The sequence below is a fragment of the Capricornis sumatraensis genome, chromosome 1, assembly GCF_032405125.1.
Source record: "Capricornis sumatraensis isolate serow.1 chromosome 1, serow.2, whole genome shotgun sequence".
NCBI classification, from domain to species: Eukaryota; Metazoa; Chordata; class Mammalia; order Artiodactyla; family Bovidae; genus Capricornis; species Capricornis sumatraensis.
This window is the reverse complement of record NC_091069.1, coordinates 42,722,046-42,988,699: the sequence shown is the minus strand read 5'-3', so window position 1 is coordinate 42,988,699 and position 266,654 is coordinate 42,722,046. Positions and strand designations below refer to the sequence as shown.

Below are 266,654 nucleotides of genomic sequence, written 5' to 3'. Positions count from 1 at the left end.
TAAATAAGGCAGCTCTTAGCATCAGCAGGGAATTGGTTCCAGGACACTACCCACGTGTTGTCCCCCCAAGGATACCAAAATCCAAGGCCGCCAGAGCCCCTTATATAAAACAGCATGGTATTTATGTGTAACCTACGTACATTCTCCTGTGTTCTGTAAATCATTCCTAGATTTTGTCTGATAATATAATATGAAGGCTGTGTAAACAGTTGCTAGGGCATTCAGAAAACTCAAGTTTTGCTTGTTGGATTTTTCTGGAATTTTTTTCCCTGAATATTTTCAATCTGCAATTGATTGAATCCTCAGATGTGGAACCCGTTTTTTAGAGGGCCAAATGTAAGTTCCAGTGATTTTTTTTTTTTCCACATTAAACTTAACATTTTAAAAGCATCCTTAAGTATCTTGCTTTTCGTTGGTTAAATAAGATACAAAGTTAAGGAAAAAGAAGGTATTATATTTTGGTTTAAGTCATCTTCACTGTAGCAATGACAAAAAAATAAATTTTATACCTACTATATCTCAATTTTTGTTATGTGCAGATGTAAAATATTTTAACTGGGTAAAGTGAAAGTGTTAGTCACTCAGTCTGACTCTTGGTGACCCCATGGACTGTAGCCTGTGAGGCTCCTCTGTCTATGGAATTCTCAAGGCAAGAGTATAGGAGTGCCATTCAGAAATCTTCCTGACCCAGGGATCAAACCCTGGTCTGCATTGCAGGCAGATTCTTTACCATCTGAGCCACTAGGGAAGCCCCATCTAACTGTAGGGGGAATCAAATCCTGTTTCTCTTCCCTTGGGCAGAACAGAGTTCCTGGCCTGTCTTTCTCATACCTACACTCAACTCCTCCTACCCAGTAGAGGAAAAGGGAAAGACTAGAAAGGACTCTGCAAATAATTTCCCTTGAAACAGATGAATTAGAGAGTATTTTAACAAGGCTTCCATGAACTAGAAAGGTTTGGGATGTGCAGAAACCAATCACAGGATAAGGTACAGTTTTCAAGGCTAAGGTAGACCCCTGAGAACACTGCTTTTTGCCATTAACATCAAGTTGAGGTTTTACCTGTTGAATGCTTTTTTTGTTTTATTTAAGATTAGTAAAAAGGAAACTAGTCAGCTGCTTTGTACTTCCTTGAACAGAGGTTTGAAACAGGGCCCCAACTCTCAAGAGTAAGAACTCCATGCATAAAAAAGTAATCACAAATATTCAAATATAAAGGTATTAATACCAACTAAAGGTTGACATTTTAATTTGATCTTTTTTGTTAAATGAGTACCTTGTACAGAGGTTGTTGGAATTTTTATTATAGGTCTGTCCTGCACAAGAAAATTTCCTGTCTATGGGAAGTAAAATCAAAGGATTTCCTCAGTGAGAATTAGTTCTGTTAACTTTTTATGTTTTCATATTTCATGCCATCTTAGTGTTTGAAGTGTAAGAAATTTGGGCCTTCATTTGTAGCTATGTGGATATCATATACTATCACTTATATGTAGAATATTTTTTTAAAAAGATACAAGTGAACTTATTTACAAAACAGAAACAGACTCACAGACTCTGAGGACAGCTTAGGGTTATAGGGGATGGGGGGAAGTGGGAGCAGGCAGGATAGATTGAGAATTTGAGATTGACATGTACATACTGCTATGTTTAAAATAATCAACGAGGACCTACTGGATTGCACAGGGACGGCTGCTCAATATTCTGTATTAACCTAAATGGGAAAGGAATTTGAAATAGATAAGCTGTATATGTATAACTGAATTGCTTTGCTGTATGTCTGAAACTAATACAATACTGTTAATCAATTATACTCCAATATAAAATAAAAATTAAAAAAAATTGGGGCCTTAACTGAGGTTCAAATATTGAAAATAAGTTGATAATACACATTTGACCCCTTTACATGAAATCTTCGATAAACCTCCAAGTGTGTGTGTGTTTGTATATGTTTTGTTAGATCTATCTACATGTGAAAGCATCTGGCATTAGTTAAATATAACAACTATTGACAAGGAATATAGGTTTAGAACCTAAAACTATTGTCTAGGTACAATTCAAAGGATCTTAACCAGTTAGGGAAGCCGTTTTGCTTGTTTCTACCTAGCAACTTAGGTGGAATGTTTACGTGTCCTGTAGAAAATTAAGTAGCTAGGGTGTATTTACCTAAAATTTTTAAAAACTCAAATTATTTGCCCCTCGCTATCTTTCTGAAGTCAGAATCACATGGAGTATTTAAAAGTGCAGATTTCTGGGCCCCACTCTGACACACTAAATTTGACTCTGGGGTTTGAGTATTTGCTTGTTTCCCAGCTGTGCTGGTGGTTCTGAGCCCTGCCAAAGCTCTCGCTCCCCTGCTGTAGGATATTAACAGGGTATTTAACTCCCCAGGGCCCACACCTGCATGCCCTTGTCCCCTTGTCCTGCTCTTCTGGAAAATTCTAGCGCTTTCCACAAACAGGTTCAGAAGTGAACAAGCCCTAGAAACCAACTGTCCTCCACCCCACTGCCCCAAACATATCCTCAGTTTAGGTGGTGATAATATGTTTCGCTCAAAATGCAAATACTTATGGGCCGGTTAAAGCACATTTACACATTTGTGAGAGTTAAAAGGGAGTCCAGTAACTCAAACAGATGCCTAGTGAAGATTAGCAGCTCTTTGTGATTTAAGTGGAGGGAAGGTCTGTAAGTTTGGCCTGAGTCTACTGGGGAAAACAGGCAGGCTCCTGAGAAGTGAAGAAGTCACGAGGGCAAGCTTGCTTTCCTGGGGCCCAGGTAGACAGATGCGACTTGGGTGCTGGAAGTGGTCAAATATCCAGTGCTTATTCCAAAATTACTGTTTTTAGAGATGTTTTCTCCTTAGCTTCTGACTTGCGTGGTTCCCAGCTCCCTGAACTCAAGTTAGTACAGCAGCTCGATGGATTGAAATGATTTGCAGTCGAGTCAAGGAGCCCACCTACCACAGACTTAGTTTTACTCTGAAGAAGAAATCTGTTTCAAGTACCATGTAACTAACATACAAGGGAAGGTGGAGGCAATGTGGAGACCAGCTACACAGTCCATGGAATTCTCCAGGCCAGAATACTGGAGTGGGGAGCCTATCCCTTCTCCAGGGCATCTTCCCAACCCAGGAATCGAACCGGGGTCTCCTGTATTGCAGGCCGATTCTTCACCACCTGAGCTACCCAGGGAAGCCCTATATATAGTTGTTTCGGGTTTTGATTTCCTTTTTTTTCAAAAATACAAGCTCAGTTCGTTACATAATTAGGAAGTTTGTGAAATTTTAATATGTTAATTGACAGCTACTAGAGAGAGAAACAAAAACTTACTCTTGCATTTGCTCTTTTTGGCTAGAACAGTTTTAGCCAGAGATTTGAATGGAGAGCAGACAGGAGGCCGTGTAGCTACTCTGTATCAGAATTAAGTAACCAGCTGCAGGTGAGTACCATGTGCCAGAGAAACAGGTAACCAGCTGTAGGTGAGTAGGTGGTTAGTTTTCAACTCAGGAACCTTCTCTAAGGAGTTTGGTGGAGCCTCTGGGTGAGTAGGAAGTAACTTTTATCTTCTGAACCTAATTCTTACATAGCCCATATTGGTAAGTTTTAGCCTTTTCTGTGGATGGAGAGTGTGTGTTTGATGCTGGATGCATTTTCTTATTTGCCTGCATATCTCATTCCTACTGTTTTCACCATGATAGGTTCTCTTAAATTTTCCATTTCACCCAAGAGCATACAGCAAATATCGTTCAACCTTTTAAGCACCACGTCTGATAGTACTGCAGCTGCTGCTAAGTCACGTCAGTCGTGTCTGATTCTTTGCGACCCCATAGACGGCAGCCCACCAGGCTCCACCGTCCCTGGTAATGACTGCTATCAGTACATTTTCTGGGGACGTAAAAACTGATTGCAAAATTACAAGGTTTCCCAAAGCAGAGTGCTTGCTGTTCACAATGTGGATTTGCTATTTGCCTTTTCTTGAACACAAGTGGAGGCGGTGCTTGGAAAACAGTCTTATGACTTTATGCTACTATTCTTATAAAATGGTGTGACAATTTCATGGTTGTCTTTTTTTTTAAGTTTTGAATAAGTCTATTCTCAAAAAAGAGTTGGCTGAAAATTATCTTTCTTTTCCATTTTATATATGTAGCATCCTTAGGCCTTAAACATGTTTCTGTTCATCCCATTCAAAAGAAGCCAAGATTTGTGGTGTCAGCCAATGGAACTCTGCAAGGTCTTTTTAAAAAAATAAAGTCTTCCTTGAGCATTCTAAATGAAAGTTCTGTTTTGTTGCATTTGTGGGTCTTTTGAACAAATATATGACAGGAAAGATTTATGTAATGAAATTCCCATGTGTTTAGAGTCTAGAGAGGCTTAGATTTATGGCCCTCCCACCCCCATGTCGGCCGTCAAATCATTGAGACTGGAAATTTTTTGAATACGGTTCCAATCACAAAAAAACTTTTGCTGTTCCCACATTCTGTGAAGTGACACCTTAAACTCTTAGAACTCAAGCTTTATTAACTGCCAAGCGAAACTAAATGCTGCTTCACTAGCTGATTTTATTCAAAAGCTGGGGCATTTCCCTACTCAATTTTAGTACAGTAATTACTTCCAAGAATATATCCTGTTTTCTTCAGGCTCGCAGCTTGTCTGTCTGCTGGAACAATTAGTTGTGAAGTAGACAGGGAAAGAGTTACATCTGCAAAAGGTAGGACAGGGTTAGGAGACGAAGAGGAGATAAGCCCCTCGTTTTAACTCACAGCTGCCCACCCTGCAAGGAGAGGGCTGGCCAAGAACATCCATGCTGATTTACAAGGAGAAATGAGGAAACCTGTTACCCAGATCTGGATTTGTGACAGTGTCGGTGTAAAATGATTCCATTCAGACCAAGAGAGAATTCCAAGTCTCCGAGGTGTTCCCTTCCCCTCCTAGGCTTTCTGGCGACATTCAGGCTGGTGCTTCTCAAACTTTTGGGTGCCTGAGAACCTCCTGGGGAGCTAATGATGGCGCAGATACCTGGCCCTCCTTGCAGAAACTGAGGTCACCCTCTCAGAAGGGCACATTTGCACTTGGAAAAACATGAATCAGAAACCTTGGAAGTTTTGTTCAGAATTAAGCTTCACCCTCAATGATAAAAATCTGGGCATTTTTTTCCCCCAAAGCTTTCATTTAATTGGGAGTTTTCTAACAATGAAGATAAGGGCTGTCCAGTCTAGAACTTCACCAACAGGGACTCTTGGATTCCTGATTAATTTCTGTCTTTCTCCCCCCTACTATATGCCTTGAGAAACTCGGCTTCCTTTATTATTATACCTTAATTTTACTTACAAAAGAAAGTGTTGCCAGTCTCATCTGTTTCAAATGCCATTTGGTTGAAATCCCTTTTGGAAAAGGATCATGGTTTGAGGCCTTTCAGAGAACAAGAATACATCTTTTAAATTTGGGGGCCACACTGTGCGGAATGCAGGATTTTAGTTCCCCTACCAGGGATTGGACCTCTGCCTCCTGCATTGGAAGCATGGAGTCTTAGCCACTGGACCACCAGGGAAGTCTCTCAGAATGTATCTTGCCTAAGTGTCGTTTGAACTTGTAAAGTTCTTTGGCTTTCTGTGAGCTGAGCCAACAGGGGTCTTCAGGCCCTACATTCATTAATGGAGTCACACAGGAAGCATTAGCAACAAGGATGAAGTGGCGACACAAAGCTGTAATGGTCGTCACCCATCATCCTTTCCTCAGAGCACACTAGGAACCAGGTGCGGTCCCTCAGGCTGCTACCAGCATTCTCTTGTAATTTAAGTCAGATTTATTACCTTCACTTTGTAGATAGGAAAACAGATAACAGATAACAGCACCGGAACAGGAGCTCAGAGCTAGGAAACTCAGAGGCAGAGGTGAACCCAAGCATCTCTCTGACTGCACGACCTCGGCTTCACCACCACCCGGCAGCAGTTCCACGTGATGGTCATCAAGTCCGTCTGTCTCTCCAAGCCTTGATGACCCCACCCCTCAGAGACCTTGGGAAAAAGCACTTGTCTCTTGTGTGCCTTTATTTAACCCAGGCCGATGAGTAAAGTGCCCCAGCCCGGACGGAGTGGTTGACATCCCAAGTGCCATTTAAAAAGCGCTTTGATATGAAGTGCTCCGTAAGAACTTGTTCTTCTGTTTATAGCAAACCATTCCCATGAGGAAAATTAAGTGGATACTGGGAGTGAACAAGTGAGTGAGTGGTCGGCTGGGCAAAGGCATTTAGATCCGGAGGGGCTTGTCACACACAGTTTGAGGATTTATCAAGCTCAAACTTTTTTGTGGGGTGTGGGAAGGGGGGTAGTCTTTGCCTAGCAGGTGTTCATTCTGGCCCTGAATTTAGATCAGAACTTGACAAATTCATCCATGGAGTTTTCAAAATTTCCACTCCCAACAGGAAGGCAAGAAATGGAAAGAATGTCAGTCATTATGGTTAGCAGTGGCCCCTGGAATCCAAATGGCCCTTGAAAAGAACACTTGGGGAGGGGAAACATTTGAATCACTTAAATCTGCTGAGAACTTGCCCTGTGTGGAATGCTCGGGAGCGTGGCGAGTGCGTGAGCAAGCTCTCAGAGTGACTGTCATCCATGGGGGAACGACCTAATGGGAGGCCAGCCGTCTGTGGAGGCTAAACCATAGAAGAGATGTTGCCTTCTGGAGACCGTGACCCTGCTCCCATTCAGGGCTGCTGTGTTGCGCCCTGCATTCAAGGATGTCTCCCAGAGATCCCTGCAGTACTGTTTAAGATGGCCATTACTGTTTTCATCCCCCTTTGGCCAGGAGCAGAGGGAGGAGGCTGGCTCTCCCTGGCTGCTGCAGGAGGGCGTGATTAGTGGTTAGCCTATCTCTAAAAGCCCTGGGGAGCCAGGGGTAGGAAGGAAGGAAGGAAGTTGTGTAGGATAAACAAAACAAAGCAAAACCAAAAAAAGCTGCAGGCAGAGTATTTCAGATGTGCAAGGATCTGTAGTTCACATACTCATGGGACAGTTGAGGGTTAGGACCTGGGTTAAATGTTTTCATATGAAATGGAAATACCAGAAAAAAAGCAATGGAGAGGGTGGAGGGCCTGGCTTGGTTTAAAGAGATCCTGGAAACAGATTCCTCTTATACTTCTGAATCTTTAGGTGCATCAAGTACTAGACAAAAATTGTTTACAAGTGTATCTAGCAGGTTTTACCACAAGGCCATTTATATTGCCAGTCTGCCTTCAGTTTTCCATGACAGGATGAAATATACATTATTTGATTTAGTTGAAAATAACTGATCACTTAAAAAAAAGATGGTTTAAAAGAAGTGAATATATGAATAAAAAGTATGAAATGATCTCTCAAGTGCTCATCAAAACCCATTCCAAATGAAGCAGTCTCCAGCAGAAACTTAGAGGAAGGGGACTGTTGCCTGGTGACCTTTACAATTCAGTACTTTTCTAATCAAAGATTCTTCAGGATTGATGCTGTGGGCAACGCGTCAGAGATGGGGGTTTTTCGACATCTTAACATCGAAAGATTTTGATAGAACCAAATAAACACCTTTAAAAAGTAGGAGTGGTGGGCATTTTAATAGGCTACTAAATTATCTCAATATAAAGGGTGCCAAGGATTATTAAGCCAAATGGTATGTTGCAATCGCAAATATCAGCCTAGTGCAGCTGTTCTGGTGAGAGGCTTGAGGGCCAGCTCGCATGGGAGCCAAAGTTTTTGCAAGTTCTGTACTTGTATATGTGTTGAATTAATTTGAAGATCTGTCAAGTTGATAGTGAACCAAAACAAGAAAACAACCAAAATCAACTCATGACAATGTTTGTTTCAATTTGTGCAATATATGCACATTTGAAAGTTCCTATGTACTGACTTTGTAGGAAACATCTTTCTTCCTCACTGGATAGCATTCTTTTACCCTGTGTTAGTTACAGTCATTTAATCGTAAAGTTTGCATGTAAGGTTAGGAGTCTCATTGTTGAAAACCCTCGAGCTGCATTTCCTACATCAAACAGTGGAGGACATAAAGAAACTTCCCAAGGCATTCAAGAGAACTTGAAAGGAACTACGTGTCTGCAGGTGTCATCCTTTCTTCCCTTTTTAAGTAGCCCTCAAAACAGGTCTGAAGAGCCAGTGACATTTAAATTCACTTGTATTTGCATGAAACTCGCTGAGTTTTGAATTGGAAGAAGTCAAGTGTTCTGCAAGGGCTCTAACCTGGGTGAGAGACAGCATAGGGTATTTCCCTAAGAGTATTTGGTGAAACCCAAGTCCCCACAGGATATCTTACGGGCCAGGTGTTATGTGTGGTCCAGCGAGTTAGGGCATCACTGCCTGAGCCTCCTTTGCAGCGTATTAGAGTCTCAGGGAAGTCTCACAGGAAGGAAATGGGGGCGGACTTTATCTACCCAGTGCAAAGTGCCTCTCATAATCATTGCCTCCTTCCTCTCACCTCCTCTCTCTGGCCCCCATCAATTAATACAATGCAAGGTGCAGTCTGGAAAACCCTGGTCATGGCCAATAGCACAGATACAGTAGCAATAGTTTAGTCACTCAGTCGTCTCCTACTCTTTGTGAGCCCAAGGACTGTGGCCTGCCGGGCCCCTCTGTCCATGAAATTCTCCAGGCGAGAATACTGGAGTGGGTTGCCATTTCCTTCTCCGGAGGCTCTTCCTGACCCAAGGATCAAACCTGTGTCTCGGGCATTGTGGGCAGATTCTTTACCGACTGAGCTACTGGGGAAGCAGCACAGACACAGTAGTTGTGGCCAAACCCCGCCTTTCTGGGCCCCTTCTTCTCATCTGGAAGCAACAGATTTCCAGGTGCTTGAAACAGTTATTATTTCCAGTCTCCTCAAAAAGTTCACTTTAAGATTTGAGGAGTTTCCAGATTTTATTGTTCATATTCAAAATAAGCCTTGGAAGGCCAGAACAAGAGAGAGAAGGCAGTGCGTGCAAAAGCAAGCACAGTAGACTCGTGCACGTGAAGAAAACCTAGCAGCTGGGCACTTTTCCTGGGTTGACTGTTGCCTCTTTGGTGCTGTATCCGGGGATGTTGGTCATGATGCTTGTGGCCACCAAGCATCTTAGGAACTCTCTTCCCATATTTAGTGGCTTTTCTACATTGTAAGTGCTGCCTCCTTGAGACAGAGGTCACTAATGCCTCCCAGCCTTTCTTGCAGGGAGGGTCTGTCTTTCAGACACTCCTTAGTAAGCAGACCCCAGAGGAATAGTTTTTTGCCCAGGGGGTTGGATGCAGCACAGGACTGCACCAGAGCAACTCAAGGCACCTGGTATCTAGGGCCCAGGGTCATAGATGTGGGCAGCAGAGGCTGTGTCTGGAAGGGGAGGTGGCAGAGGTCCCCTTAGTAATTGAGTGAGCTCCCAAGTATCCCTTAGTAATTTCTTTTCTGCTTAAACCATCCAGGGCAGGTTATGTTGTTTGCAGTTAAGACCCTAACTAATATACGTATATACAGGCATGCTTAGTTGTTCAGTCATGTCCGACTCTTTATGACCCCAGGGACTGTAGCCCACCAGGCTCCTCTGTCCATGGAATTTTCCAAGCAAAGGATAGCAGAGTGGGTTGCCATTTCCTCCTCCAGGGAGTCTTCTGGACCCAGGGATTGAACCCACGTCTCCTGCATTGGCAGGTGGATTCCTTACCACTGAGCCACTTGAGAAGCCCATAGTATAGGTACTCCCTGCCCCAAGTGGCCAGGATGCAATTCTGTCTTATACTTTGCACTGAAGGACATGGAGGTATTTCCGAAACAGTTCAGTAGAATAGAATGTGTTTATTTTTTCAAATGTCCTTTACAAGAGCTCTGTATACCATGCAGAGTAGAGGGTGGCTCAGAATTTGTCAAACTAAAGATGGCTTTCTTTTTCAAGTGAGAGCCTCCACTCAGTCCTCCTCCATCTGGTAGAGTGAGCATCCAACTTAAGATTCTCATAGGAACGGAAGGTCAGAAGGAGAGCAGAGAGTGTACTCAGCTACGTCCTGCTGAGTTTGTATTTTTCACCCTACTAATATGGTGAGAGTAATAAAATCCCAAATAAATTTCCAGGAAATGTGGAGGAATTTATAAATGAATGTAAAGTACGACAAGTTCATAGTAGGGTTTTCCCCCTTTCCTAGAAAAGCTGTGAGTCGAGTAAGGAGGCAGATGGTGAAGGATCAGAATTTTATTTGTGTCTCCTCTGAAATCAAGCAGAAGTATTAGAAACTAAGAATGCCACACTGCAAAATATTTTCCTTGATGTCAGGGGACTGTAGAATTATTTAATCAAATAAAACCAAAGATTCAAAATTCGTTCTCTACTATATAGGCTTAGCTCTCTGCTGGCTACCATAAGAAATATTGTTGTTCAGTCACTAAGTTGAGTCTAACTCTTTGTGACCTCCGTGGACTGTAGACACCAGGCTCCTCTGTCCTCTATCTCTGGGGAGTTTGCTAAAATTCATGTCCTTTGAGTGCTATCTAACCATCTCATCCTCTGCCGCTCCCTTCTCTTTTTGCCTTCAATCTTTCCCAGCATCAGGGTCTTTTCCAGTGAGTCAGCTCTTCACATCAGGTGGCCAAAGTATTGGAGCTTCCACATCAGCTCTTCCCTGAATATTCAGGGTTGATTTCCTTTAGGATTGACTGGTTAGATCTTGCAATACAAGGAACTCTTAAGAGTCTTCTTCAGCACCACAACCAAAAGCACTGTGGCAATATTTACTTTTTTCTGAACGATTTAAGAGGCATCGTGCCCTTTATCTCTTAGTCTCTCAGTGTGTATTTCCTAAGAACAGGATATTCTCTTACAGAACCACTGTACGGCAAACTCAAGAAATCTAACACTGTTACAGTAATTTTTTCTCTTCTTCACTCCATATTTCAGTTTTGTCAACCCGCTCAACAAGCTTTCAGAGCATGTCCCCCACCCCAGTGCAGAATCAAATCCCGCACCACCCGCAGCATTTAGATGTCTCTCTCTCGTCTCTTTACTCTGGAGCCGTTCCTCATCTGTGACGTGGACACTGAAATGTCTGAACAGAAGCCAGTGATTTTCTACAATGTTCCTCAATTCGGGTTCATCAGATGTTTCCTTGTGACTAGGTTCAAGTTGTGTAACCTTGGCCAAGTGACATAAGTCATTTTGGGTGATGCCCATCTGCTATGGCTCCTTTTGTTCACCTGATCAATGCGTGGGCAGGCTTCTCTATTGCAGAGTGACCGTTTTTGCCTTTTAACCAATAAGCAGTCTGTGGGGCGATATACCTTGTCTTCTAAGGGACTGGGACACTGCACTGATGGAGGAGGATGCAGAGGGCAATTTTGAGAAGTGGCTTAAATTCTGACTGCCATTCACTAGCCGTGTGACCTTGGGCAAACCACCTAACCTTTCAGATCCACCCTGCCTCATCTGTAGAATGGAGTAAAACTATTTCCCTTCCAGTGTCATTAAGAAGATAAATATGTAAAGTGCTTGGCGCTCAGGAGACCTTGCACAAACTTTAGTGCACTTCTCATTTCCTACCTCCACCTTTTAAAGATTACTGTAGAGCAGGTGGTTTGTTGATCCCACTCATGTTTCCAGTGCTATGAAGGGGCATCGAGGACCAGCAAGTCATACAGTGCGATGCCTATGAAGAGGCAGGAAACACCTTGCTATAGAGGCCCAGTGGGAAATGTTGGTGATGTCTTTGGAAATGCCAGGAGCAGGGAGTGGAAGGGAAAGGAAAATGAAGTTGCTCAGTCATGTCTGACTCTTTGCAGCTCCATGGACTGTAGCCTACCAGGCTCCTCCGTCAATGGACTTTTCCAGGCAAGAGTACTGGCGTGGGTTGCCATTCCTTTCTCCAGGGGATCTTCCCAACCCAGGGATTGAACCCAGGTCTCTAGCACTGCAGGCAGATGCTTTACCCTCTGAGTCATCAGGGAAGCCTCTGAAGCTAATATTGGTTCTCAAGTGAAGTGGAAGTCACTCAGTCATGTCCGACTCTTTGTGACCCCATGGACTGTATAGTCCATGGAATTCTCCAGGCCAGAATACTGGAGTGGGTAGTCTTTCCCTTCTCCAGGGGATCTTCTCGACCCAGGGATCCACTGCAGCGGGTGGAGGCAGCAACAAAGCTGCTGTCTTGAGCTTGTGGTCACACTTGGCTAGAGAGGCGGCTGTCAGGGAAAGGGCCAATGGGACTCAGCTTATGGGACTGACTTGGGCTCTAGGACTGCAGCTCTGCAGCCTCAAGGACCAAGGGTTCACTGCACACCCAGACCAGAATCTGTGCTGCCCCTACCCCAGCTCCATCCCCAGGAAAACCAACTGTCTCCTCTCAGCCTTCATCTCCTTATCTGTAGGATGAGGGGTTTGACCAGATCTGTTGCTCTCTGTCCAGGTTGGATATTAGAACCAGGAGGGAAATGTTAAGAAAATGCCAGTTCCTGGGCCTATTCCTAGACCAATGAAATCAGAACCCAGACACATTGGACTTTTTCAAAAGTTCCCAGGTGATTCCACTGTAAGCCAAATTTGAGAACCACAGGCCTCAACATGTTCTTCCTTGCCTTCAGCATCTAGGAGTCGTGAATAGAATACTCAGAGGAAATGAATTTTCTGGTGAACTTAAAATTCATCACCTAAAATTCATTTCTTGTTTCTATTCCTTCTTTTGCAAATATTTCTAAAGTGGATAAGTCTAAGTAATTGTGAAGATCCTTCTTACCTTGATGATTCTATGGCTACATGAGAAGGATATTCTGAAAAACTGGAGTTTTCTGGTTAACTTAGAATTGCACCAAAAATTTCTATTCATTTTTTAAAGCTTTTCCGAAGTGTACAGTTTCCTGCCTAGGGAAGCAGGGACACTAACTTCCTGACATGGGGCTACTGCCTGCCCTTTCCCTAGCCAAGGCAGACATTACTAATTGATGATACCTCCAACGTGCCTTAAGGGTCCTTCTCAAACTTAGGCAGCCACAAACAATCAATTTGCTGACTTGAGATGAAACTTGTCTGCCATTCTGGGTATGGTGAATTTAGCTCAATATTTCTTTCATAATGGGGTATCTTTCAGGGCTGCAAAGGTCACTTTCCAAATAGTCCTTCTTCCATTCCAATTCTTCCAAGTACATACGACTATTGAACAGGCAATGTAGGGGACTGTGCTGAGGGTATACTGTGCTCACTCAAAAAACTTTGGGTATAAACACATACAAATTTTTATAAAAGTACGCTTTGCTGCTATTTACTTCTTTTTTTCTCTTTTTAAATGAAATGTAGTTGATTCATAATGTTGTATTACTTTCTGACATACAGCAAATTGAATAAGATATATTCTTTTTCAGATTCTTTTCTGTTCTGGTTTATTACAGGATATTGAATATAGTTCTTTGTGCTATACAGTAGGACCTTGTTGTTTTTCTGTTTTATAAATTTGCATTTGCTTATTTCAAGCTTCTAATTTATCCCACCAACACCAATTTCCCCTTTGGTAAATATAAGTTAGATTTCTATTTTGGTGCATTTGTTTCTATTTTGTCAATAATTTCATTTGTATCATATTTTAGATTCTACATATAAGTGATATCACGTGATATTTGTCTTTCTTGGTCTGACTTACTTTACTTAGCATGATAATCTATGGGTTCATCCATGTTGCTCCAAATGGCATGATTTCATTCTTTCTTATGGCTGAGTAATATTCCATTATATATCATCGATATATGGAATATATCGTATTCCATTATATATCATCTTCTTTATGTACTTACATGTCTGGACATTTATGTTGCTTTCATGTCTCGGCTATTGTGAATAGTGCTGCAATGAACATTGTGGTGTTTCTTTTAGAATTACAGTTTTTGTCTTTTCTAGATATCCAGGAGTGGGGTTGCTGGATCATCTGGTAACTTAATTTTTAGTTTTTTAAGGAACCTCCATACTGTTCTTAATAGTGGCTACAACAATTTGCATTCCTACCAACAGTGCAAGAGGATTCTCTTTTCTCCATACCTTCTCCAGCATTTATTATTTGTACACTTTTTAATGAAGGGTATTCTTGATTGGTGGAGGTGATATCTCTCTATAGTTTTGATTTGCATTTGGTGGTGAAGTTGCTCAATCATGCCCCACTCTTTGCGACCCCATGGACTGTAGCCTACCAGGCTCCTCCATCCATGGGATTTTCCAGGCAAGAGTACTGGAGTGGGTTGCCATTGCCTTCTCCAGGAGATCTTCCCGACCCAGGGATCGAACCCCGTCTCCCACATTGTAGGCAGATGCTTTTACCATCTGAGCCACCAGGGAAGATTTGCATTTATCTAATAAAAGACGCTTACTCCTTGGAAGGAAAGTTATGTCCAACTTAGATAGCATATTCAAAAGCAGAGACATTACTTTGCCAACAAAGGTCCATCTAGTCAAGGCTATGGTTTTTCCAGTAGTCATGTATGGATGTGAGAGTTGGACTGTGAAGAAAGGTGAGCGCTGAAGAATTGATGCTTTTGAACTGTGGTGTTGGAGAAGACTCTTGAGAGTCCCTTGGACTGCAAGGAGATCCAACCAGTCCATTCTAAAGGAGATCAGTCCTGGATGTTCTTTGGAAGGAATGATGCTAAAGCTGAAACTCCAGTACTTTGGCCACCTCATGCGAAGAGTTTACTCATTGGAAAAGAGTCTGATGCTGGGAGGGATTGGGGGCAGGAGGAGAAGGGGACGACAGAGGATGAGATGGCTGGAGGGCATCACTGACTCGATGGACATGAGTTGTTGATGGACAGGGAGGCCTGGCGTGCTGCAATTCATGGGGTCGCAAAGAGTCGGACACAACTGAGCGACTGAAATGAACTGAACTGAATTGAACTGAATAATTAACAATGTTGAGCACTTTTTCAAGTGGCTATTGGCCATCCATATGTCTTCTTTGGAGAAATGTCTATTTAGATCTGCTACCCTTTTTAAAATTGGGTTGTTTGGTTTATTTTGTTATTGAGTTGTATGAGCTATTTGTACATTTTGGGAATTAAGCCCTTGTTGGTTGCATTATTTGCAAATATTTTCCTTCAGTCTGTAGGTTGTCTTTTCATTCTGTTTATGGTTTCCTTTGCTGTGCAAAAGCTTATACATGTGATTAGGTCTCATGATTGGGAAGATTCCCTGGAGAAGGAAGTGGCAACCCACTCCAGTACTCTTGCCTAGAAAATCCCATGGGCAGAGGGGCTTGGTAGGCTACATTCCATGAGGTTGCAAAGAGTCGGGCATCACTGAGCAACTTCACTTTCTTTCTTTCTTGTTTATTTTTGCTTTTATTTCTATTGCTTTGGGAAACTGACCTAAGAAAACATTGGTACGATTTACGTTAATGTTTTTGCCTATGTCTCTTCTGGTAACTTTATGGTGTCGTGTCTTATATTTAAGTCTTTAAGACATTTTGAGTTTATTTTTGTGTATGGTGTTACAGTGTGTTCTAACTTCATTGATTTACATGCAGCTGTCCAGCTTTCCCAAAAGCACTTGCCAAAGAGACTGTCTTTTCTCCACTGTATATTCTTGCCTCCTTTTTTGAAGATGAATTGACCATAGGTATAAGTTTGCCATTTTATATAAATTGAATACAGAGAACACAGTTCTGGGGAAATGGTATAATAAATAGAGTAAGAGCCAGGGTTCAAATTCTCGTTCTGCCACTCGTTAGTCAGGTCACTTTGGCCCAGTTACCAAACCTCCCCTCTATAAGATGTGGCTAATAACAGGATTCACCTCAATAGGGCTATTGTGAAGCTTGAATGAAGTAGCAAAACTAACACATCCAGGGTCTGACATACAGGGAACACTCAACAAATGTTACCCATTTACCTTTGTTAGTACCATTCATGGAGGGTTTCAGTGAGTGAGTCATGATTAATAAAAATTGTATAGAAGTATTATAGGTAGTAAAGATATTAGCAGTGGAGATAATAGAAATACCCATGTTACGCCCCCAACACTAGCTGGTGGGAAGGACGTATGAATCTGTGTCCATGAAGTGGATGCTTGTCGGTGAGGTCTTGGGTGGCAGTGATCCACATCTGGGATGTGGTCTCATAAGCCTGGGATGATCAGCAGAAGCTGTGGTGCTCCAGAGGTGGCATTTTTGGAAACTGGTGGATGTAGTCTTTGGTTGACCTGCCCATTGGCATCTGGGGATGAGGACGAAGCTGGGTGTCCTGCAGTGTTTGGGAAAGTCTCATACAAGAAGAATTGTTTCACGTCCTACGTGACTTTTGAATATTCTCCCATATTAAACACTGCAAAGGTAAATCAGCAATACATAGAACATGAAAATTCTGAAAATAAGTTCTAAAAAGTTACTGAAAAGCCCAATAATTTAGAAGACCATTCCACAGAGAGAAACTTAAATGGAAGCAAGACCTTGTCTGGCAATGATGGTGCAACTTACACTATACAGGTTGCTGACTCCATGCACTAAGCTTTTCTCTTTTTTTTTAGATTTTCAGTATTTTCCCTTTTTAAAATTGGTTAATTTTTGGCTGTGTTGGGTTGGGGTCCCTTGGACTGCAAGGAGATCCAACCAGTTCATTCTGAAGGAGATCAACCCGGGGATTTCTTTGGAAGGAATGATGCTAAGGCTGAAGCTCCAGTACTTTGGTCACCTCATGCGAAGAGTTGACTCATTGGAAAAGAGGCTGATGCTGGGAGGGATTGGGGGCAGGAGGAGAAGGGGATGACAGAGGATGAGATGGCTGGATGGCATCAGGGACTTGATGGACGTGAGTCTGAGTGAACTCCGGGAGTTGGTGATGGACAGGGAGGCCTGGCGTGCTGTGATTCATGGGGTCGCAAAGAGTCGGACACGACTGAGCGACTAAACTGAACTGAACTGGGTCTTATTGCTTTTCTCTAGTTGCGGTGGGTGGGGGCTACTCTTTGGCTGTGATGCACAGGCTTCTCACCGCGGTGCCTTCTCCTGTTGCTGAGCACAGGCTCTAGGGCACAAGGGCTTCAGCAGTGGTGGCCTGTGGGCTCAGTAGTTGCAGCTCCCGGACTCTAGAGTATGGGCTTAATAGTTACAGTGCACAGGCTTTGTTGCTCAATGGCATGTGGGGTTTTCCCTGACCAGGGCTTGAACCTGTGACTGCTGCATTTGCAGGCAAATTCTTTACCACTGAGCCACCAAGGAAGGTCTCTTTTTTTTTCTAATTTAATTTAAAACATTTAAAAATAAGTTGGTATTTATTTGGCTGCCTTGTATCTTCATTGTATCATGTGAGGTCTTCTATTGTGGCATGCAAACTCTCTAGTTACAATGTGTGGGCTTAGTTGCTCCGTGGCATGAGATCTCGGTTCCCCAACTAGCGATTAAACCTACGTCCCTTGCATTTCAAGGCTAATTCTTAATCCTTGGACCACCAGGGAAGGCCCCGCATTAAGCGTTTTTAACTACAAATTTTTCTGAAGAGGGTTTCAATGCAGTAAGGCAGTACTACGCAGTGAAATGAACTGAAACATGTAACACTGATTTGAGATTTCTTTGACAAGACCTCGAAGTAGATAGAAATTAGCAGACTCGTGAAATGAAGATCATGAATTTCATTGTTGTTTTGAAAATATTGTTATAATATTGCCATAGGTATATATACACATATGTATACACACACACGCATAGGTACACGATAAGAAATCTAGGTTGTAAGAATTTCACTTTCAAATTACTTTTCAGTTGGTCTATTCTTTGTCAACATCATTCTGATTCCTTCCCCAGAGGTCTTCCTATCACTTGGCCTTTTTTCAGTCCATCCTCTCATGGGATACAACCCCAAGTTCTTGTTAAATACTAGAGATTCCATCACTATAGTGATATCCCTAGTCATGAGGTAGGGAACCACTCTGATGCTGTACTGATAAAATAAGTCCCAGCTCATTTATGAGTGAGTCTATAGCTGATCTTAGTATACTGTCTCCATTTTTAATTATAGTTATTTTATTCTTCCACTTATATACAGTGAAGTGTTCTCTATTATTACATAGCCTAACAATCATTTTCCTTCTAATGTCCATTGATACCACTACCATTACATTTTCCTATTTTTCTTACAGAAAGAACTTATGATCTTCTTCAGTTCAGTTCAGTCGCTCAGTCGTGTCCGACTCTTTGCGACCCCATGAATCACAGCATACCAGGGCTCCCTGTCCATCCCCAACTCCCGGAGTTCACTTAGACTCACGTCCATCGAGTCAGTGATGCCATCCAGCCATCTCATCCTTGGTCGTCCCCTTTTCCTCCTGCCCCCAATCCCTCCCAGCATCAGACTCTTTTCCAATGAGTCAACTCTTACTTCTCTTAAATCCAAGCCCCTTCACTATCACTAGGTACGAGAAAATGGCTGCTTTGTTGTGTGCCCCAGTATAGCCATACTTGAGCATGTATATCTTGAAATATGTATTACTTGATTATACATTATCACCTGTTTATCTTTTATATCAGAGGAGCGGTTCTTGATGGAAGGTGACTTTCCCCTCAGGGGACACTTGGCAATATCTGGAGAGTTTTTGGTTGTCATGATTGGGGGTAGAAGGCTGGGATGCGGCTGAACAGCTACAAGCCTGGGATGCAGCTGAACGTGCTGCTGCCTGGGATGCTGCTGAACATCTACAAGTGTGCATGATAGTACTTCAAGAGTTACATGACCCCATGTCAGTAATTCTCACATTAAAAACTGTGTTAAAGTTAGGGTATTACATTAATATTTTTTTAATGTGTATAGTTGGCTTATGGACTTTACTGATGGCTCAGTGGTAAAGAACCTGCCTGCTAATGCAGAAGATGTGGGTTCGATCCCTGGGTTGGGAAGATACCCTGGAGAAAGGAATGGCCACCCGCTCCAGTATTCTTGCCTGGGAAACCCCACGGACAGAGGAACCTGGCAGGCTGCAGTCCGTGGGGTTGCAAAAGAGTTGGATATGACTTAGAGACTAAAGAACAACAACAGTTGGCTTATATAATCGATGAATTTCATTTGGGATACTAACAGGAATTTACAAAATATTTGTTAAACAAGCACTAAGCCACTGACCTAAATAAAAAAAGTAGTAATCTAGGTAGACTTTGGATTTGTCATGTCCACCATTGCCCTTGAACTAGTTATGTAAATAATAAATGACTTTGAAAAGTTTTCTGTCCCTTAATCACATGTGGAAGCCAGAGGTCAAATGTGAAACTCTAGTGTGTCTAAATGGCTGAGCACCCACCCCCTAGCTGTGTTCCTCAAGTGACTGTCACCAAGCACCTGACCATTTCCTCATGTCAGGAAACGTTAGTTCAGTACTTGGTGGATCTCGTCTTCTCCCCTCCAATCTGACAATGAGTTTTGAGAGAACAATGAGGAGGGTCCAAGTCACACACAGGGTTTGGTAGGAACACTTCAGTCAGCATCCAGCTCCGGCTCACTATCAGAGTCCCTAACCCAGGGCAACACAGCTGCCAGGAGGCAATAACGGCTTCCGCCCTGTGCCACAAATATCCTGAGAAGAATGTTTCAGAATTACTTAAAGGCGTGGCATTTCATGTGGCTAAGATGTGGGAGAAGCCAGTTTGTATATAGTACCATTAGCACATTCCTTCCCAAGATGCATTGAGACGTTTTTGCTACAAATGGCGTAAAACAAATGGCATGGAAAATTCCAGAGTCTGCAAAACAAAATAAGGGTGAGCAGACTTCAGTGGAGTAACTCAGCTGCACTTAGTCCCCATGCCACCACTCACCGTGCTGTGTATCTTTGGACCCAGTCTATTCGTCTGCACCATGATGGATGCCCTCCCTATGCAAGGGATGTGGAATACCTAGCAGATGTCTGGCACACAAAAAAATGTACCACAGACAGTTCAGGGCTGGACAGCACAGGAGGAAGATGGGGCCCCCAGTGTCAATACTGAATCTTGCTGTAAATGAGTTACATCCACAGCAGCTTGGATAGCCCTGGGCAGGGGGCTCCTAGGCAATAAGCCAGCCCTGAATGCTAAGCCACCTAGAGGCTACTTTCTCATTTAGGAATAGCTTTGGACCCTCAAACCATCTTTTTTTTTTTTTTTTTTGGTGTAGACCATTTTTAAAGTTTTTATTGAATTTGTTACAATATTGTATTATTGCTTCTGTTTTATGTTTTGGTTTTCGGGCTGTGAGGCATGTGGGATCTTAGCTCCCCAACCAGGGATGCAACCTACAACCCTTGCATTGGAAGGCAAAGTCTTAAGGACCACCAGGGAAGTCTCTCAAACCATTTTAAGAGATACCACTTGATCATTACAAGCACTCGCTGTGTGCTAGATTATACATCCATGCTGCTGCTGCTGCTAAGTCACTTCAGTCGTGTCTGACTCTGTGCGACCCCATAGATGGCAGCCTACCAGGCTCCCCCATCCCTGGGATTCTCCAGGCAAGAACTCATTTAATTCTCATGATAATCCAAAACATAGGTATTATTGTCCCTTTTCACAGATGGGGAAACTGAGGCCCAAGCAGTAATAGAAATTGCCCTGGCTCACAGTGGTGGGGACCACAGGATGAGGCAGAGCTGAGTCCAGGCATGACTCTTACCTGCTGGTTTGCACCTGGTCAGGGCCTCATTCCTTCTTTCTGGGGAAATCACTGCCAAAAGCCAACTCTCACACCTCCTGGGAGGGGAATCTGTGGAGCTGGCCAGCCCTTCCCTGGGACTCCCAACTCACAGGGCCTCAGTCCATCACTCCAGCCTTGGCTCCCGGCGACCACATCTGCTTGGTGGAGAAACGGGTGGAGCCCAGAGAGCAGATTTATTGCGTCTCCTGCGCCTTGGGCTCCATCCCAGCCGCACAGAATTGGAGAGGTGACAAGGATAAATGTGTTTGGCTCCGGGCTCCGTCACTGAGGATTTATTTAGCACCTGCAGTAATAAAAAGTCACAACGCTGCAGCATGCAAGGCATTGCACAGGCCTGCAGGAGGACGCTGAGGTGGGACACAGAGGAGCTTGCTTGCTTTCCAGCTGCTTGCAATCTAGTGACAGAACAGAGGTGGTTCCCGGAGAACCTCAGAGAGGGAGCGAGGTGGGGCGTCTCTGAGATGAGGAACACGAGAGGCTGTGTGCTCTGAGGTCACGCAGTGACTGAGGAACAGGATGACAGCTGTAGAGTCTGTAACACTTATTTGAGCTTTTTTCCCCTTTAAAACACACATGGAAAAATTTAAGAATACAGCTAACCTAAAAAGGAGGGGAAAACCACCCCAGAGCCCACTGCCCAGAGATAACTACCATCACCCTTGTGAAGAACAGACATCTCCCAGTCTCTTCTCTCTCTGTGTAGATAGAGGTGAACTTGCCAGCAGTGTGTCCGTATTTTATATACTATTCAGGAACCTGCTTGTCTCCTTTAAGAGGCTCACCAGCTATTCTAGTGCTTCCCTGCAAGATGGCTACCTGCAGGGCATGGCAGAGGGGCGCTTCCAGGAGTCTCTCCCAGCTGGGCCTCAGGAGATATGTGGGAGGCAGGTGGTGAAGGTGATGCTTGGAAGAGGGAAAGATGAGCCTGGTGAGACATGTGGAGAGCACAGAGATGCTGAAAGGAACTGGTTCAGGTCTAGGGGACCTTGAAGGAGCCAGAAAGAATGTAGGAAGCAGTGTGCTTTGGGGTTCCTCCAAGGGATGGAGAATGCTGGCGAGCCTGGCTTTGTGGCAAAGAAAAGTCCCATCTCTGGGTAAGCAAAGCAACCGGCAGTCCTACAGCCTCTCACATACCTTCAGATGGCACTTTGGGAGGAAGAAATCATGAGACCACTGTTTTCCAAGTTGTGTTCCAGAGTACACAAATCCCACAAAAACAGTCCTCCAGAAAAGGGTTAAAAAAAGTTTGAGAAAAGAATCTAAAGTCACCCCACCTGGGAAAATCACAAGGCACAGATGCTTACCTAGGCCCTGGGAAGTAAAGAAACTGGCCTTGGCCAGGATTTCCCAAATGTATTTTCTCAGAAAGGCGCTCACCATCTATGAGATTTCCCTCTTGCTCTGAGCCTAGTGATGGTGGAGAAGACACCCCACAGAGCCCTGGGCTGGGAATCTCTCTTCATCAAGGTGGCTTCCTTACCATCAGCAGAAAGTTCCAGGCCTCATGCAGGTGTTGGGTGTCCACGCTCCGGCCCCTGCAGGGCTCTACAAGGGCAGAAATGGACCATCTCAAAAGATCTCCTCTGGCTCTAATATTCTGTTTCTGAAATTTATACCAATCAGACGTCACTTGGAGAGAATCCATAGGAGGTATGGTAGCCTAGGCCATCAAATTTGTTGGTTAACTTCACTCATTTAATCAACAAATATTTCTTGAGTTTCTGCTATGTGCCAGGAACTGTTCTAAGCATTGGAGATTCGGGAGGGAATCAGATAAGATCTTTTCCCTTATTGCTCTCATGAGGAAACAGGCTACAAATAAATAACAGCATCATATCTATATCTCTATCTACCTATTTATATAATCTAAATGTTATGAAGATAAAGTAGTGTAAGCATTGAATGTGAGACGGGGAGATGGAGAGGGGCCACTGTGTTAGATAAAGTGCCCTGGGGGGGGGGGGGGAGCTATTCTAAAGCGTAAGTATAGAGCAGAGACCTACGGGAAGTCAAGGATGAAGCCAGGCATAGATCTCAAGGCAGAGCATTTCAGGCAGATGGAGTAGCAAGTGCAAAGGTCCTGAGGCAGGAGCATGTTTGGGGAGCAACAAGGAGGCCAGTGTGGCTTAAGGGAGTCAAAGAGGGGAAGGGTGGTAGGGGATGAGGTCAGAGAGACAGCGGGGGCAAGACCTTGTAGGACTGTGAAGGTCACAGTGAGAACTCTGATTTTCTTCAGAGTGAGAGGGGAAGCCATGGGAGGGATGGAGCAGGGGAGTCGTATGTGATACAAGGAAGAATTTCTCTTCTCTCCTGGGAGTGAACAATTTTCTAAATGGTGAGAGCCTGCTCTCTACTTCTGAAAATAGTAGAAGTTATGAAAAGGAAATGAATTTTCATCTGATGACTGAAGATCTCACAAGGATTGGTTATTCATGCATTGTATGTCTACTGTGTGCCAAGACATCTGCTGGGCCCCAGGGATACAAATGTAGTTGGTATGACTTTTAGTTCCTGGCTATTGATACAGAGCCATCATAATTACTCTGTCTCCCTTATTAAGTAGAACTCTGAGCTTCCACTGGCTATGGCAGCGAGGAGTTCACATTCAGTCCTCGTTCAGGAGGCAAATGTTCTCCGTTTCCTCCATGGTTCCGTATGAATCCAGTAGCTCACAGCTGCTCGGGAGGGGAAGGGCCTCTGGTCTCTACTCTGTTGTGGATGATGCCAAGATGCTCACGGTCCAAGCCCAGTGGTCTTTTCAAAGGCAAGCAGCCTATCCCTCGGTGCCAACCAGGGCTTCCAAGAGCATTCCCTTGGTTCCAGGATCGCAGCTTGTAAAAACACAGTCTCCCTGGGATGCACTTCCTACTTTCAGCAATCAGGTCATGAATGGATGCTTGATGGGTGTGTAAAGCACAGTTCCTTTCCGCAAGCCTCTTATAACCTTTGGTACAATAGACAAGCAAAGCAGTTGTGGCCGGCTGTCGAGCAGTAGGATAGACTAGAGCTATTTTGCTTACAAAAAAGAGTAAGACAATGTAGACTATACAACCCATGTTCTTAAGTTATTGCTTTTTTTATTTAGTGTAATCTTCAGTTTTTAATGTAACTGATACACAAATGGGCTTCCCTGGTGGCTCAGATGGTAAAGAATCTGCCTGCAATGCGGGAGATCTGGGTTTGATTCCTGGGTCAGGAAGATCCCCTGGAGAAGGGATTGGCAACCCACTCCATTATTCTTGCTTGGAGAATCCCATGGACAGAGAAGCCTGGCAGGCTGTAGTCCATGGGGTTGGAAAGAGTCAGACACGACTGAACTACTAGCACTTTCACTTTCAATACAAAAATTACTCACTTATAGTTTTGTGCAGCAAAGGAAGGCGTACAACAGGCTGCTTCTGTTCCTGGAAAAGGTGCTGAATTTCTTAAGACTGCAGAACAGAAACAGAAGTTTATCTTTTGGTTTTATTTTCTTAATTAATTTATTTATAAATAAATAATATTTATTATTTAAAATAGAAGTGATTTTTAGTTTGTTTTTTATTTTTAAAAACGCTTATGCACTGGGTCTTTATTGCAGCATGCAGGATCTTTAGTTGGGGCATGTGGCCTCTTAGTTGGGGCATGTGGCATCTAGTTCCCTGACCAGAGATTGAACCCAGGCATCCTGTGTTAGGGGCATGGAGTCTTAGCCACTGGACCACCAGGCAAGTCCCCCAGAAACAGAAGTTTATATTTTTACTTTTTCTTGGAGGAAGGACTTTCAGGGCTCATTTCAATCAGATGAGAAAACTGGGTTTGTCGCTTAACCTTGTCAAATTACTTGACCTCTCTAAGCCTCAGTTTCCTCCTCTTTTGGTTTTATTCCAGAGAGTATTTACCACAAATCACAGTCAGTCTTTTACTAGAAATGATAATCAGCTGAATTTCCTCTGTGTCTTGATATATGTTCTGCTTTTGCTTCTTGCCCTAATTATTTAGGGAACATTTCTCTCTCCAAGTCTCCTTTGTCTTCATTCTTTGACCCTCCTTTTTTCTTTCTTTACCCTCTCTTAATTTGTTTACCAGTTTATCATGAAGGATACAGATGAACCACCACGATGCAGTTTGAAAGGGTCCCAAAGGCAGGAGCTTCTGTGCCTGGGAACTGGGGTGGCCCACCCTCCCCATGTGGAGATGTGTTCACCTACCTGGGAGCACCAAGGCTGTTTCTAAGATCGCTTGAAACTCAGTGTTGGGAAGCAGGCTGGGGTAGGGTTGTACCGGGACCCCCAACCTCACGTGGGCCCTCCTCTCAGCCCGGGAGTTCCCTTTTGTTCATGAGGTAGAAATGCTGCAGTGACCTGTCGCAATGGAGTTTATCCTCTGTGGTGTAGGACTTTCAGAGAAGGGTGGATGGGGCAGCGCTGCAGCACTAATGAAGTTGAAGGAGTGCTGAGCTGCACAGGCCACGGACGGGGTAATTGAATTGGTGTCAGACACATAATGGCTTCAAGAGTCTTTTCTCTCTAATTGGTAAGAAGAGCCCTTCCACTCACATCCTCTGTAAAAGGAGGAGAAAAGGATGTCCACCCAGCTATACATCAACCCTGTCTATTGAGTAGGAATTTTAGGAAACCATATGGAGAAGCACACTTTTAAAGAAGGCTTTGGAGACTGTTAACAGCAGGCTGGGCAGGGCACAGGAAGGGGCAAATGAGTGTTTTCCAGAAGATGCTGCCAGGTGATAAAATATTAAAACCAATACCAACACTTGCTCTTCAAGGAATGGTCTTAATGATTCTGTCAGTTATCTGGGCCCTGTGGTCAAATGGACATTGAGCTTTGTGCTTGATCAAAAATAGCTTTAATGGGTGTTATGAATGGATGCCAAGAATGCTTAATGGGTGCCAGGCTCTGGGCTAAGCAACTCTTAGGCATGATCTCATTTAATCCTCACAACAATCCAGTGAGGGAGGCACTACTGTTATCCCCATTTTACAGATGAGGAAACTGAGGTTTGCCTGAGATCACCAGCTATGATGACATGACGCTTGGCTTGAAATCTAGGATTGCAATCTAAAGCCAGTGTTTCCTTTCTTCTTTGACAAAAAACTATAAGGAAAACCAAATATATCTATACATGGTAAAAGCTGGGCTTCCCTGGTGGCTCAGATGATAAAGAATCTGCCTGCAATGTAGGAGACCTGGGTTTGATCCCTGAGCTGGGAAGATCCCCTAGAGAAGGGAATGGCAACCCACTCCAGTATTCTTCCTTGGAGAATCCCATGGACAGAGGAGCCTGGCAGGCTACAGTCCATGGGGTCGCAAAGAGTTGGACATGACTGAGTGACTAGCACTTTCGCTTTCACATGGTAAAAGATAGGATGAAAGAGTTTACAGTTAAAATGAATTCTGTCTCATCAGATCCCAGTCCACTGCAGCCACCACTGCTGACTGGTTGTGTTGCCTTCCAGCTGTATAGAATACACACACAGACATGTACATGCTTGTGTGTCTAAATGTGCACGTGTACAATGGCTGTGTGCTTTCCTTACTGCATGCACTGGGCTTTCTTTCATTCAATACAGTGTTGGATGGCTTTATCGCTAGTATGGAGACAGCTGCCTGGCCTTTAAATGGTTGCATAGTAGTTCATAACATGGCTATATCAAAATTTAACCAGTCTGCTCTTTAGAGACATTTAGGGCTTTCTAGATTTTTCTTGGTCTTTCTCAGGTAAATGCCCCTGCTTGTGTGGGAGAGCAATGTTCTGCTTTTGATCACAAGAGCAAGATGACATCCTGGCATAGCTGGGGTCACTTTCAGATCACTGATGCGGCAAGTGTACTTATCTCTAGGGTGTTGCGGATGGCACCCAAGGGACACACAGGCTTTTGGCTTTGGGACATCCCCTCTGTACTGCCCTCTCGGTTTGATAGTAACAGACTTCAGCACTGCCAGGTGCCCCAGGGACATTTCTGCATGAGAACAGGAATGCTGAGTGCAGGGGTTCCTCTCTCCAGCTACCATCTCATCCCATCACCCATAGTCAGCAGAGGCCATCTGTTCTGCTGCCACCCCAGGCTAGTGGGGACTTGTCACACCTAAGAGGGTGGAGGCTGAAGTATAGAGAGGTGGAGCAGCTTGCCCAAGGTCACACAGCAAACAGAGTGGGGAGGCCTGAGGGGCAGGGCCAGAGCCAAGTCTTCAACTCCTCATCCACTGCCCCCTCCACCGCCTCCTCATGAATCAAGAAAGGCTGCTCAACAGAGTTTTGCCTCTTCCCTAGGCCGTACTGAGGCTTGAGAAGCCTCTGAAGCCCCTCCGGAGACCAGAGGAGGATGTGCAAGAGCCATTAGAAGGGGGAGGGGTCATCCTCTGGTCACCTTTTGCCTTCCTTTCACTTGAGTGAAGCTGACTTTGTCTCATTTGAAAATTTCTCATAGAAACTGCTGCTGTCTTTGTATCAGTCAGGACAGTCTTAGGTGGTAAAAAAAAAAAAAAAAAAATCCAAAATCATATTGGCCAAATACCAAGATTTATTTTTTCTTATTCATCCAGTTTCTGACTCAGCCTGTTCCCCATGTCAGCTGTTCATTTTGTAGTGACTCAGTGACCCAATCTGCTTTCCCCTCATGGTTCTTCACCTTAGTGGGTGGCTTCTATGATTGCCCTGAATGAGGGCTGTGCAGTGCTGTGGGTGTGTGGAGAGAACACAGGAGGGTCCCACTAACAGCTGACTCTTAAAAGTCTCTCTGGGTCATTTCCACTCATTGCCCATTGGCCAGATATAGGCAGGCGGCCACACCTAAGTGCAAGGTGAGGCAGTGGGGGGAGGGTGTTACATGGGTCACCCTGACCAGTACGTGTGTCTGTCAAGCCACAGCCTAGTGGGGCCAGGTGAATGTGGGTTGCATGAATAGGCCTGTGTTAACTATTGTTAATAACAGTACCGTTGGTTAAGAATCTGCCTGCGATGCAGGAGACCTTGGTTCAATTTCTGGGTTGGGAAGATCCGCTGGAAAAGGGATAGGCTACCAACTCCAGTATTCTTGGGCTTCCCTTGTGGCCCAGCTGGTAAAGAACCTGCCTGCAATGCAGGAGACCTGGGTTCAATCCCTGGGTTGGGAAAATCCCCTGGAGAAGGGAAAGGCCACCCACTTCAGTATTCTGGCCTGGAGAATTCTATGGACTGTATAGTCCATGAGGTCTCAAAGAGTCGGACACAACTCAGCCACTTTCATTTCACTTGGGAACAAATATTAGCTTTTAGGGGCTACTCAATTGCTAGTTCTTCTGCAGCAGACTTTTTTTTTTTTCTTAACTATCTTATTACCAAATAAAATACACATACAGAAAACCCCACACAACAAATGAACCTTAGAATATTATTATAAGGCAAATATTTTTTTCTATATAAATTGAAATTTAGTGTCAATTTTATGCCTTCAATATGGGTATTTCTTTTAAAACGTTTTTTATCAGGGTATTTTTTTCGGCTGTACTGAGTCTTCATTGCTGCTCGGGGGCATTCTCTAGTTGCTCTGAGCAGCGGCTACTCTGTTGCAGCGCGCAGGCTTCTCACTGCAGTGGCTTCTCCTGTCGCAGAGCATCGGTTCTAGAGCCTGTTGGCTTCGGTAGCTGTGGCTCGCGGGTCTAGGGCACAGGCTCAGAAGTTGTGGTGCACAGACTTGGTTGCTCAGTGGCATGTGGGATCTTCTTGGATCAAGGATCAAACCTCTGTCCCTTGCATTGGCAGGCAGATTCTTAACCTTTGGACCACCGGGAAAATCCTCAGATTGTGTTTATTTTCAATTGTGGTACACTAGCACATTTTCAAGGCTTAATACAATATCAGGTTGTGTTTTATATGTTAAGAGAAGCAAAGATAATATCATATTTTATGACACAAATACAATTTTAATCTTAATAAGTCTTAATTGAAGTTAAATAATGTTGATTATAATGTTGTACTAATTTCTGCTGTACAGCAAAGTGACTCAGTTATATATGTACACACATTCTTTTTTAAATATTCTTTTTCATTATGGTTTATCCCAGGAGATTGGATATAGTTCCCTATACTATATGGTAGGACCTTTTTTATCCATTCTAAACATAATAGTTTGCATCTGCTAACCCCAAATTCCTAGTTCATCCTCCTCTCCCTCCTCTCCCTCTTAGTAACCACAAGTCTGATCTCTGTCTGTGAGTCTGTTTCTGTTTTGTAGCTAAGGTTCATTTATACCATATTTTAGATTTTACATATAAGTGATATGGTATTTGTCTTTTTCTGACTTACTTCACTTAGTATAATAATCCCTAGTTGCATCCATGTTTCTGCAAGTGGCATTATTTTATTTTTTATAGCTGAATATTATTCCATTGTGGGCTTCCCAGGTGGCACTAGTGGTAAAGAACTGTCGCCAGTGCAGGAGACATAAGAGATGTGGGTTTGATCCCTGGGTCAGGAAGACCCCCTGGAGGAGGACGTGGCAACCCACTCCAGTATTCTTGCCTGGAGAATCCCATGGACAGAGGAGTCTCTGTCCATGGTGGTCTACAGTCCATGGGGTCTCAAAGAGTTGGACACGACTGAAGTGACTGGGCACAAACACACGCAGTATTCCATTGTATCTATGTACCACATCTTCTTTACCCATTCATCTGCTGATGGACATTTAGTTTGTTTCCATGTTTTGGCTACTGTGGGGATGGTGCTGCTATGAACATTGGGGTGCATGTATCTTTTTGAATTATAGCTTTGTCCAGGTATACGCTCAGGAGGGGGATTGCTGGGTCATAGGATACTTCTATTTTTAGTTTTCTGAGGAACCTCCATATTGTTTTCCATGACGGTTTCATGAGCTTACATTTCCACCAACAGTGTAGGTTTACCCTTTTTTCCCACACCCTCTCTAGTATTTATTTGTAGACTTTTTAATGATGGCCATTCTGACCGGTGTGAAGTGGTACCTCACTGTAGTTTTTATTTGCGTTTGTCTAAAAATGAGTGAGGTTGAACATCTTTTCATGTGCCTACTGGTCATCTGTATATCTCCTTTGGAGAAATGTCTATTATTGAGATTTTCTGATAAAGCAAATACGCTTGAAACTGCCTCTCAAGGTAAGAAATAAAAATTAATGATAGAGTTAATTATTTTAACGTTTGGACTCAGCTCTCTGTTTTGTCCAACTTGAGTCTAACGCAGATTTGGAAAAGTGAAGTTCTGAATTTCTGAAGTATGAGGCTCCGAGGGCTGCCTAATCTTGGCAATGAACTTGCAGCGTGCCTGTGACAGAGGCTGTGAAGAGGTCCTCCTCCCTCACAGTAAATGTGAGGGCAGGGCTGTGGGGTGCCTGGGCCTGCTGCTGCCAGACTCTCCCTCAGTGCCCTAACTGTGCCCTTGGTCCCAGGGTCAGCCTGCTTCTTGTGGCCCCAGTGGTCCCAGGCCGTGCATTCGTCCAGAGAGGCCACCCCAACCATCCACTGTTCAGCCCTTCCTCCTCTGGGCCAAATTGTAGCCTGAAGGTCAGTCTGACCCTGGGGACTCCCAGTTCTGGGCAGAAGCCCCATCACCCCTGCCAAAGTATGTGTCAGCCTCAGTGCAGCACACCATGGTTTGGTGACTTTGCAAAGGCCGAATCCTAGAAAGACTGCATCTTCCTGGTCGCCGGCTGCCCCGCCTTGGTGATGCTTGACCACCTCCCGGGAGCCCAACGCACCTGCTGGGAGGCAGCAAGGGCAGGGCGCTCCCATCTCACGCTGTCAACACATACTTCTAGGCTCAAGTCAGACCAGGAAAGCCTGGCTTTCTCCTATCCCCACACCCTGGTCCCCCTGCACCCATGGAGCAGCTGACCCAGTTTTTGATAGGAAAATGAGAATCTTTGTAGTTGGAAGAGAGGAGCAGAAGCAAAGCCTCACTGCCCTAACCTAGCCCAGACACGGCCCTCCTTCTGAGGAAGGGGTGAGGAACCTCTTCTCCCTGTCTTTCCGGAGCATTTGGAACAAACTCCCGAAATACCATGGGGCTGAGTGCAAACCTTGTTTGCTATCATCAGGAGGAGTGATGAATCATGCAAAACATGCAGTTTCTCTCGTCCAAAATACAGCATACACACTTACATTTAGTGTCATTTTACATGTGCAGGGTGTTTTTTTAAAAATTCTCTCTCTCTCTCTCTCTCTCTTTTTTTCCCCAAACCAAAAACACCAGCTGTAAAACCCACTGCTTCCTTCCCTGCCAAGTCTGCAGTGGTAGGAGGTGGCGGCAGCAGACAGCCAGGCCCCCTGTGCTCTGAGTCAGGCCTCCCTCTCAGTGGCTCGCTGCCTGCAAAACAAACTTAAAAGCTGATGAATGGCACTTAGGGGCCCGCAAGCATGCGGGGAGGCCTAAAATATTTGCAGAGGCGCACACTGTTCGTAGAATGAAAGCCCACTATGTAAATACCTGGGCCCCATCGAGTTGAGGCATCTTCAAAGTGGCTCCTGCTCCTTGCATCAAGCCAGCAAAGAAGCAAAGACATTCATTCAAAAGCAGCATGCAGGAACCACACCACAACCTGGCCCCAGAGGGGAGAGTCAGAAAGGGACCGCAGCCGCGGGTCCCGTGTTTCTCCTCCACTGCACACTGCACAGGATGGTTTTGTGATGGCCTACAATGTCAGCTTTCAGGCTGAGCAGACATGATCAGTTTTCTCCCTTTTGGCAAGGAAAGGCTCTTTTGGAAGATGCTCAAAAGGCAACCACAGTTACTAATGGAGCATGGTGAGCAAAAGACAGAGGTAGCTGTTACCCAGGCTTGACAAAAGAAGACAAAAACATAGAAGGGTTTTGCATCAAGCCACAAATATAACCCCCAAAGACACCCAGGTGAGTGCAGAAGCAGACCAGACACACCTGATACCCCGCACAGCATCCCCTAAGATTCCCAGAAAGTCCCACACAAATATGAAACCTGGCAATGGCCCTATGACCAAAGAGGAGGCTGGGAGCCAAACTCCAGGCAGATTTTTCACTAACCACATTGTCCGCTGGGATGCATTTAGAACATTCTTGGATTTCATACCACTTGGGTTGCCCCCTCTGAGCCAGAATGGGACTGACAGCCCCCATGCAGGAAAGAAACAGTTTTGTTTTACTCCAATTGTTTGTTAGTGGTGATCTTTTACCTGGGTAGGCAGGAATTATCTTCAAGGTCAAAGCCTAGTTTCATCCTCCTTTACTGCCTCTCTCTAAATGGCAAGGCAGCAGCACAGTGAGAGAGAAGGATGGCTGAAGGCATGCGTCATCTTCAGAGGTTTAATCGCTAGAGGAAGTAACATCCACAGTGGTGAAACAAACAAACAAAGCCAGGAAGGGTGCTAGGAATGGTTGCTCAAAGATCTGCAAGCTGCATTTGATTCTCCAGCTTAACCTAATCAGAGATCCTGAGAGCTGAGCAGAAGAAATAGCCCTAGTGTGGCGCAGAGACACCCCAGACAAGTCCCGCCAGCATGAGTGTTTGAGTCAAGCAGGCTTTGATTCCCAAGAGAAAACTGCCAGCACCCAAGTGGGAGGCTGAGGACACTGCATTTACCTCGTCGGATGGCCAAGACTGAATCTGAATAAAGGGCTCTCTTAGGTGATGGAAAAATTCCAACAAGGGGCCAATGGAAAGACATAGAGCCTGGTGGAGAGAAAAACTGTCCTCAAGACCCGAAGGCAGCAGACCTCTCTGAACATGACTGTTTTTGACTTTTCTATAAGAAACAGATGCTGATCTTAGATAAGGGCTGCACTGTGTCCTCTGAGAGATGCAGGAAGATATGGTCTCAATGGAAATGGCCGAAGAAGGAAGCAGAAGGAACAAAACAGTCTGAGATATAAGAAGAGATACAATGAGAGCTGGCAAAAATAAGAAGATAATACAGAGTCCCCCAAAGAACCAGAGTCAAAACTGCATTTGAAGAGGAAAAGGGCAGAATTAAGAAATAGCCTGTTAACCAAAGAGAGGAAGAGGCCACAACTTTTTGTTCTCAGGATCCCATTACAAAAATTATTGAGGACTTCAAAAAGCTTCAGCTTGACTAGGGTATAGTTATTGATATGATTACATTAGAAACTGAAATTGAGAAATTAAAAGTATTTATTAAAACTTTATTTTAGATAATAAACCCTTTGCGTGTTGACATAAATAACATTTTTAAAGAAAAATGACTACTTTCCAAATTAAAATATTTTAGTGAGAAGAGAGTCACTGGCTTACATTTGCAAGTCTTTTTAACGTCTGACTTAATGGACGAAACCTATATTCTCATAGTTTTTTAAAAAATTGAGCTATAATTGACATATAACATTGTACTAGTTTCAGATGTACAAGATGTGATTAAGTATTTGTATATATTGTGAAAGGATCAATACAATAAGTCCATCACCACAAGTAGTTAAATTTTTTTTTCTTGTGATGATAACTGTTACAGTTTATTTTCTTAGCAACATTCAAATATACAGTATAGATTATTAACTATAGTCAGCATACTAAACATTATTCCCGGGACTTATTTCATTATTGGAAGTTTGTACCTTTTGACTCCCTTCACCCGTTGGGACCTCTACACACTCCCTCCCTCTAGAAACCACCAATATGTCCTGTGTATTTACGAGATCATTTTTTTTCTTCCTTTCAGAATCCACATAGAAGTGAAATTATATATGCTTATCTTTCTGTGACTTATTTCACTTAGCATAATGCCCTCAAGATACATCCATGTTGTCACAAATGGCAAGCTTTCTGGCTTTTAAATAATATTGAGTGATATTCTAGTGTGTGTGTGTGTGTGTGTGTAGTTGGCTACCGTAAATACTGTTCATAGAATGAACACTGGGGTGCATATCTTTCTGAGTCAGTGTTTTTACTTCCCTTGGACAAACACCCAGAAGTGGAATTATATTGGATCTTATATTCTATTTTTAAGTTTTTGAGGAACCTCCATACTGTTTTCCATAGCAACTGCATCAATTTACATTTCCATGGTGCACAAGGGTTCCCTTTTCTCCACATCCTTGCCAACACTTGTTATTTTTCGTCTGATTCATACCCCATTCTGTGATAGCCATTCTAACCAGGGTGAGGTGATATCTCATTGTAGTTTTGATTTGCAATTCCCTGATGATTAATGTACTATTAATATAATAAGCTCTGTTTCATGCACCTGTTGGCCATCTGTATGTCTTCTTCGGAAATATGTTTATTTATTTCCTTTGTCCATTTTTAATAAATCAGATTGTTTGTGATTTTCTATTGATTTGTATGTTTGTCATATATTTTGGATATTAACCCCTTATCAGATATATGATCTGTAAGTATTTTCTCCCATTCCATAGGTTTCCTGTTCACTTTGTTGATGGGTTCCTTTGTTGTGCAAAAGCTTTTTAGTTTGATGTAGTCCCACTTATTTTTGCTGCCTTTGCTTTTGGTGTCAAATCCAAAAAATTATCACCAAGACCAGGGTCAAAGAACTTTTCACCCACATTTTCTTCTAGAAGTTTTTTGGTTTCATGTCTTCCATTCAAGTTTTTAGTCCATTTTTACTTAATGTTTGTGTGTGGTATAATCTAGTGGTCCAGCTTTACTCTTATCCATCTGGTTATCCAGTTTTCCCACCACCATTTGTTAAAGAGACAATTCTTTCCCCATTTTACATTCTTGGCTCCTTTTCTGTAAATAAATTGACCACGTAAGTGTAGGATTATTTTGGGGTTCTCTATTATATTCCATTGATCCATGTGTCTGACTTTATGCTGATGCCATGATGTTTTTATTACTATAACATTGTAATACAGTTTGAAATCAGAGAGCCTCCAGTTTTGTTCTTCTTTCTCAAAACTGCTTTAGCTATTCAGAGTCTTTTGTGGTTCTACACAAAATTTATGATTTCTTGTTCCATATCTATGAAAAAAAGCCATTGGAATTTTGATAGGGATTTATTGGGTCTTTAGATTACTCTGGGGATTATGGACATTTTAACAATGTTAATTCTTCCAACCTGTGAGCACAGAATATCTTTCCGTTTATTTGCATCTTCTCCAATTTGTTTCCTCAATGTCTTACAGTTTCCAGTGTATAGGTCTTTTGCCACCTCGGATAAATTTTATTCCTAGGCAGTTTATTCCTTGTAAATGGGATTATTTTTTTAATTTGTCTTCCTGATAATTCATTGTTAATGTCTAGAAATGCAGCTGTCATGTGTATACTGATTTTGTAGGGAATTTTTGCATCTGTGTTTATCAGGCTTATTGTCCTGGAATTTTCTTGTGGTGTCCTTGTCTGGTTTCAGCATTAGAGCACTGCTGATCTTATAAAATGAGTTTGTGTTTCCTCCTCTTTTATTTATAATTTTATTTAGGTTGTGCTGGGTCTCTGTTTCTGTGTAAGCTTTCTCTAGTTGTGGTGAGTAGGGGCCACTCTCTAGTTGAGGGCTATGAGCTTCTCGTCACTCTGGTCCCTCTTGTGCAGAGCACAAGTTCTAGGTGTGCGGATTCGGTCGTTGCGGTGTGTGGGCTCGGTTGCTCCACTGCATGTAAGATCCTCCTGGACCAGGGATGAAACCCAAGCCTCCTGCATTGCCCAGGCAGATTCTTTACTGCGGAGCCAACAGGGAAGCCTTAATTTTTATTTTTTAGGGGAAGAATTGGAGAAGGATTAGTATTCATTTTTCTTTCTCCTCCTTCCTTCCTTGCTGTGTAGTACAGCTTGTGGGATCTTTGTTCCTTGAGCAGGGATTGAACCCAGGCCACAGCACTGAAAGCACCAAGTCCTAATTACTGGACCACTAATGAATTCCCAATTCCATCTTGATAGGTTGCATGCTTCTAGAAATTTAGATTTTTTTTTCTAGGTTATACAATGTGTTGGTGTATAATTATCCATAGTAGTTGCTTAAGACCCTTTGTGTTTCTGTGCTATTAGTTGTAAAGTCTCCTCTTTCATTTCTGATTTTACTTACTTGAGTCCACTCTTTCTCTTGATGAGTGTACCTAAAGGTTTGGCAGCTTCATCATTTTAAAGAACTTTAAAGCTTTTAGCATTCTTAATCTTTTCTATTGCCTTTTAAGTCTTTGTTTCATTTATTTCCAATCTGATCTTTACTATGTCCTTCCTTCTGCCAACTTTGGGCCTCATTTGCTCTTCTTTTTGTAGTTTCTTGTTTTTATTTTTATTTATTTTATTTATGGCTTCACTGGGCCTTTGTTGCTGTGTGTGGGCTCTTTAGTTGCGATGAGCAGGGGCTACTCTGCTATGGTGCTCTGACTTCTCATTGCTGTGGCTTCTCTTGTTGCAGAGCACGGGCTCTAGGTGAACAGCCTTCAGTAGTTGCAGCGCACAGGTTTAGCTGCCCCATGGCAGGTGGGATCTTCCCGGACCAGGGATTGAACCTGTGTCTCCTGCATTGGCAGGCAGATTCTTTACCACCGAGCCACCAGGGAAGCCCTTGTAGTTCCTTGAAGTATAAATTAAGGTTGTCTATTTCTTGTTTCTTGAGGTAGGCATTTATCGCCATAAACTTCCCTCTTAGAACGGCTCTTGCTGCACCCCATACATTTTGGTTGGAGAAGGAAATGGCAACCCACTCCAGTATTCTTGCCTGGAGAATTCCAGAGACAGGGGAGCCTGGTGGGATTGCAAAGCCTGGTTGGACTGCAGAGTTGGACATGACTGAGCACATAGCACTCATACATTTTGGTATGTTGTATTTCCATGTTCACTTGTCTCAAGGTATTTCCTGATTTTCTCTTTTGATTTCTTCTTTGATCATTGGTTGTTTGGTAGTATAATCTCCACATATTTGTGAATTTTCCAGCTTTATTACTGCAATTCATTCTTAGTTCATACCATTATGGTTGAAAAAAATGTTTGCTATGATTTCAATCTTCTTAAATTTATTAAGACTTGTTTTATGGCCTAACATGATCTATACTGGGGAAAAAAATCCACATGTGCTTCAGAAGAACATGTATCCTGTTACTTTCGGATGGCATGTTCTATATTTTTCTGTTACGTTCACATGATCTGACATGTTGATTAAGGCTGTTTCCTTGCTCATTTTCTGTCTGGATGATCTATTCATTGAAGAAAGTGGAAAATTAAAGTCCCCTATTGTTATTGTGTTGCTGTCTCTTTCACACTTTAGGTCTTTTAATATTTGTTTTCTATATTTAGGGTTTCCTCCCAGGTGGCACTAGTAGTAACAAACCCGCCTGCCAGTGCAGGAGACACAAGAGACGTGGATTCGATCCCTGGGTCGAGAAGGTCCCCTGGAGGAGGGCGTGGCAACCCACGCCAGTATTCTTGCCTGGAGAATCCTATGGACAGAGGAGCCTGGCTGACTATAGTCCACAGGGTTGCAAAAATCTGGACACGAATGAAGCGATTTAGCATGCATGAACCCTGGTGGTTCAGCTGGTAAAGAACCCATCTGTCATTGCAGGAGACACAAGAGACATGGGTTTGATCCTTAGGTCAGGAAGATCACCTGGAGAAGGAAATGGCAACCCATTCCAGTATTCTTGCCTGGGAAATTCCATGTAAGAAGGAGCCTGGTGGGCTACCGTCCATGGGGTTGCAAAGGGGCAGACATGACTGAGCACACATGTGCACGCACACACACGCACACACACACATTTAATGCAAAAATATTTACAAATGTTATATCATCTTATAGGATCAATCCCTTTGTCATTATATAATGCTCTTCTTTGTTTATTGCTACAGTCTTTGTTTTATTTATTTATTGAGCTACATCGGGCCTTAGTTGCGGCACGCAGGATCTTTGCTGCATCATGTTGTGGTGGCGGGCTCAGTAGTTGTGTTTCATGGGCTCTCCAGTTGTGGCACATGGGCTCCAGAATGTGCAGGTTCAGGAGGTGCAGCTCATGGGCTTTGTTGCTCCATGGCGTGCGGGATCTCAGTTCCTTGATCAGGGATCGAAGCTGTGTCCCCTGCACTGCAAGGTGGATTCTTAACCACTGAGCCACCAGGGAAGTCCTCTACAGTCTTTGTTTTAAAGTCTATTTTATCTGATATAAGAATAGATTATCCTAGCCTTTGATTTCCATATCATGGAATATACCCTTTTCCATTATTTCACTTTCAGTCTCTGTGTGTCCTTCTATAGGAAGCGAATTTCTTATAGGCAGCACATAAGATGAGTCTACAGAGACACATTATAATTAAAATGTCAAAAGTTGAAGACAAGAAGAGAATCTTAAAAGCAGCAAGAAGAAAACAACTTGTTACACACAAGATACTACTTCACAACTATCAGCTGATTTTCAGCAGAAACTTTGTGGCCAAGAAGGCGGTGGCAATGATATATTCAAAGTGCTTAAAGAAAAAATTTCCAACCAAGAATACTCTGTGCCCAGAAATGGTGTCCTTCAGATTTGAAGGAGGGATAAAGATTTTCAGACAAGCAAAAGTTAAAGGAGTTCATTGTCATTAAACTAGCACTATCAGAAATGTTAAAGAATGGGCATTAATTAGTAAAGAAAAACATATGAAACTATAAATCTCACTGGTAAAGATATCTATATAGTAAAATTTAGAATAATGGAATGCTGTAAAGATAGTGGATTAATCACTTATAAAGCTAGTATGAAGGTTAAAAGACAAAAGTAGTAAAAAAAATAACCACAATTATAATAATTGGTTAAGGAATATGCAAAATAAGGAGTAAAATATGAGAGCAAAAACAGAAAACATAGTGTGGGGAGATTAAAAATGTTGACTTTCAGAACATGTTCAAACTTCAATTGTAATCACCTTAAGATAGACTGTTATAAGTGGTTATTTGTAAGTGTCATGGGAACCACAAAGCAAAAACCCATGGCAGACACACAAAAGATAAAGTAATCTAACCATACCATTGAAGATAATTATCAAGTCACAAAGGAAGAGAGCCAGAGATGAAAAAAGGGACAGAGAAACGACAAAACAGTCAGAAAACAACAAAATGGCCATAGACATATCAAACAATTATGAGATGGAAATGGACTAAATTCTCCAATCAGAAGGCACAGAATGGCTTTCGAGCAGTGTAGGTAGATGCACAGCTGTATTTTTGTTCCTCTCCAAAGAGAAATATGTGTGCACATACACACATCTGTGTACAAATTCACAGAAAAATCTAGAAGGATGCACAGAGCTTATTTTGGGTGGGACAGAGGAGTGTTATGGGTTGAATTGTGTTTCTTCCAAATTCATATGGAGACCTGATCTCTTTCCTCAGAAAGTGAGCTTATTTGGGGATAGGTCTTTACAGATATATAATTAAGTTAAAATTAGGCCAGAGTGGACCTTAATCCATTAATGACTGCTACTCTTAGACGTGCATGCGTGCTAAGTCACTTTAGTTGTATCTGACTCTTTGCTAACCTATGGACTGTAGCCCACCAGGCGCATCTGTCCATGGGATTCTCCAGGTAAGACTACTGGAGTGGATTGCCATGCCCTCTTCAGGGGATCTTCCCATCCCAGGGATTGAACCTGCATTGGCAGGTGTGTTCTTTACCACTAGCGCCACCTGGGAAGCCTCGGTACCCTTATAAACGGGAAATTTGGACACAGATACACAGAGAGGGAAGATGACGTGAACAGGCCCACAGGAGATGCTCATTTTTATACTTCTGTGGCCTATGACATTTTTATAACATACTTCTGTGGCCTATGACATTTTTATAACTATGTGTATTAGTTACTTTTATAATAATCAGAGCCCTCCCCCAAAACTAGGGGGAATAAAAAGATAAGATACAGTGAGAAGAAAAGCGTATGAAGTGTGACTGTCACATAACTGGCTTGATTCCTCTTTATAAATTTACAGAGCATGTCACCTATTCTCCACCCTCCAATCCCAGCTGCACCCTGGTTCCAACACTGCCAAGGGGTCAGCTTGCCTGGAAGAAACCGCTAACACTAGTGGCTTCTTTAGCTGAGGACATGGCAGGGCCCTGATTTGCAAGATCACCTGGTATCTGGTGGTGCAAGATGTTACCAGGGTCCTCTCCTTTCATTCCACCCATCTGGTTTGTGCCTGAAGAGGTGGCTCAGACAGTAAAGGATCGCCTGCAACGCAGGAGATCTGGGTTTGAACCCTGAGTTGGGGAGATGCCCTGGAGAAGGGAATGGCAACCCACTCCAGTATTCTTGCCTGGAGAATTTCACAGATAGAGGAGCCTGGTGGGCTGCAGTCCATGCGGTTGCAGAGTTGGGACACGACTGACTGACTAACACACACACACACAGTGGATATTTCTAACCAGCTAACCCCAAAAATCAGAAAGCCCAGTGGGCCTGCAGTCAGAATGCCTGCAGGCAGTTGCACACTTCTATAAGCCCTGGCCACTCTTTCACAAGGATGCACTCGAAAGCTGTGCTCAAATAACAAACCACCTCTAGTCCCTGGGCATCAGAATTCTTCACCAACACTCTCTTCCCTGGGAAGGTCTGATTTTCTGGGAGGTGCCCACCATGAAGAGTGAGTGGTAACTAGCAATGGGAGAGCAGTAGGAGAAACAGAGGCCCAGAAGATGAGGCCACTGACTCACATCCCAAATGCCACAGAAGGGGCCGGGGGTTCAGGAGACAGTCGGAAAGGCAAGTTGTGTGCTCCGGCTCCTGAGGAATCAGCCAGCTCAGCGCCCTTCTGCAGCCATCACGAGGGCTGTGAAGGGGTCTGGGAGGGCCAGCAAGGAATCGAAACCTAGTTTAGTATTGCAGAGAGGCTGAGAAAAGGAAATCGCAGCACACGTATTTTGTAGGTCTAAATACTCACAAAATTCCATAATGGCTTCAGCCTCCTGTGCTTCAAAAGACGGCGTCCTCTCCAGTTCTTGGGGTTTCCCAGAGTTCCAGAACAGAGGAGAAGCTGAGAAAGGAAGGCGTACCCTGTATGCTGCGCTGTAATGACAGGTGAACTGTAATCACTGAGTCTCACGACGTGCTTTCGGTGTGTATTATCTTACTTGCTACACCCGTGGAGACCAAGGCTCAGAAGGGTGACCTCACTTGCCCAAAGGCTAATGGCTGGTAACGGCAGAAAGACTGTCCAGGGACCGGGTTCATGTGGTTTCTCTATCCCCGCATCCTCACCTGTGAAGTAGAAACTCTGTTCCACAGAGGGTTGAAGCAGATGATGGATAAAGTGTGCCCAGCTCCTGGCTGAGCACTTAGGGCACCAAACTAATCCTGTAGCAGCCCGATGGGCCCCAGGAAACAGGGAGGAGTAGGCAAGGCTCTTGCCTGGTGCCAACTTTTTAAGCCCACAAATGGGGAGGGCGTGAGCAGAGCTATCAGTGAGGCCTGGCAAGGACCTAGGCTCTGCAGTCAGTCAACCCAACCTGGTTGGGTCATTGCCTCTTATGACTACAGGTGAAGTGAAGTGAAGTCGCTCAGTTGTGTCCGACTCTTTGCGACCCCATGGACTGTAGTCTACCAGGCTCCTCTTGTCCATGTGATTTTCCAGGCAATAGTCCTGGAGTGGATTGCCATTTCCTTCTCCAGGGGATCTTCCCAACCCAGGGATCGAACCTGGGTCTCCCGCACTGTAAACAGACGCTTTACCGTCTGAGCCACCAGGGAAGTGACTACAGGTTACTTTAGTTCCTTACTCGTTTTTTCTTTTCTTTTTTAAAAAAGTAGCCATTTTATTTCTCGGCTTCACTGTGGGACATGTAGGATCTTAGTTCCCCAACCAGGGATCAAACCCATGCCCCCTGCTTTGGGAGCGCAGAGTCTTAACCACTGGACCGCCAGGGAGGTCCCAGTTACTTACCCTTTCTTAACCTCCGTTCCTCAGCTCCAAACAGAGACGCCGGGAGGGACATGCCTTGTGGGGTGGCATGAGGGCCAGGTGATCTGGAGCCCCCTGCAACTCTGGATGTGTCTTCCAAGTTCTCTTTTTATATCAGAGCAGTTTATTCAGATTGTTATGGGTAAATGTACACATATTATCTCAGCAGATATTATTTTTCTTCTTGTCCTTCAGAGCATTCCCGCTATTCCTTTACCATCAAACTTCTTGGAAACATGTTTTACGTTTGACGTCCATGTTTACATGCCCTTCAGGTTGACTTTTCACCCCCTATAATCTGGTTTGTGTGCCTCCTAATTTATGTACGAACTCTCAGGAAGTTCTCTAATGATCTCTTAATTACCAATCTTCATGGCTTCTTGCTCTCCCCTCACTTTCTAAATTCCAGCATCTCCTGTTGCTTTTCATCTTTGCCAGCAGTTTGGAAATGTCGCTCCTTTTGGGAAGAGTTGAGACTAGGATGAAGGGGCCCCTCTACACATCTCTTTTTAAGGCCCCTACTCGGCTTTCCAGAGAATAAGCTGAAACGTTCTTCTGTGACCCTTAAAAGACCCCACACTTCATTTTCTCCAAGGTATTGTCACTGCATGTAACGTTTGAGCATCCAAAGAGCCCATCTGGAACTGAAAGTGGGCCAAATATCACTAAAATCAAACCACTCTGAGGAGCCTAAGGATCTTGTAGTTTTAACAACTGAGTTCTGTGAGAAACTGTGTTCCAAACTTCACACACACACACACACACACACACACACACACACACACTCTCTCTCTCTCTCTCAAGGTTCAGCAGGAACCAGTTGAAAACAACTCAGAGGAAGTACAGCTGTTCCCTCTGAGGAGCACGCGTGGGGGAAGCCAGGCGAGGAGGGGGGGGTGTTCCCCGGGTGGTGACATACAGCATTCTTTTCACTTGAGGCATCCGAGCCCGAGGAGCTGCTGTCTCCCCTGGGGAATATGACATAACCAGAGGCGGGAAGGGCCTCACAAAAACAGACCGGTGTCCACACATCCTTCTCCAAAGGAAGCCCCTTCCCATCCTGTGTGCGAGAGCTCCCACGTCCGCAGAGACTCAAATGCCACCCTGTCTCCAGCCAGAGAAACAGCCTAAAGCCAGCGATCTGATAGGATATGTTTATATTTACATGGTACATTTTAAAGCAATGGCTACATTGGTCATACATATTAGAAACCATAAAAAAAAGTTAAGAACTAAAATGTACATCATACACTTGTATATATATTTTTTTACACAGAGGTAAAAAGGCTTATTATAAAAAAATCAATACAACGGGGTTTTTAGTATACAGGTAAAGAATGAATTATGCTTCAGGCACTTTAATTTGTTAATGTGAGCAAATAGCTTCGTAGTTGGGGTCAGGGGAAGCTTCCAAACAGAAAATCTTTTGGTTAATGTTTTGTTACCACAGATACAAAAATAAAATCTGAATAATTTCTCTCAGATGATTGACGTTAAGTATGGCAAAGCTGACTGGGAAAATACTACACACTGTTTGGCTGCAGTGTGGCAACTCGAGAGACGTATTTACATAAAATGTCCCCACGGCTGTCCTTGTGCCCTTAACCGCTGCCTTCTTCACAAACCAAAAAGGATACGCGGCCTAAGATTCACCAGCATTAACTCTTCAAAGGGGTGGAAAAGGACGAGGGGTGAAGGAAGATAGAAACAGATGATGGCTAGACAGACATGGCAAACAAGAAGCGGCCGGAATAGGTGTGTTCTTATTGAAATAAATAGGGACACTTGAACTGAGGTCTAACAGAACATACATTAGTGTTGTGCTTCGTAGAAAGGAGACCTTGAGAAGACCCTGAGGAGATGCCTCAGGATGGGGGTTGGCGTGGGGGAGAAGATGGTCTCTCAACAGCATTTGGAGGCTGGCTGAAGGTTTTCTAGATGCTCTCCAGGTTGAGAAGTGGTTCTTGTCTTGCACCACCAGATTAATAGACCTCTGCTCCTTTCCCAGACTGGAAGACCCAAATTAGTCACTCCAACAAACAAAAACACCTACCAAACAAACTCATAAGCACACTGGGTATTTACATGGATGATCTGAGGAAGAAATGCAAAGCACTCTCAGGTAAGCTGAGAACGTTCCCATGAAGGTAAGCGTGGCCAGCACTTTCCCAGTATGATTGGCAGACTGGGAAAAAAGTCCCTCTCCTTGGAGACTGATGTCCTGTGTGCTGTAGAGGAGGGATGGTTGAGGGGGCGGGGAGTGGGGAGAGAGGAACGAGGCTGTGCACTCAGCTGGCAGCAGCCACAGGAAGTTCACGGCGGGAAGGACAGCCGGTGCAGACAAGCCTGTCCCCTGTGCTCTCCACAGTGTTCTGATTGTACAATGCGAGGTATAGGTAACCACTCTTCACCTTTTTTTTTTTTTCCCTTTCTGCAGTAAGATTTGGCTATTCCTTGCAATATATTAGAAAAATACTCTTTTTCAGCTGATTAGAAGCCTCCTATGTGGCAAGGCGACAGGTGGACCCAGACTGCTGAACTAACCATCCATGCACTCAAAGTGGCAAGTCTGGGTTTGGGGTTGCAGGAGAAAGACACTTAGGCATTGGAAGGGTTTTTTATATATGGCCTTGTTTTTTCCCAAGTATAAATGAAGAATTTAGTGATGTGAAATGTTTTTTTTGAGTCCAAAATGAAAACGAAATGACAAACCCATGAACAGAATGCAACCCACCACTCTTCAAATTGATGACATTTAAAATCTCCCCCAGTTAATAGAAAATAGCCACTGGGGGGAAAGAAAGCTCCTTTAAAGTTTTACTTACCACAACCTTAGTGTTTCTTAACCGGACAATGTTCGGGAGAACGCTGGTTTGTTTGAAAGAGACTATTTGGTTTGCAAAACAATGAGCAAAATTTCTTACTTCATTAGCATTTTCTTCTGGTATTGCTAAATTTTTACAAGTGGTGGTGACATAATTTTAAAAAGATCTACTTTAGGGTCAGTGGGGAGGCTCAGAGAAACCTGAAATCCCCTTTCTAGCCCTGGTCTGAGAGGATACAATGCAGTTTAAAGGATTTTCCTGATTCTCACAAGTTAATCTGAAGTTAAGGCTCAATTCTCAGTCATTTTAGGAGTGAATGTTTTGCATCAGTGAGTAACTGACAGATTTTGGGGGTGTTGGTCGAGAGAGACAAGATGATGGGCTCTAGACAGAAACCGCAGCTTACATGGGAAGTTTGGCTTTAGAAACGTTAAAGCGATCTGGTTTTGTGGTAGAATTTTGTTAACTAGATCACCTCCTATACATAGTAACTGACTGCAGGTTCAAAAATACATCTGGTAGGGTTTCACCATTCTGACAATCCATTACCACAGGAACCTGAGGAAGCAAGCTCGTTAGCAATAGGCAAGCTAGTACCAAGAGGAAGATGGCCTTTGGAGCTCTTGGGAAAAAAAAACGACAAACCCCACCAAAAAAATCAGCAGTTCCTGCTGCAGGCGCCTTGAAACTGGACGAGGTGGGCAGGAAGGACATGAAATCAACACCTGTATGAGATAGCTTGATTACAGATTGTTAATAATACAGGAGCGTCTAGGCAGAGGGTCCTTTCCTTAGAACACTGTGCGGCGCGTGCCTGGGTGTGGCTGATGCAGAGTGGGCGGCGGGGGTGCAGAGTCCACCAGGCGGGCTCCCCAGGCTGGAAAGGCGCCTTGGGTACCCGCGAGCGGGGAGAAAGATGAGAGGATGTAGAAGACGAGTCCCCTTGGGGCTGTGGACGGGAAGGGGTTGGGAGGGAAACCGAGTCACACGGCTGCTTTGTGCTTCCCTCCGCAGCACCTGCACATCACTCCGCAGTGGTAGCAGGCTCGCAGAGGCAGGTAACAGCACATACAGGGGGCCAGGAAAGACAAGGCAATAAGAGCCATCCACCGGAGGCAAAACTTCTCGTCGCTGGTATCGCACGAGCACGGGTCTGTATAGTCCCCCTCGGGGTCCGACATACAGTGATAGAGCATGCTGTCTGCACACCACATACAGCTCACCCGGCGGATGCAAGTTCTCACGGAGTCGGGGGCGTCCTGACAGTGGCCCCTCCGGTTCTCCTCGTGGTTGAACATGTCCCGGCAGTACTCGCACCGGGAGCGCTCTCCGTCCTCTTTCCGCCTCCGGGACTTGCCCCGGGAGGGCTGGGTCTTGATCACGCTGCCCCCACGCCCTTTGGGGTCCTCGCCGAGGCCGAAGTCTGACGAGTCCACGTAAGGGTAGTTGTAATCGTGCTTGGGCACCTCGCCCTTGGCGAAGCGCACGTAGGAGTCCGCGTCCTCCGTGTGGTCCAGGTATTTGCCCCTCACAGGGGCGTGCCGGTAATCCTCGTAGCCGGTCATCCAGATCTTCTCCCGGGGGTTGATGCGCACGATCTCCTCGTCGTCGTCCGGGAAGCTCACCTGGCGGAAGGGCCTTGGCATCGGCTGCCCCAGGAAAAAGGAGACGTTACTTTATCGCAGCAGCTAAACAAACCAATCTTCAAATAATGCATCCTTCACCTTGGCAAAGGGCATTTCTTGAAGAAACAGACCCATCCTGTACTTAACAGCTTGCGGGTCAAAGACGTATTTCAAACTGTCTCAATCCCTTCCTGGGTCAGGAAATCATGTTAATGGGTCGAGACCGGCATTTCCTCCGTTTCTGTTGCAGTTTTGCTATAGATGTGGGTAGGTATACACACTGTGAGAATAAAGTTGGAAATTCCAGAAGCTGAACATGCCCAGATCAAAAGCAGACCTGAGATGTCCCTAGAATATCTTTATCTCCCTTCTGTGAGCTCCCACCACTAAGGTGATGGTGACTGCTGCTGCTGCTAAGTCATGTCAGTTGTGTCCAACTCTGTGTGACCCCATGGACGGCAGCCCACCAGGCTCCCCCGTCCCCGGGATTCTCCAGGCAAGAACACTGGCAGCATGATTTCTAACAGCTTAGATTAGTTTCACCTGTTTTTATAGGCCGTCCTCTCTCAAGTCTTTTGTTTTTTCCCAGAGAACCGGAAGAACTCTGGAGTGCATTGACCATTACAAGGTAAGTACGTCTGTTCTCTGTGTGTACTCAACAAGTGCATACTAGTCCATGATATCGAATGTGTGTCTCACTGTGGGTCATGTTCAAAAAAGCCAAAGTGGATACCAGGGACAATGAAGGCTCACAGGTACCTTGTAATCTGGCTGGGGAGATAAGATGCTCAAATACACAGAGTGCAAGATCACAAGTTCCAGAGGCCGATGGTGTTTGAATCCTGCCAGGATCTCACAAGTGGTGAGCAGCAGAGTGGAATCTGCACCTGGGCTGGCTGGACCACAGAGCCACACTGTCTAGATTTCAAACCTAACCCGCATTCTCCCTTATGATGAAAGTGTTATCCCTGTGGTGGGCCTCCTACAGTTTGCATCAGTGCCTTGGCCCAGAGTGGCAGGTGCTGAATACAGTTATTGAGTGGATCCAGGTAAGCCTGCCTTGCACAGGGCATCCCAGTTGTGGCAGACAATGACATTTCCCACCTTAGAAGCCCTTTGAGCATGAAGGCTTTTTAAAGAGTGAGAAGCATGGCTTCAGACTACAGAATTTACTAGCAAGTTGCTAAGCCTCGGACTTTGCTTCCCTGATGATCAAACTGCATAGGGCTACTGTGAGAACAAAGAGAAAGAATCTAAACGGTGTAAGCACAGGCTCTGTCACACAGGATGCACATGATGACTGTTGCCAATATTGTCATTATAATATTATCCTAGAATTTAGCACACACTAATTAAATTTACCCATCACTTCCCACCAGACTGTGAGCTCCTTGAGGGCAAGGGCCATGTCTCACAGGCTTTGTCCTAATTCCTACCAGATTCTTGACGTCAGAGTTTCCCCAGCTTTGGAAAAAATACAATCCTGCAGTATTTCAAAACAAAGTTTGGGAGCTGACACAGTCTTTGCTATTATTTCGAAAGAGAGTCAAAAAGTCAATTCCCATCTATTGCTACCATACTGTGATTTTAAAAAGAACATTTTCATGCCAAAATATTAGGAAGCACACACCCAATAAAACAATTTTGAAAAAAAAGAGTCATATAAATCTAGCTTTATGTTATAAAACCTCAGTGCCTCGTGCTTTTTCTCTTTTCAAAGCAGACTGGTGGCCACATCACCCACATGGGCACCAGTCCACACCCCACAGTTTGCGAACTTCCTCCAAAAAACAGCCGCTGGGTAAATATTTGTTGTATTACTGAATTCCAGCTACAGCTCCCCAAGGAAGCTGGGGCCTGCAGCCCATGATGCCAGGCCTTCGGCCCAAACATACAGTATTCTGTGGTACCAACCGTGGTTCTGTGCTTTCACACCCTTTGGACAGAGGAATGCAGGAGGCAGGGTAGCACTCTGGGTGAGCAGAGTCTGCCATCTAATCTTGTTCCACCAGGGACCCTCTCCCTAAGCCTCAGCCTCCTCATCTAGCAGCTGGGGATGCAGAAGACCTGCTTCTGGGTAATCTGTGAGGATTAAAGGAGATAAATCACATGAAGGGTTTAGCAAGGTGCCTGGCACACAGAAAACCCTTGAGTGAGGGCGAGTTGCCTGTACCACCTCCAGTCTGGAATGGGGGAACAGAGTAGGAGAACAGAAGAGGCCTAGGCTCGGGCGTGCGGCTGAAGGGAGGGCAAGGCAGCTGTTTCAGATCAGGAGGTCACCCCTGTGACTGCCAAGGAACAGGATCCCAGCTCACCTGCTCGAGGTGATAGTGGTCCGTGGGGTATGGGTCGTGGAGGTGACCCAGGGTATAAACCTTCCGGTGCTCACAGGATGTGGGGGAGGAGATAGTGCGAGTAGGTTGTTCCCTCTTCTGAGACGAATTAGAAGAACTGTCTGTAGCTGTCTGTGTAGAAGGAGGTAACCATGAGTTAATTAAAAACAAAAACCAAGTCCGCCCCAAAACTAACACACCGTCTACCCCCACTTGTGGCGTCTTGCTGGACTTCTCGAAATCTTGAGTTTATCCTGGCCGTGGGAGGCAGGAGGACCCCTGAAGGGCCAGGTTGTCTAAATACGACGGGCAGAGAAACCCAGCCCCCAGCCCCTGGAAAGCTGGGTTTGTTTTCTCAACTGTGGGAGCAGCGATCGGCTCTGGGGCAGGGCTTGCCACACCAGGCCACTCGCGGGTGTGCTCCAGTTTGATCAAGAATGGCCACTGTTTGTGGCCCTGGTTGAGGTCCTTGGTCAAGCAGAGGAAATGCAAACAAGCAAAAAATCAAACCCATATGTTTCTTTGTGGGGTTAAGCCCAGCCTGGGAAAGTCTCAAAGATAAGGATACCTCAGGGGTATCATGGGTACTGGCTTTCCAGGAAAAAATTTTGTAATCTTTGGCTTGGAGGCAAGCCTGAGGATCACTGTCTCTGGAGGGTGAGAACAGAGCTGTTTTCCCGGTAGAGGTGATGAGTTCAGATTGGAGCCTCCATGAAGGTCTTAGGAAGGTGATCACGTATCAGAATAGACTGTGGCTGTGGGCAGAGCCCAGGCCCCATTGTCTCTCAGAACACCTCGGGTGCTTTACACCCCCAGGTGATCCCAGGTGTGATGGTCACTTTCCACAACCTTGGGGCCCAGCAGCCATACGCTCATAAAAGGCTTTGTCAAATGCAGCTGGGGCAATTGCCTTGAAAACCAGGGCCCAGGCGAATCCTATCCTCATTCCACTCTACCTTCTTCCTCAGAGTAATGGACCCTTCTTCTTTTATTTTCTTTTTTTTTCACAAATGAAAAGATTTTCCTTGATATTGAGGTGTCCTATTTCTGGTAGATATCTAGAAACTCCTTAATTGTTGCTTGTTTCTCATTCTTATATCCCCCTCACCCCATATGCTTATTCATATCCTTTTATTTTACTGATTTTTGTTAGTGTCATCGACCCTTTCCAGGGCAAGCCAAGGTTAAAACAAATAGACTTATGAGAGTTAGTCTCTGCCCCTCCACTACGTTCACTTATAAAGTAATAAATGCTCAGGAAAATAGGAGTACAAGTATTCAGGAAAAAGAAAAAACACTCAGGGACTTCTCTGGTGGTTCAGTGGTTAAGACTCTGTGCTTCTGCTGCAGGGGGTGTGGGTTTGATCCCTGGTTGGGGAACTAAGATCCCACACGCTGTACAGTGTGGCCAAAAAAGAAAAGACACCCGTATTTCCTCTATGCAGCACAACTGACATCAATTTTTAAAGCTTGGTGGACATGTGCAGCATGCTTTTGGAAACCCAGCCCTCCTGGATTTTTAATTCTATTTGGTTTGTGTGATGCGGGGGTGATGCCTGTTTCCAATCCCACAATCTCGTGGCTAATTCAGATATGGACACACACTTCTCCCTGAGGCAATCCTGAGAGACTTCTGATGGACAGGTCAGAAAAGATGCTTGTCTCTTATCTAGTTAAGAGCTAAGGGTCCTGTAAGCCTGGAATCTTGGTGAAGGTGCAGGGAAAGAAAGAACCTGAGGATGGAGTGAAGCAAAAAACCAAGGGAAGAAGGATCCCACAGATACCACTCGAACTTCTGGATCCAGCCAAGCCTGAATCCTGATCCACCCTAGGATGTCCCATAGAGAGGGGCCAATTCCCTTTGGTGATTTAACCCAGAATGACGGGGCTCATCCGTTGGGTGCACTTTCTTTTTTGCCACTGCCAATTCCTTCTCTGTGGCAGCCTTCCACCTGCACCACATTCCTGGCCTCTCTCTTGTCCCTTTCAATCCTCTCCACAGCAGGTAGAGTGGAACAGGGTGTTCAGAGCCTGCTACTTCTCTCCTCTGCCTCTTGGGAGCCACCCAACTGGCAAATAGCATGTGCTGGCAACCTTTCTTGGGATTGTGTGGTCTACTTGGAAGGTTGAGGGCCCACCCACTGTGGGGAGGGTATGGAGACCCAGCGCATGCGCGCCTGGTAGGGCAGGTCTGTCTAATCTCAGGGTCCAGTCCTGGGATGTCCACTTCCTGGAGATGTAAGCTGGGACTCACATCATCAGTAATAAAGGGTCTCTTCACTTTTTTTTCTCAATTGGTTTAGAACCCTGATAGGAAAGAGTTGCTACTTACCCCTCAAATCCCAGAAATTGAAAGAGACCAAACCGAGACATACAGAATTTTTACTTCCGTTCAAATTCAGGTCCGTCCTCTCTCACCCACCCTCTTTCCTTACGTCTTTGGAGGTACTGCCGCTCTCTTTAACACATGAGTGGTTGCAAATTGATAGTACAACAAAGCATACAATCCTTCACAGTCTCATACTATGTGAAGGCTTATGATGTGCCAGGCACTGTACACGGGAATCCACCAGTGCAGGCACAATATCGCCTCCACGTCATACACAGGAACACAGACACCTGAAGAAATTCAGGATCCTGCCAACTATGGCAAGCCACCATTGCCAGAGCGGGACTGAAACGCACGCCCCGTCCGCCAAGCCCAGTGGGATCTCCTTGCAGCACACTGCGGCTTATCAAGACCAGAAGAGCCACCTGCTCTGTGTTCATCTTGGTGAGATTAACACAAGTACAACTCTACCAAGTAAGACGATGTGCCCTGATTTATACAGACCCAGGTGGTAAGGGGTGGTGTCTCAGGATACAAAGGTTTCTACAGATCTCAGTAAATACTTTCTGAATGAGTAGATAAGGGCCCTTCTGTATGATTCAAATCCAAGGGTTAAACTCTTATCCAGTACCCATGTGACAGTCACATCTTAGGTTAGAAGCTACTTCAGCATTAAACACTGTAACATGCACTTGGCATTTAGTTCTCAGAAACCCAGTTCACACATCAGAGTCACCTCGGTGTTAGTCATCTGTTTACCCCAATCCACCCTGTTTTCTGTGACCTGCGTCCAGGTTAACAATGTATAGAAAGTCATTCTGAGAAATGAGGCACACCCGGTACTTCCTAGTCATCCTCAGCCAATCAGACGCCCCCTTCTGACGCTCCCAGCCTCCCTCCCCAGCCTGGACCAGCCTCTCCCCATTGCAGAGTCAAGTGCAAAGTTTCCTGGACCATTTTCTGACAATTCAGAGAACGTGAGACTGAGAAAGGCCTTTCGACATCTCCTAATCTGATGACAAACCTCTACAGAGGAGCAGGGAGGCCAGAAGACTGAGGCGGGCTATCAGTGCACTGCCTCCCTTGGCCGACTGCTCCGGGCTAAAGCATGCAGAAGAGGCTCCATCGGAAGCTGAGGCTTATTGCATATCTGTGATATCAGATAAATCTTGTCAAGAGGCAAGTGTCTACCAGCAAAAGGAATGTATTATTAGGGTATTTCCAAGAAGAGGCAAGAGGGAAAACCTTTCACCATACACACCTCTGGATGAATGCCCCCGTTCTCTGCTTGTGGAAAAAAGCAGTCACTGGACTGTACACATATGCACCTCAACAAACAAGATTCTAGAACATGCCTGCCACTTGTGCACACAAGCTCATGACACCCACCCACCTACTAATCCGAGAGCTTCACCTTCAACCTGGAAATACTGGCTGCCGTTTTCAACTCGCCTTCTTGGTGGGGCGGGGGAAATCTCTGAAGTGCTGTAGGTGTGAGCTCAAGAAGAACAAAAGCAGAGGTCCTCTGTGCTTGGGGACCTCAGATTGCTTAGTGGGCTGGCTTCGGTGCAGGCTTCCTGAGTCAGAGAGAGCAGTCAGAGACAGCCTTTGATGTCACCCACTGTGAACAAGGCCAGACACTGCCATGGGGTGCCGCCTACTTGTGGGAGGTCCCGTGCGACATGAAAGTGTGAGCACAACCACTGTTACCTCCATGTATGCTGCCAGAAAACCTTGCCTCTGGGTCTGGGTGTGACTCCAGCTCACTCTCAATGCCTGCTATTAAAGAGATGTCCGATTAAGAGGCCTGTAACCTAATAGGAAGCACCAAACAACAGAAATGCAAGGCAATGTCATAATGCTAAATATCACGGTCTCAATCCAGGCAGACTAGATTTGAATCAATTCTCTGTTAATTGTAAGTTGTCTGATTTTGGACAAGGTGACCTCTAACTCCAGTTTTCACATCTGTAAAATGGAGCTAAAACTGTCCTCAGGGTAACTATAAAAACAAAATGAGATTAATCATTTTCATTTCGAAACAGTTACTATTGATTTTATAAAAAAGTTACTGATCCTGTGATCTGGTCCCCTTGCTTAACTCCTTATAAAGTTCAAGTGTTTTATCCAGTGATTCTCTGGGTTTTTCTAAGCAAATTCCTATCACCCACAAAAGACAGTCTGGTTTTCTTTCCATTATTTGTAACTTCTTGTTTATTGTATCTTTGCCAAGGTTTCCAGCATGATGTGGAAAAACAGAATGGCTCTTGCTGTCTTGAACTTGACTTTGATGGGACAACTTCTAACAATCCTCTGTCGTATATAACCTTTCCAGATAACTGGAGTGGCTATAAAGTTCCAAAGTCTCTTTGTATTCTAGATTGCAAAGTGTGTGTGCTCAGTTGTGTCCAACTCTTTGTGACCCCATGGACTGTAGCCCACCAGACCCCTCTGTCCATGGAATTCTCTTTTCAACCCAGGGACCGAACCTGCATCTCCCTGCACTGGCAGATGGATTCTTTATCGTTGAGACACTGGGGAAGACCAGATTGCTATAGATTGTCACCGAAAAATACTGGAGGTAACCAGATGGTTCTTCTGTGTCTATTGAGATGATTATGGTCTTTCACCTTTGTTTCATTAATGGATGAATCAAACAGTTAAGCTTTTTAAATATTAACCATCTTTCCATGCCTGGGATATCTACTTTACTGGTTTTTCATTAAATTTGTTTTACAAATATTTGATGTGATTTGGTAACATTTTGCTTTAAAACTTTACATCTACATTCATAAGTGAGTTTGACTCCGGTTTTTCTCTACTTGGATTCTTGCCCATTTTTACAGCAGGGTATGCTGGTCCTGCAAGCTGAGCTAGGCAGTGCTCCACCGTTTTCTATACTTTGGGGAGTTGTTTCTTTTTTAAAAATAATTGAAGTATAGTTGAATTACAATATCGTGTTAGTTTCAGGTGTACAGCAAAGTGATTCAGACACATATATATTTTGTCAGATTATTTTCCATTATAGGTTATCAAAAAATATTGAATATGGTTCCTTGTGCTACAAAGTACATCCTTCTTGCTTATCTATTTTATGTATGGGAGTTATGTTTTTTAACCACCTAAATTTAGTCCTCCTTTCAAGGGGTATACCTTTGACTACATTTTCAAATTTTTCTATGGTTATAGAAAAACATGTATTTTGAGTAATAAGCTTTGCGTGGCCTGGTTCTGAAGCCCTCTAACAAGGCAGTAAGACAAGACTTTAATAAGGAAACACAGGAGGCTGAGAAAAGAAAGGGAAGGGAGGTGGAAGCAAGAGTCAGAGGGTACAGACATGAAACACTGGGTGCCGGGAACCTCCAAATAATAAAAAGAGATGCGACCAGCCTGACCAAGTCCACTCTGGTAGCAGAAACATTGGAAGGCTGGCAACCATTCATTTTCTTCTCCCTCTTGGGGATGGAGACAAATGGGAGGAAGGCTACCCCCAGAGAGGCAAGCACACAAGGCCAGCCTCCGCATCCTCCCTGTGTCCTCAGGAGCACGTGAGCTGTTGTGAACACACAGCAGGCGGAGCCGAGCCTGCTCCGAGCAGCTGCTTCTGGAGGGTGACAGGCCTATGTGTTTTGAATAAGGCACAGAAAATAAAGTGAAGACACTGCTTAAGGAGCCAATCTGCGTCATCCAGGAATCATACAGAAACGTTAAGCAAAAATAGCTCTTCTCGGAGAGAACTGGGAAACCTTGACTCCAGGCCAGGCGAGGACGTATGTCTCGGGATAGTTGTTGAAGCTCTGGGAGCCTCTGTCCTCGGGTGTAAAGTAAGGAGTTGCCCTGGATATCTCCAAGGTTTCTTTGAGCTCTGAAAATTCTATGTGTGATCCTTCTGCCTTCCTCTTCAGAACGTTACAGGAGAGTCTGGCTAAGACTGTTGCTTAGTTGATGAAGAGCCACAGGATGTGTGTCAACTACACCTCAGTGAAAAAATAAGAAGTCATCGCCACAGGGGAAAGAAAAGCTGCAGGACTGATTCAGATTAATAAAAGTAGGACTCTGCCCTGTCTTATATGATTTATTTATTTATTTTTTTGGCCTCCTGGCTTGAGGGATCTTAGTTCCCTGACCAGGGATTGAACCTGGGCCCTCTGCAATGTAAGCGCAGAATCCTAACCACTGGATCGCCAGGGAATTCCAGATATTTTGAATTTTTAAAGATGGCTAACTTGTAGTTATGACCCCAATTTGTGTTATTTTTATTGCAGCTTACCACCAAAATATAGTTCAGCCACTGATGCCACCAAAGCAATATTCAGTATTCTTCCTATTGCAAGGGTTTCCATTTTATTTATATACATGAGCATTTGAAAGTAAAAGTGTGAAAGTGTTAGTAGCTCAGTCGTGAACGATGCAACCCCTCATAGACTCTAGCCTGCCAGGCTCCTCTGTCCCTGGAATTCTCCAGGTAAGAATATTGGAGTGGGTAGCCGTTCCCTTCTCCAGAGGGTCTTCCCAACCCAGGGACTGAACCCTGATCTCCTGCATTGCTGGCAGATTCTTCACCGTCTCCACCTTGGACGGGGAGGCGGCACTGATCACATGGAACTCTGGGCAGTTATTGCCTCTCAGGAGACAGTGAAGTGGATGGGTGCGGGTGTAAGGAGGCTGCTAGCTCAGGTGATCTGGGGTTGAACAAAGCAAGCCTTTCCACTCAGTAGCTAGAATGGCAGGCCTATCTATGGTCAATCCTTTTCCCCTCTGGTAAACAGAACGTCCCCCATTCTGTCAACAGGTCTTTGGGAACAGGTAGCACTGGCTCACCTGTCCTCAGGGCTTACACTGGTCCCAGGTGTTCTCTTTCGAAGAGGCAAGTAGAGCAGGAAACCGGGCTAGCTAGCAGGCAGTGTGGGTCTGAGAGGGGCAGCTGGTTGGGGGAGAGGAGATGACCCTGTCCTAGACTCTAAGATGTTATCCCATCCAGGATCCAGAGGAAGAAGTGGGCATTTGTCAACTGTGAAACAAAAACAACAAAACCAAAACTTCCACACATTAAAAAAGAAGTTTTATGTTTCTAAATTTTGCAGTTAGGTAAAATATTGACATGAAAGGAAAGGACTCTCAAACCCACAGCTTAGTTTCATTGGCAGGGCTGTGAGCAGGAAGTGGGTTTTGGGTAACCTTGAGCATGTACTCTGCATCAATTAATAAAATGGAAATAGTAATATATTACTATCCACAGCTTAAACAGATGAGATGGTACATGTGTAAACAAAGAAAGACACAAGCTGGTGGGCTAGCAAAATGCCTCTGCCCTTCCTCAAATTGAGAGCATTTCAAAGCTTTTGTTTGAGCCTTAGACATTTAAATGCTTTAATTTAGCCACTTTAGGTATTACATGTTTAATAAAAGATCCTCATCTTACTATGCAATGTGAGCTTGATAATTATTGGCATTCAGAAGATAAAGCAGCTCTCATCTGTCTTCTGAGAATTTCCATGCCACCCTATGCAGGGCTGGGTCTCAGCCAGCAGCATTTATGGGACACTGTTCCCTGGTGTCAGTCACAAAGCATAGCTGTTTTTCCCCCCAAAACATTTTTGCTTTTCTTAAGACACCACCATAGATTAGTTTTACTAGTTAAACTTTGTAGAATTAATTTACATTTGCAACCTATTTTCTCTTTTACTTATTCTCTCCCTACCCCACTCTATCCTAGCCCCTTAATCCCAAGGGTAGAAACAACACTTTTGATCAACTGATCTTCTAAAATGAGACTGGGGCTCCCAGGAGGGCATAGCAGAACCCCACATCACACTGAAGAGTCAGCTGAGGTTTGGAGCCAACGCACTAGTTGAAAAGTCCATCATTTAGGTGGCTTTTTGGCAATGATGAGAATATGGTATGTTTCATATATGTGAAATCTACTGAAACTTATTGAGTAAATATTTCCCTTTCTCAACGTTCTCTGAAAGGCAGCAAGGAGATCTGGAGTTTGCATTCTAGGTGAACAAAGGATGGAGTTGGGTACAAGAAGTGAACAAGAAATTCACTTCTTCAAGTCTTGGTGACTTTATCTGAAGAAATGAAGTGTCAAAAATGTTTAGAACCCCAGCCTCTGAACTCTCCCTCAGCAGGAATCACATATACCCTTTGTGGACTTTCCTGGTGGTACGGTGGATAGGAATCTGCCTGCCAATGCAGGAGACACAGGTTCTATCCCTGGTCTGGGAAGATTCCACGTGCGGAGCAGCTAAGCCCATGCGCCGCCAACTACTGAACCCTTGAGCTGCAACTACCGAAGCCTGTGCACCTAGAGCCCGTGCTCTGCAACAAGAGAAGCCACTGCAATGAGGAGCTGGAGCACTACAAGGAAAAGGAGTCCCCTAGTTGCAACTAGAGAAAGCCCAAGTGCAGCAATGAAGACCCAGTGCAAAGAAAAAAATTAGAAATTAAATAACTAACCCCCTCAAAATCCCCTTAGAAAAACAGAAAACAAACCCCATTTATTAAAAATTGGTAGATTTGCCTTTGGATTTCATGTGTGCTGGGGATGGATTAGGTGGAAAACAAACTTGAGAAAAGGAAAGTTCTGTGGCATTCTGCACTCTCCTGCTTCTGTTAAGTAAAAGCTTGACATTTACTAAATTCCAGACTTATTTTTTCTACTTAATCAAGAATGAAAATAACCACAATTTGCAGACTCCAAAGCTCACCTAGGACAAACAAACAAACAAGCAAACAAACAAAAAAAACCCTGCTGCTTCACATTTTGGTTTCAGCTACTTGTTCTAGTCATGCTTTAGGAACACCTGGGGTGGGCAGGAGGGGTTGGAGAGGTCATTAGGAGCAAGCGCTCTGAATAGCCAGAAAGTAATCAGATGCAGCTAGTGATAAACAGGATGTGACCAGTTCAAGCATAGGGCACAAGGAAGAACTACATTTTCCAGTCTCGGCAAACACATGGCTAAAAGCTGATGATGCTGTAGAAGACATTTTTCCTACACGAAGGAGGACTGCCTACCTGAGAAATTCAAGGACAATGAGACGTTACAAATATAACCAGCCTGTCTTAACTGGGTTCTAGGAGAGAATTCCAACCCAGACAAGATGCTGTGAATGACTCTTCCCAATGATGCAAAGGACCGTACACAGTTAGTGCTATTCCAGCTGCAGAGAAGAGAAGGTAATTCATTACAGAGGATGGATGCTGTGAAGCGTGAGGAATCCCTGTGGAGAAGGGCTGCCCCAGTCCAGCAGCTGTACTGAGGTGGGAGAATAGACCTAAACCTGTTTTAGGGTATGCCTTCCTATTGCTATTCTGGGGACTCTGGGGCTGTAACACCTGCTCAGGCTTCAAGTCTGTCATCTGGATGTGCCACACGGGGCACCGGTCACATATTTATTCTCTTATCTCTTCTCCCCTTTCCAACTCAGGTCCAACAGAACCCTAAAACTTAACTCTTGTATAAGGATGATGTATAAAAAATAGGACAGCTGAAAAACCATGAATATAATTATTCAACAGAGGAAGAGAAAAATGGTAGTGATGAATGGGGACGCTGAGGAGTTGGTCCTCACTGCTCCTCTGCTGTGAACTACCTGCTGCATCTCAGGCAAGTCCTCCATCTGACACGGAGCGGCTTCCACGACTGTGTCTATAAAACGAGGCCAATCTTACTCTGTCTGCCAGAAGGAAGGAGGCTGACTTGTCTGATGTGAACTCAAGATCCCTTTCAATTCCAAGACCTAGAATTCTGAGGAGCTGGCATGTCTACAGCTGTTCTCGCCTCCCCACAAGCCAAACGTTTCCAGCTAACTCACATCAGTTCTCCTACTTTTCACGTGTCATTAGGACACACTGCTTCCTAACACAAGGCAGAAAAAACAGTTGGGAGGAGCGGAACACTGAGAGCACAGAACTCAACTTCTGCTGTGTATCTTCAGTTCCTTTAGCCCCCAGAAGGGGAAATCAGGGCTTCTGTAGCTAATCAGGATTACTGGATTCCCCCTTCTCCCTTGACTACATGCCCCCCCACCCCCTTTTCTGAGAAAACTCCCTCTCATTTTCCTTTTTAAAAAAGTCTCAGAACGGCCATCATCAAAAAACCTACAAACAATAAATGCTGGAGAGGGTGTGGAGAAAAGTGGACCTTTTTGTACCATCGATGGGAATGTGAATTGATACAGCTACTATGGCAATTCCTTAAAAAACTAATAATAAAACTACCATACGACCCAGGAATCCCACCTCTCAGCATACACCCTGAGAAAACAATAACTGAGAAAGACACATGTACCCCAGTGTTCACTGCAGTACTGTTTACAATAGTTAGGACATGGAAGCAACCTACATGTCCATCGACAGATGAATGGGTGAAGAGGCTGTAGTACGTATTCAGCCATAAACAGGAACACATTTGAGTCAGTTAAAGTGAGGTGGATGAACCTAGAGCCTGTTATATAGAGTGAAGTAAGTCAGAAAGAGAAAAACAAATATTGTATATTAAAGCATATATATGGAATCTAGATATATGGTACTGATGAACCTATTTAAAAGGCAGGAGAACATACAGAGACATAGAGAACAGACTTGTGGGCACAGCAGGGAGAGGAGAGGGTGGGATGAATTCAGAGTAGCATTGAAACATACATCACCATATGTGAAACAGAGAGTGAGGGGGAAGTTGCTGTGTAACTAACACAGGGGCTCAAGCCAATGCCCGGTGACAGCCCAGAGGGGTGGGAGGGAAGTTCAGGAGGGAAGGGACATATATATACTTTTGGCTGATTCATGATGTTATAAAGCAGTTATCCTCCAATTAAAGATAAATTTAAAAAAATCAGTACATGTGTATCATTTAATATCTCAAATAGCAATCTTGCCCCTCTCCAAGTGAGGCAAGTGAGACAGCTTCTCACGCCCCAGAGAAATAAACCCAGTTCTTGTGGTTGGTTCTTCTTGCATTTCTCTCCATCTTTTCAATGCCATCTTATTATCCTTCTCATTCTTGATTTGAAGATTTAGATATTATTTAAGACCTTCTTATTATGGAAGATGAGGACTTAGCTATTTCATACACCCCCAAGCATCTTTCTATAAAGCAAATATTTCCCTAATCCTCCAGCTTTAGAGCCAGAATCCAGCCACTCAGCACAATGACAGCTGAAGCACTGACAGCACTTGACCACAGATTCTCAGTGAGCCTGCTCTGGAAGTCCGTGTACCCTGCAGCTGCATTCTCCCAAGATCGTATTAAAATTCTCCTTGTCTAGCTATGAAGATGCTAATAACAATCAGAAGTGATTTTAGAGCTCTGTGGCAATAAATAAACCACCAGGTTTCAATGGACCAAAGCCTACAAAATAGGAATTTAGAAAATTGTTCATTAAATGACCATAAAACCCAGAGCCTCTCTACTTCTATACAGTCCCTTTTCTCTACTCATTCTCTCCCCATCTCTGTTGAGCCCCTTCCCCAAGGGCTCCAAACCCTCTGGCCCCAGAAGCTTCGACCGAAGGGATCTGGGTAATCAGCCCCAGGCTGGGAAGCAAATCAGCTTGGCCCCTCCAAGGCACCGTACTGCTCATCTCTCGAGTTCATGGGGGCCTTCTCCACAAGATACACTAGAGCACGTCTCCCTCACAAGACAAAAGCAATGAGAGGGAACAGAACTGAGGGTCCTTCCATGCTGTCCCTCTCAAGGATCCCTGGTTCTGAAGAGAGAAAGCCGTCTGCCAGGGGCACGGATAGGAGTATGCTGACTCTCAGTGATGCCTCCAAATGCCCACTGCAGACTGCTAGCCTTTGTTGTCACTGCTTTATATTCTTTGCATGACTCATAAATCTGCATCATGTGACTCAGGCATTGGAATCCATGCGCCCCCCCCCCCGCCCCGCCCCAATCCATTTAATGCCTGGCCAGCTAGGTATTTCTGTTCACCTGGATGGATCACAGTAACTGAGGTCTGTCAGGGAAGAGAGATGACGGGGCTGGATGGGAGGTGACAAGGAGCATTAACAGCCAAAGGGTGAGACTGGGTGATGATGCTCAAGAACCTCACCTCCTAGCTGTGGACGCAACAGAAAACACGGCAAGAAAAATATGACATAAAGCTACTGAGAATCCCTCAAAACCACCACTTGAAATGGCAACCCACTCCAGTATTGCCTGGGAAATGCTATGGACAGAGGAGCCTGGCAGGCTATAGTCCATGGGGTTGCAATGAGTTGGACACGACTGAAATGACTAACTATGCAGGATAACAAGCCAATGAACACTTTGGACCGGATGCAAAGAGCCAACTCATTGGAACACATGGATGCATGTTGTATGTTGGAGGATGACAGGGAGGAGGGGGCAACCCCAAACCCCCCTGGTGGAGAAGTTGTTGGGCTTGGGTTCTCAAAAAGCACAGGCTGATGCTTTTTGCAAGCCGACTCTTTCCTTGATAATGGGAAAGACTGAAGGCAAGAGGAGAAGGGGGTGACAGAGGATGAAATGGTTAGATAGTATTACTGACTCAATGGACACGAGTTTGAGCAAACTCTTGGAGATAGTGAAGTCAGAGAAGTCTGATGTGCTGCAGTCCATGTGGTTGCAAAGTGCTGGACATGACTTAGAGACTGAATAACAACAATGAATAAAATATGAAACCCTGTGATTGTATACAGTATATTGGGGTTCAGATCACCCATTTATCGAGCACCTATACAGCCAAGCTTTATAGGGTTGTAGGACTATAATGATGAATAACCTGCTTTGAGCTAAGTAAAGTCACTTGTTCAGCAGATGAAATGTGAAAGTCTAAAAAGAAGCAGGCTTTTAAGTAGCAAGAGAGGGATAAACAAGAATGCTACAGGATTTGAAAGAAGAGAAAACAATTGGTTGAGGGTGAAACAGTAAGACACATGGATGGATAAACAGTCCAAGACCCAGAAAACCAGAGCAGTCGCTAATCTGGAGTCTCTGGTGGTGGCTCCGTCAGCAAAGATGTGGACACACACCAGGCTGGTGGCAGGAGGGGCATGGGAGGACTGTAAAGGCAACTAGCAACGCATGGGCAGTTACGTGTGGGTCTGCACACGTGTGCACACATGCTGAGCTGGATGCTAATTTCACGTGGAGGACTTGCAACATGGTTCTACCATCCTGAGAAGACAGGCTGGTTTAGGGGCTGGGAGTCAGGAAACTGTGAGCAGAGACAGCCCATGCTTTTTGAGCATCCAAGCCCAACAACTTTTCCACCAGAGGGATTTGGGGTTACCCTCTCCTCTACGTCATCCTCCAACATATAACATGCATCCATGTGTGGTTCAGTGTCCTATTTTCCTTCTGGTCCCAAGGAATGCCGTGAAATAGAGGGAACCCTTGGCTCCAGCAGCACAAACAGATCTCCTCCTGGTTCCTAAGTTATGCCTCTGAAGGTTTTCTCCTATACACACTATTCTCTTAGAAATTCTCCTTCTGGCTCATCATAAGTTGTTAGAGGGTCTATCACTATTTATACTCTTTCTAAATGAGTTCAAAGTCCTAAGTATCTGTCTTACCGATATGATATCAGTTTTAGAATGCAACAAACCTTGGGAAGCCGTAGACTCTATAGGAGTTAACCTGGCTGCTCACTTCCACGGCTCCAGCTTTTAGAGACATCCCTGACTTCTTCGGACAAAAAGTCTCATGACAGGGAACTTGTGAACAAACAGGAAACCTGGTGCGTCAGCCCCTGACGACCCTCCCATCCTTTCATGGGACGTTGCTAATGTCACTGGCCTCATGGCTGGGCTTGTCTTGGGGAAGTGAGGTACTGTTATTAAGAGGCCCCTGTGTATAAACAAGTGGAATGAAGGTAAGGACTGTGTACGGTAGGGCCCACAGGGAATACAATGAAGCCGTGCTTCTCCCGCCGTGAGTTTCCAAGTGCCTGGAAACAGCAGGGCAGTTCCTACACGTCCTTCCAGGCGTTCGGCATTACCCAGAACAGCACATCGATTCCCTGTGGATTAAAGGACAAAGCCAGCAGGGATGCCGGCTTCTATGTCCCTAGTCCCTCTCGCCCGCTCCCGCTTCCATAAATCATGCTGGCAGGTAGCTGGGAAGCAGCTGTGGACGACAGCGTTGCTCTGGAGCACAGGAAGCCACCTTTTAACCCGCCTGCTGTTGTCTCTCAAACATGACAAAGGAACAGATGTAAGCAACATGCCAACTGTTGAGAGGATCTGCTTGGAGCACTATAGGAAGCCTGCTCAGAGTGCATCACATCAGCCGCTCCACGGAGGCACAACTGAGTTCACTTCCTGACACTCACCCCCCAACTGCCACCGACAAGCACTCTGCTCATGTCAGGGGGGTGTGCAATGCTTAGGCAACTCACCATGTTGTCGCCTTCACCCTCTGCCCCGAAGCCCCTTTCCAAACCCTGTTCCAACACCACCAAAGTCTAGCCTCAGCTCCCAGGGGTCTTCTCTGACCCCCAGGCCCCATCCTGAGCCAGAGGATTTAACAGTCTGTGCCAGTTTCTAAGCCTCTCACAGGGCTATATCCTCCCTGTCCAAACCATCCGGTTACCTCCATGAGGGATGGAGCCGGGTTCACCCACCTCTGTCTTCCCAGAGTTGCATTTTTCAAATCACTAGTTGCAGGATGAATGGGTCAGGAATCACGTTTACAGGGTTGCAACTAATATTTAAAATACTAAATTAAAAAAAACCAGCTTCTAAAAGACAACTAAGGAATTATTGGGGAACTATTAGAGGATATTATGAAATTCCTGTTAATTTTCTTAGGTCCAGTAATGATGTTGTGTAGGAGAATATCTTATTTTTAAGAGATGTATGCTCAAGTATTTAGAGGCGACTTCCTTTCAACTGGATCAACAGAAAAAATACCTGTGTGCAAGCTGACACATGCAGAGATAAGGCAAACAGGGTAAAATGTTATCATTGCTGACTCTAGATACGGAGTATACAGGCTTTCGCTGTACTAGTCTTTAAATTTTCCTGTGTGCTTGAAAAGTTTAATAATGAAACAGAAGAAAATAAAAAAGAGGAGGGAAAAATCAGAATGCAGGGCATGAAATATGATCTGGTTTCGGGGTGTCTACTGGATGTGTATCCTAGGTTACAATTTAAATGTATTTCCTCCTTTGCGTCAAGGCCCAGACTCTGAAATAAATGCTGCCCTGCAGTTCCTCACTGCACCAAGCACATGGCAGGTGCACTCTGAACTGTCTAACTTCTAGAAGCACAGAATTTTAGTGAAGGGGAAAGCTGAGAAATCATTTAGTCTCCAGTTACATCCCATTAACGCCAGCTATGTCAAAATATCCAAGCCATTTCCTGCCTTAGTACATTTGGCCCTAACCTCAACTCAGCCTTCAGGACTCTTATCAGATGTTTAATCACTCATCAGGAAGGCTGCTCCCCTGCCCCCTCCATGCCAGGGAGGTGGTTAGTGGAAGACTCCAAGAGTAGGGTGCCAGTTGTCCCAGCGTGCTGGGGATTGAAGTATGTCTTTTGTGGGACTAAGGATTTTCAGTGCTAAAATTAGGACAGTCCCAGGCAAACCAGGATGGCTGTTCACCCTAAATGTGAAGGAAGACTGGGAGAGTGCCTTGGACAGCTCCAGGAGAGCGGACACCATATGCCTTGTAGCATCATGGGAACATGAGGGGCTAGAGCAAATCCAGGGCAGCAAAATTATGATAAGACAGAGATCTCCCTGACAACATCCCAACAGCAACAGCAAATGCCAAACTGCCAAGTGTCTCTCATGCCCTTAAACAGAACCTCTGATTATTCACCAATTCATGTGAAAGCAAAAGACCATGGGAACTTACTGTAAAAACGTCATCATCACCAAGCTCAGCCTCATTGTGGATGGTGGAAGATGATGTTGTTGAGCCTAAAAAAGACACAAAAACCACAAAAAAAAGTTTCCAAAGAGGATAAGTCAAAGCCAGTCATTTAAAGAAACCACATCCTACTCCTTTCATATGTGGATCACCAGCAGAAATGTTATTTGGGAATTAAATGCTTTAATTTTTAAATATAATTTATTTATTCATTTATGGCTGCACTGGGTCTTTTTTACATGTGGACTTTCTCTAGCTGCAGCGAGCAGGGGCTTATTCTTTGTTGCGATGCACGGGCTTCTCACGGTGGTAGCTCTTCCTGCGCGGCACACTCTAGGTGCGTGGGCTTCAGCAGTTGTGGTGCTTGGGTTCAGATGCTCCACGGCATGGGGATCTTCCTGGACCCGCGATCGAACCTGTGTCCCTTGCATTATCGGGCACATTCTCAACCACTGTATCACTAGGGAAGTCCTTACATACTTTCAACTTGCTCTTCTTTCATTGATTCTAGCCAGCATGTTCCCTAAATGAACTTTGCTTATTGTTGTTCCCAAATCAATCCCTCAAACGTCCTCACTAATCAGTAGAGAACAAGCACGCAGAGAGGCGCCGAGGAGGTGGTGCTCAGAGAGCCTACCCGCGGCTCCCAAGGACCCCCCGGCCACTAGGCACTGGACGGAGGACCCCAGGTTAGACCTGACACCATCGCACTGTGACACTGGACTTAGAGCTCCGGGCTCTTCATTTACCCACAAAGGGATGTGAACTAAAGAGCTAGTATGGTCGCCTCCTCTTCTGAAATTTAAGACACTATAAACCCCAGACTGTGGGAGAAGCCACCTTCTAAACTGGTACCTGGGCATAAAGGCTTTTTTCTTGCAATACTGGCAGTGAATTTTGCAGGTCAACATTTAGGATAATGTCAAAAAGAAAACAAACAAACAAACACACACACACCCAGTTTATTCTATCAGGGAATGAAATGGTTATTTACAGTTCAACTGATTTATTTCTTCATTTCTTTCTTCATTCCGGTAGGCAAATCATGTAACTTCTTCCTTTCCCTTCTAATAGCACCCCATTTATGTGGCTCAAATTAACTAACCCTGTTAATGGCCAAAAAGCGAAAACATACTTAAATTTGCATAAGTGACAGAGTCCCGAAAGAGAAATTCAGTCTGTATCATCTCCTTTTTCTTGGACTGTTGCCTACCACGCTCCTCCCTCTATGGGATTTTCCAGGCAAGAATACTGGAGTGGGTTGCCATTTCCTTCTCCAGGGGATCTTCCCAACCCAGGGGTCAAACCCGTGTCTCCCACTTTGTAGGCAGACGCTTTACGGTCTGAGTCACCAGAGAAGTCCTTTTCTTGGTTAGGCCTTATGAAATGCACATTTAGAAAGTATTTTGCTATTACATAAAATTGAACTCAAAAGACTTGCTCAGAATGGGATGAGAAATATTTAAATTCCCAGTGAAGGCTCACAGGAGGAAAAACAAGTCCCATAATACCACGTGTGCAGTTCCTATTGCTCTCTGAGACTCTTAGATCCCTACTGTTTGAGTCACTCTAGCCCGTCAATGTTTAAAGCAAGTTTGATAGAACAGAGCTGGTAGAATGTATGAGAAAAAATTAAGAGAACCAAATTTTGTGAGTGGCTTCAGTGATTAAGCACATGGACATAGTACAAACTTCTCTCAGTAATACAGGAGTGGGCTTCCCTGATGGCCCAGTGGCTAAGACTGTGTGCTCCCAATGCAGGGGGGCCGGGTTCGATTCCTGGCAAGGGAAATAGATCCCACATGCTGCAACCAAAGATTTCACATGCTCCAACTAAGACACAACATAGCCAAATAAATACATTAATTAAAAGAAAATAATACAGGAGCTAGTTTCTTATCTAAACATTTTTTTCCATCTAAACATTTAAAAGCTATGTTTAATAATAAGATTTTAAATATTATCTAATTGTGTCAGACGTAGGGTGTAAACACTGGTTTCTACTCATTTTGTCCACCCCAGTGGTTGTAGTTCTCAGATTCATTGTTCCAGCTAGAATTGTCTCCCTCATGATTTTAAGAGATTTTTTTTTTCTTTTGAGATCTGCTTTTCTCTTCTCCCCTAAATGAAGAAAATGACTTTAGAAAACATTTCTCTCTTATACACATGAAATATATATTCTTTTGTGATTAATCTAACCAAATTCTGAATATGGCTTTACTGTGCCTTGCTTGATATTTCTTTGTTCACAGGTTGTCTATGACACCTTGAAACCTCTGATTTGATAACTGAATGTGTTGAAATGGAGAATTTGTGTGTTTGCATCAGTGGACACTAGAAAAGCCCCTGAGAACTGACTGCCCAAGAGCCTTTCAGGCCATGATTAAATGCCACACAGTGTCCACCAGCTGCTCACTCACAGACTAAGGAGTCACAGATTCCTTCTCCTTTCCAGTGGCAGCCGTACGCCTGCGCCCTCATTATACAACAGTGGGAAGGCCTAGAGCCTCTTCTGGGCCCATTAGAATCCATTCTCCACCTCTGGACCAAGACAGGTTGCACCCAAGTTATTTTCTCAGGAAAAGGTGAAATATATCAAAAAGTCATTTACATGGATGTCAGAACTTGTCTTTCCGGAGCAGTCTAAAAAACTAGTTGGAATCACCCATTATTCTGAAATCCATCTCCTTCTCCACTGCACTGTCACTTAGAATATTTTTCTCCTTGGATGTTCCTAAAGTTTTGGCCTCTACCAACCTGGCCCCCAACCCTCCTGCAAATAATCCACAAATATGTGATAGCAGACAATTGGGATTAAAAAGAGCCCCACAGCCCCACTGAGAATGCAGTGATAAATTCAATACCTTCTATTAGGTCTTCGATTGCTTTCCTCACTCCCCTGTCAAAGGCTCGAGCGTCAGCAGGGCTTTGGAAAGTCAGTCCAAACCTTCTATTGTCGACCTTCCAGTGATGAAAGGTTGGGTTGGCTTTGGTGTAGACCAAGTCCTTTCTCACATAGCATTCCAATACCACCTGGAGGATTGAAATACACAGGTGGGTTACTTTTTAAATAGTCACGATGGTGTCTGGTTACAAAAATCTAACTAGGAATGACTGTTTTTGATGGCAACTGATGAACCGCCCCCTGCCTCAGCCTTCATGCATCTGTGAAGCCTTCTTAGAGGAAGGCTTTGCCTGCCTGTCGAGCATCCACTCCTTGCTGCTCCGCACATCCCCACCTTGGTGGTCCTTGCTGTATTGCTCTGCTCCTTAACCATGCTCTGCATTTTACTCGTTTTCCTTCCTCCAGCCCCTAGCTGGGGGTGGAGGGGTGGAGTGGGGTAGAGAGGGGCTCTAAGCTGAGGCCCAGTCTTGGGGCTTTGCCCTATTCTAGGTTGACTGCTTTTCCCTCGGGGCCTTTGTATTCAGGACTCTCAATCCTCCTTCTCCCGTCCTAATGCTGTTTCTCAGTGACCTCAAATTCAACAAGCTGAGAAAATAACTAACTTGCTCTGAGATCGCTGCCCTTAGTTTCCTATGCCAGCTTCTTATCTAGCAAGGCCAACCTCTGTTAATTTTCTCTGGCTTGAATCTCCATGGTTTCCTTTTGCTTCTTCTGCTTGCTCTATCCCCTGTTTATGTTAAACACCAAGTACATTTCATTTTCCCTTCAGTATATTTTGTATCAACCCTGGTTCAATTGATACCACCCTGATCTAAGGTCTCTAATAAACCTTTTATCTGGATTATTAGAACATTCTCCAAATTTCTAGCAATTTAGTCTCAGAACTGCCTTTTCACTAGGCTATGACTTGGAGGAGATTGTCTCAGACCTTTGATCTTTTTATCTCCAAAGCGGAAATAACACCAACATTATCAATGAGAACATATACACGAACATGCTCTGAAAACACTGAACAGTGAGAAACCTAAAGGGTTGTACATACTTACCAGGATATTGCATCATGTTTTTTTACTCTTTTACTTCAGTTTTTATCACCTTCACAACTTAGTACTTGATTTCATATTATTTTCTAAGAGTTTCATGTGCTTTAGCCTTGTTCCTTTAACTAGACTGTAAAAAGATAAAGATGTCTTATAAAATAACTCCCTCTATGTACAGAGTGCTACTGCCGGCAAAGATATCCGAGTTCAGTATTATAGAATAAAAGAGGCATTGAAATCATGTCAATGTAAACTCCATTCTTTATTCATAGATAGCTCCAAAATATCAACAATATTTATTTCTATAGTTTCATTAGTGTATATGGCAAATGATTTCGCTAAGTTTTACCAGCTTTGATCTTGTTCAGCAAAGTTCTACATTTAATGAAATGAGACACTATTAGTTTTAGACTAAGTGAAAGAGTGAAATTAATAAAAATTAGAGAATATCTTTAAATGAATAAAATTTCAAGAATACATCTAAGCAAACAGAAATTAAGTATTACCTAATAAATGTTCTCTAACTTAATAGATGAGAATAATAGTCAAACTGGCCTATCCAAGCATCGCAAGCAGTTAACTTTATTTCATTGTGTTGAAGGAAGACAATGGTCCCCTCAACACAGTTCTATTTATGATTAAATGGCTTATTATGGCCATTTTCCCCTAAGAATAGCGCAATGATTAAATGTCAGCCCAGCCCCATTCCAAATTGGGGAAATCCAAATAACCAAGGCTTTAGCTAACAAATGTTATCTATTTTAGAATTTAATAGTCTCAATACAAAATCTCAAAATAAACTTTTTTGTAAAAACAAACATTTCCAGTTTCTCCATATTTTTATGGTGAAAAAATTAGTCTTTCATTGACATTTTCTGAGTTTAAGATTATTCCAAAGGTACATTTTCCTAGAGAAGTGTAATAAATTCTTAGAAAAGTAAAGTTTAGCCACCTAAACTATGTGGGAGGAGGGATGGGGAGGAGACCAGATACCATCTCTTTATCCTCTTAAATCTCTTTATCCTCTTCAACAAAATTATATCATTATATATCTATGTAAGTTTAATGAAAAAAATGATAACATTCAAATGCTGTAATCTTCATAACAGGTATAACCCCTTAGTGAAGTTTTGGCATAATAGGTATTAATCTTCTAAAATGAAGTTTGGGAATTTGACTAAAACTTGAGAAAGGCTTTTAAAAATGGCTTTTTCAATGAGAGGCATGGGGAGAAAAATAAGTGATTATATATTCTTGTTGAAGGTATTTCACCCCTCATCTGAAGGTATTAACATTCTCAGACTGGTACATACTATTGTCTTCTGAACTGTATCTGTTGCATTTGACAATAAAAAATTACATTAATCTTCACCTGAGTTCATAGAGTTGGCTTTATTTTAGAGCACCTGCTTTCATTAAAGTCTAACCACATGCAATAAAATGCAAATACAGTTCCTAATAAGCACTCTTGGATGGGAGAGAGGTTTTTTAACAGAATTTCTTTGTCTTGTCCTTTCCAGCAAATACTATTTTGCTGTTTCACAATCTGTGATGAAAGTAAATAACATTCTAGGTGATGAACCAAAGAATACATTTTATGAAACTTGTGGTCATTTAGTTGGATTAAAATGCAATAGTCACTGGTGTTCCTTTATTTTTTTTCTTCCATTTTTTAAAACTTTACCAGCCTGTGAAGTGGAGAAGGAAATGGCAACCCACTCCAGTACTTTTGCCTAGAGAATCCTGTGGACAGAGAAGCCTGGTGGGCTGCCGTCTAAGGGGTCACACAGAATCGGACACGACTGAAGCGACTTAGCATGCATGCATGCACTGGAGAAGGAAATAGCAACCAACTCTAGTGTTCTTGCCTGGAGAATCCCAGGGACAGGGGAGCCTGGTGGGCTACTGTCTGTGGGGTCACACAGAGTCAGACACAACTGAAACGACTTAGCAGCAGCAGCCTGTGAAGGGGCCTTCCCAGGTGGCGCTAGTGGTAAAGAACCTGCCTGCCAGTGCAGGCGACACAGGAATCATGGGTTCAGTCCCTGGGTCAGGAAGATCCCCTGGAGAAGGGCATAGCAACCCACTCCAGTATTCTTGCCTAGAGAATCCCCATGGACAGAGGAGCCTGGAGGGCTACACTCTATAGGGCCTCAAAAAGAAATCCATACTGCAGAAGGTTCAATATACCGGAGTCCATGAAGGTTCCATTCTTGCTCAGCTCTCTGTCTGTCCCCTCGACACCTCTCTACCTCCAGAGCTGCCCACTGACAGTATGGGCACTACCTTAGTTCCCTTCCTGCAGCTTCTTTACGTACTCACATAAGTTTGTGTGTGTGAGTCCGTTTAAATGTAGCCACATCTATACACTGGTCTTCAGTTTGCCTTTTCCTCATGTCTCAGAAATACAGGAAGGTAAAAAAGGACTCTGTTTAGTGGCTGCGTAATATTCCTCAGAACGATATATGAGAATTATTCTGCCATTCTCCATACTAATGGGCATTCAAGGTTATTTCTAACTGGTCACTTTCAAAGACAATGCTGAAATGAACATTCTTGAACATGGTCTCAAAGTTTGGTATCTGGGCTCTTGGGAGCCTTCCCTCTACAACCCCAGGTCCTTTCAGGGGGTTCAGGAGGGCAGAACTATTTCCATATATTAATGCATTTTTGCTTTTCCATTGTGCTGCCAGCCCTGCTAATGCTGCAAAAGTAACAGTGGGTAAAACTGCTGTGCTGAGGCTCAGTCAAGGTCCGGCAGTGGCACCAAACAGTACCAAAACCACTGGATTCACCACTGGCACACACAGTAGGAAAAAAACCAGTTTTATGTAGGGTTGTCCTTGATGAAGCAGTTAAAATGACTGAAATCGTGACCCATGAATACACCTTTCATTTTGTGTGATGAAATGGATGTACATGTAACTGGATTCGCCTATCTGTGTCCACACTTGATCTGCTGTAATGTGTTGCTCTGGTTGAAGTAGAAGAAGCTCGGGCTTTGCACAAATGCACAGTTGGAAAGGGAAGAGTATCTCTCAGAGCCTTTTTACTTCTGCTTCATATGGAAGAGTGATGACTGTCTTGAGGAAAACGTGCGTAGCTGCTGCCGTTGTGAGCTGAACTGACTGCTTTTCTCATGAATCATCGGGTTTACTTGAAAGAACAACCTACAGATGAACTATGGTTATTCAGACTTGGGTACTTTTTTTGAAAATGAACACAGTGAGCCTGTCACCTCGAGCAAAACAAGGAGATATTTTTTGACAATAATAAAATCTGAACTTTCAAGTGAAAATTAGAATTTTGGACAGCTTGTCAATACTTATAAAGACTTTTTAAATGATATTAGTGGTGATATTAAGAAATGTGATTTTTTTTTGATACTGTAGAGTTAAGCATATCAACATTTGGAAGATCTGTGTAACTCAGTAAACCATTATTTTCCAAATGACCAAGGTATGATGTTACAAAATCAGGAATGAGTAAAAGATTGATGCAAAGAGAAAGGTGAATCGGTGGATTTTAATGTAATAAGAGTCTGAAAAGGTTTCAGAGTCCACATTTAAGAAACTACTAAGAACTGAGTTTTGGTTTAGATCGAAGTGTTAATATATCAATGATGATCTGAAAAGGCTATTAAAATAGTTCTACATTTTCCAACTGCATATCTGTGTGAGGCTGGATTTTCTTCATATACTTCAGTCAAAACAACATATTACAACAGGCTGAAAGCAAGAGTAGATATTAGAATCCAGCTATCTTCTGCTAGGTTAGATATTAAAGAGCTCTGTAGAAATGCAAAGCAATGCTATTTTTCTAATCATTTTTTTTTCTGGAAAACAGCTATATAGTTATTTGCCAGAAACAATGTCAATTATGCTAACCTTACTGTTAAAGATTTTTAACAATTTCGGTTTTAATTGCTAGTGTGGTAAATAGTAGTAGCTTATAGCCTATCAGACAAAAGCATTTTAGGGTCCTCAATAAATTTTTAGAGAGTAAAAGGATTCTGAGGCCAAAAATGTCTGAGAACTGCAGCTATCTATAAAGCTCGGTAAGTCTATTTCCATAGGATAGGGTTTAGATGCAGAACTGCCAAGTGAAAAGGAATACACATTTAAAATTAATATCCTGCCAAATTGCCTTTCAAATAGTTTTGCCAGCTGGAACTCCCACTAAATGTGTGTGGGAGTGCTCACAGAGCTGCACTGGAACGATCAACCTTTTAGATTCTGTGATTAATCTTCATAAGGTAGTTTCTCATAGGATTCATTTAAGAAGTAAAAGCATCTAATCCATCAAAATAAGATTCAACTCAGCAATTTTCAATTTGCATATAACTTCTCAGGAAAACTTGACTGTCTCCAACTTAGAAAAAGAAACAACTTTGTGAATGAATACTTGGAACACAGACTTCCCCCATAGAAACAATGGCATCAACACAAGTTCACAGGTGTCAACACAAAATTCAAATAACAGTAACAAAAACCAATGTGCTGAATTCAGGAACTGCACTACCTTGGAAAAATCTATTGACAACACACGGTTTCTACCTGAGAAAGTACTTCATGTTCTGGTTGGAATACTGAGAACTCTGATACTATCCATTCTCTGTATTCCAAAAATGATCTCCACCTTCTCATTGCCTTTCTACTGCCGAGGGCGGGGGCGGGGGGTGGGGTGGGGGTGTCCTTCAACAACCTGTCCTGTTTGCACAGCTTCCTGGAGTATTCATACCCTCCAGTGGGCAGAAGTGCTGCACTATGGAAGCCTGGAAGGCCAAAGGAGGAGTCATCATTTGACCAAAAGTGTGTGTGTGTTTTAGGAGTCCAGAATTTACCAGCACGTGAAACTGGGAAAGTGAGGGATGGAAAGATGAAGGAGCACACCTAGGTGCACGGGGCTCTGACTTATAGACCCCTTTATTATGGGTGATATAATTTATAAAAGTCCCAAAGTGCAGAGTCACAGAACGTAAAGGGGACAAGAAGAGGAAGGGAGTGATGGAGAAACACGACAGGAGGGGATGAAGCACACAATCCTTGTGCAACAGCCAACACACAACAGAAGCTGGTCCACAGCCAGGACTGCCCTCTTCCCATGCCGAGCTGGAATGGAGGGACCAAGGTTTAGCTTCATAATGAAATGGTCCAAGAGCTGTCTCTAATGATTACGTGCCTAAGACTGGGGAAGTGGATTCTCTCCTGGAGCACTGAGTTTCCCCACTACAAACTGGAAATAACAGTATCCTCCTCCTTTAGAATGTGGCAGGAATGTAACTGAGATTATTTACATAAAGGGCCTCAAACGAAATTGTAGGAATTTACAATTATTATGTTCAAGCCAGCGATAAGAAACAAGTTTATAAATGTATCTATAAAATGAAGGGGCTGAATTATTAATAGACAATCTAAAGGCTATTTCAGGTTGACATATTCTAATAACAAACCACAGAAATACCAGGAAAAACAGACCTAAAAATATATAACTGTTCAGGTAAGATAATCTGCTAACATAAAAGTAGTTAACAATAAAAATAAAAAGGAAAAAGTGAAAAAATTTTATCAAAATTTTTGTAGGAAAACAACACCAACTAAAATAAAAAAGGCGAGCAACAGATTATAAAAATATCTGCAGTAAAAATGGCAGATGAAGATGATTATCTTTGTTATACTTGGAGGGCATACATATCAAGGAGAACAGTCAGGCCCCAAAAAGTAAATATGCAAAGGACATTGACAGATAATTCACAGTGTTTAACAGAAAAACATTTGATCTTATTGCTGATCAAATATAAGATACCACAGTCATCCTAATCAAATTGGCAAAGATTTAAAATATCTGAGCCTCAATGTGTTAAAGAAAATTCTCATATACGGTGGTAGCAAATCTTTGTATAAGTATCAAAAGCCATAAAAATTTGACCTCCCCCCAAATTATTCCAAGTAGACAGCAAGTGTGGAAAATGCAGATAGATAAATACAGGGGTAAGGGGGAGAGAGACAATCTTAATATCTGACACTAAGGAGATCATCAAATAAACAACAGAACATCAACCTGATACCAGCAACATGGAAAATTTCTTATGAGATACATAAAACTGTTTATGAGCTCTGATTACAGCCAGGTAAAAGTAAAAATATGCACACAGGGGAAAAACTATACCAAAGGGTTAAAAGTGGCTGTGCACATGTGACTTTGGCTCAGTTTGGGTTCAGGGTATTAGTCACTCAGTCGTGTCCACCTCTGTGAACCCATGGACTGTAGCCCGCCAGGCCCCTCTGTCCATGGAATTCTCCAGGCAAGAACACTGGAGTGGGTAGCCATTTCCTTCTCCTGGGGATCTTTCCAACTGAGGGATCAAACCTGGGGTCAGGGTGAGAAGGAATCAAATACCCATTTCAGGTCCCCTAATGGGACCCAGAACAAGCAGTCTTTCTGAATCTTAGTTTCTTCAGATGCAACTATACAGGCTGCTGTATACAATGATGTACCTTAACTGAAGGGCTAGCATTGTCCTTAGCCCCTAAGGAAATGCTGGATAAAGGGTATTTTACTTTTTTTTGGTTAGTGTGTAATGCCTTTATTGTGAATATCTAATAAACGAGAATGTTTTAACTATTTGACTATTATGTAAGGAATTTCTTAATGGCCACATTTCTTAAAATATTCTCCCTTTAAATTTTTGTTTCATTTTCAGAAATGAATCAAGTGTGAAAACACCATTTCTATTAATCCATATATAATGTTTAGAAATTGTTCTGCCTTATCTATTTTGAAACCTTTATAAACCCTAAGAAGTGGTGGCAAAAGAAGATTAAATTTGTATACCTAGCACATAAAACTCAACAGATGCCACTGTTAAGAGTCTCAAATGTACCAGATATATTCCTGTGGTGTCTTTGTATTTTCTCTGTTGGGGTCCTGCACATTTTGAATCAATGGTTGGCTGTGGAGTATACATTCCAGGATCAAATACACAGAGGACCATGTTCTTCCAGGTCCAAGGCCACCAATTAAAAATAGACTTAGACACTCAATTTCCCTTCATATCATAGATTCCTTCATAACAGAACTGGACATTCAATTCCTTCATGAAAATGTATGTTATAAACTATCAATGCCCCCATCCTTGTGAAATCATGAGTACCCTCCAAAGTGCATATTTTTAAGCATACAGAATTATCACAGAAGTGTAAGGCCGCTGCTTTCCATTACTTTCTTTCCCCAAATATGTTTTATTCATTAGCTAATGAAATAGAAGCTGCAGTATCTTTAAGATAAACATTAATTTAGAAGTAACAAAATTATCAGGACGACACTTCCTCTTTGCCTTCTACCTCTCACCAGCCCGACCTTGATGGCATGCTCCATGAATAAACCCAACCGTTTAAAAAAAACTCTGACTTCACAGATCACTACAATGTGATTCATAATAAAGAACATACTTCTGTTTCGAACATCTTATTACAGTGAAAGACAGCTTAATTAATCAAAGACGCAAATAAGACTGCCTAATGCACCACTTCTAAGCATCTGAGTTATATGGTGTGTAGTAGAAAGTGACTACACTGGAAAGCCTGGGTTAGGTTTTGCAATTTGCTGCCAGCTCTGGGAGTTCTATCTTTGGAAGCTCTTGCAAGATTTTGAAGTCAGAGAAAGAAGGGGAAAAATACCTACAGGAAAAGGGCTATGATTTAACATCAAGAAATCAGTCGTTACTATTTAACCCACGCGTTGATGTCTGCCATTACCAGTTTGTCTTTCTGCCGTTCACCATGGATGAGAAAGCCGCTTCGTCCATTGCCTTCGGGGTGCATGACCTTACAGACCCCCACGCGACTGATCCCGCCTCCTTCCTGTGGGAACCATCCCCCGCTGGAGTCATCTCTGGTCATAACCACAGCCTTGACACGCACAATATAGCTGTCACTAAAACGACAACAACAAGAAGAATGGGGCATGACAACGGTCTGGAGCTGAAGGATGTGTTTCACAGAGCAAGGCGACCACAGCCAGCATTTTTGGGACTCATCAAAAGAAAATCTATGCCTGGCAGCAACCTTAAAAGGTAACCCATGTCAATGTTCAAGTTTGGAAAAACCCAAACTCTTAAACTCAGTATAATATTTAAGTTAAAAAAGAAAGATGCCCAGTTGTTAAAAAATATTTGTGAGTCTTTGAGAATGTATGCAAGCATAACATTCTCCAGTTTCCAGGTGGAAGTATTAACAATAAAATGAAAGAACTGCTATCTACAGTTTAGTATCTTTAAGTTAGGAAAGACAAATCTATTAACATAAGAGGACATTATGGTTTCAAACCTTAAAACTTGGTTTATAATGAATGACCATGGTTTAATATTTTATAAAGCTAAAAATCTGATTTAGCATAAGAAGAGAATAACCCACTCCCAAATCACAAATTCACCATGGGATCATTTATACAGGCGGGAAAGTATTTCAATTCCAATATCCTTTACACATGTGAAGCCTTCTGTTTATGACTTTATTTTTTGCAGTCTAAACTTCAATTTCGCAATAAGTTCTTCTGCACATTGGCCAAAAATCCTCTTTCTTCTCTAGAGACCAACTCTAGCTTCTTTTCATTCTCTATCACTTTTTTGGGACATTTACAAGGCCATTAAATTCTCTCCTGCTGTTTTCTTTCTTGTTATAACATTCCTTTTTTTTTATTCCTTCAGACATATATTCCCAACATCTATATGCGAGGTGGGTACCAGGTTCTAAGGAAATAAAAATGCAGAGTAACACAGAACCCTCTCTTTCTACCCCCCAGACCCAGTGCTCAGAGCCTGACCAAGCGCCCTGCAATCTGCCAGAGACCAGTCAGACCACCCCTCTGCCCCGCGTTCCTCACCTCACTCACCCCTACAGGCAAAGCCACCCAGGTTCCCCACCACCCCCTGCAGCTCAGCCACTACTGTGACCCAACTCCCCTCCCATGGTGCCCCTGGGACTCCAGAGCCAACATCCCTTTTGCTTCCTCAGTCCTCCCGTTCACACTTGCTTTTATTGTGGTAAAACACATGTAACGGAATGTTTACCATTTGGGCCATTTTAAGTGTGTCACTTCGCAGCACTGAGCACGTTTGCACGGTTCTGTGGCCATCCACAGAACATCAACCATCCATTTCCGTAACTTTTTCATGGAGACTCAGACTGTGCCCATTCGACAGTAACTCCCCATTCTCCTCTCTCTCAGCCTCTGACAACCACCGTCCTACTCCCCATCTCTATGGATCTGACTACTCCAGGTGTCTCATATAAGTTCCTTTCACTTAAAAAAAATATATTTCTTTATTATAATTTGGCTACACTGGGTATTAGCTGTGGCATGCCGGATTTAGCTCCCTGTCCAGGGATCGAACCCGGGCCCCCTGCATTGGGAGCATGGAGTCTTAGCCACTGGACCACCAGGAAAGTCCCTCCTTTCACTCTCTTAACCGAAATGAAAATGTGCTCTGGCTGAGTCACGTGGCCCATTCACGTGGCTGCCTTCCTTCCCCGCTGAGCCTAGATGGTGGGTGGGGGTATTCACCTCTACTGCAGGCTACAGGGCTCTCTCCAGTTCCTCTGAAGCTCGCAAGTCTGACCATGGCCTGCCCCCTGCCCTGCATTTCTTCAGTCTTCCTCAGATCTCTGGTCATGTCCCCTGGTTCCTTGGAGATGTTAGCAAGTGGGCTGACTGTCCCTCCATCTCTTCATCATGACCTCTGGTATGACTCTTCATAATGGAGTTATTCACACCTAGGATCCTTCCAATGCGCTGACCTCTCAGTTTCTGGAACTCTTCTCCTTCAATATCCTTGTCTTAGCCACTCATGCCTAGGTCACTCTCTTGACCTTGTCAGTCTTCAGCATCCTACACCCCAGCCACCATTTCTCAACAGTGCAGTTCACCCTCTAGATTCCAACCATTTGTCACCCCACTGGGGCCAATGATCTCTTGTGCTCTATATGCTCATGTTCTCACTTGATTCTTTATCCAATTTAAATTCCACGGTCTGTTGCGATGCTCTCATGCAAAACCTAAACGTGTTTGCCTTCTCTTGGCTCAGTGAAGTTGCCTGGTGAAGTCCTACCATCCACTTAACTCCATACCTGCCCTCAGGCTGCAGCACACAGAGGGAAACACCCCACTCTTCTCTGCTCATAGGTCTAGTTTTGACCACTAAACCCGAGTGTGTCCACCCAGCATCCTGCTACATTTCCTTGATCCATCCCCAAGAAAACTGCTTCACATGTTCTCTTGCCCTCGCTCTCTCAGATGATGGAAGAGCTTGCTTTCATTTTATCAAGAAAATAGACCTGCTCTGAAGAGACCCCACAATGGTACCCAAGAGCATGCCTACTACTACTTGGTACCAGTATTTGCTGCCTCTCCCCCTTTAACTGTGGCTAAACCATCCCTGATCCAAGCTAGGGCTAACAACAACACTTGAATATTTTCCATGTGCTAACAGTGCCCTAGTTCACATCTCTATACCCAGACCTCTTCCCTAGGTTCCTGATGAGTAATGCCAACTGCCCATGAGATTTCTCTGCTTTTGCAGCTAGCAGGCACCCCAATTAACACATTTTAAGGTTGAACTCGTGATTCCCGACACCTCTGATCCTGCTGGTTCTTCCTTTGAAATATGTCCAGAACACTTCTCCGACAATTCCAACAGCCTTCTAACTGGTCTCTTTACTTCCACTCTTGCCCAGCTTTCTAAACAAGTTGAAAGGTAACTCAGATTAAGACAGTCTATTCAAACCCTCCCATTAGCTTCTTATATTACCCTGAGTAAAAGTCAAAATCTAGGGCTTATCTGACTCCCCTCTTTGCTCAACCCCCAAGTCCTGCTGTCCTTGTTGGTGTTCCACATTACACACCCTACCCCAGGGTGTGTACTTGCTGTTTCCTTCACTTCTAACCCCATTTCCCACCCTTCTCTCCACACACCAACCAGGCTCATTTCCTTCTTTCATTCCCATCTCTGTCCAAGCTTATTTCATCAGATAAGACTTCTCTGTCCGCTACCACCCTCCACCCCTGTTCAGTCACTCAGTTGTGTCCGACACTCTGTGACCACATGGACTGCAGCACGCCAGGCTTCCCTGTCCTTCACCGTCTCCCGGAGCTTGCTCAAACTCATGTCCATTGAGTTGGTGATGCCATCCAACCATCTTGTCCTCTGTCGTCCCCTCCTTCCTTTTGTCTCTCTATGTACCACTAAATCAACATCTGCCTGTTTGTCAGCCCATTCTGCCCAATTAGAATGTAAACCCTATGGGGGCAGGGACTTTGCCCTTCTTGTTTACTGCTGTATCCTGAGACCATAGCGTGATGTCTGATATGTACTGGGTTGTGGACTGATGGGAGTTAAACTGACAATATTTGTAAACAGGCTCAAAAAAAAATGTTTGTAGCTAACAAAATCTCTGAGAAAATACAGTGTTCCAGTACTCATTTGCTTATGAGCCACAACAGCTTAACTGGGATAGGCTAAAGATTTCCTTTTTATTAACAGGAACACTGAATTCAAAAAGTCACACGGTTTCTATTATTAATCCACTCACCTCAGGATTCAACATGCATATTACTTTAGATCAGAGAGATTAAGAACATTTGTTTAGTTACATACAATTTGAAAATATGCTCCTCCTCCTTCCCCATTTATTCTAGAAAAATTAGGGGTTTCCAGGATGTGTCATTCTCCAGTATGAAACAGCTTTCTCAAATCTTCTATGAACATATTGCGGGTTCATCCCAACAGGAAATGGCCAAGGTGAGTAACAGAAACTCTCCACACCGTTTGCTAAAGGACGCTTTTACTTTTTTGGTTGCAGCTGTGTGCTTTTCTCCCTTCCTTTGAAGGGATTAGGTAAACGAAAAAGGGAAGTTTGCATTACTTATGTTAGTGCCATCAACTTATTTCCAAAAAGTATTAAAAAAAAATTATTCATCAAAAAAACACCCCAACCTTTCCTTCCAGAGTAGAGGGGTGGTACATTTTGGCCTTTGCTTGTGGTCTGCAGTATCTTATTTGCTGCCCTGACTTCTCTGATGCCCCTTCCCAACAGCAGACCTCTCTGTGATCTGCTGTGTATGTTGGAGGTGAGGTGGGGCAAAAGCCCCCATCTCCTCTGGCAACAACCCTAACAGCCAGCATTAACTGAGGCAACTGGCTATTTAAAACAAGGCAGGGGGATAAAGTGCTGCACTAAAAGCTGTGAAGGATGTCTGGATAACCCAGCTGCATGGCTGCACGCCAACTGCTTCCTATCTGTGGTGTATTTACATTATCCAGGCCCTCACCCCACCCAGAACAGAGAGGACAATGAACTCTCCTACCAGAAAGGTATAAAGAAGGTACACTCCCTTCCCACCTTCCCTGCCACCTTCTGGAAAGAATTAAACAACATGTTTAGACCAGATGTGGGGATTATTTGTGGGGCGGGGGAAGCAGCAGGAAAGGCAAAAGCAGATTCATTTCTTCATCTGTACAAGAAAAAGCTGCTGGTATGCTTAAGAAATTTTCCCCAAAACGCTATTGTCAAAAACCACCACCACCTTGTGCTTCTGAAAGTTTCAGCTATTCAACCAGTGTAACTGATGAGGAACTGCTGAAGTTCCAGGCATGGGTCCAAACACCAACTGAATGGAGCCCTAGTGTCTAAACTTGAGTTAAACTGACCGTAAGAATCAATGTCATTACACAGAGAAGGAGAAATATAGTATGACAATCCTTATATGTGGAATCTAAAAAGAAATGATACAAAGGAACTTACCAAACAGAAAGAGACTCACAGACTTTCTCACAGAAAGAGAACGAACTTACGGTTGCCGGGGGTGGCAGCGGCGGGGGTGGGGATAGTTAGGGAGTTGTGGATGGACATGTACACACTGCTATATTTAAAATGGATAACCCACAAGGACATACTGTGTAGCACATGGAACTCTGCTCAATGATATGTGGCAGCCTGCATGGAAGGGGAGTTTGGGGGAGAAAGGATACATGTACATGTACGGCTGAGTCCTTTCACTGTTCACCTGAAACTATCACAACATTGTTAATTGGCTGTACCCCCAAACAAACAAACAAAAAAGTCATTACAAATGGTGTTTGACCACCACCCAAACACTGCCATATTCTTTAGGTGCATTTTGAGTAATACTGGCTTTTCCAGATTGGGCTCAGGATCTGACCAAAGGTGGTTCCTTAAATGACTAAGCTTTATGGTCCCCACAGGTGGCCTTATTTGTAAAAACAGGACTTGTTGTCTTGTGATCACTCAACATGGAGCAGACATAGGTGACATCCTTTGGTAGGATGCTGCTGCTGCTGCTAAGTCACTTCAGTAGTGTCCGACTCTGTGAGACCCCATAGATGGCAGCCCACCAGACTCCCGCATCTCCGGGATTCTCGAGGCAAGAACACTGGAGTGGGTTGCCATTGCCTTCTCCGTTGGTAGGATGGGGAGGGGCAGAAAGAAAAAATGCAAAGCTAAATTATTTCGGGGTGCTGATTCCCAGGTGGTACGAGTAGTTTCGGATCTCAGGCCTTTATGTTCTACTAAGTTCTCCTCAGAATAAAAGCAGGCCTTGTCTAGACCATACCACAGAAGCAAGCAAAGGAACTGGAGGAAATGGTGATGAGGCGACATCTTGTCTGTAAACAATGTTTAGAGCCAGACAGGTCAGCACTGCTTTGGCTTCCTCAGTAGTTGAAGAAGCCTCTTTTTTGAGCTTCAGTTTCCTCATTTGCAAAAAACAATGAGAGGATACCTCACTGGGATGTCCTGAGGGTTAAAGGCAGTAATCGAGGTCAAGAGCCTGCTGTGAGAAGTTTGCTCGATTGTAGCCATCATAATTATTTTTGCTGAGAGGCTGACTTTAACTACAAATCAGGTGCTTTAGTGGAGAAGGAAATGCAAATCCACTCCAGTATTCTTGCCTGGAGAAGGGACAGACGAGCCTGGCAGGCTACAGTCCATGGGGTTGCGCGCACACACACACACCCTTTAAAAAACATCCTCCTGGGAATTCCCTGTCAGTCCAGTGGTTAGGAGTCTGCACTTTCACTGCTGAGGGCCGGGATTCAATCCCTGGTCGGGGAACTAATATCACCGTGTTGTGTGGCCAAAAAAACAACAAACAAACAAAAACAGAATAAAAGTAAATTCTCTTAAAAAAAAAAAAAAATCAGCCTTCTTAACCACCAAGGACTGGGTTTCCCGACTGCCTGCCTTTTTCAGCTGTCAGAGAACAGAGTGACAGGGAGGTTATCAGACCTTGGACAACAGCAGGAAACCCCAAATGGACCTCCAGTAATTATTAATACAAGGCAGCTTTATAAAGAACAGGTTCGAGCCTTTACTTCAGGCACACCTGTAGAGGAGAATCATTCCATCTGCCATCTGGGAACTGGCCCTCTGCTCTGACCCCGCCCCGATCAGTTTCAGAGAAGGAGCTTTTACATCCTCCATAAATACTCCTCGCCTCCTTCCTTAGCCCGCTCTTGTCTGATTACAGGGCTCCTTTATCTCTCCATTATGCTAAACATACATTCACTTCCTCCCGGCCCTCTTTCCTATCCTTCTCCACTTCACCAGACCTTGAGAGGGATTAGCAAGGATCGTGCCTCTCAGGCTCCCTCTTGGCCTCAGCATAACCCCTAGCCGCCCGCTGAGCCAAATATAACACTATGTCCTGGGCCAGGCGGGGGTGGGGGTGGTGGTGGTGGGGTGGTCGGTTGGGGTGGGGGGGGGCGGGCACTCATCATTGCAATTAGCTGCCCCCACAATACCAACCTCAAGTCTTCCTTGTGCTTATAGATTTAGAAAAGCTCTCTGAGTTCACCGAATTGTGTGTATATACATATATATTTAAAGCATTAAGTATGGGTATAAAATATAGGTGCATAAAATATATATCTTGTCATCTTTTTAAAAAGAATCAACAGACTATGTCAGCAGGATCAAATGTGCTAAGAAGCCAAAGGTATGGGTCATATTCTATTTAAGTGGGTGGTGGTTTTTTGAGTTCTATTAATTATCAACTACTTAATTTTTTTAAAGTGCTGTATTGGTTTTAGAAATGTATATAACCCATACTTTACAGGCAAGGAAAGCTGTACATAATGGAGTTTTATGCATGGCGATAATGTGGTTTTTCAGCTCTATTCAAACCCCTGGAAGCAGAGAACACTTGCTCGCCTGCTTCAGTTCAGTTCAGTTGCTCAGTTATGTCTAACTCTTATGCGACCCCATGTATTGCAGCATGCTAGGCCTCCCTGTCCATCACCAACTCCTGGAGTTTACTCAAACTCATGTCCAATGAGTCGGTGATGCCATCCAACCATCTCATCCTCTGTCATCCCCTTCTCTGCTCACCTTCAATCTTTCTCAGCATCAGGGTCTTTTCAAATGATTTAGCTCTTTGCATCAGGTGGCCAAAGTATTGGAGTTTCAGCTTCAACATCAGTCCTTCCAATGAACATTCAGGACTGATTTCCTTTAGGATGGACTATTTGGATCTCCTTGCAGTCCAAGGGACTCTCAAGAATCTTCTCCAACACCGCAGTTCAAAAGTATCAACTCTTTGGTGCTCAGCTTTCTTTATAGTCCAACTCTCACATCCATACATGACCACTGGAAAAACCATAGCCTTGACTAGACGGACCTTTGTTGGCAAAGTAATGTCTCTGCTTTTTAATATGCTATCTAGGTTGGTCATAACTTTTCTTCCAAGAAGCAAGCCTCTTTTCATTCCATGGCTGCAATCACCATCTGCAGTGATTTTGGAGCCTCCCAAAATAAAGTCAGCCATTGTCTCCACTGTTTCTCCATCTATTTGCCATGAAGTATTGGGACTGGGTGCCTGCTTACTGTCTAAATTTGTATTGTTAGGCCATTACAGGCAACGGTGAAAAGAAAAGCAGCTAGAGATGTAAGACCTGCAGGAGCCAATTCTGGTGAAGGCACCAGCTCTCCTCTCAAATACTAATGAGCAGCCTCTAAGGAGCAGAGAAGGACTTTTCTGAACATTAAGGAAGAGAATTGGTTTACGTGAAATCAGAGTTGGGGGAGCTAAAACATGAGCTAAGATCACTCAAGAAAAAGGCCTCCTCGGTTACTTAACACCCATGAAATCAGCCATGAGGTACACTTGATGGAGTTGTCTTGGAAACCGCCCTACCCCATTATCTACTAGTAAAAGAATCCATGTACCTCGAACAGGTACTAACACTGTAATTTTGGATGACGCCAGGGCCCTCTGCCAAGGCATCAGATTTACCCAGAGAAGAAAACAGGCTCCTCCATCCAATCTTCACTGTGTCCCTGCATTTCTGAGACGTTGTAGCTCATCTTGTCTAATCCCCAGAAGATTACAGCAGGACTTTTATATGTTTTATCTTTGTGATCCATTTATGTATTTTTAAAATGGTATGTAATGAGCTTTCAGAATGGAACCCCAATATATAACACGATACCTGGAAGGTGGTGGTGGTGGGTGCTTGCCTTGCAACGACAAGGGGATATAACCTTCATCCAGGAACTAATTAGGCCAAAAGTGGGAGGTTCCTGCTTATACTGTGGAATTGAATAGGTTTTCCTCCTTTACTAGTGCTGGGCTCAGAATCTGGGGAGTGAAGATAATTAGAAAATATTTTAGGGATTCCCACTTTATTTTTTGGCAGGCGGCTTGCAGGATCTTAGTTCCCCCATGAGGAATTTGAACTCCAGGGCATGGCAGTGAAAGCAAGGAGACCTAACCACTGGAAAGTGAAAGTGGAAGAGTTGTGTCCAACTCTTTGCGACCCCATGGACTACACAGTCCATCGAATTCTCCAGGCCAAAATACTGGAGTGGGGAGCCTTTTCCTTCTCCAGGGGATCTTCCCAACTCAGGGATCAAACCCCAGTCTCCCGTGTTGCAGGCGGATTCTTTATCAGCTGAGCCACCAGGGAAGCCCAAGAATACTGGAGTGGGTAGCCTATCCCTTCTCCAGTGGATCTTCCTGACCCAGGACTCGAACTGGGATCTCCTGCATTGCAGGAAGATTCTTTACCAACTGAGCTACTAGGGAAGCCCCTCCTAACCACTGGAGTGCCAGGGAATTCCCTAGGAATCCCTACATTAATCTTGCATCATACCCAGTGAGTTCTGCTGTCCTGCAAGGCCACTGAAGCCCTCCTGTACACTGAAGGGGAGTGCCCCTTCTCATCCTCATGTGCCCCATGTAAGTCCAGCATCTCTGTTGTTCTTGCTACCTAGCTACCCTGAAGCATATAAATAGACCTCCTCACCCACATACTGTTTTCTAGTGCACATATAAGGGGTCATTTTCTCTATTATTACAAAAGGCATTGCCACACAACTGACACTTGAAATAGGAATGATTCTTAAATTTAATAATTTATAAATCATTCTTTACAACCAATCTGAGCAAGCTGAACTATATTAGACATAGGCCTCTAGTATTTTATTTTCCTACTGAAATTTTAATACTAGTGTTTCAGTGATTCAAAATAAATGCCAATGCCTTTGCTTATAATATTATCTGCAATTTTCTCCTTTACGTTACCATGTGCTGTGAAGAGATGCGTTTTCCAGTCTCCAAGTGCTACCTGACACTTTCAGGCCATGAGAGCCAGAAAAATACATGCACCAAACACCCCTGACATGTGAGGCTGAAACACACACCCAGAGGATGTCCACGGGCATGGACTCTGCCGGCTGCCCCAAGCAGAGGGTAGCTGCTGCTCACGTGATCCATAATGGCCAAGAAAAGAAAATGAAGCCAAGACACAAAAGGAACAAAGATCAGGGCTAGAAGTTAAACATATGATCTTGACAGAGGCTTAAGAGGCCTGGGAGGAAATAGTTGAGGAAATTCCAGAGACAATTAGGGGTCCTCTGACATCCCTGAGGCCTGGAAACACCGACCGTGGAGCACTCTGGTGAGCTAGAAACACACACAGCTGGCCAAAGCAAGTCAGAGCTTCTGGTGGCCCCCATTCCCTCGCCTCAGTAACACCCTCAATTTCAAGGGCAAACTTCTCCACACTGTGAACGGGAGGCGATGATGCACACGGCAGTGCCCAGGTGTGCTGGAGGTGACCTTATAAAACACTGGTTTTGGGGCTTCCTTCTCAGCAAGATTTACAAAGTACTATCAGAATCACTCCACTGTACTGTCTTTAAAACACAATTTAAAATTTAACCTCTAAGCTTTTATCACCTGCAGTTTGAGGATGCATATAGCCTCCACAGAGAAAGGGTGATTCAGCTAGATTCTATTTCTGTGGCTCTTGACTTTTTTTTTTCTTTTGGAAAAATCTTCTTACCCAAACCTTTTGATTTTACTTATTTAACATATCCAATGCCTTAAGGACGGAGCTATAGTTCTGTTTTTTTCCTTCAGCCAAAAAACCTTTCCTGCCTACATTTAAATTCAGAAACCTCAAGAATACTAACTCTGTAATATCCATAATGACAGACCACTTCTAACTGGGGCACAATAAAGATAAAGGCATTAGGGCTGTTATGCTATTAATGTACAACGTAAAACCATAACACTGGGCAGTTTCAAACCTGGGCAATGAAGTGTTGGCTGAAGTAAATCTCAGCACCCGAAAGGCAATTTTAGGAGTTGTGTCCAAGACAGATTTTTTAATGGCTCTTTGGCATCTCTCCCTGAGTCAATATAACTTTCCTGAGCGACTACCTCTTGAAGTGAGTAATGCTCCACACTAGGAGAAGACAGGCCTGGTTGAGGTCAAGTCTGGAGAAGATGGGGCAGGACGGGCGTGGTCGTTCATCATCAGAAATGAACCATCAGTGAAGAAAGTAATCATTTTTTCTTGAGATTTGAAAATGGTTTGCTCTAATCTCTACTAGTAGAAGAAATCCTAATTTCCCCACCCTTGCGGGTCCAGGCAACTGGAGACTCCTGGTACCCCATAGATCCTAGGTGGATTATTTGCTTGACCGACCACTGGGACTTTTGTATCCTTATTTGTCAAGGATCTATGCATGCATGCTAAGTCTCTTCAGTTGTGTCTGACTGTGACCCCATGGACTGTGGCCCGTCAGGCTCCTCGGTTCATGGATTCTCCAGGCAATAATACTGGAGTGGGTTGTCACGCCCTCCTCCAAGAAATCTTCCCAACCCAGGGATCAAATCCTCTTACGTCTGCTGCACTGGGAGGCAGGTTCTTCACCACTAGTGCACAAGGGAAGCCCTTCAAGTATCTACACTGCAGGTAATACCTGCTGCTCTGGATGCATTTTATGTTTTCTAAGACTTTTTCTTTGTTAATGTGGACCATTCTTTTTTTTTCCCCCTAAGTCTTTATTGAATTTGTTACAATATTGCTTCTGTTTTTGTTTTGGTTTTTTGGCTCTGGGGCATGTGGGATCTTAACACACTGACCAGGGATCGATCCCACATCCCCTGTCCTGAAAGGTGAAGTATTAACCACTAGACTGCCAGAGAAGTCCCTGGGATGGATTTTAAATTATTTTTGAGTTTAAAATACTGGCTCTAGGAAAGTAACTCATACTACCCTCCTCCACCAACAAAAATTCTTAGAATTGGAAGTAAATATAATACAACTAAAGCTTTTTTTTTTAATGTACAATTCCACTGAATTCAAAAAAGTTAAAAATTTTTTGGTAAAGACCTCTTTTTAAAAACCCAGTATCAAACAATTCTCTGGGATGTCACATTGCAAAATACAATTATACTAGCATGAGGGGGATAATTCTGATTTAAGCTCTTTCAAGGCAAGTCTCCTTCACCAGGCAAGGCTGTCAGACCCACCTGAATGTGTCCCCAATCTGCCTAGACTTCTCATTCCTTTTCTCACTCCGGGTACATTCAGGAACCACATAGGCTGTAGACAGTTATTGAAATAACAAGATAAATACATCAATGTAGCTGTGTTTTACTTTTTTAATAGGTAGATCTAATGATTGTCTTATTTTTTTCCCCAAACTTCAAACTTTTTATTTTGTATTGGGATATAGCTGATTCCTTGGTGGCTCGGACAGTAAAGAATCTGCCTGCAATGCAGGAGACTTGGGTTCAGTCCCTGGGTGGGGAAGAGCCCCTGAAGAAGGTAATGGGTACCCACTCTGGTATTCCTGCCTGGAGAATTCCCTGGACAGAGGATCCTGGCAGGCTACAGTCTATAGGGTTGAAAAGAGTCAGACACGACTGAGCAACTAACTAGCCGATTAACAACAATACTGTGGCAGTTTCACAGTGAAGGGAGTCAGCCATATATCTACATGTATCCATTCTCCCCCAAACCACCTCCCATCTAGGCTAGCACATTACATTGAGCAGAGTTCTATGTGCTATCCAGGAGATCCTTACTGGTTATCCATTTTAAACATAGCAGTGTGACCTTCCCAAAGTCCTTATTTTAATGTTAATTCTATCATAGGCTTATACACAGATTCTCTAACATGGCTAACATGGATATTTTAAGACCACCTAAAACATTTTAGGAAATTCTAGTGAAATTTTATCACAACAGTTCATTAACATTCAAGACAATCAATGGTGATTTCTGAGTTATTCTAAAAAATCATTAAAACATAAACAATTCTGACATGAACACACCACTTTAAAAAATAAAATTTATTTTATTCAAACCAAAATAGAATGAATCTACTTACAGACTAAAATGGTTCTGTCCTAAAGGGTGAGTTTCAGGGTGATCATACAGTGTTAAGTGGGGAGAGAGTTCTGGCAGGCAAGAGGCCAAAGTCTGAGTCTAGGTTTAAGATTTTGCTTTTATTGTCTGCTGCTTCACTGAGCCTGGAGTTCAGTGGAGTTCATAATTAATCAAGATCAAAGGATTACCAACTTGAAACAAACAAAATGACCCGCTGCTGAAGAACCCTTTCTTCTCCTACTTTTTTCTCCGAAAGCAATAATTTTCTTTGACTTTCCCTCTGTTTTACACACCCTTCCAAAAATGGTATTTATGATCCACATTTAAACCCCCAAAGGCCAGCTAATGGAAATGTTAGGTTACTAAACAAAATTAACTCTCACCACATTAAAGTACACATGTAATAGAAAAATTGGTGCTTCAAAACACAAATGGCAAAGGGAGTTGTTTCAAGTTAATAATCTCCAATTCAGGTCTTTAAATTGCAGCCCTTGAACTTCCGCGCCTGACTTTCTCAAAAATCTTCGCTTTCTTTCTCAACAAATTAGAGAAAACAAAAAGGAAGAGAGAGCTTAATGACCACATGCTGAAACGGTTAGGGAGAAAGCTCACAATATCGGCAACTTAGTTTGAAATGCATAGGAAAATAACACAGCATCTTGGATAGACCAAGGGAGGTAGGGATGGATGGATAGATGCATGGATGGATGGATTATGTTGTGATAAAGAAGTAACAGTAAAATGCTGGTTGTAGGCTGTAGTATTGACTGTATACTTCTTTCAACTCTTCTGAACACTTGAAGAAATAGGAGAGAGAGAAAATTTATAGTGTTCTATTCCATGGACAGAGGAGCCTGTCAGGCTACAGTCCATGGGGTCGCAAAGAGTCGGACATGACTGAGCGACTAACACTTCGTTCTAGATGGAGATCAACACTAAACCTAGAAGACGCTGATAATGGTAGTGAAAAATCTGGTTGCTTCTCCTCACGCTATCCAGGACACATTTCTTGTTTTTTCACCTGCCACCTACCACTCTCCACTCCAAAGCAAACCATGGCCAAACGGTTGTGCTCGGTTGCGCCCTCTTTCGACCCTATAGACTGTAGCCCACCAGGCTCCTCTGTCCACGGGATTCTCCAAGCAAGAATATTGCAGTGGGTTGCCATGCCCTTCTCCGGGGGATATTCCAGACCCAGCGATCAAACCTTCGTCTCTTGTGTCTCCTGCATCGTGGCAGATTCTTTACCCATGGAGTCACCTGGGGGAAACTACTTTATCAACCTATGGTAGTACGAAATTCTAAACCTACAAAATCTCTTACAAATCAGTCCTTAATAAGATCTGTTTTCAAAAGGAGGTGATAACTTAACCCACAGGGAGGAAAATCAGCATGTTCTGTTAGTGACAAGCAGACTGGATTATGATCCATTGAACATGGACGCCGTTTCAAGAGGCAAGAATTACCAATTCATTTAATTCCTTTCCTCCTAGAATTCTGCCACCTCCCTCATCAGAGATGAAAAACCAAATAAACAAAAGCACATGTGAAGCATTTGTTCTCCCTAAAGACTTCTAGATCCCTTCCATTCCCGGATGTGTAGAGGTGGGCCTGCAGGGGCAGTTCAGGTCTTCAATTATCACTAGTCAAGAGCCACACGATTTAGTTACACACCTTTAAAGCCAGAAAGAATCATGGAAACCATCTGTTCCAGACCCCTCACTTAGATGGAAAAATTAAAAGTCCAGACTGGAGAAGGGACTAGTTTAAGGTCACTGGCATTAGGGACAGATAAAGGACTAAGATCCAATCACTAAACAATCCCTACCCCAGACCTCCTACGCCTTCTACACCTTGTTTTAAAGAAGTCCAGAATTATGGCAAAGGTCTCCTATCTCAGCTAGATTGTCTAGAGTATATAAGAGAGGCTTTTCTCATGGGTCTCTTAAAATACACAACTGACTGTTAAAAACATCAAACAGAAAACAAGAGGTATCACTAATAGCATGGCCACGTGCAGAAAGGGCAGAGCTAGGGGGCAGGGCTGGGAAGTCCTCCTTGGTTTGGCAGTTTCACACCAATAGAGGCAATTCTTGTTTTGGGATCTACATGGCGTAACTAGTGCCCTAAACAAAAATGACCTCTTCTCCCTCATGGCTGAGACAGTCCAGATTCTACCACTGAGTCCCAATTTCTCATGTATTATTTTTAAATGAGGGGGAAGGGCCCAATGACCTTTGAAGGTCCCTTGTCATCTTTAGCCTCTTTTTAACTATGCATTAAAAAAAAGCCACATAGCCAAGGACTTCCCTGGTAGTCCTGTAGTTAAGACCCTATGCTTCCACTGCGGGGGGCTCGGGTTCCTGATTGCTGGTCAGGAAATTAAGATCCCACATGTCAACAGGTGTGGCCACAAAATAAATAAATATATAAAACAAATAAAATGAAGTGTTTAAAAATAAAGTGTGTTTTTAAAAAACAAAACAAACAAACAAAAAATACATGGCTGTAAAGTCATGTCAGAGGTGTTAGGAAATATTCTACAAAAGCAAATCAGAAAACTTTCAGCAGTAAAATGCAACTGAAAACATCTTTCGAAGTGAAGAAAAAGTCTGAAACCACAAAGATCTGAAACCATGACAGATGAACAGATATGTTTCCTCACTGCAATTATTACGCAATTATAAAGTTCCCAGGAACAAACCTGGTGTATCGAAGTACTACAAAAAAGCAAGAAAATGATGAAAATTGAGTTTTAATAAGTTTAATAAGATCTCTGGGTTTCCCTGGTGGCTCAGATGGTAAAGAATCCACCTGCAGTTCCAGACACCTGGGTTTGATCCCTGGGTTGGGAAGATCCCCTGGAGGAGGGCATGGCAACCCACTCCAGTATTCTTGCCTGGAGAATCCCCATGGACAAAGGAGCCTGGCAGGATACAGTCCGTGTGGTTGAAAAGAGTCAGACACAACTGAGCAACTACGCACACACACAATGAGATCTTGGAACAAAACAGGTGCAGTCTAGCCATCTAGCTGGGTTTACACATCCACGGATATGAGATTCCCCTTAGCCACATGGAGGAAAATCTCCAAAACATACGTATGGAGCAAATTCAGGCAAAGAAGAGAAAAGGGATCTGCCTCTCTTTTCTCAAATGGTTCTTCCTACAAGCTTTATCATTTGACCCAAGACAGTTGCTCCAATACCAATTTTTCTACTTTCAGAGAGAAAGGGGGACAATGTTAAGAAAAGGTAATGAAGCAACCGCATAACTTAAAGATGGAGAGAGACATGGACTTGTAGACCTCTGACAAACCAGCACTGAGCACTTCACACTTCACACTGAGGCCAGGCTGCTTCAATGTCACAAATGAGTTCTGGCCCAAAAGTTTTCTTGTAAATTAGCTGTTTGAAACTAGAAAACGTATTTTCCCCACAGAACAACATAAAATGGTGAGCAGCAGGATTGATTCCCAAGTCAGCGCACGAAAGCCTAATCAATTCCTACAATACCTGACACAGACTCATTCCCAAATGGTTTTTTTTTACCACTCACTGACAGTCTCCTTAACAGACACCTCTCTTTCCCTCCTTGGGTAGAAACAGCCAGTTTTACTCGGCTCTGGCTGGGTTTGGCCGAGTTTCCCTACCTCGGTGTGGGCAGGGGAGACAGGACAAGCAAGGAGAAACTCCTAAACTCCAGAGGTAGGCTTCATTTGGGGGCCTTGGAATTTGGCACTACTTGAATATCTAGAATAGCTCAAAACAGAGCAGCCTGACAGTTACCTGCTATTAAGGTTGAGGAATCTTTACACAAAGCTTCCCTGATGGCTCAGAGGATGAAGAATCCGCCTGCAATGTGGGAGACCTGGGTTCGATCCCTGGGTTGGGAAGATAACCTGGGGGAGGGCATCGCAACCCACCCCAGTACTTTTTACCATCTGAGCCACCAGGAAAGCCCCCACTCCAGTATTCCTGCCTGGAGAATCTCCATAGACAGAGGAGCCTGTCGGGCTACAGTCCATGGGGTCACAAAGATTCGGACAAAGCTGAGCAGCTACGCAGCAGCAGCAAGCAAGCAGACAAACCAAACAGAAAGCACTTAAGTGATCTGGACTCCCAAGGACTGGTTTCAATGCAGTGTAACAACCGTAAGAGTGCCAATGCTTTAGGAATGTAAACGAGTGTCACCGTTCTTTTCTTTTACCATGGCAAAACAGTAATTAATCAGAAAGGCAAGGCTCACAGGGTCATCACGTAGTAGCCACCCTTGGCTAGTCCTTGACTTACACACAGAGGGACAGGATTTGATCTATGAGGGCAATTTCCTTCTGAGATATTACAAAACAAAGCCCTGCTCTTGGTACACGTGCTTCCATGAAGTTTCTTTCCTGCCATAAAAAGAATTGGGAGGTAAGGAGAATGTGTAGGCCAACTAACTACCAAGATGGTTCATAGTTTAACACCATCTCCTTAAAATACTATTTCATTTGTAGGACAGTATTCTAGTTTGAATTCAGAAAGAACTTCCAAGAAACACTAGGGCTAGTGAGGAAGACTGACAGCCATTTGATTGTAAGACTTAGGATCTTCGCAGATAATGAGAGCTTTGGAGGCTCATAAGCTGCTGAATTTGGGCTTTCTTCCTGGCTATCACCAACACACTTACTCCAGGGAGCCCAACCAAGCTTTTGGTCATGCATTCAGCAATACCTGAAGACTACTGCCCAAGGCAAGTCAACCCAGCAGCCAGGGCCAACTTCTCCCAGCAGAGAGCTTTACAGGTAAGGTGGCAGTCTGGGTGGCCCAACAGATGCAATCACAACACCATGAAGCCATGCTGCAGGCTGTCATCTAGTATCAGGAGAGGATGAAAGGGCTCCTGTCCTAATGTCTCATCAAGAAGAACTACCCAGAGCTCATTCACCAGTGTGTTTCAGCCACTGCCCAGGACTAAGCTCATCCCTAGGGATGTCATGATCCCTGAAGGAAGCATAAATATCCCATCCGGGACTGAAAACTGCTCCAGATCAAGCCATTTCCCACAGTGAGAAACTCAGGATATGGGAGCTCTTGAGCCAACTTGAAAAGGGTGATCGGACATGATGGCACCTTTTCTTGTGCTTGTACACAAGGAATTAGCCCTCACATTTATTGAAAGTCAAATCCTATTTCAAAGGGCAATTAATTTCACATCCATGTTCACTGAAGCATTATTCACAATAGCAAAGAGGTGGAAACTACCTCAATGTCTATCAGGGGATAATGGGTAAAGAAAACACATTCAACAGAATATTTTTCAGCTTTAAAAAGGGAAGAAATCCCATCATATGTTACAACATGAATGAACTCTGAGGATATTATGCTAAGTGAAATAAGTCAGTTACAAAGAGACAAATACTGCATGACTCCACTTTTAAACTCCAGTATTTAAAGTAGTAAAACTCAGAGAAACAGAAAACAGAATAGAGGTGGTGAAGAGCTGGGGTAGAGGGATATGGGAGTTGTTTAATGGTTACAGTTTCAGTGTTTCAAGATGAAAAGGCTTCAGAGATGTGTTGTACAATAATGTACATATAGTTAACACGAACACACTGGACACTTAAAAATGGTTAAGATGGTAAATTTTATGTTTTTTGCCCCCTCCACACACAGAAAGTCAATTAGCTTGAGAAATAAAAAGGGGGCTCTAGAAGTAGGTATACTCAAAAATGACCTGAAATTCATAAATTTGAGGTTTTGGCTAAAGAACCTTTCTGTTGCCCTCACATTACCACTATTTAAAAAACCCCTACAAACTCTCCCCTAATTATGAAAGTAGTATATATCCGTTGTGCAAACTACACATATTATAAGCATGCTTTTAATCTAAGAAATATTCTTCTGTACCACGAGGAGAGATTAACAAAGTGTCAGACCTTCTCATGGTAACTATCAAAGCGAGACCTTGTGTTTCAAATATGACTTTAAGTGTTGCATACCCTTTCTGTTCCTTGGGATACAAGGCAAATTGCATACATGAAAAACACAAACATTTCCTTTGTAATTGGCTTCCCTGAGTCAAAAAATAGCTTTTCTTCCAAATCCTCTCAAAGAAGAACAGAAGTTAAGCATAACAGGCTTTCTCCTAGTTGGTAACTCTTAACGAATTCTCCTAATCCTTGGCCAATTATGTTCTAATAGAAAGCTTGTCATGTTTACAAAATGAGCGACAGAATCCCTAAAAACTATTTTTTATGATGAGTAACTTTTTATTTCTTCTATTCCAACCTCAGTTTTTCAAATTATTTAAAACATACATACACACACACAGATGCATTTTTAATGATTCCATTTCTTTAACATGGGGGCTAGTGATGTTTTTTTTTTAATATTTTTCAAAGCAGAAAGAGGGGCTGTTTTATTTTTCTTTGGAATGAGCTCCTGCCAGATTTTGCACACTGCAGTTCTTTGGCGATGTGATGAGAACACATGCCCACCCACAGACACTAATTTTGCTCCTTACCCTTCCCAAGCAGCCTCTATGACACATGCTGTCTGCGCTCCATTTGATGGAATTCAAGAGGCCCAGTCAAACAGCAGGCCCTGTGGGGCCAGAGCAATGGCAGGCACCCCATCTCTTCCACTGGATGGGCACAAGGAATGAGTGTTTAAAAGAAAGCCACAAAACAGCCAAATCCAACTTGGACATCTCCAATCTGAGTATCTTTACAATTCTATGAATTAACACTAAAAATGAACAGTCATCTTTGGGGCTGAAATCTGGAAAGAGATAGTATCTTGCTGTGGTTCTCTGCAAAGAGCTCTGTGAAGATAACGCAGAGAACTCCCCGGGCTTCGCTCAGAGTGTACATAAGGAAGGCAGCCTGTCCTGTGGGCCAGGAGCTTTCTGTGAGGGTTGAAGTGCCATCCAGGTGCCAAGGCATGTGCTTGCTCTTTGGTGATCATTAGCCATGAAGAAATGCTGGAGGACTTCCCTGGCAGTTCAGTAGTTAAGACTCTGCGGCGCCAATGCAGGGGGCATGGGTTTGATCCCTGGTTGGGGAACTAAGACCCCCATCTGCTGCATGGTGTGGCCAAACAATACAAAAATTAAAAATAAATTTTAATTAAAAAAAATTCTGGTGATTTAGAATCCAATTATGAATGGGCATAGCTTCTGTAATTGTCCCTTCTCCATCCTAAGTCAATCTGGGCATAGATGACAAGGCAAACAGGCTGTCAGCAAACTTATACCTGGAAGAATGCTCAGGATTATTAAGAGTCCATGCTGGTCTGATAACAGAGTGGTCATCCACCCCATTCACATGTCCTTAAGAGCAGAGTTGATGCCATAACCCTGTTCTGTATTTGTCTCTGGCTTTTCTGAGCCACACAGAAAAGTCGATATTTCCAGATAAACGATAGAAGATTTATCTACAAGTGCTAGTAATCCCAGAGAAGGCAATGGTACCCCACTCCAGTACTCTTGCCTGGAAAATCCCATGGACAGAAGAGCCTAGTAGGCTGCAGTCCATGGGGTTGCAAAGAGTTAGACAAGACTGAGTGACTTCACTTTCACTTTTCACTTTCATGCATTGGAGAAGGAAATGGCAACCCACTCCAGTGTTCTTGCCTGGAGAATCCCAGGGACGAGGGAGCCTGGTGGGCTGCCATCTATGGGGACACTGAAGCGACTTAGCACCAGCAGCAGCAGTTAGTAATCCCACCCACTGTGAGGGCAGAGTGGCCATAAACCCCGGATGTGGGGAGGACAGTGTAATAGCAAAACAGTGAGCAAAGGACACCAGGAAATGGACAACAGGCAGATCCAGCCTTCCCCCGGGGCTACAGTTATAACCCGACATCCATAAATCATTCCCCAAGCACTGCAAGAGCAGACCATAGGCTCACCGAACAAGTCTTTCTAAATACAAATAAGTATTTTAATTTGATAGATAATCTATAGTATTTTTAAATGGTTACTGAGCTCATTATAGCGTTGAGTCATTAGAATATAATTTTAATAGATGCTCAAAAGGGGAGGGGTCTTTAAAATTCAAAGATTGGGAAAGATTGCCCCTGGTGTTTACTAATCAGCGCCACTTGAACATCCATGATGTTATAAACTTGGAGAATTCACTCTCCTTGACTGCCACTCCCCTCAAGGAAGAAGGGGGAAAAAATTCTTTGTCCAAGGCTATCAATCTACTTGGCTCAGAAAACACAGCCACCTAAACTATCAAATGAATTTTTGAGTAGGGCAGTTCTTTCTCTGATGTGAGAGCCATCCAAGAAAAGATAGATTCATAAGAATCAGAAGGGAAGAGCTAAACGTTGCTTCTACACAGAGCAATTAGTGGCTCTAGAATCTGGACTCTAGTAAGCCCAGGAGGAAACTGTTGCCTGTAATGATGGATCTCCACCAAAGAGGGAATGAAAGCAAGGATGGGGCTAGGCCCAGACCACAGCCTTTTAAAATTTAACAGTACCCAGCACAGAGCTCTGAACAACGGCAGCATCTCATTCAATGTCTATTAATCGCTCCCACGTTGAAGGATGGGGACCCTAGGTACCACCTGTGCTCTGTATGCCCCCTCCCTCAAAAGGGAGAGTAGGCATCTGAAAACCAGGTGGCCACTTTGAACCGAGGCTCATGGGGCTTAACATCCCAGGGGCTCCCGAGAGCTGCTAGAACCTGCGGGGATGACTATCACTGCGGATGGTAGAGCTCAGTATGCCATGAGGGTAAAAAGTAACTGACGTCAAAAGAAGTCTATGCTGCCCTGAAATAACATGGACAAGACCTGAGTTAGTCTCAACTGCACCAGTCACAGGAGAACAAGACCTTTTCACAGACATAGAAAAACACCAATAAATCAAGAACTGCAAATGTTTTCATATACTTGCCTAAAATACTTTCTGTAGGCCTCAAGAGGGGGAAAAAAAGATATCAAAGTCTAAGATTTTAGCAAAATCAGGACAAATTAGCTAATTTCCCCTTAATTCACATTAAGTCACATTATTTTTCTAAAGACTTTTAACAAAATGAGCCCTGGGCTGAGTGTAGCATCCCACCAAGACTTGGAGAGACAACCCTGCTCGCTATAAAAATGGCAAAACTCAGGCTTCAGCTCAAGCTACATTTTTAAAGAAGAGTTTCTTCCATAACTTAAAAAAAAAGTTAATGAGAAGGAATGAAAAGGACTCTCACTCTGAATCTGAAGTATTTTTTAATATCACCAAGTGCTATTATTAAATATTCACTATATATGCCTGTGTAGACATACACATAAAAATAAGCAGTACAGATGTGGGCAGGAAAATTCTTAGCAAAACCCCCACATATTTCAAATACTGTTCCTCCTCATTATTGTCCTCACCAAAATTAGCATGTTACAGCCTAACAGGTGGCTTTCATTTATAGAAGACAAATTTAATGAAATTTGGAGATGGTCGTGTCTCCAGAAACAAATTGGCCATTCTAAAAAAAGTGTACCCCTTAATCTACAAAGGGCTTCCCTGGTGGCTCAGTGGTAAAGAATCCGCCTACCAATGAAGGAGACACAGGTTCGATCCCTGGGTTGGGAAGATCCCCTGGAGAAGGGAATGTCAACCCACCCCAATATTCTTGCCTGGAAATTTCACAGACAGGAGCCTGGCAGGCTACAGTCCATGGGGTCACAAAGAGTTGGACAGAACAGAATGACTGAACAACAACTAACCTACAAAACAAACAGAAACACACGGAACAGACCCATTTCATGCTGGTTCACCATACCATCCCAATTCCTGAATGTATTAAGTAAATTTAACACATTTACTGACAGTTTAAATTACACATACCTCAAGGAAAACAAGTCATTATTATGAGCTTTACAAGAAAGAGGAAGAGAAAAAAAGACTGCCTTTTTTTCCAGCTTGGTAACCCCAGATCTGTTTAACATTCTCCAAGTGATAACAGAATTTACCACCACAGACAGGGCTGCTCTACAAATACTAAATCTTAGGCAAATTTGTGGGCAGTTGTGTTTCGAGTCCTGACCCAGTCATTCTGGACAGACAGACCAGAAAAGTATAAATAGTACTGCTATAAACTAACCATAGCATCTGTCCCTAACAAGTAGGATACAAAAAGTATTTTTATAAAATATGAGGAGACGCTGAATGGACTGTCAACACAGATAGGAATGTTTAATACACTCAAATAAACAAGATATGTGCCTTAACTAGCCAGGCATTGTTTAAATTTAGTGAGTGAAGAGAGGGTCAGACAGGCGACACAGCCTCCCAATTATGCAGAACAATCCTTCAGATCATGTGAAAGCTATAATTAAATGTTGGTACCAATCTCCTCCACCCTTTCTCCCACCTAGAAGTTAATGCATGAATTCAGTATGAGCAAATTTTGACTTGCAAAAAAATAATTCACTTAGTAGAGGAATAAAGCTTTCTGGCACTAAGTCATCCATCTTGGAGAAGAAAAAGCACAGTATTAGAAAGAAAAATCCAACACAATAAACACAATAGTTTTATCACTAGACTACCTCCTCAGTGCATCTTCTCTTTATTCTTTCGTGTGTTTGTTTTAAGCTACCCCACTCCCCACCTTAAAAGGTATATACCACCTCTGCTGTTTCCTAGGCAGTATCATTTAAGGCTTACTAAAAGGTGTGGGTTAACACCATTTCTATCTGAACATGTAAGGAGAAATTTGTTTCCAGAAAGGGAGATGAGTGGATAAGAGATCTGTGTCGATTAAAAGACCAGTGGTTACCTGTCTGTCCTTGCACGTGGGCACGCACACATACACACGCACACACACACACGTGCACACACACACGCACACACAGACACACTTTAGTTACTTAAAATCAGAATAATTCCCCCCTCCCTTAAGAAATGTTACAAGCAGACACCAGAAAGGTTAGGCAGAGGAGAAACCACAAGAAAATAAAGTTCATGTAAACAGTAAGCACATACCTGGCGGGTGATGCCATTTCCTCTACATTGTAGAGCCCAAGTGCTGAATATTAGCATTATTGCTACTACAGCGCTTCTGATAAAAATGCATCAGCTCTTGCGGACCTGAGAACCAGCTGGCTGCTTGAGAAGTGGTTCCCCCCATATATGATTCAGCCTCCTTGACAAATATACTGCATCGCACTGGATGAGTCATCCGAGGGTTAGTCCGCATTTTATAGGCCTGTTGTGTCATTACTCACATTCAACATCCTGCTTCTCAAAAGTGGAAGCTGGAAGCCTGACAGCTGACAGATGCTTTTTCCAATTAAAATATTGTTAAAAAAAAATTCCTGTAAGTTACGATGATCAATCATGGATGATACTGTGAAATGACCAGGGGAGTAAATGGCACAGCTCAATACCCAAGACCACAGTGTAGAGAACCACAAGTACAAATTGTTTACCTGCCCCATCCCCAAATAATTTTGTTTAGCATTGAAAGCGAAGACCCCTCCCCTCCTCTTTTAAGCTGTCAGTGAATTAGCACAGGCATTTTGGTTCTTATGCTGTAAGGTTACCAAGTTTGTGGAAAAAAAAAAGATACACGTCAAAATTTTGTCCCTGGCATAATGCTGTTAGGTGGGTAGCGGCACTTTGTTTACAAAATGTCTACTTTAAAGAAAAAGTATGCTTGGGATGAAATGCTATAATATCTGAGATTTGTTATGAAATATTTTTGCCCCCCCCCAAAAGGGAAGTTTAAAGAAATGTGACAAAATCTTGATTACTGTTGCATCTGTTTAGTGAGTATATGGGAATCGGCTCCATTATTCTCTCTTCTTTTGAGTATCTTTGACACTTTGCATAACAAAATGTTTTCAAAAATTAAAAAAGAAATTCAGTTCCTGTGGTCTAAGTGTACTGACACTTTTCTAGTTAGTATGAACTCACCATACATGTCAATGGGGGCATCATATGTGGCCCGGTGGGTGTGGGGGCTCCCAGCTGGACGGCATGAGACACGTGTCCTGAGGCCACTGTGAGGGCTGCCCCCATTCCCTGAACCAGTGTCTGGTGTCTCCACCTCTCAAGCCTGTCTGGTGGCTGTTCCTCACACTTTCTCTGAGGATGTAAGCCCCAGCTTCGTTGTGAGCTCAGTGTTGACATTACAAGGGAGAGGTGACCTGCCAGCTTCCTTATATGGTTTTGGAAAGTATCCAGTAAAGGTTATATAAATCTGATTTGAGTCCTCTCGCACCAACCAGGTGGCACAACGTTTGGAAGACTCACTTTGTGCTCAAATTGGATTACTTAAACCACCGGAAGGAGGAAGAGAGCTTTGATTTTATGGCCAGAAAAAACCCATATATGGAAGCTCCAATGTATGTTACAGGAAATCACTCTTGAAACTAGATGTTGTTTAAAAAGACGTCTGTGTTGCTAGGTCCGTTCTCAAAGTGCGACAAGTCATCACAGGACACTGGGAAGACAGAGTCCTATGATAGGAAAGGAGGAAGATCAGGCCGAGGCTCCCACCTCAGACAACAGCCAACCCAGTCCTCAAGGGACTGGGCCCAAGAGGGCTGCAAACTGGCTGCAAATGGTTATGATGGGGCCCATACCACATCACGTGACCCTCACAAATCCAAAATGTTCAGAACCGTGTGGCCTGGAACTGAAGCCTTTCCAGTTTTGAGATTCTTTCCTCAATTAGACTGTAAGCTACAGGCTTATCAAAAGGTCCCCTTGATTAAAAATAACCTTTCACATACTTGCAAAGTAAAACTGACCTTAGTGCAACAGGTAAAAATGGGAGGGGGTGGAATTAACTTCCAGCCTAATCTGAGTTTCCATGAGTAGTGAAGAAATAAATCCATAGTTCATTAAAGAACTGTAGAATTCATATTTCATTAATTAAAAATACAAGAGTAATAACAATAATAATGTAACACAGAGACAAAGAATGAGAATATGACAAATATGGTAAAATGTTAACAAATGGAGACTTGGATATAAAGGAGTTCTTCATACTATCCATTTCACACTTAGAGAAAAGTTGCAAGCTTCAAAATAAAGTTAAACACAGAAACACAAGAAAATATATAACCCTTGTTACCAAAAGATGTTTATGGATTTAATAACCACCATAGTTTCGCTGCTGCTACCCTTGCCTATTAAAAAAAAAAAAAAATTAGACCTAAATGTAAACATTAGGAAGGGTTTCCCTGGTGGCTCAGTGGTAAACAATCTGCCTGTCAAGGCAGGAGATGCGGGTTCAATCCCTGGGTCAGGAAGATCCAGAAGAAGGAAATGGCAACTCACTCCAGTATTCTTGCCTGGGAAATTCCATGGACAGAGGAGTGTGGCGGGCTAAAGTCCAAGGGGCTGCAAAGAGTTGGACACAACTTAGTGACTAAACAACAATGAACACTGGGAAAGCCTCTGGATTAGGACCCTTCATTGGGTCTTCCTTGAAGACAATTTAATAATAGGTTACAAAACCAAAATGAAAGCTAAACAACCCCCCCGGCCCCCAAGCACACATTTTAGGAAGAAAACACACTATATCCTCAAGAATATTGTTTGCTTGTTTAGACTTGCACTTCACAAACTGATCTGACTGCAGGAACCCCTCACCCATTCCTATCCCTAAGAGCTGAAGAAAGCACTTTGGGAACTACTGCTGTAGAGCATGGGTTACAGAATGCCTCCCCCTCCCAATCTTTAAGTTTTCTTCAGAACTCACCTCACTTGTAACAACAAAATAGATGTCCAGACTTGGTTTCTGTGCTTTACAATGGAGATTTCTATTTGGCTGACTTCCTGGTGGCTCAGAGGTAAAGAATCTGCCTGCAATGTAGGAGATGCCGGTACAGTCCCTGAGTCGGGAAGATCCCCTGGAAAAGGAAATGGCAACCCACTCTAGTACTCCTGCCTGGAGAGTCCCATGGACAGAGGAGCCTGGTGAGCTACAGTCCATGGGGTTGCAAAGAGTTGTACAGGCCTGAGGGACTAACACACACACACACATGCTGATGATTGCCAGAGGTTTCCTGACCACACGATGGTGCCCTTGCCACCGTCCGTGCCAGTTGAGGACCCTGCACCTGTGCAGGGCAGGCTGATGGCTCACACTGGGTGTTGGTATTTCTGTTAAGAGGGGGCAGTCCCTGGGCAAGAACATCTGAAGGAGCAGCGTGGGCCCAGCTCCACTTCACCTTACTCATTATCAGTACTGGGGCCTTGGAATGTGAAAGCCAGCCTGGAAATCTTTGACTTCTTAATCCCCTAGTTCTTCACACATTCATCTCCCAGCACTGATTTTGGGGTGTTAAGAAGCAGAACTCACTGGGAAGAACATTTTAATTCTTGCAATATATTAAATTATATGAGTTTTAACAATTATGTGTATGTATGTATGGGGAGGGTGGTAGCTAAAGTACAAATACTGGTTAATGTTAAGATTTCAAAGCATAAAAGTAAATGTGAATGTCAATGATGTAGGTACCAAAGACTGTGTGTGTAGCGGTAAAGAGCTTGAAAGTGAAAGTCGCTCAGTTGTGTCCGACTCTTTGCAACCCCATGGGCTATACAGTCCATGAAATTCTCTAGGCCAGAATACTGGAGTAAGTAGCCTTTCCCTTCTCCAGGGGATCTTCCCAACCCGGGATCAAACCCAGGTCTCCCACATTGCAGGCGGATTCTTTACCAGCTGAGCCACAAGGGAAGCCCAAGAAAACTGGAGTGGGTAGCCTATCCCTTCTCCAGGGGATCTTCCTGGCCCAGAAATTGAACTGAGGTCTTCTGCATTGCAGGCGGATTCTTTACCAGCTGAGATATCAGGAAGCTTGAGCCTGGAGTTAAATGATCTTGGTTCAAAATCCTGTATGGCCCTTACTTATGTAACTTCTCTAAGCCTTTTCTTCTTTGTAAAATGGGCATAATACTATTAACAACTTCAGAGAAGCATTCTGAATGGGATAAATGTGATCATACACAACAAGTACTTAGCATATGGCCCGGCCACTTACAGAGCACTCGTTCGTTTATGCAAACAATGAGGAGGATGTCTGCAAGTTTTATGAACCTAGGCTGTCAGGGGCAGGCACATCGTGGCCAGTCACCACACTGGTCTGATCACCTATCATCTGTGGCCGCTTCAGAGGTATAAATGCAGAGCTGAGTGGTTGTGACAGAAACCATATGGTCCCCAGAACTGAAAATGTTTACTATCCAGACCTTTACAGAAAAAGTCTTTTGACCCCCTTGTGACCACCATTTGGGTGGATAAAGAACCAGGTCTTTTCCCTATAGAAGTTTTGGTCATTGCTCCCTTATTCTGCTTAATATCTCAATTTAGAACCAGATGCACGAGTATTATTTATGGTGATCTGGTCCACATGAGCTGTGTAGCTCATGCTCTCCTTACAATGTAGAACACTCACCATAGCACTCTGCCTCACGGCGGGTGGGGAAATCTACAGAGCCTGAGGTTGTCTGCTGGTCTTTTCTGCCTCCCCTCCTTCCTGACCTCCCCTATTTCAGAGTCCAGTGACCCCAGCTGATGTGAGTCCACAGCTGTAATTCTCCTCCCCCAAGTCACATCTGTGCATTATGTTGAAACCACATGTGTCCCCAGAGCCTCAGGCAAGAGGTGAAAGATGATCTGGAAGAGGCATTCAGGAAGCTGTGCCAACAGAAATGAAGGGTGCTTTCAAGAGGGCTGGATAGCCATGGGCGGGATTCATACTGCCTGAGGGGCCTTCAGAAATGGGGGGCTGCTCCAACATGGCTGCTGCCCACAGGAGTCCAGTAAGGAGACTGTGGACCAACCCAGAAAAAATGAAGAACACGTCTCAAAGGCTGGTCCCGAGATGTATCACTGCATCCATCGTGCTGCCTGTTTTCTTTGGCAGGAATGCTTGTTTATTTGGGGAAAATAAACCCACAGCATTAATGGATAACACAGGTGAAGGGACTCTTGGGACTGGTCTCTGGGAGAGGAAATCTGAACAAAAGAAACCATTCACACTGCTTTCAGTTAGTTATCTTATTTAAAAAAAAAAAAAAAAAAGCAGTCGTAGCCAGCTGCTGGGACAGAGACTGTATCTGGGGTGCACTTAAGAGTCTTTCTGGAGGTCACTTGCCTTCCTGGCAAACATCAACATCCCTGTGAGGTCAGTCCAATAGAAAATGGCCTGCATTACATACAAAAGTGAAGGATGACGGCTGGGCTGGGGCTGGTCAAGGAAGAGAAAGGAGGCAGACGGTTTCTGTTGTTACATCTTGAGAGCAGCAGTTCAGAGATGGCACAAAGAGCAACATATACCCCTTGAAGCCAAGTCAGTGTTCAGCTGTGTTCTTTAAAGTGTAACTGTCTAGCACAGGGGTAAAGTAAGACTCTCTCAAAAGCTCATGGTTAATTTAGGGATTTCTTTGGTAAGAGCCGGAAGATCTGCAATGATTAAACACATATGAGCTATTAACCTAAGTAGATTTTTTTTTAAAGAGACCACATGATGTGAAAACCTTTCAGAGCTGGGCTTATAGATTCAGAAGTGAAGTGAAGTCGCTCAGTCGTGTCCGACTCTTTGCAACCCCATGGACTGTAGCCCACCAGGCTCCTTGGTCCATGGGATTTTCCAGGCATGAATACTGGAGTGGGTTGCCATTCCCTTCTCCAGGGGATCTTCCCAACCCAGAGATCAAACCCAGGTCTCCCGCATTATAGGCAGACGCTTTACCGTCTGAGCTACCAGGGAAGCCCTATGGATTCAGCCAGGTATCTTTAGGGAAAGGCAACAGCAACTCTCATTTACCCAGTGCCCATTTGAGGTGGGGTGCTATATGACTATATCAACACAGCCACAATTTTTGTTCCTGGCCTGCGTGGAGAAGAGGGATGAGCGACTAGGTCGACTTAGGTTAGATAGTCTGAGTTTTTTCAGAACAGGATGTTCTACAAACAAGACTGATAAAAGGAGGACTCTGAAATACATCAGAAATATGGGAATGTCACCCTGGAAAATTACTGAAGGAGCCATGGACTTGATGAGCAAGGAACAGATAAAAGCATTCTGGGTCTGGGTCCATGGTAGGGCCACAGGCCAGGCACCCATCAGATCAAGTTACCTTCCAGACTGGACTAAGTTAACAGGGCAACAGGACTTGGCCTCAGAGATCTGGGCTGGAGACAGAAGCCAAGCTTCTAGGGGGTGGAAGTTTAAGTTCCGGGGATGAAGTCGCCTCAAGATGTAGAAAGACACACATACACACATTCTCTCTCTCTCAACACACACAGGAGTGCCTAAGGGGTAACTATCTAGTGAGCCTGACATCCGCCAGGCTGAAGAGTGAGGTAGGTCTATGCTTGAAATCTCTGCTTAGGCTTCCCTGGTGGCTCAGATGTAAAGAATCCACCTACAATGCAGGAGACCTGGGTTCAATCCCTGGGTCAGGAAGATCCCCTGGAGAAGAGAATGGCTACCCACTCCAGTATTCTGGCCTGAAAAATCCCATGGACAGAGAGGCCTGGCGGGCTACAAGTCCATGGGGTCGCAAAAAGTCAGATACGACTGAGCAACTAACACTTTTTCACTTCTTCACTTCCTGCTTGAAATCTGCTTAACACTTAAGGCTTATTCCTCAAGGTACACTTGTATCATGAGGATCACAGCACAGACTGAACATACTGGACCCAAATCTCCATCAGTTCAGCTCAGTCCACCCTGCTCTTTTCCTAACTTGCAGCCAGAATTAGATGCGAAGCCGCTCAAACATTGTATAGTTCCAGGGATAGTCTTCAGAAGAGGAATCTAACCACTCACCTTGATTGCTACTGGTCACCAAAAAGTTATCCAAGACAATGGTAGCCACCTATTTGTCAGATGGCTCCACAGATATTTGGCTGTGGAAACAGAAATCTTTTCTGAGAACTAACAGTAACTTTTTAATCATCCGCCTATGTACATGGCACACATAACTTGGATTAGAAACCCTGCAAATTTATTGGGAAGCTGTAGCTTGGGCCACAAGTAGGTTCCCTTGTGGCTCAGCTGGTAAAGAATGCCTGCAATGTGAGAGACCTGGGTTCGATCCCTGGGTTGGGAAGATCCCCTGAAGAAGGGAAAGGCCCACTCCAGTATTCTGGCCTGGAGAATTCCATGGACTGTATAGTAAATGGGATTGCAAAGAGTCGGACACAACTGAGCGACTTTCACTTCACTTCACACCTTGGTCCTGACTTTGCCATTAGTTTTATGACCTCAGGATGCAGAGACCCTTCCTTGTGTAGGAAACTCATGGCTTAAACTAGTTTAGTCTCTCAAGCTCCCAAGTTGTACGGAGAATGGACTGAGAACAGGAAAGCTGTCTAGTGATGCAAGCAAACAGAGAAGGCAGAGGAGTGCAGAGCTGGGCCATCCGGAGGGTCAGGACTGGGGAGCTGGGGGCACAGCTGTGGTCCTGGCCCTGGATCTCAGGCCCAGCTTAAACTAACCCACCTGTTTAAAGGATGGGAACCTCATGCCAAAGCTAGAACTGACTTTTCCTTAGTCAGCAGTAGCCACACTTGTGTTATAGGCAGGCGCTCAGCCTTACAATCTCACACAACTTTTAATCACAGACAGACTGGAGAGGGGGAACAGCCCAGCATGCCTTCTTCTCATCTTCATGGGTATCACCACCACAGTGACAGCATCTCTCTAGGTTCTGCATGTCACCTTTGCCATTGGACTTGAGATGCTTGAGATTTTTTTTCCCCCTTCTTTTTTTTTTTTTAACTTTTGTAGCTCAGCATATGGCAAATGGTAAACCCTTGGCAGATTGAATTTCTTTCATTCATTCAACAGACACATTATCCTTTACTGCTTAATAGAGGGTGGAGATGAAGATTATAGAAAGGGAAGAAACAACAGAAAGGTGGTGACAAACTCTTGAAATGTGTATTTTTTTCTTGTTTACAGAAGTATTAGGTTTACTGCAGAGCATTTAGGGAATATGAAGAAAAACATTCACCTGAGATGACATCTAGGTAGTAGAACTTAAGAGCATCACCTGCGTCTAAAGTTACGTGATGCGTGTTTACTAATTTAATGAATTCTTTGCCACTACCTGAATCCTGTTAAAAAATAACTGGGATTTCCCAATTTTTCTATTTATTCATTTCTGATTTAAAAAAACACAAAAGATAATGTGTGCAGGGCTTAGCCAGATTCCCCCCCCCCCCCCACCGTTTTAGTTCAGCATCCCCAGAGGGCAAGTACGTAACTTACCGGTTTAGCACCTTATAAGCCTTAGAGGTGTTCGTGGTAAAGAATCTGCCTGCCAATGCTGGAGACATAAGAGATATGGGTTCAAACCCTGGGTCGGGAAGATCCCCTGGAGGAGGGCATAGCAGCCCACTCCAGTATTCTTGCCTGGAGAATCCTCATGGACAGAGAAGCCTAGCAGGCTACAGTCCATAGGATCACAGAGTTGGATGTGACTGAGTGACTTAGCATGCACACAAGCCTTAGATATTAACTAAAAACCAGAAGAGCAGTCTAGAATTCTAAAATGAGTCTCAGAGGTATCTACTTCTATACCAGCCACATTTGACAGAGGAGGTAACTAAGACCAGTAGCCACATTTCTTATTCAGATATACCTGTACCATCAGGAAAGCCTGAGACCTGTGACACTCAGCTCATCACTCCCTACTGAGAATTACCTACCTGGCTGAACCCCAAATCATCCCTACTTTCTGTCACACTGTTAACTTCCGGTTTTTGAAAAGCAATCAGATGATTCCAAAATAAGAAAAGCAGATGGCAGTGTCCAGAATATGTCCCTGCACTAGAATTCTCTGGTGGCAGGTTAAGTAAATCACCATCAGGTTAGCCAAAGTCACTCATTGTTCTGTAAAGTGCTTCTGATTATTTAAAAACCGGGCCAGTGAACCTGAGTTGGGGCTTGCTGGTCAATGTACTGCAACTATCAGATAAAGACTACAGATCACTCATACAGGCACCTACTTCTTAAGGTCTATGTAGGGAAGGCACAGGCGCTGAGCATACAAATTGCTTCAGGTGTCTCCCTTTCCCAGGAACCCCATGAGTGGTCACGATAAAACCTGCTGGCAGAGGGGAGGAAAGAATTCAAACTACTTCACCAAACAAAGGACCTTGCTCTGGGTGAAGCTAGTTAAGGTGAAGGTGGCTTCTAGGGAAGTCTCACATATTCATGGTTAACCTTCCAAATTCAACAGCACCTGCTCAGCCAGAGAACAGAAGCAAGAGGCTGGGTATATTTAAAGACAGAAGAGGCTCTTCCTTTGGAGGAAACACAGCCCCCAGTGTCGGAAGAGATCTGGGGACTCTTCGTCCATGTGTGTCTCCTGGTCCACTGCTCCGCTTGATGTGACTCTGGTATTTAAAGACGCAGTACAGGGACTTCCCTGGTGGTCCAGCAGTTAGGACTCTGCGCTTCCACCACAGGGGTACCGGTTCCATTCCTTGTCAGGAAACTAAGATCCCACATGCCATGTGGCGTGGCCAAAAAAATAAATAGAAATAAAAAATAAAGATGCAGTACATATTCATCTCTCAACATGGACTCTAAATGCTAGCTGACCACTTCATTTCCTGCTCCATCATAAAAACAGTGGTCCTGAAAAAAAAAAAACCCACACAAAACAAAGCAGTGGTCCTTCTTCCTAAGACTGGAGGGAGGAGATAAACTATTGCATGCTGGCCTCCTGCAGAGCTGTCAAGGGTACTTATGACCACCAGTGATTTTCATCATGCGTAAAGCTCAACTCAGAGGAGGAAGAGACCTGTGGGAGAGATAACATGCCCCTGATTGAACCTCAACCTGATGGGCAACCATCCCTAGCACAGTACTCAGTATGGCACTCCCCGGAGGAAGAAGAGGGACAGAGGAGGACTTACTCTCTTCACTTGGTTGCCATTTAAAAGGACAGCCTTCAAGTCTTATTAAAACAAGTATCAGATGGCTAAGATGGAACAGTGAGGGAGAATGGACAATGAATGCGGGTCCCACCTACTTTATAAACAAAAAACCAGAAAGTAAGCCCCAAACGCACAAACTGGAATAAAATATAAAAGGTATGTTTGTGGCAGAGCCAAGAATAGGTCCTACGTGTCCTTGAATTTCGCCTTTCAGAGTGCTTTTGAACAAGGTTTGTTCCTATGTGTTCTTTGTTTGAAGTCGCCCCAAATATCCTCTCTGCTCCTCTTTCTCCACTCGACAAGGAGAAAACTGTTCCATGGACTTCATTTGTTTGTTTCCTTCGGGCCCTGAGGAATTGACTCTGGTACAGAGAATGTGCCGGATATGAAGAGCAAGTCTTAACATTAGAACATTCCACATTATCAGGGTGGGACCAGTTCAGCTCAGAGGGATTCTGCTGCCACTGAATAGAAGCTGAAAATAAACACAAACATAGACAACATGGTGCACAGGATGCCAACGTTTGCAAAAGATTACACCCAGAGAGACTAGAATGGGAAGGGAAGCCACGCCCACCCTCCCCAGCTCTACCCACCATGCCTCCTCCTTAGAAGACAGCCGCTAACTGTGCAGGAGGACACAGGCAGCCTACTTTCCCTGCCCCTACATTTCAACTTTGGATCTTGTCAGCTCAGTTTATATCTCAGGATGAGGAGGGGGAATGCCTATGGGCTGCCGAATAGCACCAAATATTTATAATCTACTGCTGAGCAAGGCATCATGGGAAGAACATGGCACACATTCCCTGGGCTGGCCAGAGCTTCACTGGACGATTTCTCAACAGACCTGGCCTGTTTAAGTAAGAGTAATCTGTAAAACAGATTAGCCAGGGCATAGTAAGTAATCAATTTATCTGCACAATGTTAAGTATAGATGTATCTATTCTTTTTGATTTAGTTAACTGTTCTGCTTAGGTAGACTTCCCTGGTGGCTCAGACGGTAAAATGTCTGTCTACAATGCGGGAGACCCGGGTTCAATCCCTGGGTTGGGAAGATCTCCTGGAGAAGGAAATGGCAATCCACTCCAGTACTATTGCCTGGAAAATCCCACGGACAGAGGAGCCTGGCAGGCTACAGTCCATGGGGTCGCAAAGACTCGGACACGACTGAGTGACTTCACTTTCACTTTCTGCTTAGGTAACATATTCATGATTCATAAATCAAACTATAAAAAGGTACACTACCATGATATCCCATCTGTCCTGTTCCTTCTTCCACTCAACAAACCTGTCAGTAACCACCTTTTAAAAGTTGTGTATCCTTCCAGGGTTTATGCAAATTTATTTTTTCTCACCCTTTCTCACAAAAAAGGTAGCATGTCATTCACATGTTCTGGATTTTGCTTTTTGTTTATTAGTGATCTCTCCACATGGGAACAGAGACAACTGATTCATTCCCTTTTTACATTTGAACAATATCTACTATAAGGATGCACCATGGTTTACTTCAATGGTCCCTTAATAACAAACATTTAGGCTCTTCTGAACCTTTTGCCCTTGAAAACAATCTTGTGATGAACAACTTTATATATCAGAGTTGCCTTTATACATTAAGATGCCTACTTACTGCTCTGTAACTATCTGACCATAGTACAGAGATAGAAAGAAGATCTTACAACTGCAAAACCATCTGAAATCAAGACAAAGCCCCTCTAAAGCAAAAACACACACAATTAAGGAAGTATATAAAAGGACATTTTGATTTGGTATGATACATATAGACTCCATCGACATTTGCAGAAGGAGTGAGATGGAATTCAATTATTATTTAAAAGCTTGCTTGTTCTACATTCTTTTCCTTCTCCTGCTCACCAGCCCCCACCCAAAGCCTCACCATTCATTCATTCTAGAGGCCAACCATTCTAACAGCCTTCTATCTCACAGACACTGTGCCCGAGCAATGACTACGAGGTGTCTGGTGCTACCTGAGAGAGTGGAGAGCAACCCTGTTTGTCCCTGGTCATTATCTGAACCCAAACCCGAAGGTCCGGCTGGAGGTGCAGGCACAGAGCCATCTGCACCCCTGGGGATGGCTGTAGGCTGCTCCTTGCATCAGAGCCTACATCCCAGGTAAACCACCCCACCCCCCACAAAGTCAACAGCAAACGGGACCCTCAGCAGAGCCCAGAGAAAGCCCAAGGGGCAGTCTGAGCCCTTTCCAGACACCGCCTCCAGCACAGGAGCAGGAAATTCTAAGCTGTTCATGGAGCTGACTCATAATCCTCTTTTCACAAGCATCCTGAAGGTTCTATTCTAAGTTTACCAAAGGGAACATGCCTTCAGGCAGAAGCAGAGCAGCACACAAGTGGTTGCGGCTGGGGCCTCAATGAGCATTTCCTCCATGACAGGTCAAGGTCCCACCAGAAGGGCTAAGAAAAGTACCAAAGAGACCAAATGCCATTTACACCTTCTTGCAGAGGTCACACGCATCATTACCTGTGTTTGCACACAGTGATGGCTTAATTACCCCAGGGTTATGGTCAAACATTAAAAATGAATTATGCTTCTTTGGGCCCTAATTGGAACAAACCAAATGTATAAGGGCATTTTTAAAACAAATGGGGAAAAAAACTGAAGATGGATTTGCTATTACGTAAAATTACATAATTACTGTTAATTTTCTTGGGTGTGACCATAGTATTATGGTTATATTTTTAGGTCATTATTTCTTAGAGATACATATTGAAAGATTTATGGATGAAATGATGCATGAAATTTGCTTTAAAATACCCCACCCAACCCTATCATCCGCCCCTCCCCCTAAAAGTGTGTGATAAATGACTGCTGAGTCGTGAGTACATGGTGTCCATTACACTGCCTTCTTTATCTTTGAGATTATGTAAATCACTTTATAAGAAAACAGTTGTTATAATGGCTAAATTCCACTGAGACCTCACTACTGATGAGAACAGGCAGCTCAACCCCTAGGGGTGATACCTCGGCACCAGATGATAAGAGCTGATGACCACACAAAAGCAAGTCAACTCAGTAAGTACCTGTAACAGAAGAGTCTTTTTCCTGCCAAGTAAGACGTGGTTCTCAAACCTGGCTGCACACTGGGAGTTCTGTGGGTTTTGTCTTTTTTTTGGTAATTGTTTGAGGGCATGGTATGGTTTGGATTTCTCGATTTTTTTTTTCAGTTACTTAGGCAATTCTAATGGACAAGCAAAGTTTGAGAATCTTTGCTCCAGAAACCTAACAGAGTGGCTAAGGAAAAGGTCAGAAGTAAATGTGAGCGGATGGGACAGCTGGTTGCTATCTGCTTGAGTCCACCTGTGACCCCCCCTTAGTCTACTCAGTTATCTCTCCAGGGCCCCCAAGTTTGGGGTCCGGGCCAAGCTTCCCTGAATTACTGGTGCAATTAAAGATGACACTAAAGCTATATAGTTAAAAACAAAACAGGGACTTGGCAAATAGATAAAACCCAGAAGCTGGGCCTACTTTAAATCCAGACAAGCAAGGACCTGTTATCTGGCTTGCAGTTCACAGGCAGTGTTCCACTGACTGTCTGCCCTCACCCACCCAGCATTAAGGGCCAACGTGCGTCCTGCTGATGCCAGACTGTGTTCGTTACAGAAAAGCTTCTGTGGCTGGTTGGTCTTAGGCAGCTTAATGGGTGTGAGCTGCTGGGCAATGGAGCCCTAACAGCTGGCCTTATTCAAAGCAGAGAGGAAGTGGCAATTCTCCTCTTGGGAGTGTGAGCCTCACCTCACAGAGGGACTGGGGAAATTTTCCTGCAACAGGTGGCATATTCTGCTCTACAACTGTGGGCCTGCGCCCACATTCTTGTGGCAATGGGGTTCATTCTGGTGTCGTTCTCAGGGCCCTGGAAGAGGTGGGGGGCTTCCATCTGTGGATGCTCCTCATGGATGGGAACCCTCTGACCCTCCCTCACGACCACCCTGAAGTATCCCCTCTTTACACAGGACAGAAATGAGGCCCAGGCAATGCGATGACACCATCATCAGCCTGGCAATCGACAGCAGAGCAAATTCCAAAGCCTTTTTCCACAGCTACCTCCTCCAAGATAAACTGCACATGGCCCCACTCACTCTCACCTGTAGGAAATAATCCAAAGGCTTTTGGTGGCCCGGCCTTCCTGGATGAACCTGTGAGTCACCATGAGCCTAAAGATACAAAATCCTTGAACTTTTCTTCTGTCACTTCACGGGAACATGCAGCTGTCCTCTGCCCTGGTGAACCTCAGCTGAGAGCCACTCACCAGCTACTCCATGGAACCCAGAAGGATAGAGGAGTCTTTCTCACATGCCCAGCTTTAGTCCTGGTGAAGAACACCAAGCTGAGGACCCTCCCCTAGAGAAACACCCACGCACACACAGACACACACTCACACCTTCAGATTTGAATTCTGTGTATCACAAAGGGTCAACAGACCTGGAATATAAGTCAACCCAGGGCCAAAGCCAGACTTTGGCCTCTACTCCTTGGATGTGGGAAACCTCCTGCTTCCAGCCAGCTCCATCAGAAGCTACACAAGTGCCAAAGGCAAGGCCAACTCAGCTGGTAGTTCACATAGTAGGGGTGCGTGTGCGTGCGCAAAGTATCTTCAGTTGTATTCGACTCTTGGTGACACTATGGACTGTAAGCCCCCAGGCTCCTCTGTCCAAGGGATTCTCCAGGCAAGAATACTGGAGTGGGTTGCCATGTCCTCCTCCAGGGGATCTTCCTGACCCAGGGATTGAACTTGCCTCTCCTGTGTCTTCTGCATTAGCAGGTGGGTTCTCTACCACTAGTGCTACCTGGGAAGCCCACAGTAGGTGTAAGTAAGACTAATTTTTACTTCTAAAACATAGCCTTACAGATCTTAGTCAATACTGCCCCCTCACCCTCAAACCCCTGCCTTTAAAATTTTGTCCTAGAAGACTATGCTATTGTCTGGCTTATGCTGTAAGCCAAAGCTGCCTGGAATCCTTCTTCTGAAACTACCTTCATGGCTAGTCTTATAATAAATGAGCCATTAAAATAAAAAAAAAAAAGAGCAATCCTTACTTTTTGGCTAAGCATCATTTCTTATTAGATCCATCCACTAAAGCTTATTCTTGACTTATTCACCAAACTTAGCTCTGATGAACTTAAGGCCATTTCCAAAATCTACCTGCCTTTACAACAGAAATATTTAATATCATCATCTTTTTTTTTTTTTTTTCTTCTGAAGAGTTCCAAAAAGGTTTCTGAAAATGTTTCAAGAATTGGTTGGGAGATGGAGATGGGCATGGAGGCTCCTGATCACAGCTTTGAAAGATAAATGCCAAGTACCAAGGTACATACTCAGATACAAAAGTATATGCTCTGATACAGTTGCCTTAAAACAACCAAAAAATCAAGCTACATGCTCACATCTTACGGTACATTTTTTATGTGATTAAAATCCATGAGGCAGCATCAAATGGCATTATCATTGTTGTTCAGCCACTCAATCGTGTCCGACTCTTTGCAACCCCATGAACTGCAGCACGTCAGACTTACCTGTCCTTCAGTATGTTCCAAAGTTTGCACATGGCATTAATAATAATCACAATGAAATGTTAGTTGACACTGACCTGATGTGCCAAGGACACTGTGCCTCCGTGTGTCCTCTTGAAACCCCACAGCAGTTATCTGAAGCAGGGCCTGTGAGGATCCGCCCTTTACTGGTGGGGAGACTGCCACCCAGAGAATGGAGAACCCAGCCTACGAAGCCACAGAGCAGCAGAACCAAGAGTGGTCTGACTCTGGAGCATACGGCTCTCAACCCCTGGGCACACTGCCAAACCTCACCCAGTCAGCAGCCACCAGCAGAGCTGCCTTTATGCACTAACCCAACAGAGGCAGGGCATCCTGGAGAGGCAAAGAGAACATCTATCAAGGCGGCCCTGGGCCTTCCACCACGACACACGGGGAGGAGGTTGTGGAGCACACAGCATTTCAAAGGCCGGGTGAGCAGCTGTCCTCCCAGCAAAGATCAGAAGCACCCACATATTCAATCCTCAGCCCGGCTAGTTCAGCAACCCAGGACTGAACCCTGCCCTGGTGTCCTGCCCCAGCCTGGACCACTGATGGGTAGATAACCAACCAATGCTTGTGCGGAATGGAGCAACGCATCCATGGGCTGGTCTGGGCGGTGCTGAGAGACACCCTATGGTTAAACACTCGGAGCTCGAGTCGCACAGTCCAAGCTGCTCTCCCTGCCCCATCAATTTCTAGCTGAGTTCTCAGACAGCGTATTTCATCTTTCTAAACTGCATTTTCTCCATCTGTAAAATGGAGAGACAATGGCACCTACTCTGGGGTATCTTAAAGTCTGTGATGCCAATTAAGTGTACATGTAATAAAGAGCATCACACCAGAGTAAGCACTTAATAAACGCTAGTTCTCAGCAAAGGTTCAGTATACGACAGGCAGTTCACACCAAAGATGTCAGAATCACAGAGTACTTCGGGTCCGGGTTCTCCTCCCCACTCCACTGGTTAGCACCGGTGCCCAAGCAGAGAAATTCGACTGTGTCATATCCTTTGGCAAATGATAACTATACAATCCATCAGGTTCTTCCTGGACCTCTGAAGTCAACCTGAAACTCCTCCCTGTAACAGGGAATTACTTGGGGTTTTCAACACCAGTGGAATTTCCCCCTTTTCTCTTGAAAGGCCATCCTGACATTAGGAGGTTGGCTGTGGTTCTATACTTCTCAAAGCAGGGGTTTCCTAAGCTTCACATTTACTTCGCGTTTTCCCAAGATATGTTACACTTGAATAACCACTCGAAAGGTGGTAGGGAGTGGGGGAGTGTCACAGACCTGGGGACTGGTCTAAAATAGTGGCTTCCTGGGCCCATCTGGAGGGTTCCTGGGCTGGCAGCTACTGGAGCCTGAACTGGGGGCAGAGGAACAATCTAAACAAGAGAATGAAACAAAAAAAAACAAGCCCCCTGGACCTCACCATGCCTTACAGGTCCCAAGACGACAGAGAGGAAGAGCTGTGAATTTGGTGGGGGGAAAAAAAGGCTTCTTCCCAGAAGCCTAAGGAGAAAAAAGTCAGTGAGGAGGGGTGCTTTTGAAAGGATTTTAAAAAATTCCTGCTGCTGCTTATTAAGCTGTTAACACTCTGCCTGGAAGGAGGGTGTCTCACCCACAGCCCTGAGCAGTCTTAGGTTAGGGCTGCTCACCCCTCAGCCAGGCCACCAGGGAGAGGAGCTTCTGGGACTTGTATTCACCTCAAAGCCCCAACTGGCAGCTGACCTCACAGCTCCATCCTATAGATTGTAATATGAGCCCCACACGTGATTGAAGTTTTTCTAGCAGTCACGCTAAAAAAGCAAGAAACCGTGGCAAAACTCATTATTAGAAAATAGAGATGACAGAATCCAGTATATCTAAAATATCTCCGTTTCGACACTCATCAGGACGAAAGAATTACCAATGAGGTATTTTACACCTTTTTTCCTTGCTACTAAGGCTTCAAAATCCAAGTGTATTTTACACTTACAGCCCAGGTTGGGTTCACACCAGCTTTGCTTCAAGTGCACAGCAGCCCAGACAGCCATCAGCTAAGGCAGTGTGGATCTAGAGCAGTGGGCTGTTCCCAAGCTGGTCACCGGAATTGCCAAGGGGGAGAGGGCAGCGCCTGGTGCAAAACATGACACCCCAACCCCACCTGGGAAGGGCTCAGCGAAAGGCCCTGGCTATCCTCCAAGTTCTGCTGCGGCGCAAGGCGCCACCCACAGAGCCTGGTCCCCACAGCCTCTTCCCTCTGAAAGAGCTATACAAGGCTTACACTGAAAATAGACCCACCAGTGGCTAGCTTGGTACTGGTAAGCACAAAAAACAGGAGACCAAAGACAGCCTCCCAGAGGTGGACTCACTGGGCCGAGGAGTAGGGTGCCCAGGCCTACTGAACCAAGCTGGTCTAATTCGTCTACTGGTCTGAGCTTGGCCCCAAGCTTCAACGTGACTCTTCTCTTTTTCTTTGAGTAGTCATGAACACTGTGTATACCTCATCTGTGAAAGGAAGAGGGAAGGTGGAAAATGATGCAAGAACACATTATGGTCCTCTGAGGGGTACTTGGAACACTTCAAGGGGGCAGAGATATTTCTAGAGCTATTATTCTGCAGTGGATACACAGCAGGGCATTTAATACCTGTTTGTTTGTTTTTTAAAATGTATTTATTTGGCTGTGCTGGGTCTCAGTTGGGAAATTAGTTGCGACATGTGGGATCTAGTTCCCTGACCAGGGATTGAACCTGGGCCCCTGGCATTGGGAGCATAGTGTCTTAGTGACTGGACCACCAGGGAAATTCCAGCAGGGCATTTAAATGTCCTCAGACAGGGCTCTAGGCAGCTGTCATTCATCTCCTGAGGACCCTGGCCAGAAAGAGGCCACCTTTAACCTGGTGGAGGTGGGCTGACCATGCCCATCAACATCCCCTGCAGGTCCCATCGTCACCTGGGCTTTCTGCTTTAGCCTTACTCGCCAGGAAGCCTAAATCGAGATCCTTCAAAGGAAAAGCTTGACACACCGGGTATGGAAAAGTTCTCTTATCATTTGGAGAAAATAATTTAGGGCTGGGTAGATAAACATGTACAGGAAATACTTCTATAGAGGTCTTGATCCTCTGAAGATTAATAACCCACAAAACTGGAGACCAGCCTCAAACTCGGAGGAAATAGGCAAGTTATAAAAACAGGAAGAACGGGAAGTTTATTTTTGGATGAATATTTGTTCTAGTGAAGCTCTCGATCCTGACAAAAACCTTGATCTGCAGGTCATTTGCTGTGGTGGAGCAGCTGCAGCATGTGTTTCCACAAGCCGTCCCACCAGAGATTTCCGGGTCTTTCTGGAAAGGGCCTCGCCCCACTCCTGCAAAACATCTGCTTCGCTGCCACCACTCAGGGCCTCTTTCCTCTCGCATTCCTGCTAGAAAGCCTGGCCATCGCCACCAGACCCCTCTGCCTCTGTCCCCAGGGCTCGAGGCTGGCCCATCTCCCCCAAGGTGTTCCTCCGGGCTTCTGCCACATCTGTTCCTGTGTGATACGATCAGCCTTCCTCCACGACTGCCAGCCCACCTGGCCCCACCAGCCTCTCCATTTCTCAGTCTATAACCCCTGTCACCACACCTTCCATGGCTCCTGGCTGCTTTGAGAAGAAAAGCCAAATCTTTTCCAGTTTGATAAGACAGAGCTCTACACAGTCTGGTCCAGCCCATCGTTACAGCCCTAACTCCATGCAGGACTGGCTATGTGATTTGGGACCCTCGAAAATGGAAATTAATTTGTAGGGCCATTTGTTCAAAAATTACTAAGGATTTTAGAATGGCAAGAGCAGAGCATTAAATTGTGGTGGGGACCTTGTAAGCTGAAGTGCCACGCGGTGGCAATGGCTGCACATCCATGAGGCGGGCCCCCACCAACCCGCCTCCCTCAGACCCACCCCAGAAGGCAGTGGGCATGGCCACCACTAAGAACCCTTCTCACCCTCCTCACCCTCACTGACCAGCATCCCTCCCTTCCCTCCTCTCAGATGCCCCTTCCACTGGTTCACACTATGGTTTAATTTACCTGTCTCTCCTTCACATCTGAGTTAGGCCAAGAGTCCCAGGGCTCCACGTTCATTGCCTAGCCATTTCTGTGCTCTTCCCTCCCACCTTTCCAGAACAAAATTTGGTACACATATTAGAAAAGAAAAGTGAAGTGGCTCAGTTGTGTCTGACTCTCTGTGACCCCATGGACTGTGTAGCCTGCCACACTCCTCCGCCCATGGGATTTTCCAGACAAGAATACTGGAGTGGGTTGCCATTTCCTTCTCCAGGGGATCTTCCCGACCCAGGCATCGAACCTGGGTCTCCTACACTGCAGGCAGACTCTTTACCATCTGAGCCACCAGAGAAGCTAGGTCTCTACAAATTTCTACTAAATAGCCACTAGGAATACTGCCCTCTGCCTCTAACAACCAATTACAAAGCCTTCTATGACCTTGCCAAGTGACCTGTTAAAGGAATACTTTTTAAAAAATTCCCTCAAGGTTTGCTTTTCCATAAGAGATGCCTAGGTTCTCCAGAGAAATAATCACACGAGTTTTTAGGATGTCTGAACAGGAACTTCTATTAACCACCGTTATGAAACCTCCTGGCTGGACACCAAGGCTGCACACATTGACTTTGGCAGTGGCTTCACAAGTGGCCCAGCTGGCACAAAGGCAGAAATCTCACCACCCTGCTGGCTGTAGCCAGCTCTGGTGGGGCGGGGGGCGGGGAGGAATGGAAGAGGGACAGGAAACAGGAGAGCCAGCATACCCTCCCACCTCTCAAGGGGAGAGGGAGCCATGTTTAATTTAATGCCCTATGAACTATGAATGGGAAGTAGGTTCAAGACAAGAAACTTGGGTTCTCACCTAAAAGCTTGAAATGGTTTCTCGTCTCCATTAACATGATGAACTTCTCAGGGAAAATGCTTATGGGCCTTTAAGTTCCTTCTGAGTGAAGAAGCAGAATGAGATAAGAAGAAGAGAGGGGCAATGATCACCACTACCCCTTAAAGGGTGACCCAATTTTTTATTCTTTAAAGAAGAAAAATATTGGAAATCCCAAACAGCTTTCTACATACTCAGGCAAGGTAGATTTTTCCAGCAATTGTCACCTGATCATTCTTGTGGGAGACGATGAGGGCTGAGGAAGGGAAGGATATTGTATCAGAAACCACAAGTATTAACTATATGTGCCCTCTGGTATTAAAAGATCTTCAAGGAACCTCCTCTCCCAATAAGTCACTCAGTAAGAGTAACCATGGTAACAGCAGCAGCTATGATTGATGAGCAGGTTAATCACGGGGTGAGGGCTGGACCAGTTGTTCTCAGTCACATCTCTCCTGGCATTGAGATCATCTATACTTTCCTCATTTATCGGTTGCCCTGTTTATTGTGCAGCTCCCTCTTAAGAATGGAAGGTTACCTCTGATTACCCAAGACCAGGTACTGCATTGCCAGCCGAGTAAGTTCTTAACATCATCATGGATTTATCAAGAGGATATCTCCATCCTTACAGTCTGGTTCCCAGTTTAGAGAGGAAGAGAAATCAAGGTTCATGGTGGGTGTCTAAGGAAGGACACTGCAAGTTTTGGCTCTTCGGATGTCACTCTGTGGGTATTGGGCACTTTGTTGTTTCAGAAGTTCCAGGCCTCCCATCTTTTACAACACCCCCTCAAGAGCCCCGCTTTCCCTGCCATGCAAACATTTCCCACTGTTGGCTCTTTAAGAGGTACATGTTTTTTTTTAACCTGAAGCTGATTTCAATATTAAAGAAAAATACCTCGATTGTGAAGTATTCAGTAAATACTCTGAATATCTAAAACCCCTATATGTGGAATCTAGAAAAATGATACAGATGAACTTATTTGCAAATAAGAAATAGAGACCCAGATATAGAGAACAAACTTAGGGATATTACAGGGGTAAGGTGGAGTGGGATGAATGGGGAGACTGGGACTGACATATATACACTACTATATATAAAACAGATAACTAACAAGAACCTCCTGTATAGCACACAGAACTACACTCAAGGCTCTGTGATGACCTAAATGGGAAGGAAATCTAAAAAAGAGGGGACGTAGGTTTATGTATAGCTGATTCACTTTGTTGCACAGCAGAAACACAACATTGTAAAGCAACTACACTTCAATAAAAAAAATTTTTTTTAATAATACAATAAAACAAAGCCTCTAAGTGGGGTCTGGAGGGCCCTCCACTGTGATGGGGTAATTTTGTGGAGGAGTATCCTAAAAGGCTTCTGTAGGGTGGGTTACATGGTCAGGACTCATTCATTGCTGGTTTTCCCAGCTGTCAGTACAGAATGCAGGAGATGGAAATTACAAATTGCTACCAGAACAGTCTCCTCCTTAGTCTGTGCTCCAGCCTCTTGGCTGTACTTTCTGTGTAAGGAATATAGACACCGTTCTCCAGCTATGACCATGGAAAAAGCAGTGGGCTTTTGAGTTGAAGCCCATCAGGGGCTTCTGAGTTTTTTATCTAATAATTTATTACCTTCGTCAATTATTTTTCACATAAAATGATGGCAAGCATACTTAGTTCTCAGTTTACTGAACGGACAGTATCAGCTAAATATACTCAATTCTAATATGAGTGAGTGAAAAATAATACAAAAATTGCAAATATACTGGGTAAGTGCTTCCAAATTATATTTGAAATAAACAGGACTTAGGGTGGAAAGGTTTGGTAATTCAGCACATGTAAACTCAAGAGTGAAGATACTATAGCATTTAATTAATCAAAATTGGAAATATTAAAGTAATGAGCCCTAGGAAACACAGACTGCAGAGTTGTTTCCAATTCAGGATCTGTCTAGACTAAAACACTGGGCTGGAGGAAGCACAAGCTGGAATCAAGACTGTTGGGAGAAATATCAATAACCTCAGATATGCAGGTGACACCACCCTTATGGCAGAAAGTGAAGAAGAACTAAAGAGCCTCTTGATGAAAGTGAAAGAGGAGAGTGAAAAAGTTGGCTTAAAGCTCAACATTCAGAAAACTAAGTTCATGGCATCTGGTCCCATCACTTCATGGCAGATAGATGGGGAAACAGTGGCTGACTTTATTTTTCTGGGCTCCAAAATCACTGCAGATGGTGACTGCAGCCATGAAATTAAAAGACGCTTACTCCTTGGAACGAAAGTTATGAGCAACCTAGGCAGCATATTAAAAAGCAGAGACATTACTTTGTCAGCAAAGGTCCGGTCCATCTAGTCAAGGCTATGGTTTTTCCAGTGGTCATGTATGGATGTGAGAGTTGGACTGTGAAGAAAGCTGAGCACCGAAGAACTGATGCTTTTGAACTGTGGTGTTGAAGAAGACTCTTGAGAGTCCCTTGGACTGCAAGGAGATCCAACCAGTCCATCCTAAAGGAGATCAGTCCTGGGTGTTCATTGGAAGGACTGATATTGAAGCTGAAACTCCAATACTTTGGCCACCTGATGTGAAGAGCTGACTCATTTGAAAAGACCCTGATGCTGGGGATGATTGAGAGCAGGAGGAAAAGGGGACGACAGAGGATGAGATGGTTGGATGGCATCACTGACTCGATGGACATGGGTTTGGGTGGACTCCGGGAGTTGGTGATAGACAGGGAGGCCTGGTGTGCTGTGGTTCATGAGGTCGTGACTGAACTGATACTGATTAACTAAAAATGCAAATTTTAACCTAAACATATAACTTTAGGTAAAAAGCGAATCTACAAACACGGAAAAACTAGGGAGAGCAAACATTTAAAAGCCACCCTGAGTTAGTAATCAGGCTGGTGTCAAGGCCAAGGTTAGTGCATTAGCCAGCCTTACCCAGAAGCTGTGTGCAGGCCCATACTTAAATACAGTGTGTTTGGAGGGGAGAGGTTTAACCTGAGTCAATCCAGAGCATACAAAACTGAATGTGAGCCCTTGAGGCAAGGATCGCGTGTCTCCCATTAGGGGTAGGGCCAGAGACTTTATCAGTGCTGACAAAAGGTGGGTGAGGTAATGCCAGCCCAGGGCGCCTTGAGGGCGGGCTGCCTCATCCCCACCCCCGCCTCCCATCCGTTCTGGGAGGTGCTCAGATTAGCCAAGGTCCTGGCCACGGGCTTGTGACTCCATTTCTGGAGACTTCTCAAACAGTGAGGACCTTCATGAACAGCTCTGCAGTCTGCCTTGATGAGGGCGTCTGGGAGGGCCTGGTGTCCCTCACTGGGGAGTTTATCATGTGCTCTTAGGGGCTGTTATCAGTGGCACAGGAAGTCCCTCGGTGTCCTCTGCAGACTCCACCAGCACAGACAAGGGGTCAAAATCAGGGTGGAGGGAGAGGGTGGTGAGAAAGCAATTTTCCCCCTTACATACACACAGTCTCTTCTGGTGTGTCCTTGGTTATTTCCTAGGTCCCCAAAACAAAACCCAAACTCTTGAGCACATGGTCCAATATTACAAATTTCTGTATTTTTATCATGTATTGAGAATATGTTATTATAAATTTAATCATATGATCTTCCCTCAGTCTAGCGCCCAGCCCATGCTCCCCCACCGTGTCCCTGGCTGAGAGGTAAACTGCTGTCCTGAGCAACCACACAAGCCATCAATTCAACCATTGTCCATAGGCAGTGCAGGCCAATCGTCTAGGGAGCTGCCTCTGCTGGGGGAGGGGGACACGAGACCCCACATTTCTAACAGCTCCTCAGGGATGCTGGCCCTGTGAAAAGGCCCTTTGCCTCAGAGCTGTGCCCCAACGTAAGGAATTCATTTGGCAACTCTCCCTTCTTCTTGTCCCAGCAGATGCCTCATACCCCTTCCAGAGGCAGCAATACAAAGATAGATTAGTCTTATTTTTTTAAAGGGAACATCTTGCCTTGGGAAGCACAGTCTTTCCCTTGAAACTTAAAAGATTCTGAAGACACTCTACTTTTACAATTAAGAATAATTTTGCTACTTTATTTCCCTTTTACCTCCTAAAAAAGTAGGCAGGAGGGCGATTCCAGGTAGATTCTTTGAAAACATTAACACAGGGTTCAACTTCAAACTTTGTTTTAACCTAAAGATCTCAGTCTCCATAAGTATCTAAAACTTTGTCAAATAACAGATTTCTAAGATTCTAAAGCAAAACAAATCCCTCCCCCTCAACAAACACCTAAAAAGAAATGGAGATTTTGTGTTTCTGCCTCAGGGATGAGGAATACCAGTGCCCTCTCATTGTTCAATTAATGTGACAAAACAAACAATTATCAAGAAACTCTGGCAGGGTTCTCAGCAAGGTACAAGTTCAGACAATGGCTGAAGGCATTTCTTTTAGGTACAGAAATGGAGCTGCTCTAACTTGAATGAGAGTTAAGAAGCTATCAGCTATGCACAGATTTTAAAGGAGCTGGAAATTCTACAGGAGCAAAACTGCATACGTTTAACAAAAATGTAGTACATGTTTAATATCTGGAAAGTAAAGCAAGTTTGTTGAAGAAATATTTTAAGCAAGCAAAAAAAATATATACTACCTGTGATCCACCACCTAGAGAACACTACTGCTGACAAAGCAAACTGCGATCAAGAGTCTTAGTTGGACACAGCCGGGTATCCTGATACGCTGGGTGACTCAGTGGATAAGAATCCAACTGCAAAGCAGGAGATGCGGGCTTGATCTGGGGGTCAGGAAGCTCCCCTGGAGAAGAAAATGGCAACCCACTCTAGTATTCTTGCCTGGAGAATTCCATGGACAGAGGAGCCTGGCGGGCTACAGTCCGGGGGGTCGCAGAGAGTCGGATACGACTGAGAAAGTTGCACACACACGTCTGATGGTCTGGGGAGAGGAACCAAAATCACCTTCAGAGAGAATGACTGGTGAGCCAGACTTGACCAAAAAAAAAAAGGAAAAGGAGAAGTGTTTCCTGAAATAACCAAAGCTGCACCTGGACCCAGCCCTTCACCGCAAGATCATGCGGCAAAACTGAAAGAACGCTGTCTCCAGAGGTCACTGACTCTGCTATGGAAATCCCCACCCCAGTCTCCGGATGGGGGGAAGGTGTTTCCTCTGCTGGAGGTCAGTTGCAGTCCTGGCCATGGCAGGGGCTGGAGAGAAGCAGCGCTCGGTCTAACGTGGCCCATACAGTGGCCTGTGGAGGGCAGCAATGACGTAATTGTCAAGAGGGGCAGTAAAGGGAGTTCTACAACCCGGACTCTGAGTTCACATCCAGACTCTGTCAAAAACTCTGCGGACTGTGGGCAAATTTCTCTGTAAAAGAAGGCGGAGCACTGAAGAATTGATGCTTTTGAACAGTGGTGTCGGAGAAGACTCCTGACAGTCCCTTGGATTGCAAGGAGATCAAACCAGTCAATCCTAAAGGAAATCAACCCTGAACATTCAATGGAAGGACTGAAGCTGAAACTCCAATACTTTGGCCACCTGATGCGAAGAGCCGACTCATTGGAAAAGACTCTGATGCTGGGAAAGACTGAAGGCAAAAGGAGAAGAAGGTGGCAGAGAATGAGATGGCTGGATGGCATCATTAACTCAACTGATATGAATCTGAGCAAACTCTGGGAGATGGTGAAGGACAGGGAAGCCTGGCGTGCTGCAGTCCACAGGGTCTCAAAGAGTCGGACACGATTTGGCGACTAAAGACAACAAATGCCTCTGTAAAGGGGGATGTGACAACAGAAATTATTTGAATCAAGATGAACTTAGTGATATATATCACCAAGTTGCTTTCCAGAAAGGGTACACTAAATTCTACTTCCAGCAGCAGTGTATGAAAAGAGCCCCCTCACTAAAGCCATGCCAGTGTTAAAAATATTTTTCCATTTGATATTTAATAACACTTGAAAGGGCTATAGTTTCATTTGCAACCTTATTAGTTGGGGGAATAACTGCTATAAAACTGCTACTATGTTTCCACTGCATTACTTTAGTAGTTTGTTGGGATGACTATTTTGTTCCATGTTTAACCAACTTTATTGTTCTCTTTTAGCCAGTTAGCTTAGCATTTTTTAAAATATTAAGTTATCTATTTTTCTATTGGTTTTCTTAGTGTCTCTTTTTGTAATTTCCTGAACTCTTCAGAGTTTATATTAATTCTATATATCACAAGCAGGGCACTTTTTTTTTTTTTTTTTTTGCTTTTCATGTCTGTTAAATTGTCTTGTGATATCACACAAACCAAAGTTTGGAGATGTATCAGTGAGTTTCTGTGTAATTTCTTCCAATATTTCTATTTGTGGGCAATCATTCGTCCCTTAAAGATGAGTTAAACATCTACCTATGAGTTCTTCTAGTTTACTATTTTAAGGTTTTCACTTTTTAAATATTTACTTTATAGTTTTGAGATAAAATGTGAGGTGAGGTTCTACGTTCTAAGGAAATCATAAAACCCGTGGTACAATGGAGTTATGTTGAAATGGGGAAATTGTTAAGAAATTACATCCACAGGATCCAAATGGGATTTACATGGGACCTATTCTCAGTAGTGAATTAGCTCACTAAAAAACTGTACTTGACAATAAACAGGATTAATCAGAACATGCCAGGGACACTCAGTCCTCCTCCTTCCCCAGCCCTGCGCTCCCTCAGTGTGGTCTGGCTTGCTGGGAGTTGAAGGAAAAGGCTGAGGGATAAAAGCAGAGGGCAGCACAATGAGATGGGTGGGTTGGGGATGATCCATCAGGCCCTTCTGGTCTCAGAACTCAAAGGATGAAAGATGCTACCTTCATTACATAGTAGAAAATAAGGAACCATGAGGAGCCTGTTAGGAGTTTAAAACCGATTTCTCCTTTGCCTCCTTCTCAAAAGGCAAAAGATCATGGAACTAGCTGCTGCTGCTGCTAAGTCGCTTCAGTCGTGTCTGACTCTGTGCAACCCCATAGATGGCAGCCCACCAAGCTCCCCCGTCCCTGGGATTCTCCAAGCAAGAACACTGGAGTGGGTTGCCATTTCCTTCTCCAATGCATGAAAGTGAAAAGTGAAAGTGAAGTCTCTCAGTCGCGTCTGACCCCATGGACTGCAGCCTACCAGGCTCCTCAGCCCATGGGATTTTCCAGGCAAGAGTACTGGAGTGGGGTGCCATTGCCTTCTCCACGGAACTAGCTATTAACTAGCTATTTTTCTTATACAAAGTTATTGGTATAGAGATCAAAACAATGTAGCATCATGTTATCCAAAATAACACTGAGGACAGCATTCAGCCCCCTCTTAGCTGCTGCACAGAGATGCACCATCATTGCGCGGAGCACACTACGTGGGGAATGGTCACCTCTCCCCAACCTGCCCCTCCACCGGGGCCTCCAACCCCAAATCCAGAGCTGGAGACTAGTTTTACTAAATACCTGCTTGTTGAATAATCATAGTTTTTGCCTTTGTGATAATTATAATAAAGGGATTTACCAGATATAAAAAAGAGATTTTGATGTCTCCTGGTCTGTGGCCCCCTTCTCCAAAAAACGACCTCAAATATCCTCTCATACTGGGGAGCATATGGACTATCTTTTTGAAGAAGTCATTCATTCATTCAACAACTGTCACTGCAAACTGACAGGCTACTCCTGATAAAGGGAGAAGAAAGCCATGGTGCAGTCAGAGAGACTTGGGTTCCAGACTTCAGCTCCCCCACTTACCATCTGGGGAATCTGCATAAACTACAAAATTTCTGAACCTGGGCACCTCCTCTCTAAAATAGGCTTAAAACCACACAAGTAAAGGTTGCTGTGAGGACTACTAAGGAGGTGGGAGAAGTACCTAGGCAAGAAAACTGTAAAATGAAGATCAACACTGACTGTTACCTGCGGCGGCGGCGGGGGTGGGGGGGTGGGGGGGGGGAGGGCAGGGCGGGAAAAGCTTTCCGTCTGTCATATGCATCTGTGGACAAGACGTCTCCTCAGATGTAAATTTTTTAAAGTCCAGCAGATAATTTAAATTCTCATTTCCTCCCAGGTAGCTAAGCTGCTAGAAATAGACCAACCACAGCTCAACAACTAAACAATTACACATCATTAGGTTCGGAAAGATGAGTCCGCAGATGAATTCCGGCTTTTAACATTCATAGGCATCTGGCAAAGTGCGCTGCTTTTAGAGGTGGGTCACGGTTGGGAGGCGGCTGCTGGCGCCTGCACAGGCTTCTCTGTCGGGAAGCCGCTGTGAATGGACACGAACAGGGCTTAATGGACCTTCTGTTTTAAAGCAGCCTCAATAAACCCCTGAACTGAGGACTACCTTTGAGCCAAATCTGACGGAAGAACACACACTATCTGAAGACTGGTTTCTTATCAGTATGTTTCATAGACACTCATCAAACCCTCACCTGACCCACTTGAACTTGCCGAGAGAAGCGCACTCCCGGGTGGAGGCCCGGGTGGAGTTTACTGAATGCCCGTGGGGGCGGGGCTCCTCCCTCTGTGTCTTCCGTCCATCTCTGATACTGGGCTTGCCAGGAGCCCTGAGCTGTCTTGCTTATTATCTCCTGGCACATCAAGCCCAGTTCTGACCACAGTGAGACTCAAAGAAGGTGGAAGGGATAGTCCTTTTATATGAATTTAAAAAAAAATTTTTTTTTAACCGCCACATTTTCATATGATGCTACTTCCATGTCTTATTTGAGGTAACTTTATGCCAATCCAAGTGATGTTTGTTTATTTTCTAAACGAGGAAAATGAGACTGCTTCAGGTTGGTGTTGACTCTAGCCACGAGGGGTCCAGAGATGTCTGGTGACCAGGGCTTGCCACATCTTTCAACTTCCCTCTATCACCAGATCCTCCCAAGGGGTCCAGCCCACGGGCCGCTCATCCACGTGCCCCTGCTCAACTTCCTTAATTTCATCCTAGGTTTTTGTCCAACCTGGGATCTCAGTGTCCAGTGTTGCCCCATTCCCCACTCCCACAAGCTCTTCTCTCACCAACTTTAACCCTCCACAGATTTCATCTATCACTCATCCCAGCCCAACCATCCCTCACGGACACCCCCCAGTTTTCCTCCAACAACTGCATCCGTAAGACAGAACTCGGAAACCTCTGTCACTGGACTCACCCCATCTTTAGCTGCTACCCTAAGTGTCCCATCTTTGCGCTTCCTGTCCTCCCCAGCCGGTCCTTACCACCATCTCTCACAGGCTCCCACAGGGGTCTGGCTGATCTCTCTGCCTCTGACCTCAAGTCCATCTTGCACATCACTACCCAATTCCACTTGAAGCAAGTCACTTAGCCTCGCTAACCTTTGTTTCCCCACCAGTAGTAGGGGGCATGGATAACACCATCGTAAAGGGCTGTTATGAGGTTTCGAGACATTAGAGGTTGTGAGACATTAGAGGTTGTCAGGCACCTGGCGTCAAACTCAAATGTCTCTGCCTTACAGTCCTGCAGCAATCCCTTCACACCTTGTGAAAAACCATCCATGGCTCCCTATGGCTTGCAGAGGAGCGAGTTCCGCATTCAAGGTGTTTTCTTCCATCTGCCCCAAACCACTGTTTTTAAATCTTACCTTTCAAACAAGTCCTTTTCCCCTCACATGTCTTGGCCAATACCTGTTCTGTCTTAGAGGCCAAAGGTTTGAGATTTGGAATCAGACTGTCTTGGGTTCAAATTTCCATTCTAAACACTTATGAGCTTCCTTGGGCAAATTACTGAAGTGCTCCAGGTCTTATCTACTTATTTACTTGGATGTTCCAGGTCTTGGTGGCGTCACATTCAGTCTTCAGTCTTCGTTGCAGCATATGGGACCTTCAGCAGTAGCCTGAGGGACCTTTAGTTGGTTCATGAGAACTCTTGGTTGTGGCACATGGGATCTAGTCCCCTGACCAGGGATAGAATCTGGGCCCCCTACACCGGGAGCATGCAATCTTAGCCACTGGACCACCAGGGAAGTCCCTTGGCTTTAGTTTGTTCACAGGAAAGAAGCTGCTCTGAGGATTACCTGGGATAACCAAGGTGATGCCTCAGTCAAGCGCCTGGAGTGCAGGGAGCACTCAGTAAGCACTGACTACTCTTCTTCTGAGTCCTGTCCATCCTCTTGCTCTGCAATCTGAATCTGTGTTAAATACTTAGACCCTACACCACCTCCCTCTCTGCACCGCTAAGCCTGTCCTGCAAGGCTCAACCCAGAGGTCACCTTCTCCACGAGGGATTTACCTGAAACCCAGCCACCTAATCTCCTTCCCCTTCTAAAAATCTACAGCAAGTGGCCTTACTCTTGGGCCCTTTACGGTGAAAGCTCCTGAGTGTCTGCCCCACTGTAAGATGCCCTGGACTTGGCTGACGACATTTATGGACAGGCCCCACGCCTGATTCATCTTTGTGTTCGCCACACAGTCCTGCATAGGGCAGAACGTTGGTAAATATTTGCTGAGCGAAAGAACAAATTTTTGGAGGAAAGGCAAGAGAGAGTTCCAAGCTTTGAAGACTAAGGACCCAGCACCATGGTGTAACTGAGCAACAGGACAGAGATGAATTTGTCCCGGGACACACCGGAGAAGTAAAGAAAGGTTTATTCCAAAGGAGCACTGAAGCCAAACTACACAAAGTAAAATGAAGTCAGCCTCCTCCTGTCTACGGCAAGTGAAGCCTGGCTGCCCCTACCAGAGCCAAGAGTGGCAGCCATTTTAAACAAATAAGTCACGCTGCCTCTGGGCACAAACAGCCCTCCAGGCTTCAGTCCTGAGGGGAGGGACTTATATATCCTGTGCTTGAAAAACTAGCTCTTGGATCCCAAGAGGCTATTCTAAACTTCTACCAGGCATGTCTGCTTAGCAGTTCACTCCTTAAAATGCTGGTAACAAGTACAGCTGCATTCTTAATCACTTACACCCCACAACCAACTAAAGATAGCTTGAGGAGGTCTGCCATATGCCAAATTCTTCTTTTAAATAAGAACACAAGAACCGTTCATGCAAGAAAAATTCAGTCATGGCCGTAAGAAAAGGGAAAGACTTGGCTTTTCTTTGTTTTGAATGAAATACTGACAGAGAAAAATTTTGATATAGAAACAGATGCTCACTGTATCCTGACCCTCTATTCGTCAGACTTCTGTGATTTACACGGCCTGGTCTCTGAGACCCTCACCCCAACATGGATGGAAACTCTGAAGATGACCCAGGCCGGCCAGAAGTCAGCCAACAGAGGCCACCCTCTTGAACAAATAAGATATATGAACTCTCCTTCTTGGCAACCGGCATAGGTGGTTTAGGACATCTTTCTTTTCCTTTTTATCCAAACCCTACCAATCTATCAAGGCAAAATTGAATCCCCTTCTCTTCTGTGAAGCTTCTCTCAAGTGCCTAAAACCAAGGTAAAGCTCTGACATAGAGGGGTGGGATGGGATGGGAGCTGGGAAGGAGGTTCAAGAGGGAGGGGACATATGTATGCCTATGGCTGATTCGTGTTAACGTTTGGCAGAAACCAACACAACACTGTAAAGCAATTATCCTTCAGTTAAAAATAAATAAAATTTTAAGAAAGAGATGAATCTCCCCTTTCTCCCTTCAAATTTCTACAATGTTTTTGGCACTTTTTTGACCCTTTGTTCACAATACAAGGTGACGTAATTATATTTAATTCAGACTCTGCCCTTTCTAACCAGATTGCCAGCTTCTTGAAGATGGGAGTCTTAGGTAGACTTCTTCAGACATGTCACTTCCTCCAAAGCATGTGACAGGGTTATCTGCAGCCTCACAGAGGATATATAGGTGCAAACACTTTTCGAGTGAAACCACTGATGCACAACCCTTCTGCCATCAATTGTAGTGATTATCCACTGACTTTCTCAAGCTTAGCTCTCTTACATTACCTTCCACAATTTCACTCCTCACTCCTCCTTAAATAGTTTATGACATTTTAATTAGATCAAGATTTGGTGGGACAGTGGTGTGCTTATTGGCTTCAATAGTGGCTCAGATGGTAAAGAATCTGCCTGCAAAGCAGGAGATCTGGGTTTGATCTGTGGGTCAGGAAGATCCCCTGAGAAGGAAATGGCAAACTCCAGTATTCTTGCCTAGAGAAATCCTTGGACAGAGGAGCCTGGGAGTCCCCAAGCCACGGGCGTCACAGAGTCAGACATGACTGAGCGACTAACACTTTTACTTTAGTATGATTATATAAATATTTAAAGTGGACCTTGTAAAATGTGATGGTTATGTTTTCTTTCTTATAAGCTTTGTTTTATTCCTACATTAAAAACAGGCCTTCTTTTAAAATGGTCGCTTACTTTTCAGTGTATCGATTACTATTTTATCTACACCCTGGGCCAGAGCTGAAAAATGTGCTCTCCATAGGATCAAAAGCATTTCTGCTCAAAGTGCCACCCCTTCTGGGACCATCCATCCTGCACCACACCCTCTGGACTGGCTGCATGGCTTCAGCTTCTTTCCTCTATTTCTGTTCTGTGTTGGATTTCTGGATTGCGTGGTGTTCTCTTTTTTTCTCCCAAGCCCTGATGGAATGGTCTTTCACTCCCAGTTTTTGGTTCAGGACTGCACTGGAACCCTAGCCTTTTGAATTCTGTAGCAGAAACTGCCATCTATCCCACCCCCAACTTTGCACCACCCACCCAGCAGGCAGTCTGGTTTCAGCTACCTCTGCTAAGCCAGCATTCACACACTGGCATTTCATCTTGCAAGATTTGGTTGCTATCTCTCTGGGAGGTTTCTGGGTTCATACTGTTTTCATTCCTCACTGTCATTTTATTAGGGTTTTGGGAAGAAGCAGATATATAAATACATATACTTGTTCAGTTTACTATGTTTAACCAGAAGTCAAGGACTGAATGTTTACAAACAGAATTACAAGGTCAGTCACCATGTATTATACCACTTTTTCTTTTTCCCTTCTAGCATCAAGTACAAAGACTCATAAGTAGTGGGAGCTCAAGAAGTATTTGCCAGTAATGGTGGGTCAATAATTTAACTAAATCAATGCTGACATTTAGACCACTCACTGATTGTAAATGGTAAAGCAATCAGGATATTAAAACATAAATATCCATTCATTTTCTTAGGTAATTCTAAAGGTACATGTAGCAACTTGACCACTACTAGGAGTACCTCACCTTCCAACATGGTAAAAAGACTTCTTTACAATAAAACAAAGCAAAAAATCTTTAAGAATAACATGTTTATTTTGTTATTTGGGGGCTTTCCTGGTAGCCCAGCTGGTAAAGAATCCGCCTGCAATGCAGGAGACCCCCAGTTCGATTCCTGGGTTGGGAAGATCCACTGGGGAAGGGATAGGCTACCCACTCCAGTATTCTTGGGCTTCCCTGGTGGTTCAGCTGGTAAAGAATCTGCCTGCAATGCGGGAAACCTGGGTTTGATCCCTGGGTTGGGAAGATACCCTGGAAAAGGGAATGGCTACCCACTCCAGTATTCAGGCCTGGAGAATTCCATGGATTATTCCATGGGGTCACAGAGTCCGACAGACTGAGCGACTTTCCCTTTTGTTATTTTACTTTTTGCCCAGTCATGAATAAATACCAACTGTTGGCAGAATGCTAAAGTTCTTTGCATTCAAGATAAAGTCATTCATTAATTTAACAACTACTTAAGATTCTACTGTACTGAAATTCAGGTACTTTCTAGGTGACACTAGCATACACTAGAGAAAAGACAACGTGGTTCCTGCACATGTACAGGCAGACTGACCATGAACATACAGATCAATAGACAGTGGTACCTCCTACCAGATTTAAAGTTGGACTGCTGAGTGAACGGTGTGCCATTTGTCAGTGACAGGGAGAACTGGCTGAGTGGGCTGCCCAGCCCTAGGAGACCAGAAGGTTTGTTTTGGACATTTAAATTTAGATGCACCTTAGACATCCATGTAGCGAAACTGACACAAATCTGAAGCTCTGGGAATGGCCAGCCTGGAGGAGTCAACCTGAGTCATCTGTACACAGAATGGTACGTAAAGCCATAGATGAGATGGCACCCAGGCAGGCCTGGGGGTGGGGGCGCATTCCGGCACTTAAGGAGATGAAGCCTTAGTAATAAACACATAGTAATTCCCATCAGAGTTCGCTACGCAATCACAGCATCTTAAGACAAAGTAGATGTTAAGTGTACACCTAACACTGGATTAGAGCAATGTTAATTCCACAAAGCGGCTGCATCTGAAATTATTAAGATCAATAGGCAAGGTATAGATATGCAAAAAAATCATAATTAAGGTTTTTACTTTGCAGGACAGCAGAAAGTTTGTACCAGTATTAACCAAAAAAGGGTTAGATGCTGATGAGCACATTTGGTCAAACTGAGAAACAGAAATGAAACTACCATGTTTGGGGCATTTTATACCTCTGCCAAAGAATTTATTGGCACAATCCTTACTTTTAACCAACACTGAACCAACTAGCATTTGATTTACATCCAATATCCCATATACATCCCCAGAAGCCAAATATAAAGAATCAGACTTCACTCAAGGTCCACAGTGAATCCTCAAACGTCCAAGTTTCAAAAAGCAGCTATACTTGGCAGTACTGTTTGTCCTGTACAAACCAAACAATGGCCGTCCTAAGGAAACAACTATTTCCAGACAGGATAAAGTACAGGAGGGGGCTTCCCTGGTAGCTTAAAGAATCTGCCTGCAATGCAGGAGACCCAAGTTCCATCCCTGGGTCAGGAAGATCCCCGGGAGAAGGGAATACTCACTCCAGTATTCTTGCCTAGAAATTTTCATGGATAGAGGAGCCTGGCTACTCAAAATTTGGTCCAAAGAGCAGCCTGCAGCAGTATCAAGAAAACTTAACACATCATTGACTGGAGACATTATATATGTCTTTTGCTACTAGAACATTATTGTATATGTCTTTTGCTACAGGAACATTATTGATTGGAGATGTATCAATATGATGTCAGAGAGTGATACAATTAACATCACCGTGCAAAGCTGTTAGAGCTTAAAACTGATCAAGGGTTTATTGTACAACTTATGATTGTTATCATTCACATTTTGCACCATTAGATTTTTGTTCCAACCTTGTGTATATTATAAATGCAAGTATAATACTGTAAAATTTTCAAAATTGACACATTACGAAATTCCCCATTTCTACAAGAGCCCTCCTTTGTCCTTTCTACAAGGACAAAGATCCACCTTGTCTGCTATCAGGTAAAATAAAAGAACATATTCTAAAGGAAGTAATACCCACAGGACTTAAAAAGCTGCCAGAAAGCACAATCTGCTCTTCCGGGGGAAAGCACACAGCATACTTGTAATAGATATTCTGTTCCCTGCACAGAGGTGCCTGCTATACTGCCTATCACACTCTAACGAATTATTACAACGCTTTAGTAAGATATACACAATGTTTCAAATAGATACATTACATGCAAAAAAAGTTGTTGATATTCAAACAGGGGTGCCTCAATATTCACTTATAAAACAAATCACTGGCCCTAGGCATTAGTTTCTGCAAAATCCCCCAGTCAACATCAGAAATACAGGCTTGCAGCCTGCTGAATTGGAACTTGTATCTCAACAAGACCGCCCCCACAAGGTGACTCACACCCACTTTCAAGCCCTGGTCTAAAAGGCCTGGGCCTCAAGGCACTTGCTCGCACTATGCTGGTCAGAACAGTAATTAGGTGAATATGATATTTAAACACTTTATTCCAGAAGCAGCAGTATTATCAGTTTGAAAAAAAAAGGTACATTCATGCTAATTATATTCTCCATTAAGAGTTCTAAGGATTGTGTGTAGGCAGGCAACCATGTAAAATAAAGTTAAAAGCTGTAATCACATATACTCACAAAGTTAACCACATATATTAAATATATTAATGAATTACAGGGGAACTAAGTAAGCACAAGTATATACAACATATCTTTAACCAAACCAAGTTGTTTTAAAAAGTTTGTCTCTTATTGGACAGCTGAACAGTCTCAGTAAATACAGTTTTCTTGGGGATTTTTCTCAAGGAGCACATATAATTTAACATTAGATGCTCATTCTCACTGGATCTCATTCATTCATTTGGCAGATCTTGCTTAACCAGGCACTAAATGAAGCAACAAACAAAATAGGCAAACTGCCTGCTGCCTTCCTGGAACTAAACCCTAGGGTACACAGATAGAGTGGACCTGGGGTCTCTGGGGTTGGAGAGTCAACAATCCCCTCCAACACACACACAAGTCTGGGACACAAGATCTAGGAGAAGCCACTGAGCAGCAAAGAGTACAAGTGTAGGTCTATGAAACTGCGCATTCAGTTCAGTTGCTCAGTCGTGTCCGACTCTTTGCGAACCCAAGAATCACTGCACGCCAGGCCTCCCTATCCATCACCAACTCCCAGGGTTCACTCAAACTCATGTCCATCGAGTCAGTGATGCCATCCAGCCATCTCATCCTCTGTTGTCCCCTTCTCCTCCCGCCCCCAGTCCCTCCCAGCATCAGAGTTTTTTCCAATGAGTCAACTCTTCACATGAGGTGGCCAAAGTACTGTAGTTTCAGCTTCAGCATTGGTTTCTTGCAAATGCAGGCATGGTAGTCATCCCACGTACAGGTCCCCAACTTGGACATCAGCCTTTTCCTTCTGCCAAACAAATCTCTCCTTCCCTCCCCAACAACTGGCCTGGAAACCTTTCTTGGTTTCTTTCCCCACTTCCCTCCCATCTTTGGTGCAGTATTTACACAATCTTATAAATATGATTAGAAACGATGGGGATGACAATGGCAGCTTGCTGACGTTTACCGCACATTTTCTTCCGTGCCAGGTGTTCTACTGATATTTAACTGTACCTCCATCAGCCCACTTTCCAGAAGAGAAAATTAAGGCTCAGAGTTTATGTAACTGCTCTAGGTCACCTGACTAACAAATGGCCGAATCAGGACTCAAACTGCCTTCTTATAGCACGTCTCAGTTCGGTGGAGGAAAGTACAGAATTGACATAAAAATATTGATAGAGAAAGCTGTTTCTCAGGGAGTTACTGAAATATCCTTCTCATCTTTCCTTTTATCACTAAAATAGCAGTTAACAAGGGCCAGTGCTGTAAATTCCCATTTTCCTTCTTGCTTAGTTCTTTTATTCTGACTTGAAAGTATTCTGAGCTAAAATGTTAAAAAATGATTCTTTTTTTTTTCTTCATCATGAATTCATTACAAATGCAAAGTAACTGTGAATGATTGTCCAAAGGAGCAGGATGAAAACTCCCCCACCCAATTAAGTCCAATACACACACCTGAACTTAATGGGCCTTCAACACCCCCAGAAGATTAATCAGCACCCGTTGGGCTCTGCTGAACACAAAGGCGATTTTGTGGGAGGAATGCTGCGAGCAATCCTCTTTTCTGTGATTACACCTCGTTTTATAACAATGTTCAGACATTTGGTTTGAGCAAGTATAGTAATTACATTTCTCACTTTGAACTAATTTAAGCAGCTACATCTGAGCTCCTCCACAAGTCCTCACACTCATTGGCCCTCCTCCTCCTACCCGGATCCCTCCTGTCTGAGAAGACCTCTTTGCCCAGGGACCGTCCTCACTTTCCTGCAGGGGCTTTTTTCGCTTCAAAACTAATTCTGCAAGCTGACCCCTACAATGGGCAGCAACTCCCCAACTACACACACACCCTTTCTTCCTGGCACTCATTTGGATGATCCCGTGGGGACAGAAAGCCAACAAGCCGCCTAGACTTCCCTGCTATCCCACTGTGTCACCTGGGCTCCACTGCCTAGGAGCCTTAGTGTCCCCATCTGTTAAATGGTACTTCCGGTCTAGATGTTGTTGACCAACACTCTTTGGAGCTCCTGATGCTACCCGGAGGTTGGAAGAGCAACAGCCCAGAGGTGGACGCCAGCCCGTCAGAGCCCAGGCAAAACGCCCGGAGCCACAAACACCATCCCAGAGGCAGTAAATCCCTCAGCTTGCGCCCCACAGAGAAAACATGAGAAAGTAGGCTTCCTAATCCTGCTCACCCAAAGCTCCACCCACACACTTTGCAGTCCTTCAACCTCCTTAGAATTTACTCTCCGTGGCAGTCAAGAATAATTAATAAAAATGTTCAAAATGCAGAAAGCAACACCAGTGTCCAACCCCTCCTCCTCCTCCCCTAAATTGAAGAGCCTAGTTTTGCAAAGTGGAACCCACATTTTTATCTGTGCACCCATTCTTGTCTCAAAGATGTCAAGGAGCTTTTATAGAGGCAGTGATGATAGACGGGCTAAGTGGTCGTGGAAACCAAGTCTACCACTACACCCTCTATGCACCACACCTGAAATGTCCTGACTTTTTAATCTCTGGGGAGGGTCTTTTCTATTGAGGTCAGGGGCAGGTGGCAACACAGACTTCAGGGTGTGTTTTTATTTCCCTTTCCTTCTGCTTGACAAACCAGCCCTCCGGGCTGCAGGTGTGACAGGTCAGAAATAGTTAACATCAAGTTCTCCTTTGCTGGGAGCAAACCTGTTCCACCAGAATGGCCAGATAAAGGGAGCCGCCACTTCCTTAGAGATAAGATCCGCCATTCTGCACTCAGACCTGAGTGAGGCAGGGCCTGCCACCAGCCACTCGCCCGCCCACGGCTCAAGCGGGCTTCTACTCCAAGTCACTGGACACTACCTGGAGCAGTAGAAAGTTGAATCTCTTTCTCAAATGGGGCATTCAGCAACTTAATTCATGGCTAACTGTCCCACAATGCAGTCTCTGACCTCACAGCTAATGTTAACAATGAAAAACTCCCAAATCACAATGACTTCTCAACAACAAATGGCTCCCCCCACACCAGTCTGTGTGATGGGGAGGTGGGCAATTAACATCTATGCCTGAATTCAAGGGAAACATCGTATGCAGTGAAAACCCATCAAATGACAATCTTTAGAGACATTTAAATTCTCCTTGTCAAGTAAAGATTCAGCGAGAGGGGGTTTGATTGACCCTGAAGCTGTGTGGCCACAGCTGCAGGAGAAAAGCTAGTAAAATCAAAGAGGTGGGTGCAAGGCACACAAAGCTTCTCTCTGATCCAGGTTGAGCAAAGGGATGCTGCTTATTTCAAGTAATTTTATGCTGAATCTTTTTTTTAAAAAAAGAAGATTTTTTGGCCATGCAGCGTGGCATGTGGGATCTTAGTTCTCTGACCAGGGATCAAACCCGTGCCTGCTGCGTTGGAAGCACAGTCTTAAGCATGGGACCACCAGGGAAGTCTCCATGCTGAGTCCTGCTGTACACAAGATTGTCACACACACCTGAACGCACGTGCTCTGCAAATCTAGATGTTGGTATCTGTTTTGTTTAAATCAAAAGATCAACTTGAATTTGGATCCTGCTGTCCTTGTACCTGTGAAGACACTGTATCGGCTCAAGCTTCACCTGGGGAGCACAGGTAACTCCCCAGAACTCCAGTTCCAGAACAAGCCTCCCTTTGGCTCTTGGCAGTGTCTTAAAATACTACTACTAACCAAAAACGGTGTGACGCCCCGGTCATTTTACTCTCCAGAACGAACAATAAAAATATCAAAAGCTGGGCGAGGAAGCAGAGGACTAAAAGGGCAGGGGAAAAAAAAAAAAAAAAAGAATGTTATCAGAACGTTATGACATAGCCCACGTGTGGAGGGTAACTCCCCAGCATGCCATCACCCCAGGTCAGGCCTCTGTTCCTCCCCTTTCCTACTTCCTTCTCAGTCAGAATCCCTTAGGGTAACTGGCACCATCACAAATCCTTGGCAAAGTCTAGAATCTTGGTAGTCAATAAACCAAATGGGTGAGGGGCACTAGATCCCCCATGCGCACTCACCTGGGGCCCTTCTCCTGTCTCGCTGGGGCTGTTTATCAGACGGGCACGATCTGTCCCTTCTGTTTACACCTTGCGTACATGCTCAGTGGCTTCAATCGTGTCTGACTCTTTGCGACCCGATGGACCGCAACCCTGCCACATTCCTCTGTCCATGGGATTCTCCAGACAAGAATACTGCAGTGGGTTGCCATGCCCTCCTCCAGGGGATTTTTCCTGACCCAGGGGTCGAACCCATATCTCTTATGTCTCCTGCATTGGCAGGCAGGGTTCTTTACCACTAGTGCCACCGAAGAAGCCCATAAAAGTATGTGTGCACGTGTGCTGAGTCGCTTCAGTCGTGTCCGACTCTTTGCGACCCTATGACTGAGCCAGCCAGGCTCTTCTATGCAAAGGATTCTCCAGCCAAGAATATGGGAGTGGGTTGCCATGACCTCCTCCAGGGGATCTTCCTGACCCAGAGACTGAGCCTGAATCTCCACCATTGGCAGGCGGACTGTTTACCACTGAACCACCTAGGAAGCAAACTGGTGGTAGAACTGCAAGCAAACTGCTCTGCCAGCCCCAGAGTCCCCTTCCAAGGCTTTTGTGTACAAAATCCCAGTCTCCAGTCCCAGGAGTCTGTCAGGTTTTCTGGAGTTTTTCTTCAGCCTATAAATATTGCCCCGATGCTGGCTTTCATCATAACCCTCCTCCTTTATTTCATACCCTACGCAACAGCAGGAGACTCAAGTTTAATCCCTGGGTCGGGAAGATCCCCTGGGGAAGGAAGTGGCAAGCCACTTCAGTATTCTTGCCTGGGAAATCCCATGGACAGAGGAGCCTGGCGGGCTACAGTCCATGGAGTGACGAGAATCACACACGACTGAGTGACTAAACCACCACCATGCAATTAACAGTGAAGATCTCAAAACCATAGACGCCAATTACAGAGCACCTCTTCGTGGACTCTTACTTTTAGGAACATACATCATCTGACTGAATACTTACAACAGCCTAGGAAAGCAGATATTATGGTTTCTCTTTTACTTGAGGTTTTGAATGGTTCAGGTGATTTACCCCTGGTCACATGGCTAATAAGTAACAGAGAAGAGGTGACATCAGGCCTGCCTTAGTCTAGAAGGGTGCTGATACAAGGAGGCCCCTGGGGCTACTGAACACCTGAAATACAGCTGGTTCAAACGACATGCTCTCCAAGTGTAAAATATACACTGCCTTTCGAAGGTGTTGTACCCAAAATGCAAAATATCTCAATAACAATTTTTATTATTGATTACATACACATTGAAACAACTATTTAGATAGGTTGAGTTAAATAAATAAAATATATTAAAATTAATCTCACCTATTTATTTTTTAAAACACACTGCTCCCAGACCATTTAATGTCACTTAAGCAGTTCCTGTGGTATTTGCATTGGACAGCACTTGTCTAAATCCTCCAGTCTTTACTAAGAAGTCCTACTGCCTCCCTGCTTTCCTACAGTAATGCAACTCTTTAGTAATTTACACGTTGTACACTATTTTAAAAAGAACAGAGACTCTGCGGTGGTCCAGTGGCTAAGAGTCTGTGCTCCCGATGCAGAGGGCCTGAGTACAATCCCTGGTTAGGAAACTAGATCCCGCATGCTGCAACCAGGAGTTCGAATGCCACAACTAAAGGTTCCACTTGCAACTGAGACCTGGCGCAATCAAATATATAAAAAAATATACTTTAAAAAATAAATCCACCTCAACAGTCTCACCTCTAGTAATAAAAACTTTGTTTCCTGATGAAGACTTCAAGAGTAATTTTTAATGCAAAGAAAAAAAAAGTATAAATTCACATACAGATGTCAAAGAATCTGCAAACAGCCTAGATAGGGCTGTCCCTCGTCCCTGCAGTGCCAGGATCTCCAACGTTGTCGTGGCATTTGGTCACACCTCCTTCTCAGGCAGTCTCCCTTTTAAAATTTAACTTAATTTTCAACTTTTCAACTTTGTATTGGGGTAGAGCCGATTAAACTAACAATGTTGTGATAGTTTCAGGTGAACAGCAAAGGGGCTCAGCCACACATATACATACATCTATCTGTTCTCCCCCAACCTCCCCTCTCATCCAGTGCTCGGGCAGTCTCTCTTTTATCGTTATTTGCACTCACCATCTTGGTTCTTGACCTCAATAGATGAAAATGGTTCTCAAATCATATCAAAAGGGGACCTAGCTTTTTGCTCCTGAGGATGAGAATTTCATAGATGAGAAGGTAGGGAAAAGATGTCAGGCACTGGATCTACAGTAAAAATCAGAAGGCGCTGTGGCCCATACCTTTCCCTGGGGGAGTGGGTCTCAGGGGAGTGCACCTGGCTGGCTGGCATCTGGATGGGGTCCAGAGGCTGCCTACTCTGGCCGCCTTCACCGTGGAACGCCTATCCGCTGAAGTTCCTGACCTACTGCACCTGCTAACCTGAAGTGTTCGTTCTCTCAAGGTTTTCCATTTTTATGTTATAACCATCAACATCAGCTGTAGCAGATAGCCTTTTTTTCAACTGCTTGCGCTCTATGTACCAAGCACTGTGCTGAGCACGCAACCCAGGTTATCTCACTTAATCCTCCAGCAAGTCTCTGAGGAATGACTCAGCTCTGGGCCCAGGCAAGACTCACCCAACAGTAGGCTCTACAAGCCAGCCACACGGAGGGAGACTGAGTCTCCCTGCCCCCCTTCCCCACCATTTCTAGGGTAACCCCATGGCACGCAAGCCACCCAACAGCAGGCTCTACAAGCCACACGAGGGAGACTGGGTCTCCCTGCCCTCCTTCCCCAGCATTTCTAAGGTACCCCAGGGGCATGCAAGCCACCCAACAGCAGGCTCTACAAGCCACACAGAGGGAGACTGGGTCTCCCTGCCCTCCTTCCCCAGCATTCCTAGGGTACCCCAGCAGCGTGCAAGCAGGTAGGCTGATTTGGTCAGTTGCCAAAGTGCTGACACGACATCACTTAATCGTTAATTACGTGCTTTCAAACAGCACTCTCACATGATGACCTGTCAAACGGCACTTTACCTGTGCACTGGACCGGGCCACACAGGCATAAGCTAAGCAAAGTTAACTGGCCTGAAGGAACTTGTAAAACTAAATTACAACAGGGGACAAAAGTTAGGGATGGAGTGTCAGCCTAAACAGCTCACTTCCTTGTCTTAATTGGCTTCCATCTTGGTGTTAATTGACTTTGGAGTTAAGAGCCTTTCATACAAATAGAGGGAAGCTGACCTTTGGAGCACTGGTGACTTGTTGAGTAAATATGTCTTTATGGACTTCATAAAATGCAGATTGTATAAACACACACTCAGGAACTATTAAAAGCGCTGGGTGGCTGGAGTAAGGCACAAAGGTGGCCTTTAAGATTCCTGAGTACTCTGTAGTTGGACGTTTCAGAAAACGAACATCCAGGATGTAATTACGATTGAGGGAATAGATCTCAAACTCTGGCTTGCAGGCAGAGGATTCACTTGGGGAGCTTTTTAAAAATACAGATTCTCCGGGCCACATGCCGAGAGAGGCTGATCCAGGAGGTCTGGGTGGCCTGCTGACATCTGTATTCTAACAAGCTCTCCAGACTACCGACTCTGAGTAGATGGCCCAGGACCAGCTTTGAAAAACTACGATTTCAGTGCTATAAGCAGTTCACTCACCTTCTTACTTGTTCTTCCTCATTCCCACTAAAGAATACCAACTGGGGAACACAGAAGACCAGAGTCCTTCATTCAGCAGTGGAGGGATCTTCTGAAGCAGGAGGGAACTCCCTTTCTCCCCCTGCCCATTATCCAAGAGCAATAATTGACCCCAGCAAGTTCTCGGGCTGGCACCAGGAGAGCCTTCTTTATGCTTCTGAATGGGGCAGAGATCAGCTCCCCCAGAGCAGCTGAAACCCACCCACAAAGTCAAGGGTGCACGTTCAGCACAGGCAGCCACATTTTCCACACATACAGCCCAATCTGTCTACACTGACCATAGGCCCCATGTCAGGGCGACGTCAACACCCACAGCATTCACGAGCCTGAGGCAGCTGGAGAAACACCTCCAGTTCTGGACCCCTGTTTTATAAGACACACGGCTGGACGTGAACAGTGATAAGGACACTGGGACGGTGTCTCGGCAGCAGAAGCTCTCCTCATGTATCAGCAGGTAGATCAGAACAGCAGAGAGCCGGCTGTTGTGGCCACAGAGGACAGCAGTTGCATAGACGGGCTCGCTGACGATCAGGGCCACATACCCAAGTCACCTGGCACGAGGGCCCCTTATCTTGGAAGTATCTGGGCAGAGGGAGAAGGGCCATCTGGGGCAGCGGAACAGCACCTACTTAGAGCCCTGCACTTACTAGATCTTCACAGACCCTGCGTTACCATCCCCGGGGTGGGCTGGGGGTTGAGGGTGGAGTGCTCTCACATGAGCAAATACGCCCTCAATCACGAGTAACCCTTTCCCCAAAGCTTATCAAAGTAGTTCATGACAGCATTTGCTTTTTTCCTACTCAACATGGAGAGTGCCAAATTAAGTGTCAGACGTGGTGACTTGAGTATTCCCAAGGCCAGAAAGTGTCAAATCTACAAACAGTTCATAAAGGACTATAGATTTCCAACAACCAAAGTGAGGAACTGCAGGTAAAATAGATTTGGTATTTTTATTGCAAAATTCACCAAAAGTTATAGAAGTTGCTAATATTCCCACTCAAGGCGTATGCCATTTCAGAACCTCTAAGGACCCAGTTTCCACCAATGGGCTACTAGCAAAACGACTTAAAGAGGAAAACAGCAAGTCTTACATAAACAAGAGCCTAACATGTTCAAAGGGCGAGTTGTTTTTCTCATCGGCATGGCCTCAGCACACATTCGTTCTCCTGTGTTTGTTTAAATTAAATGATTATGAATTTCACCTGCCAGGTTTTGACTCCTCTCGTTTCCAAACAGAGGAAAGGCAGAAGGGCCGACATGCCTCTTTGGTTCTTTACACTTCTTTTGTGCTGTCGTCCCATATGGTTGTCACCACTGAGGCTTTCTTTGGACGTGAAGTGCTCGCCCATGGATGCTTCCTGGTCAATACTGTGCCAGCCTCCGCTTGATCCTGATCTCCTGCCTGGGAAGGGCTCATCACCCACAGCACTCGCACCCAAGGCCAGCTCTGCTGTGAGCTCTCCTGCAAGGCTGTCTGGACCTTGAAAGCTTTCTGGGAGGTTCCAACCCTTTCTCAAGACTCAGTTTAGAAAGAAATACACTCACTGCAAGAACCTTTAGGCGATACACAAACTTTAGCACCATTGGCCTCATCTCAAAGTCTATCTTGCCTCCAACTTCTTGAGCGGAGCTTTTTTTTACGGTGGGGGGAGGCAGAAAAGGGGAGCCCAGGGAACTAAGCACAGATTGATAGGAGCTGGAAACCTATAGGTAAGGATGTGAAATTGATTTGATGTCTGAGGCCCTCCAGCCCACGCAGTTGTGCTCAGACGGCCATTTTTTCCAGAAAGAAGTCTCTGAGATTTCTTATGAAGTCATTAGTTGACTTGATCCCATTAAAAAAATAATAATAATAACCTATTTTAGTGGTAGCAAAATATGCACAACATAAAATTTACCATTGGACCCATTTTTAAGTGTATGGTTCAGTGATATTAAGTACATACGTTCACACTGTTGTGCAAGACTCTATCCCATTTCTAAGAGCGCCCTTCACATTTTCTCCTAAGATACTAAAATACTTTTTCAGCCTCTCCCACATTTGCATCCAGTGCCACAGTTCCAGATGACAAGCTACAATCTTAATACCTGGCATCAGTTTTGTTAGCGACATCTGTTTTAAGTCAATGTATTTTTCAGTTCTAGGTAAAGCATATGATTCTCTATCTGTTTTCCTTTAAATTCAAACAGATGCCGGTCTCATAAAAACAAAAGGTTTGTCAAAAATCAAATTCAAGAACTATTCCTGTTTCCTGTAAAATAACTGGCCCCATTCTACCCACCCCCCCACCAAAAGACAAAATAAAAAAACACTCCTGTATTTACTACTTAATTAAAATAGCTAAATTCATATCCTAAAGGCATCTGTATTACATCACTAAGGAAAACTTCTGAAAAAAATTATTAGGGCTCTTAAAGTTTCAGTCAAACTTTTTAAAAAGTTAATAAAAAACAGTTGTAATTTTGGACAGCTGTAGGTGATTTTTTGGTGTGCTTTAGACGGTTCGTTAAAAAAAAGGCCTCGTGAATCAACAATTAGAATTTATTTTGCATTGTCTCTTACGGTTTCACTTTACATGTAATATCAGTTTGGTATCTTCCTCCCTAAGAGATGATTTACTAACGTGAATGAGATGGAATCATGCAGAAAGCGGGAAGGAAAACAGCAATGGTCCCCTCCCCTGATAAGGATGTGTGTGACTTGAATTCCCTTCTGTATGACAGATGACTCAGGTAAATGACTCAGGGGCAGTGATACGGGAACTTTTTTTTAGCTACAACTGACATTTAACATTATATTAGTTTCAGGTGTACATGATTTGCTATTTGTATATACCTAAAAAATGATCGTCACAATAAAGTCTGGTTAACACCCATCATCCAGGGGGATCTTTCAAAAGAGGAAGGCTTGGGTGGTGCCATGTTGGTTGGTCATAGCCCTCTAGGTTTGGTGGGTGTTCCCCTCTTCCAAATCTTGATCAGTCTAAGACACAGTATAATCTAGATTTTTTGGAATACTGACACAGGATGTTAGGGTGAAATTCTAATTCAGTTGGTCTAGGGAGGAGAAAGGTGAAAATGGAAAGACAGACAGATGTTGTGTCCTAGAAAGTGTGCCAAACCAAGCTGGATATGTTCCTCCTGCGGCCTCTTGTTAAAACTGATAAACTGCCCTTGTTAGAACAGTCTGGGGAGGAGTTCTGGTTCAGGCTGCAGGCATGGGTAGATTGGGCCACAGTGGTCTATCTCCTGGTCACTGTTGCACTGCTCCATGTGGAACAAGAGGATTGTGGAAGGAGGGATCTGTGGGCAAATTATTTATAAGCAAACCGCCCTAATGGTCTGGATGATCCAAAAGCACTGGGACGTGGAACCTGAAACCCCACAAAGCAATCTTTGGTCTCACAAGGGATCCTTTACTCTATGAATAAGAAGGACGCCCAGCTGATGGAGACTAAAGGGGGAGGGTGTAGAATACCAAGAGAAGGAATTTTTTTAAGTACACGTTATCCATCTGACACAAGCAGTATGAATCTTGTTATCCAAGAGGAGCCCTGACTGAGAACTATAGTTCCAAAGCAGGACTGGGAAATGGATCATCTCATCATGGCAAGGTGGCACATGCTTCCCAGCATGTGTGCTTGATTGTGGGCTCTTGAGGAGAGTATGTCTTGGTTTGGAGATTTTTATTCTTCCTCAAGCCTAGGTTTCTACACGGTCATAACACTTAGTAGCTATCTCATTCGGTAAAGAGGATAATCCCAATTTTATCAGAGGTAACCTGTAGGGCAGCAGCCTTACAAAAATTAAAATAAACATGCTACCATTAAAAATACACATTATATGACTAGCTCGTCAACTCTTCCCTCCCTCTCTTTGCTGTAACAGGCACCTGTTGGTTTAGAAATGTTCGGAGTTCTCACCCTAGTGAGCCAAAACTGGCACCCTTCCCATGCTGGTATCCACCAACCCCCCACCCCCACCCCTGAGACCTGCATATCATATATTACTTCCTGCTGTCTATGACCACATCGCCTTGGCAGTTAACCTCAAAGCAAACACATGGGGAGGAGAGAAGTCCCTGGAGGTGGGGAGGAAGGACAAGCGTCAGCGAAGTTTCAGACATTTTCGCTAGTGCCCAGGTGCAAAAACCTTGGTCACATGTATTTCAACATCTCATCAAAGGCCTCATCTTTTCTTCCCCAGGATGGAGAGCTGAATGAAACACTCCTGTGCCTCCACTCCCTACCCTCCTGTTCTTGAAACACACATATGGGACCCCCTACCACCCGAAGGTGAACCACACAGTAACAGTGTCTGGCAGCTCACCTTATTCTCCACGTGTTCAGGGGCTGACCAAGGCTGGCACTCTGTTCAATGTTGATGGTTCCTCGGCAACACGGGCTACGTTTATTTAAACTGAACAAGTTTCCATCATCTTTTTCTGGTGTCCAGAGAGTTCAACGTTTCAGCGTAACAAGTGTCATGAATGAATGACACAACACCCAAAACAGGACCGGAGCCAAGGACAGATGACAGCTGCTTGCCTACATATCCCAGGGAACCAACTAGCTGTGTGACCCTGGGTGCATCCCTCCACCTCTCTGGATTGCAAGAAGGGAGCTCGCATTTTCCGAAGCTGCTCTCCAGCTCTACAATTTTATGGTCAAGTTGCCACCATTTTACTTTACTGAGAAAAGGGCAACTCCACTTCACAAGGGCAATTTCAACTGAGCAGTGCCGTGTTCCTGCAGGAGGAACAATACTTTAAAAAAAAAAAGTTTATAAAATAAAATAGTGAAAAAACTATAGTAAATAGTAAAAAAAAAAAAAGTAAAAAAAAGAAATAGTAAAAATACAAGAAGTAGTAAAAACAACAACAACAACAAAAAACAGAAAAACCCAAACCTCACTTGGTTTCTTACTAGCCTAAAAGTTTGATCTACAAAGTAGGTTGGTTAACTTTGGTTTGAATTTCACAGCTTCCCTATCTTCCAATAAACATAACAACCTCTTCAGAACAAAGATTCCTAGAGCAGTGCCTGCTGCAGTTCATTACAGCCAGAAGGAAAGCCCTGCCCAGATCCAGTGGGGTAACGCTCTTAGAGGCCTCTCTGACTCCAGCCTAGCCCGTAGCCTCCAACTAACTGGAATTTACCGACAGTAAACCACTTTATCATTCCTTTAATTCAGAACTTTAAACAGCACCATTCCACCTAAAGAACGAAAGCTCAAAGATGGATTTTGATAGCCTGGCATGCAATAAACCTAAAATTTAGCCTCACCTACCTGGACCAGCTCTTTCTCCGAGTTCCCCCAGCATTTCCCAGGGGTGGGATTTCTGTGGAAGAAGCCTTTGGACGCCGGATGCCTCCTCTCCAACCTGCCTGACCTGCCCCACCTGCCCCCTCCCCCACTATCACCACCACCATCCTTACCTGAGTCCGCTAAAACTCAAGACTCACCTGGATGAAAGTGAACTCCCCCCTTGGCTAGCATAGCAAGAAGTACTTTAACTTCTTTGCATTTATCTCTATTTTTAAAAAGAATATTATACTTATAAAAGGTTTCTTAAAACAGGAACTCTGGGGCTTCTCTGGTGGCTCAGTGGTAAAGAATCCACTGAATGTGCCACAATTACTGAGCCTGTGCTCGAGAGCCCAGGAGCTGCTACTACTGAGCCCCTGCGCCCTGGAGCCCATGTTCCACCATAAGAGAAGCCACCACAAGAACCCCACGCACCACAGAGAGAAAAGCAGCAACGAAGACCCAGCACAGCCAAAAATAAACAAATAATTAAAAAAAAAAAAAAAGAACTCTCCTACAGTACTGGAACTACGAGAGTTCTTCAGTATTATTACTATACTGAGAAAGCCAAGTCCGGAGAGACCCCCTGACATCTTAGGCACATTGGTGGCAAAGAAGTGAAGGGGACCGAAGTTTCCCAACTCCCAGGACTTGCTGCACAAGGCAAACTGCTCCCCATCTGCTCTGCTACTTGGTATTCGTTCAAAAGCTTCTCCTGTTGGGTGTATCCTTTTTTCCCACAATAGAGAGTTGTGTGCTGTACAATGCAGGTGTTCGATAAATGCAAGAGGAGAAAGAGGGGAAAGCTGGAAGACAGAAAACAAGCTCCCCCAGGCCCTCCTCCTTATGAGAAGACCCAACTTTGTACCAAGTCTCTGTCGGGGAAAGTCCTGACTCATTTTCAACTCCCCTCACCCACCTTCAGCTAACGCCCTCTGCTTTCCTTCAGACCTTCCACCCAAGCCTCAATCCGCCCGGAGTATAAACACACCCTCTGCATATGCATCCCACGTGAATGTCCATGGAATTCTCCAGGCAAGAATACTGGAGTGGGTAGTCTTTTTCTTCTCCAGGGGATCTTCCTAACCCAGGGATTGAACCCAGGTCTCCTGCTTGGCAGGCAGATTCTTTACCACTGAGCCACCTGGGAAGCCCCGTGAAAGACCACACTCATGTCCTTACATACAGAATGAGGGTCACAGCAATGATTCCCAATTAAGGGTAAGTATGCAAAGGCAGAAAAACTCAGGGACCAGCGCTCTTCCCCCAGAGATTATAGCCATATTTTTAATAACTGTGAGTTGAGAAAAATATGACAAACATCCACCATGAATTCAGTAGTATTTTATTGAGGTTATATTTTATTATTTTATAAATGCAACAGCATACATTGAAAGAGTAATACACATATGTGGGTGATGTTATATACATATTTGCTTCACAAACAACACTTGAAGTGCTTATGGGTCCCCAGCCACTTGGGCAACTGCTGGGTAGAGGTACTGGTTCAAGACTTCAGAAGTGGATATCTAAATGCTGGGTGTGCATGTTAGCCACTCAGTCATGTCCAACTCTTTGCGATCCCATGCGCTGTAGCCCGCCAGGCTCCTCTGTCCATGGGACTCTCCAGGCAAGAATACTGGAGTGGGTTGCCACTCCCTTCTCCAGGGGATCTTTCTGACCCGGGGATCGAACCCAGATCTCCCGCACAGCAGGCAGATTATTTACCATCTGAGCCACCAGGGAAGCCCCTAAATGCTGGGGAAGGACCTTAAGTCTCTTATCACCTTCCTCTGAAATATACCAATGGGCCAATGAAGATACCACCAGAGAGGGTCCACAGTTAGCTCACTTCAGATTTCTCATTCCATCTACCTTCTTGTTGTATTGACTACTATCACAGGCGGTGGTATTTCCAGCACTTCTTTTCTGGGGGAGAAGGGTCTTACACTAGTCCTCCGGTCTATTCTTGGCTTTCCTGGCAATGCTGCCTCAGGTAGAAAGCCACTTTCAGTTTCTCCCCAGGAATTATCTCTAAAGAGTAAGCGCTGACAAGTGATGGATAATTTGCATTTTAACCCTATTCAAATTTGGGTAAATGGTTTAATATGCATGCTAATATTCTATCATTATTCCAATTAAGGAAACTATTATGTTAAAGTGTTTAATCAGGAGAATTAGGGAGAACTCCAGACACCTAAAATTAACCTCTAATAGTCTTGACATTCATTTTACTTAAGTGCAATTTGCTAAGCTATAAGCAACTTGCTGCCTAAGACTTCTGTTTAGGCACGTGGGGATTCCTGATAAGACCTAACAGCAATTCATTTCCTAACTAGATTGCTGTCTAAAAGAATAAACTAAAAGGGCTGCAATTTAAATACAATCAAGTCCCCAAGCAGTCACATTCCAGAAGACTTAAACATCATCATCTTGATCCCCAGGACAACAATGCTATTCGCATCAGAAACAACACAACCACTTCCTCTTTCTCTGACCTTCTTGGTTTAATTACTTCCTGTGATTTCTTCTAGGGCTGAGTGTGCTTGCTCCCGGGGCGGCTGGTTTTCCATAGGAGACTGATTTGTCTGGAAGGTGCAGAATGCCAGCTGACAGACATTATATACAAAGTGCTGGGACTTCCTATTTCTCTTTCAGTGATGGATTTCCTGGGCTGTCTGGCATTCACCAAGAACTTTTTCAGTCATAAAAAAAGAAAAAATTCTTCCAGCACCTTACCATCTAAAGATCAAGCTACACCTCAAAGCTGAAAGTCCTGCCAACAATGGGTAAAGGCAGGCCCTTGATAATATCTCTCTGCGTGGAAACACCACCTTCTTGACCAATGAGCTTCTTCAGCAAGTTTCAAATGCCAAGTATGTGAGGTTGCCTCTGAAGACACAAACCTGGCAGCTGGGAGCTCACCGTCATCACAAGGACAGGCTCTTGCTACTCAAACAGGGGTCCTTGGAACTGCACCAGCAGCATCGGGAAGTTGGCTAAAAATGCAGCATCTCAGGCCTTCCTGAACCAGAATCCTCATTTTATAAGATTCCCTTGCACATTCAGGTTTAATCCTCTTCTCAAAATAGCTAGGCTCAAACCAGGTTTTAATGAACAGCAAGCTTCGTTAACTATCTTGCTCACACACACTCCATCAAGGGCAAGGTGGCTGGTTGTCTTTCCAAAAGCGGTCTCTGTAGAACTGCTCTTTGTATCAGTACAGAAAATGCCATCTCTGTGGGCACTGGTTCTCTGCTCCACAGAGCTGAACAGGCGAGGAAGAAATGTCACCTCACTGTCCTGAGGCATTTACGGGATTCTGTGCATGCATGCTAAGTCACTTCAGTTGTGACCAACTCTATGCAACCCTGTGGACTATAGCCCATCAGGCTCCTCTGTCCAGGGAGCTTTCCAGGCAAGAATACTAGAGTGAGTCGTCATTTCCTACTCCAGGGGATCTTCCGGACCCATAGATCGAACCTGGGTCTCCTGTACGACAGGTGGATTCTTTACCGTTTGAGCCACTAAGGAAGCCCTTTACAGAGTTCTAATTTCACTTGCTCAATGGTAATATAAGTCAAACTGTACACGCAACAGATTCTTTGCAAAAACTGAGACTCTAGGCAGTTGTTCATAAATAGTTGTTCTACAGACACGAGATGTGAAGTCAAAGGACCTGGGTAAAAATAACAAATCCTGCTCTGTGACCTCAGACAAGATACTTAACCTGGCTGAATCTTTTCTTCGCCTGCAGCTGTGGACACTGTTGATTCATGGACATAATCCATCCACATCTGAGTGCATGAGTGTATGTGTATGAACACACAACACACACTCACCCTAAAAATGACTCAAGAATTTGTTAGGGGATCTGGGAAGGGTGTGGAGCTCCTCTAAAGCTTTGGACAAGGAGTTCCCTGTACCCTAAACCTGGGAATCCCAACGCCTGCAGCTTGAGGGGTAACTCTGCAAAGGATGAAGAGGGGAAACACCTCTGGCCAGTCCACCATCAGCCCATCATCCAGATAACTCTGGGGTCACACCCTTTAGGCACAAGGAAGTGCCTAGCACCCTAGAATGTAAGCTCCCCGAGGGCAGAGGCTCCCTCTGAGCCACAGCTGGGGTCCTGTCTGGCAGGAAGGTGGCTGGAACACTGTGAAGCAAGTGAAGGGCACTCTGCTGCTAGTCACTCCCTCTCCTCCAGTCTCACCCTAACTACTATTTATTTTATCCAATAAATAATTTATACATGGCTTTTCAATTGGTGGCCAAGTATTTTCTAAAGTGAAGTTCCTTAGATTCAGAGAATACCACATTTCCAATGGACACCTGTCATCTGATATCCACTACTTTTCCTTAGTATAAAAAGACATGTAAGAACAGAACTGGTTCACAAAGAGCAAACTCCTAATCTGAAATCTGTGCATGCGTACTCGGTCATGTATAACTCTATTGAGACCCCATGGCTCCTCTGTTCATGGAATTTTCCAGGCAAGAATAGTGAAGCGGGTTGCCTTTCCTCCTCCAGAGGATCTTCCCAACCCAGGGATCGAACCTGAGTCTCCTGTGTATCCAGCATTGGCAGGCAGATCCTTTACCACTGCGCCACCTGGGAAGCCTGAAACTTGTTGACCCACAGTCTAACGCGAAGACAAGTATTAGCCTTCAGGGACAGAAGTAGCATTAGGCCAGGGCACACCGTCCAGGCACAGCAGACCTGTTTCAGAATTTTGAGCCTGAGAAAAATCCCAGATTTTGATTTAACCTATTAAACAAAGGAGAGACATTTAATTACTCTGTTTAAGACTGTATTTACACTTATTCAGCTTTAAAAGTTCTACAAAAATGAGTAAACTTATTGGGATGTAGATGATTAAATCTCTGGCCAAGCCTCCACTTTATTCCCTGGATGGAAATATAAACACAAACACTAATATGGCACACAAATAGACAAAACAAGCCATAAGCCAGCTTACTCCTAAGAGAACTCTCAGCCTCATCCATTCCCCCCCACAAGCCTACTGACTCTTTGTTTTAGAAAGAATTTGAACGCTGTTGATAATATGAGTTCTAGACCAGACAGGGGTGGCAAGAGAGCAAAGGATGCTACTACATAGGTAAGCAAACTGACAGTAAGCATCAGAAGAGGAAAGAAGTAGAGAATGACCCCAAAGCCCACATTTCCGCCACCACCATAATGGCACCCTGCCCCTCTTGGTAGTGTTTAAAAACAAACAACTTCAAGTCTTTCTGGATGTACATACAATACGAATAATCATTTAATTTTTTATATAGGGTAAAACTCTTTTTCAATTAATGAACATTTAATCAATCAATGAATGTTTGCAGAAAGCCTACTATGGGCTTAGCACTCTGCCTGAAGATGGGTGTACAGGTCAATAAGCTATTATTCCCACAACTGGAAGGGCAGATGGGCCAGGCTTCTGGGTGCATTCTCAGGGTGGGATGCAAATACAAAATAAACTGTGTATCTGAAAAATCAATACTGGAGGCCAGAGCCAAAGCAATGAGAAAAAGAAGTAAGAGGACTAAACAGTGAAAATGAAAGACAAGGATGAACCAGGAAAGACAATTTTAACAACTCAGCCTGATAATTAAGTTTTAAGCACCTATGAATGGACCACAGGAAATAAATCTAAGAATGGAACCACAATTTGAAAAATCGTTATTTCTACAAAGAGGAGGAGCCAAACCCATACGTTTTGAAGGTGCTCATATCTTTTTTTATCTCTTCAATCACAACTGCTAAATGCCAGGGTGAAGTAAAAATTCGTTTTTTCACCTGTATGCTCTTGTGTGTGCTTAGCTGCTCAGTCGTGTCCAACTCTGTGACCCTGTGGATTATAGCCTGCTAGACTTTTCCGTTCATGGGATTCTCTGGGCAAGAATACTGGAGTGGGGGTAGCCATTCCTTTCTCCAAGGAATCTTCCCAACCCAGGGATCAAACGCCAGGTTTCCTGCATTGCAGGTTGATTCTTTATTGTCTGTATGCTCTTGGGGCAATCAACATAGAAATTCTGTTTTAAAATAAATATTCAGCTGCCCCTTGAAAGTAGCATAAATAACATAAGCAGGATTTGCTATCATGTGTGCAACATACCCCAAGTGAACATATTGTTGACAAAGATTACCTGAGAAATGAGTAATTACTAAACAGTTGGTCCTTAATTTAGCCAAGTCCTATGCCAGTTAATATCAAGCATTTTACTAAGATCCTGGCCTGATTTCCTTCCCCTGACAGGGACCACATCAAGCTGTGGTAACCATCTTTCATGCCTACCATGGCAGGCACACAGAAAACACAAGTTTGCTTCACAGAGCATGCTGCCCACCAGTGCAAAATATTCCTTCTACTCCAGTGACTAAAAGCCTTAGACAATGCCTTAAAAAATACTGATCAAAAAGAAACATTTACAATAGTTAACGAGTTTATCAATATGGCTGGGTCTTAAAAAAAAAAAAAAGGGGCAGCCCAATTTACTTAAGAGAAAACAAGCCAAAACAAACAGCCAATCGCAAAAACTTCCTGCTCTGCCTCTATTATCATCTTGTTCAAGTTTCTGAGGATTCTGCTGTTAGACTGTATATTTGTGTTCCACCCCATAACACAGGAACTCTGCCAACAGTGGCGCTCATCGGCACAGCTGTCTCCAACTTCAAGTGTTAAGACTCCACGAGAACCCTGTAGTTATTGCAAATTGTTAATATTTTGATCTCAGCAGACACTATCTTGAAGAGGCACAAAACACAGGCCCTGGCTTATTGAGTTTAGACTCTTCCATTTCCCAGTTCCCACAACAGTGATTGGAATCAAAATGGTTTTGACTTTTTCATCACAGATCACCAACACCAGATAGTTCTGCGACCAGTTTCCACAAGACACGTCAAGGGCTACAGGCAAAACATGGGAGTTTCTCAGAAGGAGGCTTACACACACCCTAAGTTAACCAAATACAACAATTATAATTATTGCATTTGTCAGCAAGGACAAAACAACATTTTAAAATAATCAGATTCGTTTTTTTAACTTAATAGATCTTTATTAAAAACTACCACAATGTGCCCGATTCTATTAGGCCAACAAGTAGAAAACTAGGCAAGAGAGGTAACCCTGAATCCCAAAAGCTCCTATTTTGGGACAGATGTAGCTGTGTATAACAAACCCAACTCTAAATGGTGAGAACTGTCATACAGTGTGGAGGGAAAGTGCTATCAAGAGTCCACCATTTTTTCTTAGGGAGTGAGGGAGGGGGAAGTCCAGGAGGACCTCAGAAGACGAATGACTCAGGGCTAGTAGTAAGGGAATGAGCAGAATTTCACATGTTGGAGAAAGAAAGAAGAACATTCCGGAATAAACAGCATGAGCGAGTGGACCATTGAGAAGAACAGTTTTCATATTGATACTGATCCACTTTTTATATATGTTATTGGTTAAAGGGACCAGAAAGCAGAGGGAATCAGGTACAGCTGGAAAGGAAGTAGCATCTGTTAAGATCCCTGTGGAAACAAACTCAGCAGATGGAGGTTAGTGAACGCCCACCAGCTACCAAGACTATAACCTTGCAGAGAAGGAAATGGCAACCCACTCCAGTGTTCCTGCCTGGAGAATCCCAGGGACGGGGGAGCCTGGTGGGCTGCCGTCTATGGGGTCGCACAGAGTCGGACACGACTGAAGTGACTTAGCAGTAGTAGTAGTAGTAGTAGAGGCCTTAACTTTATACAATGACAATGTCTTTTTACACAATAACAATGTCCTGGCTTATAAGCTTGTTAAAGGTCTTTCCAAGTTTTTTGTTCTGTTTCGCTTTTAAGATTTTCTAAGGAAGAGGCCAAGATTCCAATTCCTAGTCGACTCCAGCATTCTATTCTGGTAGAGTAGAAACACGAGTAGAAACACACCTACTTTTTTAAGGCTAAGGCAAAAAGAAGGGATCAATACTTGTTGCATTGTGTCTAATTTCCACAACTCTTAATTCAATAACTATAGAGCTAACATTCCAGTAATAATCAACTCTGAATTCACATTCCTTCCATTATCTTAAGGTGTAACAACTCCAAGTTTACTTAAATTCACTTTAATTCAGTATGTGCCTCATAGCATTTTCAGGGAAGATAAGGGAAGTGAAAAAAGTTATGGCAATGACAGGATGTCACTAATTCAGAAGAATTAGGGACAGTATGACTGGCAGAAACGGTCTGAGCTTTGAAGTCAGAATGACTAAAGCTAGCCACCCTCTGCCCTTCTGAGATAGCACCTTGTGGTGCTTGAAAATACAGTCCTTCCTGAGACAGCCTACTAGGTTTATTTAACCTCTCTGTGTCTTGATTTCACCCCACCCTATAAATGGAGGTAATAAAACCATATGTGCTTCCCTGGAGGCTCAGTGGTAAAGAAGCTGTCTGCCAATGCAGGAGACACGAGTTCGATCCCCAGGTTGAGAAGATCCCCTGGAGAAGGAAATGGCAACTCACTCCAGTATTCTTGCCTGGAGAATCCTGTGGACAGAGAAGTTAGGTGAGCTATAGTCCATGGGGTGGCTAAAGAGTCAGACATGACTGAGCGACTACACAGCAAACAAAACCATATACAGCACAGATTGTTGAAAAGACTAAAGGAGTAAAGTCCTATAAAAATATTTGCTGTCTTCGGTAAGTAATGTAAGCTTCCTCATCGGTTAAATGTGGTAACACCTCCCTCACAGGGTTATTTGAAAGTGAGACTGTAAAAAACCTCTCTCGGTGTCCAGCGATGAGCCGACACCAGAAATCTGTGTTATTCCTAGTGTGTGCTGTAAGCTTTACACAGGCTAGCTCATTTAATGGAGAAGGAAAAGGCAACCCACTCCAGTGTTCTTGCCTGGAGAATCCCAGGGATCGGGGAGCCTGGTGGGCTGCCATCTACGGGGTCGCACAGAGTCGGACCCGACTGAAGCGACTTAGCAGCAGCAGCAGCAGCAGCTCATTTAATTCCCACAGCAACTCCACGAAATCAGCAGTTTTTATTCCCATTTTATTCACTCAGATAAAAGCAAAGTGAGATACATCAGTAACTTGCCTTGGATCAGAAGGTGACATCAGTAACTTGCCTTGGATCAGAAGGTGACCAAATGGCTAAGCCTTGAGCCATATGTTACAATGCATTTAAAGCAGGATCTTTGGCCTTTGGCTGAAATAACCAATCAGACATTTTTCAGTCAGTTGAGACTGAGAGTAAAGACCTCAGGGAATTATTCTTAATTCTGTGAAGTATAATCATTGTCTTGTGGTTTCACATAAGAGTATGCTCATCTTTTGGAAAGCAAGCTCAAGTAACTGAATATAAGAGTTCTAATGTCTAATTTCTTTGAAATAGTTCAGCAAAAAATATTTAAGCTTTTTAAGTTTTTTTTCCAAATGGGAAACCTTTCAACATTAGGGAAAGTATGAGTGAGGGAGGAGTTATAAATCCATCCTCAGCAAGATGTGTGTTGCGGAGAAGAGATCAGCAACAAAATAGAAAGCTGGACGGTAGCTGAGTGGCTCTTGAGTTACTGCTCCTTGAGAAGAGTTTCTTCATTTTGTCTGCAAATTTCCAAATCATTCATAGCCATGATCCAGTGATTTAAAGATACAGATGAAACACACATGACTTAAAAAATTTTTTTCCATTTCCTTTGTACAAAAGGTCACTTTCAATAATTTACTGAATTATTTTAATTATCTTTAATTTTTAAATTTAATTATCTTTAATTTTCACTTACTGAAAAAAATCTGTAGTTATAAATCTTAACATGCATTTCTGTCTGGAGAGGGACAGAAGGGTCAGGGTACTTTTTATACTGAAGCTATTGTTTAGAACCATCAGCAAAAAGAGCTTTACTAAATTTATGTGCGTATATTCATTAGAGAGTAATTTTAAAATGACAGAAAAAAGAACATTAGAAGACAAAACATATTTTTTAAAATTAAGCACGATTTTATCACTTGCAAGGTTCTGATTTATTGCTAAATATATTTAAATACCTGTACTGTTTAATAAAAACCTTAAATATATGTGGACTATCAGGAAGACCTATTTTACCTAAGACACAAATATATCTCCCTTGAGTTTCCAGTTTGATGTCACTTCCTTATAACACACCTTGCCTACTTCCAAAAGGTATCTAAGGAAGCTCAAACATAAAAACCATTAGAAGAGAAAACAGAAAATAGATTGAAATGCATAGAGAGGAGTGGTAAATAAATCTAGCAAAAACCTAAGCTAATATGGCTACCATAACCAAGCAAAAATTTTAGCTCTGAGCTTGAGACAGTGGTAGTAAATAATAAAACAAAACAGAAAACCAATCACAGCATTGCCCTGTAAGTCTGAAAGAAACATTCTTCCGGGCACCAGCATTTAAAAGGAATTTTTCAGATGGGCCATTACATAAGAACGATGAACAATATAATGGACAATGTCCACAAATGGCAGTTTATACAAACCATGCAGCCCATTTTCTTACCAGGCATTTCTTGTCTCATGACAAGGTCATTGCATTAAAAGTAATTCAGAGAAGGCCATTTTTGCAGCAGGCTAAGGCGCCACAGCTTTCTGATTCTCTAACTGAAACCAGAACCTATCCTCAAATATCCATTGTCTCAACTGGGCTTCTGACAGCAGTAGGGACAGCCAGTTCCATGCCAAACTGCTCTGAAAGCCTGGAAGAAAAATATTTATTTCTTGTTGGTGATTCCACCTGAAATCCTTTCGCTTTGGATATCAGATGGGATAGAATACAAAGCTGACCTGCCCTAGAAAGGAAGCGGCCAGGCCAGCATCCTTGAGGAATGGAGGCAAGGAACCCCAATCTAGGGTGATGAACCAATCAATCTTCAAAAAGCCCTGAGCACGGCAATCTTCCCTTCCTGCTACTACTGCTATTGTGTGTGCAGGGACAAACAAGGACCCATAAAAATACCTGTTTATTATTAATAGTCATGTCCAAAAGGGGGCAAGGCCCAGCATATTCCTTACCCCACCCATATTTCAGCCCTAGAAGGGCAACATTTTTCATTTTACCATTTCAAGATACAGTCTATTAAAGCCAAGCAAAGGTCTAACATAGAAAGACCAACAGATGTGGTGGGACATGGGACATGCACACCACCTAAGATCTTCTCAGGCTACTTATGGGACAGGTGTTCTAAGACGGGTGTCTGGCAGACTAGGGGTTACTGCAGCCAAAGGTCCCTGGGGACCCAGAGAAAGGAAATTCCCTTTCCCAAACACCAACTCTCCCGACACCCCCTCCCGCCCCGCCCGGCGACAGCAGACACCAAAGGACAACGGGGAACTAAAAAAAAAAATAGTGAGTAGATGCTTACAGCACAGCATTCTATCACCTGCTGCAAGACAAGCCCTCCCCGCTGGCCAGCCCTGAGTCACTTCCCCTCTCTGCATCGGGTCTCAATGCTCGCGGGGGCAAAAGACCTCTGGCGCTGCATATCCGCAGCCCCCAAGTCGGCGCAGACACACGCTGGGCCCTCCCTCTAGGCAAGTTCCCGTGGCTGCCGACCCGCTCTCTGCGCCCCAGCCGGCGCCGCCGCTACCTTGGCTAATGGCAGCTCTGAATGAAAGGAGCCGAGACAGGCTCCGGATTTATGAATGTGCAGGGGAGGAGGGGAGAGATATCATGTGACAATAAAGGAGAGAGTCTTATTCACAAAAAAAAAAGTGGCTGTGGCGGGCACAGCCACTGAGCAGCAGCGGCCGCCGCGATGCGGTGACCGCTCGGACCCGAGGCCGACGATCTCAGGCACCCGGCCCTGCAGCCCAACCTCTAGTCGCACCCGCGATCGGAAACGCCTCGGGCGCTGGCAGAAGAAAGGCAAAGCCGCCTCGGCGGCCGCAGGGCCACAAAAAGCTGCACCTCGGCCAGGGGCTGAAGGAAGACACGGGTCCCGCGAGGGGAGGTGGGTGCGCCGGAGAGCCCCTCCAGCGAAGAGCCCCGAGCTTTGTTCGCCTCGGGCCCGCGGGCCGGGCACGCACTCCTGTGCACGCGCGCACACATAGATATACACAAAGATACACACAGAGACACACAGAGATATACACACAAGGGCCCCGCAGCTCGCTGCCCCGCAGGCTCCCGCCCTCCCCCGCCGCACACCCTCGGATCCGCCCCCCGAACAGCCCAGACCCCGCGGGGCGCCTGTCCCTGGCCGGCCAACGCGTGCACACACACGCACACGCGCCGCGGGGCCCCAGGGCTGCTCCAACACGCCGGCCTGCGCGGGGACCCGGGTGCACGCAGACCCTAGCGCAAGCCGTGCCCAGTCCTCCCTTAGCTCCGCAGTGTTTTTTATGAATGAAAATGTGGTATGCAAATGAGAGCGATTCAAGAAAACGACATGGCGGAGCCTGGGCCCCAGTGGGCTTCCGAAGGGACCGCGGGGCTACCAGAGGGGGCGGGAGAGTTACAAAAGTCACCGGGTCAAAACCCACCGACCCCTGGAAGCCGGAGCGGGGGTGTCAGGTGTTCCGCTCCCGCCGCGGAGGATCTCGAGAGGAGGGGTGATTTGAGTCTCCAGAGAGGGATCGGGGACCGCCCGGAGGTCACCCGCGCGCCCTTGGCCCCCGCAGCGGCCACCAGCCCGCCGACCCAACGCGCGCCCCCTCCAGCCTGCAGCAGTTTTCGCCCCCTCCTCACTTCATCAACAAGGGGGGAAATCTCGCGTCCCACACCCCATAGACCAGCGAGTCGCTTCACCCCAAGCCAAGTTCACCCAAACAGCGTCTCCGCCCGCGTCCTCAGCCCCGGGCCCCACGCTGCCCTCGCGGGGCACCCTCGTCCCACCCCGTGGCCAAACTTACTCGTCCGGGTGTGTTTCTTCGGTCATTTTCCTGTTCACCTAGACGCCTGTCCCGCGGCGGGCAGCTTTGCTCCCTTCATCTTCCTGTCCGCTCATCCTCCCCCCCCAACCCCCTTCTTCACATCTCCGGAGATCGCCTGATTTGGTTGGGGGGAGCTGCTAGAGATGAAGGGGGCGCCGCAGAAGGCAGAAAGGGAAGCAGGGCGACCGGAGCGTGGGGTGAGGTCTGGAGAAGGGGTGCACAGGCAAGCTTCGCGGGGAGTGAGCGCCGCAGGGCCGAGGGGCAAAAGCGGGCGGGGGCTCCGAGGGCTCGGGAGCGGGCGGAGCGGAGAGATTTGGGCAGGGGACGGCGGTAGGGGAGAGGAGGAGAAAAACAAGCGCGCGGTGGAGCGGCGGGGACTGCCGAGAGCAGGGGAAGAGGGCCGGCCGCGGGCGGGGGCTCGGCCCGGGGTTGCCCCCGGGGGGCCGGGCCAATCACGGTTCCGGGGAGCGCTCGGCGGCCAGGGGAGGTGCGCCCGGAAGGCGGTGCAGGGCGCCCAGTCCGAGCCCCATCTCTCGACTCTACCGATTTACTCCATATTGGATTCTCACCACCGCCAACAGGAGGAGGAAGTAGGGCGGAAGCGATGACGTCTTCCCAGCGGCCAGAGGTGGTGGAGTGCAAAAAGCTTCCTACTTGCGACCGAAAAAAAAAAAGGAGGAAAAAAAAAAAAAAACTTTGTCCAGCCTACTGAGCATGCCCGACTTCCTTCCCTCCCTCCCCCGCCCCCCCAAGTCCCTCCCGGCTTCCACTCCCTGAGGAGCCCCGGAGCGGAGTTGTTTGCGCCGCGTTTAACTCCGGATCCTCCCGCGTTAGCGCTCCGGGTTTTAAGATGCCCGAGAGGAGGGAGGAGGTGGCAGCGGGGGACTCGCACACATCTGGCCTCGGGTTGGTTCCCTCCCTCCTCCCAAACCCCTGGATTAAAAATCGGAGGGAAGAGGAGGAGGGGGAAGACAGGGAGCTCTGGGGGTGGCCGGAGGGTTGCTGGCCCTCGGAAGAACAACTAACCCCGCCTTGGGTCGGGAGGGTGGGAGCGGAACAGGTGCATTTGCCAAGATTCTGAACGGCAGAGGCTTTTCAGTTTCACCTGAATCTCAGGATCTCTTTTCTTGGTAGGGGCTTGGGCGTTTTTAAGGAATCATTATTTGTACATTGAAAAAAAATCCAACAGAAGCCAGGAGCGTTTGCATTCCAGTAGAAATGAAGGACTTTCCCAGGTTAAAATGCAAACCCAAATATGTTTCTAAATTACTAAGTAAATCTCGGGTTGGTGGAGGATGGTCCTTGTCCTAGGCCCTTGAATGCCAGTTTCTGGCCCAGAGGTTGCCAGCCCCATGGGCTTTGGCACAGTGAGGTGGGGACCCCTGCTCCCGCTCTATCTCCCCTTTGTTTTTAAATTATTTTCCTAACCTGGCCTGGGACCGTGCGCCAGGATAGGCCCGTACTTTTTAACACAGCACTGTCTAGGCAAAGGGCAAGCAACCTGTGCCAGGATCTTTGCTTGGCTTGATGCTCTGCTGTTGCAGTTTTGAAATTCTTTATGGTGTTTAAACTAGGGGCTTCACATTGCTACTTTGCAGGGGTCCCAGAAATTCCATAGCCAGTGAATATTTCCTTCTGGGGTCTTGCTAGGGAGCAAGAGATATAGTCTCTGTTCCTCCCTGCTCTCCAAGCACTTTTATATTCTCCTGAATGTCCCAAGACACTACACAAAAAATTTTAACTTAATGGCAATCACTGAACCAATTTAGAGAAGACTAAATATATGCCTCAAATGTTGCATAGGTAAAGGGTATATGTATGCATTTGGAGAGTCACAGTACTCTGAAAAAAGTTAAGAGTTTTCACCTTGAGTCAAGGGAAAACTAGTGGTTTACCCTAGGCTTTGTGTTTAATCTTAACCATGATCTTTGTGGACACAGATTGGGGTTAAACCCAATCAACCACTCCATGCTAAGTGCTGGTATGTGGTGGTAAAAAGGGCACTAGACAGGGGAGGAACACCTAGGTTCTGGTTTCTTCCTAGCAGCCCCGAGACCCTGAGTGAGGCTTTTAGCAGTTCTTCAGTTTCTTTATAAAATAAGGATACCAAGGCCACACTTGTCTTTCTCAGTCTTTGAGACCACTGAGGGTCTATGAGAAAGCACTGAACAAAGCAAGACCTCAGTGGCATCTAAATCCCCATGAGGTGAAGGCATCTACCCAGTTCTCACCTTTGCCCATTTGTTGCTTTTCTCAGCAATGTTTGAAAGAAGTCCTATTCAGTCATTCCTGAACTTCCAGGAATGTGGACATTTGTCTTGTCAGAAATATCCACCCAATGGGCGTCACCCTCTAGTTCAGAGTACTCAAATGGCAAGGTTACAGGTGAGATGATTATTTTCTGCAGGTAGGCAAGCTGAATCTGTGTCATTACAGCTCATTCATCCATCTCCCTGCTAATAACAGTGAATGACTGGCCCAACCCAGGAGCAAAAGAAAACATTCCAAGGTCCAAGAGTCACCAAGTCCCAACTTGGATGTTCTGCTGCCAAACTCCAGCAGGTCCTTAAGTTCTCTGAGCCTCACACTATCCTGTAGTAACAAGGTAATATCCACAGCATAGAGTTGTTGGAGGATTAAATGGCTATAAAATGAAGGCACTGTGTTAAGCACACTGCAAATACGAGATTAACGGCAACACTTTCTTCCCTTTAGCCAGTGGATTATCAAATGCTCTCCCTTTCACTCCTGGTCCTTTATGTTCCTCTAAAGAAAACCTTCCAATTTTTGCCTTGTTCATTACGCAAAAGGAATCTTTTTGATGAAAATGTCCCAAGCAGGTCACCCCTCCCGCATCAATCGCTAACTATGACTGGCAGCTCCGAGAATAAATGGCGGTATTGAGTGAATAACTCAGATGTTTATTGATCGGAATACCAGGGTGTTATCAAAGCCTTCTGGATAGTTACCAGAATTGGGGATATCACGGATTCAGGGTTTTAATGACATTGCTGAAAAGAGCTAAATACCCCCATCCGTGTCTCGCCCCGACAAACAGCAAAACAAGGGGCAGGCAAGCCAAGGGTGTCTCGTACAGTGTGTCAAAAGTAATGTCGATCTGCTCGCAACTTCAGGGTAACCCAGCGGAGTCTCCCGCAGGACCCCCACCTACTCGCCTCCGAACCCGAGTCCGGGGCGAGGGGGCACCCCCTCCCGAATCCTCCCGGCTGGCCGCCGGGAAAGCCCGGAACCCAAGCGACCCTCGGCGGGCTCGGGACGGGCATGCTCAGTAGACCCGCAGTGCTAGTTTCAATCGGAAGCCGGCCTCGGCTCCCGCCCCGCACGGGCGCGGGGGAAGCGGACATTTTCTCCTCCACAATCCGCTCTCTCTTGTCCTTCGCCCCCTGTCTGCGTCCTCCCACTTTTCGCCCGTCGGGGTCCGACTGGGCGCTGGTGTAAATCTCTCGGGAGTGGGCTGGTGATAGTGACTCTCCTCGCCCTCCCCCGGGGTTAGGGGGGTTGCAGGGTAGGGGGTGGTTGGGGGAGGACTCCACTGTGCCCTAAGGTGGTTTGTGCCGCCCGACCGCGGCCCTCAGGAGCCCCCCCACTGCCGCAGCGCCCCCCGCTCCCCGCCCCGCGAGGCGTGCGCAGCTGCGCCCCGCCTGTCCTCATCTCACCCTCATCCTGCCCCTTCGGTATTTCTCAATGACCGGCGCTCGGAGGGCACTTCCGACCCGGGAGGGAGCGGGTATCATTAGCGCCAGCTTTATCAGTTCCTTCCGGTCTGCCAGGAGCCCAGCCTTGCGCGCAGCTTGGCCGCGCCCAGGGCTCTCGGGTGCCTGAATTTTTTTGTTTAAACAAGCAGTCGTGTGTGCCGGGGTGTGCCAAACGAATGTGCAGCCCGGCTGCTCCGCCCTCCCCCGCACCAGACCCGCCGGCCGGAATGGAAACCCAAGCTCTCTCGAAAAGAAGGGGATGATGCAAACTTAGAAACTGACCCGGCGTCCGGGAACGATGCCCCTGCGGGGCGCGGCGTCCCAGTCCCGGCATGAATGGCTGGAGCCCGATTGCATAATCGGCGCGGTATAAATAGCCGACGGGCGGGCCGCTGACGAGTTCGCTGGTCCCGTTATCGTGACTACTTCATCCCCGATGCATTCACTCCCGGGTCATTTTCCCTTTCAGCTGCAAGGCTGGGATTTTAAATAGCAGAGATGAAAGGCTCTCATTCCTGCTTCCCTGCTCCCTTGAGTTCATGTATTATGAATGAAACCTCGCTGCTTCCTGATGGCTCACTTCAGGTAGGGGAGAGACTAAGTCAAGGCAGCGGTCCACCGAACCTCGTGTGTCTGTGTGTGTGTGTGTGTGTGTATAGGAGAGAGACTCAGAGTCAAGGCAGCGGTCCACCAAGCCTCGGGTGTATGTGTGTTATGTCCCGGAGGGAGAGAAAGCAAGAAGAAATGATTGACAGGGCTGGGCCACCGTCTCATCGAGAAAACGTAACCGCTGATGGTTTGCCTCTGGAGTTTCAGTTTACAACTCTCCAGCCTCATTGTAAGGTAGATTATGCAAAGGGTCTTTTCGGCTGTGGCTGCTCACTCGCCTTCGGCCTCCGAGAAGTGCTGCTTCAGTCGGAGGAGCTGGTTCCCTTTCTCGGAGGCGGCAGACATCCCTGACTGTAAAAGCCCTGGGGACCCCTGAGGTCTGGAAGAATAGCAGTGCCACGGGTCAGTCTAGTCACTCTTGTTTCTTAGAAGCTTCTGCTGTGTCCAAAGATGAAGTACAAAAACTTATTCCTCCCAACTGTATTTCACAAATACATGGTTGTTTTAAAAATGATAGTGTGCAGAGGGTTTTTTTTTTTTCTTTTTAATCTTTTCTCTTAAACACCAAGTTTCGACTTATTTTCTCAAAATAAATGACTGGTTCTTCACCAATGCGTTTCTGGTAAGTGAAAGGCAGTGGTCTGGTCATTATTTTTCAAACCAGAGGCTCATTGCTCCAACCTGGGTTTAAAATGCCAGGTCCTTTGTGACGCTTTGGGATTATAGGGGACCATGAACCCAGGATCCTGCCTTCCAGGGTTTTCTGTCGGGTGAGGCAACAGTGTATACAGAAAACATTAGGGCAATGGCTAATGCCTCTAAAACATGAGGTAAGCAGGAGAGAAAGCAGAGGTCAGGGAAAGGAAGGCTCCCCAGAAGAAGGGGTGTCTTAGCCACATCCTGAAGGAAGGTGAGCTGGTGTAGATAACTGACAGCCCAGTGAACCTAGAAGCCCCAAGGTGTGACAGGGTAGGGAGCCAGGGTAACAGGCTGAGAAGGATGGGTCTGGGAGGCAACAGAGGTCATGCTAAAGGAGGTTAGACGATCATGAAGTCTTGGAATCTTTTGTAGCAGGTTCACAGCTGAGCTTTGTCCAGTCCCAGCTCTTTGCAGTGGGCCCTTGGTTGCACAAACATAGAGTCATTGGGCATCCATTGTCTGGGGGTTTGGAAACTGATAGCCCCACGATCAGATAAGGCTCCAGATAAATTCTGTTTATGCATACCTTAAAAAAAAAAAAACAGAGTCTAACAGTTTAAAATCAGACCATTTCACATAAAAATCAAGATTTTTGGCTCCTCTTAAAAAATACTCCAAAGATGCAGGAACTATGAGTGCCAAATTCTTGCTTGGTAACAGTTGACTCTTGGTGAATGGTGGCTGGCCTGTCTGTCAGGCTTCTGGCTCCTGTAGGCATTTGAGTTTTTTACTCTGACATAAAAGAATCCTTTATGACTGCATCAAGGCCCCACTCTGAGACACAAAGTAGGCCGAGCTTGGCAATAAGTACACAGCGATTTACATGAGGATCTCCTGGCCTCTCGGAAGGGAAGATACCAATCTTCAATCTCCTACTCCAAGACTATTATAAATTAGGCCAAATAATAAAATGGATTAGAGTGAGCTCAGTCAGAGCCCAGTGGCAGGGAGGCAATGAGGCCTCTAAAACAACAACACTTATCCCCAGCCCAGGCTCTGTTTCTGGGGAACTCAACCCAAGATCCCTGCCAACAGGGCAGCTGAGGTTCAAGTGATATACTGGAGAACTCCCCAAATGGAATAATGTTTGTACCCCAAACTTATGGAGCAGCATATATAAGTTACATAAGACATTTTAAGCAGGGAATGCTAGACTCAGATTAACACTTTTAATAGATTACTCCAGGCATGGAGAATGGTTTGCAGGAAGCAAAGGATAGTTAGGGAGAAATTTTCTTCTTCCATGACAGAAATAATAATTCATGACAAAACACAGTGGCATTGGCCACGGAGATGGAGAATAATTCCAAAGACACAAGTGGGGTGGAAATGAGTTGGCTTTCTGACCTATTAGATATGGAGACTAATGGAAAGGTCTGGGATAACTTCCAAGTTATTGACTTGGGAAATTGGATGTATCTTAGTGTCTTTAACATGATTAGGATAAAAGGAGAAGGGCTTGGTCACCAACAGACAGCTGTTACCATTCAACTCTGAGATCAACTAAGTATGTCGGGGATTGAGGGATATAAAGGGAAGCTAGAAAATAGGAAAGCAGAACCTCAACATAAAAATGGAGGGACAGTTCCCTGAGGACATCATTTGAGCAACTGGAGTCAACCTTGCCTCAAACTTGAGGATGATCTGGACTTTTTAGATCAAGCTGGGCTTCTGTCACTTCCAGCCAAAATAATTCTAACTACCAAAATAGAAAGCCATATTTAGGAGAGTGAAAAAGATTGAGAGGAACTAAGGAATGGAACATAAGGGAATTTTAGAATGTATGTTTGCAATTTAACATAGGGACATCTGGGGTCAGTGCCAGGGAGTTTCACAGAGATTCTGATTTAATAGAACATACTTCTCTCAGGAAGTTAGTCAACATTTTATGACTTGTACCAGCCTCTCTTTTTGGCCTCAGCTTCCCATTGTCACCACCCTATTTCCCATCTCCAGTTCCCTTCTCATTTTTAGACTTATGCCTCATTTTTCTGCCTTTATTCCTCAGTCCCTTTCTTCTGTAAAGCTCATAACTGAGAAAGGATGTTTCATAATATAAAAGAACATAATCTTGTAGAATTGGAAGAAAATGAAAGATCATATGTTTGTAGCAATAAACCAAACATTCTACCCAAGCTTTTTGGAATGGGTAAAAGGAAAAGAAGAAAACAAAATTCAGTAAGATATGGTCCCCTTATCAGTTAGCATTTGCTGTGTAACAGACCACCACAAGGGACTTCCCCCACTGTTCACTGGTTAAGTCTCTCTGCTTCCTGGCACTACAGGGGGTGCCAACTTGATCCTTGGTGGTGGAACTAAGATCCCACATGCAGGGCAGCGTGGCCAAAAATCAAATAAACATTTTATTATCTCATGAGTCTCCAGTTTTTCAACAGGGTGACTGACTGCTCTAACCTCAGCCAGCTTAGCTAGGGCTGGATGAGCCAGGAAGGGCTCTCCTATATCTGATGATTTGCAGGCTGACTGGTCGGGCTGGAGGAACTCATCTCTGCTCCACGCGATCTGTTATCCTCTAGAAGGCCTGCCCAGACTAGATTACATGGTGGGGGTGGCAGGGTTCCCAGATCAGCAAGAGGGCAAACCCCAAAGTGCATGCATTTTTCAAGCCTCTACTTGCATCACATTTGTTAATACTGTCTCATTAGCCAGAAAAGTCACACAGCCAACTCAGAGTCAAAAGTCAAGACCCAGGGAAATAGACTCTCCTTCCTGAAGAGAAGAGGAGCAGAGTCACATGGCAAGGGATGTGCATACAAGGATGGGAGGAATCTGTAACCTTTTTATAGTCTACTTCAATCTCTAACACAAATTTCACAATTAGAGAAGGATATTTATAATAATAATAATATACATTGATCACATATGATTTATGATTTATACAAGTATATGATAAATATATTAGAAAATATACAACTAAATAAATATTTTTAATATAAGTATTATATGTCTACATATAGGTATCCTATTTATATATAGGAGTACCATTGATAGAATTAACCTCTGCCTTTAGAATCATTGATTTATGGCTAAGTGACTAAGAGTGCTTAATATTTAATAGATTTGTGCATGCTATGAAACTCTTCTCAATAATTTAGCAAATAAAGAGAGACCTTATGAACTTATGCTTTTCTCTTCTCCCTCAGCAGGAAAAGCCTGTCTCTGATATGCCTTTCTTCTTAAAATAGGTATATCCCTAAAGAGATCTAGATAATTGAAATGTTTGTTAAAAAAAAGCAAAAACACCAAACAAAACACATAAAAAACACTAGGGAAATTTTATTTAAGGTTACTATAGTTGGAATAATTTGGCAAAGCAAAAAATCATCCCTTAATTTGTTCATTATATTAACTCAGATTTTATGCATCATTTTGGAATTAAAGCAAAGCTCACTTGTATACTTTTCTGATGCTGGAAGAGGTGGTGCTCTTGATGGGGAAGTGATGATGAAAAGCTGAGAGGTTGTGGTTGCAGGTATTGTGATGGTGGCGGAATTGATGGTAGTGGAGGTGATTATGATGATTATAGAAATCATGGGGGTGGAAGGATCTGAAATAAAAACCTTCAGTTTGCTGTAAGTTTCCCTGTGGACCTCTCGCCAGATCCCAGATGTATAGACAGCTAAGCAAAGAAAAAAAAAGTTAAGTCACAGAAGAGAAGCAGATAAAGGATAGGATAAGATGCCCTGTAGGCCAGAGGCCAGGCAATTTCCCATGATGCCAGGAGAGGAAACCAAATACTCTTCGCCTCAGTCGAGTATCACTTGCTCCAGGGAAGCGTCTATCCCCTCCTCTTAGCTGGGCAAGGTGCTCCTCCATTGTGTGCTCTCATCATCTTCTGTCCTAGAGCTCTTTACAGCTTTTGTAATTTGGTATCTGCTTGTCTCCCAAGCTCACGGAGAGCAGAGAACACATCTTTTTCTCTCCTATCCAGTAGTCACTCTGGCTACAATTGTTGTTTAGTCGCTCAGTCATGTCCAACTCTTTGTGACCCCTTGGACTGCAGCATGCCAGGCTACCCTTTCCTTCACCGTCTCCTGGAGCTTGCTCAAACTCATGTCCATTGAGTCAGTTATACCATCCAACCATCTCCTCTGTCGTCCCCTTCTCCTCCTGCCCTCAATCTTTCCCAGCATCAGGGTGTTTTCTAATGAGTGGGTACCCTGTAATACTTACTGAGTAAGTGAATGATAAGTCATCATGTCTTGTCTTCTTTCTTTTCCTCTAAAAGTGCATTTTGCTCCATGGCATCAGAGAAAGTGCCCTTCTGAGTGACTCCTTGTGTGTTGCTGGCCTAGCTTTCTGGTTTCAGATAGGGGCTGGGAAGGTCCACGGTTGAACAGTAGTATATTAATAAAATCATGGAGTACTCAGGTTGAAAGAACATTAAAGAACCACCTGGTTTAAGATGAGGAAACAGGAAATCAGATAAGCCAAGGGACTCCGTTAAAACCACACAGATAGTCAGGGCCAAATCCAGAATCATACTTCAGGAACTCAAAGTCCAAATTCCATAACTAAGGTGCCTTTGTTGGAATAATACAGGATGTACCCTTGGCACTTAGTTCTAGTTATTGGGAGGTATTGTTGCTTATTGATGTGGAAGCTCATTCCTAAAAGGGAAAATGAAAAGTTGCTTTTGGCTTTCCAAAAACTACTCAGGGAGCTGTACATTTTTATCTTGCATTTTTACTCACGTTAAATTCTACTGAGCACTGCTGGTCTAGGGCAGTGATGATAATCCCTTTCTCTAGTTCTTGGTTTCGGAGTGGCTATGGTTTCTTCTTTTAACTAGGTGGTGGTTTTTTTTTTTTTCTCCTGTTCTTCCTTACACTGAACTGTCACAGGGTGACCAGTAAAATGAAAGGTGTCTGCTAGGGAAATTCAGGAAAGATTTGAATCTATGAACAAAAGAGAGATATATGGTTAGAGGGAATGCTCCCCTCTACCAGTGATGTTAAGCACTCCCAGGAGGTGAAAACCAAAATAGTCAAAGAAGAGCTGACCAAGAATCCTGAAGTTATTGAGCTCTTGAGTTAACCAGACTTGGAACTTACCTATCTCTGGACTCTATGTTATGTGTAATAGTACATCCTTGTTATTTAAGCTACTTTTTACCAGTACACATGAGATGGTTGGATGGCATCACTGGCTCAATGGACATGAGTTTGAGTAAACTCTGGGAGTTGGTGATGGACAAGGAGGCCTGGTGTGCTGCAGTCCATGGAGTCCACAAAGAGTTGGACACAACTGAGCCACTGAACTAAACTGATAGGTTGTGTGCTCTTAACATGTGATGATTTGTTCCCTTGTTATTTGTGATTATAAAAGTAAGCCCTGTTCACTGTACAAATATTTGAAGTATAAAAAATATTGCAAGGGAAATAACATTTCAATAATCCTGTCTCCTTGGTATGCTGCTGCTGCTGCTGCTAAGTCACTTCAGTCCTGTCCAACTCTGTGCAACCCCATAGACGGCAGCCCATCAGGCTCCCCCGTCCCTGGGATTCTCCAGGCAGGAACACTGGAGTGGGTTGCCATTTCCTTCTCCAATGCGTGAAAGTGAAGTCTCTCAGTCGTGTCCGACCCTCAGCAACCCCATGGACCACAGCCTTCCAGGCTCCTCCGTCCATCCATGGGATTTTCCAGGCAAGAGTACTGGAGTGGGGTGCCATTGCCTTCTCCGATCTTTATAGACTTTGTTCCTTTATATAGTATATATTTGAATAAAATACAATATGCATTTTAACAAAAATAAGATCATACTAAACAGACTCTTTTGTAGATTCTTAACAAAAACCTCAGTGATAATATGCATATGTTCAGAACCCTAAATGTCTCATACATGTTTTCCAGAAAGCAGCTATGAGTTGACATCATTCTCTTTAGTCTTAATGCACATATGTATAGATGTAAGAATAGTTGGCAAATAATTGACAGCTGGAATAATAGTTTTGTATAAATTATTTTATTCTTGAGTCCCTACTGTAACCCTCCTAAACTAGTACCTTAGCATTTATAACAAATATTGAATCCATTTGAACTGGCCTTTTTCACCAACTAAATCATAAGTTCCTGGAGGGAATAGGAAAAGCTGTGACCAAATTAGCTAAGTTCTATACACACCTATTGTCGGAATGTGTAGGGCACGCACGGTACTCAGAAAATATTTATAGGATGAACAAATGAAAAACAGCCTGTATCATTTTTGTTTCACAATTAACAATAAATAATCTGTAAGCAAATTTACATCATCATTTGCATTGGAATTCTCATTTCACACCAGTTAACACAACGATAAACATCACAATGAGAACAAACATTATCATCAGCAACATCATCATAAATCTTTTAATAGCCTGGACTTGAAGGTTCTGCCTAAAGTCTGTCTTCTAGTTCTGGACTCAAATTTTAACCATTAACATTTTACCCACCATCAAACATCTTAGCGGATTCCCCAGTGGCTCAGATGGTAAAGGATGAGCAGAAAAACCATCAGATACTCCAACATAGCAAACCTGATATTTTTGGTTAGCAGATCTTTTAAAGTGCTGGTAGCAGATTAAATGTGTTCATTTTTATCTCAGTGCTTGCTCTCCCGTAGCTGTATAATCTGTACTTTCCTATCTATTCTTCCTCATTTCCATTCCCTCCTACACCTACCATAGTCTAGCTTTTGTTCTCACCACTTCACACAAGCTGCTCTGAGGTTTATTGTTGTTGGTGCCCGGGGGCTCAGTGGTAAAGAATCCACCTGTAGTGTAGGAGCTGCAGGAGAGGCAAGTTTAATCTCTGCATTGGGAAGATCCGCTGGAGAAGGAAATGGAGAGCAGCCTGGCGGGCTACAGTCCACCAGGTCGAGAAAGAAGCGGACATGATTTAGCAACTTAACAGCAACAAAACTTCACCCAAGCTGCTCTGGGGTTAGATCTCTTTATCTGATTGCTAAATCTGGCAATCTTTCTTCAGTATTGATTGGTAACCTAACCTAGCTGACCACTTCCACCTTCTTAAAACTCTTCCTCCAGCAGCTTCCACGCTGTCAACTTCTGATTCCTCTTTACTTCTCTGTTACTGAGCAGCTAAGCATTATTGTAAGAGTATGCAGTAATGTTAATAATGCTGGCATCTACTGAGAGCTTCCCAAGTGCCAGGCAATGATTTTAAATTTTAAACTACATATATGAACTCAATTTCACCAAAGCAGGAGCTAAAAACTTTTTCTTAACAATAAATATTTTCTTAAAAGTAAATAGTTTTGGCTTTGCCAGCCCTGTGATCTATGTCACAACCATTGATCTCAGCCAGTATAGCACAGAAAGTGACCACAGACAGTACATAAATGAATGGGTATGGCTGTGTTCCAAGAAAACTTTATCTACAAAACAGGTGACTCAGTTTGGTGCAGGGACTATAGTTTGCCAAACTCTGCTCTAAAATCTAAGTTATGCCATAGCAGAAGCTTTTTTCTGTTTTGATGTATGATAGATAGTTAGGAAATATTTGCTGAATGAACACTTTCCTTCTAAGAGAGGAACTATATATTTTAATCTCCATTTTACAAATAAGGATGTGGAAGCACTGAAGTTAAATAACTTGCCCAAAGTCACCAACTGGTATGTGACAAATCCAGGAACTAAACCCACACAAGTCTGACGTCAGAGCTTGTGCTTTTAATCACCTACTCTAGAGCGGTGGCATGGAGGAGAAGATGGGCAGCTATTCTCATGGGAGTCCAGAGGAGTTCTTTTAGTTGGATCTTGAAGAATGAAGAATTCACCAGGAGGAAGGAGAGTGGGAAGGGGGAGGCTTTTCGTGCTAAAGATGTAAAAACTGTAAACATACAAAAACAGATAAGTTAAGTGTTAGTTGCTTAATTGTGTCAGACTCTTTTCAACCCTATGGACTGTAACTCTCCAGGCTCCTCTGTTCATGGAATTCTCCAGGCAAGAATACTGGAGTGGGTAGTTATTCCCTTCTCCAGAGGATCTTCTCAACCCAGGGATCAAACCCTGGTCTCCTGCATTGCGGGCAGACTCTTTACCATCTAAGCCACCAGGGAAGCCCATACAAAAAATGGATGCCTGATATAAAAAGAACTGGCAGCCAAGGAAGAAAGTTGCTTAGGGAATGTGTTCACTTTTCAGTAATTCACATGTCTAGACACAGGGTTTAAGGTGGAAAGTGGTACAGATGAGGCTAAAGAAGCATGCTGAAGGGCCTGATATGACGTGTGAATGGATTTGGATTTGGATTTGGAGGCAGATGGGGAGCCTGAGAAAGAATGACCATATTTGCATTTTAGGTCAATTTTTAAAATTACATTTTATTTTAAAATTAGATGATACATGACTATTGTACTACATTCAAAAGCTGAAAAGGTCTTCCTCTTGCCTGCCTCCAACCATGCAGTTCGCTGTCCCAGAGGCACCCACGGTTTCCAGTTAGGTAACTTTCACTGCAGTGGGAAGAATCGATTGGGTTGGGGTGAACTGGATATTTTATTAATTTAGTCAATTAGTAAAGTTACCAGTAAATTGATTTAGTTTTTCTCCTTAGGGTGGATGATAATGATAAAACGTTGAGGAAGACTGCCCTACACTTTTATAAATCGTTTTATAAATTGCTCCTCTGTTAAATCTTCTTCAAACAACTCAAGTTGTGTGCATCTGTGTCTGCCCATGCACTAAACTGCTAATGGAGAGTGGGCTAGAATGGTGGATAGTTATCCACATGGTGCATAATCATGATGAAGGGACTTCCCTGACAGTCCAGTCGCTAAGATGCCACACTGCCAATGTAGGGGGCCCGAGTTGGATCTCTAGTCAGGTAACGAGATTCTGCATGCCACAATTAAAGATACTATTTGCCACAACTAAGACCTGGCACAACCAAATAAATATTAAAAAAAAAATAGCAATGTAATTTCTTGGTAGTAAGCGCGAACTGGTGGGATTAGAATCCTGGCCCTGCTGAGTGACCTTTAACCTCTCTGTGCCCTTGCAAAATGGGGATAATAATGGTACATACCTGCTAGAGGTTGGGAAAATCTGACCCAGGGTGTGTTAGCTATTATTTGAAGAAGGGGTTTTTGGAGAGGGTGGAAGAAAAAAGCTTTCGAAGTAGGAATGAGGAATATGGGGAGTGCCAACACCACTTCCCATGCCCACAGGCGTGGGATAATGAATAATATCGGTTCTAGAATTCAACAGAGGAAGGAAGTTCCTTAGGGAATACAGTCGCTATGCTGTTAAGGACAGAACTAGAGGGTTAAAAGGTGAAAGGAAGTTTATTTCTAATTGAATGGAGGTTCTGGGGCACAGAGGAAAAGGCCTGAGAAAGGAGAGGGCAGAAGTTGGAAAGAAAACCCAGAGCAGGGTGGCAGGTTAGAGATTAGGATAAGGGAGAAGAGACCTGGCTGGAGGCAGGGCCACTGCCTATGACAGCTCTGGGCTGAGCAGAGCAGGGAGTGGACCACTACGGTCATTTCTAACCAGGTGCCTATTTTTGTAGAGCCCACCAGCTGAGAATGGTTTCTACATTTGTAAAATTACAATTAAGAATAGTATTTCATGATGCAGGAAAATTATATGAAATTTAATGTCAGCATTTATAAACAAAGTTATACTGGATCACAGCCATGCTGATTCATTTACATATGGTCTATGGCTGCCTCCACACTCCAGGAGTAGAACTGAGTAGTTTACACAAAGACCAAATGGCCCACACAGCTAAAAGTATTTACTATCTGGCGCTTTACAGATAGTTTGTCAGCCCTTGCTCTGGTAGGTCATTCATAGTCCCTAGTATGAATGACAACCCCTGGAATTGTACAACACAGGGCCTTGGCCCTGGGAGCACTCATTTTGGATGGTGGTAAAGGATGACAGTGAGGAAAGGCTTGGATGAAATTATAAGGCCCCAAGGCTCTTTTTGAAATGTGGGTGCAAGGTTGTTTTGTCAGAACAAAGCAAGACTGTCGGCCTGGATTCAAGCCACCAGCTCTTGCATGGTGAGGAGCCAGGTGTGGTAGATACAACTGGTGGCCCACACAATCTCCATTTCTCCTATTGTTCCTTGCAAACAGAAGCGTGATTTTATCAAGATGGAATTGTGCCCTATTAAAAATAATCATCTCAAATAAGGAAAGTGCTCAAAGAAGGATGGGTACATGTCCAAAGGACACAGAATTCAGCTTAAAGGGGCCCGTAACGGCAAACCTGCAACAATTTGAGCATCAAAATATGTAAAGATAGTTGTTGACTTTAACTCACTGAATAGACTAGGAATCCATGAGTTGAGACTGAAACAAACAAATAAATGGAGGAGGAAGAAAAGTTGGTCTATATAATATATAGTAAAAAGAAAAGTAATGAATTACAGAATGAATGACAGAATTAGAAACTCACTATTTTGCAGTCACCTTAATATTATTTCAGGCAACGTCAATGAATGCTAAAATCAGCAGATGAAAATTTGATGAGAAACATGACATTTATAGGCTTCCCAGGTGGTGCAGTGGTAAAGAATTCACCTGCCAGTGCAGAAGATGCAAGAGATACAGGTTCAATCCCTGGGTTGGGAGGATCCCCTGAAGAAGGAAACAGGAACCCACTTCAGTATTCTCATCTGAAAAATTCCATGGACATAGGAGCCTTGCAGGTTACAGTCCATGGGGTTGCAAAAAGTCAGACACTACTGAGCACACACACAGCAGCACAACATTTATTGGAGTTGCCAAGCATCTTCCCCACATTCTTATTAATTTAACTTCAAAGGGGAAACAGTAACTTTGTAGAAGGGAAATCTGACCAATATCATCTTACTCCCTTAACCAAGTGATCAAAGTTAATATCAAAATTATGCACCTCCTAAAATGATGCCCTGAGGAGGACATCATATCATTTCTGTAGGATTCTAGTCAAAAATATGTAAGCAGAATCACAAGAAAACAGAAAACCGAAATACAGTTTTACAAGTAATTGCCCTATGATTTTCGAAAATGTCAGTGATATGAAAGATGACAGTTTGAGGACCTTTCTAGATTAAAGCAGACTGAAGCCACATGACAACAAAATGCAATGTTTGATTCTGGGTTGGTTTCCTGGACTGGAAAATATATTTTTCTTTGTGATAAAGCCCGGGAGTGAGACAACTGGCAAAAGTTATAGTTTAAATAATAACATTGGATCAATGTTAATATTTTGATTTTGATGATTGTACTATGGTTATGTAAAAGAAGATCCTTATAAAGTGGGGCTTCCCTGGTGGCTTAGAGAGTAAAGAATCTTCCTGCAGTGCAGGAGACCCGGGTTCGATCCTTGGGTTGAGAAGATCCCTGGAGAAGACAATGGCTACCCACTCCAGTGTTCTGGCCTGGATAACAGAGGAGGTAAGCAAACTTCCTGTATTTCTCGGACTTCCCTGGTGGTCTCATGGCTAAGACTCCACGCTCCCAATGCAGGGGGCCGAGGTTCAATCCCCGGTCAGGGAACTAGACACACATGCTGCAACTAAGACCTGGCATAGCCAAATAAATATTTTTCTTCCCGGAGTCGGGTTGCTTGGGAATGCAGCCCATAGCGGGTGGTAAACTCCATCTAAGGCTGAATACTGGCACGAGACCGATAATCAACAAGTACCATAAGGAAAAGTTGAAATTTTTTTTTTTGTGTGTGGGCTTCCCTGGGGGCTCAGAGGTTAAAGCATCTGCCTGGAATGCGGGAGACCAGGGTTTGATCCCTGGGTTGGGAAGATGCCCTGGAGAAGGAAATGGCAACCCACGCCAGTACTCTTGCCTGGAGAATCCCATGGACGGAGGAGCTTGATAGGCTACAGCCCATGCTCAATTCAATTCAATTTCATACTAAAGTATGTAATAGTAAATATGCATGAGAGATAAAGTAAATGTGGTGAATTTTTTTTTAATGATTACTTTTTTTATTGGAAGATAATTGCTTTACAATATTGTGCTGGTTTCTGCCCTATATCAACATTAATCAGCCACAGGCATAAACAGGTAATTTCTCCTAAATTGCAGATCACATATCCAGCTACCTACTGTAAACCTATGTCTGTGGTCCACAATCACTTCAACAGTTACAAAGATGAACACACTCACATACACACACAAAGGATTCTCTTTCTCTCTCCCCCTCTCTCTTTCTTTTCTTCTAACCACCATCCAAATACTTTCCCAAGTCAGAAACTCAGGAGTCATCCTCTCCTCTTCCTATTTTCTTACCCCTGATATGTGATTAGTCATCCAGGTCTTGATGACTGTATTTCCTAAATAGTTTCTGAATCCATTTCCTCCTCTTCATTCTCATTAACCGGATAGATGCCTCATCATCTCTCATGGTATTTTTTTCATTAACCTTCTCAACAATCTCCCCGCCTCTATCCTTTGCTCCCCTAACATACTGTTGTCCATTATCTTTCTAAAATGTAAATATGATCACTAAGCCTTCTTATTTTAAAAGTTCCTGTCAATTAACTGTTTATGGTAATAGCTGCCCCTTGGTCCCTAATTCCTAGTGTGGTATGACAGTGCTCACAGATTAACCTTTGTCTCTCGGCTGCCTTCAGCGCCACATCTCAGAAGGATGGTTGACTGCCCTGGCTGGTGTTATATTCTTAGGAGAAGACTTTTCCTAGGTTTCAATAAACCAGTGGTCTTCCCTTGCTCTAGTGCTCATTACTCACAGCAAGTTGTAACTCACTTTATTCCATGTCAGATGACCTAATGACCTATTTTTATTTATAGCAAAAATAAATTTTATATATCAATTGAAATGAGATGTTGGAGCCACATGTGTGATGGTGAGAGTTGAGCATTGCCTGAATCCAACGAATGTCATTCATATAGGTGATGTTTTAATCTATGTATGCTGGCCCACGTAGGTGAGCCCTGTAACACACCCTGGCTCTGCACTGTGGGTCTCCTGTTGTGTTGACTATTTTTGAGTTAAGCAAGCCTAGAGTCCTGGGACTGACTCCTCCATTTCCTGAAGCCAGCTTCTGGGACTTGAGTAGGATGGAGAGTCAGTAACAGAGCTGGAAATGAAGTTATTCAACTTTGGAGATGCCAGTGATGAGCTTTATCCTTTAATAACCTTTCCTGCTCTGTTCCTAGACAAATACTTTTTTTTCCCCCCAAACCCAAATGAAATGGACCCATTAAAACCTTCCCTCACCCAGGCAGATTTAGACATTCCTCCTAGGAGAGCCCTTGGTACTGACTACCCTATAATGCAATTAAGTATCTGCATGTCCGTTTCTCTGCTTCTTGTTTCCCACATCTGAACATGAATCTTACTCCTTTTAGTATGTCCTCCATGAGCATATAGTCCCGAAGTAAAGCTTGACATGTAAGGAATAATCAAAAAGTGCGTGACTAAATGAATGGGTGTTTCTTCTAGGTTCCAAGTAGACTGTGATGGAGAGGATTGGGACCTGGTTACCACTGCCAGTTAGTTCTTCCACTAACTAACTTTGTGATGACCATTTTCCAATAGCTCCTTCCCCACATTGATGAAGTGGAGACAATAACACCCACCTGGCAAGAGTTGTTTTGAAAATTAAAAGTTAGTAATTATTTATTCATTCACTTGTAGGGATAAATTCTATTCTTGAATAGAATTCAAGAATTCACTATGTTAGGTACCAGGGGTATAGCATTCTCTTTTCCTCATAAAGCTTTTCAAGTTAGCAAGAAAGGCAAATTCAGTGTTAATCGCTCAGTCGTGTCTGACTCTTTGTGACCCCATGGACTGTAGACCACCACGCTCCTCTGTCCATGGAATTCTTCAGGCAAGAATACTGGAGTGGGTTGCCATTCCCTTCTCCAGGGGATCTTCCTGACCCAGGAATTAAAGCTGGGTCTTCCACATTGCAGGCAGATTCTTTACCGTCTGAGCCACCTGGGAAGCTCAGATAATTAAACAAATACCTACAACAAACTATAGTGAGAATTATAACAGGGGAAGACTAAGACACTATGGGAAAATAGAACAGGGAGTGTGATCTAGTCCAGGAGTTAGGAGAGACCTCTCCAAATAGTGTAAAACGTTGGTCAAGTATGATACTCATGTCAGATAAGATATTGGTATAGATGAGACTACCTTTGACATAGGAGGCAGGCATCACATTGCGAAGTAAGGCTTCCTGGAGAAGGCGGAACCTTTTGTTGAGCTGAATCCAACTTCCTCTGAGGTTGCTGACTCATCTTTATCAGAAGGCATGCTCTTCGAATTGAGTTTCCAGGATCAAAGATGGATTTGTCTTCAACTGTCTACTCCAATTCCTTTGTGGCTCTAAAAACCAAACCCTTCAGTTAATGAAGAATGTAAACCACAGAGACAGGGATGCTGAAGGGACTTTGGAGGGGCTGGTGATGTTTGTAGGCCAGGCAGCAGTGTGACATTTGACTTCTGTCTGCAACTGCATCCAGAGTTTGACTGCCTCAGACCACTTCTCCTGTAACCCCCTGGTCCAGGCCACCATTACCCATCACTGGGATACCTGTAAAACTTCTAAAATGGTCTTCCTGTTTTTACCTGTGCCCTCCTACCATCTGCCTCCACACGTCTGCCAACGCTAAAGTTTTTTGTTCCTTCCTTTAGGCACATTAACTTGAAGAAGACCAGCTGTTTGTAAGGAAAGGATGGCTTGGATGAAAGAATATGGAAGGAATTATGCTTACCTGCAGGATGAGGAAATGCAGGTGAGTGGTGCCTGCCTACTTCACAGTGGGAACCTGTGGTAGGTAAATAAACAATACTGAATAAGCCTTCCGCTGCTATGTTTGTATGAAAGTGGTTTTAGATAAGCCTCTGCTCCTTCATCCTTTTCCAGACTCCCCTCCTCCACATTTCCCACACATTCCCTGAGCTGTTTCCTGGCTGCAAACATCCCATCTCTCTGCCCCCTCATCTCCTCCTTTTCCTGACTCACCCTTCACAGTCTCCCAGCAATGCCCAATATACTCTTGTCTTGTCAAAGCCAGCCCCAGACAATCATCGTGATGACCCAGATTCAAGGAAGGAGCCAGCGCCCTATGGTCAGCTTTCAAGGGCACAGAACTAAAATGCTAGACATTCAGTGTGGGTTTGCAGTGAGGACAGTTGACCTGACCCAGAGCTTCAGACAGGAACACATCTTCCAAGGATGATCTGTTTCAGATCCTGGCATTGTTCAAATGCCAACAAGGTATGGAATGGAGATGTCTTCTGTTCCAACACCTTAATTTTTTGCCCCTCATTTTTTTTCTGAATTTTAAAAAACATAATAAAGTTGAACGGAAAAGCAATGAAATCCATGGATTCTTCACCTAGATTAACAGTTGTTAACATTTGCTTTCCTTTTCTATCCTTCTCTTTTCTTCTTTCATACTTGATTGTCTATTCTCTATCTGTCTATCTGTCTATCTAATGTTGGGGAGGAAAAATTTTTCCTCTACTCTTCTTGATTCTTTGGTTGGTCTACTAATCAAATTAATATAAGACAGATTAACAGGAGCAAAATGAATTTAATTACATACACATGGGACCCCCATAAGAATCTGACACCTGAGGGCAAGAGTGGTTGTAAGCTTAGATGCCACCCTGAGATAAGTAATGGGATAGGGGCCTGGGACTTCAAAAGGGAGGGGGGTAAGTTTCAGGACAGCAAGAAGAGCAGATGTTTGGCAGTTAGGTGGTTGCCCTGCCAAACAAATGGGTTTCCCAGGTGGTGCTAGTGGTACAGAACCCGCCTGGCAGTGCTGGAGACATAAGAGATGCAGGTTCGGTCCCTGGGTCGGAAAGATCCCCTGGAGGTGGGCATGGCAACCCACTCCAGTATTCTTCCCTGAGAATCTCACAGACAGAGAAGCCTGGGGGGCTACAGTCCATAGGGTCGCAAAGAGCCAGACACGACTGAAGCGACTTTAGCACGCACACATGCTGGACAGATAGGTCATTTAGATGAAAGTTATCTCTGGTAATAGCTGTCTCTGAGCCAGGCCTTCTATCCACATTCTTTTAGGCAGTTAAGGGGAGGTAAAAAGTTCTTCCTTCGTCTTTTGGGTATCCATTATCTTCCGCTCAAACTAATTTGCATGGTGCAATGGTGCATTTCGAGGAGGCTGGTTCTGAACCCCTTCACTATCCACATCCACATACATGGTAAACCTTTTGAAAGTAAACTGCAGACAACTTGATACTTCACTGCAAACACTTCATCATGCTTTTCCAAAAGGTTAAAAGCATTTTCTTACAAAACACAATCGCATTATCACAGCCAGAAAACCTAAAATTAGTAAAATATTATTATCTGAAAGTCCCAAGTTTTCCAGTTGTTCCAGAAATATCTTTAAAAGTCTTTCCCATTCCATGCCCCTCACCCTCAACCCAATCAAGGATCAACTGTTGCATCGTTTTGCACTTGTTTGCCATAGCTCTTTGGTTTCCTTCCATTTAGAACAGTCTCCTCATCTGTTGTTCTTGTTTGTCTTTCGCAACATTGACATTTTTAAAGATTCCAGACCAGTTGTCCTTTTGAATGGCTTAAACCTGGACTTGCCAGATTGTTTCCTTGTGATCAGGCACTCTGGATAAATACTTTTTGGCAAGAACATAACATGGACATTTTGGGGATTTCCCATTGCAGGTCCTCAGGAGGTGTATGTCAATTTGCCTGTTATTGGTGATGCTAATTTTGACTGCTTGGTTTTGGTGGTGCCCATCAGATATTTCTGTTGTAAAGGTACTTTTTACCCTTTGTCAGTAATGAAGAATAAAAGAGAAGTAGTACTCTGAGACCAAGAAATAGCCTGTTCTCCCCAAACATTTTACCCAGTGGCTTAGCAACTACTGATAATCTTTGCTCAAAGCATTCATTATTTCATCAGTGGTTGCAAAATGGTAATATTCTGATTATTTCATTCCTTCTACACTTATTATCTATCATTTATTTGTTGAAAAAGCATCCCATCCCACCTTTTAAAAATGTTTAACTCTGAATTCTAGATTCCTTTTCCTTATTGTTTTGTTCAGTGTTATAATCCTTTATTGTCACTGTTTTTAATGTTCAAATTTGGTCCATAGAGCCATTATCGTTAATATTTGATTATTCATATTGACTTCTAAGATTATTATTCCAGGGCAAACAGTTTTCTGTTGCTTTGTATTTTGTTTTTGTTTCTTGGAGTAGGGTTTGGGATTAGATTCTGGACCAGAAATTTGAAGCTCTAGTTAGGATTCCACATTCTGAGATGTGTAGCCATTTCAAGAATTTCTAGTTGGCTTAAACCACATGTGCTCATGAAATATGAATTGAAAAAAAATAAACTAATTTATTTAGTCAGAAAAGATGAAGTCATAGAAGTGTCACCAGAAACCACCATTTTCATTACACCATCTAACATTAGAGAACATTTTCTTTTAGTCTAAAACCCTCCAGGGCAATGTCAGACTTATGAGAGACAATAAGGTTCATCCAAAGAGGACTTTGTAGCTATCCATAGCTGGTTCAAATCCCAGGTCTTTCTCAGCTGTGTGACTTGACCTTTCTCATCTCTTTCCTGAAGCAGATAATGAGAATACATGTATCCTCTACTTTTGGAAAGCTTGCTTTTATGCCCCTTCAATTTTACAAAAGACCTACATTAGTACTGTTTTCTATAACTGCAAGAAATCTGAAGAGGATTTTCATTTTTCAGACAAAAAGGTAAAAAGTGAAAAAGGCATTCAACATTGGTTTTGCTGGAGCCAGCGTAGAGGCAAGGCACCTCAAACAGCAGCAGTGAAACCACCAAGCTCCTTTCCTGGGAACCACTCTCAGCATCTCAGCATCCAGCCCCACTGCTTTTAGTTGTGTCTCTGAGCATCTGTGCTTTATCTCCATTTACTCTGTATCTGTTAGCAAGATGCATTCTAAGGTAATTGCTTCTTTGCTTTACACCATTTCGACTTACGAAAGGTTTCACAGAACACTCTCCTTTTGGAGAGTGGGGGAAATCTGTACTGTTAACCTCACTCTAAAGATTTTGTCATGATTAAAAGCGATGTAGCTTTAGTGCTTGTCAAATAGTAGGAACTCAGGGCAAGTCATTCCTTTCAAAAGAGAAGTAGAGAAGGGAACTAAGTTGGGTTGCATGAATGGCTAAAAGCCTGTGGTGTAATAGCTAAACAAATGTAAATGAGTTGGCTGGGCCAAGGTAGAGACGCTCTGAAACCATTCCCTCTGCTCATGGACGCCTGTAGGAAATGCATCTCACATACACGCTCCGTGGAATACAGGCTCGATGGAGCAGGGATTTCCATCTGTTTTATTCACTGTTTTGTTCCCAGTGTGTAAAACATAGTAGGTGGCTTATTCAGTTCAGTTCAGTCACTCAGTCGTGTCCAACTGTTTGCGATCCCATGCACTGCAGCACGCCAGGCCTCCCTGTCCATCACCAACTCCCGGAGTTTACTCGAACTCATGTCCATTGAGTTGGTGATGCCATCCAGCCATCTCATCCTCTGTCATCCCCTTCTCCTCCGTCCTTCAATAGAAAGGTGGCTTATTATATATCTTTTGAATGAATGAATAAGTGAATGAGTGAATCAGCATAGCTTACCAGATAAAATAGTTACCTACTGCTTATGTAAAGAAAGCAGAGTGCCAAAGAAATGATGCCTTAGAACTGTGGTGCTGGAGAAGACTTCTGAAACTTCCCTGGACAGCAAGGAGATCAGCAAGATGATGAAACCAGTCAATCTTAAGGGAAATCAACCCTGAATACTCTTTGGAAGGACTGATGCTGAAGCTGAAGCTCCAGTATTTTGGTCATCTGATGTGAACAGCCGACTGACTGGAAAAGTCCCTGATGCTGGGAAAGATTGAGGGCAGAAGGAGAAGAGGGTACCAGAAGATGAGATGGCTGGATGGCATCACCAATTCTATGGACATGAACTTGGGCAAACTTTGGGAGATGGTGAGGGACAGGGAGGCCTGGCATGCTGCAGTCGATGGGGTCACAAAGAGTTGGATACAACTGGGCGACTGAACGACAACAATAGCTGTTTGTGTAACTTCAAAGCGTCAGCCTCTATCCTTCCCCCCCTTTTCTTGAGTTGGGTTCCTATGACATAAAGTGGTGTATCAGTTTGCTAACACCACAGTTATGCTGTCTAACTAATTATCCTGAAGCTCAAACAATAGTCCTTTATTTGCATGCTCATAGGTCTACGGGTTGGCTTGGCTTAACTGAGCTGGGCTGGCTGTTCACTCTGGGATCCAAGCACCAGGTTGGATTCAGCTATGTTTCATGTGTCTCTCATCCTCCTTGGACCAGTGACTACCTGAGGCATGTGGTCTGTTCTCTATCTCTCCTTCTGGGGTCCAAGGTGCAGGGAATGGGTGTTTGTGTTCCCCACATAGTCTCACTAAGCTGACATTTAGCTTTTCCCGTCATTCTCCTGACAATTTCAGTGGGTGATTTATTTTTTTTAATTAGTGGAAAATAGCTTTACTTACAATTTTGTGTTGGTTTCTGCTGCACAACAATGTGAATCAGTCATAATTACATATATAAGCTTCCCTGGTGGCTCAGAGGTTAAAGCGTCTGCCTCCAATGCGGGAGACCCGGGTTCAATCCCTGGGTTGGGAAGATCCCCTGGAGAAGGAAATGGTAACCCACTCTAGTATTCTTGCCTGGAGAATCCCATGGACGGAGGAGCCTGCTGGGCTACAGTCCATAGGGTCGCAAAGAGTTGGACACGACTGAGCCACTTCACTTCACTTCATCCCTTCCCTCTTAAGTCTCCCTCCCTCCCCCCATCCTACCCTCTATGTTATCACAGGGCACCAGGCTGGGCTCGCTGTGCTATTTAGTAACTTCCCAAGTTGGATACAACTTAGTGACTAAACCACCAACACCACTATCTATTTTGCACACAATAGTGTATATATGTCAGCGCCACTTTCTCCGTTTGTCCTACCCTCACCTTCCCCTGCTGTGTCCACAAGTCTGTTCCCTACTAGGATCATCAGTACCATTTTTCTAGATTCCTTATATATGCAATAATATATGTTTGTTTTCTTTTTCTGACTTACTTCACTCTGTATAAGAGACTCTAGGTTCATCCACCTCACTACTACTGACTTAAATTCATTCCTTTTTATGGCTGAGTAATATTCCATTGTATAAATGTAGGTGGGTGATTTTGGATCTCCTAGATACAGACATATACACACACTTCACATTCCCCTCTTATAGACAAGCATGAATTCTCAGAGGTAATACAAGATCCTAGGGTTAAGAAAGGAGCCAGGTACCTCTGAATGGACACTTTCTTACTTCCTGAACTTCCTGGAAGGGACTTGACTAAATTCTGAGCCAAGAGCTCTTGTTCTCAGTTTTGAGGTGGGTCAGAACCGAGAGCAGTTTATTCCCCAAGTTACACATGTATAACAAATCATGGCAGGGTAAAGAAAAAACAGCGTGATTACAGCAGAACTTTACAGAGCTCCTCCAGCCCCCATTCCATCCCCAGCTTCCCCATGCTGCCCACACCTGTGTCTCACAGCAGCTGACTATAGGGAAAGCTGGAAAGCTGTGGCCTTGAAGAGGCAGCAGACAACACTCCTTTTGTAGGAGATCCTGCAACCTACTCCTGTACCCCTAACCCACCTTCTTTCCCACATCCCCACTCACCTTGGCTTTCTTTTCTACAGCTTAATACCCCTTCCTGTAAAGTTTAAGTCTTTTTGAGTATTTTTCTTTTGCTCTTGGAATGGACCTTGGGGAGAATTTAGTGCATCTTCTACACTTTATAGATGAGAAAACCAAGGTCCAGAGAAGGTGGGTGTCACACTAAACCGGGAATTCCAGCCTCTGGTTTCCCTTTGGCACTCTTTCCTTTGTGTGGGATTGCTTCTCCTCTGCTCAAAGCAAATAAAAAGGAATAGAGAGCTCCGCTCTGTACAAAATGGGGTACAAATGCTAGGCATCGATGTTGGGATGAGCTGCAGGAAATGGCTTTTATCAATACTTCCTTTTCACATTCATCTTGACTAAAAGCTAAGGGCATCTGTAGGTCATATAATCCCCCCTCCCTTTTTTCTGGTGGCATAATCCAAGTGAAACGAATTTCTCTTGGCACATATTTACCCTAGTTAAAAGCCTGGGGGCTTTCTCCTTCAGTTTGGAGCCCTGCTCCTGGTAGCTGCAAGCAAAACAGATTGTCTTCCTTTCCTTTCAGATTGAAATTCCCTGGTGAACAGGCGCTTGGCTTGGCTTGAGGTAGAAAGCACCTCCCCCCGCACCCTCCCCCTCCCCCGCCCCAGGAACCTCTTCCTCGTCTAAGCTGCGCTTGAAATGCTAACAACAGGGATAGTCACTAATATTTATTGAGTATTTACTATGTGCCAGGTACTATTCTAAGGATGTCATGTGTATTAATTCATTTAGCCTACCAACCATCCCATGAGAGACGGTACTATTAATATTAAACCCTTTTTAGGAACAAGGAAAACTAGGTAGAGAAAGGTTAAGTAACTTGCATAAAGTCTTTCACTGGTAATTAGAGGTAGAAGTAGGATCTGAACCCAGTTCTCTGTTTTGTGGCTTAACAGTTTAATTGTTTAAGATGAGCAGCTTTGGCTTTTTTCAGAGGCTTACAGCAGCAGCTATGGCAGACTCAAGCTCTTGAGGTTTCAAGCTATGAATATGTGAACTGAAGTCACAGTCAATTTGCATTTCTGGAGTTAGGAACAGCTAGTGGCTCAGCGGTAAAGAATCTACCTGCCAATGCAGGAGACGCGGGAGACCTGGATTCAATCCCAGGGTCAGGAAGGTCCCCTGGAGAAGAAAATGGCAACCCACTCCAGTATTCTTGCTGAATATTGGAAATCCCATGGACAGAGAAGCCTGGCGGGCTACAGTCCAGGGAGTCTCAAAAGAGTCAGACATGACTGAGGGACTGAGGATGCATGCGTACATTATTTATGAACTAACTGACCAACTAACAGTCAGGCCCCCGTGGAAGCAGGATGAGAGCAGAACCAGGATTTGCATGTAGTTACCATGAGGCCTAACTCTTTTTTCAGACAATCTCTCTGGAAGGGAGGCCTCAAACTGTGGATCCCTACCGTGGCCTTGAAAAGGCAGCAGACAACCCTCCTTTTGTAGGCACCTCCCAAAATAACTCTCAACAGGATATGGCTCGTTATATTAGTTCTGTAGTTTTATTTTCCAAATGATGCTTCTCTTTGAAGCTTGGCTGGGGAAGCTGTAGCTAAGATTAAATGAAGTTCAATGTTTTATGACAATACTTCTTTAGATTTGCATATGACTTAAAATATATATATTTCATATTATATTTATTTATATAATATATATTTTAATCTCTTAAAGCCCGTGACATAAAATATTGGACTGTTTCCATCCTATCATTCATCTTCCACTTTTGATATCAGCACTGAGCACCTCTTTTTGTCAAGCACTTCACTGGAGCTTGGGAAAACATACTGAGCAGAAACCAACCAGCCTCTGATCTCAAGGATCTCACAGGTAAGTGTGCAAGGCAGCCATGAGATGGGCTAAGGAGGCCAGGGCCTGGTGCTCGGAGCAGGTGCACTGAAGCAATTTGGTATGATTCTGGCATGTCAGGGAAGGAAAACTTAAGCCAAGATGGAGGAGCAGCAGGTGCAAAAGCCTTGGACTACGTCCAGGATCGAGGACTTGGCCAGGGGGGCTGAGCAGAGCCAGGGAGGAGAGGGCAGTGGCAGGGGCAACCAGAGAGGCAACAAGCACCAGATCACATGGCTTCTCAGTTATTTCTTTTTAATTCGGCTGCCCCGGGTCTTAGCTGTGGCATGTGGGATCTAGTTCCCTGACCAGGGACTGAGCTAGGGCTCCCTGCATTGGTAGCTTGGAGTCTTAGGCACTGAACCACCAGGGAAGTACCCCCACCTTTTTTTTCACGTGGCTTTTACAAATTGTAGTATCCAGGCACTACCCATAAACGTTCTGATTCAGTTGGAGGAGGGACTAGGTAGGTATACTGGTTGTCTTCTTTTTTAGGGTCCCCCAGCTAAAGCAGCCAGAGTTGACAGTCCTTAGTCCAGGGTAATTTCATCCTTAATTTAAGGGCCATGCTCAGATGCTCAATTGTGTCTGACTCTTTGTGACCCCATGGACTGTAGCCTGCCAGGCTCTTCTGTTCATGAAATTCTCCCAGCAAGAATACTGAAGTGGGGTGCCATTTCCTATTCCAAGGGATCTTCCTGACCCAGGGATCAAATGCACCTCTCTTGTGTCTCCTGCATTGGCAGGCAGATTCTTTACCACTTGCACCACCTGGGAAGCTACTTAATTGTTGACAGCAGGGGATAACATGATTCAGATATATATCTTTATATACCTAGAATGCCTGCACATACATATACCCAGTGAAGAAAAAAGGAAGCCTTAGAAAATGTACTTAAATAGCTTTCAACTTTACAAAAAACACATTTTTTAAGATGAAAAAATAGAAGACACATTAGACGTGCTTTTTTCTCCCTAATTCTACTTAGGTATTTGTTAGAATCTCTGGCTTTAGAAATTTGAATTCAAATAGAGTGGTGCAAATTTTCAAGTCTTCAAAAAATTTCCCCTTGTCCTCAGAAAACTCTCATCTTAAAGCATGAAACTCCTTCCTTTAAAGTGAAAACTTTTACTCATCTAGGCTCTATATAGGCTTCCATAGTGGCTTAGTGGTAAAGAATCTGCCAGCCATACAGGAGGCTTGAGTTCGATCCCTGGGTCAGGAAGACCCCCTGGAGAAGGAAATGGCACCCCACTCCAGTATTCTTGCCTGGAAAATCCCATGTACAGAAGAACCTGGCAAGCTCCAGTCCATGGGGTCACAAGAGCATCGGACACAACTTAGTAACTAAAGAACAAGAAGGCTTCTCTATATTTTTAAAAACATTCCCATAAAAGAACCACAGTTCTTGATAATTATTCTGATTTGAATACTTTTGCTACAGTAGGGAATTTGTGATACTTGAATTCATGTGATATCTTTCCAAATAAATTGCCTTCCAGATAAATCAGTTTGTTGATATTGAAAGTGTTTCCACAATAATATTTCATCTGATTCTTGTGTGGAAATTGAGGAGCAAAGACATTAATGACCCTTTCAACGTCAAACAGAAGTGAATAGCCCAGCCAGAACGAAGTCTCAGTTCTCCTGCATTCTATCTTCCTGGCACTTTTTTTCTCTCTGGGAAAAAAAAAAAAAACAGGGAAATATGATCTTGTAAATCAGGACTTTTCAGAAGATTTGGGTCACGTGATTATAATAATTGTAACATACTGTTCCCTTTTGTAGTCTGCAGACATTAACTCGATTAAGCCTTATAACTCTACTTCAGGGTGCAAATTACTTCCATGTCACCTTTGTTCACTGGGCTCACTGTTTTCCCCATTAGATAGTCGGCTCCGTGAGGGCAGGTGCAATGTGTCTCTTGCTGCTGTTCAGTCGCCCGGTCATGTCCGCTCTTTGTGACACCATGAGTTGAAGCACGCCAGGCCTCTCTGTCCCTCCCCATCTGCTGAAGCCCAAGTTCATGGCTGTTGCATCAGTGATGCCATCTAGCCATCTCATCCTCTGATGCCCTTGTCTCCTGTCCTCAGTCTTTCCCAGCATCAGAAATGTGTTATCTTATGTACCAATATACCATCCCCACCCCCTGCCAATACCCAGCAGATAAGTAGGCAGTCAATAAAAATGTGTCACTCATCTTGGAAATTTTTTGAGGACAAGAACTACAACTGTTCTCTTGAATTTGTCTAATATCCCCATATGTGGCCTCTGGGACTTAGTATAAATTCTTAACTAACTAGTTAGCCTCCTGAATTAATCCAAACTTTAAAAAGATAGGACGTCGGCATCTCTTCTATTTTTAGGGTAACCTACCATCCTCGTTTGCTCAGAAGCATCCCACTTTCATCACTGAAAAGTCCTGAATTCAAGGAAAACTTTCAGTCCCAAGAAGACCAGGATACCTGGTCACCCTAATTGGACACAACATAAGATTTTTCGCCTGTAAAAATATACCTTTTGACCTAGTGGTTCTCCAAATGTGATTCCCTGGATGGACAGTGCTAGCATCTCTTTCAAATCTGTAGGAAACAGGCAATTTTTGAGGTCCCTCTGACCTTCTGAATCCAAAATTACTAAGGTAGGCCCAGCAATCTGAATTTTAATAGGCTCCCCAGGTAACTCTGAAGGTCTTTCTTGTAGCTCAAACAGTAAAGAATCTGCCTGAAATGCAGGAAACCTGGGTTTGATCCCTGGGTCAGGAAGATCCCCTGGAGATGGGAATGGCAACCGACTCCAGTACTCTTGTCTGGAAAATTCCGTGGACCGAGGAGCCTGGTGGGCTACAGTCCGTGGGATTGCAATGAGTCGGACATGACTGAGCGACTAACACTGCTACACTGCCAGGTAACTCTAATGCCAGATAAAGTCCGAATCATCGTTAAGTGACGTATTGTTTGATCAGGCAGGAATGTAGAGATCTGAAAGCAGACCACTAAGACAATCCCACTCTGTCTCTCTTTGGCTTTAACTTTCTTTGGTTGCTTCAAATCCTCTAATTCTGGCTAAGCTTGCTTTCCACTGAAGTGGTAAAAAGGCGTGGGTGGGTGCCTGTTGACACACCCTGTGGCTTCAAAACTTGGAAGACTTGGTTTATAATAAGGTTGTTTCCAAGCCACACTGCTTTCAGCAGCAGCCTCACGTTTCTCTTACTGGGCACAATGGGTAGAGCAAAGGAAAGAAATTATTTCCATTTAGGAGTGAGCAAGAATGTGCCATGTATAGGTTCAGGAACCAGAGGATAGTAGTAATACTTCAGAATAGTGTCTTTTGGAAAGGATAGGTTCACGATTTTCTCCCTTGTTTATATCACTAGATGAGTATCACACAAGACTGGGCCAGACCCAACATGTACTCCCACATCCTCCAGTTATTCAAATTCCTGAAACATCAGTGAATCCAGCCAGGCATTTTGTTGGTCGATCAGCCAGGCATTTTGTTGGTTTCTGTAACACTGGACACTTTAGATAGGATTCCTAGGTACGCAGATGCCTTAGACTCCCTAGGGAGATAAGGAGGAACAAAAGGCACCTGAATGGTTTATCCTTTTCCCAGATAGGCAAACTAAGTGGCTAAGTGACTTGCCTGGATGACTTCAGAAGGGACATCAGAGCCAGGAAGAGAAGTCAGGGCCTTGAGGCTTCTGCACGCAGCTGGGGCCATTCTTGCTGATAGGCATTCATCTTTGAAGGCCTGAGGATGGGGAGCTTTTCTCAATGACTTATCAGACAGATGGCTCCCAGCTGTGGAACTCACTCTGGATGGCTGTCAAGGACTGACTTTCTGTTTGCAGGGCTCCCCCATGAAGTGTGTTTTGTTGTTATTGTTGTTTTATTAAACTTGCTTCTTAACATGGCTCCTTACTGGTTTGGTTTGTCTAGAGAATGGCGTTCATCCACTTCTCTTCTGGGGTGTTAGACCACAAAGGGGTACAGGTGTGGGCACCATGCCAGAGCATAAACCTGTGGACAGAGCCCACCAAAATCAGTTTCTGACTCACCAAGAAAGGATGCGCTGGGATTCCATAAGATACCAGGACTTTTGTCTAGAGCAATGTCTTGACTGAATGACCTTGCAAAACTACCTCCTTGCTGTCTCCATTTTCTCACCCTGCTGTCGTTTCTCTAACTAGGGCTGAGTAAAATATCCTCTCAAGTTGATCTCCAAGTGGATACAAACTAAAGATAGTGATGGCTAACACAAATAGTGTTTATTAAGTGTCAAGATCTCTCTCTGGTGGCTCAGATGGTAAAGAATCTGCTTGCAATGCGGGAGACATGGGTTTAATCCCTGGGTTGGGAAGATACCCTGGAGGAGAGCATGGCAACCCACTCCAGTATTCTTGCCTGGAGAATCCCATGGACAGAGGAGCCTGGTGGGCTACAGTCCATAGGATCACAAAGAGTCAGATACGACCAATCAACCAAGCACACGGCACAAGATCTCTCCAAGGTGCCTTACATATGTTATTAACTAACTCGAACAGTTGCCGTCTCAGGTAGGTTCTATTATTATCCCCATTTTGTAGATGAGGAAAACTGAAGCACAGAGAGGTTAGATGCCTTGCTCAGGATCACACAGCTAATGAACAGATAATTTGATTCCAGACTTTGTGCTCTCAATTGCACAGTATTCTGCTTTATAAAGGGTAAATTAAGCTGATCTTCCAGTCTTCTCCACTGCAAATATATCTACAACATGCTATCAGTCTGATTGCAGCAAACATTTCACTTGGATTCCATAGGCCAGATACAGGTGAGTTTATATACCAATAACTAGAACATGAGCTGTTTGAGGACTTTCATGTCCTCCTTGTGGACCTAACACCTCACTCATAGCAACAGCTCACTAAGTGTTGTCCCTGGAATGTTACACAAAAGCATTTGGAAAACTATAAGATCTTTTTAAGACTGTTTCACAAATTCTCATAGGTACCCATATCTCGATACCAATCCAGACAACCTCATCAGCGTCTCTACTGCTTCCTTCTTTCTCTCTTTTTATATGCCATGCGTGCTTTGTACAGATACTCTTCAGCCCACAGAGCTTTGCCAATTATTCCTCAGTCAGTCCTTCAGGCAGCCCAAGCAGGATGTACTCAGCCGCTGTGCCTGACAATTCCCGGCTTGCTCACCGGCTCACTCTCTTCAGCCACTTCCCCTCCCTTTTTTCACCAAGTATTAATAGAACACATTTCCACACTACCCGCTTGGCCTAGTCAGTGCTTAAAAAAAATAATCAAAAACTTTTAAATACTTTTCAGTGGTTACAGAACAATAAAGTCAGTTAAAAGGAACACCAATGGGGACTTCCCTGGTGGTCCACTGGTTAAGAACGTGCCTTCCAATATAGGGGACGAGGATCCCATTCTTGGCTGGGGAACTAAGATCCCACATTCTGGGGGTAACTAAACCCATGTGCCACAACTAGAGACGCCTGTGCACTATAATAAAACCCAGCTCAATCAAAATTTAAAACAATATATATATTTTTTCAAATAAAGGAGTACCAGTGGCGTTAGTTCACTGAAAGTGAAAGTCACTCAGTGGTGTCTGACTCTTTGTGACCCCATGGACTATACAGTCCATGGAATTCTCCAGGCCAGTATACTGGAGTGGGTAGCCTTTCCCTTCTCCAGGGGATCTTTCCAACCCAGGTCCCCGCATTGCAGGCAGATTCTTTACTGGCTGAGCCACAGGGGAAGCCCAAGAATACTGGAGTGGGCAGCCTATCCCTTCCCCAGCGAAACTTCCCGACCCAGCGATTGAACTAGGGTCTCCTGCATTGCAGGTGGATTCTTTACTAACTGAGTTATCAGGGAAGCCCATTAGTTGGCAATGATTTGAAGTATGATGAACACACAACTTTCATAGCATTAAGAAAGTGATTCTTCTATTAACATGATTTCCCCAGGAGATGCTTGGGAAGTGAGCCTCAACCAGTAACCTGGGAGAGACAGCACATGACAGACAGGTAAGCCTGGGATCTTCAGGACTTAAAAGTGTCAGCCAGTGGAGATCAGTCTTCTTGTTTAGCTTTTGTTTTCTTTCGTTTTTGTTTGTTTGTTTGTTTCTATGAGATCAGTTTTTAAAAATATCTATTTATTTATTTGGCCACATGACATGTGGGATCATAGTTCGCCAACTGGGATTCAAACCCATGCACTCTGCAGTGGAAGGTCAAAGTCCTTAGGAATTCCCTATTTTTTATTAAGTTAGTTTTATTGTTTTTATTAAGTTAGTTAAGTTATGCTAATTAAGTTAGTTTAACTAATTTAGTTTCTACATAGTTCTTACAGGCCTTAGTAGTGGACTTCAAAATAGAGGAGGGGGCAAGGAGAAAGCACCAGCATTGGTGACTGCCTGCTGTGTACTGAGGACTTTGCCTCCATAATAATCTCATGGGCTCAATAGTGTACTATGTAGTGACTGGATATTTGCATACATTATTAAATAAAATGATACATTATGAAATGATTGTGAAATATACATTATGAAATGATCACCAAGAAGTCTAGCAACTGTCTGTCTTCATACAAAGTTACTACATTATTATTGACCATATTTCTTATGCTGTAGATTACATCCCCATGACTTTTTTATAATTGGAGATTTGTCCCTCCTAATCCCCTTCACCTATTTGCACCCTTTCCCACCTGAGACCTGAATCTTAGCTAGAAGGCTGAAGCTGTCCCAGGTGGCTTGGAGCCTTCCTAGGTATGATCTTAAGGCCTCATGCAGCTGAGTCTGTCTCATCCAGACTTGCCTCCAGTTTCCTTCTGCCTATCAACCACATGTGGCTTGTGCCGCCCTCTGCCTTCCTGGTTTCTGTCTGCCTGTTTGGTGGTAGCCCTGAGGCTTCCGCTAGAGATCTCCAGGGGCTTCCCAAGGGGTGCTAGTGGTAAAGAACCCACCTGCCAGTGCAGGAGATTTAAGGGACATGAGTTCGATCCTGGGTTGGGAAGATCCCCTGAAGGAGTCTGGTCAACACACTCCAGTATTCTTGCCTGGAGAATCCCACGGACAGAGGAGCCTGGTGGGCTACAGTCCATGGGGTTGCAAAGAGTTGAACACGACTGAGTGACTAAGCACAGCAAAATGAGATCTCCAGTCCTCTGACTGGATCTCTGATTGGAGGCTTTGGTTCCAATGTATATATCACCGCAATCTTAGATTTACATATGCTAATTTGTGACAGCCAACAGTTGTATAGCTACTTGTCTCAGGCAGTTTTGTAGGCACAAAGCCATGTTTCCTCAGACCAGTGCAGCAGTCCTAGATAGTTCATAAAACACAGGTTGCAGAGCCCAGCTTCAGTTTCTGACTCAATCTGTCCCGGGAAGAGCCCAATACTCTGCATTTCTAACAGGTTCAGATGCTGATCCAGGTGCCACGCTTAGAGAACCTCTCTGTAGAGCATCAGATAACCTGCAGGTGGGCTTGTTAGAAATGCTCTCGTGCAACATGGGAAGGGCGTTAGATACTGTTCTCTTTTCTCCTTTTTTTGATTGAGGTGTAGTTGACTTACTGGCTTCCGAGGTGGCGCTAGTGGTAAAGAATCTGCCTGCCAATGCAGGAGACACAAGTGACTCGGGTTCCACCCCTGGGTTGGGAAGATCCCCTGGAGTAGGAAGTGGTGACCCACTCCAGTCTTCTTGCCTGGAGAATTCCATGGATAGAAGAGCCTGGTGGGCTACAGTCCATGGGGTCACCAAAAATTGAATACAACTGAGCGACACCACACAGCTCAGCTGATTTGCAACGTTGCCTTAGTGGATAATTTTTTCTTAGTAGGAGAAAGGCTGAAAGGCACTCTTCATCCTAGTTCTCTACAAGGTTTGACAGATGATACCATTTGAGAGTTGGAAAATCAGATGGTTCTTACAGGCCTTAGTAGTGGACTTCAAAATAGAGGAGGGGGCAAGAAGAAAGCACCAGCTTTGGTGACTGCCTGCTGTGTGCCAGCCACTGTACTGAGCACTTTGCCTCCATAATAATCTCATGGGCTCAACCACCCAGTGTGGTTGGTGTTATGCTTCCATTTTGCAGATGAGGAAAGCATGGGTTAGAGGGCAGAGGCTCTACAGCAGAGCTTCCCAATTGACCTGATGGAATGAGTTGTGGATGCTGAGCTATTGATCTCTGACCCAGTGGTGCCAGGATGGAGGCTGAGGGGCCTGGAACACCATGCCAGTCACCAGCTGGGAGAACACAGCCCCCTCCCCATGCTCTACCATTTCACTGCAGGGAGCCCCGGCCGCAGAGCCGACCGTTGGTGAACCCAGATTCAGAGGCAGGCCGTGCTCCTGTGACCTCCAACCCTCACAGCGCCGGAGGGCAGGGCAAGACTTAGGGGGGGATCTCGGGAGCCTGCTCATGGCCAAAGGCAAAGAGAGTTCTGAGATGGAGCCTTTTCAGGATTAAGGCTGAGGCATTAAACTGGTAAAAACTTCTCAGGTAACTCTGAGAAAAATGGACACCTTTCTTGTAAGAAAAAGAAAGTTCTCTGATATTTGTGCACCACAGTCTTAGGGTACAACTAAGAGAAAGAGGAGGGAAAGCAGTCCTGGGCCATCCCAGCTCCCCAAAGCTGCCATCAGCAAGGTCAGAAGATGGCCAGATCGTGTCCTTGGTGAGCGGTGGAAGAATCAGAGATTTATGACCCATATTTTCTTGGTCTCTTGATTGGATGGTTGGAGCTTCCTATGTTTTGTCTGCTGGCTGAATAGTTTGGTGTCTGCACAAGGCCCAAATGCCATAGGCAGACTCCAGCAGAACCAATGGCTGCATATGTTGAAGAAAAGTTTGAGTAACTCTAATGACTTCTGGCTGCTGAGAGCATTGATTTTTTTTCTTTTTTAACTGTACTTATAATCACTAAGACCCCAAACAGCCTTGGATTATAGAGCACAGGGTGTACTATTAGTTCTTTAAGCAACTCTGGACATATTCTGCCTTCAGAGGGGGCTAGTTCCTACATTAGTTAATATATTAGGAGCTTCTAGTTCAAGCCAAAGGTTTCCATTGGCAGGACTTCAGGACAACTGCTGCTTCTATTCATTCCCATGGGAAAGGCAACTTTCAGGGAGAAAGTCTCATGTCTTCATGAAGCTTTGGGGAGACAGTTCGGGGAGTTCTGCAGCCTCTTTTTTTTTCGTTCTGAACATGATCTGTGATCTGCTGGTACCTTCTCTCTTTCCCTAGAAAGTTTCTTTCTTAAAGCCTCCCCCCAGCTCATGCTGTGGGGATGGAGGGCATTTTCCAGGGAGACTAATCATTCCTTGTGTTTGTGGAGGGCAATCCAGACTTTAGTACTGCACAGAACACTAAAAATTATTATTATTGTTTTTTTGGAGGCTGCTCCTGCTTTTATAAATGAAGAATTGAGGCCTAGGGAATTTAAATAGTTATCTAAAATGTCACAGCCAGCAAAAGGCAGGGTCAATGATGATAAATCCAGGGTCTCTGTCAGGACACTAGACTAATCTATTTATGGGTAGGGGATTCAGGCTCCATGAAGTCCATGGAGGGAAGCTCTTATTAAGTTCATTTGGTGTGTTACTTCTCTGCTGTCTTCATATAGCGGATCGGAGTGGGGAGACAAGAACACACTCTAATGACAGTGTTGGGAGAACAGTCATAACTCCTATGTCCTCTCATGAGGCTGAAGTCTAGAAGGCTGTGGAAAGGTTCCCCTTCCCCATCTTTCTCCTAATTCAGAAACTGGATCAAGAAACCAAAGCTAATGGAATCAACATAAAATATTCTCTTTCACTAGTCTAAATTAGTCCAGCTAAAGAAATATTTGAGAAAGATAATACCAGGGAGACTAAGATACATATGTAATTAAAATTAAAAAAATACATAGGGACTTCCCTGGCGGTCCCGTGGCTAAGACTCTGCCCTCCCAATACAGGGGTCCCAGGTTTGATCCCTTGTCAGAGAACTGGATCCCACCTGCTGCCACTAAGACCCAGTGCAGCCCAATAAATAAATAAATAGAAACAAATATTTAAAAATACATAAAGAATATAAAGATTGTGCTTGAATGACCTGATTTTTTCTGAGGTTACACTTAGCTGAAAGGCAACTATATATACCAGATCTGGAAAAAGAAGGCTGCAAGACCTGTAAAGCTCTTGTTTTGACCCATATATACAGGCCATAGGACTGGCACTGGTTACACAGATATATCCTAGGGAAGAGTGGAGAGAATTTTATAGCCTCCCATTAATTCATTCTGAAAGGATTTACAGGACATGTTCCATGTGTCAGAGTTCGTATACCCACCACTGAAGCCTGTATGGCCCCGTCTCTGTGAGTTCTTGATCCAGCAGAGAGATGAGACTATAGGCTGGAGGGGAGGGGGGCGCAGACACTGACAGTTCAGTCTGGGTTGAGGGTGATTAGGGTCACCACCCGAGCAAGGCCATTGTGCTCTCAGTCTACCTGTGGCCACCAAGGCTTAGTGCTGATAATAAATGGAAGATTGACTGCAATCTAGCAGCTATCAGATTGCCACCACTCCCTAAGGTGAGCCCTGAGAAAACTTTGGATGTGAAAATAGAGGATATTGGCTCCAGATAGCTGGCTGAGGTGCATATCAAAGGAATGATTTCAGTGAGCCCAGACTCTGGCATCTTCCCATACATAGAATGATGCTAAAGTCCTTAGCTTGAGATATCTGGTTTTCTTTGATTAACAATAATTTTTGACATTTAGACTATTTGCCCTTTGTTTCAAAACTATATATCCTGGCTTACCTACCCCCGCCCCCCCACCTCCTCAGAGCAGTTCTCTTAGGGTTACTTGAGATGCTACCTCTTGGGCTCGAAGCCCTAAAAATTCCCACCAAATAGAACATAATTCAACATTTAGGTTGTGAATTTATTTTTAAGTCAAAACTGACAAGGTCTTGGAGGGATCACCCCATTTTAGGCAGCTGGTCCTTTTGTGGATTTGTTCTTCCCTGTCAATGGATTTCAGATTCCTAAAGAAGTTCAGCTGGGTGACAGAAGTCAGTAGACTTTACCGCGACACCCGCTGCCACACTCATAATTCCAGACGTTGCTTCAGGGATCACATTTGCATAGTCAAATGTCAGTAGATCTGGTCTGATATCTGAAGATGAATTTGAAATCAATAGCAGTCTATTATCCGCTCTCAGAAGTGTGGTTTTAGGCACTGTTGACTAAAAGGAATTGCTTAAAGCAATCTCCATCCAAAATCTGTTTAATAAAAACATCTGACACTTATCGATCACTTACTTTGTGATACACTGTGTGTGTGTGTGTGTGTGTGTGTTTTAGCACATTGAATCCTCCCCACAACCCATGGATGGGTCCTATTATTATCTTCAATTTATGGGTGAATAAATGAAGCTGAGAGTAAATGATTAGCCCAAGATCACACAAGGGGACGGTGGCTTAGTAGGGATTTGTAACTCCCATACTCATGCTTTGAATCCAAGCAGCTTAATCACTGCATTAAACTGATTCTTTACCTGAAATAATGCAATACCCAAGGCAATTTTCTATTTCAGGCCTTTTGAAGATGTGGGAGGGGCTCCTTAATCGTAGAGAAGTGGGTAGTTTGAGGAAATTATGTTTAGGGTAATATTGATAATTCTCACATATCCTTTTGTTTAAAGGATGACTTTATTTACAAAGACTCTTAATGAGGGGAAGGCATTCATCCCTAATACCCAAGGAGAGAGGACCACAGGCTAAACTCCTGTGCCTCTGCGTGGTCGCAGCAGCAGTGACTTGGAGAACGGTTTCCCCATCTGTGCAGGGGGAGGGGTAGTTGTATTTTCCCATTAGGATTCTGGTGAGGCTCAGATGAGATGATGTCTGTCAAGTTTCTAGCACTGTGCTCAGCAATTAACACTGTTACTCAAGGTTTTAGAGGGAGAGAGAAGTAGTTTGACTAAATAATCCAATATTTTAAAAAATTAATTTATTTATTTTTTGGTTGCACTGTGCAGCATGCTGGATCTTAGATCCCCATTCAGGGATCAAACTGTGCCCCCTGCATTGGGAACACAGGGTCTTAACCCTGGATCACCAGGGACATCCTCGCAAGTATTTTTTTTATTAAGAGAAGTGGGCATGGTAGGACTAGAATGAAAACATTGCATATATTTTAAAAGAGATAGATCAAACATCAAAGACATGTGATGCCGGTTGTGAGGCCGCTTCAGGATCTGCCTCAGACATATCTGTTGGGACTGTTTCAAAGATAGTGGCTGTGTTGCTAGGCCCTCAAAAGTCATTTCCTCTTTGTTGCCTCCAGCACCCAGAAAAGGGGTGCCCCTATGACTTCCCTTGAGATGTAAATGACGCCTCTGAGATCCGGGGAAGAGGGTCTAAGTGGCCCATTTCAAGTTTATTGTTTCCCCCCCAAACTCCCTTGTGTCTACTGAACCCAGGAAGGCTGTGGGGAGGGCTGGTCTTCTAGGTACCATCTAGAGGGGGAATGCAGTGGGGCCAAGGGATGCTTTCTATGAAGCATGGCAAGCCCGGGGAATCTTGATAACTTCCCTTCTGTGTTGCCTAACCCCTTTCTGCCTCCCTTAGAGATTAGCAGTAAAACCCATCCACCACCCTTGTGAAGGAAACTGACCTAATACCATTATTTCCTGTTTTCATCTCTGAGGCCAGGAGAGGTTGTACTATTCCTCACAATCACACAAAAAGTTCGGAGGTGACCTAGAGGTTCAAGCACATGTCTTCCTGATCTTGGGTGGCCTTGGCCTGCAGTGGCTTGAAGCAGGATTTCCTAACCATCAGACCAGTAGCCAATGACAAGGCCCTGGCCTTTATGGCTTTGCAGAAAAATGAATTTCCACAAAGAAATGGGACATAGTGAAACAAGTGAAGTGTTTATTACAGGGAAAGGAGTACATGTGGATGGACACACGGGCAGGCTCAGAGAGAGAGTCATGATCTTGTGGTAGTTTGAATCACTTACATGGGGCATTTCGTTGGGGTTTCCTTTGGCCAGTCATCTTGCTTCGTCTGGTTCTGAGTCTGTATTTAGTTTATCTGAAGGCCCTTCCATGTGTATGCATGTGTCTCTTAGCCAAGATGGATTCTAGCAAAGAGGCCTATCGGTAGGTTGACATCACTCCCCTTTTCACCTCCAAAGAGCTTTCCTGCGCGTGCAGAGTGTGGGAGGCCTCCTTGACTTTGAGAATGAGATATATGTGGTCTCTTATTGGGGCAGGGCTCAGCTCCTCCTCTATCTTGCAGTATCTGTCCACATGGGACAAACACCTGCAGCTCAGCCCAGGACCCATCTATCTCCTGCGTCATCCCAGTGTTTATTCTTGTATACTTGCCACCCATGGACCACTTGCATCTCAACCAGGGCCCTTCTGGAGGTCATGGTTGGGAGACCTGGATGCAGAGCTAAGGGATGGGTGCTCCAATCCCACTCCACTGGTGAAGCTAAAGGGGCCATGAAACATTTCACGTCCCTGTTAAGACTTTAGTCTCACCCTTGTAAATGGAGGGATTAAATGAGATGATCTCTGCAAAGGCTGAGCACAGGGCCTGGCGATGCGAAAACCCTCAAAAGATGTTGGCTCTTCGCATTCCTTCTTCTAAGCAATTCAAAGGAATACATTTAGAAATTTAAGGGCAGAAACCTGCCAGTTTTTTGCCTTCATATCCAGATAACGACGGCCTTCTTACCTCATTCATAAGTTGCACAGAGGGACTTCCCTGGTGACGTTATGGTTAGAAATCTACCCGCCGATGAGGGGGACACGGGTTCATTTCCTGGTCTGGGAGGATTCCACACGCCATGGAGCAACTGAGCCCATGCCGTGACCACTGAGCCCATGCCGTGACCACTGAGCCCATGCACCTAGAACCTGTGCTCCACAACAAAAGAAGCCACGGTGAGAAGCCCCTGCACCGCAGCTGGGGGCTAGTCCACACTCGCCGCAACTAGGAAGAGCCTGTGCAAGGCAACAAAGACCCAGTGCGGCCGCAGGTAGCAAATCAACTAGGTCCAGGTTTTTAAAAGTTGCATGGAACTGTCTGGGTCTCCCAACCATGAAAAGGGAAATTGGCTATATAGTAGCCGTGAGCCCTCTTAAGTGAGATTCCCATGTTGAAGAATTACTGGAGTCAGTTGTGGTGTGGGGTTCCGCACACAGGTCATCTCGCTGAAGAAGAACTAGTTTGTAGGGAAGTAGTTCATTTACCTGGTGGATCCGCAGGAGCAGAAAATTCTCCTTGCCTACCATTCCTGGGAAGGATGTCTGCCCCAGGGATCCAGGAGGAGACTGGTAAAGAAAAAAAAAAAAACCCTCAGTGATGCTTAGAGTTGGTGAGGCAGACTTTCTTCAGTTCTACCATGACAGTTATAGGGACCACTGCAATGGGGTTTTCTAGTTGGGGAGAGAGATTGGGCTCAACTCAAAATACAGCATGGGCAAATGGGAATTTACAGCCAGGGAGCAGAATGGAGGTCAGCGGATGAAAAGTTACTAATGCGAAACACCAAGGGTGATGGGGATTCTGGCTAAATGACCACGTAGGGTTCTTGCTGAAGACAGACCAGGGTGACCAGGCGTCACCTGGGGATGGTAGCGGATGAGGGGCCCCATAAGATGTTGAGGGTGGGGAGGGTTCTGGTTAAACTTGACCTAGCAGGGTTCCTGCCCAAACTGGATGTTACAAGGTAGTGCACAGTTTGGGATCGTGACTAAGGTGCAGACAAGCACAGAATCTTTGTCCAGGTTGTAGCTTTCACACTCCCCAGTGCCTGCCAGCTATTGGGCTTCCTGGATGTCTCTAACTTTTGTTGGTAAAGGAAGTTGTTGTTCTGGAGAGAATATCGGGCAGGTTTACGAACACCCAGATATGTGTGGGGGAGGAGAAGCCTCCTGCACAGTAAGGCGTCCTTGTCTCACGGAGAGAGTTTACACTCCAGGAGTAAATGAAACCCAGTGAAGAGAAAAATCCGTGATTGGCTAACGGGGCAGCTTGCATCTGACCCAAGTAGCCTGGAACATCACTTGGATTTCCTCGAGGAGGCTGAAAACAGTTGCTGTCCATTATTTCTTTTGTCATGAAACCCTTTAGAGAAAGAGAGGGTTGGATTTTCATTAGCCCTCAAACCCCTTACCAGGAGGAGATTCTATACCTGGAGATGCCAGGTGCCCAGGCTCAGGTGTGCTGAGTATACGGGCTCAGGGAGGCTGTCTTGCATCCCCAGCCTGCCTAGGCTTTCATCTTACTGGCAGGACAAATGGATAGAATACCACCTGGTTTCTCCTATTAATAATTTCATTTATTATCCAAGAGATGAGTGATGATCTCTAGTTATGAGGCTGATTTGGGAGAAAACCTGGGATGGAGGATCCCAGTTTAACTCTTTTCTGACCAGCACACACTTAACAGGATGCCAAGATCCTACCCTGTCTTCCCCCTCCCCATTTCCGGCCCAGGCTAGTTGGAGGAAGAAGTCTATAAAGCCGGATTATTTTTAGCCTTTGAGGCGAGGCTGATCCACCCCTCCCCTCCCCCTTTCCTTTGAAATGTAGTCCTTTTCTTGTTTTCAGCCCAGCTAGGGAGAGTTCTCTCCCAAACCTGTCCTTGAGCAAAGAGAGCTCAAAGCTGCGCCCTCAGCAGGAAGTCCAGGACCCTGGGAATTCTGAGGTACAGCTGACCCGCCAGTAGGAAGTGTTTAAAGGAACTGAAGTAACCATGCTTCTGGCGGTTAGGATTTAAGTCATAAGTCAGTTTGAACATCAAAGCTGTTTAGGTAGCACCCCATAGAATATTTGGAGGGGAAGGAGAGACAGAAAGAGACAGAGAGAAGGAGAAAGAGAGAGAGAGACAGAGAGACAAAAGAATAGGCATGAAAGGATTGATTACTCAGGTAAACACAGAAATATCATTTCTATGATAAAAAAAGAATGCCCCACACCACAGTTTCAGTTACTTAAAAAAGAAGGAAGTATGTCTTTAAAAAATTATTTAGAAGTATTTCAAACATTTGAAAAGTGCAGAGTATATTGTAACTCATGAATATGAACTCCTAACATCCTGACATCATTTAGGACCATTGACATTTAAAAAAAATTTTAAGCAATTAAAAAATTTATAAATAGCAATTGCCCTCTTATGCTCACCCCTTACTTCCCCACCCCATCTGAGGGGCTGTGTATCTCTCTAGTCCACAAGAGTTCCAAAGCAGTTCCAAAGCAGTAAAAGAAAAGGAAACTTGTAAATTAGCCATTGCTTTTAGAAAACATGGGCTTCCCTGGTGGCTTGGATGGTAAAGAATCTGCCTGCAATGCAGGAGACCTGGATTCCATCCCTAGGTTGGGAAGATCCCCTGGGGAAGGAAATGGTAACCTTAAAACATTCCTCTTCTGTAGGGCAGCAATACCACCCTCGTCTAGGTTCTGGGATGGGTCTGGAATGGGCCTCAAAAATGACAGCAGAGAAACCCAGGACCCCAAGGAGTGAGGTGTCTGTAGCTGCCCCTGTGTACACACAGGGTCAGAGTTGGGAAGGAAGGATGTGACTCTCTCTGGCACCCCAGCCTCAACCCCTCCAAACAGGAGACCCTAGCATAGATGGGCTGCTGCCTGCACGCTTGTTGCGTGACTGCCTCTGTGAATGAATGAGTGCACACTCAAACCCTGCCCACAGTGCATTCCAGGCCCTGAACTCCATCCTACTTGATCTTAATCAATAAAAACTTTAGAGGGGATTCATCTTATTAAGGGCTTCCCTTGTGGCTCAGATGGTAAAGAATCTGCCTGCAGTGTGGGAGGCCTGGGTTGGATCCCTGGGTTGGGAAGGTCCCATGGAGAAGGGCATGGCAACCCTCTCCAGTATTCTTGCCTGGAGAATCCCCATGGACAGAGGAGCCTGACAGGCTACAGTCCATGGGGTCGCAAAGAGTAACTAAGCAACTAAGCGCAGCACATCTTGTTACTTAATGTAGTGAATGGAGTGATCTATAGAACTTCCTCACTAAGGAAAATCTTTTTAAAATTTTTTAGCCACGCTGTGTGGCATGTGGGATTTTAGTTCCCCAACTAGGGGTTGAACCTGTGACCCTGCAGTGGAAGTGTAGAGTCTTCAGCACTGGACTGCTAGGAAAATCTACTAAAGTTCTTTAAAAGAGTTTAATTGGGCAGTAGGGTTTTCATTAATACACAATAGAAAGTTTTAGCTAGGAGGATCTCTTTCTCTTTCTCTCTCTTTCTCACACACACACAGCAAAGAAAGAAAAGTATTAGAACCTGAAGTCAAACAATGCTTGTGTGCTTCAGTCGTGTCTGATTCTTTGTGACCCTATGGGCTATAGCCTGCCAGGTTCCTCTGCCCGTGGAATTCTCTAGGCAAGAATACTGGAGTGGGTTGCCATTCCCAAACCCAGGGGCAAGAGCCCACGCATCTTCCGCCTGCCACGGCTTTTATGAGCTCACTGGCTCTGCAGAGGAACACAGCTAGTGGCTGCAGGAGAGAGGTTTTAAAACCCCCAGAGACGCCAGCTTTTTGGTTGGGATTCAAAGCCAGGTTTCAGTAACACCAAATTCTAACCCTTGCTTCCCAGTGTTCTAAGGGACGGCATCAATTTTCCCCCAGGAGTCCAGGCTGGACAGAGGGTAAGTGGTGGGAGGCCTGGGCCGGTGAAGAGCTATCTGGACCCAGCAGAAAGGGGCTTTATGCAGTGACTCTTGGCTGAATGGTCATCACGAGATAGGATGCTGAGTGGGTGTCCGGCTGTGTGTTTACTCACTGAGTCCTTGTAACAAACCTGTGAAGTAGGAGCTGTTGAACCCTCATGTACAGATGAGGAAACTGAGACCCAGAAAGCTTAAGTAACTTGTCCAAGGTCACACAAAAGAAAGTGGTGGACCTGAGGTTCTTCCCAGGCTGAGGACCCCACACTTCATGTCTTTTTTTTTTTTTAAAATTGAGGTCGCAAAAGAGTCAGATGTGACTTAGTGGCTAAACAACAATAATTTACATACAGTAAAATTTACCCTTTTTAGTGGTGTACAATTCTATGAGCAGTTTTACAACTGTATGCAGCAAATGCATACAGTTGTAAAACTACCACCACAACCAACATTTAGAGTGGCTAAATCACCCTCAAACATTCCCTGGCCCCCCTTGTAGTCAGTCCCCTCCTTCCATTTACCAGTAGCTCTGGGCATCCAATAATCTGTTTTCTGTCCATTTTGCTTTTTCCAGAATAAATGGAACCATATAGCCCTTTGAAATTGGCTTGTTTGACTTAGCAAAGTGCATGTGAGATTATTTCTTCTATTGCTGCATACACCTGCTATTGGTTCCTTTTTTTTTTTTATTACTACATAGTACAATTATTATCAGTACATTGTATGCATGTACCATGTTGGTTTCCATTCACTAGTTGAAGAATATTTGGGGTACCCAGTTTGGGGGTTTAGGAATAAAGATGCATAAACATATGTGTATGGGTTTTCTTGTGAGTGGAAATTTTCATTTCTCTTGAGTAAACACTTAGGAGTGGGATTTGCACAGATCATGATTCTAGACAGACTCCAAGATGCTCTAGGACTTGATATCCAGGCTCCTGGAGATGCGATAGCCCCTGTTGCAGGGGAGAAGGCAGAGAGCAAAAATTTTCTTTTGATCATACCTTCCAAAAACCTCTAAAATATTTTTTTTGTTTTAGTCTTTACACTTCTTTATATGGAAAAATGATAATGTTATAATCACAACAAAGTCTTAAGATTAAAATGTGACTTTTAGATCTGTGATGAGTATGGAAAACTAAATGCCACTCTTTTTTTCTTCACTATTTGTAATCTTATTTCTCATATCCCAGACGAAACTCAACCTCCCTCCCTGCCCATGACATACATATTTCTAGATGTTTCCTATGTCGTTTCGAAAGGCATTATGGTCAGATTCAGGTATCAGATGGAAGATATAGATGAGGTTTTCCTCCCCTCCTTGCTTGAGAATTCTGCTCTTTCCTTTCAGGTTTATTTTAACTCTATTCCCATTCTCCCCACTTCTCTGCCCTCCTCCCTAGTTCTCACGCATCATCTGCCTCAGAAGAGAAGCTAGATTCTTAATCAAAGCCTCTTTGCTATATTTGGTTAAAAATCTCTGTATCAAGTTGAGGACACTTAGATGTCAGGCAAACCACGTCACCCCACGTTGTGTCCTGATGTGTGTACGTAAGAAGTGTGTGAAACATCCCACTTCTAATGAAACCACTCTTCCCATTTTTACATGGTGAGTCAGTGGCCCTCCCACAAGATGGGTTCTAGTGAACTGACAAAATGAAAGTTGGTGAGAAGAATTCACTTGCCATGCCTTCTCGGTGTGGGTAGATGGATCATTTTCTCCTCCTTCTTCGGGCTGGGTGTGCCAAGAACCTGTCTCAGAGTTAATGCCTGCTTGGTTATGATAGAAAGGTTCACATCTGAGAAAAACGTCAGCAAGGATGGAGGAAACCCACTCCGCTGTGCCCTAGGGAGCCATTTTCAGAAGTCCAGTGATATCTTGGAAGGTTCCTGAGCGCCTTAGCCTAGGTTCTTCCAAAAGCAGAAGTGAAGTGAAAGTTGCTCAGTCACGTCCGACTCTTTGTGACCCCATGGACTATACAGTATGTGGAATTCTCCAGGCCAGAATACTGGAGTGGGTAGCCTTTCCCTTCTCCAGGGGATCTTCCCAACCCAGGGATCAAACCCAGGTCTCCCAGATTGCAGGTAGATTCTTTACTAGCTGAGCCACCAGGGAAGCTCAAGAATACTAGGGGGGGTAGCCTATCCCTTCTCCAGTGGATCTTCCCGACCCAGGAATTGAACTGGGGTCTCCTGCATTGCAGGCGGATTCTTTACCAACTGAACTACCAGGGAAGCCCTTCCAAAAGCAGAGCTTGATGGGAGTGCTTATGTGTGAGCTCTTTGTTAGAGAGTGAAACAGAAGGTGGGAGAGGCAGCCAGGGAATGAGTTACTGAACTGGCTATCTCCTGAGAGGCTTTGTGAAATACAAGACAGGAACGCTGCGGGTGGGGGAAGAGAGGATGAAGAAACAGGTATCTTCTGCTCCCACGTGCTGGCGGGCAACCCACGAACCTCCATACCGCCACCCTCCCGTGCTCTGTGGCAGCATGTGGGGAAAGCCGTCCCTGCATAGGCCTGTAGGCTGGACAATGTCACTTCAGCCACTGCCGGAGTTGGTTGAGCTTCAGGCTCTTGCTGAGTAAACAGCAAAGCTCTTTGGAACTTCCTGCGACCTGGATCCAGCCTTTGTCTTCCTAGCACCCTGGCTGTAAACCTCTAGTTGCCCTCACGAGCTGGCAGGAAGGGTGGCCATGGAATTTCTGTCTGGGAGAGGCCTGGGGGCAGCCCTCTGGTAGGTCTTGAAACCGTGTTTCCAGAGCACATGTTGCTTTTACCTAGACTGTATGTTTATTGGGGGTGGTTGTAGGATAGCTGGGAAGGGGGGTCTGAGCTCTGGACACCGCTGCCAGGGTGAGGTCTTTCTGAGTGAGTTCTGCCTGGGTTCTTAGAGCCTGCAAGGCTTTTCATGCCCAACCTCGTCTCAGAACCGTGCAGAGTACTTGCTTGGCTGAGCTTTTCCCTTTCTCATCCAGTGTGCCCATCTGCCCTGCCCACTCCCTCACTGGGGAGAAGGTGAGGGCGAGCAAAGGACAAACCCTCCCCCAGTACAGTTGGGAGCTGCAGATGAGGTGCTGATTGCCAAGCCTTCAGGGAAATATCTTCAACCCCCAGAGTTCGTGACTCCCAGGTTCCAGGCGGTGTGGTCCAAGTACAACAGTGAGAGCTGGGAGTGAGGCAGTGTCCTCTGGTGCCAAGCATTTGCCGCAGGGAGCTGTGGCGGGCACATGCGTCATCATTCTCAGTCACCCTTCAGACCTGAAGGAAAGGCGACCTCTGTGTATGTGATCTGTGATCCTCTATGCGTGTCTCGACTTGAAAAGCAGTTGTGAACTACCATGCGTCTAACGTCCTCAGGGATTGTCTCTGTAACCTCAGTTTTGCTTCTGGCAAACATCTTGCTTTCATTCCTAATTTGTTTTAGCTTTCTTTCATTCTTTCTTTCTTTCTTTTTTTTTTTTGAGAACCCTAGGGTTTTTTGCTTTGCTTTAATTATTTTATTTTATATTTTGTCTGCACTGCACAGCATGCAGGATCTTCCCAGGGACTGAACTCACACCCCCTGCAGTGGAAGCTGACCTTTTAACCACTAGACTGCCAGCGACGTCCCCCCAGTTAGCTTTGACTCGAGGAAGGGTCCGGGCAGAATACTGGAAATAATCGCCTAGATTTCTTTGTTCAGTGGTTTTGCTCGCCTGTCTGTCCCCGTCATTCTCCCTCCCTGTCCCAGCTCCTGCCATCAATTTGTCTCTGTTCTTCAAGCCCCAAATCCTCCAGCTGTCTGTGGTCCATCTGCCCTGGCTCCCAGGGGTCAGTTTCTCTTCCGAAAGCCTGGCCCTTTGCTGATCACCTCTCTTGGTAATACTTCACTTCTGCCTAATGATACCTCTGGTCTTATACTTTATCTTTTCAGGTATTTTTGCCTTATCTTTATCTACACCTCCCCGAACTCTCCCTTCTCTCTGGTAGATGGTATACTCCTTGAATTTGTATCCTCCACAGGGCCTTCTCTAGTGTCTTAGACACCATAGGATCAATAAATATTTCTTGAATCAATAACAACAAAAAATAGATAAAAGGACTTGAGGAAATTGTGGATGCTCTATGGTTTTATCCTCACTGGATCTTAAACATGTTGGGGAAATTGACTGCTCTTCAGCCCTATCTTCAGGATCCAAATAGTGACCATTTTGTACTAGTGTTTTCCAGGGTTGCTTGTTAGCATCTTCCTTCCTTCCCTAAATATGAACTAAATACCATTCCTGACAGCAGTCATCAACAGTACAGGCTTCAGAAAGAGACCTCCTTGTTCAGATGCTGGCTCTGCTTCTCTGCTGTGTGACCTTGGACAGAGTGACTTAAACTCTCTGAGCTTCTCTTCCCTCATTTATAAAGTAGAAATAATAAGGGTTGTTTGGCAGATGCGATGAGGTAATGCATATATAGCATTTGGCAAGGACCACATGGCAGGTACTCAGAGGACTATGATTTGGGGCCTGTCCTTAGGGAAATCACTGTTCAACAGGGAAATGCACACTAACACCATGGGGTGTCTTAAGCTGGGCACCTTGAAGCTGGGCTGGGATCCTGGGTTTGAGTGCAAGTAGTTTATTTGGGAGGTGATTCCAGAAAGCACTGGGAAGGAAGTAGGGAAGTGAGAGAATACAGGATACTTTATTTATTTTTAATATTAATTAATTTATTTCACTGCACTGTGTCTTAGTTGCAGCATGAGGGCTCTTTAGTTACGGCATGCGAGATCCAGTTTCCTAATCAAGGATTGAACCCAGACCCCCTGTATGGAGAGCTTAGAGCCTTAGCCACAGGACCACCAGGAAAAGTCCACAGTACAGGATACTTTAATAAATAGGTTACCACTGCGGGCATCAGGAGCTCAGTCCTGCTGGGCAAGGGCAGAAAGCACAGCTCAAAGTTGTCCCTGCCTCTCTTCAAGGGCAAAAAGCTGGGGTGTTCTTCACCATCTCCTGTTATTCATTGCGTGGTGGTTGCTCCCAATGGCTTCCCTCCCTGCTGCTTTCAGACTGCTCTCCACCAGCAGTCAAAAAGAGCTTTCAGGTTAGGAGGCCTGCAGAAGAGAGCCTGGGCTCAGGGGTCCTCGCCCCCGTGGGACCATGTGCCGGGGGGCTATGATGAAAGCAGTTGTGATGAGTTTACTCCTGTTAGTCACAAGAGCTGGTGGAGAAAGCTAATAAACCTCCTTGGAGTGGTCCAAGGGGAAGGTTTAGGTCTGATGCCCATGCCTCTGATGAGAACCTTGCTGCCTCTGCAAAGAATTGGTTGTGCTGAGGTGAAGCTCAAATCTCAGCCTCTGCCGGCTCTTCTGGCACTGAAGGTCAGCTCTGGGAACTCTAGAGAAGCGCTGAGTTCTCATGGTTTCCGCAAGAGCTGGCGGCCCTGCAGTGTCACAGCCTGGGAAGCAATGAGTGAGCTGGGAAGGAAAAGAGTGAGCTGATTGGTTCCAAGAGGAGACTGCTGCTTCCAGCCCCTCCCTTAGCTTTTACGACCTGAGATAGCAGAGGGAAAGGGAAAAGATCTGTAAAAACACAGCACTTTAGAGGGAAAGGTATTGCAATTTTGCCTTTATACGTTCCTCATTTAGGTCCGTCTTTCCCCCTGATATTCTCCAGAACCTATTGTTCAAAGGAAAGGGGCTGTGAGCAGAGCTGGAGAGAATTCAAGAAGTGTTCCTTAATCCACTGGAGGGCTTCAGTGGGCCCAGTGGGAGCTCACAGCAAGTAGAATTTATAGGCATAGCCAGACTAGGATCTGTGAGACAGAGTGACTTAAAGGTGCCTCGTGGGCACCCTCAGGTTCATAGATCCTTGCATCCTGTGCCCACTCCCACATCTGATCCTTCCTGGTCCATTTAAAGCTGTAGTAGCAGTTTTGTGCCTGTGGTGATGACTTTTCTGTATTCATCATTGCTTCTATCAGAATGTGTCCTGAGGTGAATGTGTTCCCCCAAAGTCCATATCTACCCAGAACTTCACCATGTAATCCTCCTAAAAACATTTTTCAAAAATTTATTTATTATTTTATTCTTGGCTGCACTGGGTCTTCATTACTGCACCCTGGCTTTCTCCATTTGCAGTGCATAGGCAAGATGAGACCATACTAAATAAGAGTGGGCTTAGTCCTAGACCACTACTGTCCAGTAAGGAGAGGGAGGTTTAAACAAAGAGACACAGATCCACAGGGAAGAGGCTGTGAGAAAGCAGAGACAGAGATTGCAGGGGTGAAGTTCCTAGCCAAGGAATGCCACGGGCTGCTGGCAACTAGTAGACACGGGGAAGAGGGAGCTGTCAGAGGGAGAAGACACCTTGCTTTTTGACTTGTAGCCTCCAGAACTGTAAGACAATAAATTTCTGTTGTTCTGAGACACCCAGTGGGTGCCACTTGGTTATGGCAGCCGTAGGAAACTACTACAGAGGCCTGGCGCTCTGCAGTCTGTGGGGTCACAAAGAGTTGGACACGACTGAGCGACTGAACTGAACTGAGCAAACTATACCACAGAGTATAAGCCACTTGGGGGCAGTGGTAATGTCTTACCCACCTGTGCCCCTGACAGTGTTTAGTTCAAAGCGTGTTGGTTGACCCAACATGTTAAAGGAACTTCTTGAAAAATACACATTACTGGAAGGTATGGCTTTTTAGAGCCTGACTACTGTTGCAGCTGCAGAAATGAGGGTGTCAGATGCTGAGATGGGGCAGTGAGACAGTGGGCAGGTGCCTCTTGGAAAGACTGGACAATACTAGGGAGGGCAGTTAGGGGGAACCAAGACTTCCTTCATCTGCTTCCCAGTATTGGTGAGACCTGGCCTGATTTCAGGGCCCTCGTGTCTAATTATGTGGGTTCAAAAAGGCTCAGATACCCCTCTGGGAGGAGGCCAAATCCTCAGGAATCCAAGGTCTTGAATGTGGCTTCCTACACCTGAACTCCAAAGGACCGGGTATCATGGGGGTGGGGTAGAGGGAGGGGAAGATGGTTTGGGCTTGAAGTCAATTCAGCAGCCTGTCATTCTTTTTCACCCTCTGTGAGAGAGGATCAGACGGTCACTGTACGGCTCTAAGTTCCTGGCAGCACTGTTTAGGAGAGCAAGATTTTGGAAATGACCCAAATGTCTGACAATTGATGATGGGTTCCATAAAGTATGATTTAGCCAGACACTGGAATTCTATTCTGCCATTAACAATGTCTTGGATGGTTGTCTATTGACATGGTAAAAGGGTATAATATATGGAAAACACATACATACACAGGTAATATGTTACATATCTGAGACATGTATGACACATGCATGCAGGTATAGGAAAAGATCATGAGAAAATAAGACCATGGTTAGAACAGGGATTTTGTCTGGCTGGTGAGATTATGGATGAGTTCTCTGCAATGGGCAATACTGTTTGCAATATGAAACTGAAGTTGTTCTTGGGGCTTTCCTGGTGGCTCAGCAGTAGAGAGTCTGCCTGCCAGTGCAGGAGACGTGGGTTCGATCCCTGATTCAGGAAGATCCCACGTGCCTCGGAGCAGCTAAGACCATGAACCACAACTACCGAGCCTGTGCTCTAGAGCCTGGGAGCCAGCCGCGGCTACTGAAGCGTGCGTGCCCTAGAGCCCCTGCTCCACAACAAGAGACGCTGCAACAGTGAGAAGCCTGCGCACTGCAACAGGAGAGTAGCCCCCACTGGCGCAACTAGATGAAAGCCCTCATAGCAATGCAGGCCCAGCACAGCCAAAACCAAATAAATAAAATTATTTAAAAAAAAAAACCCTAAAATTCTGAGTTTTAAAAAAATGCTCCTGCAGTATTCCGCAGGATGAGTCATGAGCGTCTTCCCTCCTCCCCTATCAGAATTTACTTTTCTGCATTTCTTTGCCCAGGTTTGGGCTCTCTTTCTCTCTCTCTCTCTCAGTGAGTCAACTGACAGCTGTGACAGCAGCACAGAGGTGAGCTCATTGCTGGGGGAGGCGGGAGGTCTGGCCCGCAGGTCCTGGCAGCCCCTTGGGAGTCCCTTCCTAGGTGCTGCAGGACCTGAGGTTACCTGCAATGGTCCTGGCACATCATGCAGGCGGTGGCGGCTTCCCTGACCTCGACTTCCCTATATCATCCAACTTCATGTCTGCCTTTCATTTTCTCTATTAAATATAGTCTTCCTTGAAATTCCAAGTCCTACAGCTTGTCTCTAAATATTGACTTTATTTTATTAATTTAAAAACTTTTTCTATTTGGCTGAGTTGGGTCTTAGTTTTGGCACTCTGGATCTTTAGTTGTAGAATGGGAGCTTTTAGTTGCTGCATATGCGATTTAGTTCCCTGACCAGGGATCAAACCCAGGCCTCTGCATTGGGAGGGTGAAGTCTTACCCAGTGGTAAGACCATTGGTAGTTGCTCAGTCGTGTCTGACTCTGCGACCCCATGGGCTGTAGCCTTCCAGGCTACTCTGTCCATGGAATTCTGCAGGAAAGAATAACTGGAGTGGGTGGCCATTCCCTTCTCCAGGGAATCTTCCTGACCCAGGGATCGCAAGGAAGTCCCTAAATATTGATTTAAAAAATTTACAATATTCTACTCTAGTTCAACTCAGCCAGTATTTATTTTACTGCTTACTTTGTGCCAGGCTTGGAGTTAAGCTGCTGGGGAGCAAGGATCACTGAGATAAGGGTCTACCCTCAAGGAGGGACTGTGGCCGATGGAACACTGAGGTGCCAGGCGTGTTGCTGAGGACTTCACAAGCAGTCTCACTTTTAAGTTAATCTAGAGAAACAACCTTCAGGGGAGCACTAATATTTTTATGGTACAGATGAAAATTAAGGTATGTATTTAATAGCAAGATGGGAATTTAAATCCAGTTCTGTTTGACTCTACTACAGCTACTATCCTACTCTAACTACCTTGTGGTCTCCAGAGTTTTCCACTGTACAGGGCTCAGTTAGCAGTAAGTCATAGTTTACTCAACTAGAGTCAGCCCTTCATACCTGTGAGATCTGCATACATGGATTCAACCAACTATATGGGTCAAAAAAATATGTATATGTGTATATATATATATATATATATATATATATTTTTTTTTAATTTCAGAATGTTCCAAAAAGTAAAACTTGAATTTGCCACACATCAGTAATGATTCACATAGATTTACACTGCGCTTGGCTGCTTAGCTGTGTCTGACTCTGCGACCCCATGGACTGTATGTAGCATGCCAGGCTCTTCTGTCCATGGACTTTTCCAGGCAAGAATATTGGAGTGGGTTGCTATTTCCTTCTCCAGGGTATCTTCGCCACCCAGGGATCAAACAGGAGTCTCTTGAGTCTCCTGCATTGGCAGGCAGATTCTTTACCACCTGGGAAGCTCACATTGTATTTACAACTATTTATATAGTATTTACATTATAATAGGTAGTACGGATAATCCAGGAATGATTTAAAGTATACAGGAGGCTATGTATAGGTTATAGGGAAATATCATATAGTTTTACAAAGGGCACTTGAGCATCCATGGATTTTAGTGTCTTGGTAGGGGAGTTGGGGGTCGGGGGGTAGGGGGGAGAGTCCTGGAACCAATACCCTGTGGATACTGAGGGACAACTGTATTCCTTATTTGAACAACTGTATACTTTTAAGTATTTCCACCATTATAAGGAGACACTGATATAATCATTTTCATGTAGCTTTTGCTGACCTTTAAAAAATTTGCACACATACATTATGTGTGCGTGAGAAGAAAGACTGGAAGTAAATACATTAAACATTTAATAACAATTACACATAGGGAGTGTGATTGGGGCATAGCCACTTTAAAAAATACTGTATTTTTTAGAGCAGTTTTAAATGAATAGCAGGAAGACAGGAGGAGGAGGGGATGACAGAAGATGAGATGGTTGGATGGCATCACCGACTCGATGAACATGAGTTTGAGCAAGCTCTGAGAGTTGGTGACGGACAGGGAAGCCTGGTGTGCTGCAGTCTATGGGGTCACAAAGAGCCAGACATGACTAAATGAGTGAACTGAACTGAACTGAACTGAACTAAATGAATAGCAAAACTGAGGGGAAGATGCAGATACTGCTTATCCATTCCCTCCCCCATATCTCTAGCCTCTCTCACCATCAACATCTCCCACCAGAGAGGTACATTTGTTACAATTAATGACCTACACTGACTCGTTTTACCAACCAGAGCTCATAGTTGACATTAGCGTTTACTCTTGGTGTTGTACATTCTAAGGGTTTTGACAAGTGTACAATGATGTGCATCCAGCATTACAGTATCATGCAGAGTATATTCACTGCCCTGAAAATCCTCAGGGCCCTCTATCCATCGTTCCCTCTCCACAACCCCTGATAGCCACTGATCTTTTTCCTACCTCCATAGCTTTACCTTTTTTCACAGTGTCATATAGTTGGAATCACACAGTATGTAGCCTTTCCTGATTGGCTTCTTTCACTTAGTAAAATGCATTAAAAGTTCATCTGTGTCTTTCCATGGCTTGATAGCTAACTTCTTTTCAGTACTAATTAATATTCCATTGTCTGCATGTACTACAGTTTATTTATCTGTTCACCTGTTGAAGGGCATCTTGGTTGCTTCCAAGTGTTGGCAATTATGAATAAAGCTGCTATAAACATCAGTGTACAGGGTTTTATGTGGACATAAGTTTCTAACTCATTTGGATAAATATCAAGGGATGAAAGTGCAGGGTCATATGGTGAGAATATAACTTTGTAAGAAACTGCCAAGCTGTCTTCTGAAGTGGCTATTCCATTTTGCATTCCTACCAGCAATGAATGAGAGTTCATGTTGCTCCAGATCCCTGGGCACTGTTAGCAACTTGAATTTGTGCTCCGGCGGGGCTTCTCTGGCGGCTCAGATGGTAAAGGATTTGCCTGCAATGGGGGAGATGTGGGTTCAATCCTTGGGTCAGGAAGATCCCCTGGAGAAGAGAATGACTTCTCCAAGTATTCTTGTCCTGAGAATCCCGAAGACAGAGGAGCCTGGCAGGCTACAGTCCACGTGGCCACAAAGACTCTGACTTGACTGAGCGACTAAGCGCGTACACACGCACGTTCTGATAGGTACGCAGTGGTATCTCATTGCTGCTTTAATCTGCAATCCCTATTGACATGTGATGTTGAGTATCTTTTAATATGCTTATTTTCCATCTATAAATCTTTGGTGAGGTGTCTGTTCAGGTCTTTGGCCCATTGTTTAATCAGGTTGTTCATTTTCTTACTGTTGAATTGTAAGAGTTCTTTGTATATTTTGGATATCAGCCCTCTATTAGGTGCATCTTTTGAAAATATTTTCTCTCAGGTTGTGGCTTATGTTCTTATTCTCTTGATAATTTTCACTTTACACATTTCAGTATTGTTTGAGTTTTTTCTCAAAGGGCAATTTTTTTTTTTGATAAAAGCTTTTTTTTTAAACATTGCCTTTAAATGCATCACAAATAAAGTAGGATTTATCAGTAATATAACTGCTTTTAGGAGGATTCCTCGACAAAACAAAGATTTCCCATAACCAATGAGCTTACTTTCTCTGGCCTTGCGAAGTAGTAAGCATGGTGATATCTCCCACTGGAGGTAATGAACTTTTTAATAGCTTGTGTGTGGTTATGACTGTGCCATAAATTTCAGAGTTTAATGACTATATTATACATTTATATGTCTGATAGAAGCTTGGATAAATAGGAGAGTCTCTGCCTCCCTGAAAAGAAATCCTAATGAATTGGATTCCCTTTGGCTAAAGGGGAAAAAACAAAACAAAACTGGAGCCAGCTGTCTCAGCTAGAGAGAACAAAGAGGAAGCTTAAAAGAGAGCACAGCAGAAGCCAGAAGAAGACACGTGACAGAAGGTATATTTCTTCAGCTAATGGACCATTGTGGTCTGTAGAGGATGAGGCTCTATGTTTATGGTCAAGGACCTAGGGTCCAGACAAGCTCCACGGTAAAGTGACAGTATGACTTGAACAAGATGCTAATTTTTTACTTTTTTGATCCCTCCTTTCCTTATTTTGGAAAATGCAGGTGCTCATAGTAGTAACGACCTCACAAGGTTGTTATGAGAATTAAAAGATGCTTCAGTTTCAAAGTGATTTGGAAAGAAAGAAGTGCTTGTTCTGATATGCTATCCAAGCATTCCTTGGGTATTTAGATAAATCGTGTTTGAATGCCTACTGTGTGCAAATACTGGGCATAACAAGAATAATGCTTGGCATTTAACCTCAAGAACCTGTTCAGTTCAGTCAGTTTAGTTCAGTCGCTCAGTCGTGTCCGACTCTTTGCAACCCTATGAATCGCAGCACACCAGGCCTCCCTGTCCATCACCAACTCCTGGAGTTCACTCAGACTCATGTCCATTGAGTCAGTGATGCCTTCCAGCCATCTCATCCTCTGTTGTCCCCTTCTCCTCCTGTCCCCAATCCCCCTCAGCATCAGAGTCTTTTCCAATGAGTCAACTCTTCGCATGAGGTGGCCAAAGTATTGGAGTTTCAGCTTTAGCATCAGTCCTTCCAATGAACACCCAGGACTGATTTCCTTTAGGATGGACTGGTTGGATCTCCCTGCAGTCCCAGGGACTCTCAAGAGTCTTCTCCAACACCACAGTTCAAAAGCATCGATTCTTTGGTGCTCAGCTTTCTCCAACAAAGGTCTGTCTAGTCAAGAACCTGTGAGACAATGTGAAAAGTGAGATATGTGAGGGGATCAGCAGACTACTGTTGCACTGGAACTTATACCAGGTAATCTGCTCTTTGAACATGGGGTCATCTGTGTTGTCCATGATTATAAGAAGGCTCTTTGTGTCTTACAAAGCAGATTTCAGGCTCCTTGAGGCGAGGGCCATGGCTTCTTTTTCCTCCTACAGAAACATATATAGTGTTGAGTGAGTCATATCTATTACCATGTGGAGGGCTCTCTCTGGACTAGGCTCTTGTTGAGATCTTTTAGATATATTTTATTTTTATTTAAAAAAATTTAAAAAGCCCACTGAATTGCACATTTTTTATTTTTTAAACTTAATGAATTATTTATTTTTGCCTGCATCAGGTCTTAGTTGTGGCCCGATGGTATGTGGGATCCTAGTTCCCAGACCAGGGAATGAACCCTTGTGCCCTGCATTGAAAGGTGTACTCTCAACCACTGGACCACTGGGAAAGTAGGCTTCTTGAAGGTAGAAAGTGTTAGTCTCTCAGCCCTGTCTGACACTTTGTGATCCCATGGACTATAGCCCACCAGACTCCTCTGTCCATGGAATTCAGGGAAGAATACTGGAGTGGGTTGCCATTTCCTACTCCAGGGGATCTTCCCAACCCAGGGATTGAACCCGGGTCCCCTGCATTGCAGGCAGATTCTTTATCAGAGGATAAGACTTCTTTCCCCTCCTACAGCAACATGTATAGTGTCAAAAAGCCTTATCTATAAGCTTGCATGAAGGCTCTCTCTAGACTAGGTTCTGTGTTGAGATCTTTTAGTTGTATTTTTAGATAGATTGTATGTAATCTTTCTGAAGAAGGTAATAGCAACCCGCTCCAGTATTCTTGCCTGGAGAATTTCATGGACAAAGAAGCCTGGTAGTCTGTGGGGTCCCAAAGAGTTGGACACGACTGAGCAACTATCACTATGTGATCTTTAAAACAACTCTATGAGACAAGTAATAGGGTTATTTCAATCTTCCAGTGAGAAAACGGAGGCACAGAACAGTTAAAGAGCTGGCAAGCAGCCTCTCAGCTGGTGAGCGGTGGAGTCAGAATTTGAACCTCAAATAATCTACCTTCACAGCCTATATTCTTAGCTGCTGTGCTTAAGATCTGGAAACATGTTAACTGGTTGCTAAATTCATCTAGGGTCTAAAGTAGAGAACTTGGTGTTGCATTTAAGAGAAGGCATGAGGTGAGGTACTGGAGAGCCCATGGTAGTGAGAGGGAGCCTTTGGGCTCTTATCATGATCCTGGGGCTGGCGGGGTGGGGAGGGGGTGTTCCTGTCATTTGGCATTTTCCTGGTCCTGCACTATGAGAACCAGGAATACTTTCTTTTGTTTGGAAACAACCAATTAAAGATCCCTGGACTTCCCTCATGGTAAAAGTGGAGAAGAATCCGCCTGCCAGTGCAGGGAATATGGGTTTGATCCCTGGTCCGCGAATGTTCCATATGCCACAGAGCCACTAAGCCTATACTACACCACAAACACTGAACCACAAATACTGAGATGACCAAGGGGAATAAACACTCCAACTCCTCTCTCTCGCACACACTCATTTCGGGCCACTCACATAAGTTTCACCCAACCAGATGCCAGAGAGCAGGGGACCAGCTCATGTATTTATAGCAGTCAGCAATCTGAACACAGAGTAGAGAAAGGGGCTGGGCGGTCAAATGGAGAACACCCAGTGTCTGTGTGCACAGAAGTGAGTAGAAGCTGCTCTAAAAATAACCAAGAGGCTCTCAGCGGGGAAGTATCTAAATGAACGGCAACACATCCATTCTAGGGAACATGGTGCAGCAGTCACAAGGATGGAAGAGATCAATAAATATCGGTGTGGATGGATCACTGAGCTGTATCCTTGAATGGTGAAGCAGATTGCAGAAAGATGCCTGGAGTGGATGGTGTGTTTATCTCCCTCTGTCTCTCTCACACACACACACACACTCACACACTACGATAAATCTATTAAATGCTCTAAGTCTACTGTTTATTATGGTGTATGGTGCATATGCATACACACAAGCATAACGTCTGGAATGGACTTCCCTGGTGGCTCAGATGGTAAAGCGTCTGCCTACAAGGAAGATCTCCTGGAGAAGGAAATGGCAACCCACTCCCGTATTCTTGCCTGGAAAAACCCATGGACTGAGAAACCTGATAGGCCACAGTCCAAATGATAATAGTAGACTGCACCAGGGTGGTAGGAAGAGGTTGGGGGGTCAAAGGGGACTTTAGTTGTGGTAGACACTGGTGATGGCCATTTCCCGCCCTCTCCCATTCTTTCATGCTAACAATTCAAGTATTAAAGGGCAACACCGTACTCAGGGAAGGCAGGTCCAGGCATGGCTGATCTAAGTCAAGTACACTTAGACCATTTCTCTTTCCCTGTGATTTATTTAGCGGTAGGCATGGAGAAGGAAATGGCAACCCACTCCAGTACACTTGCCTGGAAAATCCTATGGACGGAGGAGCCTAGTAGGCTATAGTCCATGAGGTCGCAAAGAGTCGGACAGGACTGAGCGACTTCACTTCAAGCTACCTAGTCTACTGGTGACTTCTACAAGTACTTTTTTCTCTCATAACAAAGAGAAAATATAGTGGACAAAGAGTCTGCTTCTGCACTTCTTTTCTGTCTTAGAGTGGTGTTGTTTGAAAATGTGATGCTTGGAGCTATGGCAACCCTCTTATGACCATGAGGCAGAGACTTGGAAAACGGTGGAGTTCATTCTGGCATACTGACACCTCGGTTTCAAAGCAGATATTTTTCTTCTTCAAACTTCTTGTGGCCTGAGATATTTAAATGCCTTTATTGCTTAACCCACTGTTAGGCAGGCATTCTGATACAATTAAATACATCCTAACTAAGGCAGTGGGCTTCCCAGGTGGCTCAGTGGTAAAAAATCCATCTGCCAATGCAGGAGGTGCAAAAGACGCAGGCTCAGTCCCTGGGTCAGGAAAATCCCCTGAAGTAGGAACTGGCAATCCACTCCAGCATTCTTACCTGGAAAATCCCATGGACAGAGGAGCCTGGCAGTCTACAGTCCATGGGTTGCAAAGAGTTGAACATGACTGACTGACTGAGCACGCAGCCAACCAATGCAGTAGCTTAATCTGAACTAGTTTAAGTATTTTCTTAGGAGAATTTATTCCTATGCTGCTGATGTAATTGAGCATTTGTTTGTGAGACTCCTTCAGGGATTGTGCTTCATCTCCAGAATGGATCTGGCTCACCTCCTGGCTTCCCGGGGCTCTCTCCACCCTTCGGGTCCTTGTTTGTCTCTTCCTCTGGACTGCTTTGATTGGTGATATATGTGGACAGCAGTTTAGGAATAAACCTTCTGTTCCCTCCTGAAGCTGCTCCATCCCCTGCACTCTCTCAGATTTGGGGGTCCTTCCCACATAAATCTCTGCAGGGCAGGGGGCTGCTGTTCAGTAACTAAAGAGATCTGGGGAGATTGGAAAGGTGCAGGGTGGGAAAGGCCATTAGGACCAGGCCTAAAGCCGAGAACCCCGTGTCTGGGCAGGATTCCTTTGTTCTGCACCTAGGCTAGCTTATGTATGTTATAAACATGCATACATTCATTCTAGGTTTATCCCGGGACTTCTATGGCTCCTGTGATTTCTGAGGGTGCTTTTAAATCTCTAGCACTCACTGTCTCTGCTGGAGGTCCTAGACGCTGGATTTTAAGCCCACAGAGATGAGGTATGTGAAAACAGCTTAAAGAGGAGCATGAGTGGCTTGGGTAGGTTTACCTTTGCGAAGGGTCACTCTGAGGGCCGAAGACCACTGGGGGGCCTTTCTGGTAGGTTGAGGGAGGGAAGCTGACATTTCAGCTGGGGTCCAGGGGAGAGAGTACGGGGGAGGGAATCGGTGCAAATTCCCGGCTTCCTTTCACCGTGGGTGATGCTCTACCCATGGTGGCAAGGCATGCTTTCTGTCTTCTTCAAAGCAAGGGCGGAGGTCTTTTGGAGGCTATTTTCAGGGATGTTTCAGAGAACTTTCTCTAAAGGTCTTCCTTTGTGGCATTTGGCGGTCAGTCCCTCATTAATCATTTCCTTTGAGGCAGGAGGGCTCGGCAGGGGGGTGGAAGACTGGGACTTAAGTCGTTCTTTTGTCACCCTGTGCTCTGCACCCCTACTGTGAGTGGCTGTACCTCCTTCCTCCCTGCCTCTCCACTTACCCTCTTCCACTTCGCTGCCCTCAGGGTCACGGGAAAGAGCTAGGTGGGAGGCTGGGAGGGAGGGAGAAGAAAGAGCAAACTTTAGCCTCAGATGCCCAGCAGCTTTATTATGCATGCCTTCCTCTTTCTCACTGTTTTTTGGAAAGGCTGAAAATAAACACTTTTGTAATACTGACTTGTAATTCACACTTTCCTGACAAGTTACTCACACTGCAGCCCCAGCCGCTCAGAGGGGTTTGACGCAAGCCTTTTTCAGCAGGCACTTTCTAATTCAGAATGTTCCAGCACAGCTGATCTCGCTACTTCTAAACTAGTCGAGGGGCTGAGGAGGGAATCTGGGCGCTTTGGGCCAGAACACTACCAGGGTCTCCACTACAAATTCAGACTCTGGTCCTCGAGGGTGCTATTCAACTCACTTTTCAAGGCATGCTGTGGAATCTCTGAAAACCTCTTATTAACTCAAGACCTGTATTCTATAGACCAGAGAAATGACTCTCCCACTAAAACGACCAGACTGCTTAATGAGGAACTGGAATAAAACCCCAAGTTCTGGACTCCCAGACCATGTGCCTCCTAGTAAGCCATGCTTTATTCCTCTCTTGGACGTTCTTTCTCAAGTTTTTACTGGGTTGGCCAAAGAGTTTGTTCAGATTTTTCAAAAACCTGCATGAACTCTTTGGTCAACTCAATGTTATGGAAAGTTTCAAACATACACCAAGTAGAGAAGCAAGTTTAATGAATGCACAGGTACCCATCACTTAGTTGCAGTGACCATTAGTGGTCTGATATTTTTGTTTGATCTGGTCCACAACATCCTCCTTTGCAATCAGACATTATGTCATTTGATCTGCTAATACAGCCGTGTGTATCTGTAACAGAAAGCTTTTAAAAATAACACAACCACAGTGCCATTATCACACCCACAAAAAGAACATCTCTTAGTGCCATAATGCTTGTGTGTGTGTGTGTATGTGTGTGTGCGCTCAGTCACATCCGACTCTTTGCGACCCCATGGACTGTAGCCCACCAGGTTCCTCTGCCCATGGAATTTTCCAGGCAAGAATATTGGAGTGTGTTGCCATTTCCTACTCCAAGCGATCGAACCTGTATCTCTTAACTCTCCTGCATTGGCAGGTGAATATTATCTAGCTCATATTCAATATTCTCCATTTATGTCATAAATGTCTTTTTACAGCTTGTTTAAATCAGGATCCAAACAAGATCCACATGTTGTATTTGTTGATTTTTTAAAAAGGGTTTTTAAACTGTAATTGTCTGCCCTCCCATACTTTCCCCAGACCTAATGTTTGTGAAAAAACTGGGTCATGTGTATTTTTCGAATTTTCCGAATTCTGCCTTCAGATTGTATCCTGCTGGGTGGTGTCCCTTAACATATTTCTCCATCCCATTTCCTGGAAGTTGGTACTTAGATGTAGAGCCATGGTTCTCACCTGGAAGAGATTGCCACCTCCTTCCTTCCCTCCATTTGGCAAAGTGTAGAGACTCATTGATTGTCACAACCAGGTGATGGTGCTGTTTGCATCTAGTGGGTAGAGGCCAGAGAAGCTGCTAAATATCCTGTACACACAAGAAATTATGTGTCCCCAGGTGTGAATTTTGAGAAACCCTGACTGAGGGACTTGATTAGATTCAAGTTCTTTTTCTTTTTTGTGAGGGAGGCAAGGATATTTCATAGGCAGTGCTGAGAACTTCCTGTGGCATCAGGAGGAGGATACTCTGACTCACGTTAAAGTGATGCTAAAAACCAGTCCATTCTAAAGGAGATCAGCCCTAGGTGTTCTTTGGAAGGAATGATGCTAAAGCTGAAACTCCAGTACTTTGGCCACCTCATGCGAAGAGTTGACTCATTGGAAAAGACTCTGATGCTGGGAGGGTTTGGGGGCAGAAGGAAAAGGGGATGACAGAGGATGAGATGGCTGGATGGCATCACCGACCTGATGGACATGAGTTTGAGTGAACTCCGGGAGATGGTGATGGACAGGGAGGCCTGGCGTGCTGTGATTCATGGGGTCGCAAAGAGTTGGGCACAACTGAGCGACTGAACTGAACTGAACTGAATGTCCATCAGTGGGTTTAGGAGGTGTCAGCCTGAGATGCCCATTATCAAGTTAGTGACACAGGCATCTGGAGAGTAAGAGAGAGCCTTCTTAAGAGCTGAAGATCAGGTGTATCTTTGGCAAATAGGGATATATGGCCATCTCCTATCTATTGACTTTCCAAGAGCTTTATTCAGCTTTAACTAAATCTCTTCAAGAAAATTAGAGATACCAAGGGAACATTTCATGCAAAGATGAGCACAATAAAGGACAGAAATGGTATGGACCTAATAGAAGCAGAAGATATTAAGAAGAGGTGGTGAGAATACACAGAAGAACTATACAAAAAAAGATCTTCATGACCCAGATAGAGACCCACTCCCCGATAGGATGGAGAAATATGTTAAGGGACACCAACCAGCAGGATACAATCTGAAAGTAGAATTTGGGAAATTCGAGAAGTACAGATGACTCAGTTCTTTCAATAAACATTAAGTCTGGGGGAAGTATGGGAGGGCAGACAATTAGTTTAAAAAACCTTAAAAAAAACCCAACAAATACTGTGTGGATCTTGTTTGGATCCTGATTTAAACAAGCTGTAAAAAGACATTTGACATAAATGGAGAATATTGAATATGAGCTAGATAATGACCCACGATGGTGTGATGACTCACCTAGAGCCAGACATCCTGAAATGCAAAGTCAAGTGGGCCTTATGAAGCATCACTACGAACAAAGGTAGTGGAGGTGATGGAATTCAAATCCTAAAAGATGATGCTGTGAAAGTGCTGCACTCAATCTGCCAGCAAATTTTGAAAACTTAGCAGTGGCCACAGGGCTGGAAAAGGTCAGTTTTCATCCCAATCCCAAAGAAAGGCAATGCCAAAGAATGCTCAAACTACCGCACAATTGCACTCATCTCACACTCCAGCAAAGTAATGCTGAAAATTCTCCAAGCCAGGCTTCAACAGTACATGAACCATGAACTTCTAGATGTTCAAACTGGACTTAGAAAAGGCAGAGGAATCAGAGATCAAATTGCTAACATCCTTTGGATCATTGAAAAAGCAAGAGAGTTCCAGATAAACAGTTCTATTTCTGCTGTATTGACTATGCCAAAGCCTTTGACTGTGTGGATCACAATAAACTGTGGAAAATTCTTCAAGAGATGGGACTACCAGACCACCTGACCTGCCTCCTGAGAAATCTGTATGCAGGTCAAGAAGCAACAGTTAGAACTGGACATGGGACAACAGACTGGTTCCAAATTAGGAAAGGAGTACGTCAAGGCTGTATATTGTCACCCTGCTTATTTAACTTCCATGCAGAGTACATCATGTGAAATGCTGGACTGGAAGAAACACAAGCTGGAATCAAGATTGCTGGGAGAAATATCAATAACCTCAGATATGTAGATGACACCACCCTCATGGCAGAAAGTGAAGAAGAACTAAAGAGCCTCTTGATGAAAGTGAAAGAGGAGAGTGAAAAAGTTGGCTTAATACTCAACATTCAGAAAAAGAAGATCATGGCATCTGATCCTATCACTTCATGGCAACTAGATGGGGAAACAATGGAAACAGTGACAGACTTATATTTTTTGTGCTCCAAAATAACTACAAATGGTGACTGCAACCATGAAAATAAAAGACGCTTGCTCCTTGGAAGAAAACCTATGACCAACCTAGACAGCATATTGAAAAGCAGAGACATTACTTTGCCAGCAAACATCCATCTAGTCAAAGCTATGGTTTTTCCAGTGGTCAGGTATGGATGTGAGAGTTGGACTATAAAGAAAGCTGAGTGCAGAAGAATTGATGGTTTTGAACTGTGGTGTTGGAGAAGACTCTTGAGAGTCCCTTGGACTGCAAGGAGATCCAACCAGTCAGTTCTAAAGGAAATCAGTCCTGAATATTCACTGGAAAGACTGATGCTGAAGCTGAAACTCCAATACTTTGGCCATCTGATAAGAAGTGACTCATTGGAAAAGACCCTGATGCTGGGAAAGATTGAAGGAGGGAAGAGAAGGGGAAGACAGAGGATGAGATGGTTGGATGGCATCATGTGATGGACATGTGTTTGAGTAGGCTCCAGTAGTTGGTGACGGACAGGGAAGCCTGGTGTGCTGTAGTCTGTGGGGTTGCAAAGAGTCGGACATGACTGAGCAACTGAACTGAAATTTCTTTCTCTCCTCCTTTTTTTTTTTCTTTAATAGATATTTATTGGAGTATAGTTTATTCAAAATGTTAGTTTCTGGGCTTCTGGGCTTCAGTGGTAAAGGATCTGCCTTCCAATGTAGGAAACATGGGTTCGATCCCTGATGGGGAAGATCCCACATGCTTTGGATCAACTAAGCCCGTGCGTCACAACTATTGAGGTTGTGCTCTTAAGCCTGGAAGCTGCAACTACTGAAGCTCTCATGCCCTGGAGTCTGTGCTCAGCAACAAGAAAAGAGCTCGCACTGCTGCTAGAGAGCAGTCCCCACTCTCAACAACTAGAGTAAGTCAAAGCAGCAACAAAGACCTAGCACAGCCAAAAATAAACTTTTTTAAAAAAATGTTAATTTCTGCTGTACAGCAAAGTGAATCAGTTACACATGTACATATATCCACTCTTTTTAAGATTTTTTTTCCCATATAGGTCATTACAGAGTATTGAGAAAAGTTCCCCGTGCCACACAGTTGTCTGTTTTATTAATTATCAATTTTATATATAGTAGTATGTAATGTCAATCCCAATCTCCCATTTATCCCCCCCTTACTCCCATAGTAACCATGTTTATAATTCTATTTCTGTCTTGTAAATAAGTTCATTTGTACCCATATTTTTGGATTCTACATGTAAGTGATATAATATGACATTTGTCTTTTCTCTGTTTGACTTTCCCCCAGTTTTTATAAAAGTTACAGATGTACGTAGAGACACACCTAATTCTCCTAGACTTGTTGCTGAAGCAATTTCCTCGTCCGTCTCTGTTTTCCCTTCCCAGGAGGCAACCACTTTCAATTTTTTCAGCCAATTCTTTTAATATTTAGCTTTGCATGACCTAATAATGGGCTTAAATTGCTACTTCTTGGGCAATTTAAATTTGGGGCATTTTCTAATGACTGCCCCCTAACGAACACAATCGCTTCTCTATCTTTCCATTAATGCTCCCCAGCCCCCCATTCAAGTAGTTTTTCTATCCCTTTTATGTTTTCAGAATAGTTAAATTCTAATAGTTAATAGTCATGAGTTGACTGCTCATGTAAAAGAGTAGTATATTTTAAAGCCAATTAGAAGCTCTGATCTTGTGAGTGGGGCTTGTTGATTGTGGACTTCATCATAGGGTTAACTGACTGTTTCTTTAGGAAATCGCCAGTGTCACGATATTTAAGTCTTTCTTCTTGGGCCAATAGGATTGCTCAGAGAAGACTTCCAGTCTTCTGCCTGGAGGAGATAGGCCTGGCTGCCAGGGTTCCAGGAGCCAAGTGGGGCTAGAGGGCTGACAGTCTCAGTATTCAGTATATAGACTTTCATGTTTTGTCATAATTCCCTTGGCATCAACTGTACCTGCTGTGTCCTGGGCCTTCTGTTACCTTCCTCTAGGAAATAGCCTGAGTCTAACAGCAGGATTATGGAAGAGCAGTTGCCCAGTTGCACAGAGTTGGGGAGGGAACCTAAAGATCAAACAATTATATGTATTTTTAAACAGCTTTGTTGAGGTATAATAGACATACCATAAATAGCATTTGTTTAGAATGTACAATTTGATAAGTAGGTATATACCTTATGAATGTACACACTTGTGAAACCATCACCACAGTCAAGATAACAAGCATATTGAGACTTCTGTGGGGGTCCCATGGCTAAGACATCACACTCCCAATGCAGTGGGCCCAGGTTCGATCCCTGGTCAGGGAAATAGATCCCCCACGTTGCAACTAAAGATCCTGCATGCCACCACTAAGATCCAGCACAGTCAAATATAGAAGTAAACACATAAATATTTTTAAAAAATATATTGAGCATGTTAACCACCCCTACACTTTTCTATCTATCCCCAGGCAACTATTGATTTTCTGAATATTGCTATAGATCAGTTTGCATTTCTAAAATTTTACATAAATATAATCATACATTTTGTGCTGTTTGGGGGAGGTATTCTGGCTTTTTTCCCCCACTTAGTGTATATATATTTTAGAGTTTATTTATTTTTGGCTGCACTGGGTCTTTGTTGCTGTGGGCGGCTTTCTCCAGTTGCGGTGAGCAGGGCTGCTCTCTTGTTGCAGAGCACGGGCTTCTCACTGCAGAGGCCTCTCTTCTTGCAGAGCAAGGACTCTAGCGCGTTCAGGCTTGGTAGTTGTGGCACACAGGCTCTAGAGTGCAAGCTCAGGTGTTGTGGTGCACAGGGCTAGTTGCGCCATGGCGTGTGGGATCTTCTCAGACCAGTAATCAAACCTGTGTCCCCAGCATTGGCTGCTGCTGCTGCTGCTGCTAAGTCACTTCAGTCGTGACTGACTCTGTGCGACGCCATAGACGGCAGCCCACCAGGCTCCCCCGTCCCTGGGATTCTCCAGGCAAGAACACTGGAGTGGGTTGCCATTTCCTTCTCCAATGCCAGAAAGTGAAAAGTGAAAATGAAGTCGCTCAGTCGTGTCCGACCCTCAGCGACTCCATGGACTGCAGCCTTCCAGGCTCCTCCATCCATGGGATTTTCCAGGCAAGAGTACTGGAGTGGGGTGCTATTGCCTTCTCTGGACTGGGCCATAGGAGTTGTCTATTTAACTTTTAATGAATCATCTCACTGTTTTCCTACATGACTGTATCTGTAACATTCCCATCAACGATGGATGAGAAAATTCTAGTTGCTCCACATCCTTGTCAGCACATTGATTTGGTCACGTGGTCTTTTAAATTGAGACATTCTACTAACTGTGCAGTGGTATCTCACTGTGGTTTAAGTTTGCATTTCTGAATGGCTAATGATGCTGAGGACCTTTGCATGTGCTTATTTGCCATGTGTATATCCTCTTTGGACAAGGGGAATTGTCCAAATCTCTTGCCCATTAAAAAAATATGATTGTTTTGTTTCTTAAATTGATTTTTAAGATTTCTTTCCATCGTCTGGATGCAAATCCTTTCAGTTCAGTTCAGTCGCTCAGTTGTGTCTGACTCTTTGCGACCCCATGAATTGTAGCACGCCAGGCCTCTCTGTCCATTACCAACTCCTGGAATTCACCCAAACTCATGTGCATCGAGATGGTGATGCCATCCAGCCATCTCACCCTCTGTCGTCCCCTTTTCCTCCTGCCCCCAATCCCTCCCAGCATCAGGGTCTTTTCCAATCAGTCAGCTCTTCGCATGAGGTGGTCAAAGTATTGGAGTTTCAGTCCTTCCAATGAACACCCAGGACTGGTCTTTAGGATGGACTGGTTGGATCTCCTTGCAGTCCAAGGGACTCTCAAGAGTCTTCTCCAGCACCACAGTTCAAAAGAATCAATTCTTTGGTGCTCAGCTTTCTTCACAGTCCAATTCTCACATCCATACATGACCATAGCTTTGACTAGACGGACCGTAGCTTTGACTAGACGGACCTTTGTTGGCAAAGTAGTGTCTCTGCTTTTGAACATGCTATCTAGGTTGGTCATAACTTTCCTTCCAAGGAGTAAGCATCTTTTAATTTCATGGCTGCAATCACCATCTGCAGTGATTTTGGAGCCAAAAGAATAAAGTCTGTCACTGTTTCCACTGTTTCCCTATTTGCCATGAAGTGATGGGACCAGATGCCATGATCCTAGTCTTTTGAATGTTGGGCTTTAAGCCAACTTTTTCACTCTCCTCTTTCACTTTCATCAAGAGGCTTTTTAGTTCCTCTTCTCTTTCTGCCATAAGGGTGGTGTCATCTGCATATCTGAGGTTACTGATATTTCTCCTGGCAATCTTGATTCCAGCTTGTGCTTCTTCCAGCCCAGCGTTTCTCATGATGTACTCTGCATATAAGTTAAATAAGCAGGATATATATAGCCAGTCTGTGGCTTGTCCTTTCAGTCTCTTAACAATGTTTTCCAGAAAGCAAATGTTCTTAATTTTGATGAAATCCAATTTATTGATCTTTTTCTTATATTCATTGATCTTTTGGTGTTGTACCTAGAAATCTTTGCTTACTCTAAGGTCACAAAGACGTTCTCCTCTTTTATTCTAGAAGTTTTATACTTCTAGGCTTTAGATTTGGGTCTCTGATCCATTTTGAATGAATTTTTAAAATATGGTGTGAGATATAGATCAAACTTCTGGTTTTTGTATATAGATATCCAGTTGTTCTGGCATCATTTGTCAAAAAGACTCTGCTTTCCCAATAAATTGCCTTTGCAGTTTTTCAAGGATTTGTTTCTGTATTCTCCATTCTGACCCATTGTTCTACTTTTTTCTCTTGAATTCAATACCACACTGTCTTGATTACTACAGCTTTATGCTGAATCTTGAATTGGGTAGTGTAAGTCTTCTACTTTAGTCTTTTTTTTCCAAGATGAATTAGCTATTTTAGATACTTCTCATTTAAAAACAGATTCTAGAATCAGCTTCTTAGTGTTAAAATTAACAGTGTAATGTAAAATACTCATTGGGATTTTGGCTGAAATTGTAGTGCATCTCTAGATCAAATTGGGGGAGTTTATGTCTTAGCATCATTGAGCGTTCCAACCCAATAAAACAGTATATCTCCCTATTTATTTAAATATTCTTTATTTTTCTTCATGTTGTTTTTTAGTTCTCATTGTGTAGGACTTACACAGCTTTTGTCAGATTTATCCCTAAGTATTTCATATTTTTAAATGATATTGAAAATGGTATTATATTTTAAATTCTATGTCCTATAAGTTGTTGCTAGTATTTAGTAATGTAATTTGAGTTTTTGGGACGAGGATGAGGGGCACACCACCTGGCTTGCTGGATCCTAGTTCCCAGACCAGGGATCGAACCTGTGGCCCCTGCAGTGGAAGTTTGAAGTCTTAACCACTGGACTGCCAGGGAGTTCCCATAATTTTATTTTTTTAACATTACTCTTATATACTGAAACTTTACTAAACTCATTTATTAATTCTAGTAGCTATTTTTGTAGGTTGTGTAGGATTTTCTACATAGATAATCACATTATCTGTGAATAAAGACAATATTACTTTTTCTTTTCCAACCTGGATACCTTTGTTTCTTTGTCTTGCTTATTTGCAGTGGCTAGAGCCTGTTCAGTTTAGGATCTATGTGCTGAGAGCAAACATCCTTTCTTCTTTCTGATGTTATTGGGAAAGCAATCAGTATTTCACCACTAAGTATTGATATGGTGTTGGCTGTAGGTTTTCCTAGATACTCTTTATCAGGTTGCAGAAGTTCCTGGTACGTACTTTGTTGAAAATTTTTATCAGGAAAGTTAGATTTTCTTTTTTGTATCTATTGAGATGGTCACAGGGTTTTTCTTTTTAAAGTTGTTGACATAGTGAATTAAATGTATTGATTTTCAAATGTGAAATTAACCTTGTAATACTCGGATGAAACCCGCTTGGTTATGTGAATCTTTTTATATACTGACTTGCTAAAATTTTAAGAAGTTTGCACCTACAGATTTCTAATCACTGTGTTGTACACCTGAAGCTAATATAATATTGTATATCAATTGTTAGAATTTTGAAAACAGAAATTTGCATCTATGTTCATGAGGAGTATTGACATGTCATTTTCATTTCATGCAATCAATGCCTTTGGTTTGATGTCATTGAATACTGGCCTCATAGGACTCCTCACCTCCTCTTTAATTTTCTATAAGAGTTGGTATAGAATTAGCATTATTTCCTTAAGTTTTAGGTATTGTCATTATTATTTTTTTTTTAATCTACTTTGGGTTTCATTTGCTCTTCTTTTTCTAGTTTCTTAAGTTGGAAGAAAGCTGAGTTGTTGATTTGAGACTTTCTTCTTTTTTTTCCCCTAACAAGTGTTTAGTGCTATAGATTTCCCTCTTTTAGTCTTGCTTTAGTTGTACCCACAAATTTTGATGTATTTGATAAAATGTCTTCACTTTCAGTTCAGATACTTTCTAATTTCTCTTTTTATTTCTTCTTTGACTCATGGGTTAAGAATCATTAACTAATGTTTTAGTTTTCAAACATTTGGGATTTTTGAGATAAATTTTTAATATTGACTTCTGTTGTAATTTCCTTTTGGTCACAGAATGTAGCTTATATGACTTGAGTCCTTTTAAATTTATGAAGATTTGTTTTATAGGCCCAGAGTAGGGACTATTTTGATAAATGATCTGTGTACACTGAAGAGTCATCTGTGTTCTGGCCAGTTTGGGGTGGAGATAAAAACTATCTCGGAACAGTAAGCTGGGGCAGTCATAGAGCTCATCTTTTTTTTCTGTTTCTCAGGGATGGCTGTACTTTGTTGCCTTGTATCCAATGCCTTGAGAACAACTGGTTCATATATTTTATCTGTGTTATCGATTGTGTCTGCTGAGGGAGTAAAACTGATTGCTGCTGCTCCATCTTGGCCTAACGGGAAATCTCCTCCAACTGCTTTTAATCAATATTCTTGTTGGTCCTGCCTTGAAAGTAAAAGCGTTAGTTGCTCAGTCATGTCCAACTCTTTGTGACCCCATGGACTGTAGCCCACCAGGCTCCTCTCTCCGTGGAATTCTCCAGGCAAGAATACTGGGGTAGTCATTCTCTTCTCCAGGGGATCTTCCTGACCCAGGGATCGATCCCGGGTCACCTGCATTGCAGGCAGGTTCTTTACTGTCTGAACCACCAGGGAATTCCTACCTTAACCTTCTACTTTTAGAACTACCTGGTTTTGACAATTCCTAAGCCTTTGAGAGGGGAGAGAGTTCTAAGATGTCAGTTGTGTTGTTCTTGGCTTTCCTCACTGCTGGCTCTGGAATCTAATAAAAATTCTAGGACCATTACTAAACAGAGCTGGGAATACACAGGACACACTGAAATTAGACGAGTATGCTGCCATTTTCTCACGTGTCTACATTGCCTTGGGCAGGACCTCAAACTAAAATACCCACAAGGACCCCTACTGGGGGGAGAAATCATACAGAGCACTGGTGCGAAGTAACAGGGAGGGGTGGGTGCTGACATAGCTCATCTTGTTTAGACAACCCTGCTCTAATCTCTGTGGCCTCATATCATCAGATCATCCATGAATTCAGGGATGCTGGAAATTTTAAATTTCATGCAAAATTTCTTCTTTTAAAAATCTTGACAAGTAATCCAAATTTTTAAAAATGTTGTGGTTTAATTGAAAATTCAGGTAAAACTTTATCTGCCTTGTTGGACTGCCCAGTTAGTACCACTGGACTTTCCTCCTTTGCATATTCTTGCTCCATCATGCAGGCAAATTTCCCTACTTCCTCGTGTCCCTGCTCCCCAAACATAGGCTCACTCAGGACTCTGGTTTGCCATGGCACTCACTCTACCCCTAGTCTACGTATTCTACCCCTATTCTACCCTTATTCTACACTCTACCCTATTCTACACTCTTTTAATTCAAGTGCCCAGCACCATGTAACTGACTCAACATCACAGTGTTTCAATTTTAGATTCCCAGAAGGGAGAATGTGATTGTCTAGCTTTGGTCTTATCAACTGTGGGTGGAGAGAGTCGGTTGGGGTCATTTTACTGTCCTCTGGGAACTTGGGTTGTGGCAAGTTTCAATGGATAGTGAGGAAATGATTGGCTTTCTACTGAAACCGGCTAAATCATATGATGGAAGAGCTGGAAATGATCTTAAAAAATAATCTGGTCAGACATCATTGTATTACATAGGAAGGGCCTGGGGCTTAGAAAAGTGAAGTGGCTTCTCCAGGTTGAAAGACTTCATTAGTTAATAGCAGGGCTGGGTCTGGGATGTAATTGCCTAGCCAATTTTTCTTTCTTCTGTGTTCCATGAGAGCATTAAATACATCAGTATCCTTAATGCAATGCTTGAGGCAGAGTAGATAATCAATGAATATTTGTTGAATAAAGTGATGTACTGAGCTGTTTTCTATGATGTTAGCTTACTTTATAAGTTAGGGTAAGGTTTAGCTACATATAACAGAAAATCTTCAAAGCAACAATTCCTATACAATGAAGATTTATTAAATTCTCATGTGAAAGAAATCTAGAGTTGCGATGGACATTTAGGATGTCAACAATAACTCTTTAAATTAAAAAAAAATTTTTTTGGCTGAATTGTGCAGCACATGGGATCTTAAGTTTCCTGACCAGGGATCAAACCCATGCTTCCTGCATTGAAAGCACAGAGAAGGAAATGGCACCCTGCTCCAGTACTCTTGCCTGGAAAATCCCATGAACGGAGGAGCCTGGTGGGCTACAGTCTGTGGGGTCACAAAGAGTTGGACACGATTGAACGACTTCACTCTCTTTCTTCTTTCTAACCACTGGACCATGAGGGAAGTCCCTAGCATGATAACTCTGTTTCCTGATTTCTGTTTGTCTTCCTTAGTGCACAGCATCCATCCTGAAATTGGCCTTACAGCCCTGGATACACTTGAATTTGAAGATGGAACAATATTGAATGGGTCCATGGCAAAAAAGTTCCTGGAAGTTCCACTCAACTTTTGCTTAAATCTCACAGTTTGAAACCTAGACAAATGGTCCACTTGGTTCCAAGGGAGGCTAGGAAAAGAAAGTTGGGTATATTGTCTTCTTGATAAATCTGGGTTTTGTTACAGAAGTAGGGTGCTATGGGTATTTGGTTGGCAAGAATTGAAAAGTGTGTCTGCCAGAATTGAAAAGAGTTAATAATTGATTAAAATGTTTCCTGTGCTTTTGATGTGCACAATAACCAGAACAAGAATGTGCAGGTCTTTAAAGATAATTATCAGAAGAGGTGCAAACAGGAAAAAATGCTGGTTTGGCTTAGATCATATTCTAAAGTTCTCGGTTCAATTGTTTTAGAAAACATTGGTTCAATGATTGTTTATATGCATTTATTAGGATTTTATTGGTTTTCATAGAAATCTTTTTGGGTGAGTCCACAATTTAGAAAAAATAGTGTTTGATTTCAGTTCAGTACTGGGTTTCACAAATTAGTGTGATCTCTTCCAATTTTTGGTTCATAACTTGGGCCACCTCCAGTTCCTAGTTATGATGTATCCACAGTAGGAATTTTGCAATTACAGTTTAGAATAGTAGACATAGGCCAGAGAACTGATTTCTGCACAGGCAGGAGTTTATTAATCCTGATTTTCCTATGTAGGAACTAATAATCCTAATGCCTTTGAATAATTCTAAATTTATCTCTGTGTGATTTGGTATGGCTGAAGGTTCCACTTGTGAAAGATGTACCAAAATTAACATATTAGCCTGTTTCATTCTTGCCCTGTAATTTAAAACTTCTCCATTCTAACTCATAAGTTTTGCATTCCGTGGTTTGGGAGTTTTTTTTACCATGTTAGTTCTAGAACACTATCCTGGATTTTGCTTTGTATGGTTCCTCAGAAGATGCGCTTAAAAGTAGAAATTGGGGACTTCCCTGCAAAGAGTCAAACACGACTGAACAACTAAGCACAACAAAGCACTAACAACTGGTGGTCCAGTGGTTAAGAATCTGCCTGCTAGTGCAGGGGATATGAGTTTGATCCTGGTCCTAGAAGGTCCCACAAGCCGTGGAGCAAATAGCCCATGACTTCTGAGCCTGGGAGCCACAGCTGCTGAAGCCCAAGCACCCTGGGACCCATGCTCTGCAGCAAAATAAGCCACCAAAATGAGACATGCAAGCACCTCAATGAAGAGTATCCCCTGCTCTGTGCAATTAAAGTCCATGTGCAACAGCTGCTGTTGCAAGACACAGTGCAGCCAAATATAAATAGGTAACTAGCTAACTAAATAAAAAATGACTAAATAAAAGTAGAGATTGTAAAAAGAAAAAAAAAGTAGAGATTGATGGTTCAATTTTTAAAATGGGGACTGAGAGGTACTATAAATTTCAGAAGCAGAACATGTGTTGGGAGTGATGGAACTTGTTATAGGAAATCCAGGGCCCTTAAGGAAATGTATTTCAGCATTGCCACAGAGCATACCATTTTAATGAAAAATCAGAGATCTGAATTCATATGAAATATCTCAACTTTTACATATGAGCCACTAATTTAAAAAAATTAAAATCAATAAATGGATCGCTACTTTGCAGCCCAAACAATATATGCTGTCACGTCTGCTTCTTGGGCTTCTGGTTTTCAGGGTCTGATTTAAATGCTCTACATTTTCCCACGTGCTTCTTCGTCTCTTCTGCACTTTCCTTGATGGTTTTGTATTCACTGTTTTGAATAATAATGTTGGTAAGTTATTTAAAAGTGGCTTCTTTCTTTCATTGGTGTTATCATATTGCCTAAGATTCAAACTTGTCTAGGGAAGAATAACTCAATGAAAAGATGTTAATGAAACCAGGAATTCGATTCTCTGGGTATAACCACATGCTTTTCATAGCCATTGGCCATCTTTATGAAATTCATCTGGTCATTTTGCACATATGGCCAGAGGTCATAAAGTAGACAAGTCTAGAGGATGTAAATGGTGCCTTACAACCCAGCCCATGAAATCGATCAAGTAGCAGATTTGCATGTTTATATCCTTCTCATTTATTTTCCAAAATGCATTCCGTGAGTGCCAGCTGTGTGCTATGCCTGGGAAAGAGTGGCAAGTGCAGTGTAGAAGGGCAGTGCTTTTCTCTGGACTTCGCTTATGTGTTTTTAAGGGAATTAAGGAGAATTAAAGGGAAGGAGGCATTTGCTCTCTAGTGGTAACCTGTGATGATGTGAGCCTTGAAGCAATCAGGAGACATAATTTACTCATCAGGGGAAAACTAGTCTAAGAGGATAAAGCCAGTATGTTCCGAGAAGCATCATCTCTCACCTGGATACGGACCAGCTTCCTGACTTGTCTTCCTTGGGCTCCACGCTTGCTCTCTGGCAGTCTACTCACAATACCAAACCTGCTTTGGGTCCCCACCTCACACAACGTAAAAACTGAAGTCTTCATCATGGCATATATGGCTCCCACATGAGCTGACCCTGTTTGGCCTCCCTGCCCGCATGTCCCACGGTAATCACCTTCCTTCACTCTAATCCAACTGTTCTTCCTAAATGCTAGGTGGGATTCAGTGCAAAAGATTCATCCTTCCCGGGAAACTTTTCCTGTAGGTACTTCAAGACTAATGCTTGAAAGTGAAAGTGAAGTTGCTCAGTTGTGTCCGACTCTGCGACCCCATGGACTGTATCCTACCAGGCTTCTCCATCCATGGGATTTTCCAGGCAAGAATACTGGAGTGGGTTACCATTTCCTTCTCCAGGGGATCTTCCTGACCCAGGGATCAAACCTGGGTCTCCCTCATTGGAGGGAGGCACTTTAACCTCTGAGCCACAAGGGAAGCCCCAAGACTAATGCTTGCTACTCCCCCAAACCATGCTCAAATCTCACCTTCTTGTGGAGGCTTAGTTAGTCAAATATGCTTGCCTAAACTTGACCTGCAGTCTTTTTTTCTTTTTTTAGTTGCAGCATGTAAGATCCCTAGCTGTAGCACATGATCTCTTAGTTGAGACATGTGGGATCTAGTTCCCAGACCAGGGCTCGAACCTGGGTCCTCTGCATTGGGACAGTGGAGTCTTAGCCACTGGGCCACCAAGAAAGTCCCTTGGCCCAGAATTCTCAATCTAATCTATATATAGATATAATCTTATCTATATAGACCTATATAGACATCATCAGGGTCTTGACAAAATTCTTTTTTTTTAAGGTATATCCTAAATACTTCTTTAACATGACCCCACCCAATCAGTCTAGTCAGTCTAGCAAAAAAGACAATAAGGCTAACTGGACCTTAGGTTGGGTTGGATGAAATTTAAGACTGCTTCCTTTGTGAGGACTAACCAGAACAATTCTTGATTTGACTCAAGCTCATTGGCTATGTTCCCCCAAATGCTAAAAATCTATGATATAAAAATAATCATAATAGTAACAGTTGCCATTATTATATAATTAATATACATGATTGTTATTATTATTTTAAGATAGCTGACACCAATACAATATTTTTAATGTGTCAGGGTGTCAGGTACTGTTACAAGTGCTTTATGTATATTCACTCATATACAATCCTCACAGTAGCCTTGCTGTCCTTTCTATTAGCAAGAAAATTGAGACACAGATATTAAATAAACTACCCAAGTTCCCAGAGCTAATGAGTCACAGGGTCACAACTTAAATCAGTCATATGATTCAGAGTCCATGGTATTTTCCTTTTTATATGACAGAGATGCCACCTCACACTGGTTTGAGCTAAGAGTGGAACGTATTCCCTCCTGTAACTAACCAGTCCCTGGGTAAGGCCTTCATTCTGGCTCGATTCTGTCCAAGTACTGAGGCCATCAGGATCTGGTGCTCTGTCTTCTTCTTGCCTTGGCTTCATTCTCAGGCAGCCTCTCTCCCCATGGTGACCCCAGAACTGTTAGGCCCACATTATCAACTTCAAGTTTAGAGGAGAGAAAATCTGTTTCCAGTGGTTCCTACACGAGTCTCAGGACAGAGTCTCAGTGAGTAAAGGAGTCATAACTGTGTGGTGGTATGCTGACGGGTCAGATCTTGGTGGTGTGCCAACCCGTTCAATGCAGGTGGGTTCATCAGAACCACATAGGCCTAGAGCAGTGAGGAGATGTCCCTCGAAAGATGAATAGACATGTTACAAGCAGGGAGATGGATAGCAGGCAAGGAAAAATACTGGATGGCTGCCATACGAAGTTCGCTTGATTGTTTTTTGTTTGCTTGCTCATTTTTTTACCGTGGCTTTTGTTTTCACACACGAGGAATCTGAGGTTCATAAACACTAAGTAACTCTCTCAAGACCATAGATCTAGAGAGTGTCTGACCAGGATTTGAATTCCAAAGCTGTGCCAGGCAGCCATTAAGATACACTAGATGTGGTTAGAACGGCAGGTGGCAGGGTGGTATATGTCTGGCCCTGTGTCCAGTCACACCATCACTTCTTCCTACCTTTGAGCTTAGCTCTGAGTGGCTCCAGGTTCGTGACCACTAGAACTGGTCTTGTAGAAGCAAGGCCATGGAAGGTGACTGCAGTGGGTGGGGGATTGGTGCTTCCTTTAAATGCCAAACTCAGTGACCTAGAGGAACCTTGCTTCTATGGGCTAATTTGACTAATTTTAGGCTGCTAATTAGCCTTTGGGAATTATTTTTCACTCCAGAAATTTTCCAGTTTTATTTACACAGGGTGACTTAGCCTTTTCACAGACCACATCATTTCCTTATTTTTGGATCTGTTTTAGAAAACCACTAGTCCCTAGAGCCTCCCAAAAAGCAGTGCTGGAAGCTGAGGCATAGCTCAGAGCTGAGTGTCTATACCTTCAGAGACAAGGAGGGTCTGGAGGCTAGAAGCCTTCATCCATTCTTCTTTCCTTCTGCCCTCCTTCCTTCTTCTCTCTCTCTCTCTCTCTCTCCCTTCCTTCCTCCTTAAAAACCCTCCATTCTTAATTTACTTGGCTCATACTCATTTATAAATGCTACTAAACATCTATTAGAAGTCAAACATTTTATGAAGAGTTTAAAAGAAGACAGGATATGTTTTTGGAAAGATGTTTATAATTTATTTTCAAAAAGTTCAGCATAGATAGAGAAACTCGAGTTTGTGCTATTTGGTTTAAGCTCCATCTCCAAGGGCAGCATCTCTAGCCAAGGACACACGGTCCAGCGCCATATTCATTCTATTCAGGAAGTATGGACAGCTCCTACAAGCACTAACCCTATTCATAGCTTGGCCAATACCTTATGCTTTGTAGTAAGCACAGGGAATGTCAGAAAGGGGTTTTATTGTTGAAAATAGTGGTGCTTGCACAGTGAAATGGGTTCCTGGTTTAATGAAACTGAATATATTCTAAATGTGGGAATGGGCTGAAATATTTCAAAAGCACTTGGATAAACAGGGTAGAAGGATCTAGCAAAGTCTGTAGCCTGAACTCTTAGGGTAGGCAACAGCCTGTGCTGTCCTGTGCTTAGTCATTCAGTTGTGTCCAACTCTTTGCCACCCCATGGACTGTAGCCCACCAGGCTCCTCTGTCCATGGGGATTCTCCAGGCAAGAATACTGGTGTGGGTTGCCATGCCCTCCCCCAGGGGATCTTCCCAACCCAGGGATTGACTCCCAGTCTCCCGAATTGCAGGCGGATTCTTTACTGTCTGAGCCAGCAGGGAAGCCCAAGAATACTGGAATGGGTAGCCTATCCCTTCTCCAGGGGATCTTCTCGACTGGGGTCTCCTGCATTGCAGGAGGATTCTTTACCAGCTGAGCCACAAGGGAAGCCCAGGCAACAGGCAATGGATTCCTAAATGGTCCCATATCCATCCAGTGGTTTAGGAGAATTGTCACCTGTGTATGCAACAGAATCTTGTTTCTGGAATGTTGCCTGTCAGTCTCAGATATTTATTTATTTACTTGCCTGGGTCTTAGTGGCAGCCCTGGAGCGCTACAGTCCATGGGATCAAAGTCCCAGTCCAAGGAGTGGGACAGGACTGAAAGACTGAGCACACAAGTGAGGAATCAGCCTGGCTGAGTGGCCGCCATCTTGCTGGCATGGGGTGGGGGTGGGCACGTAGAAGAGGCAGTGGGCTCTGGAGTGGTAGTGGCTCCCTTATGAGGTTAGTTCTTTAGCTGGGTTCTGAGCATTGCTCTCACAGAAGGCAATGGCACCCCACTCCAGTACTCTTGCCTGGAATATATCATGGACGGAGCAGCCTGGTAGGCTGCAGTCCATGGGGTCGCTAAGAGTTGGATATAACTGAGTGACTTCACTTTCACTTTTCACGTTCATGCATTGGGGAAGGTAATGGCAACCCACTCCAGTGTTCTTGCCTGGAGAATCCCAGGGACAGTGGAGGCTGGTGGGCTGCTGTCTATGGGGTCGCACAGAGTTGGACACGACTGAAGTGATTTACCAGCAGCAGAGCGTTGCTCTAGGAAGTTCAGCCTAAAGCCTGCTTCTCTACTCTCACAGTGAGTTCAGCTGGAGTGGTTTTCAACATACTTAACAAGCGATAGAGCAGGACACTGACTCACCTGCGAGAACGCTGTGACCAGTCAGAAGGGAAGTGGCTGCAAGCAGCCAGTCAGACCACAGGTGCACGCCAGCTGAATGTCAGCCTGGAGACAACCGATGTCCTTTTGGAAGTCCCTATCTCCTTAAGCCATTTGTTGCCTAAAACTGAGAACCCTGACTTGAATAAAACTAGTCTTTGATGAGAGAGAAGAATAAAGTCAGTTTACAGCAAGCAGGGAAAAGGAGTAGTTTTTATCTCGAGGGGGGCCAGGGGCTGGTTTCTATCACCCCCAGGACCCAACCGTATCTCTGTTCTTGCATAGCCTGGTTGTTCTGTGAGATTGCCCTGTATCCTTCCCATAGCTCCCTCTTTGACTTAAGTTGACCATTGTTTCTGACTTTGGCTAAATTAAACAGCTGAGAGCTTTGATGACCTCTTGGTAGCTGCCTCTTTGTAGAGGCAGACAACAGAAGTGTGGTTAGATCCCGTGAGTTCCAAACAGGAATGAAAAACACTGATTGTACATGGTCTTTGTGAAAAGTGGTGTGCTCCTGTATCATTCTAAAATGGCATTTTTGAATTTATTTTCTCTATCAACAGAGCAACAGAAAATAGGTATAATTGAGAATATGATGGCTCAGAGAAACAAGGCTAATTAGTTCCCTTGAGAGCTTCAAAACCCTCACTTTGCATAGGAGACATTCCTGTCTTTCTTTTAAAGAGATTGAAAATTAATAAATAAGAAAAAAAAAAAGCCTCTGTAGGTACTGTTAAATGATGATTGATTTAATAATAGAGCACACATTGGGCAGATTCTATGAAACAGCTTAAAGTGAGACCCCAAAGGAAGGATTTGAATGCAAGTAAATTATTTAGGAGATGATTCTAGGAAACAACTATAGGAAAGTTGGAGAAGTGACATAGGAAGGGAAGGAAGCTGAGAGAGGGCACTTTATTAAGTAAGTTAGTAGAATGTGTAAATGGAGCTACACTGCATCCAAGAGCTTTGGAGGCCAGTGTACAAAACTCACCTCCTACCTATGCTATTCAAGAGGAGAGGGAGCTGGTATATTTACACACCAACTCCTGTTAGTAGTTGGTTGAGGGTCATTGCAGGTGGCAGCGTTAAGGAATTGGTAGAGCAGTTTCCAATAGAGATAAGCCTTTAAGCTGAAAGATGCAGGTTGGCAACTGGAAATTGGGCAGCTGCCTTGGAATAAAGGGAGAGAGGAGTTGCATGTGACATTGAGAGCTTCTGCTACAGCATACTCATGACCCCTTCCCCTGTCTGCCTGCCTGTGTGAGGTACCATCTCTGTAATAAAGCATCGCATGCCAGTGACATGTTCATATGAAGGTAGATTCAAATTGATTTGAGGTTTAAGATCAATGGGGGAAAAGTGAATTCTTTGTTTAATTATTGCTTAAAGCCCATCTCTTCTGTTTGATGGCAAATTTTATGAGGACAGAGGCCGTGTCTTTATTTAATTACTTTCTTAAAACAAATGTATTTTTAATTGTATTATTGATGATTGATTTATTGATTGATTGGACTGTACGGGGTCTTAGTTGAAGCTTGTGGGATCTAGTTCCCTAACCAGGGATCAAACCCAAGCCCCCTGCATGGAGAGTACAGAGTCTTAGCCACTGGACCACCAGGGAAGCCTCTATTTAATGACTGTTTTATTCTCAGACTCTAGCATGGTGCCTAGCACATAGCAGAAACTCAATAATACAATTTTAAAAATTGAAGTATAGGCTTTACATTGATTTTTACTGACTGAATATTGCATAACTGGAAACAATATGAAGTACTGCTAGACATGTAAAATTTGGGAAAATCTGAATGTGTACAACATAGAAAAAAAGTGTATCTCTACAGCTCCCAACATGTCATTATTAATTTAAGAATATATTACTTATGACAAACAAGTTGATTTGCTTATAGAATTATAAATATTTAGAGGTCTGAAGACCTTGTAAAGCACTAAAGTTTTTTTTTCTTCTTTTTTAACTCAAAAAAGTCTAAGGAGGGAGAAAGAAAAAAGTTGATTTTTCAGCTGTTTGTTTTCTTTTCCCTCCCAACACTCTGAGGCTTCTACGTGCTATTAAAACAGGGCCAAGAATCGCTGGCTTAAATTTCGTCTTTCCTTGGAGGCAGAAGTTCCCTTCTTAGGCCTCCAGGGTCTTTCCAGTCTTCAGCTTCTTCAAACAGGGCCTGACCAACTCAGAAATGATCTTTTTTTGTTGACCAACTTCAGGCACATGTGTTATTTCATGGAAGGATATTTTTTAAAAGAAAGTCTACATCATATCCATTTGCAAGAGAGGAGCATATTTTCAGAGGCTACTATGAGAAGGAGGGTAACCTTTGTACTCCCATGGAGAGCTTTCAGTCTGGGTTTTTATGGGGAACCTCATTTAATTCCTCTCTCCCAGCTCTCCTTCTCTCCCTACTTCCCTCCTTCCCCCTCTCTCTCCCTCCCTTCCTTCCTTCTTGCTGGAGCTAGTTTTCTCTGTTCTTTGGTTAAACGTTTTTGTTGGATGGATTTTTACACTGGGGAAGGACAAGTATTTTTTTGTTGGAAGAACATCTCAGGCTACCAGAATCCACTTGGACCCAGGGAATAAAGTTGGGAAACTGAATTTTCTCAGACTGCATGGACACTTTACTACCCGTTTCATGTACTTCGAAAGGCGGCCAATTCATGTATGAAGCTGCAGAGAGAGTTGAGCTAATTATTAAGTGAGGTGTTCCAGGCAAGAACAAGGAGCTGGAGCTTATATTAAAGCAACCACCATAAATGCCCCCTCTTCTCCAACAAAAGTCAACAATGTGCTAATTAAATCCCTCTCTTCTATCTGGATGCTGTTTAAAAAAATCTTCTTGTCCATTGGAAACAATGGTTAGAATGTTTATGTAGCCAAGGGAGGTGGGGAGAAGTGTTTGAAAAAAAAAAAATGTTTCATGTGGTGTTTCAGAAGCTGAACAATAAAATATTGCAACATTTATACCGACCAACCCTATGGTTATGGGTGCAACCATACATAATTAAATCTCATTTTCATTTCTTTTATTTTTCAAGAGCTCAGAGATTTTCCTTTTAGCTAAACACAGGACAGAACATTTCATTGATAATAGATGGAGAATGGAGGGAGGTATGCTAGTGGAATGACCTTGTTAGTGGGCCATCAGTATACAGGCTTTGGTCTATGACAGTTGAGCATAAAACTGACCCTCAAAACTATCTAAAGATTTTGTCTAAGAAAACACAATGCTATGTACTCCCTAGTTATTTATTTTCCTGTTGTTCAGTCACTAAGTTGTGTCCAACTTATTAAGTCATGTCTCACATTTATAGAGAAACATAATTAAGTTCTATAAACCTGAACATGTAAATAAAAGTTAAAATCCAGAAAAAAGAGAGAATAAGCATTCTCTCCTTAGTCTATCCATTTGGTTCTTCCCAATGGTAACTTGTAATGCTCAAAATTCTCCAAGCTAGGCTTCAAAAATACATGAACCGTGAACTTCCAGATGTTCAAGCTGGTTTTAGAAAAGGCAGAGGAACCAGAGTTCAAATTGCCAACATCTGCTGAATCATCGAAAAAGCAAGAGAGTTCCAGAAAAACATCTATTTCTGCTTTATTGACTATGCCAAAACCTTTGACTGTGTGGATCACAATAAACTGTAGAAAATTCTTTAAGAGATGGGAATACCAGACCACCTGACCTGCCTCTTGAGACACCTATATGCAGGTCAGGAAGCAACAGTTAGAACTGGACATGGAACAACAGATTGGTTCTAAATAGGAAAAGGAGTACATCAAGGCTGTATATTGTCACCCTGCTTATTTAATTTATATGCAGAGTACATCATGAGAAACACTGGGCTGGAAGAAGCACAAGCTGGAATCAAGATTGCCTGGAGAAATATCAATAACCTCAGATATGCAGATGACACCACCCTTATGGCAGAAAGTGAGGAAGAACTAAAGAGCCTCTTGATGAAAGTGGAGAGTGAAAAAGTTGGCTTAAAGCTCAAGATTCAGAAAACTAAGAACATGGCATCTGGTCCTATCACTTCATGGGAAATAGATGGGGAAACAGTGGAAACAGTGTCAGACTTTATTTTGGGGGGCTCCAAAATCACTGCAGATGGTGAGTGCAGCCATGAAATTAAAAGACGCTTACTCCTTGGAAGGAAAGTTATGACCAATCTAGACAGCATATTCAAAAGCAGAGACATTACTTTGCCAAAAAAAGTCCGTCTAGTCAAGGCTATGGTTTTTCCAGTAGTCATGTATGGATGTGAGAGTTGGACTGTGAAGAAAGCTGAGCACCGAAGAATTGACGCTTTTGAACTGTGGTGTTGGAGAAGACTCTTGAGAGTTCCTTGGACTGCAAGGAGATCCAACTAGCCCATCCTAAAGGAGATCAGTCCTGAATATTCATTGGAAGGACTGATGCTGAAGCTGAAACTCCAATACTTTGGCCACCTGATGCAAAGAACTGACTCACTGGAAAAGACCCTGATGCTGGGAAAGAATGGAGGTGGGAGGAGAGGGGATGACAGAGGATAAGAGGGTTGGATGGGATCACCAATTTGTGGGCATGAGTTTGAATAAGCTCCAGGAACTGGTGATGGACAGGGAAGCCTGGCATGCTGCAGTCCATGGAGTCTCAAAGAGCCAGACACGACTGAGTGACTGAACTGAATTGATAGCTGATTAACAATGTTATGATAGTTTCAGGTGGACAGTAAATGGACTCAGTCATACATATACATGTATCCATTCTCCTCAAACTCCCCTCTCATCCAGGCTGTCCCATAACATTGGGCAGAGTTCCCTGTGCTATATAGTAGGAACTTGCTGGTCATCCACTTAAAATATAGCAGTGTGGACATGTTGATCCCAGTTCCATAACTATCCCTTCCCCCTATCCTTCCCCCTACTTGCCCCAACCATAAGTTTGTTCTCTAAATCTGTGAGTCTTTTTCTGTTTTGTAAATAAGTTCATTTGTATTATTTCTTTTTAGAGTCCACTTATGAGGGATATTATATGATATTTCTCTTTCTCTGACTTACTTCACTTAGGATGATAATCTCTAGGTCTGTCTATGTTGCTGCAAATGGCATTATTTCATTCTTTTTAATGTGAGACATTAAACTTTCAATTCATCACATCTGCTTTGCTCTGATGTCTGCTCACCAAGCCATCTTCTCCTGCAATGAAAGTGGATCTTCTACAATGAAAGTGCTGACCATAGAGATTTTGTTCATTTCTGGTCTCTGTGACTTGGATGGCTCATGGCAAATTTAAAAAGGACCTGCAGGTTAGGATGTGTGTGGGTTTGCATGCTAAGGCACTTCAGCCATGTCTGACTCTTCGCCACCTATAGAGTGAAGCCCATCAGGCTCCTCTGTTCATGGGATCCTCCAGGCAAGAGTACTGGAATGGGTTGCCATGCACTCTTCCAGCAGTTTAGGATACAGCTTTTCAAATAGCTGGCATGGAGATTGAATAATACAGACCATGCTGACATGGGAGATCTGGGCCCAGGTGGAGTTACTATATATTTGCATTCTGGTGTCTACCTCAGGCTTGGGTGCATTTCAGTAGAATGAAGCCATCTTTCAGCCCTGCTGACCCCTCAGTGAGTCTCTTTAATAGATGAAAAATCCTCTTGGTGGTCCTATCCTTATCTACTATGAAGCTCTCAGGCCAATGGCCAGTAACTTTTTTTTTTTTTTTTGAACTATAGTTGTTTTACAATATTGTGTTAGTTTCAGGGACAGTGAATTGATGGCCAGCAACTTTTTACTTCTAATAAGTGAAACATTGGATGGTCAAGTTTACCCCATGCAAGTTCCCTGAGTTGTTTCCAGCTCTAGTACCCTGGTCCTAACCCTGTGCCACCTTCTTGCATTCAGGGCAGCATATTAGGATGTATCCATACAGAGGAAATCCTGAATCTTCTCTTCAGTTTGTAATAAGAAGAATCAATCTTTGCAAAGCATGTTTTCCTTCTGCTATGCTTTGTCCTGATGGACTTACAACCCAGAGTGTGGAGGCTGTAGTTACAAACTTTGAAGGACCTAATTCTACACTGGTCTGATCTTTCTCTGCTGAGGGCCAGGGATTCTTCCAGATTTGAAAAATAATAACATTCTGGCTCTTCCTGAGAGTTTCTTGTCTATGTGAATGCCCTTTACACTGAGATAAAAATTATATCATTTGCCCTTTGCTTTTTACCATAATTTGTAATTTTAATATTACTTGTGATCAATTTTTTTAAAGTTTTCATTTTCTAGTCTAAAATATATATGGTCAGTTTTATTTTGGAGAATAGAAAGCTATGTATTTTCAGCTGGAAATAAATAAGAATGATGAGCTGGGAGTTCGGTTTAATGGAAAGAGCAGTATTAATTTCAGAGTGAAGTTTTTAGCTGCAATTCTCAATAAAGTACTTCATTTTACTGAGACTTAATTTCATCATCTGTTAAAAGGGTATTTTTGCGGGATTGTTGGGAAGGTTAAATGTCATTTGTAAAGTACCAACCAGCACCTGGGAGAGAAGACATCAGCAGAGAATGCCCCCCCTTTACCTTTCTGTCTGGTGGAGGTGCCCAGAGCTATGCAAGGTTCACCTACTCAGCTGGGGCAGTTTTCAATCCCCAGGGAGCACCCTTTGGAGGGGACTCTCTAGACTGGGCTATGGGAATTGCTGGTGCCAGGAATGGGGCTGGGGAAGCAAAGTGTGCTTGTGTGCATGGGTATGTGTCTGCCAACATTTAGGGATTTTGAGGGAAGAAGCAGAGTTTATTTCTGTTTTTTGGCTTGTCCTTGTAAACCATCCTTGTGACATGAGACTTGGGTTCTGTGATGGATAAATCAGTACAGTCCTTAGTGCTTTTAAGAGAGAGTAGGATTCGTTGGTAAGTCATAGTTGGCTGGGGGAAGGAGGGGATTGATCTCTTGGGCCAACAGTGAGAGAAGCTCTGGGAAGATCCCCATGTCCCTGAATGTCCTGATGTGCTTCTTCTCTTATATACTACTTTGAACTACCACAGGACAGTTTTTCCTTCTGTGGGGACCCATCCTTCCCTCCCTCCATCCCTTCCTGTTGTTTGCCTTTTCTTTAACTACACATCCAGGTAGTTCGCCCTGGCCATCATACTCATGTCCTTGTTTGAGTCACTGTATCCCTCTAGGCCTCTTAAAATTTGAAAGTGAAAGTCACTCAGTTGAGTCCGACTCTGCAACCCCAGGGACTATACAGTCCTTGGAATTCTCCAGGCCAGAATACTGGAGTGGATAGCCTTTCCCTTCTCCAGGGGATCCTCCCAACCCAGGGATTGAACCCAGGTCTCTGGCATTGCAGGTGGATTCTTTACCAGCTAAGCCACAAGGGAAGCCCAATTAAAATTAGCTACCTATCTAATTCATCTCCTCCAGCACCAGCCAGCCCCACTATTCTGAATACAGAACATTGTTACCAACCTGGATGTTCGCTTCTTTCAGGAAAGTTTTCGACGGTTTGAGAAAGTATCCTGTTAATTTTAAACTCAAGCTGATGAACATTGTCCCTGGGACTGTCCTGATAGTTGTGCCAAACTGTAGGACCCGAGGGGATGAGAGGAGCAAGGGATAAAGATGATGTTTATGTTCCTGCTGGTTTTAGACAGTGTGGGAATTAGCGTGAAGAGTTCTGGTTGTAAGGCCCAGGCAGATACTGATTATCTGGGTGAACTTGACATCTCTGCGTTTTACTTTCTTCCTGTGTTAAGTGGGGTGGATTGTACTTGTCTTGCTATAGTTGAGGAGAGCCTGTATTCACTCACTGACTCACCAAATTATCTTTTGAGTGTTGGTTGTTGTTCCAGGCATCATTCTCAGAAGTGATGCTACGATGGTGAGCAAAATAGACAAGGCTCTCACATCCTTATAATCCAGGGGGGAAGACAGACAGAAAACAAACTGAAAAAAAATGAGCTACTTTTTTTGGATTGTAGTAGAGTCTTTGAAGACGCTGTAGGCATAACAGTAGGTGAAAGCAGCTTGCAACAAGTATTTATGGCCCTCCCACCCATAGCTACTTCTGCTTTCTGTCTTTGCTTTGGGAATGTCCTCTTTACTTGCGTACTGATTCACTGGAGCTGCATATGGGAGGCCACGGAGATGGCATTTCTTCATTTTGGGGTTAATTCATTTCTTGTGGTCCCATCATTGAACTTCCTCAGGTGTATCTTGTTCCCCATCAAGTAAGCGTATCTCTCCTGGCTTAGGGATGCACAACCCATATTCTGGTGTCTTATTAGGGGTGATGGGTTGTTGTCATAGCATCTGCCTTCAAGACTCAACAGTCAGTTCCTGTAAGAGCTTAGCCCTGCCTTTTCAGGCTGTAGTTAATTCTTCTTTCTCCTCCAATACCAAAGCTGATCTAATACCCCCACTTCTAATCTTCAAGAGGGAGAAATTCTTGACTTTCAAGGAAGTCTGGCTCCCAGAGGTTTCAAGTCTTTATAAAAGAATAAAAGCAAGAGCAAACAGAAAGGGGCCTCCTTGTCAGGATGATGGAGGATGCTGCTCAGGGCCTGTGTGAGAAGCCCTCCTGTATGCTTGCCCCTTTCCAGACCTCCTGGGGAATTGTGCGGGGGGCTCCAGTGGCGAGCTCTCCGTCTGCGTTTGGGAGTGTTAGTTTTTAAGTTTTGCGGCTCTTTGGATCCTGATCTAGACTCAAAGGCCGGATTTATAAGGTCAGGGGAGTCAAAGACGGCCAGTGACTCACACACTTTCAAGTGTCTCAGCCCTTGCCCGCTGGCAGTTTCTGGGCCCACTTGTAACCACTGTCCTGGAGCCAGTGCAGGTAAAGGAAAGGACCTTAGCAAACAGGGAAGGGGTGGGGGGCGGCCTGCCTGAGCCTGAGCCAAAGCCCAGGGCCTGTGATGTGGTCAGGCCACTGTGCACCCAACTCGGCAGGCTCTGCCAACCCCTGGCAGACAGGCCAGGGCACACACTGCTGGCGCCTGCAAGAGCTCCTGGGTCGCCTGTAGGGTGGGGCTGGCTGGGTCTCTGCTCCCCATGCTGCCCTGGGGATGTGAGGTGGAAAACAGCCAGGGAGGGGGAAAACAGCAGTATGTTGGTAAAAACCCTATAAATGCCTGCTTGACTCTGTGACTTCATGTGCACCTTTTCTGTTCTAAAGATATTTGGGAGACAATATATTACTTCTCTAATCTTCAAACTGTAGGTCATGACCCATAAGTAGAACATGAAATCAATCTGCCTGCATGCTATGTTGCTTCAGTTGTGTCTGACTCTTTGCAACCCTATGGACTATATAGCCTGCCAGGCTCCTCTGTCCATGGAATTCTCCAGACAAGAATACCAGAGTGGACTGCTATTCCCTTCTCCAGGGGATCTGCTGAACCCCATGTCTCCTGTGGCTCCTACACTACAGGCAGATTCTTTGCTACTGACCCAGCAGGGAAATCAATCTAGTGGGTGACAAACGACATAGAAGAAGGAGAAAAGAAATGATTGAGTTATGTTGAGTCTTTACGTGTAGTATGAAATGTGGTTGTGTAAGGCATGTTTTTAGTCTTAGGAGACGCATGCTAAACTATTTATGTTGAGTGTCATGACGTCTGTAGTTTACTTTCAAATAGTTCAATGAAAAAATAGGTTTGTGTATGCAGGAATGTGTATTGAGAGAAAGATGATGTAATACGACCAAGTGTTAACTGCTGGCAGGTTTGGGTCATTGGTTCTCAATGGGAGTGATTTTTACTCCCCAGGGGACACTTGGCAATGACTAGAGACATTTCTGGTTGTTACAGCTGGGCATATGGCGGGGGGCAGGGTGGGGAGGTAGGGTGCAGGGGATAGAGACTAGTGTTGCTGCTAAACATACCACAATGTACAGAACAGCCTCCTTCAAAGAGTTATGACCCCAAATGTCATTTTTGCTGAGGTCAAGAAATCCTGTTTTCCATGAACAGTGTTTTGTATCACTTTTTCAACTTTCTGTAGGTTTGAAAACTTTCAAAAATAAATAAATGAAATGGAATAGACTCATGAAGAACTGAAAGTCTCACAGTACATGTCATGTTGCACAGAATAAAGGTAACTGTTGTTTGGTTAAAATTGGTTTTATTTCAGTCTTAACTATGTCACTTTATGTGTTGTGGATCACAATAGAAAGTATTTCTTATAAGGATTGTTTCAAATATTAGAAAAACACTGCCTTATTCATATCCTTCTGGTGCACTTGCTGTCAGGGAGATGGAGAAGCTTGTCAAACTCTGCCCACTTTCACCTTATCCGAAATGATTCGGTAATCTTTTGTAATTTTAATTTTTAACATTAAAATTACAAAACTATTTTGTATTGGGGTATAACTGATTAACAATGTACAGTAATTTAATTACACTTTTTTTTTTTTGCGTATACTGTGCTGCTGCTAAGTCATGTCAGTTATGTCCGACTCTGTGAGACCCCATAGACGGCAGCCCAACAGGCTCCCCTGTCCCTGGGATTCTCCAGGCAAGAACACACTGGAGTGGGTTGCCATTTCCTTCTCCAAAGCATGAAAGTGAAATGTGAAAGTGAAGTCGCTCAGTCGTGTCCGACTCTTAGCAACCCCATGGACTGCAGCCTACCAGGCTCCTCCATCCATGGGATTTTCCAGGCAAGAGTACTGGAGTAGGGTGCCGTCGCCTTCTCCGGTATGCTGTGCTAAGCAGTTTATATGTGTGCCCTTATTTAATCTTCACAAGAACTCTTGTGCAGGGGGTATTATTCCTATCTTCATTTTACAGACAAACTAAGGCTTGGAGATGAAATTGAAGACGCAAGGGCACACAGAAGTTAAATGGCAGAACAGAGACTTAGGTCTCTTAGACTCCAAAATCCAACTCTGCCCTTCTGTTTCTAACCCTCTCGCACTTTCTAAACTCACCATTGCTTGGTTTGGGAGTGAGAGGAGACTTCTTCTCCTGGAGGATGGATGAGGGGTGTCAGCTACCCTCTGCTCCTTTGCAGTTCTTCTTCTGAAGTCAGCGCAGTGAGTCTGAGCTCTCCTTTTGGACCTGAAGAAAGACAATGTTCATCTTTTTTTTTTTTTTACTTTATTTTGCTTTACAATACTGTATTGATTTTGCCATACATTGACATGAATCAGCCACGGGTACCCATGAGTTCCCAATCCTGAACCCCCCTCCCACCTCCCACCCCATATCATCTCTCTGGATCATCCCCGTGCACCAGCCCCAAGCATCCTGTATTCTGTATTGAACATAGACTGGCGATTCGTTTCTTACATGATAGTATACATGTTTCAATGCCATTCTCCCAAATCATCCCACCCTCTCCCTCTCCCACAGAGTCCAAAAGTCCATTCTAAACATCTGTGTCTCTTTTGCTGTCTCGCATACAGGGTTATCATTACCATCTTTCTAAATTCTATATATATGCGTTGGTATACTATATTGGTGTTTTTCTTTCTGGTTTACTTCACTCTGTATAATCGGCTCCAGTTTCATCCACCTCATTAGAACTGATTCAAATGTATTCTTTTTAATGGCTGAGTAATACTCCATTGTGTATATATACCACAGCTTTCTTATCCATTCATCTGCTGATGGACATCTAGGTTGATTCCATGTCCTGGCTATTATAAACAGTGCTGCGATGAACATTGGGGTACACGTGTCTCTTTCAATTCTGGTTTCCTCGGTGTGTATGCCCAGCAGTGGTATTGCTGGGTCATAAGGCAGTTCTATTTCCAGTTTTTTAAGGAATCTCCACACTGTCCTCCATAGTGGCTGTACTAGTTTGCATTCCCACCAACAGTGTAAGAGGGTCCCCTTTTCTCCACACCCTCTCCAGCATTTATTGCTTGTAGACTTTTGGATCACAGCCATTCTGACTGGTGTGAAATGTACCTCATTGTGGTCTTGATTTGCATTTCTCTGATAATGAGTGATGTTGAGCATCTTTTCATGTGTTTGTTAGCCATCCGTATGTCTTCTTTGGAGAAATGTCTAGTTCTTTGGCCCAGTTTTTGATTGGGTCGTTTATTTTTCTGGAATTGAGCTGCATAAGTTGCTTGTATATCTTTGAGATTAGTTGTTTGTCAGTTGCTTCATTTGCTATTATTTTCTCCCATTCAGAAGGCTGTCTTTTCACCTTGCTTATAGTTTCCTTTGTTGTGCAGAAGCTTTTAATTTTAATTAGATCCCATTTGTTTATTTTTGCTTTTATTTCCAGTGTTCTGGGAGGTGGATCATAGAGGATCCTGCTGTGATTTATGTCAGAGAGTGTTTTGCCTATGTTCTTCTCTAGGAGTTTTATAGTTTCTGGTCTTATGTTTAGATCTTTAATCCATTTTGAGTTTATTTTTGTGTATGGTGTTAGAAAGTGATCTAGTTTCATTTTTTACAAGTGGTTGACCAGTTTTCCCAGCACCACTTGTTAAAGAGATTGTCTTTAATCCATTGTATATTCTTGCATACTTTGTTGAAGATAAGGTGTCCATAGGTGTGTGGATTTATCTCTGGGCTTTCTATTTTGTTCCATTGATCTATATTTCTGTCTTTGTGCCAGTACCATACTGTCCTGATGACTGTGGCTTTGTAGTAGAGCCTGAAGTCAGGCAGGTTGATTCTTCCAGTTCCATTCTTCTTTCTCAAGATTGCTTTGGCTATTCGAGGTTTTTTGTATTTCCATACAAATTGTGAAATTATTTGTTCTAGCTCTGTGAAAAATACTGCTGGTAGCTTGATAGGGATTGCATTGAATCTGTAGATTGCTTTGGGTAGTATACTCCTTTTCACTATATTGATTCTTCCAATCCATGAACATGGTATATTTCTCCATCTATTAGTGTCTTCTTTGATTTCTTTCATCAATGTTTTATAATTTTCTATATATAGGTCTTTAGTTTCTTTAGGTAGATATATTCCTAAGTGTTTTATTCTTTTCATTGCAATGGTGAATGGAATTGTTTCCTTAATTTCTTTTTCTACTTTCTCATTATTAGTGTATAGGAATGCAAGGGATTTCTGTGTGTTGATTTTATATCCTGCAACTTTACTAAATCACTGCAGATGGTGATTGCAGCCATGAAATTAAAAGACGCTTACTCCTTGGAAGAAAAGTTATGACCAACCTAGATAGTATATTCAAAAGCAGAGACATTACTTTGCCGACTAAGGTCCGTCTAGTCAAGGCTATGGTTTTTCCTGTGGTCATGTATGGATGTGAGAGTTGGACTGTGAAGAAGGCTGAGCGCAGAAGAATTGATGCTTTTGAACTGTGGTGTTGGAGAAGACTCTTGAGAGTCCCTTGGACTGCATGGAGATCCAACCAGTCCATTCTGAAGGAGATCAACCCTGGGATTTCTTTGGAAGGAATGATGCTAAAGCTGAAACTCCAGTACTTTGGCCACCTCATGAGAAGAGTTGACTCATTGGAAAAGACTCTGATGCTGGGAGGGATTGGGGGCAGGAGGAGAAGGGGACAACAGAGGATGGATGGCATCATGGACTCGATGGATGTGAGTCTGAATGAACTCCGGGAGATGGTGATGAACAGGGAGGCCTGGTGTGCTGCGATTCATGGGGTCGCAAAGAGTCAGACACGACTGAGCTACTGAACTGAACTGCACTGAACTTTACTATATTCATTGATTAGCTCTAGTAATTTTCTGGTGGAGTCTTTAGGGTTTTCTATGTAGAGGATCATGTCATCTGCAAACAGTGAGAGTTTTACTTCTTCTTTTCCAGTTTGGATTCCTTTTATTTCTTTTTCTGCTCTGATTGCTGTGGCCAAAACTTCCAGAACTATGTTGAATAGTAGTGGTGAAAGTGGGCACCCTTGTCTTGTTCCTGACTTTAGGGGAAATGCTTTCAATTTTTCACCATTGAGGATAATGTTTGCTGTGGATTTGTCATATATAGCTTTTATTATGTTGAGGTATGTTCCTTCTATTCCTGCTTTCTGGAGAGTTTTTATCATAAATGGATGTTGAATTTTGTCAAAGGCCTTCTCAGCATCTATTGAGATAATCATATGGCTTTTATTTTTCAATTTGTTAATGTGGTGAATTACATTGATTGATTTGCGGATATTGAAGAATGCTTGCATCCCTGGGATAAAGCCCACTTGGTCATGGTGTATGATCTTTTTAATGTGTTGTTGGATTCTGATTGCTAGGATTTTGTTAAGGATTTTTGCCTCTATGTTCATCAGTGATATTGGCCTGTAGTTTTCTTTTTTTGTGGCATCTTTGTCAGGTTTTGGTATTAGGGTGATGGTGGCCTCATAGAATGAGTTTGGAAGTTTACTTTCCTCTGCAATTTTCTGGAAGAGTTTGAGTAGGATAGGTGTTAGCTCTTCTCGAAATTTTTGGTAGAATTCAGCTGTGAAGCCGTCTGGACCTGGGCTTTTGTTTGCTGGAAGATTTCTGATTACAGTTTCAATTTCTGTGCTTATGATGGGTCTGTTAAGATTTTCTATTTCCTCCTGGTTAAGTTTTGGAAAATTGTACTTTTCTAAGAATTTGTCTTTTCTCCCACGTTGTCCATTTTATTGGCATATAATTGCTGATAGTAGTTTCTTATGATCCTTTGTATTTCTGTGTTGTCTGTTGTGATCTCTCTATTTTCATTTCTAATTTTATTGATTTGATTTTTCTCCCTTTGTTTCTTGATGAGTCTGGCTAATGGTTTGTCAATTTTATTTATCCTTTCAAAGAACCAGCTTTTGGCTTTGTTGATTTTTGCTATGGTCTCTTTTGTTTCTTTTGCATTTATTTCTGCCTTAATTTTTAAGAATTCTTTCCTTCTACTAACTCTGGGGTTCTCCGTTTCATACTTTTCTAGTTGCTTTAGGTGTAGAGTTAGGTTATTTATTTGGCTTTTTTCTTGTTTCTTGAGGTATGCCTGTATTGCTATGAACTTTCCTCTTAGCACTGCTTTTATAGTGTCCCACAGGTTTTGGGTTGTTGTGTTTTCATTTTCATTCATTTCTATGCATATTTTGATTTCTTTTTTGATTTCTTCTGTGATTTGTTGGTTATTCAGAAGCATGTTGTTCAGCCTCCATATGTTGGAATTTTTAATAGTTTTTCTCCTGTAATTAAGATCTAATCTTAATGCATTATGGTCAGAAAAGATGCTTGGAATGATTTCAATTTTTTTGAATTTATCAAGGTTAGATTTATGGCCCAGGATGTGATCTATCCTCGAGAAGCTTCTGTGAGCACTTGAGACAAAGGTGAAATTCATTGTTTTGGGGTGAAATGTCCTATAGATATCAATTAGGTCTAACTGGTCTATTGTATCATTTAAAGTTTGTGTTTCTTTGTTAATTTTCTGTTTAGTTGATCTGTCCATAGATGTGAGTGGGGATATTAAAGTCTCCCACTATTATTGTGTTATTGTTAATTTCCCCTTTCATACTTGTTAGCATTTGTCTTACATATAGCGGTGCTCCTATGTTGGGTGCATATATATTTATAATTGTTATATCTTCTTCTTGGATTGATCCTTTAATTATTATGTAGTGGCCTTCTTTGTCTCTTTTCACAGCCTTTGTTTTAAAGTCTATTTTATCGGATATGAATATTGTACTCCTGCTTTCTTTTGGTCTCTATTTGTGTGGAATATCTTTTTCCAGCCCTTCACTTTCAGTCTGTATGTGTCCCTTGTTTTGAGGCAGGTATCTTGTAGGCAGCATATATAGGGGTCTTGTTTTTGTTTCCATTCAGCTAGTCTTTGCCTTTTGGTTGGGGCATTCAATCCATTTATGTTTAAGGTAATTATTGATAAGTATGATCCTGTTGCCATTTACTTTATTGTTTTGGGTTTGGGTTTATACACCCTTTTTGTGTTTCCTGTCTAGAGAATATCCTTTAGCATTTGTTGGAGAGCTGGTCTGGTGGTGCTGAATTCTCTCAGCTTTTGCTTGTCTGTAAAGCTTTTGATTTCTCCTTCATATTTGAATGAGATCCTTGCTGGGTACAGTAATCTTGGCTGTAGATTATTTTCTTTTATCATTGTAAGTATATCTTGCCATTCCTTCCTGGCCTGAAGCGTTTCTATTGAAAGATCTGCAGTTATCCTTATGGGAATCCCCTTCTGTGTTATTTGTTGTTTTTCCCTTGCTGCTTTTAATATTTGTTCTTTGTGTTTGATCTTTGTTAATTTGATTAATATGTGTCTTGGGGTGTTTCGCCTTGGGTTTACCCTGTTCGGAACTCTCTGGGTTTCTTGGACTTGGGTGATTATTTCCTTCCCTATTTTAGGGAAGTTTTCAACTATTATCTCCTCAAGTATTTTCTCATGGTCTTTCTTTTTGTCTTCTTCTTCTGGGACTCATATAATTTGAATGTTGGAGCGTTTCATATTGTCCTGGAGGTCTCTGAGATTGTCCTCATTTCTTTTAATTCATTTTTCTTTTTTCTTCTCTGATTCATTTATTTCTACCATTCTAGCTTCTATTTCACTAATCCTATCTTCTGCCTCTGTTATTCTACTATTTGTTGCCTCCAGAGTGTTTCTGATCTCATTTATTGCATTATTCATTATATATTGACTCTTTTTTATTTCTTCTAGGTCCTTGTTAAACCTTGCTTGCATCTTCTCCAGGCTATTTATCTGTGATTCCATTTTGATTTCAAGATTTTGGATCGTTTTCACTATCATTATTTGGAATTCTTTCTCAGGTAGATTCCCTATCTCTTCTTCTTTTGTTTGGTTTGGTGGGCATTTCTCCTGTTCCTTTACCTGCTGGGTATTCCTCTGTTTCTTCATCTTGGTTATATTGCTGTGTTTGGGGTGGGCTTTCTGTATTTTGGGAATTTGTGGAATTCTCTTTATTATGGAGTTTCCTCGCTGTGGGTGGGGTTGTATCAGGGGCTTGTCAAGGTTTCTTGGTTAGGGAAGCTTGTATCAGAGTTCTGGTGGGTGGAGCTGGATTTCTTCTCTCTGGAGTGCAATGAAGTGTCCAGTAATGAGTTATGAGATGTCTATGGTTTTGGAGTAACTTTGAGCTGCTTGTATATTGAAGCTCAGGGGTGTGTTCCTGTGTTGCTGGAGAATTTGTGTGGTATGTCTTGCTCTGTAACTTGTTGGCCCTTGGGTGGTGCTTGGTTTCAGTGTAGGTATGGAGGCCTTTGATGAGCTCCTATCAATTAATATTCCCTGGATTCAGGAGTTCTCTGATGTTCTCAGGATTTGGACTTAAGCCTCCTGCTTCTGGTTTTCAGTTTAATTTTTACAGTAGCCTCAAGACTTCTCCATCTATACAGCACCAATGATAAAACATCTAGGTTAAAGATGAAAAGTTTCTCCATATTGAGGAACACCCAGAGAGGTTCACTGCTTCTTCTCTTGAGTCCAGAGCCAGGTGGCACCTCCAGATGAGCTGTCTTAAGATCTCTTCACACAGTTAGGTATTATTCCTTAGTTATTTCCCCAGCAGCAGATTCTTGATTCCTGAGACAGAGTGCTCAACTTGCTGAGGCAGCTTCCAAATTTACGTCCCCGTGTTCCAGGAAATGCTTTAAAAGACACTGCCTCTCCTGACCCCAACAGTGTTCATCTTGAAGTGGTAGAAATTTGACGTGAAAAGAATCTTTAGGATTGAAGGGTAAAAAGTCAACAAGTGTTCATGAAAATATTTGACTCAGGGAGTTCCCTGGTGGTCCAGTGGTTAGGACTCAGCACTTTCACTGCTGGGACCTGAGTTCAATTCCTGGTCAGGGAACTAAGATCCTGAAAGCCATACAGGGTGCAGCCAAAAAATAATTTTTTTGGCCAACCCGACAAGGCCAATCCTAAATACTGATTTCCGAGAAACCCAGTGTGCTGTGCTTGAGAGGCTAAAACAAGGAGCTCACATATCTCCTTCCAACGGACAATTTCCAGAGTGTAAATGAAGCTTCAGCGAGTTGACTGACATCTTTAATAATGACTCTAACCAGTGTGATCAGCATAAAGATGCCCTCAGCCCTCAAGTAAGTGTGGGCTCTTACATCTTAGGACAAGAAAAGACCAAGTCTGGTCTCAAGGGGGAGAATACTGACTTCCAGTCAGGATGCCCCAGTTTCTAACCTTTAACTGGAAACCTTCAGTCATCTAGAACTGTCTGGCTTTCACTTCCCACTTTTAACTGGCCACCTATTCCTGGCAATTCTAGTGAGTTGTTCCCTTCACATTGCAACCGTCACTGCCTTGTCTTGGATTCCCTAGCATGTTTCACCGGGAGTTCAGCTCCTGGACCATCGTAATAGTCTGATGCAGGTTTGAGCATTGCCCACACAGAACCTGAGTGATCGTTTGAAAACATCTATCTTACCTCATTACTCTCTTACACAAACATTTGCAATTCCCTTTTCATTACTGAATAAAAATCCTCATTTCATAGTATGAGATCTACTGCTTTCTAAAATTCTCTCCTAAAAAAAAAAAGAGAGAGAGAGAGAAAAAAAATTCTCTCCTCTGTTTCCACGCTCACCTACCCCTTCCCGTCACATTGCCTCTGCATCAACAGGCAACCCCCTGGAGAGGCCCATGTCTTTGCACTTCATCCTGCTCTACGTCTAGAGTTTCACCCCACTGAGCCTGCTTGGCAAACTCCTACTAGATTTCACTGAATCGAAGACAATCAAATGCAAGATACATCACTGTTTTGTACCCATAAAAGGAAAAAAAAAGATGCTAATTAAGTGATCTCGTTATTTTTTATCACTTAGGATTTTTAATGCTTATTAAAAGAACTTTAGATATCCTCTTAAAAATCATATATAAATAACTTATACATTCAAAACAGGAATCATATCAATGTAATAAATTGATTGAAATAGTCCCCAAACTTATTTACATTCAATCTGCCTCTTTTTTTTTTAATAACTTCCTTTTTCTTTGTTAACTGCTACAGTCAACATTTTCATAGGTCATTTGGATGAAGAGATATGTTGATTAATTATCTGGATGACTCAATGCTGGGAGGGAGGGCTAATATACTAGATACTGAAAATCATTAATGAGAATGATGAGCCGAAACCGAGATAAAAATTTAACAAGAAAAAATGTAAAACTTTAAACTGTGACTAGTTGGGGTTTATGTGTCAAAATCTCATATTTTGGGAAATGAGCATCATACCAGCCCTCTGAAAGTGGGATGAAGGTTAGGATAGGCAAACTGACCAACCTGTCTACTTCAGTCAAGCATCAACAAAGTGTAGCCAGATTAGTGGACATGAGAAATGAAAATTATAAATGCCACCTAGTAACATGTGAAATGTGAGACTCAATATAAATATTTCATTACCTCAGAAAAACTCATGAGGCCCTGAGCTTGTTTATCTATGGAATTGATAGGAATTTCTAGGGCAGCTTCCCTGGAAAGATTTCCTTGGAGAGATGCTAGCAGTTCAGCCCATGGTTGATGCCAGGGAGGTTGTTTTTGCAGCTTACAAAGCAGAGGCTAACTGCTGTTTGTGGATTTTGGGACCTGGTAACACTCCTTCCTATTATCTAGCACATTTTATTATATTTAAAAAAAATTATTGATTTGGCTGCATCAGGCCTTAGTTGCATCACATGGGATCTTTGTTGTGGTGCCCAGACTCTCTAGTTGTGGCATGTGGGCTCTGGACCACACAGGCTCAGTAGTTGCTGTGCAGGGTCTTATTTTCCCCTTGGCATGTGGGATCTTAGTTCCCCGATCAGGGATCAAACCCATTTCCCCTGCACCAAAAGGTGGATTCTTAACCACTGGACATCAGGGAAGTGCCTATTTAGCACACTTTAAAACATCAAGCTGTATAAAGTCCTTGGAGAAGATTTGTCACCCACAGGTAACTTCAAACTGACAACTTTGATCTTGGTTAACTTACTAAAAAAAACTTTCGTCTTCTGGTGTTTGGGGGGAACTGTGTGATTTGGTCTCTTTGGTGAGCATCACGCATTCTCACCTTGGTTCTTGGTTTGGTAGGGAGCTCACTGCAGGTGGACATGCAAGCTTGGACTCTGCTGTTTTAATACTGGGGAGGGAATGCCTATCTCCATTTGGCTGTAAAGATATTCCAGAAGCTGGCTGTATGGACCCTTCAAAGAAGGGATCTTGGGGAGTCAGTCCTCAGTTTCTGGAAGGAAGACCTAGGACCAGTCCTTTGTAAGCCTGCTTTTTGTCCCTATCACACTTACTGCCTGGTCTTCCTGGCCCTTAGGTTCTGGCATGTGGTCCCTGCTATGGTCATTTGAAAGAAAAGTGAAAGTGTTAGTTGCTCTGTTGTGTCTGGCTTTTGACAACCTCATGGACTGTAGCATGCCAGGCTCTTCTGTCCACAGAATTCTCCAAGCAAGACTACTGGAGTGGGTTCCCATTCCCTTCTCTAGGGGATCTTCCCCACCAAGGGATTGGATCCAGGTCTTCTGCATTGCAGGCAGAATCTTTACTGTCTGAGCCAACAGAGAATTTGAGAAGAGGTAAAAGGAGTCTTCTAAGGGCCAGGTACTCTGCCTTCAGCATCAGCTGGGGCACTCAATCAGGCAGAGTTTCTACTGGTCAACCCAGGATTTTAGAGTTTTGCCACAACAGAGAATTGGCATCTACCTCTACTTCCCAGTCTCTATCATGGAGGGTTAGTGATGATTATATTGTGATGATTATATTGTAATGGTTACCTTCCCCTTTCAGTCTTAAATCACCTGTAATACAAAGGGATCCTCACACATAGACTGTGCACAGAACTCTTGATTGAAGCCTGAGTCATTATATGGTTTTGTGTGTAGATGGGTAAGAGTATTACAGTGGGATTTTTTTTCCCTCCAGTTTTTAATGATTGTGCTGCTGTTGCTTCAGTCGTGTCTGACTCTGTGTGACCCCACAGATGGCAGCCCAACAGGCTTCCCCATCCCTGGGATTCTCCAGGCAAGAACACTGGAGTGGGTTGCCGTTTCCTTCTCCAATGCATGAAAGTGAAGTCGCTCAGTCATGTCTGACTCTTTGAGACCCCATAGACTGCAGCCTACCGGGCTCCTCCATCCATGGGGTTTTCCAGGCAAGAGTACTGGAATGGGGTGCCATTGCCTTCTCCGTAATTGGCTGTGGTAATATACATAACATAAATTTACCTTTTTAACTTTAAGTGTACAATTAGATGACATTAAGTACATTCATATTGTTGTTCAACCATGACCATCATCCATCTCCAGAGTACTTCCAATCTTCCCAAATGTTTTCCCCACTTAACAAAAAAATTGAGCTATAATTCACACACTATAAAGTTAATCCCTTTTCAAGTGAACCGTTCAGTGATTTTTAGTTTGCTCACAAGGTTGTGCAGCCATCAACACTACTGAATTGCAGGATGTTTTAACCTGATCACTTTTTTAAAAGATATTATTTTAATTAATTAATCAATTTGACTGTTGCAGCACGTGGGATCTTTAGTTGCAGCACAGGAGCTCTTAGTTGCAGCACGTGGGAATCTTAGTTTCCCGGGCCCCCTGTATTGGGAGCTTGGAGTCTTAACCACTGGACCACCAGGGAATTTCCTCTGATCACTTTTTAATTCTAATTTTCCATACAGCATCACAATCTCCGCCGTCAGTTGCCTTTGTGATGTTGCATGTCTTAAGAGGGCTTCACTCTGGTCTCTGGAATTTTCTCCCAAGCTACTGACATCTGTTCTGCAAGTTTTGATGCCAACACTTTTCTAACTGTGCCTGATGGTGTCAGGAAACGACAACTGTGATATGATTACCCACCTACCTGGCCACCAGTGATAGTATGACACATACTGATTTAGAGATGTTAAAATGTGGAAAAATGCAGTCTTAGGATTGGTGAATGTGATATTTATCTTTCTGGTTCCAACCCCAAAGTTGCTGTGTTTCTTGTGACTCAATCCCTGACTCAATTCTCTGAATGGCATCATTCACACTATGTCAAACTCCAGGCTTTGGAGAAAATCCTATTATTCCCCCTATTGTATCTGCTTTACCTATACATTTTAAAAAACATGTTGTTTCTCTCTCCAGACCAGGAACCCCTACTTATGAGATGTAACCTTGCTACTTGGACCAATAAAATCGGCCTCCCTGGGAACTTGCTAGAGACGCGGAGTCTTAGGCCTCATCCCAGAACTCCGGAATAAAAATCTGCATTTTAATACAAATTTCAAGTGATTCAAATTCACATAGGACTTTGAGGAACATTTGTCTAAAGCACTTATGACTGTGGCACTAGCAGTTGCTGTTACACAACTTGTTGTGCACAGATGCTAAGGAGACACATCTCTATTGACTATGTGCTGTGTGCCGTATCCTGTTCATTTCCAAGCCACAATACTCGAGAGTCAGATCCTTGCTTGCTTATAGGTCATTCATTTATTCAGCTCTAACTTAGTGATTTGTATGTGTCAGGCACTAGAAATACAATGTTGAACAAGACATGGGCCCTGATCACAGTTACTATAAGGTTGGAACAGAAGCATAGTGCCCCAAATGCCATAGGAACTCAGTTATTGTTACCAGGGTGGCTGATTCCAGTAGGTTGGTGTGAGTCCCTTATCCAGGTAGCCTGGATATGAGCAGTGGATGGGTGGAACTTCTTATGTGGATGCCAGGTTGAAGGCAGGTAACTCAGTGTGTAAAAGGGAATGATCATGACTGATGTTGAACAGGAAGAAGTACTACACAGCAACCCAGAAGCATGGAATTGGAACTGAAGCTGATGAAACAGGAACCAAATAAGCTGTATTCTTTGGCCAGCATGCTCAGGAAGCTGGCATTTTTTGGTTTGTTTATTTTTTCACCTAAGTCCAGGGGTCTGAAGACTCTGGCCCATGAGCCAAGTCTGGCCCACTTATTTGTTTATAAATGAAGCTTTGTTGGAAAACAGCCCTGTTTATTGGTTTACATGTTATTTACTGATGCTTTCACACTACAGTGGTAGAACTGAATAATTGCAACAGTGATGGTCCACAAAGCTGAAAATATTTACTATCCCATCCTTGACCGAAAATGTTTGCTGACCTCTGATCTAGTCTTCCACTTTAGCTAAAATTAAAAAAAATTTTTTTCAATGAATTTTTAAAGTATACATACATTTAAATAGAAAAAGTCTACAATGATACGTCCTAAAAAAATAAATCCTAAAAG

General features: G+C 43.9%; 1 protein-coding gene and 2 non-coding genes across 4 annotated transcripts; 1 reads left to right on the top strand and 2 right to left on the bottom strand.

The window, feature by feature from the left end:
• Positions 1–42,612: 42,612 nt before the first annotated feature.
• SPRED2 (sprouty related EVH1 domain containing 2) lies at positions 42,613–162,406 on the bottom strand. 2 transcript variants are annotated; one of them, XM_068965423.1, is made up of 6 exons: positions 162,086–162,406; positions 76,109–76,286; positions 67,271–67,439; positions 64,392–64,456; positions 48,209–48,358; positions 42,613–45,917 (listed from the first exon to the last, which is right to left on the bottom strand). In XM_068965423.1, exons 1-6 carry the CDS (start codon positions 162,109–162,111, stop codon positions 45,252–45,254), a joined length of 1,254 nt encoding a protein of 417 aa, XP_068821524.1. In that variant the 5' UTR covers positions 162,112–162,406; the 3' UTR covers positions 42,613–45,251. The 2 variants fall into 2 exon arrangements, with proteins under 2 accessions (XP_068821524.1, XP_068821532.1); XM_068965431.1 differs by lacking the exon at positions 48,209–48,358.
• On the bottom strand, positions 54,674–54,746 carry TRNAV-UAC (transfer RNA valine (anticodon UAC)). The gene has a single exon. It is a non-coding gene; the product is annotated as a tRNA-Val (tRNA).
• A 98,771-nt stretch (positions 162,407–261,177) lies between the features above and the next one.
• On the top strand, positions 261,178–261,249 carry TRNAE-UUC (transfer RNA glutamic acid (anticodon UUC)). Its single transcript has one exon. It is a non-coding gene; the product is annotated as a tRNA-Glu (tRNA).
• The last annotated feature ends 5,405 nt before the right edge of the window (positions 261,250–266,654 follow it).

What these genes read in the sequence shown, in the direction of transcription:
- SPRED2 (XM_068965423.1), bottom strand. Translation starts at nt 162,111, where the DNA reads ATGACCGAAGAAACACACCCGGACGA. An exon ending in GAAGAAACACACCCGGACGA is followed by an intron (nt 76,287 to 162,085) that starts GTAAGTTTGGCC and finishes TTGTCGTTTTAG; the next exon opens with TGACAGCTATATTGTGCGTG. An exon ending in GTGATGATGACGTTTTTACA is followed by an intron (nt 48,359 to 64,391) that starts GTAAGTTCCCAT and finishes CCTTCTACACAG; the next exon opens with ACAGCTACAGACAGTTCTTC.